General features: G+C 42.4%; 1 protein-coding gene across 3 annotated transcripts; it reads right to left on the bottom strand.

The window, feature by feature from the left end:
* Positions 1 to 12,314: 12,314 nt before the first annotated feature.
* Positions 12,315 to 186,266, bottom strand: LOC149313270 (solute carrier family 4 member 11-like). 3 transcript variants are annotated; one of them, XM_089526392.1, is made up of 20 exons: positions 186,232 to 186,266; positions 121,520 to 121,570; positions 101,887 to 102,039; positions 86,135 to 86,181; positions 82,358 to 82,589; positions 80,295 to 80,376; positions 56,548 to 56,671; positions 55,016 to 55,222; positions 50,651 to 50,735; positions 37,802 to 37,927; positions 37,521 to 37,634; positions 35,505 to 35,637; positions 33,482 to 33,555; positions 28,795 to 29,011; positions 27,458 to 27,564; positions 24,310 to 24,478; positions 20,477 to 20,650; positions 16,040 to 16,235; positions 13,362 to 13,531; positions 12,315 to 12,607 (listed from the first exon to the last, which is right to left on the bottom strand). In XM_089526392.1, exons 1-20 carry the CDS (start codon positions 186,248 to 186,250, stop codon positions 12,544 to 12,546), a joined length of 2,544 nt encoding a protein of 847 aa, XP_089382518.1. In that variant the 5' UTR covers positions 186,251 to 186,266; the 3' UTR covers positions 12,315 to 12,543. The 3 variants fall into 3 exon arrangements, with proteins under 3 accessions (XP_089382518.1, XP_089382517.1, XP_089382516.1); XM_089526391.1 differs by lacking the exon at positions 186,232 to 186,266 and adding an exon at positions 166,684 to 166,756 and having other exon boundaries at positions 86,135 to 86,178; XM_089526390.1 differs by lacking the exon at positions 186,232 to 186,266 and adding an exon at positions 166,684 to 166,756.
* Positions 186,267 to 210,441: the final 24,175 nt, after the last annotated feature.

Raw genomic sequence — 210,441 nt, forward strand, 5'->3', positions numbered from 1 at the left:
TATTATTACAACATTTTATTTATAAAGCGCTGTAAATTATTGTATATAAAGATATTTAGCCTTCTCTGTCAAAGAGCTCTGGTGCCACAACAAACTACAACCCCTAGGATTCCTTAGCACTGAGACAACACACTTAAAGCGGTCTCAAACTGGATTATTTCTGCGGTATGTTTTGTTCCTGCAATGAAAGTAAATTCAGGGCAAAGGGGAAAAGTAGAAGGAGGAAAGAGAAACTGAGACATTTTAATAGCAGGTGGGAAAGTGGGTTTGTAGAGGATTAATCGGGATTGTCCCTGCCACATTTAGTTACAGAGTATGGAACAGGGATTTGCTTTATGCTTCTGTTATTAATGTGCATCGAAGGGGGTTAAATAGAATTGAAAAAGAACCATATTAGGATTTGCAGACGAGGAGTTAGAAACCACAGCCCAGAGCCATAGCTTTGAAATGTTGCCTTTTCTGGCATATTTTGCTCCAGACATCACCGTTTACTAATCTGTAGTCTGAAAAGTCAGCTTGTCTACATTTTCTCAAGTACTCCTTTGGAAGCAATGCTAGAATAGCTGTGTTCCTTTCCACAAACTGTAGATGGCACTTTCTCTCAGCAAATCGGACCTTTTGAGCAGAAAAACAGAAGTTTATTATGCAGAAAATACATTAAGTCCCATGCAAAGAAAGCGCTCCTTATCCGATGAGTTAAGGACCAGAGGACTGTCAGAAAGTAGAACTGGTTGAAAAGTGGCATACAATTTTGTTTGTTAAGCTTGCAAATGCATTTTGGCTGCTGGAAACGTAACTAACACACTATATATAAAACTTTTGAATGTTTTCCAAAGCTCAAATAAATGGGAACAAGTAATATGTGGGGAGAAATGGCACTTGTAGGATTTGTGAACTGATTACGAGAGATCATTTTATAGATACAATGAACTTGAAATTATCCTTTTATTTAAGATAGAATCAGAAAATTCTTCGCATGTAGTAAAGGAACAGAAAAATAATAATTTAGTTAGGCACCAAGCACAGTTAGCAGTTGGAAGTCGGTCATGAAAGGTGTGAATGTAAATAATTAATGTATGACCTATGTCTGTTTTATATTTAATAAAAAATAAATAAAAAGGAGGTTTGCCAAAGCTATATTAACAGACTATTTATATACAAATGCGCATGCAAGAGGTCCCAAGCGAGCCTCATAGGAAAGAAGAGCGGACAAAAGAGTGGAATCCCTGTTGAATTAATAGAACTTGTTTGCAATTTGCAAGCGTTGAAAGAGCAAGTCGTCGGAAAGCAAGGCATTAAAAGGTGGGGGAAGCCTGTATGTTAAATCAGGATCGGGAAAAGTGAAGCTTCCAATGCCATTTCTGAGGTTCCTCTACAATTCCCAAAGGCCACCTCTCCCAAAATTTCAGGGGTCCAATTTTTGGCTTGTAAATATATATGAAAGCCCTCCCAAACCCATAGCACTTGCCTCCTCCCCACCAACTGCTATGCCAAACCCTTCTAGTTTGGCAGAGACCATCCCAGGTCAATCTTCTGATGTCTCACTTTCTCAGCTACTTTTAAAATCTCCCAGGTTTTCTACGTCTTCTTCCCACTTTCTCTTTTTCTTCAGCTTCCTTCAGTTGCTGCAAAGTGCGTTCAAAGTGCAAAAGTACTTTAACTCAGCCCCTAAATGCCAGGCTTTCTCTGCTCAAAATAGCAGCTGTGTGTGTTCTTCCTCATTATTTTATTTATTATTATTTATTTTGTTCATTTATATCCCACTTTTCTTCCAATAATGGGATTCAAGGTGGCAGTGGTGTGAACGCTGGACTACAATGCAGAGACCAGGGTTCGATTCCCTGTTTGGCCACAGAAACCCACTGGGTGACCCTGGGCAAGTTACACTCTCTCAGCCTCAGGGAAAGGGAATGACAAAACTCTTCTGGACAAATCTTGCCAAGAAAACCCCAGGATAGGTTCGCCTTAGGACTGTCATATTCAGTCTTTATTATGGGTACTCATCAGCCTAGAACTAGGGGTTCACTAATCCAACTGCTTTTCTGTTGGATTACTATAAACATTTATAGTAAAAACAGAGCAGTGCTATTTGTTTCCTATCTTTGCCAGTCATCTAATCCAGTGGTTTTCAAACTCTTGGACTTCAAACCTCAGCCAGCTTAGCCAGCCATCTGGAATGGTGGGAGGTTGAAGTCCAAAACAGCTGTACGGCCAAAGTTTGAGAACCACGGATTCTCATTTCTTTATTAGGTTGGTGTCGAGTACATGATTAAGTGTTGTAATGTTTCCCCTACCCTACTTATGTAGAGGTTTTAGAGGGTCAAGGCAAAGCTGAGTCGGGCGGAGGCGGACAGGAATATTTCCAGCACACTCCTATGGCTGTTTGAGTTTAGGGATAAATAAATACAGTCTGCCTTTGCCATACGCAGGGGATCTGTTCTGGACCCCCCGCGTAAGGCAAAAAACATGGGACCTCAAAGCCCAGTTGCATGAAAGGGGCACGCTCCTGTGCATCATGTAGTGTGGGAGCATGCCCCATTCATTCTATGGGGGCTTGCCATCTGCATGACCTTGTGTCCTTGTATGGCAAGCCCATGCACGGCGTGGGTGCTCTGTAAATAAGAATTGTTAGAGTATTTATACCCCACCATCTAAATAAGACATGGAGATGGCAGTGGGGGGCAGTATTAAGCCTAGTAGATGCTGGCTTCTCTCCTTCAGCAGCCAGAGAAATAGCAGTTGGAACATGGAGAGAGGACCATTCACCAGCTATGGTGACCAAGGTGTAACGAAGCTGCGTCTGGCTGTTCATCTCCTTCAGAGGCCACAGCAATGGCTTTCAGAACATAGAGGAAAGACCACTCACCAGCTACTAAGCCAAGGCATGATGCTGCTGTGCCAGGCTGCTCTTCTCTCCCTCAGAAACCAGAGCAATGGCACTTGGAACATGGACAGAGGGCCACCCACCAGCTATGGTAGCCAAGATGCAATAGAGCTATGTCTGGCTGCTCATCTCTCTTCCAGATGCCACAGCAATGGCTGTTAGAACACAGAGAAAGGGCCACTCACCAGCTACTAAGCCAAGGCATTATACTGTTGTGCCAGGCTGCTCTTCTCTTCCGCAGAGGCCACAGCAATGGAACATGGAGAGAGGACCACTCACCAGCTACTGTTGTCAAGGTCTGATGGATCCTTCAGGAATAACAATGGCAATTGGAAAGAAGGGTGGACCTCTTACCAACTGTTAAGCCAAGGCATGATGCTGCTCTCCTCTCCCTCAGAGGCCACAGCAGTGGCAGTTGGAACATGGAGAAAGGGTCATTCACCAGCTACTGTAGCCAAGGTGTGATGAAGCTGTTTTTGGCCACTCATCTTTCCTGCAGAGGCCACAGCAATGGCAGTTGCAATAGAGGGAGGGCCTGCCATCAGCCTCTGGCTCAAGGCATGAGGGTGCTGTGTCTGGGTGTTTATCTCTCCCCAAGAAGCCAAAGCATTAGCAGTAGGAATGGAGGAAGGTTCATCCAGCATCATCTGAGCAGCTGTTGTATGGACTGGCAAAACCACTGCATAAGAAACCTCCTTGTGGAAGGTCAGAAAAAAAACTGTTACACTAGCTTAACTGATGGTAACACTAATGTAAAGCCATAACAGGATTCCAATTATTGTGTGCACACCACAAATTGTTATTAATTTGTTTTGTGTACATCCCTAGCTTTTTGATTCAAACCACATTTGATACAAAGAGATTTAGGATGCAAAATCCAACAAGCTATGCTAAGGTGAGCAGATACATAACTAAAATACTAACCTTAAAGCTATGCATGGGAATCCTATGCAAACATAAGGTTGGATGAAGGAAAATGAACAGTTCAGTACTTCGACACTTGAGAATAATCTAGGCTTGGAGGAACATCCTACACTCATCCCTCCACATTCACTGAGGTTAGGGGCACAGGACCCCTGTGAATGTGGAAAAACTGCAAATAACAAAAACACTATGTTTTTACCTGAGAGAACACTTCTCTAGGAATCTCTAGGCCCTCCAGTGCAACTCTGTGGTCAACATCTGCCCAATAATTGCACTGGAGGAGCTACAAATGCCTAGTGGAGTGTTCTCTCTAGGAATCTCTAGGTCCTTCACTGCAACCTTTGGTCAAAGTTGACCGCAGAGTTGCGCTAGAGGACCTAGATACCTAGAGAGAACATATTAATAAAATCTGTGAATAATCAAATCTGCAAATATCAAAGACGCAAATATGGAGGAACAAGTGTATAAATCCAGGAAGGAGAATCTTTGGACAAAGAGTAGAAATTGAGAGGTCTGTTGATTTCATTTTCTTTATTAAAATACAACCAGGTTCCTTATACAAATAAAGGAATTTCTGTTGTTTTTTCAAAGAAGCAATTCTTTTATCAAAAGAAAATTATTCACTGAAAAAGAGAAAATAAACTATAAGTCATCAACACTAGCAAAGAGGCATGCATGTTCAAATCCCAACAGAGCCAGTGCAAAATAGGAGTTGAGCGGATCTCCCTCCTGGGACACAGATATTCAGAAACTCTGCCTGGTTTTGGCCACTTTGAAAATAAGCCCATTTGTAGCCTATTCTGGGGCCAGTTTCATCAGGAGCCATATTTCCTCTCTTGAAGTATGGCAGTAACGTGAACCAACTACATTCCAAGTCACAGATATAAACGAGAAAGTGCCAATAAAAAGAAAGGCCAAGGGGTAATTGACAGGGAATCCATCCCCGAACTTCCTACAAGCAATCCCTCCAATACATTTTAGATTGTCTACATAATTCCACTTTTGGCTGTCATTCTGTCTGATTTGGGCCCTTTTCTCTCTCTCCAGTGGTTGCAGAAAGCAAGCAGCTACACCTGCAGATATGTTTGCATGCCTATGGCTGGTTTTTGGGTGAAAAATCCCCCCAAACCAGTAAGACATTTCCAAATGGGGGGCATCTATGGGCTTTGAGGGGTTTCTGGAGGGCTTCAAGGACCACACGTTGCCAGTGGCTCAGACATTTCCTCCTCCTTATTTAGACACATCTTCTGGCTGGTATCATCACAGTACTTTTAAGGTTTCCAGGACAGAAACAGTCTGTCTCAGAAAGAGTGGAGAATGAAGGTAATGTCAACTATCCTCATCCTGGCTTCCATCTTGTTAGCCTGCATCTCTAATAAAGAGGAGAAGGTGATGGAAGATAAGATTCCTTTGATTCCAGTTGCATTTGGACACACAAGAGATGCTTCCAAAGAATTCACACAAGTAGTTTATGGGCAACAGAACAAACCACAAGTAGCCTTGGGAACTTGATGTTAGCAAAACAAGCTTCCCCATGTCTGCAAAACACACAGTATTTCTAGTGGGACCATGTGGTGCAAGTTTATGGTCAGAGCCTGGGAAAGCTACTTTTTTCACCCAACAATACCCAGGATAGCTCCAAATGGATTTTGGGAGTTATAGTCCAAAAAAAGTAACATTTCAGTCATCATGGTCACAAGGGCTGATAACAGGGATTACCACAAACATGATCAAACTACCTACATAGTTTGATACTACTTACAATCAAATGACTACTTAAGTTGCCAGAAAGGGAGAGAAAGAGTTTCCAAAGGCATATCTAAAGTGCTTGCCTTTAAGAGCCTTCTGCCACAAAAAGGACTGTGGTCTCTGATATAAATGTTAGTGCTACCGTTTAAATGTGTAATTCATTTGGAGACAGCTGAACTTCATTATCATTTTTAAAAATGAAAAAGTCCAATGCAAGTGGAACTTCTCAATAAGAAGTTTGAAAATGACCTTGATTTTCCAAAGTAACATTTAATCACAAGCATTGAAATTAGATCTTAACAAGGCTAACTTGGGTACCAAACGGTTAGATTTGTTCTCCCCCTCTAGTAATGTGAGTGTATATGTGCATATACACTAAATATTCCTTTAAATATTCATAAATCCAAAAACCATTTCACACTGAAAGTCTGGGGGTAAGAATTAATAATTCAAATGCACTTTAATGGCTCTACATTCGAAAATGTGCGCTTCAACTACACAGAACAGTTGTTAATGCAAATGCTGGAAACCAATTAGCTACAAACCTAGGACAGCTGCTTATAAGACCTCCTGCGCTAGCATCCAAAGGTATAAAAAGGGTAATAAAGGGAATCCCACAATAATTGCACACATTCAGTTAAATGGGTCTAAAATCTGGATTGGCTATATAGCAGCCTGCTTTATCACTAAAAATGATGACTGATTTGAGTAAGAATTCATTTCCGATTGAAATATAACTGGTATACGGCTTTGGGAAACCCAGATTCCTGATTAAAATAAACCAAATATCCTGATTGTTCTTCAACCCTTTTTATAGATTTCCCCTGGAAGTTACTCATGTTCACTCAAGACGTTCAAAACTCTGGCACTTCATTGTCAACCTGAGGATGTGGATTCTGCACCAAGGCTAAATTGATGCAAAAGCCATGTCCTGCAATGGTTCCCTCTAGGCAGGGAACTAAGGCAAGCTCACCTCTACCTCCATGCAAACTTTGGTGGGATCAAATGTGCCAACAATTGTTCACTTGGTTTCAAGAAAAGAAAAGAAAAAATCTGTGAGCTGATGTGCCAGCAAGTGAATTGCGATTAATCCCACAGTTTGGGTGTGGATAAGAGAGAGAGAAAGCCTCATAGATGAAAGGGGGAGAGGAAGGAAGGTAAACTAAAAGTAGGATAAGGAATGATTAGAGACTGAGAAGAGGGGGGCACAGGAAATTAATAGGGTTCTGCTCACGTCTTTCCAAACAGGGATAGGCAGGACTGGAACTAGAAGGGACTCGAACTCATAGCTAATCTATTTACAAGTATGACCAGCATGTGATCTTGTCAACCACAACAAGTTGGAGGAACTACTTATTATATAATGATACTTTCCTCCATTATAGGAAAATAATCTTCTGAGACAGACTTATGGAGATGAGATGATAAGTACTGTGTTGCACAGGGAAACACCACAGTCATACACATTTCACAGTCTGCACTGACTTTATCTTGTAGATCATTCAGCTTGTGGACAACTCTTAGTAAGGAATCTGGATCACTTCTGCCCAGCACCAGACCCAAGGGCCTCTGAAAATGGCTTACAGCTTCCTCACAGAATTTTTTCTGAACCATTAAGGTACGACATATGTGTAAGATGATGGAAGTAACCTGCCTTAAGGAAACGGAACAGACTTTGTGTCCCCAACCACTGAAGAGAGAAAAGGACAGTTCTCACAACAGTTTGATCTGTAATTACAAACTGGATAAGGATGCATGCGCAGTGTTATCTGGATGGATGGTAAACAGTTTGGATCAAGTATCACTACGATACTCACGATGCACAGGGGTGTACATTTTCTAACGTCTGCCCGGCAGTCACAGGATTTAGTTACATGATGACCAAGGATACTCAGCATGTTTGGATGGTTTAAGAATTCAGCATGATATAAGCCGGTGTCTTGTCAAAACAGGTATGAACAAATACAACCTCCCTCCCAAATTAATGTGCCTCATTGTTGCCCCTGATCAAAAGAGGTGAAGCGGGTTTTGGAAAGGACGTCAGATGTAGCAAAAACTGTTTATTAGAGTTAAAGAGGGATACAGGTACACACCCCAAGCAGTGATTCCTGAGTCACTTCCCATTCTCAGGGATGGGAAAAACTCCAAAATATTATTTGTCCCTAGACTTACATAAGTTTTAAAATCCTTTCCTAGGAAAAAGGAAAACTTAGATGGTGTTCAGAGGAAATCACTCAACAGCAAAAAACAACAACCACATGTGTGTAAGCATGCATGTGTGTTGTCTGAGAAGGATGGGGCTTGTAGTCCAATGCACCTGGAAAACACCAAGGTGGAGAAAGCTGGTTTATTGTATGAAAGCAAAAGAGGAAATTCTGACTCATCATGCTGGCATGATGTTCATATCAAGGGAGGTGAAAACATCCAACAGGCTGCAAAAAAGAGGCATTCTGCAACCTCTTCTGGCAAGGAAAACACAACAGAGACATCCTCCCATTTCTCACTTCCAGTATTCTGGCAAACATTCTCAGAATGATGGCGACAACAGCAGTAGTGACAACAACAAAGAAATCTGCTACCCACAGAGCTTGTAATAAAAGCATTTGGTATTTACATTCTAGCTGTCTTAACCTTCACAGTGGTATTAAAGTGCAGGATTTGTTCTCTTCATGATAGACGCACATCTTAGTAAGCTGAGGTCAACAGAATCGAGACGGCAGAAGAGGGGAGAAACCTGTTTGCTAAACCAGGGAAGAGAGAAAAGCAACTTTGGGAGAAGGAGGGCACCCTTGCCTTGCATTCTGATCCAAGACATGTTTTGAGAGAGCCTGCCTTCTAGCCTGCCACCTGTGTGCTTGCTGCAAGACTCAGCATCCAAACCAGTGGGAAAAATTGGAAGGCTACTAACCCCTTAAATTTATTTGCTTTTCAAGGTCTGATGTTTGGGGAGATGACCAACTACAGAAGTTGAGGCACATAAAGCAAATGTAAATCGTTCAAACAGGGTGGGCAATGCTGTCAGGGACCAATTCCCTCCCCAGACTCCATGAATCACGCATCTTCTGCAGCACCCAGAAATACCTTGCTTTTTCATCCGTATTCTAGCCAAAACGATGACACCACATTCACTTCTAGTCTTGTGCTAGTTACATATAGTACAATATTTGAAGGAAAATCACCCCCATGTTTAAAAAATAATAGTTGTGGGATCTCCCAAGTCTTGGGGAGAATGGCGTGGGGCTTCAGGGCCACAAAAGAGGGATCTGGGGGCCGTATCTGACCCATGGGCCACATCCCCCCCGCTCCTACATTAGAAGGATTGATGGGTGGTGGCAGGGGACAATGGGCAAAGAAAGCTTAAAAGCAGACCTGAAAAATGGGGGGACCTCCAAGTTCATGACTGCTGTAGCATTCAACTTGTGCCACATGTTTCCTGTTGTATGTCTTCTACACTACATCTAGGAACACAACCAGCAGCTTCTAGGGCCTGAAGCTAAACAGCACATGGGGTCTTCCCTAATGATTATGGACAGAAAGCACAAACAGGGCACTCCGAGCCCTTTCTAAATGCTATTTTTTTAAAGACTGAAATGAGAACATACGGGAGGCTTCTTTTAGTCATATGAGGTTCGTTTCTCCTCAAAGTTCTCAACATGTATCCACATTACTTGCTGCCCTGTCTGCATTCATCCTTGTGCATCAAACTGCTATAGCCCAATAGGCCACAATGGGGAATTTGAGGCCCTGTAGATATTGTAGGACTCAAGCTCCTTTCATCCTTAGCCTTGGCTATGCTGCTGGGGGCTGATAGGAGACGGAGTCTGACAACACCGGCAAAACCACAGGTCTCCCTACTATGAAATTGTAAGATTGTGTGGCTCCATTTGTAGAAGCTTCTATGATTTGCAGCAGTATGCAGGGATTCGGACTGTTGTAACTGCAGAAAAATCACAGAGCATTCATGTTATAAAGTACTGTTTGTTTGTTTTTAAAAAATAATTATCGGGAAGTTTTAAAGCTTTTCTTACACAATGAACATTTCCCTTCATTCATGAGTGATGCAGGTGTCCTTTCTAAAGTTAAGCGTCCATTCTAAACAAATAAGGCAATTCTCAGGCTCTCCTGAAATCATCATGAAGAGGGGTCCTCATATCTACTTTAAAGACTTCAATTTTAGGCGATAAGCTCTGTAAGGGGGGTTCATTTGGGGAGGGGAACCATATACTATGACAAAGAAGGGCTACCAATGAAAATGGCAGGCTTGCAGCAACACCTCCTATGCTGTAACATGCGGTAAATGTAGCCATCAACCCAATGTTCTCTTGTGTCCATCTCACTGGCCTTGGTCTGCAAACACAAGCTACTGCTGATAGAACAGAAAAACTCACAGCATTGATGTCAATATGTAGGGTAGGCTTTATAGCAAGCTATAGGGTGGGAGATCTTAATATCTGGCTGCCATTTAGCTGGCAGCCCCAAGTTTACATACAGTTCCACCCTTTGGTTTGTATGTTTGAAAACCCAACAAATCAACTGCTCCATAAACAGTTCCTGGTCTCTTATGGCACAGTTCCACAAAGCTTTGTCCCTGAATTTTTCTCAGAGCAGGAATGGGACAGTCACAAGTTACAACATCAGAAATGAGCCAGAAGACTCCATGGAGCACACCACAAATTGTATAACACAAGAACTGCTCACCTCGGCACAAGAATTCAAGGACTTCGGACTAGAGTCCAGCAGAGAGCCCTCAGTTAAAAACAAAATAGTACATGGTTTGTGAACTAGCTTTTTGAACTTCTTACGCAACTTTACTAATTAAAGAAACTTTACTAATTAAAAAAACCCAACAACCCCCAAACCCTAAAGATTTCCCTAATGTCTGAATAAGCTACATTCCAGAAGTCTTGTCTGCAAATAAAATATGTTCAGCCCAGCTTGTGAACTGCACCTTTGAGTCCAATAAATGGCTTACTCTTTCCAGACAAGGTGCTAGAGACTGCATTGAGGGGAAAATGGTAACACAGAGAAGAAACTGTTTTCTTTGGAACACTCCACAGGAAAAGCCTCCTCTGTAGAAGAACTGAGGACGACCCATGTCACTTCAGTTTCTCAGGTCACTTTACTGCGAACAAGATATTCTGGGACAGAAAACTCAACACATTACACAAAGGACTAACTAAAACAGAGGAAGAGGGTTAGAATCCTTTCCCTTGGCAACTAGTCTTCTACATGCAAGGAGCAATATGGGGGGTGGGTGGGTACAATGCTCTCATACGAAATGATATATTTGTACCTCTTCATCTGCTGTTTTCACAGATCGAGCACCAAGCATTCTTTGCTTCAAACAAACTACCAAGGGGCCTAGTTTCTGGTATAGTCTTTCTACCTTTCCGGCTGAGCGTTTTGCAAACTCCTCAGTGATCACTTTCTTGTACAAATTCTACAGCAAACAGAGTGCTAGGAGGAAGAAACAACAATGTCACCAATCTGAAATACAATAGGGAATGTTAAAGAAAAACAAAGAGAAAGAAAAGGAGGCAAAAGATGTCAGAACACATCACACAAACTATCATTAAGAGCCAAGATACATAAAACAGACACCAGTAGCATTAGAATTCTTCCAGAAATATAATGTAATGTTTTGTGGGGAGAAACAGGGAGGTCGGCTACAAAAAAAACCCTGAAACAGCAAAGAGAAAAGAGAAATACCACTTTGGCAACAGAATGGGTTGGGGGAAGAAAGAAAAAATTAAAGAAAAGAAAATAAGCTCAAACCCGCAATGTACTCTATGTACTCTACATTAAAATAAAATACTAGGAGGAATCCAAAGTGTCGGAGTCGAAGGGCTAGGGTGAAACGGAAGAAAGAGGGATGACAGTGGCAATAAGAAAAGGGGGAAAGCTGGATAGGAAAGAAGAGTGAATAAGCAGCATTGGGGAAAAAATACATGGGGAATAAACAGAGACAAAGTTGGGGTAAGATACAGTACAAGTTAACACTGATTGCACAAAATACCCTTTCAGTCTCTGGAAAGGACCGGCATCTCTACCCGGAACATTTATATGCAAAATATATACACAAATCTAGATCAGCTATGTATATATGTACACATAAGTAGTACTGTACACAGATACTGAGGAAGGGAAGAAGAACTCTGTCCAAAATTCAGTGCCTGGTTCAAAGTGTGACCACCGTGCAAATCTGCCGTTCCGAGTCCAGATGAGAGTCAGCAAAAACAGTTGCGGAAAAGCTGCTTTGGGCCAGTCCCAGCTGTCTCTGGTCCTAGTGGAAAAGGGATTTTCTCTCTGCCATCACCATGTGGATGAATCTAAGTCTGAACATTAGTGGATGCTCTGCAATGCAGAATGTACAGTTTTTGACAGCAAACTGTACCACAGCCCCTCCACCCAATCTTCTGGATGTTCGACATGATAGTTGGTTCTTTACTTCTCCTCCAAAGACTCTGTGACACCAGCTAGTCTACAGGGGGCTGTTCATTAATACAAGGTCAGCTTAAAGGTATTGAAAGCTGGGGAAACTGCAATAAAGCTCAAACATGGCACTGTCATTCTGTCACATAAAAAAGACCGATGACTCTTCCTCTGCAGAGCAGCACAGTTCTGGGGCGGTAGTGGTTTGAAACAGAATCAATAAGGTCTATAAAAAAGGAGGTCTTCCCCTAAAATAAAGGAGCATGTGGCAGTTCCGAACCTGCGTCTTTGGGATTTTCATAAAGCTCGCTTGCCTCTTAGTTTAGAGGACCAAACATTCTCATTCCCCATCCAACCCCCCACCCCTACCCCAAAAACCTGGGCACTTAGTTGGTCTCTGGCAACATGCCTTGGAGCAGTAGTGCAGAGGTATGAAAGTCACAGAAGTTCAACAACAAACCAACTCCCCATGAGTTACGTAGAGAAGCAACAGCTCCCTTTTAGGTCAAATAAAGCTGTCAACTGTCTCCAAGGCAGAGGTCTGGTCTCCTTCTCTAATGCTCAGCGTCCATCGCATCTAAGTATTTTGCTTCGATGATTCTGGGCAGCAAGTTATACCTGAGGAACAAGAGGGACACCGTTAGTTTCAGGTCTACATAAGCACTCTACTTCTTCCCCTTTTTTGAAGGTTGGACTAGGACTTCAGGAGATGAGGGTTTGAATCCCTGTTCAACAATGGAAACCTTACTGGGTGATCCTGGGCAAATGTGTCCAAGAAAACCTTGAGATACAGCAGCCATAAAATGGAGGTGAGTTGAAGGCACATACCAGTAGTGACTGGAAAGGAGGAAGACAATGATCATTGAACTCAATAATTCAGTTAGACTGAATTCAATACAGTTGCCCCTCCATATTTGCAGCTTTGACTTTTGTGGATTTCATTATTTGCAGATTTAATTGATATTTTCTCTCTAAGAAATCTCTGCTGGAAGTTGACCATGGAGTCACACTGGGCGACTTAGAGGTTCTTGGCAAAAGCACTTCTCTACGAATTTTTAGGTCCTCCAGCATGATTCTATGGACAAGTTCCAACTAATGTTGACCAAAGAGTTGCACTGGAAGATCAAGATTCCTAGGGAGGTATCTTCTCAGGTAAAAAATAAACAAACAAAAACAGTGGTTTTCCCACTTTCATGAGAGTCCTGTGACTCTAAACCCAATGAATGTGGAGGGACCACTGTAATTCATTTCAATCATTATTCCACTCTGATAATTATTCAACTTGTTCAAAAGGGGCCAGGTCCTACCCAGCACCATGGTTTTGCCACACTTCTGCAGGTCCAAAGCTGAGCATCTGTGAAGCAGGTCATACCTGATGGGGATCATTCCGATCATGATGAGGGGGAAAATCATCTTCATGTAGGGAAGGGGAGACATCCCAAAGCCACAAAGAATGAGGAGCTGGAGGACCTGCAGGCCTGTGAAGTAGTGGATCTTTCGCTGGGGCACCCGGCGGATGTAGTGGGTTGGAGGATACGCTGTCTGGAAAGGACAAACTTGTCAGCATCCAGTGTGTGACAGTAAATGGTAGCAGCTGAGGGCAGAGTTCCCACCCTCAGTGACTCTCTTGTGGCCATCAATTACTACATGCAGGGGAGTTATAACACAGAGCCACTCTGCAAAGTTGTCCTGATTTGATTGCATTTTAGCTTGGCTTTCTACAAAGAATTCTGTGAACTGCAATTTAGTGAGGATGCCACACCACCACCCCCATCCTAGGATTTTGCAGTAGTTGCAGCTGTAGAGAGTGGTCCTTATTTGGCACTTGTCAAGCCGCAAAGTTCTGATTGTGACTGATTATACAGAATATATTAAAAAGTTAATTAAAGACCGGATTCTATCAATGTTTGCTGGGAGCTACAGAACTTGAAAACAAAGCTCCTTTCAACTCAGACCAACATCTAAGGAGACTGAAATGTGTTTGTTGCCATCTCCTTCCTCCTACTTATTTATTTTCTGGCATAAGAAAGTCTTTTAATCAAGGCCACATGAGAGTTAAAGCTAAAGAGAATGAACGCCCCGCTGGGGATGACTGCCATGTAATTCACTTGGGGAGACAGAGTGGGAAGAGAGGTGGAAACCCCAAAAATAGATATAACGGCCTGCAGGGACATTGGGAAATGCAGACAAGAAGCCTGTTCCTGTGATTATCTCCTCTTGAGTTGGATGAAGAACCTTTTAGAAGAACAGGGAATGTGGGATGGGCAGCATGGCCAAAACAGTCTCCCCAAATGATAGCTAAGGTTACACCTTCTAGACTTGTCCAACAGCGCAGCAGAAACAACGCAGTTGTGTGGTATCTCAAAGACTAATGAGTTTTATTTGGCATAAACCTTCAGGGATTCCAGCTCATTTGAGCCTATGCCAGACCAGTCCACCTGGAAAAGCTCATGTCATCAAATACAGTTTGAGATCCCATAGTTCTGCAAGAGAAACTACACTTACATTTTTCTACAATACCCTCTGTAACACTCCCCACAGACAGCCATTCAGGGGCTCGTGGAGAGCAGGGGGAGTCAGAGTAGTCATAGAACCATAGAGTTGGAAGAGACCATTAGGGCCATCCAATCCAACCATATTTTGCCATGAGGGATACACAATCAAAGCATCCCCGGCAGATGGCCATCTAGCCACTGTTCAAAAACCTCCAAAGAGGTACGCTTCACCACATTCCAAGGCAGCGTGTGCCACTGTCAAGCAGCTCTTACCATCAGAAAGTTCTTCCTAATGTTTAGTTGGAACCTCTTTTCCTGTTCTGTGTTCTACTTTCTGGAGAAGCAGAAAACATGTTTGCTCCTTCCTTTACGGTCTATAATCATAAAGTCTATGACGCTATACCCAGATGCAGACTCATATCATCTGCTGGGAGGTGCGGGAGTTCTCCAGAGGTCTTGGCAGATGAAGTAATCATTCTGCACTTTGCTCTGTCTCCAAAGCCAGGTGCTTCTCTGATCCCTGCCCCTCTCCACCAGCTACTGAATAGCCCATGGGGGGAGTAGATATTGTAGCAAAATGGGGAGTCCTAGTTATGGGGGGAATGGAGCTTTGGCCACAGCAGAGGGAGGAAAAGAATACCAGCCCCCACAATGACCAAGACACACACAGACATATGCTGGAATTAGGCTTGCATATGTCACTAACAGGATGGCAGTTGTAATGTATCACAGGCCTCTGACTTTTCAGAATGAAGCAGCCATTTGAGGGCTTCTCCCTTGCTTGATCTTGTGAGCCACACCAATCTGAGAACTGACCAAAGGAGAGCTCATGGATCCATACCACACACACACACACACTTATTTATAGAGCGTTGTAACTTTTGCACAATACTTTACATAGTAAGGGTCAAATAAAATAAGAAAAAAAGAATATATAATGAAGTCTTCAAGACTGTATTTCATCTAAGCATTTGGTAAGGTGAAGTGGACTGAAATTCATCAAAGCTCACATTAAAGCAAATCAGTTAGTCTTAAAGGTTCTCCTAGATTCCTTCCCATTCTTCCTTTTATACTTCAACCAGCTAACATTGCTATCAATGTGAAATCTATTGAGAAAGGACTCAGTTCAAAATCTTCCAGAGCAAAGAGGGAGTGTATCATTTCACACAACAGTGGCAGCGGCTCCTTTCTTGGGCAGTTCAAGGGCGGCACCAAAGTCCCTTCGGATGCCAGGAGGTGAAAGTTGTTTTTCTTTTTCCTTTATAGTGGCTGGCTGGGATTTCTTTGCCAGAAACCTTTCAGTGGCACTTTGCCTGCCCTGTTTTGCTGTGGGAGTCCATTCAAGTTGAGGAAGAGGGCATGAGCGGATGGGGGGGGGGGGGGGTGATGGAGGGGGAAGTATCATAAAAAGCAACCAGAGACTATTTAACAGCTTTGTTTTCTTCAAACTGCGGTAATCAACTTATTATTATGAGTTTCCTCAGGAAACAGAGGCTGCAGAGCTGCTCAGTCCCTCGCGTCTCATCCTGGCTCTCCCTTCGGTGAGCGCACTTACCTGCTCTTTCAGCAGAAGGGCCACTCTTTCGAAAAGCTGGTTCCCATCGATGGAGGTCAAGGCGATGTACAGGAAGAGCCCATAGAGGACCGGCTTTGGGATCAGCTGCAGTGGGAAGGGCAGGAGCAGCAGCGAAAGGCCCACCAAGAAGTTGGCCACCAGAGTCGTCAGCCGGGTCTCCTTCACACTCACAATCCTGTGTAGGGGGGGAAATCACAGATAGCTGGCTGTTTTTTGCTCTCAGTGGTATGGGGAGTAAAGGCTTTTGCATCCACATACTCCATCCCCAGTCCTGTTTAATGATGATGATGATGATATTTATTTGGATTGAGACAGGGCACAACAACAAATCAACCATGAACAATATCAGTTAAAACACATTAATTAAAGCATGCAACAGTTCAAGTGGACAAATGAGACAAACACTTTTTAAAGCAATCCACATTTAGAATTCACCATCTTTAGGATAAAATCTTGCCCTTTCCAATAGGCTCAAGCAAAAGCCTGTGTTCTTCCTCCTTAATAACTTTTGCCATCTTGACCACATTGAGGTTGCTTGGCCACATGTGTTCCACTTTTCATCTGTGAAATGTTGAAGGGATATGCACCCATCATTTGATGGCCTAGGTGTCAAGAGAAGCCTTACATGGGCCATGCTCTGGATTGAGCAACACACATCACACAGAACTCCCTATTGCCTATCCAAGGCTCCGGGGCAATACTTTTTGGGGAAAGCCAGTTGACACATTCATGTCTTCAAGTGATGAGAAGTGACCTAAGTGTATATATAAAGTACGTCCTGTTCATGGTCATATGTTTGAACAGAGTTTAAAGACTACTGCAAGAGCAAAGGCCAGTATTTTCCCCAGGAGCCCACAAGCGGCTTAACCGTTGCCAAAAGTGAAAAATGAAAGGCAAAATAAACAAAACCAGAAGTGGCCAGGTTTATGCTTAAAACCTTAAAACAGTGCATGTTAAACCTTCTTAAAAGGTTAATTGGTGAAAATTCAGTTTTGGAGGGCAGCAAAAGGGTGACTTGTGGAGTCTGGGAGGAGGGCTGGATGTCACATGTTTTACGTCATGATTGTGCACTAATGAACTGGAATTCTGCACAAGTGAATGTGCAAACTAATGTGAAATCTATTATTACAATGTACTGTGCACATTGGCAGGTGCAATGCACAACAGTAACAAAAACACAAACCTTCATCTGAATATGGATGTTAGACCGTGGCCAAAAATATACAACCACAAATGTAAGGGAAAATACTTGTGCAAATGTCACTAACAGGATACCAGTCCATATTGAGCAACACAGTGGTCCAGGCATTCGATGAAACCTTATGCATAATGTTTAGCATCTTGAGAATATAAACTTTGTTTACTTGTTTAAAAAGTAACTTTCCAGCCCTTACAATGACAGCTGTCGACTTGAAAATATGCCCTGGAGAAATTCACAGTCTACATGGAGCTAAACCAGATTTACAGCATTCAGAAGGGAGTCTCTCATGTGTTGAACAGCTTATTGCTCCCTTGACTAGCAAGCAACGGAATTTGTTTAAATTGCATAATTTATACAGGTTACAGATCCTGCTTTTCTTGGTTCAAAATTAATGTGTTTCCTTGAGTAATGAGCACAACCAAGCTCTGAGCTCTGAGTCTCTTCCCTGCCTTCAGAGCTGGAAAACCAATTTAGTCTTTGCAGCCTGCTAAACAAAAGCTCTTCAAGCAGCCCAAATTCTCTTTTCCCCACCTTGTAATCCTTTCCCAGCAACGACAACAGGATTTCAGAGTGCAGTGATTTCTGTAGTATTTTATGCCTCCAAACAAAGAAGAAAAGAAACTGGGGAAGAGCTCAGCAGAATCGAAACCCACGACTATTCTTCTGAAATGTGGTTGCCCTACTTCTGGCATGTAGAAAGCTGCCTTCTACTCCATCAGACCATTGGTCTGTCTAACTCAGTGTTGTCACTTCTGAATAACAGCCACCGGTCTTTGTTTTATTTATATCCTAGCTTCCTTTCAAAGTGGATCACAACATGGGGCTCTATCACACGACACAATTTATAGGACTATGTTTGTTGTGGTTGTGTGCCTCCAAGTAGTTTCTGACATGCTGACCTACTATGATACCACTTTAACTTCCTTGGCTGAGTCCTATGGAATCCTGGGGTTCTCTTATTGTTGTTCTAGATCAATGGGATATAGTGGACCACTGTCCTGAACAAGAAGACTCCCTTTAGCCATTCTGACCAGTAGTCACTGGTCACTCTGTCCTTCATAAAGCTGGCCAATCTGGAGGAGAAAGCCCTTTAAAGTGCATCTAACATGGAAACAAAGCAGATCTAATTTAAAACTGTGCCCTCTGGTGCCCAAAGTATTTTTTAAAAGGAATCTGTTCACAACAGCAAGAGATCTTGAGATGCACTTCAATTCCTTCTCAGTTGTCTCTGTATGTGTGCCTTCAGGTCACTTGTTCACTTATGGTGACCCCATGAATTTCCTAGGGTTTTCTTAGGCAATTTTCAAGAAATCATCAGAGGTGGTTTTGCCAGTTCCTTCCTCTGAAATATACCTAAAGCACCTGATTTTCTTTGGCTGCCTCCCATCCCAATTACTAACCATGCATAACCATGCTTCGCTTCTAAGATAAGAGGCTATGAGGGCATTTATAAAGCTCAGGGGTTGTGTGGCTGAAAGAGATTAAAACGAAGGAGAGGCGTACACAAAGTGTACTTTCAACAGACAACTAGGGAGGGATTCATAACATCTCCTGCCCCTAGGGTTGCCAATTTAGGATCCTCCCTGACCCTGAAGTTTCCAGGGCAAATCCCTGAAAACTAGGGATGTCCTTTCCACCAATGTTTTCCTAGAATTTCTAATATTTGAGCTGATCTTAGGGTTAGGGAGAGGATGCAGATGGCAGAATTTAAGGTTTCTACGAACTGTCAAAAAGGTTACTTGCTGCAGAGGAGAAAAATCTGCGCAAATCCCTCCTCCTCTGCCTGCACAACATAACTGTCGTTGTGATTCTGATATTAAGGAGGCAACTGAGATACTTTTATAATGAGAAAACACAGAAGCTGCCAGCTCAAGTATGGCTCATAGCTCAGTGAGGCTTAGACAAACTTAGGGAAGGCACTCTTGGGAGGTGTAGCACTGGCAAGGGGATTTTCAAGGATGAAAACCAGGAGGATGCTTGTCACAGAAAAACAAAGTGAGGGGAAAAATTAAAGTTGAGAAGCTGGGATGGGGAAGCAGCAACAGTGTTATCATTACCTACAGTCTGGAAACTTTTGCTAACACGTGGCAATAACTTGCTTTTTGCCCTGGCTGCGTCTCATCTGGGCATCTTGTTTGGCAGCAGAGAAGTGAGTGCAAAAAATACAGTGAAGAAAGAAGTTAAGAAAGTTGTCTTCTTTCCACATAGAAAATGGGTCTTCTTCAATCTAGTTTGGTGGAGGCTGTTTGGCCACAGTGTGTAGGGTTGAGATAGTGACCCAACTTTCCCAGTTCCTTGAAGTTTTGAAAGCTTTCCACTGTCCGCTTAAAGCTCCAGCAAGAGTGCATCTACACTGCAGAAATAATGCAGTCTGACACTACTTTAATTGTCATGGCTTCATCCTACAGAATCCTGGGATTTGTAATTTTGTGAAGCACCAGCACTCTTCGGCAAGGAAAGCTAAAGCCCTTGTAAAACGATAAGTCCCAGGGCTCTGCAGGATGGAGCTACAGCACTTAAAGTGGGGTCACACTGCATTATTTCTATAGTGCAGATGCCCCCCAAGTCTATGGCCTACCATAGTACTGTAAACTGAATTGATTCCACCTGAACACCACTGTCTTTGGAAACAAGTCCAGGAAGCAAGTACAGCCAGTGTGGTGTTGACGGTTTGAGTACTGGACTGTGACTCTGGAGACCAAAGTTCGATTCCCTGCTCAGCCATGAAAACCACTGGGGGACCTTGGGCAAGTCACACTCTCTCAATCTCAAGGGGATCATAGAATCATAGAACCATACAGTTGGAAGAGACCACAAGGGTCATCCAGCCCAATTCCATTCTGCCATGCAGGAACTCACAATCAAAGCATCCCAGACAGATGGTCATCCAGCCTCTGCTTAAAGACCTCCAAAGGAGGAGACTCCACCAGACTCCAAGGGAGTGTGTTCCACTGTCGAACAGTTCTTACTGTCAGGAAGTTCTTCCTAATGTTGAGGTGGAATCTCTTTTCCTGTAGCTTGAGTCCTTTGCTACATGCCCTACTTCTATTGAGGCCATCTAGAATCACATTGACTTTTTTTAGTTGCTGCATCACATTGTTGACTAGCTTGAGGTCTGCTAGGACTCCTAGATCCCTTTCATATGTAGTCTTGTTAAGCCAGGTATCTTATTTTTTGAATGTTTCCAGTTCCTTCCACTTTTCCCAGTGACTTACGTCTCATAGATGTGCCCATTCTCGACCCTCTCTTCTACGTAGGCCAGAGCGCGGACATGCATTGGCGAATGAGGGAAGGCAGCGTGGATCCATGGCAGCCCAAATACCGACAGCCCTGTGTTGATCAGAGCGACGAGGAGGAGGTCCCAGTGATAAGCTGTGCCCTTCACTAACCTGAAATAAACTCTTGTTAGTAGGTTTTATTTAATATAAGCACATTAGCCAGGTCATAACAACAAGCAGCCAAAAAAACCATCCGAACAGCCTCTTGGCATGCAGCACATTATGTGCCAAGCATGGAGTGAGCCACAGAACATAAAAATGAGAAACTTTTAACATCTCCCTTGGGGAGACAAAGATGATCAATATAAAAGCTGGCTTTGAGAGCTTGGAAAAGTTACTGTTTTGGATAACAACTCTGGGGCTGCTGGGAAGAGTAAAAAGTAAACTTTGCAAGCTTTCTCTCTAAATCCTCTCTGTGTTGGAACCAAAATGATATTAGAGGTTGTTGAACAACTTTTTGGAATCATTGTCACCAATGGCCATGCTTGTTGGGAGATTCTGGGAACTGTAGCTCAAAATAGTAAGTTTTCCAAACTCTGATATTTTCTGTAATCAAAACTAAAGATCTCCTTGGCTGCTTGCATTCAATGACAAAATTATTTTCAGGATATGACTTTTCTAAAAGGTTGCTCCCACTTGCATTCAGGTGGAATTAAGGGAAAGGCTGGAGGAGATTTGAATCCCTGTAAAGCTTGAGAAGATTGATTTGCAGTCACAGAATTTAGCTCAAAGAAGCTCCAGCCCAAGTTCTCATCCTTAACCCACTGAGAGGGCAAAGGGAGCTCTGCACATGATCTTGTGTATCAGTGATCAGACATTAAAAATTATTTTTGGAAGGGTAAAAGAAACTTGAGAAACTATGTGCCAAGTGTGTCAAACTTTGGGGTGAATATGTGGAACAGCGTGGGAGTTTTTTTGGCTGGAAATCATTTCCTTTGTGGTCAGGCTGAGAACTTTTCAGCACCCCCTTGTAATGGCCGAGATCCTACAGTGGTGTAGTGTAAATCTTTGTATGGGAAGTTATGCATTAATAGGGCTATGCAACCTTTGTGCTGAATGTCAGTGCTGTACAACTGAATCAAGACATCAAAGGTGCAACTCAAGGCGCAGCCAGTGGCATGCCAAACACAACATTTGTGCCTGAGACCATGAGACAAAATGGGCAAAATATCCAAATTTACAAGTGTGTAAAATACTAAGAGGAGGTGTGTGGGTTTTCTTTTTCTTTTAGTATTTTATATTATTGGAATAATTATTAATGTTCTATTTTGTAACTGCAATAACATCAAAAATCCACCAAACAGTGATACGTATATTAGCCAACTAAATTGCAACTGTTCGTAAAGCAAAATAAAACTGTTTGTAAAATGCAACTGTCTGCTAACTGTTTGTAAAGTGCCATGTGCAGTTGACTCTCCATATCTGCCGCTTTGACCTTCATGGATTTGATTATTTGTGGGATTGATTGATATGTTCTCTCTTGGAATCTCTAGGTCCTCCAGAGAAATTCTGCTGGAGGTTGACCATAGAACTGTGCTGGAAGACCTAGAGATTCCTACAGAAAACACTTCTCTAGGCATTTATAAGTCCTCCAGCATGTTTCCTCTGGCAGATGTCGACCACAGAGTTGGACTGGAGGACCTAGATCTTCATAGAGAGGTATTTGCTCATGTAAAAAAGTGAGGTTTTTTTATTTGCAGTTTTTCTAGTTTCACAGGAGTCTTGTGCCCCTAACCCCAGTGAATATGGAGGGCCTCCTGAACATGGATGGTGCTATATAAATAAACAATAATAATGATAATGATGAGAAGGAGGAGGAGGAGGATTCCAGCCAATATTTTTCTCTTCCTAGATAGCAGGGGGAAAAGATTCTTATCACATCCTCTCCTCTTCCTTGCATGATGCCCTGATTGATTTTAGTCAGTACTGAAACATCAAAGGGAATATCTGAGTCCCTCCCGCTTCTCTCCTCTGTGACTGTGCATACATCAAGTCTGCAGCTACATAAAAGTGGTGCCATGTTCCAATCCTTGTCCTATTTGGAGCTCCGCCGCCCACGCGCCATCGTTGGCAATGCACAGAGGGAACTGCTGCTGAGATGAGGGCAAATGCCTCTCTGGTTTTCTTTCAAGGAAGACAAGCTAATGAGAAATGGAGCAGCCTGGCGGAGCAGCAAAAAAGCCAAAAGTCAAGCAGCCGATTCTGCCATGGGTTGAAGGGAGAGAGGATTGTCTTGAGCTGAACTAAGAAGCAGCCTTCCATTCCCGCACAAGGCAGCTCAATTTACTTTGGGCACTGTGTAAGGCAGGTCTTCCCAACCTGGCTCCCTTCTAGGTGTGTTGAGTTACAGATCTCATAGCTATAGATGGCTGGGAGTTACTGAAATTGTAGATCAAGACTTTGCTGTTGCGTGCCTTCAATTATGGTGACCCTATCACAGGGTTTTCTCAGCAAGGTCTGTTCAGAGTGGGTTTGCCTTTGCTTTCCTCCGAGGCTGAGAGAGTGTAACTTGCCTAAGGCCACCCAATGAGTTTCCACGGCCAAATGAGGATTTGAACGCTGCTCTCTACAGTGGTAATACAATACTCAAACTACTACACCACACTGCCTCTCAGTCCAAGACTATACTACTACTGTAGTACATGCTGGAGACCACTTTAAGTGCTGTAGCTACATCCTACAGAATCCTGGGCTTTGTAGTTTTCTGAGGAAACAGAAATGCTTTGACAGAGAAGGCTAAAGACCTTGTAAAACTAGAAAGCCCTAGATTCCATAGGATGGAGCTACAAAACTGAGAAGCAGTGTCAAACTGCATTATTTCTACAGTGTAGATGCACCCATGGTTTCCAGACCCTTTACCATCTTGGGCACCCTCTTCTGGACACAGTCCAGCTTTCTCTTTGTCTCTTGCACACACACACATATATCTATCTGATTGCTTTCCGCCATCTCTGCTGCTGGGGACAGAGGAGCATGAAGATGGAAACACAAACAGGAAGAGTAATAGGAAATGATGCCTCCTCTCATCTCATGGAGGGAATCTTCCAAACCATATCTTGCTCTTTACCTACTTTTTTAGGCTTCTCTTCTTCTGTCATATTAATTCACATCAACTACATTTCTGGTGGGGAGGGGGCAATACAGCAGAATAAACCCAACATAGGGCCCATACAGACAGGCCAAAATAAAGCTGTTTCGGATCACTTTGGAGGTATGCTGTTTAAATGAAACATGCGTCATAAGAGGCCGGAAACCACGCCAAAGACATGCTCCAGACTGCAGCATGTCTTTGGCTTGGCATCCAGCCTCTTAGAATGCATGCATCATTTAAACAGCATACCTCCAAAGTGACCCGAAGCAGCTTTATTTTGGCCTGTTTGCATGGGGCCATCATGTAATATTGTTGTTCAAGTCATTTCTGACTTATGATGATCCTAAGGCAAACTTATCATGGGATTTCTTTAGTAAGATTTGTCCAGTGGAGGTTTGCCATTGCCTTCCCCTGAGGCTGAGAGTGTGTGATATGCCCAGGGTCACCCAGTGGGTTTCCACAGCTGAGTGGGGTACTGAACCCTGGCCTCCAGAGTCTTAGTCCAACACTCCAACCATTACACTGCGCTGGTTCTCTAGCCCTCATAGAGCAGGAGTAAATATTCACGTAAGACATCACAGTATGGCATTCTTTCTCTGACTCTTCCCTCTAAGGTCTCTTGAAGCTTCAAGTGAACTATTTCACAAAAGCAATGAAACAGACAGGCAAAAATAATTACCTGTTCTCTGGGGCGTTTGTGAGAGATGCCACGATATTTTGCTCTATGAAAAAAAGCATGGAGAGGAGGAACCCAAGGCCCATGGCACTCACAACTGAGCCCATGGACAGATCCCGGAGGGGAGCCAACTCGAACAAGCTCTCTGACTGGTTGTAGTTAAATTTAGACACTGGAAAACAAAAGACATGAGGCAGGTTAGCACTGTAAAAGCTTGGTCAGCTAACACCCCTGCTAAAACCTGCTTCCAATTTGACAGGAATCTGAAATTGCTCACGCAATTCTGTTGGCTGGAAGGCATTTCTGATGGAGGCAGCAATGTGATCGTGGCAGTCATCGCTCACTCTCATGAAGATGAGGGACAGCTCAAATTCACTCTCAGGCAGCGTGCTAAAGAATGGTGTACCATCTTTGAGATTAACTCTGGGAAAGATGTTGTAGCATCAGCTTTCGTAGACTGGGTCTACTTCCTTAGATGCATGGACATAGACTAAGTCTACAAAAGTGTAGGCTACAACTTCTTTCACACAGTTAAGTCTCAAAGGTGCTACAAGATCTCTTTGCATACTTAACATGGCAATGTCTCCGAATTTACTCTCAGTCAGTTTCACTGCAATGAAAAGGAAGGAAAGCAACCCAAACCTTCTCTGATAGGCAGTGACTTGGCTTGCTTGCTTGTTGTTAGCCGCCTTCAAGTCGATCCTGACTCATGGTGACCCTGTGGATGAGACATCTCCAAGACTCCCTGCCCTCCATTGCTCTGCTTAGGTCCTACAAATTCAGGCCCATTGCCTCCCTGATTGAGTTTATCCATCTGGTGTTCAGTCTCCCTCTATTTCTACTGTCTTCTACCTTTGCTAGCATTATTGGCTTTTCCAATGAGATGCTGGCAACGTAGTTGTGCTGGGGGACTTAAAGATTCCCAGAGAGGTCTTCTCTCAGGTTTAAAACTTTTAAAAAACTTTCATGGGGGAGGTGTGCATTCCTAACTCCAGCAAATGTGGAAGTCCCATTGTACTTCTATTTCTATGTATGGGTTTGAAAGCTGGATAATAAAGGAAGGAGACAGGAAGAAAATCAATGCAATTGAAACATGGTGCTGGAGAGAAGTTCTACAGGTATCACAGCAGCTGAAAAGACAAATGAATAAGTCCTACAGCAAACCAGGCCCGCATTCTCACTAGTAGAGATGGTTATCACAGAATCGTAGAGTCGGAAGAGACCGCAAGGGCCATTCAGTCCAACCCCATTCAGCCATGGAGGAAATCTCAATCAAAGCATCCCTGACAGATGGCCATCCAGCCTCTGTTTAAAGACCTCCAAAGAAAGAGACTCCATCACACTCTGAGGAAGTGTGTGCCACTGTCGAACAGCCCTTACTATCAGGAAGTTCCTCCGAATGTTGAGGTGGAATCTCTTTTTGTCTTTTTCCATTGTTCCGGGTCCGGTTAAATTGAGGCTGCAACTGCACTGCAGAAATAATGCAGCTTGACACCGCTTTAACTGCCATGGCTCAATGCTATGGAATTCTGGGGTTTCCAGTTTTGCAAGATATTTAGCCTTCTCTGCCAGAGAGCTCTGGTGACACAACAAACCACAAATCCCAAGAATCCCCAGGATGGAGCCATGGAAGTTAAACAAGTGTCAAACTGCATCATTTCTGCAGTGCAGATGCAACCTGATGCTCTCCTACTTAAGGCATATCACAAGACAACTCTTTGGAAAAGATGGTAATGCTGGCTAAAGTGGAAGGCAGCAGGTAAAGAAGGAGACCACACTACTAGAGAATTGATTTGATCCAAGAAGCCATGGCCCTGAGTTTTCAAGACCCAAGTTGATGGTTGTGGCTCTTGGATATCTCTCGTTCACACGGATGCCATAAGTTATTTGTTATTCTCCTGTAGAATGTATGCCATTGGCAGGTTTCACTTTCATCGATTTTTTAATTGTACGTACAGCGCTGTGTAAATCTACAGCGCTATATAAATAAAAGTTTAATAATAATAATAAAATTAAAATGTACTTGATTGCAAACAGCAGCAACAACCCAGTCAAAGCAGTTTCCATCTTTACCCTGAACAAGAGGTTATCACCTACTCAACTTGCTGTTACAATCTATGTTCCCGACATTCTCTGTGGACCAAAAGGACCAGGTGTCAGGGTTGTTGTTTTGCTTCAAGTAGGGGGGAGGTTTCACCACTGGAAAACAACTCCGAGTAGCGTAACCTTCTGAAGGTGGCTGGTGGCTTCGGGACAAATACCAAAGTTAAATCTTTCATCCCTCCGACACACGGGCCAATTCCAGTCTTAGCAGCTGAGAGGCATTTCTGAATTTTTTCCTTTGAAAGCTGCGCAAAGGGTTTTTAGCACTCCATGCAGTTGCTCTCTGACAGGTGGCAAGGGAGCAATTGTCACGAAGGGAGTCAACCACACTCATGCACACAGATGGCAAAATCCGCCACTTTCCAGTTCTGAATGGACAGGATGATGACCATGGGGGTGGGGAGAGAAAGGCATTTTTCTTCATTCAATCCCATTCATTTCCCCATGTTTCCCATTCACGTCATCACTTGGCTGTGCAATTCCTGTCTCCTTTCTCCCTTCCTGATTTGGAAAAGGTGATCCATTTGGCCCAAGGGGACCTTTGCTAATTTTTTAGATTTCCTTGTGCATTTGATAATCTGACCAGATGTTCCTGACTCTGGGGACGTTTTAATTAGGGGACAAAATATATGGATGCAATTGCAGAAGGGAAAAAAGCACAGGTCAAACTCATCACCACTGCACCTGTCTGCTTGCCAACAGCTCTTCCTGCCTCTGTTTCATTATGCGGCCCTTTTGTTCCCTGCCACAATAATCAAAAAGATCAACTCCTTTTTTTAAAAAAGAGAGTGCCATTTTAATTACAGCGAAATTAAATTACAGTCAGGAATAACTCAGAGGGACAAAACAAACCCTGTTGATACCATCTCCTTTGATTAGCTCATTGCATGAATTAACACCGCTTGTGAAGTCAGTGCAATTAAACCGGCAGGGGTGAGACAAACAGGCAAATTATTTGGAATTGAATCCTGCACTTGCGTGCGAACTTGTCACCTGCCTGCCTGCCAGGGTTTCCCCTCCACCGAGCAGAGTGGCAATGCCCACTTACTTTTAATTTCTTTGAAGAAATAGGAGCCAACAACGGAGAAGGTTAGGACAGAAATGGGTAAGGCACAGTCGGATAGGATCTCACGGACTCTGGCATGCAAATAAGGGCTGCAATAACGATAGAAATATTGTTAGGGAAACACACACACGGCATGTACTGTATATGCTTATGTAGAAGTCTAGATAGCATTTACATTTCTATACCACTTCATAGTGAACTCAGCAGGTTTACAATCTGTAAGCCAATTGCTCCCAACAAGCTGGAGACTCAATTTACCAACCTACGAAAGGATGGAAAGCTGAGTCAACCTTGGATTGAACTCACAATGTTGCAGCTGCAGTACCAACATTTAACTCCTGTGCCACCAGGACTCTTTTTAGTCAAAAAATTAACCCCCCCAAAACTGGGTTAATAATGTAAGTACTGTACCTTAACTCTTACAAAAAAAGCCCCAAGGAAAAAAAAGAAACATCCCTTTCTCTGAGTAGAGTGGCAAAAGGCAACACTTTAGGTTCATCCCAGGAGACCCCAAGAGAAGCATCAACCCCCTTGATCCTCTCCACTGCAGTGCCACGTCTGGACTTTTCGGGATGTGAAAATAGCAGCATGCCTTGGAATCATTTCCTTTCCTTCATCTTTTACATTCTTTGTTACATGCCTCTACATTTTACCCTTGACTTATACATGAGTTATATAAAAATCCATAATTTTGGCCTCGAAACCTGCCCTCGACTTATACACAAGGTCAACTTACATTTGAATATATACGTTAATTCTTTACCCATTTTCCTCTCAAAGGAAGCAACCAGTAATTTTAGCAATTTTCTTAGCGCAGCAAGAAAGTCTTCAAAAACTGCCATTTTCAAGACTATATTTGCATTTTCGGTGCAAACAACTGAAAGCTGCTTTCCATACAAAGCTGCTTTACAGTGATTCAGGGACCTGGTACTCTGACAGGCAGCTGTGTTCTAAGGTCTCAGGGAGGTCTGATTTCCATCCTCTTTAACCCAAGATCTGGTGGCATGTGGGAGTGAACCTGGAAATGTCTGCATGCAAAGCAGGGGTTGTCCTATCAGGACCTGGAAAAGATCCTATTTTTAAATGACAACCTTAAGAATCGATTCGTATCAGCTTGGGTGGGGGTGGTTGGGAGTTATAGTCCAGAAAGGAACTTCGGCAGGTTCTGTTTAGTACTGAGCTACTTTCCTCCCTCTAATGCAATATTCAAAGCTTCGATATGTTTCTAGCAAATCACTTCTGATAACCTTTTCCACACTCTATTCTTCCAAATGGAAGGGCAGACCAGGACAAGGGGGAAATGCAACGCACCAACATACCTTTTCTTAAACTGATACAGTGTGTGGCCGAGCCAAAGGGTCCCCAACATCAGCATGAGGCTAAGAACAGCTGTCTCGCGCCCATATGGCATAGAGGCGGGAGGTCCATCCGTCTGGTTTCCCAACGACGAACGCTCCACTGACAGGTTCCAAACATGGGTGCCATTGTCAACGGGTGCGCTGTGAGGTCTTGGGACATGGTAGTAATGTGTAAAAACTAAAAACAGAGAATAAATAAAGATTGTGATTGTGATCAAATGTATGGCACACAAAGAGCAGAGTAGGGGACAGAAAAGAGATCTACTCTTCCATATCCAAGGATCATCTCGTTCTCAGTAGGAACCTACTCTTCCATTCCCACCAGTTAAGTCCAGTTGTGTCATCTTTGTTGGAATATAGGTAAAGATTGACTTCCTGCGTGATATATTTATACTGAAGTTAGCTACAGTTCCCTCTTTTGCACAACTATGAATGATTCAGGAGTCCTCTAGAGTTTTTAATCTGGCAACCCTACTATGAACTCTCCAGTTCCTCTAAATAACTCTGTAGTCCCTCTCAAAATGGTGACAAGGACTGCAGAAGAAAAGAGAGGTATTTGGGGCTTCCTGTGTGGTGACTGATTCCTATCTCCTACATTGCCCAGATTATAGGCTTTTTGCCTTATAGATTTTCTGCATTTGCCACCATGCACTCCATGGCCAGAATCCTATTGGCAGGATGACTGGATGTCCTCCTTTTCCAGGACGTTCTTACATTTCAACCTTCTGTCCAGGAGGGATTCCAAAATATCCTTCATTTTGAGCATGACTAAGAAGCATGCATTTATATTTATATGAACGTTTCCAGCTTTTATTTTGTAATGCCCTACATTCTTCTTGTATGTCCTACTACCTTGTCCTCCCTTTGAAATTATGGTATCTGGTCACTCTGCCTATTGGTAACATGTGTGCATGAAAACTAGGATTCTGCATGTCTAGTTCCTTTTAAACCAGTTATGCAGTTTTGTCCATCATTCTTGGAGCCAAACAGTGTTTCTTGTGAGATGAAGTATAGGACACACATTTGCAAAAACAATGGTAGAAGCTTATGTCATTTCCCTATTATCTGGATGAACTCCTCCAAATAAATGCTTATTGCCAATGCTTATTGAGAAGCAGCCAGGAGGGCCTCTGTCATATGTGTAAAAACTTCCATAAGAAGGGAAGTCTTTATATGCAACCAAAACAGTGGTGAGAATGTGGCTGTTGCTAGACTGCAATTCCCAGTGCTCCCAGTCAGCACAGAATGGTAGGGAATGTTGGGAGCTTCAGTTCAAAAACATTGTGAACTGCCAAATTTACATCATTGCTGTAAAGCGTGTGAAGTCTTTACCACATCTCTCTGTGCATAAAGACTTCCGTAAGAAGAGATGCCCAGTGCCTCCAAGTTAAATCACCTGAATGATTTATAGACCAAATACTACTTTTAGCAATAATTTCTTGAAAGCAATCCGAGCTGACCCTTAAAAATCAGGTATGCAATAGTATTACCTGCTTTAAGTATTACAAAAAGACTCAATTCCCCAAGGTTGGAAGGAACATAAAAGCTTCTTTTGCACTCTCTAAGCCCTCTTCCCTGTTTGGCAAAAGCTGGCGAATGTGCACCCAGAAAAAGCACAACTGCCCAACATTCCCCTGTTCCTATTTTTATCCCAAATCCTAATATTTTTTTAAAAGCACAGAAGTAATCTTTCAATTACTTTTTGTTTTGGTGGGGTGGACTTGTGTGCCCCACATTAAGTGCCTGAAAAGTGCCCCGAGTCCTCCGAAGTTGCCCACCCCAGCCCTACTACAATGTCTAAAGCTGACGCCCTAGATGAGAATCTCACACCAAAAGTATTTCTGACAGCCTGGAATAAGTCAGTTGCAAACATGGTTAATGCAACATGAAAAAGTGAGAAAGAATCAGGAATTTCACACAACTGAAGCCTGGATTTATTTTGGTTGAATCACTATTATCAATAATTCCAAAATCCAATTTTTTTTATGAGTGGCTGAGATAGCGACACCTTTGCTTTCTGATGATTTACTGTAGCATTTTGGGTAAGGAAGATTCAGCCTGTACTAGGACTCAACCTGTTAAAGGGTGGGGAGGGGGGGGGGAGAAAGACAGATTCCTGATACCATCCAGGGAGCTTCAGTGAGTAAAGTGTTAGTTATTAACCTTTAAAGCCCTACATGGTTTAGGTCCAGGTTACCTAGGGGTTCTCCTCCTCCCATATAATCTGCCCCGTACACTCAGGTCCAGTCAGCTAGGACTAGGTTGGCAACTGTCAGCCAGAGTGCTTTTCTTCAGCTGCCCCTAAACTGTGGAATGACCTGCCGGGAAAGATTCATCAGCTGACTACATTGCTCAACTTTAAAACAGTTGTAAAGACCAGTCTCTTCCAGCAGGCTATCCAGGTGATTTTTAAATTGTGACTTATAAGTGAAGAATTTTTTGAAATGTGGATTGTTTTAACATGCATATGTCCTATTTGCTCTTTTAAAAATTTTAACATCTAATTCTGAGAGCCTCTGTGGCTGAAGAGAGGGGTATAAATACTCTAAATAAATAAATAAATAAATAAATAAATAAAATTGATGTGTGTTTTTAACTGATATTGTGTATTTGTTAATCTGTTGTTCTCTGCTTTGACCCATCAGGAGAGGCGGGTAAGAAATAATGATGATGATGATGATGATGATGATGATGATGATGGTAATAATAATGGTGATAGAAGATTTGAGCCCACATATTCCCAGTCCCAATGCAAGCGTAAGACATTACTTGATGTCCAATGCCATGTACAGCAATACAAGTTTCTTTCCCACCCCTGGATTTTGTTTAGAAATGTTTGGCGTGCAGCTATCCTAACTTGCCATTTAACAAGGATTTCATAGTTAATATTCTGAGGCCAACTTTGATGGACGCAGCCCAGAACGGCAGCTGGATGAATCCCTTTTGCACAAACACTGATGACGAGGATGCCCTTCCAACAACACGAGGCAGCTGTGACATCCTAACAGAGGACCCTCCTAGTTGGGGAGTTATTTAAGGTCCCTCTGATCCCATTTTGCCTGCCTTGTTTTCTTCAGCTGCTGCCTGGCTGCTTCCTGCAAAGTGCAGAAGTCAAGATCAAACAGGAGTGCAGCTTAGGTGGCTGGATCACAGCTCTGAAAAACAAAGTGTCACCAGGCTGTTGAAAAAATAATGTTTCTCCACACAAACATACCCAGCGAGTCAAAAAGGCTTGCCGTGCAATCTCTCCTCTCCTCCCTCTTTCCTGCATAGCTGACAGAGCAACTAGGCTTTAGAAAATTCAGATAAATATACAACTAATCTCCCCTTTAGAGGAAAATGGGACATCTGCGAGGATGAGAAGGACACCCCCCCCCCCCAAGTTAACAGTTCCATGGAGAAAGAGCAGGAAGCCCTGAAGAGGATAGATCCTGACTGCAGAGACAAAGGGACTACTACTGAAGTCAACGCAACACAGAGATATGAAGAAAAGTTGTGAAATGTTTGTCCACTTTATTAACTGAAATCATTTTAAAAACCTGCCTCTCCCCTTAGTAAGTGCCCAAGGCAATTTATAATAAAACCATACACATATTTTTAAAGCCCTTAAAATAAACTTTTTATATACCAATTTTGTTTCCTCTCTCCAATTAAAGTTATTCTGGTTATTGTTGCTGTGTGCCTTCAAGTCTATTCCAATTTATGGCGACCCTAGGGTGAATCTATCACTGGATAGATTGGTAAGATTTGTTCAAAGGGTTTGGCTTTGCATTCCTCTGAGGCTGAGGGAGTGTATGACTTGCCTGAGGTCACCCAGTGGGTTTCCATAGACAAGCAGGGATTCGGACCCTGGCCTCCCGGAGTCATAGTCCAGTGCTCAAACCATTGCACCACACTGTATCTCTAATTCTGATTATAGCATTTAAGATTTTACCCTTTGATAACTGCGGACTTTCTGTAATGCTAGTTTTGGATGCTGCATTTGGAATAAAATAGCCGTGATGTTTTAGCTAACTCTGAAAGACTTAGTACTGTGCAGAAGAAGGCAATAGCAAACTACTCCTGAAGACTTCAACTTTGAAAACCCTGTGATGGGATCTTTTTTCCTGAAGGGCAGGCAGTAAATACTCTAAAAAGATTAAAGATAAATCAACTGATCCAAAGCGGCATGGGGCATATCTACCATTTAAACCAGTTTCTTGCATTACCCTGTTCCTACAAGGCAGGGCCAAAGGCCCAATTCGACTATGGACTGTCTGCATGTGAGAAGGGCAGTTCAGCAGTGAATCCAAGCCATTTCTTTCTCAATCTGGATTTTAAAAACTGACCATTTGCTCCAGATCTTCCAGGAAAATCCAGAGCACTCTGGAGCAATGCAGAGCAACTGTTTATACAGTGCTATGCTGTGGCACCTGATGGCAGCAGTGCAAGTTACTCCCTCTCAGATCACCCCCTCTGTGATTAATGCTGAACACCTTGTCTTTGACCTCTTTATTCTGGCCAGTGTAAACCCACCCATCGTCTCTCTGTCACTGGAGATACACAGCCAACCTGACTGAATGGAGCCATTGGGTCACATCCTCCATGAAACTATTGCCTGGGTTTCCAGAGTTCACTGTTAACATGAGGCATTCTCCACTGGACTTACCTTTGGTTATACCTTTAAGGGCATCGAGCACAAAGGTAATGGAGATAAAAAGTGCAATGATTTCTTCTGTTGATCTATGGAAACACAAAAAGGAGAGAGACCATCAACAACAAAGGAAAGTGCAAGAGGTGAAACCAAGGGGACATGCATCTTGACACACTGAGAAGTATCTCCTGCCGGGGAAATGATATGAAAGTGAATGGATAGTATTGGAACTCCTTCTAATACCTCATTTGTGAAGGGACAGAGCCTCTCCAAGAATATTCAAGCTCAACTTGCTTTTAGTACTTTGAAATCTTTTGGGAATCGTCTGTTAATGGTTGGTTATGCCTATTTGGTTCTGGAGTGTTGGAATTCTCACATAACTTTTCCTCACCACCCAGCTGTATGCAAACCTTATGTCCAGGCATCACATCACACTCCGCTTTGTGCTAAAGATAGTTTAGAGCCAAAACCATACAACAGGAAGCCATGATTTCTCTGCTGTCATTCTCCATCCTGTCCATTCTCAACTTAAGTTCAGCCTCACCTCCGTGGTGCAGCTCCCTCTTGAAAAACGAATGGTGGCGGCAATTAAGGTTAAGCCTTCAGAAATTATTCCAAACCATAGTTGGCAAAACTTGCAAGCACGCATTAACTATGATTTCTCGTTTTAGTTTGTTAACTCCGGCACAAACCATGGTTTATCAATCCAATTTCAGACAATGAACAAACCGCACTTAAACTTGGACAATCATTTTTTGTATGTAATAGCCAAGTAGAGCTCAAAAGGTGTTGTACTCATAGCCACTTACTATAGATGTGTCCCATGCTGAATGTCATTCAACACAAAAAAGTTTTGCTCACACAAATCAGGACAAAGCACAATCAGAAGACAGACCTGCAATATTTTCCAACAGAACCGTAATATGCCAGTGTGGAGATACAAACCCATATCACTAAATTAATAATTTTGAAATGTAAAAGACATTTCAAAGGTAAAAAGAGATAATGGGAACACTCCTTTCTGCTAAGATATGAACTCAAGGAAAATTAAGAAAATTTCTCTCTCTCTCTCTCTCTTTTAACTACAGGTTCACTATCCCAAATGCAACAACAACAAAATGGCTGTTCATAATGTATATCCTCATGTATAATTCTAGGAATTTTAGTCCATCCTGGGAAAACCTAAAAGAAGCACCAACTTCCTCTACTCTCTGTTGTGGCACCATTTCTGGCCCTTTTCAATGCTTGGGCAGGAAAATAGCAGCATTCTTTGGCATCATTTTCCTTTGCTTCATCCTGTATCAAAATCCATAATTTTGGCCCCAAAACCTGCTCCTGACGTATACATGAAGTTGAGTATATACACTATGTAGCCAGCATGGCAAAGTGGTTTGAGTGTTGGTCTAGACACTGGAGACTAGAGTTCAATTCCCGCTCGGCCATGAAACCTATTGGGTGACCTTGGTCAAGTCACATGCTCTCGTCCTCACGGGAAAGCAATGGCAAACCTCCTCTGAACAAATCTTGCCAAGAAAAGCTCACAATAAATTTTCCCTAGGGTTGCCATAAGTTGGAAACGACTTGAAGGCACACAGCAACTACAACAACATGGAAGTGTTACTATTATCAAATGATATCGGAAAGGATTGATCCTCTGCCACACCCAACTAAGATAGCCTTCCAACTTTTGGTTCATTCTCTGCCATAAGCACATCACATACAGCCCTTGCTGTCCCTCTTTCAGAACAAGTCACTGTTCTGAAAGAACTGACATATCAGTGTTACTATTTCAGGGCAAGCAGGTAGGAACAAGATGAAATAGGCTTTGAGTGATGGTGAAGGAAGGAAGCCATTGGCGAAACAAGACTGCCCGGAGCTAGTAGATTATTGCATGCCTTCCTTTGCCACTGCTGTGAGATCCTGGAATAAGTACAGCCACATTCATAATTCACCAGCAGGATTCTAGCTGCTGTGAGTGTCTGTCACCATTACATGATTTGCCACCTGCTGCGACAGCTGAGAAAATATGAAGTGTTACCTTTTAAAGAGCTTCATTACAAGACTGAAATTAAAGAGGGAGTAGAGTACGAGGAAGAAGCTGTTCCAGAGTCCAACCCAGGCGTAGAAAGCACTGAACTGCAAGCTGTAATCATCACAGATGCCCTTGATGACTGGAAACAAGAAAGCGTTGTGTATATATTACAGTAATAGTGACATCTCAGTTCCCGAATGGTGCTCTCAATACAGTTCAAAAGGCAGCATCCATCACTAAGGAGGAGTTTGAAAAATAAGGACTGTGTGGCCAAAGTCCAGGCTTTTGGGCATCCAGCAGAGACAAATGGATTTGTACAATTTAATCAATGAACATGATTCCCATCGCCGTGTGAATGCCTTTTGCAAACCAAGTATAAAAATAATCCCCAAATATATAGCTTTTGCAATCTCAGATCAGCTGTGCTTCTTAAATTAATTTTTCTAAGCTTTGGTAAGAGTTCCAAGGATTTTTTCTTTTTATAATTCAGGTATTTTTTTATGGTGGTGGGCAAGATAATAAAAATGGCTAGAATACTGATGTTTGTAAATGTACTTGCAGTTTCTTCCTTTTAAAATCACTTTTGACCCAATGTGAATGCCAGATTTCCATGTACTGAAAAAGCTTCCACTCACGGCAATATTTGTTCAGAGAGGGCTTGCCATACCTTTCTCTGAGGCTGAGAGAGTGTCTCCCAGACAGGCCAAATGGCCCCACTTCTCCCCAGCCTTGTGTTGTCCAGTTTAGATGACACAGGCCAAAACACCGGTGGCAGGATTGGGGTTGATTCTTCCTGTGCAGACATGGATCTGGAGGATCAGGTATGACCCCAGGGTAAAGAGCCTTTACCCTGAGATAAAACAGTTCTGGTTTTCCATGGCGTTTCTAAGAAATCCCATGCCACTGAAGCATCAGGAATAAACTGTTCTAGAAAATAGCCACTTAGCCCCAAAAAACCACTCTAGAATGTCTCATCCTTATGTGCTAATTTCCCATGTGCAGTCAGTGGGTCCCCTTATCCTTTTTATTTAAGCACGTTTTTATTTAAGCAGGCATTCAACACATCAGGGTGGCATTTATAGAGTATGAGTGTTTTAGTTAGGTTTTTAAACTTCTATATATTTTAATGTAATTTTATAATGTTTTAGATTATTTTAACTGTTTTAAATTTTATTGTACTTTTTAAAAAAAAAAATTAAATCCATGAGCCGCCTTGGGTTCCTTCTGGGAGAAAAGTGGCACACAAATCAAATGAAATGTAATGAATAAATACGTAATTCCAAGACATGTTACTCTCAGCTTACACTCGGAGAGGTGTGTGAACATCCGCCTGGCCCTGTGCCAACCCAGGGACTAACGCAGATGAGCACTGGGGGCAGGATAGCATGGAACCCAAATGAGAGCCAGCATGGTACAGTGGGGCTCTTGGTATCCACTGGGCTTTGGTTCCAGGAACCCCCGTAGATACCAAAATCTGTGCATGTTCAAGTCCCATTAAATACAACGGATAGTTAAATGGAGTTCCTTTTATAAAATGGAAAATCAAGGTTTGCTTTTTGGAATGTATATATATATTTTAATATTTTCAAGCTGTGGGTGCCTGAATCCATGAATAAAGAATCAGTGGCTATGGCAGGCCAACTGTATAGTGATTTTGAGGGTTGGACTAAGACCCTCAGAGACCAGGGTTCTAATCCAGGCTCAGCCACAGAAACCCACGAGTTACACACTCTCTGAGCATCCCTTCAGGGGAAGGCCATGACAAAGCTGCTCTAAGTAAATCTTCCCAAGAAAACCTTGACATAAGTCCCCTGAAAGATTGCCATAAGTCAGAAGTGTCTTGAAGGCACCCAGCACAACACAATACAACACAACAGAAACTCAAATATAAATTGGGTCAGTTGAGCGTGAGGCACAGGGCAAGATCTCCAAAGAGATTAGGCTTGGTGATGATGGATCTGAGCATGCATGTGTGGGTGTGCATGGGAGTTATATACAAGGATGTTTCTGGGACAAACTCACCATTGATGTAGAGTGCTAAAGGAGCTGTTGTTAATAGCACTACCAGTGGCTGGCCTGAGAATAGAGCATAAAGAAGCCCGCCAATGCACTGACCCACAATGGTTTTCTGCACATCTGGAAATAAAAGCGCAAAGAGAGAGAAGGTGTCTTAAAAATCAATTTTTATGTTGCTTGGTCACGCATGTCCCGTTTTTCATCTGTGAAATGTTGGATCATAGCACAATAGTAGTCAGCAAGCCTGTCAACTTTATGGGTGTGGAGGGGGAAAAGGAGAGACTCACCAATGACTCCTTCCGTGTTTTCATCATTTAGGGAGCCAAAAGCGATGGATGGCAGAAGGCAGGCGAAATACAGAAAGATCATGGTGGTGATGTACTTTCCTATGGCTTTGTTGTTTCCAATAATGCCTAAGAGAAAACCCCAAACAAATGTGAACAATATGAAAAAGCTGTAGGGATTAAAGCGTTGTCAACTCCATGATCTTAATAAAAAAGGACAGACCTGTCAAATATTAAAACGCCTTCAAAGAATTCCTTCCCCTAAGACCAAACTTTGCTGTTCCAGCACTTATGAGTCTGGAGCAAAACAGGGCCACTCAGAAAAGGCAGAGAGGGTTATACACAGGAGGCACCATTGGCGCAGGTGTCTAGAGACACCTTTGGCACACCAAACCCTATTTTGCCACCCTACAAGGTGCATGCAGAGCAGAACAGAAGGAGAGTCCTGACTCTACAGCGAAACCTCTACATTTGCTGGGGTTAGGGGCAAATAAAAAAAGAAAGAGCAAATTAAAAAACATATATACTATTTTTTAACCTGAGATGACACTTGTCTGGGAATCTCTAGGTTCTCCAGCACAATTCTATTGTCAACATCCACTAGAAGTTGACCATGGAATTGCACTGGAAGATCTACAAATGCCTACAGAAGTGTTCTCTCTAGGACCTTCCAGTGCACCTTCTCATGGATTCTGACCACTGAGTCATGCTGAACAACCTAGAGATCCTAGAGAGAATGTATTAATCAAATCCGTGAATAATCAAATCTGCAAAAGTCAAAGCCGCAAACATGGAGGGCCAACTGTACAGTTCTTTGCAGACTTGTAACAAGCTGTTGGTCTACCAGCTGAACTGGAGATTCATCCATAGCCCTTTCCTCTTGCCTGCATCTGAGACCATCAAAACTGGAGAAAATGTGCCCTTGTCTCCTGCCTGGAGATGACCCATAAGATGGCACCATGGGGATCAAAGTAGAATAATAGTCCTACAGTTCTATGAACAGGGCCCTTATATAAGTAAGCAGTCTTCTCCCTGCTGTGCAGACGGCAGGATAAGGGGAAGAGTGGTGGCAGGTAGGCTTGCCATATCCCGCCTGGGGGCGGGACTTTCCTGGCTTGGGGCGGGGCCACACAGTCCCGCCCCAGTTTGGCCCCTCCCCTGGGACCTCCCCCCCCCCAGCAAGGCCCTGGAGGCAGCTCCAGCCCTCCCTCCCCATGGCTGTGTGCCACCCTCCCCGCCTCCCTGCCTGGCTTAAGCCTAGAGAGCAGGTCTTCAAGACATCTGCCACTCAGAGCTATTGCCAGCCCACTTGGTATATATACCCTGCAAGAGGCATTACTTTCAGGTTACAGTGAGCAAAGAAAAAAAAGGCCATAAATGGTTCCTGTTTCCCTGGGAGTCTAAATGCCTCCTCATCTTTTAAATGTATACTGCGTCAGTATTCTTGTAATTCTTTATCACAGGATCGTTTTTGAGGCCCTAAACACCTTTACTTGTCATATGCAAATTTCTCCCGAAGCTGACCAATGGGAAAGAAGCAATCAGCCCCCCTCCCCTTGGGTTGGTTTTCAAGGGCTTGGAAGGAAGAGATTTTGCCTTGCTGGTAAATAGGAAGGGCTTTGGGGTAGCAAAAGGCTGCAGAAATAGTTTGACACCCCCCCCTTAAACATCCATGGCTCAGTGCTATGGGATTCTGGGAATTGTAGTTTCTTGTAGCACCAGAGCTCTTTTGACAAAAGGAGACTGAATGGAGGCGTTGCCTGGCTGGGGGCAGAGCCTCTTGCCAGCAGTGAGAAGGCTGCCATGATGAGGAAAAGCAGGGGCTCCTCTGGTGGTCCTGGCCACTTCCCTTGGCTCCCTCCCTCCTCCTCCTCCTCCTCCTCCTCCTCTCAGAGCTCATTCACACTCCCTGGCTTTTCTCTCCCCCCCCCTCTGCACTTTGAGACCCCTTTAACTGCCAAAGCTCAATGCTCTGGAATTCTGGGGTCTGTGAGGCATTTGGCCTTCTCTGTCAGAGAGCTCTGGTGCCACAATAAACTACAATTCCCAGGATTCCATAGCACTGAGCCCTGGCAGTCCAAGCAGTGTGTTTTGGACACAGAGATCCTCCAAATGAATCCAGTCCCTAGCTTTTATATCTCTCACACACACTGCAGGAATAATAATAACCCACTTTGAGACTGCTTTAACTCAGTGCTAGGGAATCCTGGGAATGCTAGTGTTTGGGAGACATTGAGACTTCTCTGTCAGTCATGGCTCTGAGGCCACACTAGACTACAATTCCCAGGATTCCCCAGCACTGAGCAGTCTCAAACTGGACCATTTCCTCAGTGTGGATGCACCTGGGGAGGCATTCTGGGCACTGCAGTTCAACTACGTTTGGAGGGTTATGGGACTCCCTGTCAGAGATAGCTCTGGGGCCACAGTGTACTACAATTCCCAGCATTCCCCAGCACTAACCCAGGACAGTTAAGTCACTCTCAAACTGGATTATTTCCTCAGTGTGGATGCAGCTTTGGTGAGGAACTCTGGGCATTTCAGTCCAGCATTGTTTTATTTCTGCAGTGTATTTTGGACCAGAGACAAGGTGACCAGGCATCCTCCTCCTTTTCCAGGACATGTCCTCTTCTGTCAAATTTCAAAAGGTCCTCCATTTGGATCATGGCTAAGAAGCATGGATTTATAATTACATGGGTGTTTTTAGCTTTTATTTTTGGCCATGTCCTACATTTTTTTGCTTGGGTGCCCTACATTTTGGGGTGAGGGCATTGGTCACCTTGGTCCAGGGGTTAACTGCCATTCTGCTGTGGTGCTGGAACAAACCACCATTCCCAGAATTCCATAGCATTGAGCCAAGACAGTTAAAGTGGTCTCAAACCAGATTATTTCTCCAGTGTAGATGCAGCCCAAGCCTTTTGCCTCTCTTATGCCTGAGATTTCAAAGCCCAGCCCTGGCACCACAACAAACTACAAATCCCAGGATTCCATAGGATGGAGTGATGAGAGTGAAAGCAGTGTGGCAGCAGCCTAAGTGTGCTTAATGCAGTTCTTAACATGGTGCACCTCTTGCCTACAGAGTCTCACAAGACTTTTTTGTTGAACAACTTGTACCCATTAACTCCATTTCATATCTCCTTTATTTAGTGGGGAGGAATACAGACAAAACAAGCCAAAATGAAGAAAAACCAAAGTCCCTTGACCAAAGGGTTTGGTTGTGGAATAAGCCTCTGAAATATGCAAGAGGCAATGTTAAAATAAAGCCATGTTCAATGCTCAAATGTGCTGTTTGGAATGGGGAGAGGGGGGTGGCCAGAAAGGGAAGTACATTTCCGTGATCTGTCTACGAATAATGTCAAAATGTCCTCCATTTTGATCATGCCTAAGAAACATGCATTTATATTAACATTTCTAAAAAAAGCCTCAATTTTTTGCGTGTCCTCCATTTTTAAAAAATGTGTCCTACATTTGAAAATGTTGTCCTGCATTTGTCCTACATTTGTCCCGGTTTGGAGGTCCTCACTTATGGCAACCCTAGTGGCAGGCCATGTTTGTTTCACACTTCTAATTCCACTGCTGGCTGCTTCCCAGTAAGTCCCAATAAATATTTCCTAAACTTTATGGGTGGAGAAATTCACCTCTTCAGAAGAAGAGACTTGCTGGAGCAGAACAAAAGGACTTCTTAGGTTGCATCTACACTGCACAGTTAATGCAGTTTGACACTGCTTTAACGGCCATAGCTCATTGCTATGGAATTCTAGAGTTTGTAGTTTTGTGAGCTATTTAGCCTTCCCTGTCAGAGAGCTCTGGTGCCACAACAAAGTACAAATTCCAGGATTCCACAGCATCGAACCGTGAAAATTAAAGCAGTGTCAAACTGCATTAATTCTGCAACGTGGAAGCAGCCCCAGTGCTAGGCCAAGAGAGCTGGCAACCCTAGGAGACTCCAAAGCAGAAGGCATAGTGGATCCCACAAAGGGGGAAAACTGAAAATACATTATATCAGAGAACACCACTTCAAGCTCTAGCTTTTGCTCCCCAGACAGTAAGACGTTTTTCAAAAATCCCACGTATGAAGAAATGGACAGCAATAATGGAGCTGTGTTCAAGCACGAAAAAGGTTGTTCCGGAAGACTGATCAGACACCTGTAAAAATGTAAGTCTTTTTTGCTTCTGTGCTCCCACATTATGTCAAGTTCTCCCAAGTCTGGCCTGAAGCTGGCAGGAGGCAGGAAGGAGAAATAATTCAGCCCAGCTCAACCAAAATCTGCCTGCGTTTCCTGAATATAAACAGAGGGCAGATGATCCGAATGAAGGATTTCCTCTTATTTGGCCAAAGACTGCCTGTGAAACAGCTGAGTAAGAAGACTTTGCAGCACCCTCCTTCGCTTCCCTGCCTTCCCAAAGATAACATTTTTTTCCTTAAGAAAATGCTCCCAGGCAAGGAAGTGAAATGTGAAAAAATAAACACTTGGGGATTCTACAGGCTTGATAGCTGATATTCCTTTCAGCTATTATATCTTTCAGAGAGAAGATAAATTCACTGTAGAGAAGGGAAACACGCATATCCCTACACACTCCCACACATGCAAAACATAGAATTAACCTAAGAAGAAACTACAGCATCCAATTTCCATCACAAGTTTTGCAACCTTTATTTGCACACAAGAGCCCTTTCAAACCACAGAATTATAGCACTACGATGATGCTTTGTGTAACGACAACAATACAGCGCTTGGACTGATCCATGTATAAGCCGGCCTGGGTTTTTGGTTTGTTTGTTTTGTCTAAAATTTCTAGACATATACATGAGTATATGCACAACTTCAAACTTGCAAAAGATAGAGCCACAGTGTAGTTCTCATGGGGCAGTTGTGTAGGGCAGGCAAATAGAAAAGAAATAAAGAGCATCTGGGCACATGCTGGTTTGCACATTTGTGGCACTTGCCATGCTGCAGAACTCTGCAAAAACATTAGCACTCACTGAATAACACAACAACACTGTGAAGAAAAGCAAAAGAAGGAAGAAGCAAATCCAAGGGGGCAGCCAGTAGAAAAGAAGGGGCAACAACAAACGTTACTCCAAAGACCTCGCAAACCATGCGGTCTCACAACTAAACAGCGCAAGTGTGAGAGCCTATGACAACTGCATTTGCTGGCTCTTCAGAAAACAATTCACTGATATAGAGTATGATCATAATTGGCCTCTGTTATCTGCTCAAGCTCCGGGGATGGATTTAAAATGTAGGCGAGTTGCAAGAGACTTAGAGCCCTGTCCTCATTTTACCTTGTTAATGGGGAAAGAAAAGAAGAATAAACAACCACTGAAGAACTGTTCACCTGTGGCAATTCAAGGCAGATGGAAGTGTCTAGAATAGCTTTCCAGGTGTGTTGGGGGGCTACCTGGGGGGCTGTGCGAGACACCCTTGTGAAGATAAATGTGTGTACATAAAGTCACCAACTCATGGTTTTATTTAAGAGAGTGTTTGTGAGCTTTCTACTGATCATGAAAATGAGCATAAAAACAAAAGCTAGAGAGGGAAGGAAGGAAGGAAGGAAGGAAGGAAGGAAGGAAGGAAGGAAGGAAGGAAGGCTTTGACTTTTGCGGAATTGATTATCCACAGATTTGATTAATATGCTCTCTCTAGGAACCTCTAGGTTCTCTAGCACAACCCTATGGTCAGCATCCACCAGAAGCCACACTGGACGACCTATAGGGAACACTCCCCTAGGCATTTGTAGGTCCTCTAGCCCAGTTCTATGGTCAATGTCCAGCAGATGTTGACCACAGACTTGCTCTGGAGGAACTTGAGACAATGTTGTTGTTGTTCTTTTAAATTTGCGTGTTTTCCACTTTCAGGGGGCCCTGTGCCCCTAACTCCAGCTAATGCAGAGGGCCTACTGTATTCACACTACTTTACTTATTTATTTAGAGTATTCATACCAGACATGCAAGGAAAAGGGAATGGCAGTGGGGGAGAGAATTAAATCCAGTAGATACTGCCAGTTCTTCTCTCCCTCTGCAGCCAAAGCAGTGGCAATTGGGGTAGAGGGAGGGCCTTTCATCTGCTTCCAAGCCTAGGCATGGTGCAACTGTGCCTGCCTCCTCTTCTCTCCCTTATATTTCTATAGTGCTATAGTTGCTGTTGTGTACCTTCAAGTTTCTTCTGACCTATGGAGACCCTAAGCAGAACCTATCATGGAGTTTTCTCGCAAGATCTGCACAGAGGTTTGCCATTTGCATTCCTCTGAGGCTGAGAGCATGTGACTTGTGCCAGGGCACCCAGTTATTCCACTTTAAATGCTATAGTAACATCCTATGGGATCTTGGGATCTCCAGTTTAGGAGGAGGCATTCAGGATTCTTAGCCATAGTTCTCTAATTAATCATCTAACTACCAGGACCAGATTCCACAGACTGGAAAAAAGGCAGTTAAAGTGGAACCATAGTGCAATAATTGTATACTGTGAATGGGGAAGGAAGGAAGGAAGGAAGGAAGGAAGGAAGGAAGGAAGGGGAAGTGTGGACAATGCTACTGTGCAATTTCCATGCAACTTAGAGGTTAATTTTAGGGTAAATGCTTCCTTCCACACAACCTACAAGAACTTAATTTAGACTGTGCAGTCTCTGAAAACTAGCATGTTTTTAAAAGGAGAGCTAACATTTTGCATGGCTGCGACTACACCCAAATGTTCAGTAGTGGCTTTCAGGATTCTCCAGTCTTAATCTAAATAATACACCATACATTTTAAATTCTTCTGGCTACATAGCAAAGATGACCAACAGGCAAGGCACTGTTGGTATTCTAGAGTTGTGCATATGTCTGGGGTATATCTCAATGTCTAACCTGGTTCCTTAAGATACAGAAATATTGAAAATCCTGTTTATAATCCTGAAGCAGAGCTTTCTCCCACTCTTGTTTAAAAAACCTTAACCAAGCGAACAATTATGCTGAAGAAGCCTTCTTACCTGAGTGGGTTTTAATGTTGAGATGTTAAACTTTATTAGAACATGTTTCTGGCTTGTATCTTCAGATAATACAGTTGACTTATTATTATTATTACACCTATATTTGTAATGTTTTGAATGACTGGTTGTAATTTTTAGGAACTTTTACAAGCTTAGTAAGCTGCCTACAACAGCCATTAGACAGGGCATGAAATCTATAATGGAACATATAAAAACCACTCAGGAGCTTGCAAAAACGACTCACTCGCCTGTTTTCGTTCTCCATAAATCATTTTCCAGGAATCCCACCTCCTTCCTAAAATTTTTGCAGTCTTTCTAAAAGTATGTTAAGCACATTTATGTCAGTTTGCAGACGTGCAAAATTATTTTAACAGTTAGAAATAGCCCTCAACTGCCACATGGGGCTGGGGAAGGCATCACAATGAGGAAAAAAGGCAAGCAAAAAGAATTACATCTGTGTCCTCAAAGGAGGATGAGGCCAGCACACAACTGTTTTGAAGTCTGTAATACTGAGCTTTATACAAGTTGTTGAGATGTCCAAGGTCCAAAATAGCTTAAAGTAATAAACTGAATGGGAAGCCAACATGGCATAGTGTCTTGAGTGCTGGACTGTGACTTTGGAGACCAGGGTTCAAATCCTAGAAACCCACTGGGTGACCATGGGCAAGTCACACGCTCTCAGCCTCAGAAGAAGACAATGGCAAACCTCCCTCTGATAGATTCACCTTAGGGTCAACGTAAGTCAAAAATGACCTGAAGGTACACAACAAGTAAGCTGAATATGGCCTAAATATTCTAAAGGCACCAGATCCCATTTGATCTCGTAGGCTAAGCAGGATCAGCCCTGGTAGTTCTTGGATGTGGGACCACCTGATATTATAGGCTATATTTCAGAGGAAGAAATTGGCAAAAGCCTCCTCTGAGGATTCCTTGCCTAAGAAAACTCTGTGAAATTCATGCTGTTGCCATAAAGTCAACAGGCAACTTGAAGGCACATGCAGTACTTCTTGTCTTACTCTCCCTAGTTTACCTTTCCCATGGCTCTTTTGTGGCGCCATCATGTTTGCTTACAAGCAGCAATGCTGTTCCCCCGACACTTTTAAATTTAACTCTGTGCAAGTGAAGGAAAACACTGTGGCCAAAGCAAAGAGCTGGAGCATTGTAGAGACAACTGTCCCGAAACCTTGGGCTCAGTGTTTGGGGACCCACTCAGCACCCTGTTTGAAATACACCTGGCACTGTTGCATCACTGATGTAGCATTGAAATGAACAAAACCTGAGCTTAGCACCAGTGCTGGGATCGGAGGCTGTCTGGAGCGCTACATAAGCTGCCCTGAGCCTCTCAGAGGAAGAGAGGAATGCAAGGGCCATAAATAAAGGAAAGCCCAGTGGAAGTATAGCAGATACTGTAGGTATGGCAGAACTGGCCCTAGACATTTATAAATCAGACTCTGTGCTGAGATTAAAAAAAAAGTCTTGTTTACATTAGAATTACTGACTTCAGCAGATGAACTTTTGCAATATATTCATTCTTCCAGAGTTGTTCCCAAGTCTAGAAAAGATTCATGTCTCTGCAATGCAAAAATGAGCAACAGCCTGCTATCAATCTGTCTCTGACTTGAGCAGACACCCTCTTTCCCTTCACTTGGTGTTTCTTTCAAAATCACAGCATCTGAGTCAGAGGAGAAACTGACACCTCTCCTCCTTCATCCCATGGTACATACTGCCCAAGGTCAACTAAGGACTTGATCACACCAACCTTCTGTCCCGCCACAATTGTGCTAGATTAAGAATGGGAGCATACTGATTTGGTATCATTTCTTATCACATTTCCCCCCACGAGAGCGCTTTGGCAATCCATGGATGCATGATCTGTTTTCCGCACTCCCAAATGCCGCCTTTTGGGAGGAAGGGGAGGATGAGTGATCGTGGCTGCCAACCACCTCCCAACCACACAGCAGCTGGCTTCAGGAAGCTGTTGGCAGCCACAATTACTGTAAAGAGAGAGAGGAGCAGAAATGTGACTGCCTGAGAAGCAGAACTAGAATGGAAAGGACCTATTGCATAAAGGCAGTAATGGAATAGCAGTGAGACTGAGAGCCCATTGATGGGTTTTGCCCATCAATTAAAAGGTGCACTATAGTAGTGAATGGAATGCAAGGCAGCAACAGGTTGAACATGATGTTTCCTTGCGCCCAGCATACAGTTTCCTGAAGTAGTTATCCAACTACTTCTGCAAGAAGGTCATGAAGGCAATAGCCACCTCCTGCTGTTAAAGAGCCCTAGCAGAGCTGCGATTGAACAGACCAAAGACCTGCCCATTCCAGCATTTGGTTCCCAAAGTGAATCACAGAGTTGGAAGTGGCCCCAAGGGCCATCCAGTTTAACCCCATTCTACCATGCAGGAAGACACCATTCAAGCACCCCCAGCATATGGCCATCCAATCTCTGTTTAAAAACCTCCAAAGAAACAGAACCCACCACTCTCTGAGGCAGCATGTTTCACTGTGGAACAGTTTTTACCATCAGGAAGTTTTTCCTAACGTTTAAATGGAATCTCTTTTCCTGCCGCTTGACTCCATTGCGCCATTTCCTAGTCTCTAGAACAGCAGAAAACAATATTGCTCCATTCTCATCATGACATCCCTTCCAATATTTAAACATGGCTATCATGTCACCTCTTAACCTTTTCTTCTCCAGGCTTAACATACCCAGTCCCTAAGGTGCTCCTCACAGGGTCAACCAACCACTTCTGGGAATACAGCACCCTCCTGGCCACATTCTCTAGCCATTGATACAGGGAAGCACAGTATATCTCCGCACGACACATAGCAATTGAGTGGCATTACTGTTCTCACTTGGATGTTCCATGTAGCTTCTGCAGCTAGCCAATGTTTACAATACCTTGCACAAAACTCATCTCTGATTGCAGAAGTGACAGCCAGAATGAATGCTCAGACAACCATGGTAAATATATTCCTTTATATCAACATATGCCCAGTGCCTGGGTACATTAAATTTTCCAGAAATAATGTTACAAATAGCTCAATGGCACTACCTTCCCTTCCCCTCCCACTGGGTCATTGTATGCACTGAGTCTTTTCTCATTGTCCAAAGATCCACAATGACTCAAAATATCACATTCTTCTTCATGCTTGGCTTCCAAGTTTTGGAAATTCAAAGCTCTCTCACATCTCCGCATCACTTTTGCTCCATGGATGGCAGCCTTCATTCAGACACAACTTATGAGGCACATTTTTAAGAGCAGGTCTCTGACAGTCTGGGAACAATAGAGTCTTTTCAATCTATCCCCCAACCAAAATACACTTTCCTCTTCAGACCAGTAATGTTAAACCAGCAGGAATTCATCCGCAATACTAGCTGGCACTCTGTCAGAAATTTTGGAAGGCACAAGTTCAACTTATGCCTGCGTCATTTACTTTTTTAGTTGCTGCAAAGGTTGGAATTCTCTACTAATGGCTCAATGGCCAAAATTCTCCCCCCAGCAAAACCTTGCCTTTTAAGCTGCTGAAGCAATCCTACCATGGCTATTAAATGGCTGGTGAGCAGCCAAGCAGCGTCCAGCTATCTTCTTATAGCTCAGAGGTGGGCAGATGAACCCCCTGTGAGCTAGCCCCTTGAGCAAGCCCACAGATCTCAATTTTCCTCTGCAGTCCTTCTCAAAATGGCGTCAGGAAGTAACATTGTGGCACTACTTGTCTCTATTTTGAGAGGGACTGCAGAACAAAACGAAGGTACTAGGGGGGTAGTACAGGGTTCTTATATGTTTGGGGGTGTGTGAGGTTTGTGTATTTTCATGCATTTGGGGGACTTTTTTATGTGGTTTGGGAACAAAAAATGCCCCCAAATCCACTGTGTGTGTGTGTGTGTGTAGGGTAGCGAAGTGGTCTTTGGGATTGATGAAGGGTTTCAGGGGTCACAGAAGTGGAGTTCAGGACCCACATATGGCCTACAGGCTGCAATATACCTATCACGCCAACACCAACAACAGCTTGAGAAGATGCAAGCCTGTGACTAACATCATCATTTCATTATTCTTTCTCCTTTGTATGACTCTTAATACCTTTGCCCAGGGGTAGGCAACCTTTTTGAGCCGGGGGCCAGGTTGCTGTCCCTCAGACAACTGGGGGGCCGAAACCAAAAAATAAATAATGAAACAATTTTTTAAAAATTTAAATAAATAAATAAACTGGGACAAATGTAGGACAACATTTTCAAATGGTGGACACTTTTTTAAAAAATGTGGAGGACACGCAAAAAAAAAATAATTGCTGATTTTTTTAAAAAATGTTAATATAAATGCATGTTTCTGAGGCATCTATAGACAATTGCCCCCTTTGCCCCTGCGCACGAGAGGCCAAAGGCCCCGGCGGCAATCGGTGGCAGGACCAGGCTGGGGCCGGTCCCAAGGCCTCGCCGGGCCGCATCCAGCCCGCGGGCCGCAGGTTGCCTATCCCTGCCTTTGCCTTATGAAGAAGCAATAGATTTTCAAAAAATTGCGTCATGTATTTCATGCATTTTGGTTGGTCGATTAAAGACATCACAGTTTCGTGGCTTTTGGATGTTATTACAGTCGGCCCTCTACATTTGCAGCTTTGACTTTTGCAGCTTTGATTATTCACAGATCTGATTAATATGTTCTCTCTAGGAATCTCTAGGTCTTCCAGCATGACTCTATGGTCAACATCCACCCAAAAGTCATGCTGACGGACCTAGAGATTCCTAGAGAGAACACTTGCCTAGGCATCTGTAGGTCCTCCAGTGCAATTTTATGGTCAAAGTCTAGCAGATGTCAACCACAGAGTTGCCCCGGAGGAACTAGAGATTCTGAGAAGAGTTCTCTCAGGTAAAAAGAAATGTGGTTTTTATTTGTGGTTTCCCACTCTGTAGCCCATCATTTCCAAGCCCTGCCCTATGCAGATGAAAGCTTTGTTGAGTTTGGTCTGAAAACACTTTACTATTGGGCTACAAAATGGACACCCACAACATACTTGCATCTGCAGTAGACATCAACTTTTCTAGTACAGCTGAAGTGAAAATCAGGTTAGGGAAGGCTGTTTTAACTACCACTATAGGGCATTTCTAAGATGGGCAGAAGGCATTTTGGATCTGAAGAAAAATGGCTGGCACATCACGGGAGTATCCTGACCATTTCCAATATGAAAAGGGACCTTGTAGCACCTTTGAGACTAAGGCTGCATCCACACCACAGAAATAATCCAGTTTGACACCACTTTAACTGCCATGGCTCAATGGTATGGAATTTTGTTAGACATTTAGCCTTCTCTGTCAGAGAGCTCTGGTGCCACAATACACTACAATTCCCAGAATTTCATAGCATCAAGCCTTGGCAGTTAAAGTGGCATCAAACTGGATTATTTCTGCTGTGTGGGTATGGCCTAACTGATTTTCCAGACTAACACGGCTATATCTTTGAATTCTGAACATTTCCAAAATATTATTCATCACTCCCCCAAAACACGTGGACAGTTTGGAGACCATGCCAGTTTGTCAAAGTGTGTAAATTCATCTCAGTGTCCCCCTGTTCCAAAAGCAGTGAAAATGCCATTGCTGCTGGGGTTTCTCATGCAAATCAGCCTGCGGTACGCCGCTTATGCATGACAATTGATTTCTCTGTGCATGGATTATCTTCCGCTGGATCAGAGAAAAATTACCAACAGCCAAAGCCTCGGTGGAGGACATTGTAAATCATATGTAAATCTAGCATTCTCATGCATCAAGGTTTGGTGCTTCATTTTAAAACGCCTACAGACGCCTGCTGCAAACGTCCCAGGAGAAAAGAGAGAAAGCTCTGTAAACAGGACATGGTACTACAAGAACTCCCATAAACAATGGCTTACCTACCATCAGTGAAGTCTAGAGCGTAGACTGGAAATCTTCGTGCAATGTCATCAAAAATTCCTTTGCCAACATTGAAGAACTCGTGGAGCTAAAGAAAGGACGGAAATGTTATTTCAGTTCAGAAAGGCCCATCTATTGTTGAAAGAAAGAGAGATCCCGGGGCAAGACAGGGCAGCCAGTGACTTTCTTTTTTAAAGGGGCCATTCACAGGAGTTGTTAAAAACCAGGCAGCCCATCCATGTATCCTCTCCAACAGGTTCTTTCTTTCTACAGCAGTTTTCTATACATAACTTTTCATTTTCTTTAATAAGATTTATAAAAAAAGGTCCAGAAAATAACATATATGTGTGTGTGTGTGTTTTCAAAATATATAAAACAAGATATATAAATATTAGACAAGCTAATAAAACGTTTGTATCATATTTCTTCAGTTCCTTTGTTGTGATCTTCTGCCAGTTATTAAATCACTTTTTGACTTCCTTCCACCTCGGTGTTGGTTATTTCTTTGTTTAAATTCCCCCTTCCTATTTTCTGTTCTTATCAGCTATATTACCATACACATTTATCATCACTTTTTCTATCTGTTAATCATTTGGTTCCTGAGTCTTATGATTTAAAGTTGACTTAAGGCAATGCACACATAAACATGCAGACATATTCATATACATCAGACTTATTGAATATTTATAGTTAACTATATACATGTATATGTATATATGTGTATATATATGATGCAACTAGTCCTTGAACCATAAAATAAAGGAATAACTGCTTTCTAATTCCACCCTCAGCCAATTAAATCCTTTTAAGTTCTCAAAACAAGCCAATAAACAACAGATGATGAATTGAAAGCTGTGAAATGTCAATTAATTCTAATCCTTTTGTTTCCCAAGAAACTTTCTGGGCTTACACAGTTATTCTATTACCAGATAGGGTCTTTGGTCCCTCTTGCTCAGTACTTGGACAGGCAGCATGCATGAGATTCAAATTGAGGAGTGAGCAAGCTTGTTTTCTGCTGCTCCAGAGAACAGGACCTGGAACAATGGATGCAAGCTGCAGGAAAAGAGATTCCACCTCAACATTAGAAGGAACTTCCTGACAGTAAGGGCTGTTCGACAGTGGAACAAACTCCCTCGGAGTGTGGTGGAGTCTCCTTCTTTGGAGGTCTTTGAACAGAGGCTGGATGGCCATCTATTAGGGATGCTTTGATTGAGAGTTCCTGCATGGCAGAATGGGGTTGGACTGGATGGCCCTTGCAGTCTCTTCTATGACTATACTGACACAACACGACAACGCCAGGGGCCTGTTCATACTACAGAACCATAGCACTATACTTCCACTTTAATTGCCATGGCTGCAGCCTATGGGAAACTGGTACAGTCGGCTCTCCTTATCCACACATTTTCTATCAATGGATTTAAGCATCCACGACTTGAATATATTCCAAAAAATGTATAAATTCCAAATTGCAAACCTTGATTTTCCATTTTATATAAGGGACACTATTTTGCTCTGCCATTATATTTAATGAGACCTGAGCATCCATGGATATGGTTATCTATGGGGGATCCTGGAACCAAACCCCAGCAGATAACAAGGTCCCAATGTATTTATAGTTTCAGTAAGGTACAGGAGTTCTCTGTTTGGGAATTGGAAATGACCCTCTTTAACTGCAATTTCTAGGATTTCACAGTGTTGCCATGGCAGTTCAAGTGGAAACATACCACTATCGTTCACGCAAAAGAGGCCTTGGGTTTTCAGCATGCCAAACATGAACTCCATCGCTGAGCTAAGGTCTCTCCCCCAAATTCTTTATTTTCACCATCCTGGGTTCTCAGATGAGGCTGAGGGTCAGAGGCCGGTGGGGTCACTACAAAGGTAGCATTGTATGCCTTCAGATCTATTTTAGGCATGGGCTTGACAAGTGTCATTTTTTGGATTACAATTCCAAGAAGCCTCCCACAAAGGTGGTACAAAAAGCTGATCTAGGGACGACAGGGTACACAAAGTGCATCTGTCGACAAAGTCAACCAATGGCTCTGGCCTGAGGGTCTCTCCTGCTCCGCCTGTCCTTTGCTATTTGCCCACCTCTCTCTTCCCTCTAAGCCTTTCAGGACCTCATCGCCATCATTTCTCTTGACTTGCAGAACAATTTCTAATCCCAAGATCTCTTTTTCCTCTCTGGGAATTATGGTTTTTGCTCCTCTGTCTCAAAAACAGGGCTTTGCAAGTGGTGGGGAGAAAGTGAGGTTGGATGTTAAGATCTTAACAGAAGAGATCTGAAGGATAATGTGAGCTTGGAAAGGATAAATGTACTTGTTGTAAAACAGATCCCTACAGAGGAAGTCAAAAGGAGAGCCCAAAAGCCTTTAACATGTGGTGTTCTCCCTCATCTAGCACCAAGGAGGAGTATTCCTTTTGGATCCTGCCACTGGGAGGGAGGAAGAGGAAAGAAATAAACATAGGAAACTTATGCCCAGTGAGAGCATTGGTTGAGCTAACCTAGGAGTAGGAAAGGGTGCCTCTATGGGATATGTGTGCGCGCAAAATGAAGGCATCCCCCAGCAAATAAGGATTTTGCTTCCCCAAATTAAATTCTCCTTCCATCCCTAAATTTCCAGCTTGGCAGTATTCCATACCTTATCTCAGTCATTAATCAGAATGGAGACTAAAGTCAAGAAGAAGACCAGGACTTGAAAGAGCAGCTATGAAGGAACTAGAAAAGATCTTAAAGGGCAAAGATATATTATTGAATCCTAAGGTTAGGTTTGTCCATGCCATCATACTTCTCATTTCTATGTATGGTTGTGAACACTGGACAGTGAAGAAAGAAGATGGGAAAAGAATGAACTCATTTAAGATGTGGTGCTGGAGAAGGCTCTACAGATAATGTGGGTGGCCAAAACCACAAATAAATGGCTCCTAGAACAGATCAAGCCTGAACTCTCCCTAGACGTCAGTATCTGCTGGGTATCTGCTGGGGGTTTGGTTCCAGGACCACTATGGATACCAAAATTTGCGGACGTTCAAGTCTCATTAAATACAATGGATAGTAAACCGCTACCCCTTATTTAAAGTGGCAAAATCAAGGTTTGCTTTTTGGACTTTTTAAAAAATATTTTCAAGCTGAATCCGTGGATGAAGAATCTGTAGATACAGAGGGACTGACTGTACCTGTTTTTTATAACACAAAGAGAGTGCATATGTAGTAGAAGCTAATCTAGATTAACATATTAGGAAGTATAGAAATAGTAGTTTACTTCCATCAGGGGTGGGACCAGTAATGTTTGTTTAGTAGCTCGGTTAGTTGTTTTTTTTTAAATTAAATTTTGTACTATTGTTGATGCTCATAGATAGATTGATAGATAAATATAATGTTTGTTTTACATTTATATAAAAATGTTTTGTTTGTGTCTATGTCTAATGAAAATGATTTTTTTAAAAAGTAGCCTGTACTCCTGATGATGATGCTCCTCTTTAAATCCTACTATTCTGAGAGCTAAAGAAAACACCCTTAAGCATACTCTGTCCCTGAAGTCTTGCCTGGGGTGGACAGATATAATTGGTTAGCAACCCTGAGGCAATGCACATATCGCACCGTCTGGATTTGCTTCCATGGGACCTTCTCGGATGAACATCCAGAAACCCTTCACTTTACTTCTCAAGACCTGTGTCTCAATTTCAGGGCTGGGCAACTATGTAGGGGCAAGGGCTAATTTTAAATGCTGTGACTTTAAGTATTGAAGGGGTGTCACATTGAGGATGGAGCAAGCCTGGTTTCTGCTGCTTCAGAGAATAGGACCCGGAACAATGGATGCAAGCTCCAGGAAAAAAAGATCCACCTCAACATTAGGAGAAACTTCCTGACCATAAGAGCTGTTCGACAGTGGAACACACTCCCTTGGAGTGAAGCAGAGTTTCTTCTTTGGCTGGATGGCCATCTGTCAGGGATGCTTTGATTGAGAGTTCCTGCATGGCAGGGAGTTGGACTGGATGGCCCTTATAGTTTCTTCCAACTCTACCATTGTTTTATTTCATGATTCTGTGACCCTGTCATGTCATTTCTGGCCATAATTTTGACATGATTTTTGGCCCCAAAAGTTTAATTTCACGATTCTGTGGGTTTAGTAAAGTAAAAGTTTGCAGGTGCTTTTCCACTTCTTTCTTTTTTCACCTCTTGATTGGTTTTGGGTGGGGAAAATATCACCGGAAAAACATCCAAGAGGTTTGTTTATTTTCAAAAAGGGGTTCAGGAGACTTTTGTGGATTGGAAGGCAGCTTGGGGACCACAACAGTGGTTTTGGGAGGCCACATTGCAGCCCATGGGCCACATTTTCACCACACCGCTTGGGTGCTCACCGTACATACCTTGAGAGGCTTGTGGCCATGTGTTTTGTGGCCATCTGTCACTGCCGAGGGCCTCTGGTTTACTACGGTCAGGAGATGACGCTGGTGGACCAAGGCTTCTTTGAACTCTTCTTCCGTTTTGGTTTCTAGAAGCTTCTGCCGGAAGGTGATATCCGAGAACATGGTGGCAAACGTCCGTCCCACTTCTGTGGCGGTTTTAGTACTTTTCTGAGAGAAACAAACCAAGTTGTTTATTGGAGATCTGTTGTATCTATACCATGGCCTGAATATTACACTATGTTTAAACTGACCTTTCCCATACCTGTCACTCTCCATTCTCCGGAATAGCTGTGGATGATGGACATTGCATCCAAAAAACTTGCAGGGTGCCAGGCTGGGGAAAGCCTATCCTTGCTAATTCTGAGGGAAGCACAGTTTGTAGCCTTACTGAAGTCCTCAGAAATATTATCTATCAAACACTGAGGTTTCTCAGCTCCCTTGAAATCAACAAGGAGTTCAATACTTTAGCAAGACAGGAGCCGTACCAACTGCAACTTCAGATCCATGGTCCTCACTCTGGGGACCTGTCTGTGGTTTTTGGGTGACAGTATGAAATAGAAGTGGCCAACTGCAGGGGGTCAAGGAGCCAAACTTCATCTCGTGAGAGTTACCAAGGGCACAAGGACCACCAAACATTTGCAAAACCAAAACAAAGGAAATTCTGAAAGCAGATCCCAAGTCCATTTTTTATTTGAAAAATGACTGTGTGCGTATTAGGTGTAAAGCAGTCAAGGGGGTCCATCAAAAAGGTACTCTTTCCAAATGTTGGGATTAGGCTTGATCATTACAGCCCTCCAAGTGAACCCTAATTTCAAATGTTTCTTTTGGTTTTATTGTTGCTTGGCACTATTATTGCTGTGTTTCGTGATGTTAAATATTGTTCTACGCTGTCTTCAAAGGGCTGACCATTAAAAACAGTTTCTTGTTTAAAAAAACAGTTTCGGGTGGAAGATATGGTATGTGGAAGATGGGATGTGAATGTAGATACAGTGGGCACTTCTTATCTGCTGGGGTTTGGTTCCAGGACCCCCCCACGGATAACAAAATCTGTGGATGCTTAAGTCCCATTAATGGAAAAGGAAAGTGGTGTCTCTTATATAAAATGGAAAATCAAGGTTTGCTCTTTGGAATTTATAGTTTTTAAAAATATTTTCAAGCTGTGGATGCTTGAATCTATGGATAAAAAATCCGTGGATAAGGAGGGCTGACTGTATTTATGTATGAGCCATTGTTGACTTGCGTACGTGTTTTTAATTTGTACTTAATTTTTTTATGTCTAATAAAATAAAAAAATACAGTATGTGCTAGGCAAAAAAATAGTTTCTAGATCTTTTGAACAAACAAACCATAAAACAACTGCGTATTCTAACCAAAAAGGAGGCATAGGTCTTTTCTTTTTGTTCTGGCTTTAAAAATATTAAAATCAGGGCCAGTCTTTTGCGTTTGTCCAAAGAAGAAGGGATCTATGTGAGCTAAGGAGGAGGAAAGCATACCATTTTTGGAGGCGCAAGGACCAAGATGACGAATCGCACTTCGCAGGAGTTCTCCCCCCAGTTCTGTGGCCTCTCCAGCCGGCTGATGCAAACATGACGGCGCTGGAGGGATTTTATAGTGCAACTGTCAAACAAAGAGAGAAATATTTCAGCAGAAGAAGAAACCCATGGGACTCTTGGGATGCATCCACACAGCAGAAATAAAGCAGCTTGACACCACTTTAACTGCCTTGGCTCAATGCTATGCAATTCTGGGAGCTGCATTTTTGTGGGATATTTAGCCTTTGTCATCAGAGAGGTCATCAAGTACATTTTTCTGGCTGAGTAGAGATTCGAACTCTGTTCTGTAGGAGTCCTAGTCTGTATCTACACTGTACAAATAATGTAATTTGACACCACAGCTCCAGCCTACAGAAACCTGGGACCTGTAGTTTTTGTGAGGCACCAGCACACTTTGGCAGAGAAGGCTAAAGAACCTGTAAAACTGCAAATCCCAGGATTCCATAGGATGGGGCTACAGCTCTTAAAAATGGTGTCAAACTGCATTAGCTTAACAGTGTAGATGCACCCTTATTCCAACATGCAAACCACTACAACACACTGTCTCCTACCAAGAATGTGTTATAAGTACATACTCCTTACAATTTCTTATAAATGGTGAAATATTTAACAGGAAAGGCATAATCCTATACAGATGAAGGTCAAATAGGTCTAAATCTCTATACTAAGAGAAGCCTGATAACAAGCAATGTAAACAAGCCAAACCTTTAAAAAGGCCAGACGTGTTTTGATATATTTCTTCCTCCTCAGTGATCAATACAAGGTTGTGCCTTTTCTTTTAAACATTTTTGCATTGACACAACGTGAAATATCAGTTGCAGAAAGAAAATGCAAACATTTGGGGTAAAGAATATAAAGAAGAGCTAAATTAAAGGGAATAGCTACTTGAAATAAAAAAGAGTGAGATACGCAACTGCAGGAAAAGCCAGAGCTTAGAAACGCTATTTTTTTGGATTACAACTTCCAGTATCCCCCAGCCAGAATGGTCCATTTATTTGTGGTCTAAGAAAGGAACTTTTCCAAGATCTAGGAAGGATGCACTACACTTTGTCCCGCGGCTCTCGCCTGTTTTCACAATCTCTAACATCTGAGCAACACGGCTTTTAGCAAGTTTTAATTATGGGGTTTCAGAGTTTGGCTGAAATAATGCCTGGTTAAGAAGGACAGATTAAATACAATGTGCCCAAGAGGACCTATCATTACAGAAAAATTATATGCAAAGCCTTTCCATTGCATTAATGATTTAACGGCTTAATGATGCAACTGAGAATCCACACTTTAAAAAGAATTTGGTGCAAAGCATGTGCCAATCAAACAACCACCAGCGATTGAAAGAGTCAGATAGAACTCCAGCATTTGGCTGCAAGAGTCATTCTGAAGAGCTTGGAAAAGTTACTTTTTAAAATGACAGTTCCCAGAATCAACCAACCAGGATTGCTGTGATGACTAGGAGGCTTTAGCTGTTGTGGCATAAAAACACAATCCACACCGACAGAATCAACTCTAGTGTTAGCTAAGATATGCCAACAAATATGGAAAAGAAAATAGTGGCCAACACACTGGAAGCGATCAATATACATTCCCATCCAGAGAAAAGGAGACACATAAGAGAAGTGGTATGATAGCCTTGTTTAAATATTTGAAGGGAGGTCATATTGAAGATGGATCAAGCTTGTTTTCTGCTGCTCCACAGATTGGGCCTCAAAACAATGGATGCAAGCCCCAGGAAAGGAGATTCCAACTCAACATTAGGAGGACCTTCCTAACAGTAAGGGCTGTTCGAAAGTGGAACACACTCCCTCAATGGAGAGTAGTGGAGTCTCCTTCTTTGAAGGTCTTTAAATGGAGGCTGGATGGTCATCTGTCGGGGATGCTTTGATTGTGATTTCCTGCATGGTAAGCAGGTGGACTAGATGGCCCTTGTGGTCTCTTCCATCTCTATGGCGGGTTATAGACCGCCGAAAAGCGGCGGTCTGGCTCCGCCTCCGCTTGCAGCATTCAGGAGCCGCAGCCTTTAAACTGTGCGGCTCCCGGATGCTGCAGAGAAGGAGCGTGGAAATCGCGCTCCTTCTCATGCCCCGGAAGAGACGCCGTGAGGCGCTAGTCGCGCGCTCGTGGCATCATTTCTGGGGCGCGACGTGCGGACGCAGTGTGTCCGCTACGTCAAGATGGCGGCGGCTGTGTGGAACGGCCACCGCCATTTTGTGCACGCAGAGCGCGTACTAGGGTTAGGGGGCTGCGGAAGCACCACCCCTTCCTAACCTTAGTACGCGCTCGTCACGTACTATGTGGCGGTTTGTAACCCGCCTATGATTCTATGAAAAGACCGCCACAACTCTAGGACCATAGCATTCATCTCCCATGCAAGCAAAATCATGTTCAAAATTTTGTAGCATAAGACTCCAATCAAACATGGAGAAATTCCAGAGGTACAAGCAGGATTCAGGCAAGGAAGAGGCACTAGGGACCACACTGCAAACATACGATGGATAATGGAGAGCACCCAGGAATTCCATAAGAAAATCAGCATGTGCTTTATAGACTACAGCAAATCCTTTCCCTGCATGGATCATGAAAGGCCATGGAATGCTCTTAAAGAAATGGGAGTGCCACTACATTTGATAGTCCTAAAGAGAAATCTATACTTAAGGCAATAAGTCTTTCTTCAGCCACCCCTAGATTTTGGAATGACCTGCTAAAAGGGGTTCCACAGCTGAATACGCTGCTTGAATTCAAAGCAGCATTGGAGACCAATCTCTTCCAGCAGGCTTAGCCAGATAATTTTTAAATTGCGCATTTTAAATGATGAACTTTAAATGTGGATTGTTTTAATTATCTTGTTATGTATGTCCTTTTAAACTGATGTGTGTTTTATCTTATGTGTTTTAACTGATGTAGTGTGTCTTATTGTTGTTGTTCCTCGCTTTGATCCATGGAGAAAGGCTGGTAAAAATAAATTACTATTATTACTATTATTATTATTACGGTCAAAACGGAATATGGAGAAACAGGGTCTTCTCTGAAGATACCAGACACAGATGCTGGAGAAACATCAGGCTTTCATCTGTGGCTGGCACCTTCAGAGAATGCTGGTGAAACATCAGGAATAAACTCTTCTAGAACATGGCCACATAGCCTGAAAAACCCACAAAAAAACTATGGATGTCAGCCATGAAAACCTTTGACTTCACATTAGAAACAGAATAATACTCAGTTGGCAAAGGGGTCAGGCAAAGCTGCATGCTATCATCCTGTTTGTTCAACTTGTATGCAAAATATATCACAAGAAGAGCAGGGTTAAACTCAGAAGAAGGAGAAGTGAAAATAGGAGGAAGGAACACAAACAATCAAAGGAGGAAACAGGGAGAAGGAGAACATTTTAATAGCAGTTGAGAAATTGTGATAGCAAAGGATTAACTTAGACTGTCACTATCAACTATCGGAGGGCATGCCAACTTCTGGATACACATTCCAAAGAGAGCTTCCCAGAGATCTGGGACAGAGATTGTTCCTACTGCAAAGCCAAATTCATCCCTTCCACATCCAGGTATCATCGTGTAAGCAAATCTTTATGGGATTTTTAAGCAGTGAATGAGCCTTTTTGATTGACACCCTGATAGTTTCATTACCTGACTAATGCAAAATAAAACCATCCCGGAAAACAAAACAAAGGTACTGTTAGGTGAGCTTATTTCCATTGTATTGCAAAGAACAGTGTGAGTTTGTACCTGGGCAAAGGATTTCATTTGCTCACATGATCTTTGTCCACCTTATAACTGACCCAGCTTTCTATGAGAAAGTCTAAGCCTACCCTACTCTGGGTATCAACTGGTCACAAGATAATAGAAAACAGATGCACCAGTACTTCCCAGTCCTACATGATTACTACCACCACCATGGCTTTGGCTAGCTTGCAACAAAGCACTCTTCTCTCAACTACAAACTTAAAGAGATTCTCCATCACTCCCATAATTAAGTCTTCATAAAACTAGAATTTATGGAACTATGAGTTTAGTTTATTAGCTTTAATGAAAGAATTGCTTCACTTTTTTTCTAGGGGGAAAGGTGTTTGCAAACTTGCGGTTGGCCCACAATACTGCCTCCAGTCCAGATACTCCAGTCTAGATACTCGAACACTTCAGCTTGTAGATTTTGATGCATCGATACAATTGGAGCACTCTGCTATGAAATTCCATCGATGAGCAAACAAACAGAAGTGGACTATACTTCCCTCCAGATGTTAAATCCAGTCCCCTGGCATCATCAGCGTGCTGAATGGTGACTGCACTTTTGCACTTTCCTATGCATATTCATGTTTATTGCAATGAAATGTACCAAATAAACAGACTGTTGAACATCTAGGTTTATTAGGGTCATCTGTCAACTTGTCCAGCTTTGCAGATCATTTTAATTCTCATGCATATTCATCACCAGACCTGGGTGAACTGAGAGGTGAGCAGCTAACGGCATATTTGCAATCTGGGATCTTGTACTGTGTGTGTTCAAGTTAGTCAGCCCTCCATTTTTAAACATTTAGGTTCAATGATTTAAAAAAAACTGGCAGCTCCCCCCCCCCCACCTCTGAGAATGGGGGAAAGAAATAGGAAAAATAATATAGGAAGGTAACATTTATACAGTCCCTGTCTGAGAATGCTAAATGTCCCTCCATAAACTGCAAGCCCATGGGATGATGGAACCACGGCAGTTAAACTGGAATAATAGAACCATAATTATATAATGTGAAATGGCCCCAGAAAACTGCCTTGTGTCACTTGGACATTTCTTGGCTATAAGACCAATTTAGAGGTCAAAGTTTTCTATGCAGCTGGGATTTAGGGGGAAAAATGAAAGAGATAGAAAAGGGTGTAGTGGTTCGAGTGCTGGACCAGAATTTCAGGAGACCAGGGCTCAAATTCCCACTCGGTCATGGAAATCCATTGGGTGACCTTAGGAAAGTCACACTCTCTCAGCCTCAGAGGAAGGCGATGGCAAATTCCCTCCGAACAAATCCTGCCAAGGAAACCCTGGGATAGATTTGCTTCAGGGTTCCCGTGAGTTAGAAGTGACTTGAAGGTATGAAACAACAATTGTGTTAGAGCATCTTTCACCAACCTGGTGCCCTCCAGATGTGTTGGACTACAACTCCCAGAATCCTTTTGCTTCCACAACTGAAGGGGAAACTCTTGGAGAACACTGGGTTTTAGCCTAACTGTAACAGTTCTCCACACACAGCACATATCTCAAAAGCACATTCCACACCGAGATAAGATTTCATCTCTAAGGAGAAATAAACACAACACTCCGATTATATTTTTAGCTCCATCCTGATTATAAAAGGGAAAAGGAAACCCCAGTTTTCGGAGCAGCATCATTAAAAGACAAAGCACAGCTAAGGAATTTCTCCATGCTTTAACTAGGGACAATAATTCTTTTTTTGCCATGGCAATAAATCCCAAATGCCACCGCATGCAACCTCTGATCTAACCCAAATGGTTAACAAACAAAGATCTGATTGCAAAATGTGGTATTGCCCGGAATGCATTAGCCTTAGTGTCCGGTTTTTATTATTTATCATTCAGAAGGCAGCTAGTACAATAAAAACACATCAGATGAAAGCACCATGGCATATATGTTAACACGCAAGGAGGTCAAAACCAGTTGGAAGCATCATTAAAACAGCAGAACAGTGAAAAGATAGTCGAGTTCAAAATGTATTAAAACCAAACACCACTCAGAGTGACCCATTCCCTGCAATTCATTTGCGTTGTAATGATGGAGTAGAGTTTTGCAGATACCATTGACTGCTAAAAAGATCAATAATTGGATCCTGGAGCAAATCACGCCCAATCTCTCCCAAGAAGTCAAGATGATGAAACCAAGGGCTCATTCCCACTTACAGTTAAACCAGTTTGGGATTCGCCTTTGCTCTGTGTTGGTAAATCAGATTTAATTTATTATCTGTACCTCCATGTGTACACCATCTGACTCTCTATGCGGAACTGGGATTGAATGCTCTTGAAACTGAAGCCTGGTTGAAGACTTATAGGTTTTGGTTTAAGATACATTTCAGGCCTAATAGATCCAATCTTTTATGGCTCCTACTATCTGACGTTGACTATGCCAGTTGGGCTAAATTTTATGAAAGTAAACTAATTTCTGTGGGTTTAAATTTTGATTCTCTCCTTTCAGTAACCGAAAAGGAGTGTCTTGAATCTGTTAGTGTCTGCCTTGCAAAGAGATAACATCAACTGACATAGCCAGCTTCTCCTAGAGATGCTCAGGATCTGCCCCTTGCAGGGTAGGATTCCAGACTATTTTCAAACCCTTTCACTGCTGGTGTTGAGGAAGGCCTTTTTGTTTGCAAAACTGAACATACACCCCTCAAATGTGACCAGGGGCAGATAATTGCAGACCCCATTTTTAAATCATGTATGTCACTGTGATCAAGCTCCAGATGTTCTCCATCATATTGTATTGCTTGGTCCATTGTATATAATTCCGAGGGGGAAATTGTTAAGAAGCTTATTGGAAATTAATATCTGTTTGGATAGGTTATCACTGGACTATTTATTGCAAGATCGGAACCCGCATATTACCAGGCTAACGGCCAATTTTCTGGTGGAGGCAACAAGATTATGGCTTAAATTTTAATAACGATCCTGAAGTTTTATTGTAAATGTATGTTGTTGTTGTATGCCTAATAAAGGTTGACTGACTGACTGACTGGTAAATCGATTCCAAAAGGTCTGTCGTTCCCACTATGTAGGCGGATCTTTTCATTATCCCCTTGTAATTGCTTCTTTTTTGCCATGATAGTCGTTCCCACTAGTTTGCACTGCTTCAAAATGTATGTCAATCAGTGATGTAAGTGGCAGCCCGGGCAGCCCGGCTTGGGAACTATATCAATATAATTGATAGAAGATTTGATTCATTGGTTTTGCAACTACGTACTTGTCTCACTGATTGCAAGTAGCTGCAAAATCGATGAAGCAGATATTTTATCAATTTTATTTGTTTTTTAAACATCATGCGCCCATAGGTAACACCACAAGCGCAAAGGCAGCGCTGAGAAAGGGGGGGATGGTGGATCTACCAAAAACTGAGGAGGGACAGTGAACACCCTTTTGCCATTAGTCTCTCGCCCCCAGAATGATGCGTTTCAGAACTGTCGTTCCCACTTGTTGAACATGCTTTGGAATCGATTATTTCAAAATACCCCCCCCACACACACACACACAAACACACACACAAAACCTGCTAGAAAACTAGTGTCTGAAAAACTGGTTTATTGCGACAGAAATCAATCAAAATATGATCAGAACCTTTTTCAAATGGGATCGACAGTCATATAAACTGATCAGCAATTCACTTTAAATCATAGTAGGTATGAGCCCCAAGGCTGTTTGGATATGTCATGTTATAAAGGGAAGTAATAGTACAACTCTCTTCTGCTTGGCTCAGGCCTCACCTGGAATACTGGACAGCACAATTCAAAAAGGATGTTGAGAAGCTGGAGCATGTCCAGAGAATGGCAACCAATGTGGTGCAGGGTCTGGAAACCATGCCCTAAGAGGAGAGACTCAGACTGTTGGGTATATTTAGCCTGGAGAAGAGAAGATTAAGAGTGGATGCAATAGCTATCTTTAAGTATGTGAAGGGATGTCAAACTGAGGATGGAAGCTTGTTTTCTGCTGCTCCAGAGAATAGGATCCGGAACCATGGAGTTAAACTACAGGAAAAGAAATTCCAGCTTAACATTAAGATCTTCCTGATGGTCAAAGCTGTTTGAGAGTGGAAGATTCTGCCTTGTAGTGTGGTGGAGTCTCCTTCCTTGGAGCTCTTTAAGGAGAGGCTGGATGGCCATCTGATGCTTTGATTGTGAGTTCCTGCATGGCAAGGGGTCTCTTGGGGTCTCTTCCAATTCTATGATTCTATGAGAAGACATGACTCACTAGAAGAGATAATAATGCTTGGTAAGGTAGAAAGCTATAGGAAAAGAGGAAGATCAAATTCCAGATGGATAGACTCAGTCAAGGAAGCCACATCTTTCTAGGAGGGTTAGGGGGCCAAATCTGTCTCCCCCCACAAATGTTTGAGGAGGTTGGATATACTTACTAGTTAAAATGGCCAGGAAGGGGCTAAAGACATGCCAAACTGCTGGGGGCACTATTAGAGCCCATGTGGCACAGTGGTTTGAGAGTTGAACTATGACTCTCAGTTTGATTCCCAGCTCGGCTATGAAATTCATTTGACCTCAGGCAAGTCACATACTCTCAGCCTCAGGGGAAGGCAATGGCAAACCACCTCTGAACAAACCTTGCCAAGAAAACCCTGTGAAAGGGTCACCTTAGGGCTGCTGTAAAGTGGGAATCAACTTGAAGGCACTTTCAACAACAACGACGACAGTGGAAAAAATAATTTTAAATGAATTTGGGGAGGGGGGGGTTGGTGGGAGGGGATACTTGGCAGAGACCCTGGGAACCTCAAAAACAACCTCAGGCTGCAGTTTGTCCATGCCTGCTGTTGACTAATGTTTTTTAGCCAAAGAACTGGTTTGCCTCATCCAGGATATCTCTATGAGGGCCAACTAGGAGGGATGCAGGTGCCTGAAGAAAGGAAGAAATAGCATAAGAACAGGAAAAACAACAGCTGAAGAGAAAATGTCTACACAGGTCCATGAGCCAAAAATGTTAATGGACAATCGGCCAGTGTGAAATTTTCCTGGTGGGATCATCACGATCAACCGGAGATAAACAACACGCAACAATGGGATACTGACGTAATTCAGTGTCCTGCCAAAACGTCTTCGGAAGACATATCAATACAAATGAAAGCAATGTATCTGAGCTGGTGTGTATGTGTGAAAACTTCCTCATGTGAAGGACAGAATAACAACCTGAGCTCCAGTTTGTGTTGTATTGTCTCATATCTCACCCAAATGAGGGAAGGTTTGGTCAGTTCTCCATTTCTTTTTTCCATCACTCACATGTGTAGGCAATGAGAAAACAACTTACATTCAGCCCTCCACATTTGTAGTTTTGACTTTTTGAGGACTTGACTGTTCGCGGGTTTGATTAATATGATATCTCTAGGAATTTATAGGTCCTCCAGTGTGGCTTTATGGTCAACATTCACCAGAGGTTACACTGAAGGACCTAGAGGTTCCTAGAAAGAACACTTCTCTAGACATCTGCAGGTCCTCCAGCACAGTCTATGGTAGCCACGGAGTTGTGTTGGACAGTGGTGTCACTAGAGGGTGCAGACCACACCAGGTGACACCCTACAGAGGTTGACACCACTGCTCCTCAAACACCTAACTTTGGGCAGGAATGGGCTGTGGCGTTCATCTGCATCCCTTTAAAATGCTTTAAAAGATGGTGGGAGTGTGGTGAAGCTCAGTGGGAGGAGAAAGGAGAGGCCCCGGAATTTTTTAATATTCAAAATTTTAATATATATATATATATATATATATATATAGAGAGAGAGAGAGAGAGAGAGAGAACAGAAAGGATTCCCCTCTTTGTGGAGCAGGGTTTGTATTTATGGAACATGGTGTTGTGGCTTGAGCCTTGGACTACAACTCTGGTCACTTCAATTCCCCGCTTGGCCATGGAAACCCACTGGGTGACTGTGGGCATGTCACAAACTCTCGGCCCAAAAAGCCCTGTGATACGTTCCCCTTAGGGTTGCGACAAGTCGGAAATGGCTTGAAGATACACAACAACAACAAACCACAGTATAAAGAACGTGCTGTGATAAAGAAGTTTTGAAGTATTTGGTTCCAAATATCTAATTGAAATTAATTTCTCTCCTCCAACAGCAAAGCTTAACTATCTCACATTATGACTGCAATGCAATGAGAACAGATTCCCTTCTTTGATGGTGCAACTCTAAGTTTTAGTTACTTTTATAATTACGGGGGGGATAGTCTTACTGAACAGTAAAGAAGGAATATCACATGGATCCAACGCTATCTCATGTTGCTGCCTTTTGTTCTGTTGAAGTGATAAGAAGGTGGACAAGAAGAAGAAATCACAACCTAAATCTTATTGTTAAGCCCTGGCTAGAGCGAAGCCTTTCAATCCATTGGATTTACCTATGTGTTGACTCATCACTCAATAGTTAATCCAATGGGCATATACTCATAGGGACAGATCAATAGGATTGTGGTCCATGTATTCAGTGTGAGCAGATGCCATAACTGCAAAGGAGGACATGGCACTGCAACATGTAGAATATTCAAGAAAAATGCAGGACATTACAAAATCAATAGGAAAAACACTAATATAAATTTGTGCTTCTTAGTCATGGCCAAAATGGATGGCATTTTGGAAATCCTCCCGGAGAGAAGGCTGAAATGTAGGGCACTGCCTGGAAAAGGAGGACATCCTGTATGTATTTCATTGCAAAACTGTGCCTTCAGATGTTGTTGTTTCCAAAGTAACTAAAGGGAAATTGTTTTAGTTATTTTTAAGAGCTGGGTAAGTAAAGCTTTATGTTTTTTAAAAATGTTACCTGTAACAGCACCTTGGAGTGAGTGGAACTCTAATTGTAACGAACTACTTTCTAAAAGTAAGATTCTAAGCATGGAAAGAATTCTGGATGGTGCACAAGAAATTTATGGAACTCACTGCCACAAAATATGGGCAAAGCTAATAACCCAAGATCCAATAAAAAAGGATCAGGTAAAACTGATCTTTATTAACCATGATAGGTGAATGGGTTCTGGAAGTAGTCCATCATCAAATACCAGATACTTGGGATGTTGCTACCTTCTTGTCCTGGGCTTGCTAATTTTCTAGAAGCATGTGTTTGGCCACTCATGGAACCCATGTGTCTTCTTCCACATATGTTGTCTAGGGGCTAAGATAGTTCCTAGGCACACCAAAGCTTGGAAAAAGACTTTTATGGATTGCAATATCCAGAATCCTCCAGCCATCACTGAGACGCCCTCATGTCTCATCACTTCCTGACACCATTTTGAGAGGAACTGCAGAGGAAAATCGAGATATTTGGATCTGGGAAGAATTGGGCCCTGGCCCATATGTAATTGGCCACTGCTGTCTAGGCTCCAGAATTAATGCAGTTCGAATCCGCTTTAACTGTCAGTGAGCTGCAAATCGGATCACATAGGATAGAGCCATGATAGTTAAAGTGGTGTCAAACAGCATTAATTCTACAATGTGGAAGCAGCCTTAGAGAATGAATAGAAAGGGTGTTTAAACTAAGGTGAATGTGGAGAGGAATCCCAACAGTAGACAGCAAAAGGAGAGGACAAGAGAAAAGGAAAAAGGGGAAAAATACAGAAAAACCGACTGCATTATTCCAGGCCAAAGCTTCTCCTCAATTATTACATCTTAAACCTCTTCAGATGTAAAAGCCATGACTTTTAAAAATATCCTCAGATAATGACCTGGATTATCCACAGCAATTCAGGCCTCAAGACACAGAAGAGGCTTCTAGTCCAGGCAGAAAATTGTGTTTAAATCACTTGCAGAAATAAATCAGCTGTCCTCAGCACATTTCCAGGCTAAAGCGGAGGTGGGAAAATGTGTCATATGAAGATGAATTGTCCATATAAAGCCAAAACAGAGTCGCCTGCCAATTTCGACTGTGGTCACTTTGCAAAGGGGCTTTGATCTCCGCGGCTGGGATTCTCTCTGGTTCCAAAACCTGTTGTCTCTGTGTTACAGGTCGCCCCGGTTTCCCACGAGAGACAACTTTATTGGCGGATTAGACTAAGAGGCATCTGTAAAGCATCCTTGCCCACATTTAGCTTGCTGACGGCTATATCTGTTTCTGCTTTGGTTGTATTAAATTAAATGGAAGATTTCCCATCTCCCAATAAATGAGACAGAAAGAAGAGAGGCAGCAGCTCTTTTCAGTCTAAGTGTTTGACTTTCTGGCAAAGGAAGGAGGAGGCAGGCGATTCTGAAAATTAAAAGCAAACAAGTGCGTTCTGGATTGCTGCCTTTTTGCCTGTTTGTAAGGTGTCCATGTTACAAGCCACATTCGCACAAACAGAAAAGGTTGCCATTGGTCTGCAATGCAAAGCAACTACACCTGCGAGCATGTGTTGTTTGCTTCGTGGCTTGCCATTTCTAGGATGTCTCCATACTTAGAATCACAGAAACCTAGGAGTTTATCACAAGAGGCCATATGTACCTCCATCCCGAGAATGATTCAAGCATCCGCATCCCGCAAAAGCATGCAAATGATTTTCACACGCGGAACCCAATACTGCATTAGAGGCTCATTAGTTAAGCGAGAAAGAAGATAGAAGGTGCATTTGGTTTTCACACCGATGCGTGCAAATCCCATTAATGCCCCAGAGTGACCAGAGAGACTTCCTTTTCCCCAGACATGTCCTACATCAATTCAGCCAAAGCCACAAATGTGGAGGGCTAACTGTATTGTTTGCTGACACAGAACCCGGGAACTCCAAAATAACATCGCAATCTGGGATCAACAAGCAAATGTGTGCCACCTCTGAAAGGAAGTGGACAGAGCTTGGAAACATTCCCAGAATCTATCTGACAAGGTGGGCATGTACTCTAGGGAATGGAGGAGATTGCAGATCAATAAAAGGAACTTTTCCAGGCTAACTAGGCTGTGCCACATGGTTGTTCACACCAGGCTACTGTCATCAGGTCAACAAAAATGACACACATCTGACTCATTTCGACTCAGCCTCAAAGCAACGTCTCGGCATCTGGTTCTGTTCAGAAACTCTCACAATCCCAATTAAATGCACAGTCAAGATCCGATCTGCTCTTCTTTCAACACTCACAGACTCTGCGGCACTCTCTCCCTATGGAACCTGGAGGGGATTTTTCAAAGATGATCCCATGAGTTGCTGAGAATTGCAGACTTTTACAAAAGGGGAAAAAAGAACCGCCACTCTCTAGACTAGATCAATAAATCATTAAGTACCAAGACAGAAATTCCCCCAAATACAAAATATCATATCCGTCAGGATGTCACACTTGGGGACAATGTTTTGCAGGCTGTAGGGAAAACGCCTCTCTTCAAGCATTAAAAGTTAGGCGCCAGCTTTTCTTCTATTAAATAGTTCTTAGTTTTTCAAATAATTTCAAAATATTTCTCTGCGTGGAAACAGGCAAAATAGGGGCAGGGATTTGGGGGGTCTGTTCAGTGGGGGATCCCATGTCAATGGGGAGATGACTTGGCTCTGGGTTTTGCTCAAAATTTTAAAAGAACTGCCCAAAGTTATGAACCTGATCTCCAAAAACTGGTTCAGCACTTTGGATAGTTCAATTCAAGTTTAAATCCAGAGGAGATTCGCTGCCCCATTGACACCAGAGCTATCTGCCTCCAATGGCTGGCTCGGGGTTGCATCTGCACTGCAGAATTAATGCAGTTTGATGTCGCTTTAACTGCCATGGCTCCATGTTATGGAATTCTGGGATTGGTAGACTTGGGAGATATTTAACCTTCTCTCTCAGAGAGCTCTGGTGCCACCACAAATTACAAATCCCAAGATTCTATAGCATGGAGCCATGGTCATTAAAGCGGTATAAAACTGCATGATTTCTGCAGTGCAGATGCAGCCCAGGTGAAGAATCTTGGAGCAGATCAACCACCCCAATTGTATAGGACCTGCCTGCCAACAGTGGGCTTGAAGTCTTCAAAGTAGAGGAAGGGTTTGGGGTAGGAAGATGGAGGAAGGTCCTCTTGATACCATCCAGCATGTTGGACTGGGTTCCCAGGGACCACCTGAACGCAGGACTAATCCAAATCCCCACCCCAGCCATGAGGACATAGCAAAGATATTGCCAGTTCCCTCCTCTGAACTACAGCCTACAGCACCTGGTATTCACTGGCGGTCTCCCATCCAAGTACTCGCTAGGGCGACTCTGCTTAGCTCCTAAGATCAGAAGGAATCTGGTACAGTAGGAGTTTGGTTGCAGGACCCCCGGTGAATACCAAAATCCATGGCTGCGCATGTCCCATTATATACAATGGACACTAAAAAGGCATCCCTTACATAAAATGTCAAAATCAAGGTTTGCTTTTTGGAATTTATATATTTTTTGAATATTTTAAAGATGTAGACGTTTGAATCTGTGGATAAAGAATCTGTGGATACAGAGGGACAACTGTATGTGTATGTGTGTGCGTACACATACATATAGTGGACCCACCACATTCGCTGGGGGTAGGGGAGCAGGACCCCTGTGAAAGTGGGACAACCACAAATAAAGAACCACAATCTATTTTACTTGAGAGAACAACTCCCTAGGAATCTCTAGATCCTCCAGCACCACTCTATGGTTAAAACTGTGAATAATCAAAGCTGCAACAGTCAAAGCCGCAATTGTGGAGGACCAACTGTGTGTGTGTGTGTGTGTGTGTGTACACACATAAGAGGGAGAGAGAGTTTTTAACTGCCTTCAAGTCAGCTTCAACTTACGGCAGTTCTATGAATAAGAGACCTCCCAGACTTCATCAGCAACCCATTCAGGTCTTGCAAACGGAGTGATGTGACTTTCTTGTCTGAGTCAATTTCCCTGTCATGCACTCCTCCTATTTTCCTACTGCCTTCTGACATGTTTCTCTACTAACATGTCAAGGAGAGCTGACAGCTAAGCTGAAGCCATCGATATGGGAAAGTCGAATTCTGAAGATACCATCAAGACTGTGTTTTAAAGAAATCTATGTCATTCCACAAACAGACTTAGGAAGAAAATAAAGCTATGGAGAGAAAGCTGAGGAGAGGAGAGAGAAAATTTAAACTAGTGGTGTAATTCTATATTAATCGCCTTCTCAAAGCAAGCAACAAATAGATTTTTTTGCGCCTTGTGAGAAAAAACACGCAAATTTTGAATATAATTTGCAAGTTAGGACTTATTCTGTGCAAAAATCGCATGTGGTATTTTTGTGCAGAAAACAACATTTTCTGCACGGAAAATATTCCCTTTCTGTGCAAAAAATTATTTGCCATCAAGAAAAATCTGTATCCTGCAAAGAAATAAAAAGCTGTTTTCTACACAAATCAACCACGACAAGACTGCAATAACAGCATTTTTTTGTGCAGGAAACTACTTTTTCTGTCCATAAGAGAATATTTCAGTGCAGAAATATTCTTTGCTGAACATGAAACAGCTTTATGGGCAGAAAACATTCGCTTCTGAGCAAAACAACCAGATATGAATTTTGTGCAGAACAAATCCTGAACCGTGAAGAGTCTTCTCAAGCCAGGATTTTTCTCATCAGAGTTTCTTAAGACTTGTGTGTGTGTGTTGTACATACACAAACATACCTAGAGCCAGTGTGATCAGGGTTCAAGCCTGAGTGTAGGGAATTGTCTTATTAAAAATAATAATAATTTTAAGCCACTTTGAGAGCCTTTAGGGCTGAAGGGCAGGGTATAAATACTATAAATAAATAAAATCAAATAAATCCCAGCTTGCCTATGCAAACCACTGGGTGACCTTGGGCAAGTCACACACTCTCAGCCTCAAGGGAAGGCAATGGCAAACCTCCTTTGGACAAATCTGGCTAAGAAAACCCCATGATAGGTTCACCTTAGGGTCATCATATGTTGGAAATGGCTTGAAGGCACACAATACATTTGTGAGTGTGTGTATGTCTTCTGACTTCTTTGGATATTTCCACATATTTTTCCTATCTTAAGGGAAAAGGGCAAAGAGACTGAGATTAATGCCAGGGTTGGACAATCTGTAGAGGTGTTTGGTGACAGATAGCTATGGTTTTCATGTCATGAGAGAAATGTCTATCTCTCACTTGTTTTCTAAGTGATTTGTGCAACCTTCCAGCAATGCAGAGTTCTAACCTCATTTAGTCTCCAGATCCCACGTTGTCCGAGATGATGAACAAAACGCATTTTTAAATGAAGCCGATCAGAGCTCAGCTCAGAAGTGCTGCGCCAAGCAAAGCTCAAGGAGTGATGGACTGTGCAATAGCAAGGGCTGGGAAAGTGCTCTGGGGGCCTCCTCCATGCCCAAGTTCTCCCATGCCTTTAGAGGTTTTATTTTCCCGATAAGATGCAAGCATCTGAACAAACCCCCACCGGCCCACCTGTTTGTCTTTTTTTTAAAAACGAAATCTAGAAATCCAGGCCAGAACATAAACAAGTGCCATGGACGGGCTCTGTATTTGTAGGTTTAATTTTGTAAGACAAAATTACACACTGTCTAAAAATGTTGTCACGCTATTAAACAGCTTTTTCTAAATTCAAGGATAAAACACAAAACAAAAACAAGTCTGTAATGCTCATCACTGCAATTAACACATCCACTGCTGTCCAACAAAGCAACTTCCGCACACATGTTATCCACCCACGCAATTAATGCAGGCACAACAAAGGATGGGGAGGAGAAGCGTGGAAGGAAACCATCCATAGCAAAGGTTCTATTATTATTATTATTATTATTATTATTATTATTATTATTATTTCAGTCGCCCTCCTTTTTCGTGGGGGATCTATTCCAGAACCCCCTGCGAAAACGAAAAATAGCCGATATTCAAGCCCTATTGACTTGAATGGTGGCGTGCGCCCTGTTTTGTCCCCCTCCATTTGCCGCCTGCAAACGGGCAGATTCCAAGTCCATGCAAATGGAGAGGTGACTGTATTATTAGTTGAATACAGGCCTGAGAGCCAGTGTGGCACAACAGTCTGAGTGTTGTACTATGACTCTGGAGACCAAGGTTCAATTCCCAGCTCATCCATGAAAACCACTGGGTGATCTGGGGCAAGTCACACACTCTCAGCCTCAGGGGAAGACAATGACACACCTCCTTGGAACAAATCTTGCTAAGAAACCCCAATGGTAGGTTCGCCTTAAGGTCATCATAAGTTGGAAATGATTTGAAGTAACACAGCAACAACATGAATACCTCAGTATGCCTGTAGTGATGAACCAGCTTCCTATCTGTGGCATTGGACTAGGACTATGGAAGACCAGGCTTCGAATCGCTGCTTGGATGTGGGAAGCCACTGGGTAACTTTGTGCATGCCATGCACAGTCTGCCTCACACCAGTGAAAAACCTGCTCTGAACAAATCTGTCCAAGAAAACTGCCTGAAGACTGCCATAAACCTGAAATGACTTGAAGACACACAATGACAACAATAAGAGACTATACTTATCCCTGGATTCAACCATCCACTGTTTGAATGTATATACATTTGAAAAAGCAAACCTTGATTTTGCCATTTCATACAAGGGACACCATTTTACTGCACTGTTGTGTTTAATAGGACTTGAGCATCCACAGATTTGGGTATCAATGGGTAGCCCTGGAACCAAACCCCAGCGGATACCAAGGGCCCAATGTATTTATTGAATGTTAATATATTGGGTCATTCAAAAAGAATGGTGCAATAGGAAAGCTGTTCTTATTTGGTTTTACACCATTCTTTTTGAATCACCCTGTATAAATGTATTTTTGTTGTTAACTATCCTTGAGTCAATCTCAACCCATGGCGACCCATGGATGAGACATCTCTTGAATTTAATCAATCTACTATTGACTATGAAACTTATTACTAATATTGAACTAAAAGGAACCACAATTCCAAAATCTAAAATATGCCAAAAACCAAAACTTTTTTCATGGGTGGATTAGATAGTGTCACCTTTGCGTTCTGATGGTTCAGCATACACAAATTTTGTTTCATTCACAAAATCATTAACAATATTATATAAAGTTACCTTTAGACTATATGTATAAGGTGTAGATGAAACTGGTTTTGTGTATAGACTTGGATCCCATCTCCAAGATATCTCAATATGTATGCACAGTGGACCCTTGGTATCTGCTGGGGTTTTGTTCCAGGACTCCCTATAAATACCAAAATGCATGGATGCTCAAGTCCCATTAAACACTGTGGCATAATAAAATGGTGTCCCTTATATAAAATCACAGAATCAAAGTTTGCTTTATGCAATTTATATTTTTGGGAATATTTGCAAGCCGTGAATGCTTGAATCCATGGATAAAAAAAATCTGTAGATATGGGGAGCTGACTGTGTGCTTAGTATGAAACATTCTTGTGATTTTAGTGTAAACATTTTGATGGATATGTTATAGAGCCAACGGCGACGGTAAAAGTTCTAAACGGTTTTAATCGTTTTTGTACAATGGTAATTTGATGGCTATGACCTGTATATGATTGCCATGAATAAACTGTACTGTATTATAAAATAAAAATCCCCAAATCCCAAACACTTCTGGTTCCAGGCATTTCAGATAAGGGTGACTCAGCCTGTTTACTACAATGCTGGTTATCTCACTGTTTGCATTTAGGAGTTGCTGCTCAATTCAGCAGCAAACTCTAACGTAATTTTTAAAATCAAAGTAAATTAAAATTCTGGGTTGGAGTGGAGAGCATTAAAATGGGCAGAGGGGCCACGCATGGCCATGGGGTCCCCTCAGTCCACCACTTTTATAGAGGAAAGCATAACTCGGGGACTTTGAATGACTCAGTCTGCAGGGCTGTTTTCTGTGGCAGAGAACATATGACTTGCTGGCAGCTGGGTGCACACCATGCATGTAATTCATCAGAACATTTGCTCTGTTACGAAAAAAATATCCTACAGCAAAGGGTAGGAAGGGAAGGAGGGATAAAAAACCTTGACAGGTACGTTACAAACCTCTCTAATGGAGGCTTCCCGGGAGAGAGGTTCATATGAGGACAGATGCCATTTCTTTCTAGCGGCACAGGGAGGATTTGCTGAAAAATTCTCCTGTGAGGGCGGAAAGCTCTTCACTTCTAAAGTCTATCCCTAGCACAGAAGCCTTATTTCTACCCAACGCTCTTGAGCAAAATTATCATTAAGGCGTCTGAGATTTATGGTGATGCATCACCACGGCATTTCCTACCCTCAGAAATAATTCAGGAAAAGTGGGTTTTGTGTGTGAGTAGATTTCCTTTTTATTTTTATTCATGCCTTTGAAGCCTCATGATCTGTTCATGTAGATGGCTTTAAACTGTTTTAAGATTTTAAACTGTTCAATACACTACTAGCATACTTCAATTATTTTACTGCTTTACATTTTAAATGGCTTCAGCTGACTGATGTTACAACACACGGCGGAATACAAATATTTTAATAAATAAGCCGGATGCATGTTAGGCAGAAGTGACTTCTAATCTGTAGTGGCTTTCAGGGTCTGTAGAAGATAACCTCAGCAGGTTTATGGCACACAGATACCTACAAAAGATGGAGACTTCTATGGCCAGTTCCAGGAGATCTTCCTAAGCAAATATATAACTAATTGTTCCTTTGAACAATTCTGACAATAGTGACTGCTAAGTGACAATAGTGCCCTAGCAGCTGTCTCCTTCATTGTCATTGTGTGCCTCACAGTGACCCTGAGGCAAAGCTATTATGACACAATGACCATTGTCGTTGTGTGCCTTACAGTGACCCTAAGGCAAAGCTATTATGGGGTTTCTGGGTCTGAAAGTATGTGACTCACCCAGAGTCACCCAGTGTGTTTTCATTTGAGCAGAGAATGAAAACCCAATCTCCTGAGTCCAAGTCCTACTCTCAAACCACTACACCACACTGGCTCCTCCAACCATCCTAATCCCCAAATTGTTAATCAATCAATCAATCAATCCAACTTTAATTACAGTTAATAAACCATAAGGCAAAACAACAGCAACATGGCAACAACAAAACCAACCAAAACACCCCAACACTTATATCCATCTTATACACCCATACGCAAAAGTGTGAGCACTCCATATGGGAAAGTAAGAGCAAACCAAATTGTTAATCTGTTTGGCTAGAAAGCCACTCTGAGAGCATTTCTGAAGAGCGGGCTATAAATATAATAAACAAACAAATAAACTAGGCCATGGATCTTGAGGGGGGGGGGAAACTTATAGAAGAATAAGATGAAGCAGATTGCTGAAGGTGGTCAGGATGGAAAATTTAGGGCTTGTCTAAATTCCCCCGAATTCCTACTGGCTCACCATGTCATGGTTATATGGCAAAGGGCCAAAACCCTGGATCAGTGTGGACTGTCTTCATGATGCCTGCACCCAATTCAGGGCTTTCTCTCCTTAACCTTCATTTAAATAATTCACTTTCTACTGTGGGTTTTTGGCTCTCTTGGCCATGACGATGGCAGATGCAGCAACAATGGCCCTGCAAGCCATTCTGAGGCCAGAAAGAGGCATTTGGCATTGATAGTGTGGCTGGGTTCCTTGTTTTGACCTCAGCAGTGGTTCCAGGTGACAAGTGGGCACCATATGGGAGGGCAGCTGCCTGCCATTTACTGCAAGAACCGGAAACCTGCAGCAAAACAGAGTAGGTAGGGTGCAAATTCAATGGGAATTTGGGGCCAGAATAGTCTGGGGGCAGCCCAGAGTATTCTGGCCAGTGTAGACCTACCCTAAATGATCCAAGAGCAGAAGTGCTAAATTGACAGCCTGTTTGCACAGAAGAAATATTTGCTACAGGTTAAGTCTGGAATATACTAAGGCAAAGTTGTGAAGAATCGTAAGCTACGAGGGCAATTGCGCTGAATTATCATGGCTGTGGCTGGCATTTCTAGAACAAAGAGAAACAAGCTGGATAGATGGCTGCCTTTTTACCATCTCCTGCATCATTTACCACCAATAAAGCTTGCATTATAGCAGTAGTGTGTATCAGTGTCCAGCACCACAAGAACCCTGAGAGAGGCCTGGAAGTACACCCAGTTCCAGAACAAGACAATGGACCTTGCTGCCCCATCCCGTTCTATGATTCGAAACTGGACCACAAAGAGATAAGGAACTGCTAGCAGCCAAACATACAAGTATAAAAGATTCTGGACAATTCCTGGCACGTTGAAGACCATTCCATTTACCTGGATGCCCAACAGTTGTGTGTTCTGCCACCCTATATCTATGGCTATACCTGGCCAGTCATTTGATGGGCTGGTGTGTATGTGTGTGAGTAGGAGAGTGCATATGGAACTATCTGCTAGGTGATTTTTAGTAAAGTTTTAAAACTGATATCCCATGTTCCAGAGTCCTACTTCCAATGTCAAAATGTCTCATATGGCATGAAATTCTATGGTGGGGGGAACATGCCTTGTAAAACATTTTTTTGGGGGAGAGAAATCCCCCTTTCAGAGGACCTTGCAAAACAAGGATGGGCAAAAATGATTGTTACCCAAATGCTAAAAATGCTGCTACTGCTCTGCGCATGATGCACATGAGACTGATAAATCACTTTTGGTGTGAATTCAGCCTACTATTGACTTTCTCTATAGCTGAGATGAGTCAACTGTGGCTCTTGGACTATACTTAAAAGCCCTCTGAATATTTCAAAATTCCTATCTCCCCCCCCCCCCCCCACCCTTAAAGCCTTCACAAAGTGATGGGGTTCAGACCTCTGGTGAAGGGAGCATGTGAGAAAGGAAGAGGAAGAGAGAACAAAGAGAGTGCAGAAAGAAAGGGGGAGTGAGAAAGAGAGAGAGAGAAAAGAGTAAGGAGTTTATCAAATGGGAGGAATTTCTCTTAAATTCGAATGAAAAGAAAGTGGACCACTTACAGCCACTAGTTTCACGCAATTACGTGAATACGTATTACATTTGAACTGGCTCCCCATTGCCTGAAAATAGCATGCCATTGCCCGAATTTGCGTGTGGCAGTCTATCATGCAATAACTTGAAATCCCATGATTGCGCTCGGACTGACTTCCCATTGCCTGAATTTGTGTGTAGTGGGTTATCACGCAATAATGTTAAACCCCATGATTGCGTTCAGATTGCCATTGGATTATACTTCAAATTTCCCTTGTCTGATAAACTCCTAAGAGGAGAGAGAAAAGAAAAGGTCATGAAGAGAGAAAGGGAGGCAGCAGGAAGAGAAATGAGAGGTGCTACAAGAGAGAGAGAAAGGGGGCACAGAAAGAAAGGGAGAAGGGGGAGAGATAGAGAAATGAGAAAAGGGGATGCAGGGAGAAAGAATGAGAAGAAAAGAAAAGAAAGATGCATAGAGAAAGGGAGACAGGGGGAAAGAGAAAAGTGGATGCAGAGAGAGAAGAGGAAAGAGTGTGCAGAAAGAAAGGGGAAGAGAGAATGGAGAGAAAAAAGGGGTGCAAGGAGAAAGGCAAAGAGAGAAGAGAAAGGGAGATGGAGGAAGAGAAATGGTGGATGCAGAGACAGAGGGGGGAGAGAGGGAGAAAGAGAAAGATGAGAAAAGGGGAAAAGGTGATGGAGAGAGAAAAGGAGAGAGGAGAGGGATGATGCAGAGACAGACTGTGTACATAAGAGGCAAGGTGAGGATAATGGGACTGGCACAGAAAGAGAGAGAACAAGAAAAGGGTGATGCACAGAGAGAGGGGGCAGAGAAAGAGCAAGACTGGGATGCTGGCTCCTGGCACGCTTTCAGCTGTGACTCCATGCACCCTCTTGGCTTTACCCCTGCCCCATATGGGTCCCTAACAAATTCCGTGTGGGCATGAGGAGCCCTTGAGAAAGGAAGACAAAGTTCCCCACTCCTGCTCTATAGCTTTGCTAAAGCCACAACACAACGGAAATCTACATTTGGTTCAGACACTGGGATACAGTTTGTCCTGAGGTATGTGCCTTTATGCAAGAGAATCTTTCCTTGTTCTTGCTTAATCTAGAAATCATCCTTGCCAGTTGTCTCCATCTCCTTTCTAGGAGTTAATGCTGCCTTAAAAATCCTAGTCCTGCTGCTGCTTTTCTTGCTGTTTCTGGGATGAAAAAAAATCATGCCATTTCAGTCCATTCCCTCTCTCCTGGCATACACATGTCAGCTGTGATTCACTTCCATTTCTGATTTGCCCTGGCACATGCTTTGTCCTCAGAGCAGACCATCCAGAAGGCAAACACAACACCAACAACATAGATTTGTGATAAAATAAAGGGGACTTTCTTGGAAAGAAACCTATCCAAACCAGCACTTCAGAAGGTTCGAATTCCTGAGCACCATAAGAAATATTTATTGAAAAGGATTATGAACAGCGTCTGCATCATTTTCGTGGCAGGGAAGAAATTCATAAAGCAAATAATTTATTTCCCAAGTATAGTTTTTGCCAACAAAGGCAAACACTATATGCACAAAATGTCATAAGATGCGACTGGGACCTGCAAAGAGAATGCAATGGTGGCAGCAGGAATAAGGTGCACAGAGCCATCCGGTCTGCCAGCTGTCATAGCAGAATTTCCAAGAAACTCAGCTACAAAAAACTAGTTTTAATATAAGAACCAGAACAATGGCCCTTTGGTCCAGAACCACTGGATTGGCATCCAGACTGGCTGACCCCAGACAGGGGCGAATGGCTTGCATTGTCTGTCCAGGACGATACCAGTTATGGGGAACATGGGTCTTTTGGTCTGTGCATTCAGCTCTAGGACTCGAGAAACCAGAGTTCAAGTCCCCGCTTAGCATGGAAACTCAGTGTGTGTCCTAGAACTGGCAAAAAAGGGCAGGATATAAATACAGTAACGACAACAACAACAACAACAACATGATAGCTGTAAGTCGGAGTTGACTGAAAGCCCCCAACAAAAACATAGTCCTTTTAGATAGATAAAAGATTTGTTCACTTTTCCTATTGCACACAATGAGAAAAGAATGGGGTGAGGGAACACAGAAACATAAGAAGTCTTAACATAGAATGAAAAAAGAATTTGTACTGAGATGCGGAGACTAAATTATACAGTACTTACATGATACAAAGCCAGGACTGCTGATATTGTACTCCAGTGACTGTTGCTGTGACACCCTGAATTGTATCTGACAAGAGGTGAACTGTTGAAAAAGAAAGAGAGAAAGAAAGAAACTCCCAATTGCATTCAAGAACCATCACAAATAGACCTTCATCTCTATTGTCTGTCTACAGGTTCACTCAAATACTATTATCTAAGCTTTTTTAAAAAGAGCACTGGTTGCTCTTGCATTATTTCACCTGTTGTGTAACTTAGCACAGAAGATGAAATTATTTTTAAAGCATTACTATCAATGATATGCTATCATTGAAAGAACCATTGCAGTCCCACCCACCCACCCCCCTTACTTTACAAATAATCAGAAAAATTCGAGAAAAAAGAAGGAGGAAATGTTCAATGCGGTAAAGATGGTTAGGCAAGTTTCCCTGGAAGGTGAGATCCGAGACTCTTTCACATGGCAGAGTTTTAGTGCTACCTATTCTTTCAGGTTAAAAAATAGTGCATTTGTTGTTTGTGGTTTTTCCAATTTCACAGTGGTTCTGTGCTCCAACCCCAGTGAATGTGGAGAGCACACTGTATTTAGAAATTCCAGTCCAAGTGTTCTAATGCCTCATCAAACTACAAACCCCAGGACTCCACAAGATGCAGCCACAGCAGTTAAAGCAAAATCATAGCGCTGTAATTGTGTAGTGTGAACGGGGGCTTTGTTCTCATTGCCAGCTCCATACAAGGTTCTGCAAGTTCTTGTTGAACAGCAATGTGAAAAGTCATGAAGAGCCACTTGGACCAAATCCAAAAGTATGCACAAGAGACTGTGATAGGCTGAAGAATTCAGAGAGAAAATGATATACTGGGGATTCACAGAGCTATTTTGAAAAAGAAGCTGCCTGTGCTGAAATACATCAATTAGGCTGCTGCTCACACTGCAGAATTAATGCAGTTCAATACTGTTTTATATGCCATTACTCTTTGCTTTGGAATCCTGGGATTTATAGTTTGTTGTGGCACCTGATAGAGAAATCACAAATCCCAAAATTCCATAGCAATGAGCCATGGCAGCTAAAGCAGTGTCAAACTGAATTAATTCTACAGTGCAGATTAGTTCTTAGTTGCACATTTGTAACTCGGGTGTTCTCTAGGAAACGGGCTGAGAAACACTGGGCTGGTGAAGTTTATAAAGACTATAAATGCAAAAATGCTGAGATGCAGAATGACGTATGAATATTTTAAATTTTGGTTCTAGAAGAAATAACACCCACCTTGGCTACACATGACTCAGACATGGATGATGACATAAAGACTTTGCATAACTTGGGAAAGGACTTTATCACAACACTACCATTCTTGCCACGATCATTTAAACTTAGGAAAGGGTGTCTCTGTGTGTGTGTTTTTAATGCAATCCCAGAGTTATGCTAACTCTGTAGTTTTAAACTCCATGGTTTTAAAAAAAATAAAAGAAAGCAAAAGAATAAAAATCTGGGGTATTCTGGAATACCAAAAGGGAAAAGGAGGAGACACTAAAGCTATATAACCACACTATTCCGGAACTGCAACAGGATAAGTTACCACACTTGACAACTAATGCAATTGAGAGCTTATTGACAGGGATTCCCTATCAATGGCAAGGTGCAGGCTAACAATAATTGAAAGATAAGGCAGTGATGGGAGGGAGATGGCATTGTGTGATAGAATCATAGAATCACAGAGTTGAAAGAGACCCCAAAGGTCACCCAGTCCAACCCGCTGCCATGCAGGAATACACAAACAAAGCACTCACAACCGATGGCCATTCAGTCAGTTAAAAATCTCCAAAGAAGGAGACTCCATCACTCTCCAAGGCAGAATATTCACTACAGGCGCTTTTACTGAATTTTTATGGCAGTTTAAAAAACCATATGTGATAAAAGTTCTTGGACTACAACTGCCAGAATCCTTCAGATAGCAGCTGTAATCTTTGTGGAATTAATACCAAAGAGATGGCAACGTTATCAGAAAGCCACCTTGCACAAGCTTCATAGGGTTCAGCTTAGACAGATAGAGAGACTGAGCCTTGATCTTACCGTTCCCTTCTCTGGGGGTTCCTGAATCGGTGAATAAAGTGCTCATGATTTTGTCAAAGTTGCAGCTTGGCTCTGCGTTGTCAGAGTCTTCGGCAAAGTGTTTCAACATCTCCCGCAAGACATCGTCCAGAGAGGTTGCCGTCTCATCTAGGATGATACTGGCTCTGGCCAGGAATCCATCGAGGTCCCGGTGGGCTCGGACTTCCTCCTCAAAATTCTTTAATTTTAGGTACTGCGTGAAAAGCAACAGCAACACAGAAATTGCTCAGGCTACTTAGACTGACTAAACATAAAATGATTTATTTGATTAACGTTTCTGAATCAGAAAATTTCCCCAAATTCCTAGGAAAGTAAACATAGGTTGAGTCTCTCTAGTATCCAGTATCCAGGTCGCGCATATCCAAGCTTCATAGGTTTGAATGGGGTGTGTCTTCATGCACGTGGCCCAGGTGCGCGCACCACTGGAAATAGCGGAGGTCGCCCCTCCACAGATATTCAAGGGCACGGATCTCAGATCCGCGAGTTAGGAGGGGCAACTGTACAGGTATTCCAAAATAAAATAAAAAATATCTGAAATCCAAAACACTTTTCGTCCCAAGAATTTCAGACAAGGGAGATTCAACCTGCATGCAACAAGCTAGGCATTTAAGTATATTTTTTCAAGGGAGCCAGCATGATTTGAGTGTTAGACTACGACTTTGGAGATCAGGGTTCAAGTCCCTGTTCAGTCATGAAGCCCACTGGAAGACCTTGAGAAAGTCACATGCTCTCAGCCTCAGGGGAAGGCAATGGCAAACCTCCTCTGAATAAATGCCAAGAAAACCCCATGATAGGCCTTAGGATCACCATAAGTTGGAAATGACTTGAAGGCATACAACAACAAAAAATGCATAAAATAATATTTATAATACAGTACTCCCTTCTGTTACACGGGGATCCGTTCCAGACACACACACCCCACGTAAAAGAAATAATGCGTATGCTCGATCCCCATTACAAGTAATGGGGATCGTGTTCGCGGAGGTGTGGGGCAGCGGCGACGTGCGCGCACCATGGGTGCACCATGGGCGCACACGCCAATGTTTCTTCCAACGCATACCGCCACTCCTTCTGCCACTGCTTTCAGCGTATGCTGAAAGCAGTGTATAATGCGCCCGCGTATGATGCAGGCGCACTGTATATTTTATTATCCACCAGGGGCCCTGGTGGCGCAGTGGTTAAATGGCTGTATTGCCGCCACTCACTCACAAACCGCAAGGTTGCAAGTTCAATACCAGCCAAGTGCTCAAGCTCAGCTTAGGCTTGCATCCTTTCGAAGTCACTAAAATGAGTACCCAGCTTGTTGGGTCCAATTAGCTCACACATTGTAAACCGCTTAGGGAATGCTTAAGTGGACTCATAAAAGGTATAGAAATGTACTTGCTATTACTATATAAGGGAAATACATTATTGTAATATTGTAAGTTTTTATTTTGGAGCTAGAATCAGAACTGGCCCATTTCTACCCGTTTCTGACTGCACCCAAAATTGTTTCCAATGCCAACTTGAACTCAGTTTCTACAGCTCTGGTGGCCTCTTTGTTGTTGTTAACTGCCCTTGAGTCAACCTCAACTCATGGTGACCCTGTGGATGAGACATCTCCAAGACCCTCATCTCTCACTGCTTTGCTTAAGTCTTGCAGATTCATACCCATGACCTCCCTGATTGAGTCGATCCATCTGGTGTGCAGTCTTCTTCTCTTCCTGCTACCTTCTATCTTTCCTAGCATGATTATCTTTCCAAAGAGTCATGCTTTCTCAATCTGCGTGACAACCTCAATTTGACCATCTTGGCTTCTATGGGTATTTCAGACTCTAGGATCTATTTATTTGTCTTTTTGGCTGTCCACGGTATCCACAGCACTCTTCTCCAGCACTACATCTCAAATGAATTGAATTTTTTTTCTATCAGCTTTCTTCATTGTCCAGTTCTCACATTCCTACATAGTGAAGGGGAACACCATGGCTTGGATGATCCTAACTTTAGTGCTCAGTTGGCTGTCTTTGCTCTTTAGGATCTTTTCTAGCTCACTCATGGCTGCCCTTCCCATTCCTAGTTTTCTTCTTATCTCTTGACTGCAGTCCCCATTCTGATCAATGCTTGATCCAAGTTAGCAAGGATGAAAAAGCCCAGGCATGAGTTCATTGACTTTTTTTAGGATGTTCTGCTTTTCCCTTACATCACAAGGCTTGAATGAGAATTCTCATGGGCTTTGTCAACCAAGTTGTTTGGCCAGCTCCACCCTGGAAGGTAATGAGCAAGTCCTGAATACCAGCTAGGATCAAGGCACACTTCCTCTCCACCCAAATGATGGAGCTACTCAGGTATGGGTATTACAGGATTTTTTGCACATTCCTTGCGCATAGTTGACTTGACTGATTGGGAAAGGAAGGGCCTGGGATACGCGAAGAGGTGACAATATACATCAAAGGTTATCACCCCCTTCCAGAGGCTACGTGGCAGCCATTGGATCAGGATGAGATTAAAGCTTTAGAAAGCTTGGTTTTTAATCTGTCAGACTGGAAAGCTGGCACCAGCCTTTGTGAAACAGGAAATTTAACTTTCCTTTACAATCATCATACGGTAATTGCCACCCAAGTCATGACAGGCGCAGAGGGCAAAATGCGGGTATAGTTAGAGTATAGAAATCAGTAAATAAATTATCTGCTCGCCCAGCCTAAGCCCTGCCAGGATCTGGCTTCAAGGGTCTGATGAAATGAGAATTATCTATTAAGAAACTCAGTTATTTGGAGCTATGAAATGCAAGGCAGACAGTGGCAGCTGATGTCTCCCATGTAATGGACCAGTAAACTTGCTCTGGGGTTTAGTCTACATTTTACTGGAGCTATCTAAAATTCTGAACCTAGAAATGTAACCTAATTAAGAAATCTTTCCTATACATTGCACCTGGAAATTCTGCAGGGGTTTAACACTACTTTATCTGTCACGGCTTCATCCTTGTTTTGGAGAGATGGTACCGTTTCCAAGGCTTCATCTGCACTGCAGAAATAATACACTAAGTACTATTAGTTCTCACTCTTGGCCTAAGCAGTTGTCAACTGTACCTGAATTTTAAGCTAAAAATAAAATGTGTTTATATCTCCATGGCCTCAGCTGCACCACAGAAATAATGCAGTTTGACACCACTTTAACTACCATGGTTCAATGCTATGGAATTCTAGGATTTGTAGTTTGCTGTGGCACCAGAGCTCTCTGACAGTGAAGGCTACAAATCTCACAAATGTACAAATCCTAGAATTCCATAGCACTGCGCTGTGACAGTTAAAATGGTGTTAAACTGCATTATTTTTGAAGTGTGGATTCATTTTTATTCTCAGGTTAATTGCACTGAATTGGAGAATTAGCAAGCCATCTTCCATGCTTTGCAGATTATTCGCTTCAGGTGCAAGAGGAGAGTGCCTTGCCTTTTTGTAAGGGATTTCATTGTAGGCGAAAATGATCCAGAAAGTTAAGATCAGCAATTTCCGTGACAATACAGTAAAGCCAAGAGCAAAGAACTTCAGACACTTAAGTTTGGAAAAATAAATATATCCAGAGACAGGTAGATATGCCTAACCTAGTTTGAGTGAAAGGCAAGCTTTCTGCAACTTGGTGCTCTTTGGATGGAGCCACTAGGTGAGGAAACTTTGGTCCATGCAAATGTCTGCAAAATATATATGCTGCAAGGCTACTAAAGGGAAGTTCATTAAAAACAAAACAAAACACCATTACACTTACTTTTCTCGATGTGTGTAATAAAACGCAGCCAGTGCTTTCGCTTTCTGCTGGAAAAAGAAGACAGAAGTTACAATTGTAGGTACGCAGTAAGCAATGGCCAGGGAAACAAGCTTTGTGACTATTTTCAAGTTTGACGGTATTTCAAATTCTGGCTGTCGCATCTGAAATGTGATATTGGTCCCAACCAGATTTAGAAAGCAACTACTGTATTTAAAAACACAGTCGGGCTTCCATATCCATGGATTCTGCATACACTTCCTCTATGGGAAATCAAATCTTGGTCTCGAAGAGTCCTAAGCTCCATCTACACTACTCAATTAATGCAGTTTCACACTGGTTTAACTGCCATGGCTCAATCCTATGGAATTCTGGGACTTGTAGACAAGGGATACTCAACCTGTATCACTATTGGTAACATTCTTCACAAGAGTGACATTTTAACATGCAATGGTACTTGTATGGCATCACTTGTAATATGTTACTTCCAAGCACTGAACCTAATTCTAGGACCTACTGGAAGTGCAGGTACTCTTTGCTTATGATAAATGGAAGCTAAATACATTTAACAAAGTTATTTCTTTATGTGTTTAGCACCATCAATGTACAAGATGTTTTACAAGTAAAACAACAAACAACACTGAGCCTTATACTAAATATATACTAAAGACACACATACTGGAGTAATGCAAATGTAAAACTCTGCAATACAACTGTACAACAAATTAGCCAGATAGAAATACAAAACATCAATGCAAACTGACAAATACATATAATCCAAATAGGTACATGTGTGTATGTATGTGTCTTTAAGTTGACTGTCAATTTATGGTGGGCCTTATGAATTTCATAAGGCTTTCTTAGACAAGGAGGCAAGGAATGCTCAGAGGTAGTTTTCCCCAAGGCATGTGTACATCCAGGGAAACAAAATGATCAAATCTAAACTGCTCCTTTCTTACTCCGGGTAATCTGCATTTCCTCTCAAAACTTAAGACAAGAGATCTCTTCGCACCCAAAAGCACTAAGCCAAGCTATCTCTGCCTATCCCCTGCTATGTTCCCAGCCCAAATTCTCCATCCTGAGCTTTGTATGCTGAGTCTGCCTGAATTGCTATCTTGCATATATGTGATTGCACCTTGCATTTTTCTAAATAAAATTTTCTCAATTCACTCAAAACCTGGAGTCCTCCCAGTTAGTACTGCTATATATTGTTGCATACGGTCCAAAGGTTACCCAGGCTTCTTGCAAAGTTCATTTTCTCAACATTTGAAGTATCGCTGATACTGGTGGGGACCGCCCCCCAGTCCCCGCACCTGTTGTTTGGGTAATACAAAGCACAGGCCAGAATACTTTGGGAGTAGCCCAGAATATCCTAGCCCCAAACTGCCCCAACACCACCACCCCATTACCTGGGGCCCTCCATTCCAACACTGGGCGGCTATTCATACACATGTCCTACACCACCCACAACAGTGCATTGCTTGCTCTGGCTGGGTGCCTCTTTTTGACCTCAGAATGAGTGTATTGCTGCTATGGCTCCAGACACCACAGAGGGATGCAAATGCAAACAGCTGTAACAGAGGGCTCTGGATCTTCTGAGAAAATCCAGAGCAAAAGGCAAATTTTTAAAATACATTATAATGGGTGTATACTCAGTTCTGGTGTAGAACAGGCCAGATGTTGTCTGGTATGTTTGCACCAGAACTGGCGTCTGAGCTGTGCATCTTCTGGACTCTCCGTTGAGAAGATGGGTAGAAGATATTTTCTTTAGTTTGTGCAAACAAGGCCCTGGTGTAGTAGTTGAGTATTGCACTGGGAGTTTGGGAGACTTGGGTTCAAATCCCCACTCAGCCATGGAAACCCACTGTTTCTTATTTAACAAAGTTCTTGTGCCAGAGATGAGGAGGAAGGCTGCTTCCATGCAATTTCCTAAAGCACTGACTAAGTAACTGCAGAGGTTGTTACCAGCTGGCTAACTATTGTGTTCCGGACAGTAAATCACTTTGCATGGCACACTGGAGCAAGACAAACCTACTTTCAGAGTCTCCTTGTAGCACTACATTATGCCCAATTTCAAGATTCATAGCATGCTGGTAATTCCACAAAAACAAACATGATTCTGACTTCACCTACTGCATTTATTCATTTATTTTTAAACTTCTGGGACTGTGTATAAATTCCCATGGGTTCCTGGCAGATATTCATCAAGCTTACAGTCAAAATGTCCTCACCCTGGGCTAACCATTACGGAATAAAATATGCTTAGGACTGCAGCGTTGCTAACCCCCTTCTTTTCTTCTTGCCCATCACTGGACACATCCTTCATTCTCTTTGCTACCATGAAACAAATTCAGTACAAATATGCAAACAATTAGTTGCAACATACAAGAAATGGAGAGGGACTTGGCCAATAAATCAAAAGCTTCCTTGTAACCAGAATGGCAAAATGCCCATCCTGTGAGTATAATTATGCGCTGGCTTAGGCATGAGATTTATTGGAAAACTTGGACAAGATGACCTTTGGGGTGTAAAGATCAAACATTAAGGAGGCCAACCTGTTTCAGGCTAATTTTGATTCATGGCTGGATCAAAACAGTTTGATTAGTGCTACAAAGGTTTAATCCAAAGATTAATCAAGGGCAGAAGCTTCGTTCAATTAAGTCAATGGGGGCAGTTTTGAACATTCAAGATTCAGCAACACAAGCGCATAAGAAGCTGGTCTTATATTGAGGTCAAACTACTGGACAATGTGGCTCAGTACTGTCAACACTGACTACTACCATCTCTCCAGAATTTCAGACTACACATTTTACCAGCTCTTACTGCAATTTCCAGGAATGGGACTTCCGTTCATTTGCATGGAAAATAGATGCATAGTCACTGCCCTGTAAAGTTTATTCCGTGGGTCCACCAATGCCCACCATCAACCTAGAATCCTACCATATTCTGTTCTCATACTAGTCAATTTCCTCCCTTAACTTAAAAAGAAACCCTAAATGCATTGAATGCCCAAATTGTTAACTAGGGAAGCACACAACTCCTTTCTTGCAACAGCTCCATTGACTGCTGGTCCATTATTTTTCTGGCACAATTAGAAATGTTGGTGATAAAGCGCTATATCATTTGGGTCCAGGCTATTTGAAGGACAATGCTAGGCTGCATCAATAGAAGTATAGTGTCTAGATCAAGGGATGTAATAGTGCAACTCTATTCTGTTTTGGTCAGGCCCCACCTGGAATACCGTGTTCAGTTCTGAGCACCACAATTCAAAAAGGACATTGAGAAACTGGAGCGTGTCCAAAGGAGAGCGACTAAAAGGGTGAAGGGTCTGGAAACTATGAAGCCCTATGAGGAGAAACTTAGGGAGCTGGGGATGTTTCGCCTGGAGAAGAGAAGGTTAAGAGGTGATACGATAGCCCTGTTTAAATACTTGAAGGGATGTCACATTGAGGAGGGAGCTAGCTTGTTTTCTGCTGCTCCAGAGACTAGGACCCGGAGCAATGGATGCAAGCTACAGCAAAAAAGATTCCATCTCAACATTAGGAGGAACTTCCTGAAAGTAAGGGCCATTCAACAGTGGAAGACACTTCTCCCTCGGAGTGTAGTGGAGTCTCCCTCCTTGGAGGTCTTTAAACAGAAGCTGGATGGCCATCTGTCGGGGATGCTTTGACTGTGATTTCCTGCATGGCAGAATGGGGTTGGACTGGATGGCTCTTGGGGTCTCTTCTAACTCTATGATTCTGTGATTCTAATGTCTCCCTTTATGGGCAGCCAGTGTAGAGTAGTGGTTTAATGTTGGACTCTGGAGACCAGAGTTCAAGTCCCTACTTGACCATGGAAACTCACTGGGTGACGTGGCCATGTTCCAGCAGAGTTTATTCCTGACATTTCACCAGCATCTGTGGCTGGCATCTTCGGAGAACTATGGATGCCGGCCATGAAAGCCTTCGACTTCTCACTGGGTGACTTTGGGAAGGTAAGGGCAAGCGCCCCCTGAAAAAATCTTGCCAAGAAAATCCAATGATAGGTTTGCCTTGGGGCAGCCATAAGTCAGAAATGACTTGAAGGCGCACAACAACAAACAACAATCTTCCTTTATGAGTCCATCAGGAAGCTAAGAGCCTCTGGAGAGGTCCTTCTCACTGTTCCACCATCTTCTCAGCATCATTTGGTGGGAATCAGGGAGAGGGCCTTCTCATTGTCTCCTACATACAAATGAGCCAGCTCTTCCTAGCTGCGAAAGTAAAATACAAATGGGCAATTTGCTTAAAATATGAAAATAACTTCCACCTGAATCTAATTGCACTGAAATGTGCATGGCTTTTCCTTTGCCTCCTTTGTGCTCTAGATTACCTCACTGGGAATCCGTTAAGATTTTTGCTTAGTGTGCTGTTGATTGCTGGAATTATTTCATTTCAGGTAAAGAGCGTGAGGCAGTGAGAAAACAGGTCTGAAATCTACATGGAGAGAATATGCAATTTCAAGCAATGGGAAGAGAGTGTGTGTGTGTGAGAGAGAGAGAGAGAGAGCTTTTGGGGGTGTCTGGAAAACTATGTTCTGTCCTTTGTTTAAGGAGGTGTGGAAATTTAATAACATTCTTGTTACCCTTCCGAATCCCTTGCTGTGCTCTTCTGCACTCTGTTCCGACTGCATCCGTTGAAATGCCAGGCTTATTCCTGTTACCAATTCTCTAAAGCAATGAACCCTTTCTGCTTTCTCATCAACACAACCAGCTTGTGATTACTTCGCCTGGACCACAGCTGTCTAACCTGCCCCTGAGCAGAACAACAGAAAGACTCAATTTTCTAAACCATGGAAGGCTTCTTTTTATCATCACTACATCCCAGCACCACCGCTCCATCCCAAAGGACCTGCTTCCTCCTCCATTCAATCTGGGGGGGAAGTCCCAAATTTCTATGCATCCCCCCAAATGCATGGCTGTCCTTAGGGTTCCCAGATTAAACACTCAAAATTCTACACTTTCATGGTGAAGGCAACTTCAGCAGAATTCCCACTTCTGTATTTGAGTGTATGTGCTTCTCAATTTATGGCAAGCCCATGAATTTCATAGGGTTTTCTTACACAAAGAATACTCAAAGGAGGCCCAAGAGCTGTCTTGTCACTCTGGCAACCCTAACCTTGTTGTTGTGTGCCTCCCAAGTTGCTTCTGACTTATGGAGACAAGATTTATTTCAGGAAGGGGAGAGGGTTTACCATGGCCAACTGTATTTAACAACATGCTGGTCCAACTGTCCAGCAATCTGGTACTGAAGCAAATACGCATCTGATCATTGCAGTCACCTCTTCACATCTTTATCCACAGATTCTACTCTCCATAGCTTGAAAATATTCCAAATATATATATAAATTCCGACAAAGCAAACCTTGATTTTGGCATTTTATATAAGGGACATTATTTCACTATGCCACTGTATTTAATGGGATTTGAATATCCACAGGACCATGGGGGGGTCCTGGAACCAAACCCCAGCAGATGCCAAGGGCCCACTGTACAGTACTTACAGTTTTGGAAGATCTAACCAGAAACAGCTTACAACATGTAACAATCCACAGAAATATATGGGATATATTTTAACCAAACAATAAACAACAGCCAGTAAGCCGTAATGGAAAATTACCAAGCAAGCACCAAATCCTAATTATTCATGTTGAACCTTTCCCTTACATTTCCAATTGTGATTGTTATTAGTTGACAGCACCAGTTTAGTCGATGGTAAGGTCAAAATGTTCTGGAAATGCTTAATCTGTGTTTCCTTGAGATTCCTAGGATCTTAATAATTTCGCAGCTTGCACATTTTTCTGTGCACAAAGATACTTTTGCTCAACAGAAGAGTTCTACCTTATTTTATCCTTTCTGACCTTTCCTTCTCAACAACTCCCCAAAACAGCAAAGTGCATCTTGACTTCTTCAACTCATGGTGAGATTCAGTAATGAAAAATTGTATACACAACCATGTGTACATGAGAAAAAAAGCTGCCTTGGATCCCATTTGGGGAGAAAGGCAAGAGTTCACTGCAGAGTATTAATTTTGGGAGGCAATGGTCCTCCATCCTAGAAATGTGTCCTGCCCAGCGCAGCTGCGTTCTCAATAGCATGGCCTCAATGCTGGTGATCCATAGATAAATAAGGTATATTAGAAAAATGTGCAAGACCAAAAATGGGCATGTTTCAAAAATCCAAACAAAAAAATTGATTTTCATCAAAAGGGGGGATGTATGTATTGTGCACACATTAGGATACACATGTACAAAAAAATCCATACTTTGTGTGTGATAAAATGCACATCGGTTAGTCTTTTGCAGCAGAAAAAGAAAAGCAGGAAGGGTTTGAAATCCATGAGAGCACATCCTCAAACACATCAATTAATCTTAAAAGTGTTCCCAGATACGCTTGGGAGGCGATGTCGAAATACTTTAAATACATAAAGAAACAAGCAAACCCCTTTTCCTTGTTCATTCACAGTCCTCTTGGCACACAAATCCTGGAATGAATCCTATTTCCTCCTATCTAAACACACATCAATTGTGCACCAATATTCTGAAGGTGGGGCAAAAATGAAGTTTCTAAACACCATTTCTTTTCTTAAAAAATGGGGAACTCAGAAAATCCAGGAAGCTCACGCAGAGGCCAAGCCTATCAGGAACACAATTGGTGCATCTATTTTCCGCTCTTAGCTGTATGGAGGTCTAAGTGGCCCACCTCCCACCCTTGACATCAGGTTTCTAAAATAGGTTTTATCAGATGAAGATCATGGGGTCGGCATTGTGCCTGGCGACATAAAAAGGACTTCGGCATTAATGTGAGGAAATGCAGCCATTGTGTGTGGAATGATACCCATTCAACCCCAGACCGCTTGTCTCTGGATGGGAGTTCTCCGTGGAATTCCTTGGCGCCACCAAAGTGGACTTTCTCTTGAGCTTTTCCTTGCACCCCCTTTAAACAAACGGTCTTCACAGGGGCTCAAAAGCATCCTTCGGGAAGCTCTTGTTTTGCTAGACAAGCCGCCAGGCAGGTTGCATATGTGTGCATGTGTATGTTCAGGCGTTCGTCTGGAGCGCCTTTCAGGAAACTGTTGATTTGGTATCTAGGAATGAGCTATTGTTGTCCAGGGTGGAACAATCCCCATAAACCGGCATGTAGAAGTGTTAAAAGTGTAAATTTCGGCCCCATTATTGTCGTGAACAAAGCCACATCCTGCTTTCCGACTGGCTTTGCACTAAATCACGAGTCAGTAAAAAAAGAAAAAGAAAAAATGTTATAGACTTGTTGCGTGGTTGTTTCTGACTTCAAGCACAGATGTTCAGCATCTTTCAAGAGACATACTGAGAAACAGCTCCTATCAGGAAATATACAGTTAGCAGGTACATGAAAGCATATGGAGAAGCCAAAATATATGTACTAGCATATAATTAGCAAGTATATTAGCTAGTATATTAGCATATTATGTTAGCATTTTAGCATTTTATACTGTTGTGTTTTATCGTCCGTTTTTGATTATATACGTTTGATGTTCCGCGCTTTGGTGGAAAGATATTTTGAAACAGATTCGGTTTTCTTTTTAATAACAACAACAGCAACGTTGCTTTACATATTATAGACATTGTTGTTGTTGCTGCTGCTGCTGTTAAAAAAGAAATCTGAAAAAAATCCAAAACACTTCTGGTTCCAAGCTTTTCAGATGAGGGATATTCAAGCTATTTGCTGTTATTGTGTGCCTTCAAGTCATTTCCAACTTAGGGTGACTCTAAGGCCATGGGATTTTCTGAGACTGACAAAGTATGACTTGCCCAAGGTCACACAGTGGATTTCCTTGGTCAAGTGGGGAATCGATTCCTGGTATCCAGAGTCATTTTCCAACGCTCAAACCACTACACCACGCTGGTTCTTGTGCTCAATCTGTACTTCCTATGCTATGATATATGATATGATGCACCCCTCTGTCATTAGCACATTCCAAATTCTTGTCCCCAATTCATCATTTTTGCCTCTCAGAAATTATGCAAGAGCATCTTTTCCAACAAGTGGATTTACGCCAGAGCCTAGCAAGCTGACAGTTTTAAAACAGCAAGCATGTGAGATTTATTGCGCTTGCAGTCTGTATATGCATTCAAATACCTTGAGGCACTGGGCACGCTTTCTAGACCTCATTATTAATAAGAGAACAGCATTTTTATTTCATTTTATAGTACCCACTTGATGAGCCTGTTATATTTAAGTGTTCCCAGAGACGTCAGCCAACAAGCCGCCATTGTCTTAAAGGGGAGAAAGCTTACATCCTGCATAGCAGGGATAGGCAAGCTGTGGCCCCAGGACCCCATATGGCCCCAAGGATGCTTTTGTAGCCCTTTACACACTAAGAAAGGTGATTCAGCAATATACAACAAAATCCAAAATCCACAAAAGAGTGTCTTTTTGAAAATTGGCCAACCAAAATGCACATAATACACATAACCCTCCGTATCCACAGATTTTTTTTATCTACACATTTAAGCATCCACAGCTTGAAAACATTTTAAATATTTAAATATTATAAATTCCAAAAGCTTGATTTTGTCACTTTATCTAAGGGACACAATTTTACTTTGCCACTGTACATAATGGGATTTGAGCATCAACGGATTTTGGTATCCGGTGTGTGTGTGTGTGTGTGTGTGTGTGTGTGTCTAGGAACGAAACCCCAACGGACATCAAGGGACCACTGTATATCATGTGGGCTTTCAAAGCTCCACTGACTTCTTCATTAGGCAAAATACAGTTTTAAAAAATCACACCGGACAATAAAGGTGATGATAGTAGAGTCACAGACCAATCTTTTGCATCCAATGTTGTGACTGTTGTAGTTCTGTTATTCGGGGTGAATGTCTCTCCTAGAAACCTCTAAGGAGTTTATCACACAGGGGGAAAACTGGGACTTTATATAGTGATTAACCTGAGAAAATTGTGCAAAAACGCAATTACAATGAGATTACCACAAGAGTCATTATCCTGTGAATAACCATTTTACTATGCCACAGTATTTAATGGGACTTGAGCAGCCACAGATTGTGGTACCCATGGGGGATTCTGGAACTAAACCCCAGAGGATACAAGAGGTTCACAGTATTTGTAAATGGCCTCATGTGTAGACAAAATTGAATTGAATAGTGCTGTGTGTCCTTATTTATCTAGTGGCAGCACAGGTGTCTGTTGTGCAATGGCAGCCAATGGAGTGATTTATGTGGCATAAACTGATACTCAATGGGCATTTATGATCCTGGTTAGGAAGTGCTGGCGCATTTTTCCTTGATGTGCATCTTTGCAATTCACTAACAGGGCTTTGTTGCAAAGCAAGGTAGCAATGGATTCGTAAAGTTAGGAAATGTAGATGGCAGTGTAGAATCTTAGCCATCGTCCGTGAAGGGACTACATGGAGCTTTCCAGTTTAGCAACTTAGTTCTGATCAGAGCCTGGAAAAAATACCTTTTTACTACAACTTCAAAAACCACCCAGTCAACAAGGCCAATGAACATGGTGACTATGGGATTCTGGGAACTGCAGTCCAAAAAGTAACTTTTCCAAGCTTTGTCTTGAATTATTATGATACATTGATGAGCAGTTAGAGAAAGTGGATAGTTGAGGTATCTGGGATTGACTGGTTAGGAAAATCATTCCGGACAAGTTATGTTTTTGGCCCACTTCAACATGGCTGCTCTGACGTTCTTGCTTGGGAATAACTTTAAAAGTTCAAATAAAAGAAACTTTGACTTTGAAAGCTGATCACTTCAATGTCTTGAGAGCTTCAGGAAAGCATCTTGTCTGGATTATGAAGTGTGGGCGATCCAGAAGGGATAAAACAAGCTGCCAAATTGGATGACACTGAGATTGCTGTCAGAGAATGGAATATGTTTTCATTAATGCTCTAATGATCCATTTATCACTAATTTCAGTAATTTGCAACAGCAGTCTAATGGGCATTTTCATAAGTGGCAGCAGCACTGTTTGAACAGTGTGTCTGCATAAATTAATCCCAAACATGCTGCATTTTCCAATCACCCTGCTGTTTTTTGCAGTGCATATGGAGGCGATACACTGGAAATTAAAATGTATGGAGTTATTACAAGGAACCACTAACAACCACATAAATTCATATCCAAGCAGAGTTCAGATGGCTGGTATATGAGTCATTGAGGGTAAGAAGCATTTAAGCTTTATTTTTCCCCTGCTGCAAATTAACATTTTGTTATCAAAACTGCATCCTAAAGATCGGCATGCCTTCATCAGACCCAGGCGGGGGAAGGAAATCATTATTGGTGTGCAGATTAGAGATGGAAATCTTTACTTATTTCATCCCTGCATGTAAAAAAATAACTATTTTCCCAAGATCGCCAGAGTTTTTGTGTCTTTCTGATTATTTTTCATAGTTTAAGACTGGTTTGGGCAGAAAACAGGGCATTTTGTGCAAAATGTTTTCTGCATTAAAATTTTATTTTTAAAAGGGGGGGGGGTCCCCACACACAAATGAATTTTTCATTAAAAAGTCCTGAAATGACAAAAATGTTAAGGGGACCAAACATTTATCTCCACAACAAAGTGTCTCAGTGTGAGAAGAGATGCTTTGTTGTCAAAGACAAGAAAAGTAGTGAATATTCTTTACGTGCCATTGCCTTTCCCATTTTTACGTATAGTAGTGAAAGCTGGACAGTGAGGAAAGTGGATAGGAAGAGAATCAACTCATTTGAGATGTGGGGCTGGAAATGTGTCCTGTGGATGGATGCCATGGCCTGCTGCAAAGACAAATAAGTGGGTCCCAGAGCAAATCAAGGCTGAACTCTTCCTAGAAACCACCTAGAAGCCAAATTAACTCAACTGAGACTGTTGTAGTTTGGACACATCATGAGAAAACATGACTCACTAGAAAAGATGATAATGCTTGGTAAAGTGGAGAGTAATAGGAAAAGAGGAAGACCACATTCCAGATGGATGGACTCATCTGAAGAAGACACAGCAATGAGTCTGTAAGACCTGAACAGGGGGGTTGAAGATAGGGCAACTTGGAGGTCTCTCTTTTATAGAGCTGTCATAAGTCAAGGTCAGCTTGACAGCAGATAACAACAAATACTTTACATTCATCGTGTGGATAAATGTGAAAAATACGAACAATGCACCACAAGTGAACCTTTGACCCAGTTGAAAGAACTGGACCTGCCACTTCACAGCTCTCTAGATTTCTTCACAGGTGTGTCCCATAATGCATAATGCATCTCAGCATCGTTCTAGGCCAGAGGTTCCCAAACTTTGGTCTCTGGGTGTTTTGGACTTCAGCTCCCAGAAGCCCCAGCCAGCTTGGTCAAGAATCAGGAATGTTAGGAGCTGAAATCCAAAATATCTGGAGCATCAAAGTTTGGGAACCACTGTTCTAAGCCAGACATATGCATCTTGAACTGAATCAGAAGTTCCTACCTCTGCACCAAATAAACCAAATAACCAAATAAAAAATAGCTATCTCACTGCTCATTTATACTGACACTCGAAAACAACCTTAAACATATCTAGAATCAGAGCATGGAAACGTTCCAACTTTCTTTAGACTACAAGTCCTAGGATCCTCCAGCAAGAACTGGCAACTTTCCCAAGCTGGTTCTAGGGAATCCTTGTTCGAAACAGCTTCATCAGCTACTGGTCTGTCTCTGGGCAGAACTGAAAGTGCTGGTTATGAGCTACAGTCCCCAATACAAATTTAGTTTAGACTATTTGAAAAAGAGTGTTTTGTCCTATAAAAGAATGTCTGAGTCTTAAGATCTTTGGAGCAGGGCTTTCTCTCCGTATCACCATCTTCATGGATGCAGTTGGTGAGGACATGGGAGAGAGCCTTCTCAGGGGCTGCTCCCATGCATTCCTCTCTTGGGAAGCTAGATTGGCACCTCTTTGATTTCGTTTTGAAGTGATAGAAAAACGTTTGCATGAAGTGAGTTGTACTTGTATGTTTTAATGTATTTTAAGCTGTTCCAAATGTACAGCCAGTCCTCTATATCTGCATCCACGGATTCAACCATCCATGGCTTGAAAATGTTTTGTTTTTAAATCCATAAAGCAAACCTCGATTTTGTCATTTTATGTAAGGGACACCACTGCATATAATGGGACTTGAGCATTCACAGATTTTGGTATCCGTGTGTGTGTGTGTGTGTGTGTGTGTGTGTCCTGGAGCCAGATCCCAGCAGATAAAGGGCCCACTGTATTAAGGGACTGTTCAATTAAAACAAAAATTTTACTGACTACTGTTTTAAGCAATATTGGGATTAAGTCGGGATAGAAATTAATTAAACAACATAACTAAGCACAATTCAGAATGCGGCTGATGTTGACAAGATGGCAGATATAGACAAGGTGGTCTCAGTAGCCCACCATGCTGAGGGTGTCCTTCCACCCTCCTCAGAAATATAGGAATGGTAATACAATCGCCTTTCCATTTCTATGGATTCTGCATCCATGGATTCAACCATTCACAGATTGAAAATATTTCTGTCCCCCACAAAAAAAAATCTAGAAAGCAAACCTTCATTTTGCCATTTTATATAAGGAGTGACATTTTACTTTGCCATTGTGTTTAATGGGACTTGAGCATCCATGGATTTTGGTATCCACAGGAGATCCTGGAAGCAAACCCCAGAGGAAAACAAGGGACCACCGTACCAGGAGCATTCATCTGTTTCCAGAAAAAAGATTCTCCGTGTCTGGATCCATTTCCAGATGTGCTACCTTCTTCAAAATGAGCCATCATCTTCCATACAATTTTCTTTCTTTGCTACATTTTTTACAGACATTGAAGATGGGAGCTCTGTGTTTTGAGCATCTAAAAGCAGCAAGGGAAATGGCCCTAGACTGCTAGAGAAAGCACCTACCAAGATACACACACAGCTTCTATTCATTCCAAAGGGGTGTTTTCCCTAGAGCTGAACAATGGTATTTGCAAGAATTTTTCAAATAGCCAAGCGGTGAATAATAGCACAATCGATTGCACAAAGAGAAGGGGAAAAAACAAGACATAGGCCACAGCAGCAGCATGATAAGGAGCTGGCATTCTGCAATTCTTCCGCCCAACCCGATCCCCAAATTGTAATGTGCTAAGTTTAGCCTCTGTATATCTTGCCTGGAATTGGCCCTTACATCCCACACCCATCCTACTTTTCCCCAGCATACCCCTTATTTCATTGTCAACAATGATGTCCCTCAAGGGGCGGCATGAAATTTTGCATTCAGAGAGAAAATACTGGTGGAGGGGAGATATCCTGTTGGGTTTCATACAAGGTGCAACCAGGCAGTTAGAGCAGTGGAAATACTCCAAATGATGTTGGATTGTAACTGCCAGCATTCCTCACCATTAGTTATGCTGGCTAGAACCACTAGGACATGCAGTCTGACAATATCTGGAGTGGATTCTCATCTCAGAGGTAGTGGTTGCACATTTCACGGTCATCCTTATGCAGATATACCCCAGATAATGTGACAGTCCCTGGTGCCCCCAAAATGAAGTAGGGGTACACCTCTGCCCTTGACCAGCATGGTCTGATGTTCTATTCTTTGTATAAATGCAATTGTGTTTATATATGAATTAAGGTAAATGTATTGAGTAGTGGTGTTGATATAAATGTTAGTATATTTAAAAACAAGCCAACAGCAGTTCTGACAGGTTTGTTCTGGATCCCATGTGCCAGTGATCAATCTGGCTGCCATGTTTTTGAACTAACTGCAGTTTCCAAACTTGGTACGAGTGTAGCCCAATGTACAGCGCATTGCAAAAGTCCAACTTTGAGGTTACCAGTGCATGTCCAGCCCTCTTTGGTCTTCTAATTCTAGGAAGGAGGGCAGCTAGCACATCAGCCAAAGCTGATAAGTGCGCCTGACTTTTGCATCTATCCAACATTTGGAAAGATGAATCCAGGACCTGTGACACGTTCTTTCAAGAGGAGCGTAATATTTTGTGCCACATGAAACATGGCAGGAAATACTGGGTGCAGGCAGCAGTGGATAAACCTGTAGGAAAGTACTAGGTTTCTCAGCAGACTGGTCAAGGCCGTTTGGGCTGCCCAAGAAATTGCGATATTGAGTGCATCTACACTGTAGAGGTAATGCAGTTTGATACCACTTTAAGTGCTATAGTTCCATCCTATGGAATCCTGGGATGCATAGTTTAACAAGGTCTGTAGCCTGCTCTGTCAAAGAGAGCTGGTGCCTCATCCAAATCCCAATCCTAGCATTCTGTTGGATGGAGCCATGGCAGTTAAAATGGTGCCAAACTGCATTATTTCTCTCTGAACTGGGTTATTTTTTTGAAGTGTGACTCCAAGATTTCCCTATCAACATGGTGGCTGGAGTATTCTCATACCAGCCGTACAAAAAAGTAACTTCCTCAGTCTCTGATTCTTCCTGGCTCAGTGTATCTCTTCTATGCGTGCTCAGTCCTTGCCAATAATCCCCAAATCTGCAACCACTTCAATTCATTTCCTGTTCAGCTCAAAGGGGGTTCTTGTAGATCAAGTCCTCCATGGCTAAGACACCTGCTGTTATGCTAACATGGCCGGCACAGACACAGATGCAAGTCAACACAAGTGGAATGTTAGGCGGAAATTGCGTTCCATAAACATTGTGCTGACCACTGTTTGTGCCTTTGCTAAGCCCGGCTTTTGCTCTTCTGTCTATGAAATCAATTACATACACATTACAAATCTTATCAATACACGTGTATATATCCAAATCTTGAACCTTCCAATACCGTTGCAATGCAACAACAATTATTGTTATCATTGTTATTTCTTACCCACCTCTCACCAAGGCTTGTGGGGTACGACACAGATTGAAATACAATATATAACTTAATGTTAAAAGTTGTTTTGTTTCTTGTTGTTATTTCCTGTAACTTACAATTTAAAATAACTACACCATTAAAAACATACAAAAAGTTGAGCATCAAGGCAGAATTAAACTATTACAGTATTAAAATACATCACTCATTAAAAGAATAAAGTGCCATTTAAAAAGATAAAAGTGCTTTTAAAAAGTACAATTAAAACACAGGAATAAAATGACCATTGCACATTAAAATGACTCAGATTAAAATATACCAATTTAAATTTCATAGTTTAAAATCAACTGGGTAAGCTGCTTGAAGAGAGAGGTCTTTAATACCATTTTAAATTCTGCCAGCTTATTTAGCTGGCAGGTCATTCCATAGACTAGGGGCAGCCAATGAAAAAGTCCTCTGGCCAGTTGAAGCAAATGTCCCCCAGAGTTGCTGAGTGTATGGAATGGATTGTACCTAAGAAGGCGGGCATCCTGCGGGTAACCTGGACCCAAACTATGTAGGGCTTTAAAGGTAATAGCCAAAGTACTTTGTACCTTGCCTGGAAACTACTTGGCAGCCCATGGAGTGATTTTAAGATTGGTGTGGTGTGCTCACTCCTACATGTACAGTATCCATAATCAATCTAGCTGCCATATGGTGAACCAGCTGGAGTCTCTGGACTTGCTACAAAGGTAGCCCAATGTAGAGCACATTGCAAAAGTCCAGCCTTGAGGTTACCAGTGCATGCACTACCATCTCTAGGGTTTCCAATTCTAAGTATCGACTTGCGTTTTCAAAACTGGCCTCAGTGGAGCCATGTCTTCTGATGACTGAGATCTTCAACAAACCAAACCCGTAAAGGTTGCAGGGTCAAGACAAGAGAAAGGCACAAGCTTGGCCTTGTATCCTTACCTGTAACATTCTGTGGTACGTCCAAGTTGACATTCACAAAGAACCTGATGCTGTCCCCAGAGACGATGGAGGAATTGACGGTGTCAAAGAGCTCTTCTCCTCCTACCTCTTCTTTGTTCTCGCAGCCATCGTCTGTATCGCATTTAAGGTAACCTGCAAAAAGAGAGGCTGTTTTACTGTCATGCACCATGACACATTTCGAGAAGTGAAAGGAAGGTCTTTTCAAGCCTGTTTTCAAAAGGAAGGAACAAAATGGCGGCTCTGTTCTCTGTGGGCCACCTCTCTCCGTGAGACGGCTTTCCAGCGTTTTCTCTGAGCAGGTCGAAGGAGTGTCTGACTTAGGATGAAAAGAAAAACTCTGGGGAAGTACGGGAGAGAGTATTTAAGCTTTAAAGAGCCTGTTCTGGACCATTCATGTCAATCTCCTTTTCACAAGATATGAAGACCAAAGAAACTGAACTGCTGTGTTTTAAGTCACATCAAAACTCAGCTTGTACTGTATCTCCACAAAGCCAACATGTCTAGAAAGTTTAGGATGGAAAGAAAAATGAGCTTCACATCGTACTTAAGGACTCCAATTTCAGATTCTAAGAAATGCCCAAGAGGGAGATGCAACAAAATGTATACTATAAAAAGCAGCTGTCTTCTACATTAGGTCCAATGTGGCATCCTCCAAGAGTCCTGGACTGCAACTCCCATAAACGGCTAGCTGTGATGGGAAATATAATCCAGAAAATCTGGGAAGGCAATTGGGAAAATTTGCAATAGACCAACGAGTCCAGGACTGTCACAAGACATTGCCTTCTCAGACAATCTGTACACTTGGGGCCCTTTCACACTATACAATTATAGCACTACGGTTCCACTTTAACTGTCATGGTGTCATCCTATGGAATCCAAGGGTTTGTAGTTTGCTCAGGCACACTAGAGTTCTCTGGATGAGAATTCTAAATACTTCAACCTAAACTGCAAACCCCAGGTTCCCATAGGATGTTGCCAGTGGAATTAAAGTGGAATCATAGTGCTATCACCGTGTAATGCAGAAGGGCCTCCGATCTAGTACTGTCAATACTACTCTGAGCAAAACCATGTTCTCCAAGGTTCTTAGACAGGGGACTTCCACATCAGACACTATCTGATCCTTTAGGCTGAAATAAACTTGGGGTTTTCTGCATGCCAAGAGTGGGGTTCCACAACACTTGAAGAGTGTCTTTTGTAGCACAGTAGTGTAGCTCATGGGCCTAACCACCAGGAATCTACTCACTGTTTGGATGAAAACCCTCATTTTGTCCCCTGTGCTTCCATTTCCAATACTAACCAGCCTTAAAATTCTAAGGGAAAATACATATCTCAGGAGTTTCTTAGAGGTACTATAGAAGGGTATCACCCTGAACCCACCAAGTTGCATCCAATTTTGAATGCTACAGCAAAGTAGGTCTCCATTAGTACTTACACAGGAGACCACCAAACGGAAATACTAGGGATCTTCAGCCATGCCTAGGAAAGAATCCTGCTCAAAAGTGTGGAGAACAATGGCTACTTGTCAAAAGGGTCACATTTTGTTAGATGGACCAACAGACTGACTCAGTATAAGGCAGCTTTCTATGTTTTTATGTTTTAGGGCTCCCAGGCGTCCCATTTTATGCAGGATGTCTTATATTTTATTTATTTATTTCAAAGATTTATATCCCACCTTTCTCCCACAATGGGACCCCCATATTAGGGCCATGTGGGACAAGACCAAAGCTCTGCTTCATTAAGAGGAGATTGGCCATTACTCATTCTTACCAACAACAACCCCAAACCCTATTTTAGACCTTGAAAATTATAGGCAACCTATCCTTATTGTTACTCAAAATGATTCATTGGGGAAAGGAGGAGTAACGTTCAATTAAATTACTGAAACCACTTGATGACTAGCATTGATATGTAAAAGACCAAAAGGTGGAACACACACAGACACACGCATGCATGCACACACACAATTGACCGGCAGTAAACATCTTATTCCACACATCAGTTTCAAAAATGATGACACAACAGGCCAGCCACAGAAAATTAATGGTACTTTACGCAGCACGGATGTGAAGGGAGAGCTTGATGAAAGAAGACAAATGTCATTCTCTCATCCGCTGGGGAAGCAACACTGTACATCCAAATCCCTGTCGCTCAACTTAAAAATCAAGTTGTTCACTTAAACCACGCTGACTCTTCCTTCAAATGGAGCATGAGCAAATGCAAGTTCTGTTTGAGTGCCTTCTCTGAACTGCATTCTTTTGTCAAAACCAACTCGAGAGTATTTTCAAAGACTGGCAAAGATGAAAGCAAACTAGTGCTTCACATTTCCACAAATATTCCACCAAGACAGTCCTGTTTCTCCATTTACAGAATGTCTCTGTGTAAACACTCATGTGCTAGTGATGAGAACTCAAGGTTACTTATTTCCCCCCAATAATGAGCAGATCCACTACCAGTGCTGTCACTGGGGTTGGCATCACCCAGTGGGGAAACTTATGGTGTCACCCCCCTTCCATTGACCTTCTCCTCTCATACCACTCCATAAAGAATCCTTAGGAATAGATTTTTGTGGGCTTTTCGGACTAAGTAGCCATGTTCTAGAAGAGTTATTCCTGACATTTAAAACGTTCCTAAGGATTGTGAAGTCGAAGGCTTTCATCTGTGGCTGGCACCTTCAGAGAATGCTGGCGAAACGTCAGGAATAAACTTTTCTAGAACATGGCCACATAGCCTGAAAAACCCACAAAAATCTATGGATGCTGGCCGTGAAACCCTTCGACTTCACAATCCTTAGGAATGTTTTTTGTACTAATGTCAGTCATAAATCCTAATTCCCATATATTACTGACTGTAATGGTTATATTTGTTACATAAACAGCTAGCAAAATTAAAACTATACCTTCAACTCACAACATAATACACACAGCCTAAATGCACCTATACATACATGGTTTCATGTAGTTGAAGTGAAAATTTGATAAAAGGTGGTGCTTTTAAAGGAAATTTTAAAAGAATTATTTGGCTATCTCACAGACTGTATCTATCTGAGACTGTCACACCTTGGCCCCATCACTGGAAGGCATGAGTAACTAGAAAAGACAATAATGCTAGGAAAGGTAGAAGGCAACAGAAAGAGAGGAAGACCGTATGTCAGATGGGTGGAATCAATCAAAGAAGTCAAGGGCCTGGATTTGCAAGAACTAAATAGAGTAGTGGCAGTCAGAGGGTATTGGAGAACTCTCATCCAAAGGGTCACCATGAGACGAGGCCGACTCAAGTTACCAACAACAACAATATCAAGTGGCAAAATTAAGGTTTGCTTTTTGGAATCTCCTTCCCTTCCCACCCACCCCTCTCAATCTCAATGGAATATTTCCAAGCCATGAATGGTTGAATCCACGGATCCAGAATCCGTGGACACAGAGGGACAACTGTACTGTGACCTTACATTTTGTATGTATTTTTAAAAAATGTTAAACTATGTCAATATGGCGGTCTATCTGATGTTTTTTTGTACTGCATATTATTGTAATTGCACTTTCCTTTGATCTTTTACAGTAAGCTGTTCTGAGCCCCATTTTGGGAGAGATGGCCAATATAAATAAAATAAAATAAGGTCGTGAGTTCCTCCCATTCAGCACCACTGCCAATAGGTAAGCTAAGAAAAGGATAGCCTGATATCCCTGGGCAAAGGTTCCTTTGTTGATGGACCCTAGGAATGAGGGACTTCCAAGAGATCCCATTATTAAAAGCCCTTCTCATGTCTTGCAAACTCAGGGCTATGGCCTCATTCACTGAGCCAAGGGTTCCTACCTGTGGCAAGAGTAAATACACCAAGATGCCATTTTCAGGAGCATCCCTGGGCTATGTTGTACCATTTTTGGCCAAGGTGATTGAGAGGGCAGTTGCTTCTCAACTCCAGGCAGTCTTGGATGAAACCGATTATCTTGACTCATTTCAAACTGGCTTCAGAGTGGGTTACGGAGTTGAGACTGCCATGGTCGCCTTAGTCAATGATCTCCGTCTGGCCACTGACAGAGGAGATACTACTCTGCTGGTCCTCTTGGACATCTCAGCGGCCTTCAATACCATCGACCATGGTATCCTTCTGGAACGCCTGGGAGAATTAGGTATCGGGGGCACTGCGCTCCAGTGGTTCCGATCCTATCTCTCGGGTAGGTTCCAGATGGTGAGGCTGGGGGACAGTTGCTCTCGTAAAAGAGAGCTTACATCAGGCGTCCCTCAGGGCGCCATTCTGTCCCCCATGCTGTTTAATATTTACATGAAGCCGCTGGGAGAGATCATCCGGAGTCATGGAGCAGTTTGCTTTTAATAGATTGTGATGTTTTTAACAGTTTTTTATCCGATGCTTTTACTGTCGTTTGAATTTAATTCTATTTTAATATGTATTTTATGATGTAGACTCTTTTTACTGTTTTTACTGTTTGATTAATGACATGTACACCACTTTGATCGTTGGAAAAGCGGTTTATAAATAAACATTTATTATATTATATTTATTATGTTTATGCCACAGTTCTGGGCTGATTTGCTGTTTATTAGGAATGAAGATTCCAATTCTATTCTCGTTCTGGCTTGCCTATTCGGCTATTACCAATCTGAGCTATTTTCAGATGAGGAGGAAAGATGGAAGATGGTTTTCTGAGACAAGGATATTCCCAGGAGAAACCTCCAGTAGAATTACAACTCAGATTTTTCTTTTCCAAGATGGTGGTTAATTCTCTGCACTTCTGGCCAAATGTTGCCTTGATCAATCGCATTGCTTGGGGCAAGGTTTCATTTAAGTAACTCCCTCTCAAATTATTTCATGCAATAATGAGTTCATGGAATTCATTACTACAAAAGGTGTTAATAATCGCCTTCGGCTGATAAGGCTTTAAAAGGTTTTTTTGGGGGGACTGGATTAATCTATGGAAGATGGCATCTCCTGGTCTCTTACTAGTTTCCCAGGACAGCTAAACACAACTTCACAGCTTGGGAAAGTTGCTTTTTGGGCTACAACTACTGTACTATAATGGACCATCCCTGTCAGTCTTGGCCAGTGGTGAGGGAATAGGGAATTTTTAGTCCAGTGATGCCCAAACTCTGGCCTTCCAGGTGTTTGGACTTCATCTCCCAGAATCCATTGGTCAAGATGAGGCATCTGGGAGCTGAAGTCCAAAATACCTGGAGGACCAGAGTTTGGGGATCATGGTGCTTAGCCTAAAACATCTGGATAACATCTCATGACCTGCCCCGCCTCCAGATGCAGATGTTTGCTACCACTACTTGATCTCCATTTATGCATCATTGGGGCATTTGGTTGGTCTTTGGGTCTGATGAAGTCTAGGTAAGTTAGAATTCAACAGATATAGCCAACTTAGTCTGTAGAATCAGTCTGTGGAGAGATCTTGTAGGACCTTTGATACTAACTGAAAGAAAGAAACTGGCAGCATGAGCTTTCATAGACTTCAGTCTACTTTCTCAGATGCATTTAGGTAAGGTATTCTAAGATGGATTGGGAATCATGCCATTCAGATCTTGTTGAACAAGTCCCAGCTGTCCTAGCCAGCATAGTCAATGGTGAGGAATGCTGAGAATGTTAGTCCAACAATATCTAGTGCTACCTGATCGTCACAACTGTGCTCAGAGAAGCCCAACGGTTTGATCACCACAACTATCATTCAGTGTAACCTATATTCCTCCCAAGTCGCCTGTCAAATGTTAATAACTCTAAGGATTTCATAGGGTTTTCTTAGGCAAGGTCTCTGGAAGAACTAGAGATTCCTAGAGAGAACGTATTAATCAAAACCTCAAATAATCAAATCCACAAAAGTCAAAGCCATAAATGTGGAGGGCCAACTGTATTATTATTATTATTATTATTATTATTATTATTCACACAAAAATGAATATCTTCATGCCATGTCTTATATCTTCCTATTTAAAAAGACAAAAAGGTGGACGCTCCTAGATTGTGGAATGAATGGAGATAAGTCATTCATTTCTTCCAATTTGTGCACTTAATAACAATTTTTGCCTGGGTTGTTCCCAAGTAGAATAAACCTATTCAACCGATTGTTGAATGGGGCGTGAACAGAGAGATAAATCTAATACATACAATGGGTCCACTCTATACAGGAACAAAGATTGAGGCACAAATCTGTTAGCAGTTGTTCTCATGGGTGAAATATTATTTAACAAACAGGTGTGACCTCATGCACTGACCCAAACTATGATTTCTATTTACTCATTCCATCTTTATTGAATATGAGACACTCATGTAGAGTGGACTAAGGCCTCCATGGTTTGTTGCTATGGAATTCTGGGATCTGTAGTTTTGTGAGCCTTCTCTATCAGAAAATTCTGGTGCCACAGCAAACTACAAATTCCACAAGTCTATAGCATGGAGCCATGGAAGTTAATGCAGTGTCAGACTGCATTTTTTCTGCAGCACAGATGAGACCATGGAAAGATAAACTCATTTTATTTTTAGGTTAAAATTCAGGCACAGCTGACAGCTGTTTAGACCAAGAATGAGAAGCAATTGTTGTTGTTGTTGTTGTTGTGTGCCTTCAAGTCATTCTCCAACTACTGAACATTTGGGGACTGAAGGAAAATGTCACTGGTTGTTGTGTGCCTTCGAGTCGTTTCTGACTTATGGAGACCCTAAGGTGAAACTATCATGGGTTTTTCTTGGCAGGTTTCTTCAGAGTTTGCTATTGCCCTCCTTTGAGGCTGAGAGAATGTGACTTGCCCAAGGTTACCCAGTGGGTTTCATGGCTGAGTGATGATTTGAACCCTGGTCTCCAGTTCATTTTCGTGGGCAAGCTGGGATCAAGTATTGGAACTAACAGTACCACTTTAAATGACTTTGGTTAAAGCACGCCTTGCCTATTCTGTCCAATTTTGGGCACCACAGTTCAAGGACATTGATGGGTTTGCAAATGTCCAGAAGAGGACAACCAAGATGGGAAAGGCCTGGAAACTCGATGAAAGCTCTGCAAAAAATGGTTGAGGGAACTAGGTATGGTTAGAGTGTCAAAGAAAAGATTGAGAGGTGCTCTGATGACCCTCTTCAGATATCTTAAGGCCTGTTATGTCCAAGATGGGACAAACTTTTCTGATGCTCCAGAGGAACCAATGGATTCAATTGACAAGAAAGAAGAATCTCAGCAAACTTTTGGAGGAACTTTGTGGTAGTGAGAGCTATTTGACAGTACAAGAGATGTTTGGTTGATGGCCACAAGACGTTTGGTTGATGGCCACCTATCAGGAATGCTTTTGCTACAGATCCCTCCATTTGGGCGACAATGGATTAGATGACCCTTAGGGTCCCTTCCAGCTCTGTGATTCCAAGACTGGCCTACTATTGGCAAGAGAAAGAGGAAAGGCCCTGCTTATAAAAACATTTGAGTAGGATTTTACACTTCCCCTACACACTAACTACACAGAATCCTTCTCAACCTGCAAAACTGTTGACACTGGGCAAACGTTCCTACTTTTTTTCTAGCATCGTCTTCAAGTGACCTCAGCATTCATTTGGCTCTTTGCCGCCTATTTCTATTAGATCTTGCCATCAACCAGATTATGTTGGCTTTCCCTCCCGTCCAACTACGGTTCTGCAATTACAAAAGGCATCCCTAAAAACACAATGGCCACTGGCCAAAAGCTCTGAATGACATTTCCTACCCTGTTTGCAAGAATCTACACGACGACGCGGCGGGAAGGAGAAGAATGCATTGAATTCTTTTGGAACTTGGGATAAAAGAGCGGCATTGCTTTGTTTTCCATCCAACAAAGTGACTCTGAAATAGGTCTATGATTTATTTTACTTTTTTGGAAGAGGAGCATGTTTAACCTTTCTTATGCCAGATGCATTTATCCTACACACCGTACAATCATTATCAACCTGAAAAGGCTCCATACCTATATCTTCCCAATAAGCACCAGTCCACTAGCAGGGGCATAACTATAGGGGGATGCAAAAATGAGGGCACCACGCCAGCGTAGTGGTTTGAGCGTTGGACTACGGCTCTGGACACCAGGGTTCGAATCCCTTGTATCTAAATTCTGTTCTTGTCCCTTCTCTGAGAGTCCCGTAATTCTCTAGTGGTTTCTTCCAGGGATCAAATTTTTTAAAAATTGTTCCAAGATGCCCCAAAATGGTAAATGAGGGGCATTTCCAACATGCTTGGAGCCCCCATTTTGCCTTAAAACTCTCTGAAATACCCTCCTGGAGGATGATTCCTAAGCTCCCAGATGTTTTGGATTCCTGACCTTCCAGATGTTTTGGACTTCCCGGAATCCCAGACCACTGGTTGAGATTTCTGGCAGTTAAAATCCAAAACACTTTGAGGTCCAAGGTTTGGGAATCACTGCTCTGCATGTTGTGTGCCTTCAAGTCATTTCTGACTTATGGAGATTCTAAGGAGAACCTATCATGGGGTTTTCCAGCAAGATTTGTTCAGAGGAGGTTTGCCATTACCTTCCACTGAGGCTGAGAGAGTGTGACTTGCCAGAGGTCACCCAGTGGGTTTCATGGCTGAGCTGGACATCGAACCCTGGTCTCCAGGGTTGCACAGTCCTTCACTGAAACCACTACGCCACAGCCCAAAAATGTCCCCATGTCGGGTGTTCAGGAGCATTTGGGATCAAAAATGATATTTTTGCAGCAGCAGCAGCAGCATCAGGTAGAAGGCGCAGGCCACCAAGGTCTCCCAGAGATCTAATGTGGCACCCTTCTGTTCCACAGTTGCCCATCCCTGGCTTAGAATTATAGAGGAAAAAGGGAATATATTCTATATGAATTTTTTAAACTGTGAGAGATAGAAAAATGGAGTAAGAGCATATGGCAGCTTGTGTCTTTCTTGAATGTCACCACTCACCGAACAAACTGCACATGCCATTAATATTTACGCCAGTTATTTTTAACATGCTGCCTATTATCCTCAAGCATTCCAAGAAAATTAACCCTGATAAAAACAACCTCTCTGTGCCAAAGGAAAGTTCAGCACAGTGGCGCCTAGAAGACTCAGGGCTTGGTGAAGTTACTTTTGGGGACTATAATTCCCACAGCTAACATGGCCAAAGGCTCGGGGTTCTGAGGGTGATAATCTGAAGGAGAAAACATTTCCCAGCTATGGAAAGAACAGCTGGTCAATTGATTCAGAAGAGTGATAACCTTTTTTTCCTCATTATTTTTAAAAAGCATGCACACACTTACTTGAATATTGAAAGTACGGGAAAAGGAAAAGCCCAGGCTATGTTTGTTGATGTTGTTGTTGCGTGCCTTCAATCCATTTCTGACTTATGGTGAACCCTATCACAGGCTTTCCTTGGCAAGGTTTGTTCAGAGGTTTGTCTTTGCCTTCCCCTTGGGCTCAGAGAGTGTGACTTGCTCAAGTGGGTTTCCATGGCCCAGTGATGATTCGAACGCTGGTCTCCAGAGTCCTAGGCCAATGCTCAAACCACTACAACATGCTGGCTTTCAGGCACTGGCCATTCAGAGGTATAATGTTCCTGAACATCCATGCATCCATCCCTTTATTTACACCTTGCAGGTGCAGATAGCCCAAGTGTGTGAATCACAGAGACCACGAAGAAGGACACTTGCAATACCACCCTGGGTCTCATTTGGCTTTTTAATTTCCCAGTTCAATTTGATGTTCTTCTGAAACATTGTTCTACAACTCCAGCAGCGAGGATACAGTGTAGATCCTTCTTAATTATACCAAATCCTGGACATGCCATTTTAAGAAAGGTCAGGCTCATTTGTAGTTCAGCTCCACAAGGGAATTGCCACCTAATCCCTACACAGTAACCAGAATTTAGACATACTGCTAGGGGCATCTCTGGTCTCAGCACCACAAAAAACACACATCTGCACCAGTTCATACCCAAAGTCCTTTTTCATACACCATGTTGCTATTAAGATGCATATCATGGACATATGATAATTCGCATATGAACATGCACTTATTTTCAAACACACACACTTTATCAATTTGATAACATGGAATTGCTTACAAAATACAATGACGTAGCCAACTTACAACCACAAAATACGAAACGCAGATACAGATCCCAACTATGTACAATGTATTTTAACAAAATTCATCAAACATTGATGAATTTGAATTGGGAAGGGACACAAGAGCAATCCAGTCCAACTCTTGCCATGCAAGAATACACAGTTGCAACACTCCTGAAAGATGCCCTTCCCATCTTCTATTTATAAACCTCTAAAGAAGACCCAAGAAAACCCCATGAAAGAAAACCCATGATAAAGGGTTGGAAGTTGGAAACCTGGCCAAATCCTTTTCTGGATGTGTTCAAGAGGCCAAACCTTCTGGGGATGCTCTACCCACATTTGAGAAGTTGGTCGGAGTTGATGGCGCATGAGACTCTTTTCAACTCTGTGATTCTATGAAATACTACTCTATAGATCTGGCTTATCAATAGGAACACCAGAATATCATGTTCTCTCCAGCCACTGTGCTATAGATTTCTATTTTGAGACATTGTACAAACAGCACTGAAGCACTATATGTTCGAGGCTTTCCACAGCTGACTGCCCAACACTAGTATCAGCATTCCTCCAAAGGAATCCTTCTCCACATCTACCTAAAGTCACCGCAATGGGGAAAGTATTGATCCCTGCCAAAGCCAATTTACTCTCCTGCACTTTGGATAAATAATCTTGGTCATATATGATGGAAGAGCACTCTTAATGTTCAGCCAAGGGTAAATGGAGGGTGTTCTTTGTATATTAATTTCACTCAACAATTTGCAGAAGTCTAAATCCATGATGTGTTGTTTTGCAAGCTCAATGGCTTTCTTTTCACCTTGCAGCAATAAAAATTCAGGTGAAAATCCAATTTTGGGTTATTACGTTAGGGACCATGGATGACAAAAAACCCAAACAAATGGGCCCTAGAACAGATCAAGCTTGATCTCTCCCTGGTGTCCAAGATGACCAAACTGAAGCTGTCATACCTTGGCCATTTTATGAGAAGGCATGATTTGCTAGAAAATACAACAATGCTAGGAAAGGTGGAGGGCAGTGGCGAGAAGGCACATACCACGTGGATTTGGCCCATCCACTAGAATGACTGACATCAATGCAAGTCACAATGTGATCATCACTGAAAACCAGACAAATGTAAACATTAAGCATGCAAGAGCATCCGCAAATGAAGTTTGCACAGGAGCAGCTCTCAAGCATGAAAATTTCAAAAGTACAAGGAAATACAGAACAGCATGAAGGCAAGGTTGCTATGGCTGCAACCTAGCATTGAGAGCATGTAGCCCTCCGGGTGTGGTTGTATTACAGTTCCCATCATCCTGCACTACTCACCAGTGCAGATCCTTAAGCACTGGTGTTATATGGCTGGCTCTGGACGTGCCCGCACTCTCAGGACATCTGGGCAGCAGCTATTGAGGGTCCCAGGGGCTAGGCTAGCCTCCACATCTAGGAGAGCCTTTACCATCTCGGCCCCGACCCTCTGGAATTCGCTGTCCAATGAGCTCCGCTCGGCCACCTCCCTGGCCCAGTTTAAAAAGGGGCTAAAAACCTTTCTGTTTAGGTCTGCATTCCCTGATATTTGCCCCAATTAGTTCTTCCCCGCCCCAAGCCAACAGTGGCAAGTTGGTTTTGATTGTTTTGATGTTGATGTATTTTAACCTTAACTGTATGTATATGTATATTGAGGACTGTTTTGTAATGTTTTATGATGTTGTACACCGCCCTGATTGCACAGAAGGGCGGTATAGAAATAAAATGTTTATTATTTATTTATTTATTTATTTATTTAACATTTGGAAAGCTGCAAGTTTTGCAATGCCTATGCCATTATGGTATAGTGGTTTGAGTGTTGAACTAGGAGTGTGGAGACCAGGGTTCAATTCCCAGCTCAGCCACGAAACCCACTGAGTGACCTTGGGCAAGTCACACGCTCTCAGCCTCAGGGGAAGGCAATGGCAAACCTTCCCTGAACAAACCTTGCTAAGAAAACCCCAGGATAGGGTCACAGGATCATCGTAAATCAGGAACGACTTGAAGGTGTACAACGAGAATTACGCAAAGCCACCTGATGTGTCACTGGGACTCCTTCTGATGCGCTTAGGATTCTGCAATAAATTCACTTGGAAAGAAACACACACATCATGAAGAGATGCAATCTAGCCCCACAAATGGGATAGTTTGTTCCATATTTGAACTCTGAATTCCATTTAAACCAGCATCATAGCGGATAAAGGGAGGGAAGACAAAAGATGAAGTGACTAAAGCAGCCTTTCTCAACCTGAAGATGACGATTACTATTCATATTATCAATAATAATAATAATAATAAATTTTCCTAATATTCCTATTATTCATCCTAATATTTCCTCTTTCACAAAACCCTAATAATCCTGGGAATCCTGCTTGAGAAACCTTGGTGCAAAGGCTTAAAATGTAAAGGCTTAAAGAAACAAGATGGATGATAGAAAAGACTACAATGTACAGTGTATAGGGGCCCCAGTTATGCCTGCAAGAAAACATAAGATTGCTTTGGTTTGTTTATATTGGGAGTGGGATGGTGGGAAGGGGAGAAAAAAGATAAAGCAATGTTGATTCTGGAAATACTTCATCTCAGGAAATACTTGCCAATTTGGTATGATTTGTAAATCTCTCTCACACACATACAAACATACACAACAGCTGAGAGACAAATTTAGACAAGGGAGCAGAGAGGGGAGATATGCATAATGGGCAAAGGGATATTGAAACCTCACATATAACTCCATATAAATGCAAGAATGGCGCTGTTTTCTTTGTGTGTGTCTTTTTTTAAGAAACAGCACAGAGCAGTTGCTCTGAAACAAATCTCTAAAAATCCATGCAATTAAAGTTTGCACGCTTCTTCACGCGATGTGACGCACAAGCGGTTGCTTTTGGAGATAACAAACGCAGCATTTCAGCCTGGTTTTGCCCAGTCCCAAATAAACATGAGACATTCGGGATGCTGTGGTTGGGGATAAGAGGGTCTTTGGGGTACATCTGCACTGGAGAAATAATGCACTTTGACACCACTTTAACTGCCAAGGCTCCATCCTACAGAATCCTGGCACTTTTAGTTTCATGAGGCACCGGCACTCTGTGGCAATGAAGGCTACAGACCTTGCAAAACTAGAAATCTCAGGATTCCAAAGGATGGAGCTACAGTACTTAAAGTGATGTCGAACTGCATTATTCCTACAGTGTAGATGCATCCTTGATTGCTCTCACCCAGAGATGCATCCAGGAACCAGACAATGTGATACTGGGGTTTTTCTTCTTCCAAGGACCTTCCACTGGCCACATGGACTACTGAAAGCAAAAACAACAACAATACCTGGAGATAGAAGGAAAGCCACTGGTTTTGGAAAACTTTCTTTCTTATACTGTTAAACAGCCCCTGGGAATTGTTTCAAAGCTGAATGGTCACTTCTGATGCTTCCAGCAGAGGTAATTTTATTTTTTTATTGGGGGGGGGGGGGAACAATCCAGGGGTTCAGGACAGGTCAAGATACAGAAAAACATCCTTTCATGATTGCCATGTGCCGAAACAGCTGCATTTTTCCTACTCTTGGAATATACTCTAGTATCATCTTACCATCATCCTGCCCTTTTCCCACTCCAAAAAGAAGAAAAGTTAAAGTAACTGAACTACGGTATCAATAAATCTGAAACTAGTTAAAAGCACCACCAATAGTTTCCTGGCACCTTAGGGATCTGGGTATGTTTACATATTATAACACATATTATAATGCTGGTTAATAACTCAACCTTACACTCTTAGGCTGCATCCGCACTGCAGAAATAATTCAGGTTGGCACCACTTTAACTGCCATGGTTCAATGCTACAGGATTCCAGGAACTTTTAGTAGTTTGTTGTGGCACCAGAGCACTCTTTGACAGAGAAGGGCGAATATCTCACAAAACTACCAATCCCAAAATTCCATAGCATTGAACCATGGCAATGAAAGTAGTGTCAAGCTGATTTATTTCTGCAATGAGGAATCAGATGCAGCCACAGCCAGTTTCTCACATCTCCTTTCTGTGTCCCAGCCTGCCCACAGCACATGCAAAAACTCCCTCCACCCTTCATATGGTCACCCACCTCCCTGGACTTAGGCAACATCTTTCCTCCTGCCTTTATCCTTCAGCTCAAACAAAACATGTCACCACATCACTGTACCAATTTTTTTTTTGCATTTCCATGGCTATTCATACCATCTTGGTTAAGGTCCTTCCTGGGCATCAGTTCACTCCATGCATCTGAGGAAGGAGACCAAGTATATAAAAGCTTATGTTGCAACTTCCTTTTGCAAAGTTAGTCTCAAAGGTGCTACAAGAACCCTTTGCGGACTGATATTCCAGACTAACATGGCCATGTCTCTGAATAAACCATACCATCCATTATGAAAGGTCTTCCCTGCCCCCCCCCCCCAAGCAACCAGCATCAAGGTCCCACTAAAACAAAAAGGTCTTCTCATGCCGATGAAAGGACAATAGGGAGGGTGCCAGTCTAACGTGTCTAGGAAGAGAGTCCCACCAGAGCCTGGGAGCAGCCACCAAGAAGGCCCTCTCCTACCAGTTCTATCCCACCAGATCTCTTGGGTGAGTACAGAGATGCTGCCCTACCAGAAGTTCTCAAGGCACTGGCATCTTGAACTTTATGAGGAATGGTTGAATGCTCTGGGCATGTTCAGCCTGGTGAAGAGAAGATGGAGGAGGGGTGACATGATTGCCCTCTTTGAATATCTAAAAGGCTGTCACAGAGGATGTTATCACACGGGAGGCTTACTGTGAGTAAACTGCCATGAAATTATCAGAAATCGTGAAATAAGCACGATCAAGGTTCACACACCCCCGCGCTTCTCCCGTCAGTAAATCATCATGGAGGTATTAGGGTTTGCTTCTCCCATGAGAATAACGGGATGTTCTGTTATTGCCAAATTCTGACTATTTCATGGCAATTTACTCATGGTAAGCCTCCCGTGTGATAAAGGCCAGAGAGGAGAGGCCAGGCTTGGTCTCTGCTGCCCCAAAAGGCAGGACCAGGTCTACAGGTTTTAAGCTACAGGAGGGTAGATGTCAACTGAACATTAGAAGGAACTTCTTGATGGGTAGAGGGTTTAGACAACAGAAGGGTGGTGGAATGAAGCTGGAGAGCTATCTGCTGGGAATGCAATCCAGCTTCAGGCGGTCTTGGATGAAACGGATTATCTGGACCCATTTCAAACTGGCTTTCGGGCGGGTTATGGGGTTGAGACGGCCATGGTCGCCTTGGTCGATGATCTCCGTCTGGGCATCGACAGGGGAAGCGTGTCCCTGTTGGTGCTCTTGGACATCTCAGCGGCTTTCGATACCATAGACCATGGTATCCTTCTGGGACGCCTGGCAGAGGTGGGAATCGGGGGCACTGCGCTCCAGTGGTTCCGGTCCTACCTCTCCGGGAGATCCCAGATGGTGCAGCTGGGAGACGTGTTCTCCGACGAGAGGGCCCTTAAAACTGGGGTCCCTCAAGGAGCCATTCTGTCTCCCATGCTATTTAACATTTACATGAAACCGCTGGGAGAGGTCATCCGGAGACATGGGGCGCGGGGTTATCAGTACGCTGATGACACCCAAATAATCTTCTCTATGTCTCCGACTGATGCAGTGACTGAGGATGGCGTCTCTCCTCTCGTGGCCTGTCTGGAGTCAGTAATGGGCTGGATGAGGGAAAACCGACTCAAGCTGAATCCAGAGAAAACGGAGGTACTCGTGATAGGTTCCCCTGGCCCAGGAATGGCGGTGGTTCCACCTGTCCTGAACGGGGTCACGCTCCCTGTGAAGGACTCCGTGCGCAGTCTGGGGGTGCTTCTTGACTCGTCCCTTCGCCTGACTGCTCAGGTGAATGCGACGGTCAAGAGCACCTGTCATCAGCTTCGGCTTATTCGCCAGCTGCGCCCATTCCTGGCCCAGAGGGACCTTGAAACTGTGGTACAAGCCCTGGTAACCTTGAGACTGGATTTCTGCAATGTACTCTACATGGGGCAACCCTTATACCAAACCCGGAAGCTTCAAATGGTGCAGAACATGGCAGCCAGGCTGGTCACTGGTACGTCCAGGGCCAGCCATATAACACCGGTATTAAAAGATCTCCATTGGCTGCCCATTCGCTTCCGGGCGCAATATAAGGTGTTGGTGATGACCTATAAAGCCCTAAATGGCCTGGGCCCAGGATACCTGAAGGACCGCCTCTCCCCATACATTCCGCCCCGCACCCTCAGAACATCTGGGCAGCAATTACTTAGGGTTCCCGGGGCGAGGTTTGTCTCCACTACCAGGAGGACATTTTCCATCGTCGCCCCGGCCCTATGGAACACGCTGCCCATAGAGCTCCGCTCAGCTACCTCCCTGGCCCAATTCAGACGGGACTTGAAGACCTACCTGTTTGGGATAGCATTCCCTGAATAAGGTCCCATAGGCCCCCCCCCGCCGCACTGGCAACGGGATTGGCTAACCTGGGGCCTTTTGTTTTTATGTTTTATGTAACTCTTGTATGATTTTAATGTTTATTGCTTATTGTATTTTAATTGCTGTAAACCGCCCTGATCTGATGGAAGGGCGGTATATAAATAAAAATTTTATTATTTATTATTATTAGATTTCCTGCACTGAACTAGGGAGTTGGACATGGCCTGTGGGGACCTTTCCAATTTCACGAGTCTCTCTATTGGCCTTTCATCTGTCGTGGTCAGAAAATTATTATTATTTGCAATGGTCTCACACGCTGAGCAAGAAAATAATAAACCTCACTGCTTGTATCTAGACAGCCAGGGTGGTGTAGTGGTTTCAGACTCCACCACACTCCAAGGCATCGCCTTCCACTGCCAAACAGCTTTTACAGTCAGGAAGTTCTTTCTAAAGTTTAAGTGGAATCTCTTTCCCTCTAGCTTGCATCCATTGCTCTGTGTCTTATTCTCTCGAGCAGCAGAAAACAAGCTTGCTCCATCCTTAACATGACATCCCTTTAAATACTGAAAAAGGGGTCAAGCAAAAAAACACCAAACAGTGAAGCCTTTATTGGCCAACCAAAATGCACAATATACTTGTTGCAAGCTTATTGTGCATTTTGGCTGGGTAATAAAGATATCACTGTGAAGTCGAAGGCTTTCATGCCTGGCATCCATAGTTTTTTGTGTATCACTGTTTAGTGGGTTTTTGTCTGAATTTTTACTAAATGGCCAACACAGCTACTACCCCTGCATGAAAAAGGGCTATCATATCACCTCTTAACCTTCTGTTCTCTAAGCTAAACCTACCCAGCTCCATAAGCAGCCCTTCTTAGGGCATAGTTTCCGCACCTTTTACCATTTTGATCACCTTCTTCTGGACACATTCCAACTTTGTCAATATCCTTCTTGAATTGTGGTGCCCAGAACTGGACACACTGAAAGACTGTACACCGTTATTTGCTTCTTCCTTCCTGATTCACACTTTCTTTCTTTCTTTCTTTCTTTCTTTCTTTCTTTTTCTTATAAGGAAATAGATGGAAAGAACAGTGGAATAATACAGGAGGATTGCAAATGGAAGTTATAGTCATAGGCTTCCCCTGTAAAATTCCATAACTGAAAGCAATACAACTGCACAAAAAGTCTTCTCGAGAAGCACCACATGGCCTGAAGTCAGGGATGTTGCAATGGGGATAAGTGCCTGCAGACCAAATAAGAATTCTGACACCTCAATGTAATTTTCCTTCAGTCCTCAAATTTCTAGCATCGCAAGGAGTGTGACAGTGAAAACTGTTCACGTTTAGTAACTCTTGTACAGTCAGCTCTCCATAGCCATGGATTTTTTTATCCACAGATTCAAGCATCCACGGCTTGAAAATCTTTTTAAAATATGTAACTTCCAAAAAGCAAACCTTGATTTTGCCATTTTATACAGTATAAGGGACATCCTTTTAATATGCCATTATATTCAATGGGACTTGAACATCCATGGTTTTTGGTATCCACGCGGGGCCCTGGAACCAAATCCCAGTGGATACCAAGGGCCCACTGTATTTGCTAAATGTGCTTGCATTCTCTCCATAAGTTTACCTCCCCTTTGTTTTGGATGCCTAAATTGTATCTCTCCAGGAATGCAGTGCCTATATCAAGGGAAGCAATAATACCACTCTATTTCGCTTTGGTCAGATCTCACCTGGAATACTGTGTTCTGGGCAACACAATTTCTGGGCACCACAATTCAAGAAGGATGTTGAGAAGCTGCAGCGTGTCCAGAGGAGGGCCATCAAAATGGTGAAAGGTCTGGAAACTGTCAAGTCCTAAGAGGAACATCTTAGGGAGTTGGCTATGTTTAGCCTAGAGAAAAGAAGGCTAAGCAGGGCTATGAAAACCATGTCTGAATATTTGAAGAGATGTCCTACTGAGGATAGACCAAGCTTGTTTTCTACTTCTCCAGAGACCCAGACATAGGGCAATGGATTCAAACTATAGGAAAAGAGATTCCAGCTCAACATGAGGAAGAACTTCCTGATGGTAAGAGATGCTCAACGTTGGAAGATGATATTTCAGAGAGTCTCCTTTGGAGGTTTTTAAGCAGAGGCTGGATGGCTATCTAGCGGGGAAACTTTGATGTATATCCCTTCATAGCAGAATTGAATTGAATGGGATGGCCCTTGGGGTCTCTTCCAAGCCTACAACTCAATGATTCATGCTCAACTAAAATTTTAAGTTAATAAAATACTAGAAATCTGAGAACTGAAGGATAATTAAAAGGGAGGGTAGGAGTGAAAACGCCCCGATTTTGGCCCTTGTAGAGAGGCAGCATGGCTTAGTGGTTTGGGTGTTGGACTACAACTCTGGACACCAGTGTTCTATTCCCAGCTGAACCACTGGGTGGCCTTGGGCATGTCACACACTCTCAGCCTCAGGGAACGGCAATGACAAACCTCCTCTGAACCAATCCTGCCAAGAAAACCCCATGATAGGCCACAAAACATCAGAAACGACTTGAAGGTACACAACACACACAAACACAAACACAGCTACAGCTCTGCCTGGAGTAAGACCAAAGCTTCGAAAAGGTCATTTGTTTAAACTAGAACTGTTTGAATGCTCCAGCCAGTGGCTATGCCAACGGGAAGATTTGGAGAGCTGCAGTCCAAAAATGAGGAAGAGGATTTAACAATTAAAAAAATACATTTTTGGAGCCAGCAAAACAAATGTGCTCTCAAAATCAACAGCCTGCCATGCAAGAGGTGTGTGTGTGTGTGTTTAGCAAATACACAGACAGACAACACAACAAGGAAGGATATCCCAGGACCATTTTGAAAGCATTTACACAATTTGCACACAATTTGGGGCCAGAGGAGAGACCTTGGAGGACCTCCCAGAAATCACCTGGTGACCTGAGCTTCCCCAAAATGACTTTAAATGCAGCCAAGACAACAACTGTTCACTTCTGCAAACGTCAGGGAAATCCCCAGGCCTGCGGCCACTTCCCTGTTGCACATTTGTTGGTGCTCTGCTATGTACATAAGGATCGGTACTAAGAAACCAGACCTACTGTTAGTAAATGGGATGCTACTTGCCTGTTTCTTCAAAGAAGTACCCATTCCTGGACATTGCTGCTGGTGGGCTTTCTAAAAAGGAAAAAGGAAAAAAAGAGAAACATAAGTAAGATGGTAGTAAAACAGGTCAGAGAAAGTAGACTGGAGTCTATGAAAGCTCATGCTGCCAATTTCTTTCATTCAGTTGCTACAAGATCTTTCTACGTACTATTCTACAGACAAACACAGCTATCTCTTTGAATTCCAGATCAGAGACTGTATGTTGTAGTGGTCTGAGTGCTGGATCAGGACTCTGTGAGACCTGGGTCTGAATCCCTGAGTGACTCTGTCTCAGCCTCAGAGGAAGGCAAAAGCAACAACCCCCCTCTGAACAAATCTTGCCAAAAACATCCCGCGATACGTTTGCCTTTGGGTTGCCATAAGTCTGAAACAACTTGAAGGCACGCAAGAGCAACAAAGCAGGGTGATTTTGGGAAAAGGGAGAAATAAATGTACTCCTCAAAAGTTATAATTTCTCCATATGTTTCAAACGGAGAGTCATATGTCAACAGTTGAGCATATTTCCAAATAGCTATCATCACCATCGTCATCATGAAATTCTGTATTTATTTATACAGTGGGCCCTTGATATCTGTGGGATACGGTTCCTGGACCCTCTATGGATACCAAAATCCATGGATGCTGAAGTCCCATTAAATACAATGGCACAATAAAATGGTATCCTTTACAAAATGGCCAAATCAAAGTTTGCTTTCTGGAATTTATACAAATTTTTAAATATTTTCAAACCAGGGATAAGGAATCCGTGGATTTGAAGGACTCACTGTACCCAACATTTTTTTCCCAGTAACTGGAACTCACAGGACTTACTTAAGTTAAAAAAGATACAATTAAAAAAATTACATCATACATCATTGCATCATGGAGATTATTATTATATCTAATAACAGCTTCCAGACTAACAATTGCCAAAAAATGGAAGATAAGGAATTCCTTTGCCGTGAAGAATGGCTACCAAACAATAAAGAAAAATCATGAGATGAGGGAAATGGACAGACTGACAAACTTATTAAAGGATAAACCAATACAAAAAGTCAAAGAAGAACGGCAACCAATTGTGAAATATTGGACAGATATGTGAGGAGTGAACAAAAACTTGGGGTGGAAATAAACATTTAGTAAAAGTTACATTTAAAAATCAAGACACACGAAACTATAAGAGGAAAAGCAAAAACAAAAGAGATGAGAAGATAGTTGGGTGAAAAGTTGATAATAACAAGGGAATTCACAAAATGACTGTTTTGCATATAGGTTATTTAAATTGTAATAATATTATAGGATGACAAACTGAGGGATATGGGATTCGAATGTAAAAACAAACACTGTTATGTTATTTGTGTTATATAAAAGGATTAAGATCAGGAAGTTACATAGGGAAGAAATTTGTTTGAATATAAGGGGAAAGAAAAACATATATATTTGCTTTGGGTAATATACATAAATATTTTAAAAAGTATTAAATATATAATAAAACTATACATAAAATTAAAAGCAGCTAAAAATGTAACCATTAAAAAGACTAAGTACAAACAGCACAGTACATGAAAAGACCTTTTCGCCTGAGCAGCCACCTCTGAAACAATAAGCTTTGCATCTGGCTATGAATGGAGAAGCAAGGAGGATGCCAGTCTAACATCTCTAGAAAAGGAGTTCCAAAGTCTGGGAGCAGCCACCAAGAAGACCCTCTCCCCTGTTTTCATTTGATGTACTGGTGAGGTTGGTGGGACTCCCCGGAAAATTCACAACACAAACAGGCTTATATGGAAAAATACGGTCCTTCAGACAACCTGGATTTCAGCCATATCCAAGGGATCCATATCCACGGATTCAACCAACCGTGGATTCAAACTACGCAATCCAATATGGTACACAATATGCAACACAAGTAGCACATGAACAAGACGCAAGACTGGAAAGTGGTACAAGTCACTCGAGAGACTGAGGATCTGTGAAACAGTGGGAATCCAATAGTTGTGCTTGGCACAAATCCATACTTCCTACCATTTCACAGATCTTCAGCCTGTCTCCAGCCTTGCGTCTCTCTCTTGCCTTAATATTAGATATCAAAAGGCTATCTTGTAAAGGAATTTAAAGTATACGGGGGGATGCATTCCTACATGGCAGGGGTTGGATTTGGTGGCCCTTGAGGTCTCTTCCAGCTCTATCAATCTATGTGTGCATATTTTTAAATATACTTTTTGCAAATACAATATTGTACTATACCATTGGTTTCAGTGTTCAACAACGACTCTGGAGATCAGGGTTAAATTCCCCTTTTGGCTGTGGAAACCCACTGGGAGACCTTGGGCGAGTCACACCCTCTCAGCCCCAGAAAACCCCATGGTACGCCCACCTTAGGATCATCATAAGTCAGAAATGACTAGAAGGCACACAACCACCACCAACAATTATTTTTTTTAAGCTAGTGGTTGTAATATCTGAACTTCATTTTGCTTCTTAATTTTCTGAGTTAGACCTATTTTGGTGTAGTCCTACATATTAATGGGAGAGGGACCCATCAAAACACCTCAACCCACCAACGTTTTGATTTTGTTTTGTTTTTAACTTGCCCCCCCCCCCCAGCCTTGGTGGTGGTGAATTGGTTCCAGGTTTTTAGCCCAAATTTTCAAGGCATCATCATATAACCTGCTGGATTTATTTGGGGAAATGGAATCGGCACCTTGGACAGTTCCTTTGAAGTTTAGAGTGAAATCCACTGAAACAGAATCCATCAGCAGCTAGAGATGATGCCACGACAGTTAACTAAGGCTGCATCCACACTGCAGAAATAATCCAGGTTGACACCACTTTAGCTGCCATGGCTCAATGCTATACCATTGGTTTGCAGTTCTGTGAGACATTTAGCCTTCCCTGTCAAAGAGCTCTGGTGCTGCAACAAACCAATTTCCAGAATTGCATAGTACATAATCTGCCATGACAACTTTAAGTATCAACCTGGATTATTTCTGCAGTGCAGATGCAGCCTAAAATTGAGGATTTCAGATCACTTTCACTATTTTAAAATCAACTGCCTGATCTTCAAAACCCTCTGCAGGAGTACATCCACCATACAGTTGAGATAACCAAATCCTTTATAGAAAAGGTCTTCCTAATACAGTATTAACATGGAATCTCTTTTCCTGTAATTTGAATCCATCGGCTCAGCCTTGTGTGCCACTGAAGAATTTTGGCCCATGTTTTTAAGATCAGAATATTAAGGGACTAGGTCCCCAAGACTCATGGCTATAATTTCTTTTAAAAAACAAAGAAAGAAGAAGACTGTTAATAGCTGTTTGTAAATGTCCTCAGATTATCTGCAGCTTCGGGAACAGCTAACAAAAGCAGATGCAAACCACTTATCATTTCTTGCACGCCTTCTTCTAAATGCCAACTTTGCACCATGTCACAACGGTTTCTCTCAACATGCCCCATGACCAGGAGAGTGCTATGGTCATCATTCCCCATCCTCTTGTTCTGCAAAGCCTCAAAAACCCTTCAGTTGGGAAGCCACCTGGCTTAAGAGGTAGGTTTTGGGGGACAACTTATGGTCACACGGTGCAAAGTTGGCATTTAAAAGGATGCTTGCAAGCCCAAGCCAATGGATTTTTGGCCAATCCTATCCAATCTCTATTATGCCATCATAGAGGATTAAAACACAAGATATCCTCCATACAAAGCTCAATACAAGACGCACAAAAACAGGCAGGGGTAATATCAATTCAGCCATTATTTTTGTAAAACATTACAACCTAATAGACTCAGTATAATTAAAAAAGGGAGACCAAACCCCAAATATTACATATGTATCTGAGGCTGCATCTGCACTGCAGAAATGATGCACTTTGATACTGCTTTAACTGTCATGGCTCAATGCTACAGAATTCTAGGATTTGTCGTTTTGTGAGATATTTAGCCTTTCCTGACAAAGAGCTTTGGTGCCACAACAAACTACAAACACCAGGATTCCATAGCACTGAGCCATGGCAGTTAAAGCGGTGTCAAACTGGATTATTTCTGCAGTGTGGATGTAGCCCTAGCAACAGAGAAAAGTTTATTGGATTTTTTCTTTTTATGGAAGTCCTGAAACAGAGGGGGAAATCCTCATTATAATTTTTAAAGCATTTTCTTGATGTGTCAAGACACTCTTTCCTACTGAAAGTGAGAAAATATAGGAGCATTCTTTAAGTCCCTATTCACAACCTATCCTTTTTGTCATTTCTTTCACTCTTGTAGGCTTTGAGCTTGATGGGTACTCAAGATATACATAGAGAGAGACCAGCGAAACAGATCCATATAACAAGGTTCATTGCATAGATGGTCCTTGTCTTTCCGCATCACCAGTGAAGCAAAACTCTCAGACAATCCCTTTGAGATAAGAGTATACTCAGAGATCCCAGTGCATTGATTGTATGTTATAAAAGAAATGAGAAGCCCTGGTAACGGAAGACTCTCACACTCTCTAGATTTTAAAAAAAGAAAGCTTGGCAATGAACCCTGACACTTCTCTGTACTGCAAATTGTATTCCCGACTGTCAAAGCCAGCTGCACCTGGTCTTCTCAGTTTTACTGGAGGATTCGCCATTCTCCAAATTGGAAGAGACTGCCTCGGTGGGTGGTGGATTCTCCTTCTTTGGAGATCTTTAAGAAGAGGTTTGCTTTCACTCAACCTCTATGTAGAACATACCATAAGAAAAGCAGGCTTGGACCCAGAAGAAGGAGAAGTGAAGATGGGAAGAAGGAGTATCAACAACCCAAAATATGCAGATGACACCATACTACTAGCAGAAAACATGACAGATTTAGAGCAACTACTAAGGAAGATCAAGGAAGAAAGTGCAAAGGCAGGCTTACTATTGAACATAAAGATATAGCCGTGTTAGTCTGTAGAATCAGTACGTGGAGAGATCCCATGGCATTTTTGTTAGTCTCAGAGGTGCTACAAGATCTCTGTGTATTGAACATAAAGAAAGCAAAAATAATGAGCGTGGACAATTTACATGAACTCAACCTAGACAATGAGGAAATAGAAATAGTAAAAGAATTCTCGTACCTTGGATCAAACACTGATCAGAGCAAAGACTGGAGTCAAGAAATCATAAGAAGACTAAGAATGGGTAGGGCAGCTATGAAAGAAAAGACCCTAAAATGTAAAGATAAATAACTGAGCACCAAAGTTAGAGTCATACAAGCCTATTCCCTATTACAATGTATGGATGTGAGAGCTGGAGAATTAAGAAAGAAGCTAGGAAGAAAATCAATTCAGTTGAGATGATGTGATGCTAGAGAAGAGTGCTGAGGATCCCATGGAAGCCAAGAAGACAAACCAATGGGTCCGTGATCAGATCAAGCCACAGATGTCCCTGGAAGCCAAGATGACCAAACTGAGGCTGTTGTACTTTGGACACCTCATGAGAAGGCACTACTCATTGGATAAAACAATAATGCTGGGAAAGGTAGAAGGAAGTAGAAAGAGAGGAAAACCTCATGCCAGATGGATGGATTCTATTAAGGAGGTTACAGGTATGAATTTGCAGGACCTGAGCAGAGCAGTGGAGAACAGGGAATTTTGGAGATGTCTCATCCATAGGGTCACCATGGGGCAAAATCGACTTGAGGACAGTTAACAACAACAAAGAAGGAAAAAGAAGGTGGTAGGACCCAGAAATGTTTCCTCCAGCACCAGATTTTACAGCAAAACCTCTGCAGTGCAGCTGGACTTGAACTGGCTGAACCAGAGTCTCAAACACACAGCCTTCCCAGAGAACAGGTGTAAAACCTTTTCTCCAGATCCACACCGCAATTAAAATATTCTTGGACTGCTCTGAGCCCTGGGGATACAGCAGCAGCAAAACAGAATAAATCAATACATTTTGCTGAAACAATAACTTTAAACATTCATTTGCAACCTGTGCGACAGGATTTGTACTCGTTTTGAACCTTGCTCTCAAGTTCAGGCTTGTCGTCCGCCAAGGCTCTCACAGGAGTAAGATTCGGAAAGCGCAGACACGGAGAAGGAGGAGGAAGTTATTTAAGGCAATACATTAAGTGTCAGGGTGAATCACACAGAAATTTAAACACTGAGTCTCCCTTATCTGAAATGCTTAGGACAAAATGTGTTTTGGATTTGGGATTTCTTTCCAGATTTTGGAATACAGTATTTGCATATACATAAGGAGCTATTTTGGAGATGGGACCCATTATATCATTATACACCGTGTTGTTGCTGTGTACCTTCAAATCATTTCTGACTTATGGCGGCCCTAAAGTAAACCTATCATGAGGTTTTCTTGGCAAGATTTCTTCAGAGGAGGCTTGTCATTGCCTTCCTCTGAGGCTGAGAGCTTGTGACTTGCCCAAGGTCACCCAGTGGATTTTATGGCCAAACAGGGAACTGAACCCTGGTCTCCAAAGTCCTAGTCCAACACTCAAACCACTATGTCATGCTGACTCCAACTATGATATACCTTCTAAATCCATTATATACCTTATAAACATAGCCTGAAAATAATTTTACACATAATATTTTTAATAATTTTGTGCATGGAACAAAGTTTCCCTGAAACCTTTAATAAAAAGTCATAATTTGGCTTGGTGCTATTATTTGACTTGGTGCTATTAAGAAACCAAAGCTGGCTCCAGCTGGATCTGCAAGGAGAAGACCTTCTACATTCTGGGTGCCACAACCGAGAAGACCTTCTTCTATGTCCTGCTATGTCATACTGGACACAGAGAAGGACACCTGCTGAAGATCTCATTTTTCAAAAGGTAGGTATAAGAATTTCCCATTTTAACTACTCCCAGGTACAGCTAGCATGATTTCGAGTTGTAAGTAATCATAGATTGGGGCCTTGAATATTTCTAGCCCTGAAACATTTTGAAAAAGAAAGATGATAGCGCAAAACCTAATTCTGCATGATCTATGGTGCTATGATGCAGAACCTAAGATATTCCTTAATAGAGAGCCAGTGTGGCTTACTGGTTTAAGTGCTGGATTGCGACTCTGGAGACCAGGGTTCAGTTCCCAGCTCATCCATGAAACCCACTGGGTGACCTTGGGCAAGTCACACGCTCTCAGCCTCAGGGGAAGGCAATGGCAAACCTCCTCTGATTAAAATCTTGCCAAGAAAACCGCATGACAGGTTCGCCTTAGAGTCGCCGTAAGTCGGGAGCAACTTGAAGGCACACAGTAACAAGAAAGGCACATCTTGTAACTCTGTTCCCATCAAGACGAAGGGATCAAATGCATCCAAAAGACCAGAAAAATACCACCACGCTCTACCTTCATTTCTTAGATTGTTAGCATTTTCACATTTGCATCCCGCATTGTTCCATTATTAAATTCCTCAGACGATATACCTCAAAGCAGCCAATTACAAATTTCATGATATGAGGGTTGTAGGGAGAAATATAATAAAGTCTCTTGAGCTTTGCAGTATCTGCGAGTTAAAAAGACATACCAGCGTTCCCCGAATGCTTGATGAAAGAATTTCATTTCAGGGGCATGCTTTCAGGCAATGCCCTTTTCTTTCCACACTAACATTTCCACATACCTTGGGTATGGTAAAATGCAGAATACATTTTAACCATCCCCAAATGCTTCACTACCCCAGAAAATTGGTCACCATTAATCCTTTCCAACAGCGGCAGGTCAGGGAGAGGAATGACCCAACAACAAAGCAATTTCTCTCGTTGCAAGCTGTCAGACTGTAACATTTAATGATGCTCCTGAAAGTTAATATACAGGAACATCTGCTTGGCACTAAGATGGACCTCTGCTCCAACTAAAGCTATATTAACTTAAAGGACAGGTAGCAGGCCTTTTGGGCTGCCTTGGAAATGCTAGGAATTAATCCTGGAAATGCTCAAAGTGTGTGTTTTTCAGGTTGAAGCCTTTCCAAAACAAAATCTTGCTTTCTCTAGCAGAATAGTCTAAATTCCTATTTTTAGCATCCACACAAAATCCTGAAGCTTGCTAGACTGACTCGATTCCTGTTCCCCAAAGAGTCTCGCCATGCTTTCCCCTGGGAGCAAGCATCTCATAATTCTCAAATGCATCAACTCTGCACCACTAAACTATGATCATCATGTGGAGAAATACAGGTTGAGTATCCCATAACAAAAATGCTTGGGATCAGAACTATTTTGGATTTTGGAATATCTGTATTTGCATATACGTACATAATGAGATATCTTGGTGATGGGACCCAAATCTAAACACAAAATTCATTTACGTTTCATACACACCTTACACACATAGCCTGAAGGTAATTTCCTACACAAACATTTTAAATAATTTTGTGCAGGAAAGGAAGTTTGTGTACATTGAACCATCAGAAAGCAAAGGGATCACTATCTCAGCCACACATGAAAAATAAAGTACTGGTTTTGGAAGTATTTTAGATTTCGGAATTCTGGATAAGGGAGACTCAACCTGTATGTTGACCATGCAAAGGCATCTTCGTCTCAACGATGCTACAAGACCCCTTTGCATATTGATATTCCAGGCTATCACGGCCATGTCTCTGTATATTGAAAATTCACATGGGCATTTTCTGAATCATTCCACCACAAACTAGTATATCTGAAAGACCTCCTGCCCCAAATGTGAGATTCTCAGAAGATGTCTGTCCCACTGCCTTATGAGGCCAGCATGGTGAGTGCATGTAACAAGTGTCTTGCCTGTGGAACTCCCTTCTAAGGAATATCAAGCTCAATCGGGGGATTATGGGCAAGGGCTTGCAGGATCTGGGCAAGGCAGTGGAGGAGAGGGATTGTTGGAGATGTTTCATCCACAGGGTTGCCATGAGTCAGAGTTGACTCAAGGGCAGCTAACAACAACTATCCTGGTTTCCTGTGAACCATTAAATCAGAAAGCCTTCCTCAGCACTAACTATGTTTGCATTATCAATACACCTTGGCCACAAAACTTCAAATCCTAACCCACTTTTCCTTCCATTTGGATTGACAGGGCTAGGGAGAGAAAAGGCACCGTAATGAGGGATAAGCAACGCTTGTGCAAACTCCCAAAGTAGGTCAGCACTTCTTATGTTTTGTGCAGCGACACACTGGAAGAGCAAAGAGGGGGAAAACCCGCAAAAGCTGAGAAGTGGCAGAGCAAGGCAGCCGGGAAAACCCGACACCTCCTTCTCGCCCATCTTTTCCGATAGCAATCTGGGGCAAGGCGATCAGTTTGCGCTCAGTCTGTGAGAAACTGGTTCATCTGTGAGAACTTGGGTCAAATTGGAGCCTTTGGCATGGCTTGGTCCCAGGAAGGGCAAGGGATTTTGTTACCTGTGTGCTTGTGAACTCCATTTCACCTTGTTGCTGTTGGGTGCCTTCAAGTTCTTTCCGATTTATGGGGAACCCATCGCAGGGTATTCTTGGCAATACTGACTCAGAGGAGAGATACTATTGCTTTCCTCTGAGGCTGAGAGAATGTGACTTGCCCAAGGTTGGCTTTCCATAGCTGATTCGTGATTTGAATCCTCTTCTCCCATAGTCCCAGTTCAACACTCAGCCCCAACACCACACTGGCGCCTACAAAACCATTTCATTTCTTTTCCTGGAAATTGTAGCCCCCCAAAATAACCTTCCCATGCTCTGCACTTTAGGGACACACAAGCGCATACACAATCACATAGACATTGGCAAGTCAAAGGGTGCTACGATCCAGAATCCACAACCCAGAACAAAGACACACTGCCTCTTTGGGACCTAGAACGAACCTTCAAGAAATAAACAACAACAGAGTAATTAAAATTGGCATTATCTAGGCAGATCCCTTTAAAAGATTTTCTGCCAGGCTTATTCAGATGGTTTTTAAATTCTGATTTTTTAAATGATGAATTTTAAATGTAGATTTTTTCATTTGTTTACATCTTGTTTGTCCTTTTAACTTGATGTGTGTTTTAACTAATGTCTTTTTAACTGATATTTGTCTGTTAATTGTTGTTGTTCCCTGCCTCGATCCGTGGGGAGAGGCAGGTAAGAAATAATAATAATAGCTACTATTATTATTACCGATCTGAAGTATTTTTATCATTTTAAAATTATCACTACTGTTATTTATTTACTGTCTTAAATTTTTTGTTGTTGTATGTATATTCAGGGACAAGAGTTCCGGGAACAAGATTCCTCAATCTAACATCCCACTTAAAGTGTTGAACTACAAGTCCCATCATCACACAACTATGGGAGTTGCAGTCTGACTGTTGGGGAGTGCACCGGGTTAGGAAAAAGTGCACTGACAGTACTGGGTTGAAGGAGGTCGACAGGAGACAACTCAAACACACAACAACCGCCTAATCATACTTGCAAAAGCAAGGGATAGGATTCCTATTTCAATTCCACCAGAGTCACTACAGCTTGATTTATGAAGAAATTCCTTTTTCATTGTTCTTATTCATCATATTTATAGGCTATTCTTCATCCGAGGGACTTAAAGGCAGCACACAATACCACACCTGCCGGCTCTTAATATTCCAGTGGTATATGTTGGCATTATAAGAATATGCCAATCACCTCCGGTGCTGTTCATTTTGCATTTATTCCAATCTCATTTTTCATTACTCCCTTCCTCCTCCAACTCCTCTATTTGCAATACCTCCATCTTCACATCCATCTGTTTGAGATCCATGGCTCCTTTCTCTTATCACACCATGATGTATACCACGAACAAACTGTGCCAGTTCCATTATTGCTCTGTTTCTACCGCACAACGGCGTGTTTCTCTCGTGGGCATACCACTGGACTCGCATTGTCGAAATGGCATGAATTGCAGTGATGCCGCTTCCCATCAACTATTTTTCAAGCGTGCAATAATTCGATCTGCCACAATAGCAATATTGCAATCATTGCACGATGCCAGTGGTGCATTTTTCCATTCTATCCCTCACAAAACCAGAAAGCCGTTTAACGTGTGAGCTCTCCAAGTTTTCATAAAATGTCCTGATAATTGTATGTTGTACACTAATATTTTTTTAAAACATCCTCAAAACACTGCATAGTTGATACTTTGCTGTCAGCTGTAGAGTTTCTTCCAAACATATCACCATTTTGACGTAACTCTTGCTCATACCTGTGTCCTTGGGGTCTTGCGCTGCTTTAAAGTGCATGGGTTTCTAGTGCTTTGATCGTTTTTAGTTGTATTCTATTTTTAAACAAAGGACCTGTTTTGCTTTTGTAATTGTTTAATTCTATTTCAATTGTGACTTTTGTTGTGTTTTTAATTGTACTGTGCTTTTAAACTACAAGCCGCTTTGTGTCCCAGTTTTGTGGGGAAAAGCAGGACACAAATAAATATAACAGCAGCAACAACAACAACAGCAACAACAACAGGTTGAAAAAGAAATTTAGAAATCTGCCATCCATGCTACAAAGGTAAGGGACCAAAAAGGAACAAGTGGAAAAGTGGTGTGCAATTCAGAGGTTGTTGTTGTTATACAGTAGCCACTCCGTTTTCTCAGGGGATTCGTTTCGGACCCCTCCACCGCGAAAACGAAAAATCGCTAGTATTCAAGCCCCGTTGTTTTGAATGGCAGCATGCACTTGTGAGCCCCATTTTACCTCCTTCAGTTTGCCGCCCGCAGACAGGCGAGGGACGCGGATTCGAAGTCCAGGAAAATGGAGGAGCGACTGTATTTATTATATTTATTTGTACCCCGTCTTTTCCTCTAAAGCAGGACTCAAAGCGGCTTACAGTCTGAAAACACAGTACCATTAAAAGCTTACAAAAGTGACCGTTAAAATGGAATTAAACTATTACAATATTAAATCAGATCATTTGTTTAAAAATAGAATACAATTAAAAAACATTTTAAAAGGTTCCTTGCTCAGCCGTGCAAATCTGCTGGATGACCAACACTCTCTCAGCCTCAGAGGAAGGCAGGTTAACCGCTCTCCCAACAAATCTTAAAGTCAGTATGATCCACTGGCTTGAGTCCTGGAAGAGCTGAGAAATAGATTATCTGTCCCTTGCAACCAAATCCCATCTGGAACTTGGAAGCTAAGTAGGGTCACAGCACTGGTTAGTGCTTGGATGGGAGACCGACAAAGAACACCAGATAAAGTGGACCCTTGTTTGGCTCCAGGAAACCCCCCCTCCCGCCATGGATACTAAGATCCTTGGATCCTGAAGTCCCATTATAATGTAGTAAAAGGGTAAAAGCCAACATGGTGCAGTGTTTTGAATGTTGGACTAGGACTCTGGAGCCCAGGGTTTGAATTCCTCCTTGGCCATGAAACCCACTGGGTCACTTGACCAACTAACATACTCTCAGCCTCAGAGGATGGCAACAGCAAACTGCCTCTGAAAAAAGCATGCCAAGAAAACCCTACAATAGGTTCGCCTTAGAGTCGCCGTAAGTAAAAAATGACTTGGAGGCACACAACAGTAGCTTTCAATTGTATTAATAGTTTAATTCTATTTTAAACGTTTGTACGGTGGGAATTTTTGAATGGTGGGTGAGCTGGGAATCGAACCCTGGTCTCCAGAGATTCAGTCCATCACTCAAATCACTATTTCACAGTAGTTCTCTAACAAACTCCTAAATAATTTGAGGGTCAAAAGCAAAGGTGATCACAGCAAAGACTCATCCCTAACTCCAGATCATGTAGGGACAGGTTGGAAGGAACAGGTTGCAATAGAGATTTCTTGTGAGAGCCCACTGTTTGCATCCCGCCAGGTGTGCCATTGCCCTGCAGGTCTTGAGAAAGGCCAAAGAAAGGAGAAAGGAGAATCTGAGGAAGAGAGAATGCTGCAAGAGAAGAAAACAATGCAATTATTTGGAGAGGAAGCAGACGCAAGCTGAAACCCTTGAGACATAAAAGGAAATGAAGGGGATTTGGAAGAATTGCTTCCAAAATCCCAGTCCAGCAGTCACAGAACGCAAGCATCACTCAGAGCGACCAGATGTCGCCAACACAAAGGACAGTCCGAGGCAAAATGTAGGACACACAAGAAAAATGTATGCCATGACCAAATCAAAGCTTTAAAAAACACATTCATATAAATCACACACTTGGAGAGGGGAAAAATAAACCCCAGGAGCAGGAGGCTAGTTGAAATTGCACTGTGGTCTCCAGGAGAAAAATGTCTTCACTGTTGCGACATTAAGAGCAAATACCTGCTGCGCAAGTAATGTCTAGGTTTGGAAGATAAGCCACTGCATGGCGACAAACAAAAATGATTTCCCACCACGTCTTGGGACAGCTCCCAGTAGGAGTAACAGAGAAGAAGCGTTAGAGCATCATAACCAAATTTGGAATAGTCCAGTAAAAAGAAGCCAAAGCTGAGTAACGGGAAGCCCAGTCATAAATTGAAACCTGCCCTTAAGAACTACTGAAACCTGATTTATTCTACATCCAAGGCAACAAAGTGATTATCACTGATGTAGTGCTTCAATATGAATGCAAACTGGCACCTAAAGCCAATTGCTAGTCTTTCTATAGGTCAGTCAACGGCATTTACCTAAAAACCAGCTTACCAGTCAATGGGTCTATTCTACTCAACTTGGGAGTAGCAACTGAATGCAGGTTTAGCATAACCCTTTTTTGGAGGGATCACAACTCCTATCATTTCTTACCGTTGACTATGCTGGCCAAGACTGCTAGTACTTGCAGTCCAACAACATCTGGAAGGGTGCATGATGCCCATCTTCTCCTATAGGATGCGACAAAGCTTAATACGGTCTAGTGGTTTGAATGTTGGACTATAGTTCTGGGGGACCAGGGTTCGAATCATCACTCAGCCACAAAAACCACTGGGTGACCTTGGGCAAGTCGCACACTCTCAGCCTCAGAGGGTGGCAATGGCAAACCCCCTCTGAAGAAACGTGCAAAGAAAACCACATGATAGGGTCGCCATAAGTCAGAAATGACTTGAATGCACACAACAACAACAACAACAACAACAACAACAACAGCAACAATGCCCTACTGGCACCAGATCCCATCTGATCTTGGAAGCTCAGCAGAGTCAGCCCTGGTTAGTACCTGAATGGGAGACCACCAAAGAATAACAGGTACTGTAGGCTATATTTCAGAGGAAGGAACTGGCAAAACCACCTCTGAGTATTCCTTGCCTAAGAAAACCCTACAAAAATTCAAGGCATCACCATAAGTCAACAGGTGTCTTGGATGCACAAATTACAATTAAACAACCAACAACAGCAACAACTGCAAAACATTAAATTCCATGTTTTCTTGTCAGATCCAAAAGCAAGCCAGGACGCCAATAGCATCACGCCAAAGTCCAAACAGGCAGCAGGGGATGGCAAGATTTCTCTGCAAAGGATCCTATTGTTTTCAACAAATACACACACACACACACACACACACACACACACACACACACACACAGAGCAGTGGTTTGAGCATTCAACTCTGGAGATCAGGGTTCGATTCCCGCTCGGCCATGAAACCCACTGAGTGATCCTGGGCAAGTCACACACTCTCTGCCTTGGGAGAAGGCAATGGCAAACCTCCTCTGAACAAATCGTGCCAAGAGAACCCTGTGATAGGGTCACCATAAGTCGGAAAGGACTTGAAGGCACACAACAACAACACACCTATGCCACAAAAACCAAGAGCAGGTTGATATATTTCAGCTGTCTTTTTGTCTAAAACTAACAACATGCAAAACTCAAAGACATAGCTGTGTCAGTCTGTAAAATCAGTACATGAAGAGATCTTGAAGCACCTTTGAGACTAAATGAAGAAAAGAAGTTGGCAGCATGAGCTTTCATAGACTTCAGTCTAATTCCTCAGATGCGTTTGCAAAATTGAAACGAAACAACCTGGCCGGATAAGCCTTACATGTAAAAACATTTTGAAAGTGGTAGAGACCACTTGAGAGCTGCTTCCAAAATGCATCCAGGGATGAGGTTTTTCTTTCGTCAGCCCGCTTCCACCTGCCTGATGATTTCCGTTCTGGTGATTTTAACATAGAGATCTATACTTTTTGTAACGGTTTGGTAGTGATGCAGGTTTATCTGCTTTCCCCTTTTCTTGTTTTCTCCACCTGTTCAGAAAGGGATTCTGGAGGCAGCTGCTGTTTATTTGTAGGATTGGTGAAAGAAGAGTCCCATTTTATCCCAGTTCAAGCTTTGTTTATTGCACAGTTTTATCAGAAATACTGCTGCAATGCAACACGCAAAGTTCTCCATCTCTCCTTCATCCTCCTTTCAATGATAATACTGCTAAAAATACTTCCCATCAGACAGAGGACGAGAAGGCATAAAGAAGACTTTGCAGAAAGGATCTCCGCCATCAGAGGCTTTGTTAACTCAAGTATATCTGTATTCCTCTTCCTTCATCAATCTTCTGCCTTTCTTTGGACTTAATCCATATCTATACATTTAATCCAAGAGACTCACTTATCACAGCAACACATTCTGATCCATTCGTTCAACCTTTATTTAATTTTTTTATTTACTAAAATATTTGTATCCTGTCCTATATCCAAAGATCTGGGCAGTACACACACACACACACACACACACAAAAGCGGCAGAAAATCAACACCAATAGTTTTAAAAACAAAAATTATATTAAATAATTTATCATTTAAAGCCTTGTTGCTGCTGCTGTTGTTATTTCTTACCTGATCCTTCCTACAGATCGTGACAGGGAACAACAACAAATACATAACACCAGCTAAAACACCATATAAAATCAATATATATTAATACAAACAATGCATGTGCATGTGCCTTCAAGTCACTTATGGCGACCCTATGAATTTCATAGGGTTTTCTTAGGCATTTGCTTTTGTGGTGCACCTTCAAGTCATTCCCATCTTGTGGTGACCCTAAGGAGAACCTGTCCTACGGTTTTCTTGGCACGTTTCTGCCATTGCCATCCTGAGGCAGATTTCCCAAGGTTTCCATGGCTGAGCAGGACACAACAAACTAAAAATCCCTGGATGCTAAATGATGGAGCATTAATTCTGCAGTATGACGGAGCATTCATTCTGCAGTGTGGCAGCAACCAAAGTAAATATGAAGTCTCTTCAAGGTGCAGCAATAAATCAATTAAGTCTTGCAATCTTGTAGCAAGCTTCTGCTTTCATAGATTAGCTGGGGATTTGTACACAGTCCCTTCTTCTTCTTCCTTGAAGATGAGTCCAGAAAATGTGCACTTTTGTTTGCCATGTGGAGATGAGACATAAAACCTAGAGACTCAGGGCCAGGCACATAGACCTGGGAAGCCTTTCTTGGAGGCCGGTCGATTAGGGAAGGCTATGCACAGATAATGAAAAGTTATGGGTGGCTCATAAAGCAATGGGAGTACCATTACATTTGATTGTCTTGATATGTAATCTGTAAACAGGGCAAGAGGATACTGTTAGAACAAGATATGGACAAACAGCTGGCAAAGGGGGTCAGACAAGGTTGCATCTTATCAGCCTATTTGTTCAATTTATCTGCAGAAAATATCATACGCAGGAGAGGCTAAGACTCAGAAGAAGGACGAGTGGCGATCAAAGAAACATCAACAATCTATAAGATATGCAGATGACACCAAAATACTTTGCGGAAAACAACAAAGATTCGGAACAATTGCTAAAGAAAGTCAAAGAAGAAAGTGCAAAGGCAGGCTTAATGCTGAACGTCAAAAATAATGACGATGGAGGACTTACGTAAATTCAATCTTGAAGAGGATGACATTGAAATACTCAGATTTCCCAGACCTTGGATCAACCATCATGCAGAACGGAGATTGCAATCAAGAGATAAGAAGGACTGGGAAGGGCAGCTATAAAAGAACTAGTTGTTGTTGTGCACCTTCAAGTTGTTTCCAACTTATGGCAACCCTAAGACAGGCTTATCATAGAGTTTTCTTGGCAAGATTTGTTCAGAGAAGGTTTGCCATTGCCTTCCCCCCTGAAACAAAGAGTGTATGACTCCTTTCCCAAGGTCACCCAATGGGTTTCATGGTTAAGTTGGGAATTGAATCCTGGTCTTCAGAGTCGCAGTCCAACATTCAAACCCCTAAGCTACACACTGGCTAAGTGTGAACTAGAAAAGATAATTATAAGCACAGATATAATACTGGACATTAAAGCAAGTATCTTCCAAACCATCGTATTTCCCGTCACCATGTACGGACGCAAGAGTTGGACAGAAAAGAAAGCTGATAGAAAGAAAATCAATTTATTTGAGATATAGTGCTGCAGAAGAGTGCTGAAGATAACATGGATGGCCAAAAAGTCGAACAAATGGATACTGGAACTGATCATGCCTGAGCTATCCCTGGAAGCTAAGATGACGAAACGGAGGCTGTTGTACTTTGACACAATAATGTTTGGAAAGGCTGCAGGTAAGAGAAAAAGAGGCAGATCACATGCCAGATGGATGGACTCAAGGAGGCCATGGCTAGGAGCCAGAAGCAACTGTGAAGAGCAACCGAGGACAGGGATTTTTGAAGGTTTCTCATGACTTGAAGTTGACTCAAAGGTGATTACAGTGGGACCTTGTTATCCTTTGGAGTTTGGTTCCTGGATGCTCCATGGATAAGAAAATCTGTGGATGCTCAAGTCCCATTAAATATAATGGCAGAGCAAAATGGTGTCCCTTATATAAAATGGGAAATCAAGGTTTGTTATTTGGAATTTATACTTTTTTTGAATATTTTCAAGCCATGGATACTTGAATCCGTGGATAAAAAAAATCCGTGGATAAGGAGGGGTAACTGTAAAAACAACAGCATCTGTAAACCTGGTTGGCCTCCTAACATCAAGTGTAGGTTGCTATTAACTCAGACTGAGACATCTACCCAAAACAGCTAGTTGAATGCTTTCATGTCACGCAGAAAACTACTTGAAGTACTTACCGGGCTTTTCGAGGCAATTGCTTCTTACTAAGGGAACAGAGAAATGACCACTTGTTCTATTTTGAGAATCTCCAGTGATGGGGAACAGGTAGTAGAAAGTACAGGATGGACCAAACCATGCCAATAATAAAAACAGACCATTCTAATGCTGCTTTATTTCAGGGTGGTTGCAAGGTTCATATTCAGCAAGTAACCATTTACATGAATCCATCCTAAATGACAAGGGAATTGAAATAGTCAAAAATTTCCCATACCTAGGATCAAACATGGATCAAAAAAGGTGTGTAACTATCACCAGGTTGCATCTGTCCTGCGGAAATAAAGCAGCTTGAGAAATAATTCCCAATGTTTTCCTATAGGCAAGTGTTCTCCAATATTTCCCTATGGGCAAGTATTCCCCTATGTATCTCTAGTATTCTCCAAGGATCCTCTGTGGGCGAGTATGGGCTCCCTATGGGCAAGTACTGTCATTTGTTCTAGTAAGTCCCCACAGGTACAAAGTACATGAGCCACAGACAACATGACGGAGAAATAACTTCTGTGACTAAGAAAACCATGCAAACATACAGCAGGAGGGGGAATTATACTACCCTCCTATGGCTTGCAACTGAGTCAAACAACTAAAGAGTTGGAAGAGACCTCAAAGGTCATCTGATGTGGTTGGGACTGTAATGGAGCTTCAGTCCAATACCACCTGGAAGGCAACACGATAGTTGTTGTCATGTGCCTTCATGTCGACTCTGATTTATGGTGACCCTATCATCCAGTTTTCCTGGCCAGATTTATTCAGAGGCTTGCCGTGGCCTTTGTCTGAGGCTGAGAGTGTGTGACTTGCCTAAGGTCACCCAATGGGTTCACCATGGTTTGGTAGAGGACACAAACCCTAGCCTCTTGGGGTCCAAAACTCAAAACTACTACACCACGCTGGCTTCTAAGGTTTCCTTGGCAATATTTCTTCAGAGAGAGTTTGCCACTGCCTTCCACTGAGGCTGAGAGAGTGTAACCTGCCCAAGGTGACCCAAGGGATTCGAACCCTGGTCTTTGGAGTCTTTGACCAAAACTCAGCCCACAATACCATGGAGAAGGACACACAATTCTTCCAAACACCATCAAACCCAAATCTGAGGACCACACCAACTTGGTTTCAAGGCCAAGAGGTCTGGGGCCCAAAAGACCTTAATCTGGCCTTGCAAGAAACTAAACATCTCCTGCTTTAAAGAGCAACTGATTTGGGTATCTTTAACATAACACAATTAGGGCACATCTTCTTGGCCTCAGTTTCCCCATCAGCAAACCCAGCGCATTAAGGACACCCCATGCTGAATGCAAGAGGGATTGTGGAATGAACTGAAAAGCCCTGGAAATGATGCACGCTGCAAAATTAATGTCATCCTCCTTGGCACAGCTAGGAAAGGAGGAAGAGGAGGCGGAAGACCCAGCAGGTTGAGCCTTTGCCGGCAAACAGCCGCCCACACGCCGCAGGAGAGATCAGTTGTCGCCTCTGGAGTCAGAGCTGCTGTCATTGCATCTTTGCTGCTCTGCACTCCCTTGGAAGCGTACCAACATTTTCAGCCATCAAAAGCCCCTAATAAGAGCTGCTCTGTGCCAGGGATGCCAAGGATGACCACCACCATAACAAGCAAAACAGCACAAGCCCTTTGCACAGTTATGGAGGTTTGGGGATCAGGGTCAGACTTTGGGGACTAGTGCCTCTGGTTGAAAACCACCCAAAATACATTCACAAACAGTTGTTGTTGCACTTTTTGTGGGTTTTTCAGGCTATGTGGCCATATTCTAGAAGAGTTTATTCCTGACATTTCACCTGCATCTGTGGCTGGCATCTCCTAAAGGAAGGAAAAATCTGGCCGGGCTCCAAGGCTGTCAACCCTGGTCAGGATGCAATTTTCCTTTGCATCATATATATATGTATATACACACACATACACAGTATACACACAAACACCACCATCACCACCACCATCAAGCCTTTATTACGATTAACTGTAAGGCAAAACAATGGCCACACAACAACTACAACAACAACCCAAACACCCCGAACGTTATACACATCTTAGGTCCAAAACACACTGCAGAAATAATCCAGTCTTAGACCACTTTAACTGCTCTGACTCAGTGCTAGGGAATCCTGGGAACTGTATTATATTATGGCACCAGAGCTCTCTGACAGAGAAAGCTAAATGTCTCACAAAAATACAGTACTCCCTAGTTATTGAGCCAGGGCAGTTAAAGCGGTCTCAAACCGGATCATTTCGGTAGTGTGGATGCAGCTCAATATGGAAAAATGTGAGTGCTCCATTTTGGAAAGCAAGAGCAAACCATATTGAAATGAAACAGGGGGGTAGTATAACTAAGTGCAAATAAATACCTTTTGAAAACAGCTTAGTGAAATGTGTTTGAGGTTCATAACAAAACAGAAATGATTACAACAAATAAAATATTTGACATATATATGTGTGTGTGTGTGTTATAAAATATAAAAGATATATACTGCTATATACCGTATACTGTATATATAAACACACACACACTCTTACTTTCTTTCTTCTCCTGTAATTCCTTTCTCTTGGCTAGCATCCCAGGACAGGTGTTGCTGAGAAATGAAAGACCCCGACGCCAGAGACACAAATTACGGACATCTCTGCACGCTTCCTGTACTTTTTTCTGTTGCGGACAGTTGTGAGTTTTTTGTGCATGGCGGCTGGATGGTTATTAAGCTGATCAGGAAAGGGAAAAGGGGTCAGGGAACAATGGCACTGCAGGGTTTTCTTGGCATGTGTCAAGAGGATGGGAAAGCAGCGGTCATCTTCGATAGAAAAGGTTAACGGAAAACATAGGTATTAGCCATGAGAAACCAGGATCGTCAGTAGCACATCTGTGGCCGGAGAGGTAAACAAGAAGGCAAAAACATCAAGGTAAGCTGGATTAGTGCTATCTAATGTGTTGCTGTTGTTGTGTGCTTTCAAGTCATTTCCAACATCTTGTTGCACGCCTTGAAGTCGTTTCTGACTTATGGAGGCCCTACGGTGACCCTATAACAGGGGTTTCGTGGCATGATTTTCTTGGAGGGGATTTGGCATTGCCTTCACCTGAGGCTGAGAGAGTGTGACTTGACCAAAGTCAGCCAGAGAGTTTCATGGCCAAGTGGGAAATCAGACCCTGGTCTCCAGAGGAGTAGTCCAATGCTCAAACCACTACGTTTCCAACTTATGGTGAACCCTATCAGAATGTTTTCTCAGCAAGTTTCTTCATGGAGGGTTTACCATAGCCATTCTCAGAGGCTGAGAGAGTGTGACTGCCCAAAGTCATCCAGCTGAAAGCCTTCGACTTTTCATCCAGCTGGATTCGAACCCTGCTTTCTAGTCCAACAATCAAACCACTTCATCAGATGGGCTCAGTAGAGAAACTGGCAATTATTTTGTCTCATTGTGCCAGGATTTGGTACCGTATTTTTGAAATGATTGTTTCATTCTTTACTGGAAACTCATCAGGGACCAGTAGCCTAGTTTGCAGCAACGGAGGAGGTAAGCCAAGGAAAAAGGTGGGAAGCGGGAGGAAGAAAGAGAAGCTGGGACATTTTTAAAAGCAGCTGGGAAAGCGGGACAGCAGAGGATTAATCGGGATGTTCCCCACCAAATAGGGACATTTGGAGAGTATGGAGTGGCATGCGGCTAGATGAATCCTTGGTATGATATTCAAATATTTAGTACAATTGTCTGCCTAAAAGCTCAAAACATAGCTGTTGTGCTGCTAGATCTGGTGGGCTGTTAGTGCTGGCTTTTAAACAGGATTGCCATTGAATTCCAGATAGCTTTTGGGAGCAGGCATGCTTTAAAAAGCATGCTTCTAGCCCTAAATATTCTGAATAATTTAAAAATTATTTGGTTCTCCAAATCACAAAAGTTTCTCTCTATGATATATCCACACTGTAATGCTAGGAAATCACCAAAGACTGGGTGTCATTGCTGTTACTGTGTGCTTTCCAGTCATTTCCAACTTATGGCAGCCCTACAGCTGCTCCCCAACTTTGGGAATTCCCTTGTTAGGAGATCCACCTTTCTCCTTACTGCTTTTTCATCAGCGGGTCAAGATTTTTAAGTTCCATAAAATGTATGTTCCAGGCATTTGCAGATGGACTGTTTTCCAAGTAAAGAACTTTCTGCAACCTTCGGAACCACTTTGATTCTTTTAATCTTTTAAATTTTAATTCTACAGACAGTTTAATACAATCGGCCCTCTGTATCCATAGATTCTTTATCCACGGATTCCCACATCTGTGTCTCGAAAATATGCCAAAAAAGGTATAAATTCCAAATAGCAAACCTTGAGGGACAGCATTTTACTGCGCCATTGTATTTAATGGGACGTGAGGATTGACAGATTTTGGTATCCAAAATGAGTCCGGGAATCACACCAAGGGCCCACTGTACTATTTTAAGTGTGGGTTTTTTAAAACTATGTTTTACCTACACATTTTTATTTCTTTTTCATAGTGAGACACTTAAGTCACGGGGTGTGTTTATGCTGTAGAAAAATAATGCATCTTGGCACCACTTTTAAGTGCTATAACTCAATCCTATGAAATCCTGGGCTCTGTAGTTTTACAAGGTTTCAAGACTTTTCTGCCAAAGAGTGCTGGTGCCTCACCAAACTGCAACGCCCAGCATTCTGTAGGATGGAGCCATGGAAGGGAAAGTGGTGTCGAACTGCATTATTTCTACAATGTAGCTGTTTCCCCAGTCTTGGATAAAAGGTGGGATTAATTAAGCAGATTGATTGATTAACTGATTGATGAGAAATGTCAATAACAATATTATCTAAACCACTAAGAAGCATCCAGATGTGCAATGGTGATGTGCCAGAGGTAGAAGATCCTATTCTCCAGATATTGGTGGACCTCCAACAACAGCCCCAAGAACATCTGGAGGGCCATGGGTCCCACACCCTTGTGACTGTTGCTGTTGTTGTTGTGTGCCTTCAAGTCATTTATGATTTAGGGTGATGCTAAGGTGAATTATAACGGGGTCTTCTGGGGTTGACAGAGTGTGACTCAGTGGGTTTCCATGGCCAAGCAGGCACTCAAACCCCAAGCGCCAAAGTAGTAATCCAACACGCAAACCATTGCACCATGCAACAAAAATACAGCTGTAATGCCATTGCACAATTCCTCTTGGTGCAGAGTAGTAAAAATACTATTATTCCTCTGCACTGCTATAGATTACAAACTTCACACTGATTCTAAGTCTCGTTTGTACTACACAAGTGTACCATTTTCACATCAGTGTACTACAGACATGGCTACATCTGATAAAATCCTATGATCTGTAGTTTAGTGAGGTACTAGAGATCCATGGTGGAAAACTGCAAATCGTTCACAAAACTGCACATCTCACTTAATACACTTAAAGTGCTATCCAACTGCTATAATGACGTAGTGTGGAAGAGACCTAAGAGTCTGATTTATCACAGTACTTTCACGCCATAAGAGATCATCTCAGGCATTTAAGGATCAGTATTTAAACAACCAAACAAGTGTTAAATGACAGCCGTCACTTTTCATTTTAATCATTTAAAATCTGCCATGTAAAATTGTGAACACTCCCCAAAATTGAACATATGAGATAAAGAAATTTATAATCTCTGGAATATTTAATGGGAGGAGAATATAAGACCACAGAAGAGAAGGAAAAAAGCAAGACACTTTAGTCCAAACTTGATGTCATTTTAACTTGGGCTGAATGAGAAGAACACCAAAGTGCAAAGGCTAGGAAGAGCAACTTATATAAATGGGAATTTGGGAAGGTTCAGTGCTCAGCAATGTTGCTGCCACTGAGTTAAATCAATAGAGCCCATTGGGTTTAACTGTCTTTGCATTATTTTCTTGGTGTTTCACACCTGGAGGAGGAATAGATGGCACCCTCCAAGTCTTGACAAGCTGTGCTTGGCATCCTTCTCTGCCCCTGGAAATTTGGCACCATCTAAGAAATTGGGAGTCCATCAGTCCTGATGGAAATCCATTAATCCATCAAGTGGAATCAATGTGACCACATATGTAAACACTTTGAACAAACACAGAGCTACACACCCCTTCATGACACGGACCTCAAGGAAGGAGAGGAGTTGTGCTGGAAAGACAGGCAAGCCTGCCGATGCAAAAGCGTCAGAAAACAGTAAGACACTTAATGCAATTTATTCCATCTCACACATTCTCTCAGCAATCCGATCGGGCAACTTACACAACTGCAAAGCCACAGGGGCAAGCAGTATTGGGGGTGCCAATACATCGCCAAAAAAACTGATACGCTTATAGGAAATGATCAATTATTTCATCCTGGAACAGAGGGTGTGTATTTTATGTGCTAATGGTCAAGTGGCTTCAATGTATTTGCATTTTTTTTAAAAAGGATCCACAATACACACACTCTGGAGTCCCTGGCCCCTTTTCCTTCCAAAGTGAAACACACACACAAACACACAGAGAGCAGCGAGTTCAGAATTGTTGAATGACCCAAATAAAATTATCTGTAAAATCCTATCTTTCCATCCCCAGATATGAGACATAAATGCACACGCCCATCTTGCAGCAATTTAATAACAACACTCAGCTATTAAAACAGAAGCCAATAGGGAAATGCAATAATAATAATCACCACCTTTCTTTTCTAAAGCAAATATTCCGAAAGCTGCTAGATGACAAGTTCTGGACATCCTCCTGTTGAAAGCCATCACTCAGCAACAACCTTGCCCAAATTCAAGACTGGATTTGAACACATATATATAAGTTAATGCATACATATAGCTGTGCATATAAAACGATGTGTATTTTATATACACGCAAAGAGATGTGCATATATAACTTACCTAGGCTGCAACTTTGCAAGGAGATGCAATGAAAGCAAAGCCCCGGTGCCTCTCCTCTTTGCTTCCCGGAGCTGTCACAGGGAGCAAGCCTTCTCCCTCGGGTGCCAGCCTGCGCTCAGGTGGCCACCAGTGGCAGGAGCTCGTGGTCGAGGCAATGGCTTCAATCTTAATATCAATCAAGCCAGGGCATCTCTCTCCCCTCCCTCACTTCCAATTGGCGAGGAGCAAAGGGGTGGGAAGAGAGCATGACCCATCAGACTGCAGCAAGGCAGCCCTTCCTACCCAGTGCCAGAGAGAGACAGCCATGCATGCCCAGAGTCCATCCAAAAACCTTGGAAGCAAAAAAGGTGCCCAGGATTTGCAGAGCAATTCCACATTCCAAAGCAGGGGTGATGCTCCCTCAACCCAAACACCTGGGATTTCTTTTTCTCTCTTCCTTTCCTCCCTTTTGATACTGCCTCTGAGCTTCACTGTGTTTTCCACATCTATTTTCCCCCTCTGCTGGTCTATAGGAAGGGGAGGAAGATAATGGAACAATTAAAGTGGATTTCCCCCCCTCCTCTTGCCGGATACCTTTAATGGAGAAAGCCTTGTGGAAGAAAACTGCATCCAACAGGAGGAATCACACCTATCTAAGGCAAAGCAATTAATTTCATTTATTTTTAAGAGGATGGAAAGAAAAAACACGGAAGCAGAAGCTTTCTATCCCTTGATGCTTTAGTGTTTTTCATGGAAAATGCTCTATGCATCAGTTTCTTAAAATCTGTGGCCTGATTCTCACTGTCTTTTAAACCGAATCGCAAATTGGCTTGAACCAGTTCAAATGATCCTGGTTCCCACTTGAATCGATTCGCTGAAGTGATTCAGAGAGGCGGGCACACGCTAGACCCATTTAACCCGTGCCTTTTTGATGCCAATGTTTTCCACATCTTTTGGGAAGCAGATGCGGATCAGAATCGATTTAAATTTGCCCTTCGACCGGCTGGAGTGGGTCCATTTTGAACCAATTCATTCGTGAATGTGAACCACAAGTGAGTTATTTTATAGGGAAAAAATGTGATCTGGGCAAATGTAATGGTAACCATGCTCCGCTGTTGAATCGATTCGATTCGGATCGCAAACTGCTTTTTTTGTAGGTGGGAATGAGACCTGCATCTCAATCAACAAGCAGCCTGGCACAGCAGGGAAGAACATGGAACGCTAAGGCATCCTATAGCTATAGCTGTAGTTTGCTGTTGTTGTGTGCCTTCAAGTTATTTCCAATGTATGGCAACCCTACGGTGAACCTACTGTGGGGTATTCTTGGCAAGTGTCTTCACAGAAGGTTTGTCCCCTGAAAGAGTATAATTTGTCCAACATCATCCAGTGGGTTTCTTGGCTAAGCTGGGACTCGAACCCTGGTCTCCAGAGTTATTCTTCTCGCATTACAAACTGAATTTCTTTATCTCATGTGGTGAGTCCAGACGGCTGGGCATCGCCCTTTAGTTTTGGGGAGGATTCAAAATATTATGTGATAGGTTTCAAATATTAAAATGAAACCCGACAGCTGTCATTTAACCCCTCTTTGGTTGTCTAAATACTAATCCTGAGATGGTGTGTTATGGTGTTTGGGGAAGTACAGTGGCAGATCAAGCTTTGAGGTCAGCAGTTCCCAAACCTTGGTCATCCAGATGTTTTTGACTTGGTTATCCAGTTGGCCTACCTTGACTGGGGCGTTTGGAAGTTGAAGTCCAAAAACATCTGGAGGACCCAAGCTTGGGAACCACTGTTTTTGGTATTGTCCACATTACATAATTATAGCAGTTGGATAGTAGAGAGTGCATACGTGGAAGCACCCCTCAAAAAGCAGTGGAAAGCTCTTGAGGTCCAAAAGCAACGTGAGAAACTGACCAGGCGAAGACAAGGTGGCTAAGCTAAGAGTGCTCACCTCTGCTTCAATTTATAAAGAGAAAAGTGTTGGGGTTTTGGAGCCTGAAGTTACACAAATCCACAAACAGAGAGAACGACCTGCAGGTTCTTTCTGTGGAAAGGCACTTTACACAGGCTCAAGGGACTTTCTATCGGAGAACCAAACTCCAGGGATTAGCAAATGGTTTCCCAAGAGCAGGAGGAGGAGTTGAAGATGATATTTATTTCTCAGTCATCTCTCCCTACGGATCAAGGCAAGTACTACCCAGTCAGGCTGCATCTGCACTGCAGAAATAATCCAGGTTGACACCACTTTAACTGTCATGGCTCAATGCTATGGAGTTCTGGGAACAGTAGCTTTGAGAGATATTTCACCTTTGCTCTCAGAGAGCTCTGTCGCCACAACAAACTACAGATCCTAGGATTCCACAGCACTGAGCCATGGCAGCTAAAGTGGTGTCAACCTGGATTATTTCTACAGTGCAGATACAGCCCTGGAAAATGACAATTAAAGGAGCACACAGAACAAAAACACAAGGCACACACAGACTGAAAAGTCCCAGATTTTATTCCTGCTTTTTCTGAATTTACATTTGCATGTGTGTGCCTTCTGGTTGCCTGTCGATTTACACCAACCCTATGCATTTCATAGCGTTTTCTTAGCCAAGGAATACTCAGATGTGGGTCTGCCAGTTCCTTCCTCCAAAACATAGCTTACAGCATATGATAGTCATTGGCAGTCTCCCATCCAAGTACTAATCAGGGCTGACCCAGCTTAGCTCCCAAGATCAGACGGAATCTGGTGCCTTCAGCATATTTTGGCCCTCTTCCAGTACTATAGCGGGTTAAAATAAACCAACCTGGGGAACTGGTCTAAAAATTCTCCAACCATACCAGGAGCTGACAGAAAATATTCTGAGATAAGGAAAATGTGTATGGATTTTCAAAATAAAAGTGGAAGGGTCGGGAGCAAAATCTGGGGCCTTTTGGTCTTTTTAATCAGTCTGGATAGGCCCACATTTAAAAATAAAATAAATATGTACTTTAAAATATATGGCATCTGAGACAGTATTCCAAAAGAATCAGCTTTCATTTAACTATTATTCTTTTTTAAATAAAGCAAAAGGCATTTAAAAGAGGCAGTAATGCTCTGAAACCCCAAATACCAGCCGAAGTAGGTCATGCATCTGCATATGTAACTTGCATAGCTGTATTAGAAATGCTAACCAGAGAGGAATTCGACTTCTCTGCCCGAAAGATCATTCCTCCCCAAACTATCGGAGGATTTTCTGTTTACTTAAACTGCATGCTCATTTTAGATGCCAGCTATTTAATATCTTGTCGCTGTGAATAATAAAACGGTAGTATTTTAATATCTATGAAGTTCCAAATGTTTTTCCTTGTATGCGCTTGTATGTTTTCTAAGGTATCCTCTAAAGAGGAGATAGATTCATATATCATGTTTAATCCCATCTGTCTGATTGGTTCTCCTTTGCTTTTTCCATTGAAATTCTTTTACTGGGTGTTGAAACTGAATGTATATAAGGTATTTATAAGAGTTTATTTGTTGCATGTTTCTTTGTTGAATGTTTGCATGTTTGATTCTAACCAATGTGATATGTTCCTCTATTTGGAATAAAACCTTTATGAAAAGAAAGAAATTATCATCCTTTTTTCCAAACAAGACGGATAACCTCGCAAGTACACATACACAAACACACACGCGTACTTCTAAAACTGAAGCGACAGGTTCAAAAGTTCTGTTACCGCAATCTGTTCCGTCATCCCCGGTAAAACTGCAAATTTTGGAAAAGAAAAACAAATCTGAGGATTAAGGGCTTCATTCTCCCTCCGCCTCCAGCAAAAACAGCAAGGCCTCTCCAACGCTCGGTTCAACGGTGCAAGCTGAGTCTCCCTTATCCAAAAATGCTGAGGATCCAAAATACCTTGGATTTTATTTTATTAATATGAATTTAATTGATAAAATTTTAATTTAATTTAATTTAATTTAATTTAATTTAATATTAACCTGTATTTGCATGTCCAGAGCATGTCCAGAAGAGGGCAACCAAAATGGTAGAAACCAAGCCTTTTGAGGAATGTCTTAGGACTTTCACATGGGAAAAAATCAGGGCTGTAAATAGTAATTTTCCCAGGAAAGTCGCACAATTGCGGTGAAGATTTTCACACGACGTTGCAATTAAAGAGAACTTATCCGGGGAATAACCAGCAACAAATCATTCATAGGGAAATCCCATGAATGATTGGTTGCTGGTCATTCCCTGATTAATTCCTGGGATCAGTCCTCTCTAATTGTGATGTATGTGAAAATCTTCATCGCGATCAGGTGACTTTCCCGGGAAAATGACTGTTTAAACCCTTGATTTTCCCCACGTGGGATAAACTCCTTATGGAGCTGGGTAAGTTTGGCCTGGAGAAGAGAAGGTTAAGAGAGGGGACATGATAGCCCTGGTTCAGTATTTGCAGGCATGTCATGTTGAGGATGGAGAAAGCTTATTTTCTGCTGTTCCAGAGAGTAGGACATGAACCAATGGATGCAAACTACAGGAAAAGAGATTCCACCTCAACATTAGGAAGAATTTCTTGATGGTGTGTATTCCTACATGGCAGAATGGTGCTGGACTGGGTGGCCCTTGGGGTCTCCTCCAGCTTTAGGATTCTAAGGTATCAGTATGCAAAGGAGCACCTTTGAAAGAAATTCTGCCTCCAGCTCCAGCAAAAACAGTGGCATGAGCTTTCATAGACTCAAGTCTACTTCCTCAAATACATCTATGCACACTGAACCATTCATAGAATCATAGAGTTGGAAGAGACTGCAAGGGCCATCCAGTCCAAACCCATTCTGCCATACAGAAACTCAAAATCAAAGCATCCCTGACAGATGGCCATCCAGCCTCTGTTTTAAAACCTCCAAAGAAGGAGACTCCACTGCCTTCAAAGGCAGCATCTTCCACCATCAAACAGCTCTGATTATCAGGAAGTTCTTCCTAATGTTTAGGTGGGATCTCTTTTCCTGCATTTTGCATCCATTGTTCCAGGTCCTATTCTCTGCAGTAGCAGAAAACAAGCTTGCTCCATCTTCAATGTGATATCCCTTCAAATACTTAAACTGGGCTATCATATTACCTCTTAACCGTCCCTTCTCCAGATTAAATATACCTAGCTCCCTAAATCTCTCATTATTGGGCATAGTTTCCAGACCTTTCACCATTTTGGTGGCCGTCCTTTGGACACGCTCCAGCTTGCCAACATCCTTTTTAAATTATGGTGCCCAGAACTGGACACAGTATTATTCCAAGTGAGGCCTGATCAAAGCAGAACAGAGTGGTACTATTACTTCCCATGTAGACATTATGCATCTATTGATGCAACTTAGAACCACATTGGCCTTTTTAGCTGTCGCATCACACTGTTGACTCATGTTCAACTTGTGTTCTACTTGGACTCCTAGATCCTTTTCACATGTTGTCTCCTTAAGCCAGGTGTCCCCCATCCTTTATCTATGCATTTCATTTTCTTCTGCCTAAGTGCAGTACCTTACGTTTCTCCATGTTCATATTATTTTGTTAGCTTTGGCCCAGCTTTCTAATCTATTAAGGTCACCTGCCTTCAGGGGGTATTAGCTACTCCTCCCAATTTGGTGTCATCTGCAAATCTGATAAGCATGCCCTCTATTCTTTCTTCCAAGTCACTGATAAAGATGTTGAATAGCACTGGGCCCAGAACCTGGTAAATTGTGTATCTCTATATGGGTCTCTTCAAGTTTTAGGATCCTCAGGGGAATTAATTATTATTAATTGTATCAGTATTAACAGCTGCCCAATGATGTGGAAGAGTTAACTTGCATAAGTGACCTTCTTGGGTACTTTTTGCATTTGCTTTGCAGTTTGAAGCTGGGGAAAGAGATGAAGGCTGAGGACCAACTAGGGCCGGCAAAGCAAATCCATTCCAGGTTTTGCATTAAAGGAGCTGTCCAAGGTATTAAACTCATTTTGGAGATCTAGTTCAGCACCAGGGATAGCTCCAACTTGGGATGGATTCATCCCTTCACTCACATGGAAGCCATAAGCCACCACTGGTGTCAGGAGTTGCATATGCTTTTCTACTGCCATGGTATCTGGGCTCTGTAGTGATGGGAGATATAGTTGCAATAGTGTGATTTAGAAGTATGAACTCAGACATGGAAATTATCCAGGAAGGGAGGCAAGCTTGTTCAACATCTGTTGAAGGTCTAATAACAAAGAGAAAGGGGTGGTATGGGAAAGGAAAGAGAAATGTGTTTATTCATTTTAACAAATAAGAATGAAGCCTGCCCAAAGTTTGAATTTGTGTATAGTTACATTACGCCATTGTAACATTTGTTGGTCAGTTCTGGCAATGAATCACCAGACTGGACCTACTGTTTTCTTAATAAAGGTTTCTGACTTTTTACTACTGAGTCTGAGCTTTTGAACTTTGCTACCCTACAGGGTATGACAATAATAATAATAATCCGATAACATCCAAACATTGATACTTTTATTGGGACAACCAAAATGGACAATTACATGTTGCAAGGTTTCGAAGTCACACTGGCTTTTTCACCAGGCAAACAGGAGAAAGAAATTGAAGATGTTAGTCATAGGCCTGCATGACTCAAGGTATCATTGTATGGATATTATTGGATTTGCAATATGGCCAACATGGCTACCCCTAGAAATTATTATTATTATTTTATCTTCTTATATCCCGCCTTTCCCCCTCAACTATACAACCTCCTTTATCCTTTTGTCTCTACCATTTTGTTACTGGTTTATTCCAGACATTAAAAGCTGTACTGAGAGCAAGTAAGGTGGGATATACCTTTTTAAAAGATATAAACTGGAAAGATGATCAAAGCCTGCAACCCAGCATGGTGCCAACAGGCCTGTGAAAAAATGCCAAAGGACAAACAATTTCACATTCCTGTCCTAAAAACTGTCCATAAGGGGAAAGAGCATAAAAGCAACCTATTGTAACCGATGGCTCAAGAAGAAGGATCTTTCTAATAAAACTGCCTGTTAAGACTCCCTCCCAGATGTTCTTCTAAAGGAGAATTCAGCCAAATTGCCTGGCATCATTACCTCTTGCTGCAAACTTGGAATGCAATGTATGCCACTGCCTGGCACCATGAATAACATAAGGCTGGGTGCCCTGCTGGGATTTCTCGTCTGGAAAGCACAAAACAACCAGGAGCAGTCATTTCGTGTTGCCGTTGTGTGCCTTCCAGTCGTTTCTAACTTTTGGCGACTCTTAAGGCGAACATACCATGGGGACTTCCTGGCAAGTTTCTTCAGAGGGGGTTTGCCATTGCCATCTCCTGAGGCTGAGAGAGTGTGACTTGCCAAGGTCACCCAGTGGGTTTACATGGAGGAGGTGAGATTCCAACCCTGGTCTACAGAGCCATAGTCCAACACTCAAACCACATCACACTGGTTGTCTAACAGCTATTTATCCAGGTGCAAATATTCACACTTCAGAAGAACACCACAGCCTTCGTTTTGCAAGCTCAGTGATGACCAGTAGAATAACAACAACAACACAGATCCTGCCTTGTTCCCAGTTCAAGACTCAAAGCAGTTCACAACAGTTAAAATGAGTATACAGTGGACCCTTAGTATCCCCTGGGGTTTGGTTCCAGGATACCGCATGAGTACCAAAATCTGTGGATGCTCAAGTCCCATTAAATACAATGGCATAGTAAAATGGTGTCCCTTTTTGGAATTCACTTTAGTCCAACTTAAAAATCCATCTCGCACAAAAGTTTTAAACGTAATTAAATTATTACCATTAAAGGAAAACAACAAACAGTCAATATAGCACATTATACAACATCCATTCCCTTCAATACATGGCCACAGCTGCCTGTGTTCTTTTTGCCAAAAGGTGCAAAGGCAAAGAAGCACCAACAACAGAGGAATGGCTGATAAAACCCATCATGATGTTAGAGCTTGATAAACTTACTTGTTTGTTAAATAACAAATCTCTTAAAACAGGTGCCAAAGACTGGCTTCCTATGGTAAAATACCGGAAGGAAAAATGAAACGGTCGTATTTTATAGTCATTTATCAATACAAAATGTGGAATTACAAATTAGTTGCAGTAAGGTTACATAATGTGTTTGTGATACGGGGACTTCTCAACCTATTATTATTCCTTATATTACCCATTACCTCTTCTTATTACAGGGTGCTCAACCCAAAACAAGTCCAATACCTTGGACAGCTCCTTTTATAAACTGGAATAAAGCCCAGGATAGATTCACCGTACCTTTGACACTGAAAGCAACTGATGAATTGGCCATTGAGATCTACATCTTTTGTTACTTTGTGCAGGGAAACTAAGGAAGATGTCACTGAGCTGTGAAGGCTGCAGTGTGAGAATACAAGAAAGAATGAGGCTTGGCTTATCGAGAAACAGAGCTGCAAATTTGGTCGATCTGTAATGAGAACACTTTTGTGTTGCATCCAAAGAAAAGACAGCTATTCAAAAGCTTACGGACCTTGTATGGTGAAGGATGTTTCTCAAATGATGAGCTGGAAGATGCTCACTCAGTTTAACAACTAGGGGCTACAAGCTGCAGAACACACTCTGGCCATGGCCAAAGTCTCAAGCTGCAAAAATAGCCAAGTGAAAAGGCTTATTGTTTTTGCACAGAGATATGAAATTTCATGTAAAAGCCAAGGGCAAAAATGGAAAAACTCAGAAAAATTTGGGTGTTTCCCCATTATTTTTCTCCAAATCCTATATTTCTGGGGGGGGGGGGGGGGAGATAGATTATGGAATATTTGCTTTCAAGTGATGAGTAAAATGTTCAAGACAAGGTGTTCACATATTTACAGCCAGATGGTTGGACTCAACCTAGAAAATCATAGGCCTAAATCTCCAAGACCTACGCAGAGCAGCTTCACACTGAAACATTTTTCAAACTGCAATAGTTGTAATGCTACCATTATATCATCTATATAAAAATTAAAAAATAAAACCAACATCCCCTGTCTTAATTTGACCAATTTGATGTTCGATTTGGTGTTGCGTCCCTTCAAATCGGTTCCCACTTACGGCAACCCTAAGGCACATTATCACAAAGTGTTCTTGGCCAGATTTGTTCAGAGGCCATTTGCCATTGTCTCCTCCTGAGACTGAGAGAGTGCAACTTGCCCAAGGGCATCTACTGGGTTTGCATGGCCATGCGGGGATTCGAACCCTGGTCTTTGGAGTCATAGTCCAATGCGCAAACTATTACAGTACGCTGGGCCTCGCTGTTGAACTGCAGCTGCATTATTAAAATATTCATGTATCTGCAGATTTTCATAGACTGACCGGCAAAGACTAATTTAGGTTGGACTTTGGCCAGCAGTAGTTTAGCTGGATTTCTAAATGAAGGGCAGGGGATGGGAGTAACACTTTTGTTATTAATTAGGATGTGTTTATATGCTACAAAGTACTCTTAAGCCTCCAAGAGCATAGATGATGTTAGATATATTTTGAGGCGCCCAGCAAAGAAGGCATCTGTGATTTTTCCAGCCTCTTCCATGGTTTAAATAATTTATGATACAAGGGAAGTCAAGATGATAAGTAGCATCCCTTCTCCTTGCCCTGTGAGTATTTTCTGGATGATCCACACCAACATGGCAAAGGACTGTATAGAAGCTCTCATAAATAAATATATTTTGGAAACTTATTGAGGATACAGGCAAATGTTGACTCATTTTTGGTTCCATAAACAAGCTGTCTTTCAAGCCTCCAGGTTCCAAGAGGAACAGATGCCAAACCAATGCTCAACTGGGCATTACTCTTGCAATTTGGCAATGCCACTGCTCTAGCCCATATTTGAATGCTAGGAAAATATGCAGCCAAGTAAAAGGCACAGATGCCAGGAATTGATCAGACAGGTTTCAGTATTCAAGAAGCACCAGTAGCAGCATCATGCCACTCTCTTCCAGGCAAATCCAGATGTTGTTTTATTGTGGATGCTTGCATATGAGATTTCCAGAATACATGGACGCAAATCTGCTTTTTTGTCAACCATGGAGGGTGGGATTTCAGACTATCAAGGCACTCTCTGCAAATGACCTAAACTGCAGTCAAGGGAGCCAGTCTTAAACAATGAAAGGCCAATGAAAGACTGCAATGTGAAAGTGCTGAACTGCAACACACCCACCCTACATACACCTCTAACTCAAGTGAGCCCCATCCTGTCCAACCTGAGAAGCTAAGCAGGACCAAGGCTGGGTCAGTACCTGGTTGGGAGACAACTCAGAAAACCTAAGTGCTACAAATATGATTTTTTTTTAAGTTCAGTGTCAAAAAGTACAATATCAACTACAATTCCCAAATTTTTCCAGGTTCCTCTTTCTACTACAGCACTAAACCAAGTTAATCCTTGAACCCGGAGCTAGAGAAGAACTGCTGGACCTGATCCCCTTCCCCACCACCTCTCCCTTCTTCTTTTGTGTTGTGTCTTTTTAGATTGTAAGCCTGCGGGCAGGGAACCGTCTAACTAGAAGTTTCTATGTACAGTGCTGTGTAAATTGACAGCGCTTTATAAATTAAGGTTAATAATAATAATAACCCTGTTTTCCCAGAGTAGTTCAAAGGAATGGCCTAGAATGCTCTGGCAGAGAATTCCCAAACTTTATTAAAGTACAAATCTCAGGAGTCCACAAGATGAAACCATGCCAAGTAAAATAGGACAGTTGGTTACCCCATATCCATGGATTCTGCATCCACAGATTCAGTCATCCACAGCTTGAAATATATTCCAAAAATATGTAAATTTCAAATCGCAAGCCTTGATTTTGCCATTTTATTACACCACTGTATTTAATGGGACCTGAGCATTCACGGATTTTGGTATCCGCGGGAGATCCTGGAACCAAACCCCAGCAGGTACCAAGGGCTCATTGCAGTTCTTTATGGAAGCAGAAAATGCATGGTAGATCTACGACGTCAGAACATCCTGCAGCTGTCCCAAACTGACAGGGAGACTAATCCTCTGTCCTCCCACTTTTCAACTGACTTTAAAATGTCCTAGTTTCTTTCTTCTCCCACTTTACTCCTTTGTCCTGAGTTTACATCAGTTGCTGCAAACTGGGTTCAAAGCAACAAGGAGTTGGTACTCAATTAACTCAGGGGGTGCAGAGAGGAAAGGAGTAGGCAGCATCTTGCTCTTCCCAGTAGACTCAGGGAAAAGCACACTGCTGCAGCTTTTCCCAGCTTGTGCATCCTTCTGAACACCTTTTGCCTTCTTCACCACGCTCTGACGTTGCTTGGCCATGTGTTTTCACCTGTGAAATGTTGGAGGCACTATGCATCCATATAAGTTTGATACACCGGGCCTTTGGTTGAATTTGTGGATGGCTGAATCTGTGGATAAAGGATATGTGGATACGGAGGGCCCACTGCAGTTTCATTTCTAGAGTCAAAAATGGGCATAGTTTTTTTTTCTTTTAATGAAATAACTTCCTTCATTTTGAGAGAGCCAATATGTTGTAGTGCTTTGAGTGCTGGACTAGGACTCTGGAGAATTCAAATCCTAGCTTGGCCTTGTAAACCCACCTTGGAAGCATGTCACACACTCTCAGCCTCAGAGGAAGGCAAAGGCAAACCCAACTGAACAAATCTTGACAAGAAACCCCTATGATAGGCTTGCCTGAGGATCGCCCTAAGTTGGAAAACGACTGAAAGGCACGCAACAACAACAAAACAACAACCTCCTTATATTACAGGATTGCATCCATCACTCAAGGCATGAAGCAAAAAACCTCCTGGCTCACCCCCAAATGACTCCTATTTTCTTGCAACAGGTGAGGACCAAACAGGTTATTCCCATTTCACAGACTGAGCAAAGTGGAAATTCTCAAAGTGGTTGCATGAGTTAAGGTATGACTGTACTCACAACTGTACAAGCTATGTGTAAGTTACACCTTCCTGATGCATCTAATTAGAGGGTGGAGGTGTTCATTTGGAAGGATGACGTTATATAAGACAACAGCAAAAGAACAAGGCTGTTGTTCTTTCCTCTTCTGCACCTGAATCTTCTGCAAGGAAATAACCCTTCTAACAGGGGTCCCTTGCATCAAAATGCAGAACATTGCAAAATACTGTAGCTGTCCGCTCAGCTTGCTCAAACTTATTAGGTTGACTTCATTACCCAAAGATGTCAAATATCTCTAGACTTTTGTTTTGCAATTCTGGGGAGGGGGAAGGAGAAAAGAAGGGTAAAAAAGCAACTGAGGAAGCATAGATCTGGGTAGAACATTTCAGGTGGTATGTTGCAAATCCTCCGCCATCCTTGCCCCAGGCATATGCAGCTAAAGAACAGCCTCACACCTCGCTTTGGCAAGCGACAAAACAAGACATCTTGCTATATGCAAAAACAATAGCAAAAAATGCAAGGATTTTGAATTGCAAATGCTTTTGAAAAATCGCATCCATGTGGGAGAACATTTTTACTGGCGTACGATGGAGAGCTCCCATATTGTTCACCCGTTAATTAGGCAACATATGTATCTTTCATCCCCTTCAATTGAACACTTTACAAAGATCAAAGGTTGACCATGTTACTTAGACTGGGACACAGTTTATTTTTGTTCGCATCTTAATTGAGCAGCTTTTGTCCCCGTAAGAACTCCTTGAAAACAACCAACACACATGGCTTTGGGATTATTATTATTATTAGAGGTTATTTATATAGTGCTGTATTTAATTTACAATTAAATAAGTTTTGCTCTATTTTCTGTTTGATCTGCCTCCCCTAGAAAGCAAAGGTCTTTTTATTTCTTAAGGATGAAGCTCTACCAATTCATACATAAAACTGCAAGAACAAAAAATTGCAAGATTCAAGCATCCAGAGTTTGAAAACATTTCAAAAATGCACATTAGGACAGATTTCTCCAAATGCATTCCCATATTGGCTCAGTCACCAATAGTTAAGAAATTAGAAGACAACTAAGACTGCTTCTACATTGTAAAATTCATGCAGTTTCACATGATTTTAAGTGCCATGGCTCCATCCTAAAGAACCCTGGGATTTATAATTTTGTGAGGCAACAGCTCTCTTCGGCAGAGAAGGCCAAAGACTCTGCAAAACTACAAATCTCATCCTGAAGTCTTCCAAGAAGCCAAGGTGACTGAACTGATGTACTTTGGCCACATCATGGGACAAAGTGACTCACTGGGAAAGACAGTAATGCTTGGTAAAGTGGAAGGCAGAAGGAAAAGAAGACGACTGCATGACAGGTGGAGAGATTCCATCAAGGAAGCAACAGCCCTGAGTTTGCAAGACCTGAGTAGGGCAGGTGATGAAAGTTTTAGTATTTTTAACTGTTTTAATCTGTACTGGTTTTAAGCACTGTTATTTCAAATTGCATTTTATATTTTTAATGAGTAATGTACTTTTCTGTACACATGCATTGTGTGCCTTCAAGTCGTTTCCAACTTATGGCGACCCTACCATGGCATTTTCTTGGCAGATATGTCCAGAAGAGGTTTGCCATTGCCTTCCTCTGAGGTCACCCATTGGGTTTCATGGCTGAGCTGGGACTCGAACCCTGGACTCCAGAGTCGTAGTCCAACACCCAAACAACTATGCCACTTACAGTTGGCCTTTCCTATCTACAGATCCACAGCTTGAAAATATTCAAAGAAGTATAAATTCCAACTAGCAAGCCTTGATTTTGACATTTGATAGACACCATTTTGTTCTGCCATTCTATTTAATAGGACATGCGCATCCATGGATTTAGTTATCCACGGGGGATCTTGGAACCAAACCCCAGCAGATAACAAGGACCCACTGTATTAGTATAATTCTGTTTTAATGCCCACTCTTCTGTTTTTATTGTATTGGTTTCTTTTAAATTTGTAAGCTGCTTTGTGTCTCAATTGTGGGAGGAAAGCGAGATATAAATAAACATAATTCAGTGGGTTATTTCCAGGATCAGTCGGTGGATACCAAAGTCCATGGATGCTCAAGTCCCATTAAATACAATAGCGTAGTAAAAGGGTGCCTTATACATATGCCTTATATAAAATGGCAAAATCAAGGTTTGCTTTCTGGGATTTATTTTTTAAAACATTTTCAAGCCATGGATAGTTGAATCTGCAGATAAGGAATCCACGGATACAGAAGGCTGATTTTAACAATGAACCATAGGGCTGGGTTGCTAAACTCTTAAAAGATTCGTGGCCCAGGCCCAAGGGATACAAATCCGCATAACATTTTAAAAGGCTAAATTATTATTATTTAAAAGACTAAATTATTAGAGTAGATATCTTGCCATTTGCCTAGACCTCGGAGTCGAGGCAGCTTTACAAAAATCAAAATTGGATGCAGTTAAAAAGCTCCCATCACTACAAACGTACAAAATTATAATTAAAACGTCTACAGAATCAAAAGCAGTTTAAAAACATGTCCATTTTTTTAAAGGAACAAAATGGAATAAGATAGCACACTGAAAGCTCTATATGCAAATTGAGAAATAATTACTCATATTTACTGAAATGTCACAGAAATCCCAGCTAATTTCCCTGCCAAAGCAAACCAAATAAAATACATTCTTCGCGTAATCCGCACACAGTCCAAAATCATCCCAAAGCGGAGCTGTTTTCAAAGTGAAAAAACATTTCCTTCCTTTTTCTTTTTTATCCCAAAGCAGAGCTGGTTCCTCTTTTACAAGGCAATTTGCAAAGCCCTGTAAACAGGTGTGGAAAATGCAAATAAAACCTCACGTAGCAATTCAGACCAGGGGTGTATTCACACTGCAAATCTGAAGCAGTCTGACACCACTTTAACTGCCATGGCTCTATCCTACAGGATCCTGGCATTTGTAGTTTGGTGAGCTATTCAGCCGGGTCGATCGGAGAGTTCTGGTGCTTCACCAAACTACTAATCCCAGGAATTTGTAGGATAGAGTCATAGTCATTAAAGTGACGTCAAACTGCTTTAATTCTGCAATGTGGCTTACATTCCACTTTGTCTCCTAAAAATTTGCACCAACAGGAAGATTCAAAAATCTGGCACAGGAAAGATCTGAAAACAAACCAAGGCTAAACAGAATTCCTACTTACTGCCAACTAGTTTCCCAACTCCAATCCCAATCTTGTCCTGAAATTTAACCAACGCACCTTGAAATCAATGCCCCATATTCATTGATTGTCATTACCTCCACAAATTAAACTGCCAATACAAGAGAGATGTGCAAATATGCAGAGAAAGAGATTCTTAGGGCATCTTCCAGGCTTTCTGTCCACAGTTTTGCTCTGTCCCTATCCTACTACAGTGTGCATATATACTCCAAGCTCTGCTCTTGCACTCCATACATCTGAGGATGCAACCTGTAGTAGCCACAAAAGCTCAAACAAGGCTTCAAGGTGCCACAAGGAGCTGTACTGTTTTGCTGGAACCGCAACTCAGCTTTGCCATTGTTGTTATGTGTCTTCAAACCTTGCCTTCTGACCTATGGCAACTCTATAATAGGAATTTCTTGCTTTATTTAGATGTATTCAGAGGTTTTTCATTCCGTTCATCTGAATGCAGCCATGGAGTCTCCCTTATCCAAAACGCTTGGGACCACAGAAGTCTTTTGGATTTTGGACTTTTTGCATTTCGGAATACCTGGATTTTGCAAACACATACACAGTGAGTCGTCTTGGAGATGGGACCCTAAACACAAAATTCATTTATGCTTCACATACACCTTATATACATAGCCTGAAGATAACTGTATAGAATATTTTTAATAATATCTGCACGAAACAAAGTTTGTGCATGTTGAACCATCCGAAGGCAAAGGTGTCACTATCTCAGCCAAGACAGGAGTTGTTTTTTCCCTTCGGAACTCCAGGTAAGAGAGACTCAAACTATACAGTTGGTCCTCTGTATCCAAGGATTCTTTATCCAAGGATTCAACCATCCAAGGTTTGAAAATATTATATATACATATATATAATGTACTAAAAAGCAAGCCTTGATTTTGCCAAGGGACACTATTTTGACACTACTATGCCACTGTATTTCATAAGACTTGAGCATCCACTGATTTTGGTATCCACAGGGGATCCTGGAACCAAACCCAAGCAGATACCATGGGCCAACTGTATTATTATAGCCTAAGGGCACCATATCCCATTTCATCTTGGAAGCTGAGCAAGGTCAGCCCTTGTTAGCACTTGGATGGGAGACCACCAATGAAGACCAGATGCTGTAGACTATATTTCAGAGGAAGGAACTGGCAAAACCACCTCTTGACTATTCCTTGCCAAAGAAAACCCTATGAAATTCATGGGGTTGCCGTAAGTTCACTGGAAGCCACTGAAATCCACAAGCACCTGCACAACTTGAACAGGAAAGAAGAAACCCAGAACGTTAGCAAGGTTTGGCTACCAGTACTGAAAAACACTAAAATCAAGACCCAGCAACGGCATGGCCACATAGCCCAAAAAACCCACATAAAATTACAGTCGAGAAAACTAATAGGAAGAAAATCAATTTATTTGAGATGTGGTGCTGGAGAAGAGTTCCTGAGATACTACAGACTGCTCAAAGAGACAATGAAAGGGTCTTAGGAAATCAAGCCTGGACTCTGGACATCTCTGGAGAGGACTTGAATTTCTGGAAAGGGCAATCCTACTCAGCAAAAGTGGAAAGCCGGAAGATTGCATTAAATGTGGAACAATTCAATCAAGGAAGCTACAGCTTCCTCCAAGTTTGCAAGACCTGAGTTACATAGTTCAGGACCCGGGATCTTGGAGGACTCTTATTCATAGGGTTGACTTGACTGCAAACAACGACAACAAATCTAGACGTACACAAACAAGATCTGGGCCATTTTTACCCTCTCCCCCATTATTAGCATTAGTATTAGTATTCAGAGCACTTGGGAGCCCATTAGTATTAGTCTCAAAGGTGCTACAAGATCTCTCTACGCACTGATTCTACAGACTAACACGGCTATATCTTTGAATTCTAGCATTAGTATTATTTAGCCAAGAGCCAGTGTGACATAATACTTTTGAGTGCTGGACAATGACTCTGGAGACCAGGGTTCGATTCCCTGCTGTTAAAAGTGGTGTCAAACTGGATTATTTGCGCAGTGTGAATATTTCTGCAGCGCAGGCTTAAAGGCACACTTGTGTGTGTTGTGTGTCTTCAAGTTGTTACCAAATTATGGCGATCTTAAGTGAACCTTTCATAAGGTTTTCTTGGCAAGATTTGTTCAGAGGAGGTTTGCCATTGCTTTCCTTTGAGGCCGAGAGAGTGTGACTTGCACAGGGTCACCCAATGAGTTTCATGGCTGAGCAAGATTCAAACCCTGCTCTCCAGAGTCACAGTCCAACACTCTCAAACCACTGCACCACAAACATACCAACAACAAATTAGGTAGCCATAGGGTCTATTTGCATCAGTTATTCATGCAGCTGGCAATGCAAATCTTTTAGGAAAACTCAGGAAAATAAAAACCTGAGATGAATTATCCTATAAGTGGGTTCTTTGGCACACGCAGCCCCAAATTTAGTGTAGTGCATTCGAAACACGTGTGAACAAGAAAGGCTCAACCTGTATTCTATGGGGTTATTTTCACCATCTGAATAGAGTCAGAAGGGGAAGAATCCTTGGGGGAAATGAATGGAGTTTGCAAAATGGGCAAAAGCACCAATGGGCAAAAGCCCTTCTCGGTCTCAGTGTCCAAATGCACTGGAGAAGTTCCTCTTCTGGATCATGCCTGTTGTCGTCTGTTTTCTAAGGAAACTGAAGTAAGAGAAAAGGAGCAAAGGGGTTGAACCCGGCAGTTCAGAAACAAAACAAGCCCAAGAGAGCAAGAGACACCATGCAAACCGCTGCCGGAAGTGCTGATAACCGCTTTAAGAACTAAAAACAAACTGAGAATTGCACAAGGCTTCTCCCCTTCGCTTGCAAACAGCTCCAAAGAAAAGGCAGCCACTTTCTTGCAAAAGGCACATTTGGAGCACATTGTTTATTTGAAGAGTGAAGTGGAGAAAACATAGCCATCGGGTGTTGTTATTATTTGTTATTATTATTTACTTGTAGATGTACAGGTTCAAAAATACACTCCAATATTCGACTCTGAGGATCCCTCCTTTCTTTAAAACCATGCACAGCATCTGCACTGCAGAAATAATCCGGTTTGACACCGCTTTAAAAAAAGCCACAGTTCCATGCTATGGAATTCTGGGAACCAGAGTGGAGCTACAAAACTATAGATCCCAGAAGTTCATAGCATGGAGCCGTGGCTGTTAAAAGCGGTGTCAATCCGGATTATTTCTGCAGTGCAGATACAGCCAAAGACAGCAAAAGGAAAGGCTCGCATCTCCTTGCAGTCTTTTCCTCCAGAGATCTGCAGACAAAAAACAAGGCAGGATGGCCCCACTTTAATGGATTTGTTTCTCTGCACACACAAACATACAAACACATGCACAACGCACACTCCCGGCAAATGCTCTGAAATGTGTTCCCGCTTTCGGTTTGTTTACATGACAGCCTGATCTTGCACACAGCAGGCAAGTTTTGTTTAAATTCCTCCAGCACCATCTTGTCAGGCTAGATTTGGCATCTTTAAACAACAACCACCAACACAACAACAACACAATTCTTTGCTCTTTTTTGTTCTTCTACAAGAAGAAATGTTTTGCGGTCTTTTCTTTTGCAAATCGCCTTCTAAGAAAAACAGAAATTAAAAGAGTGCAGAAGTAAGACCTGTTATAAAACGTATCTAAAGTAGTTGTGTTGGCCATAAAACAAAGTACAATAACATCCAAAATCCACGCAACAGGATATGTTGGCCATTGAGTTGTATTTCTTCGTTTGCAAATGTGTTTGGATTAGCGAGGTTAAAATAGATTCCAGGTGTCCACATTGCAGAATTAACATAGTTTGACATTGTTTGAATTGCCATCGCTCCATGCTATAGGATCCTGGGATTTGTAGTTTGGTGAGCTATTTGTTGTTGTTGTTTGCCTTCAAGTTGTTTCTGACTTATGGCAACTCTAAAGCAAACCTATCCTGGAGTTTTCTTGGCAAGATTTGTTCAGAGGGGGTCTGCCATTGCCTTCCCTTGTGGCTGAGAGAGTGTGACTTTGCCCAGAGTTTCCCAATGGTTGAGTTTATATGGTTGAGCTGGGATTCGAACCCTGGTCTCCAGAGTCGTAGTCCAACGCTCAAACCACTATGCCAGGATGGGTCTCAACAAACTACAAATCCCAGGATTCCATAGGATGCAGCCATGGCAACTACAGTAGTGTTGAACTGCATTTAACAACAGCTCCCTGGTAGAGAATGTGGAATCTCTAAGAAAACTACGAATCCCAGGATTCCATAGGATGCAGCCATGGCACTAAAAGTGGTATCAAACCGCATTAATTCTGCAGTGTGGAACTACTAGCAAATAATGCCCAGGTTCCTATGAGCACAGTCCTTCCAAACAGGTGAAATAGTAATGGAAACTGTTGAAAGACTAAATCAACACAAGAGTAAACACCATTAACCCAATGGGTCTACTCTAGTTGGGGCAAACCTTGGGGTTCTTCAGACCACTTTTGGTCTGCTGCAAAGTTTTTCCAGAGTCTGAAGGACTGCAAGGAATAAATAATAATAACAACAACAATAATCCCAAGCATCTCCAAAAAATGAGCAAAGAAGGAAAGGGAGAAGCAAACACCTTCATCTTGGAGGAGAGTTTGGGGGGGTTCAGAAAGGAAGGAAGGAAAGAAGAAAGGAAGGAAAAGGAAAGCAAAGGAGAAAGGATCAGGTGCGCTCCAGACCAGGCTTGAAAAGTCTCCGAGAAGATGGAGGAAGAGGAGGAGCAGAAAGAGCTGGCCTGGGTCCCTCTCTCCTTTCTTTTCCTTTCCCTTCCTTCCCTCTTTCTTATCTTCCTTCCTCCCTTTCCTTCTTTTTTCTTCCTTTTTTTTCTTTCCTGCCTTCTCTCTTCCTTTCCTTCTCTCCCTTCTTCCTTCCTCTTGCCTCCCTCCCTCCCTCCTTTCTTTCCTTCTATCTTTTTATTTCCTTTCCTTCTTTCTTTCCTTACATCATTCTTTCTACCCCCTTCCCCCCTTTCTTCCCTCTCTTCCTTCCCTTCTTTCCACCCTTTCATTCTATCCTCCTTTCCTTCCTTCCCTCTTTCTCTATCTTTCTATCCTCCTTTCCTTCCTTCCCTCTTTCTCTATCTTTCTATTCTCCTTTCCTTCCTACCTTCCCTGTCTTCCTTCCTTTCAATTCTCCTTTCCTTCCTTTCTGTCCTCCGTTCCTTCCTATCTTCCTTCCCTTCTTCCTTCCTTTCTATCTTCCCTTCCTTCTATCCTTCCTTTCCTCTCTTCCTTATCTTTCTTTCCTCCCTCTCTCCATCTCCTCCTTCCCTTCTTCCTATCCTCCTCCCCTTCCTTCCCCTTTCTTTCTTCCCTTCTCTCCTCCTCCTCCTCCTCTTAAGCCGACGCCGCTTGAGGCTCACCGCATGGCTGGAGGTGGAAGACGCGCCTCCCTCCGCTGCCGCCAGCCATGGCCTCCTTCCTCCGCGCAGCATCTCCTGCCTGCAGCCCAAGAGAAGAAGGAGCACCAGCCAAAGGCAAGGCAAAGGCAAGGCAAAGCCAGCAGCCAGGGAGACTCCCAAAGGCCGCCCGCCCTGGGTCCTAGCGCCCGCCCTTCCCCTCCTGCAAAAGGAGGAGGAAGAGCCTCCCGCACCAGGAGCACTTCTTCTTCATGGACCCAGTTGAGCTCTTGCCTTATTGCAAGGTCCTCCATATTTTCTGGCATGCCCTACAATATTTTGGGGTGGCATGTCCTACATTTCCGCCTCATGTCCAGAAAAAGCATGGATTTATATTTTGAGAAGTGTTTTTCTCTTTTCTTTTCTCTGGCAAGGTCCTCAATTTTTTCTGCCATGTCCTACATTTTTTTGCTGGCACCGTGTCCTACATTTCCACCTTCTGGGCAAAATGAAGTATGGATTTCCATTTCTAAAAGTGTTTTTCATTTTTGTTTTTCATTTATTTATTTATTTATTTATTGTTTTTGGAAGGCCCTCCATTTGTTTTTTGTGATGTCCTACATTTTTTCTGGTGCCGTGTCCTACATTCCCACCTTCTGGCCAAGAGGAAGCAATGGTTTCTTTTCTTTTTCTTCCTTTTTCCTTTTCTTTATTGACATTAAAATCACCAAAACATGAACAACACAATAAAAAACTCTTCCAGAACATGGACACATTGCCCAACAAACCCACAAAAAACTATGGATGCCGGCCATGAAAACCCTCGACTTCACAACACAATAAAATTTAGACAAAAGTGGACACAAACAAACAAACAAACAAACAGAAACAACAATTATTTCCATTTTCATTTGACCAAACCACCCTTTGCCTGAACATAAAACCTTCCCGTTCTCTTCATTTCTTCTATATCTCTCTGCAAACCTGTAACAAAAGTTTGTCGTGTGCCTTCAAGCCGTTTCCGACTTACGGCGACCATAAGGCTAACCTATCACAGGGCTTTTTATTATTGTTGTTGTTGTTGTTGTTGTTGTTATGCTTTATTTATATAGCGCTGTAGATTTATGCAGACTCTTGACAAGATTTGCTCAGAGGAGGTTTGCCGTTGCCTTGCCCTGAGGCTGAGAGAGTGCGACTTGGCCAAGGTCACCCAATGGCTTTCATGGCTGAGTGAGGATTCGAACCTTGGTCTCCAGAGTCATGGTCCAGCATTCAACACTGGCAGATGTTGACCATAGAGTTGCACTGGAGGACCCAGATATTCCTAGAGAGGACATATTAATCAAATCTGTGGATAATCAAAGCCGAAAATATGAAAGGACGAGTGTACTGTTGTTGTTTTCACTTGCAGCTTTTCCACATCCGCGGGGGTCCTTCACCCCTAACCCCAGCAAATAAGGAGGGACCACTGTATTCAAACAAACAAACAAGTGAGTTTGTCCCGGAAGGAGTTTGTCCAGGCCTTCCTCTAAGGCTGAGATTTGCCAGGTATCAACATGTGGGTTTCCATGTTTGAGCCGGGATTTGAACCCAAGGGCGCGCTCCCACTAGGATTTAAAGCAAATCACTGATCAGGGTATATGACCGTCGTTCCCATTTGAAACCGGTTCCGTTCATACTTTGATCAATTTCTGTCACAATAAAGTAAGGCTCAAACCACTACATAGGAAGACTAAGAATGAGGAGGGCAGCTATGAGAGAACTAGAGAATATCCTAAAATGTAAAGACATACAATTGAGCATGAAAGTTAGAATCATGCAAGCCATTGTATTCTCTATTGCCATGGATGGATGTGAGAGCTGGACAGTTAAGAAACAAGATAGGAAGAAAATCAATTCATTTGGGATGTGATGCTGGAGAAGAGAGGATGCCACAGATGGCCAAAAGGACAAACAAATGGGTCCTAGAGCAGATCAAGCCAGCAATCTCCCTGGAAGCCAAGATGACTAAACCGAGACTGTCGTACTTTGGCCCCGTCATGAAAAGGACTCATTGGAAAAGACAATAATGCTGGGAAAGGTGGAAGGAAGGAGGAAGAGAAAAAGACCACATGGTACATGGATGGACTCTATTAAGGAGGTTATGAATTTGCAGGACCTGAGCAGGGCAGCGGAGCATAGGGAGTCTTGGAGATGTCTCATCTACAGGGTCAACATCAACTCAAGAGTGGATAACAACAACAACAAATGTCTTGCAACCGAGTCAAAGAATTATAGAGTGGGAAGAGACCCCAAGGGTCATGCAGTCCAACCCCCTGCCATGTAGGAAGACACAATCTGAACACTGTCGGTGACGGATGGCCATCCAGACTCTCTTTAAAAACCTCCAAGGAGGAGATATCACCACCCTCCAAGGCATTCTCTTCCAGTGTTGAAGAGCTCTTACTATTAGGTGGTTCCTCCTAATGCTGAGGTGGAATCTCTTTCCTTGTAACTTGCATCCATTGTTCCATGTCCTTGGATTTTATCACAGCGAAAAATCGCACAATCGCGAATAACAATTTCACAGACATCACCATGAAAGAGCTATTATCCTGGGAAGAAACAGGTAACACACAGGCAATGAACAGCAACACATCATTCACAGAATTTCCCTGTGAATTATTTGTTGCTGTTTATTGCCTGCTTATTCCTGGGGTAATGGCACTTTAATTGCAACGTTGTGTGAAAATGTTGATCCCGATTGCGTGATTTTCACACAATTTTCTCAGTTTATACCCCTGATTTTCCCCGTGTGACAAAGTCCTTAGTCTCTGGAGCAGCAGAAAACAAGCTTGCTGCATCCTCAATATGCCATCGCTTCTAATATTTGAACATGGCTATCATGCCGCCAACAGCCTAGAGGTTTGAGCATTGGACTATGACTCTACAGACCAGGGTTCGAAACTCACTGGGTGACCATGTGCAAGACACACACTCTCAGCCTTAAAGGATGGCAATGGCAAACTTGCTCTGAAGAAACTTTCCAAGAAAACCTCATGATAGTTTCAACTTGTGGGTGCCATATGTCAGAAATGACTAGAAGACACACAACAGCAACCGTCTCACCTCTTCTCCAGGCTAAACAGACCTAGCATCCTAAGATGCTCCTCATAGGGCTTGGTAGTCTCCAGACCTTCCACCATGTTGGCCGCCCTCCTTAACATGCATCCTCAAAAGTAGGTCATGCCAACTCCCGTCCTTGCAACTATGATTTGCCATCACATTTGGGCACCTCGAATATTTCTTCCTGCAGTGACGCATCAAAGCAGCTTCAAGAACCAAACACTTTCAAAGCCAACCAGCCACGTCAGATGCCCAGATTAAAGAGACAGGTTGACATTGGCTTTGTTTGAGCACTGACAGATTCAGTTGCTTTGCCTTCCTACCACTAGAAGAAAGCGACGACGTGAGAACAGCTGAGTAGGTACAAGCTGGGAGTGACAGGACGAAACTCCACATCTTGAAAGCACTGTTTTCAAACAATGTGGATTAAGGGGAAGGGAAGGGAGTTGTCGCGGATTATGCAGGGTACCCTCCAGGCTCAGTCCCGCCTATTAATGTAGACCAAGATTTATCTGCAATTAAGATGCAGCAACTCTTCAATTATTAGTTAATTAAAGCTTTCAGCCTGAGTCTACCTCTCAAACCATTTGAAGAGAAAATAATATACCTGCTGGATTGGAAGCCAACATTTGGTTTAATTCTAACATTTGGTTTAATTATGGTTGGCTCTCCGTATCCATGGATCTTTTATTCAAAGATTCAAGCATCAATATGCACACCTTGATTTTACCATTTTCTATAGGGGACACCAATTTATTATCAATCCTATTTAGTGAGATTTAAACATCCATGGATTTTGGGGCCCTGGAACCAAATCCCAGTGGAAACCAAAGGCCCACTTGTATCTCTTTCTTTTGTCTTTTCTCTTTTAACTTTTCTCTTTGATTGTCACTAGTTTGATTTGGAGCAGGTACATAATTGTCACCTCTTTGAAGGTTTCCATACTATACATTTTATAGGAGTTCGGTACCACTCCAGCTGTTGACCCTAAGTTATAGAATCCTAAAATTTGTAATTTGATGAAGTACTTACAATTTTGTAATATGCTTCCCAGACAGACAGCATTGCACAGTGGTTTAAGTGTTGGGACTATGACTCTGGAGACCAGGGTTCGATTCCTGCTTGGCCATGAAACCCACTGCTTGGCCTTGGGCAAATCTCAACCTCAGGGGATGGCAACGGCAAATCTCCTCCAAACAAATCTTGCCAAGAAAACCTCATGATAGGGTTGCCATAAGTCAGAAATTACTTGAAGACAGACAAGACACACATATAGTCTGCTTCTCCGAAGTACAAAATTAGAGCATTTTAGCAAATAAGCCCAATTCCCATCTGTCCACAAACTATACATCCCAGGATTCTGCAGGATGGAGCCATCACAGTTACCATGGTATCATACTGCTATAACGTTAGAGTGCAGACGCACAGCTTCTGAATACAAATTGTTGAACTGATTGATTAATGGGGATACGATGCTGGTGTTACTGGATGTTCAGGACTTACTCCAAGGATGGAGACCTCCAGGCACTATCCTTACCATTGATTTTGATGATTTACAAAAGAAGCTCCTGACTTTCTGGCATGCTTTATCTTCACTTGGAACCACTTTCAGTGAAGGGTTAATTGCTGAATTGTGCCATGTTATAGTACAGTGGTTTTATATGTTTGCCACCCTGTCTTTTACATGTAGAGAAGAAAGGGTAAGGCAAGAGGAGGGCAAGAAACGACATCTGCAGAATTCTTAAGCTAACTTTTGTTCTTGTCCTCAATAAATAAACAACCCACAACCTTACTGAGTTGCAATGGGAGGACCGAACACATTGTTGGTTGGCTTCCCAAGTGATAATGTTTCATTAACAAATAAAATAAAATACAGGTTAAATAAAATAGCTGCAAGAAAGGAATACGGCTATCCATGACAGCCTCCCTCAAAACTAGAAGATAAACAAGTAGATGGAAACCCAACACTGTTCCCATGGGATCAATTCAACTGGATGGGGACATAAAGGCTAAAGTGGGCAACTGTTTGGCACGCAATGTAGCACATAAACCAAGCAGGGCACGTCAAGGCTGCCAGGTTGATTTTGTCTGGTCTATTCTGTCTGCAGCGAGATAGGCAGGAAGGTAGGTAAGGAGGCAGACAGACAGATAATAGATGGATAGGGTAGACAGACAGATATGTGCTTGACAGATAGAAAGATAGGATGGATAGACAGATGGACGGACGATAGATTGATGGACAGACAGAGACAGAGATACACAGACTGACAGACAGGCAGATAGAGACAGAGATAGACAGACAGATGGATGGAGACAAACACATAAACAGACAGACAAATAGATGGACAAATAGAGTGAGGCAGATAGATAGACAAATACTGTAGATGGACAGATAGAGAGAGAGAGACGGACAGACAGAGACACAGACAGACAAATGGATGGATGGATGCAGACATAGACACAAAGAGACAATCAGACAGATAGATGGACAAATAAAGAGAGAGACAGAAAGACAGACGGATGGATGGATGGATGGATAGAGAGAGAGAGGCACACACACACACACACATCTAGATGGACAAATGGAGAGACAGAGGGACAGACAGACAGTCAGCTGAGACCAGCTGAGTTGGGGGGGGGGGACACTGCCCATCCCACTTTGTACACAATCCCTCCCCACTCCTCCCTGGAATCAGTCCATTTCTCTCTGTCAGGCAGAGGAGACAATTGCATAAAAATCAATCCCAAAGCCTACAGTCAGCAACTATGCCAAAGCCTATTCCGACAGACACTTCTTCCAATTAATTAACATTATGATTAGGTTATACTGGCAGCTTGTCTTTCCTCCAGCATCAGGGGGGATACACAACTCTCCTCTCCTGTACTTGATCAGAGAATCATAGGAGTTTATCACATGGGGGACAATTGGAAGTATAAAAGGTGATTAATCCATGATTATCCCACAATTGCACTAATGGTTTTCACACAACATTGTGTTCAAAGTGATATTATCCCGTGAATAACCCATTATTATTGTGCAATTGCACTAATGGCTTTCACACAACACTGAGGTGAAATGTGGTTAAAGTGCCATTAACCTGTGAATAACCATACAAGAAAAAGCAGAAAATCATTCACGGGATCAAGGCTTCAGCTCCATTCTATCATGTAGGAAGACACAATCAAAGCACTTGCCATCCAGCCTCTGTTTAAAAGTTCCACTGTCAAACAACTCTTACGGTCAGGAAATTCTTCCTAATGTTTAGGTAGAACCTTTTTTCCTGTTGCTTGATTCCATTGCTCCGTGTCCTACTCTCCGGAGCATCAGAAAACAAGCTTGCTCTGTCCTCATCCCTTCAGATAGAAGGAAGCATGTTGAGGAGGGCAACCAAAATGGTGAAAGGTCTGGAAACTATCAAGCCCTATGAGGAACAACTTAGGGAGATGGATATGTTTAGCCTGGGGAAGAGGAGGCTAAGGGGGTGACATGATAGCCATGTTTCAATATTTGAACGGATGTCATATTGAGGATGGACCAAGCTTGTTTTCTGCTGCTCCAGAAAATAGGATACAGAGCAATGGATGCAAGCTACAGGAAAAAAGATTCTACCTAATATTAGGAAGAACGTTCTGATGGTAAGAGCTGTTGGAAAATGAAATATGCTGCCTCGGGGTATAGTGGAGTATCCTTCTTTAGGGGTTTTTAAACAGAGGCTGGATAGCCATCTGTTGGGATGCTTTGACTGTGATTTCCTGCATGGCAGGGGGTTGGACTGGATGGCCCTTGGGGTCTCTTCCAGCTCTGTGATTCTGTGGCTATGATACTGTACTTGTTCTCATGTGCAAGCTTGCCTTAGCTGTGTATTCCCACATGCCAGAGGATTGGAGTAGATGGCCTGTGGTGCCTTCCAACTCTAAGCGTCTATGATTCACAGACTGAAATAAGCAAAGATTGAGGTCCCCAGTGAATCCATATCTTGAGATTGTGACCGGCCGCCTTGGAAAAAATACTGTTCTTCTATATGATTGCAGGCAATTCTGCCTGGTCCAATGTTCCAATCAGTGTTCCTATTAGCAATGTGGCATCCTGCGCAGCTGGCGCAGCAGTGCGTCCCCATAAGCAGGGATTTCCTCAGTGTACTCTTGGCAGAATCTGCTAGGAAATCAAGCTGTTTACAGCTAATTCTGGCTGGGATCGGTACCTCCTAAAAGGCAGCGGGCTTTGAAAATTTTGGAAGCAACAAGCTCGACACTGCTGCCAAACAAACGTCTTTAATGGGAGTTTTGTGCCAAAAGGTTTGGGAGATTGGCTGCCTTGTTATTACTATCGCTGTAAGTAACTGCTGGCTGCCCTCTCCTTCCTAAGAGAGAGCCTGTGTGGGCAGCAGGCAGCAAGCTGGCAGGCCTGGGTTCCAATATGAGTGGAGATGCCTGCATGCCTTCTAACATTTCACAGAACAAAGCCAGACCACGCATGGCCAAGCAACATCAGCGATGGCAAAGATCATTAATGACGAACAACACGCAAGCAAGGAGAGGCTGCAGCAGTTTGCTTTTTGAATGCTAGAATCACAGGAGTTTATCACACAGGCTTTTTCCTGTTCAGAAACAGGATTTTAAAAGGGGAAATTTTCACACAACGTTGGGCACTAACGTGCACAGAAAGTAGAGAAATCCCGCAAATCCGGGATTGTTTCACACAACATCAAGGGTATTGAGCATTAATCCGAAAATAACCCACACAGAAAGTGGACAGAAACGGCCACTTATTACTTTCGGGATTCTCCAGAAACTAAAAAGTGGCCAATTGTGTCCATTTTCTGTGTGGGTTATTTTTCACATTATTGCTAAAAGTCCCTGATGTGTCTGAAAACAATCCCACTTCTGTGGGATTTTCCCAGGATTTAAATCCTGTTTCTGCACAGGATTTAGCCACTTAGCCTCCTGTGTGATAAACTCTTTAGAGCTGGAAGAGACCACAAAAAGGTATCCAGTCCAATTCCATTCTGCCATATAGGAATACACAGTCAAAGCACCCCTGACAGACGGTCATCTAGCCTCTGTTTCAAAACCTCCAGAGAAGGAGACTCCACCAGTGTCTTCCACTATCAAACAGCCCTTACTGTCAGGAAGTTCTTCCTAATGTTGAGGTGGAATTTCTTTTCCTTGAAGCTTGCATCCATTGTTCCATAGAATCATAGAGTTGGAAGAGACTGCAAGGGCCATCCAGTCCAACTCCCTGCCATGCAGGAACTCTCTATCAAAGCACCCCAACAAATGGTCATCCAGCCTCTGCTTAAAGACCTCTAAGGAGGGAGACTCCACTACACTCCAAGGAAGGAGTGTGTTCCACTGTCAAACAGCCCTTACTGTCAGGAAGTTCTTCCTAATGTTGAGGTGGAATCTCTTTTCCTGTTGCTTGCATCCATTGTTCCACGATCTAATCTCTGGAGCAGCAGAAAACAAGCTTGCTCCCTCCTCAATATGACATCCCTTCCAATATATAAACAGGGCTATCATATCACCTCTTAACCTTCTCTTCTCCAGGCTAAACATCCCCAGCTCCCTAAGTCGTTCCTCATAGGACATGGTTTCCAGACCTTTCACCATTTTAGTCACCCTCCTTTGGACATACATCCTTTTTGAATTGTGGTGCCCAGAACTGGACACAATATTCCAGGTGGGGCCTAACCAAAGCAGAATAGAGTGGCACAATTACTTCCCTTGAACTAGACACTATACTTCTATTGATGCAGCCTAAAATTGCATTGGCCTTGTTAGCTGCCGCATCACACTGTTGACTCATGTTCAACTTGTGGTCTACTTGGACTCCTAGATCCCTTTCACACGTAGTTTCATTCAGCCAGGTGTCCCCCATCCTATATTTGTGCATTTTATTTTTCTGCCCTAAGTGCAATACAGTGGAGCCTCGGGTTACGAAAGTAATCCGTTCCGCGGCCGCTTTCGTAACCCGAACGGCTTTCGCAAGCCGAATCCCCATAGCCGCTAATGGGGAAAAGCCGCGATTTGGTGTAAAATCGCGGCAAAAAGCACCAAAAGTTTTTTCGGGACCCGAAAAAACTTTCGTAACCCGGATCAATAATTTCCTATGGGTTTTTTTCGGGTCCCGAAAAATTCGTAACCCGGGTATTTCGTATCCCGAGGTTCCACTGTACCTTACATTTCTCCGTGTTGAATTTCATTTTGTTAGCTGTGGCCCAGCTTTCTAGTCTATTCAGGTCATTTTGAATCTTGGTCCTGTCCTCTGGGGTATTAGCTATTCCTCCTAATTTGGTGTCATCTGCAAATTTGATAAGTATGCTCCCAATTCTGTCATCCAGGTCATTGATAAAGATGTTGAATAGCACTGGGCCCAGGACAGAGCCCTGTGGGACCCCACTGGTCACTTCCCTCCAGGATGAAAAGGAACCATTGTTGAGCACCCTTTGGGTTCGGTCAGTCAACCAGTTACAAATCCATGTAACAGTTGCCTTGTCTAGCCCACATTTTACAAGCTTGTTTGCAGGAATGTTCTAGCCTCTGCAGCAGCAGGAAACAAGCTTGCTCCATCCCCAGCATGACATCTCTTCAAATATTTAAAGAGGGCTATCATGCCACTTAGACAATGAGGAAGTTCAATCTCGACAATGAGGAAACAGAAATAGTAGAAGAATTCTCATAACTGGGATCAAGCATTGATAGAAACAGGGACTGCAGCCAGGAAATCGGAAGGTTAAGAATGAGGAGGGTGGCTATGAAAGAGCTAAAAAAGATCCCAAAGTGCAAAGATGTACAAGTCAGCAAGAAAGTTAGAATCATACAATCCACTGTGTTTCCTATTACCATGAATGGATGTAAGAGCTGGACAATTAAGAAAGAAGATAGGAAGAAAATCAATTCATTTGAGAAGTGGTGCTGGAGAAGAGTGCTGAGGATCCCATGGACAGACAGCCAAAAGGACAAACAAATGAAGCAGGTCAAGCCAGAAATCTCCACGGAAGCCAAGATGACAAAACTGAGGCTGTCGTACTCAGAACTGGGTGCAGTATTCCAGGTGAGGTCTGACCAAAGCAGAGTAGAACAATATTATTTCTTCCCTTGATCTAGACACTATACCCTTATTGATGCAGCCTAGAACTGTATTGGCTTGTTTAGCTGCTTCACGTTCAGCTTGTGGTCCTAGATCCCGCCCAGATGCGCTTCTGTCAAGCCAGGCATCAGCCTTCCTATTGATCTTACTAGGAAGAGCAAGATTCTGCCCTTCCTCTTCCCCCATCCCACCATTCAATTAATTCAGTGAACTCATTTTGCAGCAGTGGGAGTAAGCTGAGGAGAAAGAAATTTGGACATTTCAAGAGCAGCTGAAAAAGTGGGACAACAAAGGATTAATGATGGTTGTTTCTGCCAAACTGAGATAATTAGAAGGTAGGTCCCTGTCTAAAAAATCAGCCTCCTTCTGTCTCGATCTCCAAGATCCACTTCAAACACATTTCAATTTTCCACTCTGCATGCAGGTCATAGCCAAAATCCCAATCAGTTGTTGCACAGGAATTATGTACACCTGCATAGCTATAGCATCACCTGCACATGACTTAAAAGTGGATTATGAAGACTTTGGAATTGGTGATATTCTATACTTTGGCTCAGTCATTAAATGAAAGTACAGTCACAAAATTAGAAGACGACAGACTTGGAAGGACCGCTATAAAGCAATTAGACAAGACCCTAATGTGCAAAGATGGGCGATTACTGTCAAAATTATGCAGGTCATACCAAATTAAATAGCAAAGTCAAAATCATGCAGGTATTTCTAAATTCTGTGTATGGATGTGAAAGTTGGATAGTGAAGAAAGCTGAAAATCAACTACTGGAGAAAAGTGGGTTTAATGAATGGATCTTACAGCAAATCAATCTTGAACTCTTACTAGAAGCTGCAATGACTAAACTGTGGCTCTTGCTTCTCGGGAGCATGCAGTCAAATCACCAAAGAAAGATAATGCCACGCTGGGCCATATGTACCAAAGCTAGAATTGTCTACTCTATGCCATTGTATTTCCTGTTTCTACACATGACTGTGAAAGCTGAATAGTGAAGAATACTGGCAGGAGGGGAATCAGCTCACTTGAAATATGTTGCTTTGGTCTACATACTGAAGCCTTTTGCTCCCTTCTTCAAGATGTTTCATACAATGGCAGGGGATTGGACTGGATGGCCCTTGTGGTCTCTTCCAACTCTATTATTCTATGATTCTATGAATCATATACTCTTCCAGCTGGAAGAGATGCCAAGGGTCATCCAATCCAACCCCATTTTGCACTGCAGGAAGAAACAACCAAAGCACTCCTGACAGATGGCCATCCAGCCTCAGTTTAAAAACCTCTAAAGAAGAAGACACTAGCACCCTCCAAAGCAGCATCTTCCAATGTCAAACAGCCCTTCCTGTCAAGGAGTTCTTCCTAATGTTTGGGTGGAATCTCTTTTCCTGTAGCTTGAGCCCATTGCTCCAGGTCCCAGTCTCTGGAGCAGCAGAAAACAAGCTTGCTCCATTCTCAGCATGACATCACTTCAAATATTTAAACATGGCTATCATGTCCCCAGTTCCCAAAGCCGTTCCTCATAGGGCTTCATGGTTTCCGCCAGACCTTTACCATTTTCAGTCACCCTCCTCTGAACATACTCCAGCTTTTTAGTTTCCTTGTCCACCTTGTATGGAAAGGGATCACACCTGGAGACCCAACCCTAATAAGGGCTGCTGCCTTATACCCACAAATGAGAGCCAGCTCTTGTAACCAACTATATGTCAAATCTTTTACCTGTCACTTTTTCTACCAGATGATGGATTTTAGGAGACAATAAACAGAAGCTTTATGCACATAGACACACATTTCAAGAGAATCCAGAGTAATTACTCCTGTTTCTACCATAAGTTGAAATTGCACTAGCTCTGCTACACTCTGCTTGATATGGTGTTTGCCTTCAAGTTGTTTGCAATTCATGGCAACCCTGTCACAGGATTTTCTTGGCATGTTTCTTCAGATGGGGCTTACCATTGCCACCCTGTGAGGCTGAGAGAGTGTGACTTGTCCAGAGTTACCCAGTGGGTTTCATGGGTGAGTGGGAATGCAAACCCTGCTCTCCAGACTCATAGTCCAATGCTGAAACCTCGACACCACACTGGCTCTCATAAATATTCCTACACTTATGTTCCTAAAGTAACTGAGACAGCGACTCAGGCCTTGATGTAAACACTCACAATGCAAAACCTGTTAGTCTGGAGCAATAATACAACATACACATATGCACCACTCCTCAAACAAGGCATTCCAGCCTGCTTCAATCCCTTCCCTTTGCTAACTGTCTCTTGGACAACTGGCAACACAACTTCCACAAGGCACTGCCTATGGCAATGTGCTCATGTTTACAAAGATCATTTCTCCCAAACTGAAAGAAGTGACTTGAGAGCCCACATGTTTTTTGGCATCCGCTGCCTCTGACTCAACTCTGGGAGATGTAAACAAACCAGAGGTTGGAGCAAGTTTAGGAGATGCCATTCCTGAGTAACTGGGCGTCCAAACAGGAAAAGGAATCCCTGCATGCTAGGGAAACACTGGTAGCTATTGTTCTATAGCGACCAGAGGGCATATATTACAAAAGTAAATATTCTTCCATTTTTGCAGCCCTACCCAGCTGGCATGGACTGGTATCCCCATCATTCCCACCCAAACCTGGCTGATGACTGCGATTTATGGGAAATGCAGTCTAATTTATCTCGGCAGGCCAAGCTTTGTATTCTAAAGACTTTATCACACTGGGCTGCTAAGATGCCACATTCACATTAGTGTTGGCAATGCAAACATTTCAGTTTGGGGATGGTCATTTTCACAGAGTTCTTTAAAAGTGCCATGCTGCTGCTATAGTCGTGGGTTCTGTCTTCTGCCTGCCAGTCTTCACAATCCCAGCTTCCTACGCTACATCCTTCCTAACATGTCAATAGGGGCGTATTTTTTAATTGTTAATTTTTTATTTTCAGTTGCGCAATCACAACAATTATTTGACTTTGCAGTCAAGAAATAAGAAGACTAGGAATGGGAAGGGCAGCGATGAAAGAACTAGACAAGAGCCTAAAGGGTAAAGATATACAACTGAGCACTAAAGTTGGAATCATCCAAGCCATGGTATTCCCCATCACCATGTTGAGATGCGACAGCTGGACAGTAAAGAAAATGGATAGGAAAAGAAAGCAACTCATTTGAGACGTAGTGATGGAGCAGAGTGCGGAAGATACCATGGATGGCCAGGAAGAGAAACAAATGGGTCCTTGAACAGATCAAGCCCAAATTCTCCCTAAAAGCCATGATGATCAAATGGAGGTTGTCATGAGAAAGGCATGGATCATTGGAAAAGATAATCATGCTAGGAAAGACAGAAGAAGACTGCACACCAGATCCATGGACTTAATCAGGAAGGTCACAGGCCTAAATCTACAAGACCTAAGCAGAGAAGTGGAGGACAGAAGGTCTTGGAGATGTCTCATCCACAGGATCACCATAAGTCAAAGTTGACTTGAGGGAAGCTAACAAAAACAGCAAAAGAAAGAAAGAAAATAGGAAGAAAGAAAAACACACAGCTTGAGAATAGCAAGGGGAACGGGGGAGAGGAGCACAATCACATCCACTCACACTATGTGAATGTCTGCATATCAAAACTGCAGGGTGAGGAACTTATCACATATGAATCAATAGTGGAAAAGTAACATAATCAGTAGGCATTGATGTGGCTTACCTGCCAATGAACAGGAGCACTCCAGGAATAGATGGCAGGCGAAGCAGTTACTGGACAGAGATGGTGTTGTGTGATAAGATACAACCACAAATGCTACTATCCTGCTGCAATTCTGCTTTAGCAGCCTCATTTTATAATGTTCCAAGATGCAAAGATGGTCTCTTTCAGTCCCTACTAAAGGATGTCAAAGGTAGACCTAGAAAGAACTAGCCCCATACAACTATTCTTACATGTACACTCAATTAAAGAACTAGACAAGATCTTAAAGTGCAAAGATATGAAGCTCAGTCTTTAAGATCTTGTCTAGTTAAGATTGTCCAAATCACTGTATTTCCCATCACAATGTATGGATGTGAAAGCTGGAAGGTGAAGAAAGTGGATAAGAAGAACATCAAATCACTGGATCAAACACTGATCAAAATGACGTCAGTCAAGAAGTCAGAACAAGATTAGAAATGGGAAAGGCAGCCACAAAAGAACTAGACAAGTTCCTAAAGTGTAAAGATATGCAATTGACCGCTAAAGTTAGAGTCGTCCAAGCCATGGTATTCCCCATCACTATGTATGAATGTGAGAGCTGGACAGTAAAGAAAGCCGATAGAAAGAAAATCATTGGAGATGTGGTGCTGGAGAAGAGTTCTGCAGATATCACTGACTGCTAAAAAAGACAAATCAGATCTGAACTCTCCCTAAAGGCCAAGATGATTAAATTGTGGCTGTCGTACTTTGGGCCACATCATGAGAAGACATGATGCCCTAGAAAAGACTAGGGACAGTGGAGGGCAGTAGAAAGAGAAGACCAGTTGGACAGACTCCATCAAGAAGACCACACAGCCATAAATTTGCAGAACCTGAGCAGAACTGTTGAGGTTAGTTGGTCTTGGAGGTATCTCATTCACAGGGTTGCAATGAGCCAAGGCCAACTGGAGGGCAGTCAACAACAACATCCAATGCTACTCTATATTCCCAGCCATGGGGACATTATGGAGCTGCCCCTCAAACAAAACATATCTGGGAGCCTTTTCTCAGCCTCACAATTCATCTTCAGGGCTGAAGATAAGTCCTGCATAATGTAGTCCCAGGAGACACATCCCATCCAAATGGGAACAGAATGCTGTAAAACAAGATCTGCCGAGACAGATGAAATGAGACCCGGTTGGCTTTTGTATCAATGCTATTATATTTTGTTTTATTTTTGCAGCACTTCAGCATCTCTGAAGCCCTTCGACGCTCGTCTATACTTTCATGGGTCATTAGCCCAGTAGAACATCCTTTTTCCAGTTGAACTATTATGCTACATGGACCATTGGCAGATACTTGTCCATAAGAGGGACAAGTATTTGACAAAATACTTACTGGCACAACAGGCCACCAGAGATCTTCTGGGCCTGTCCCGCAAATCATTACCTGTGTTTATTCAAGAGCTTAAAACTGTACTACTCTGCCCACTCGTCTGGAAATAAATCCTACTGAAGCCAACAGGGATGACTTCTGAAAGTAGAAATTTATAAGACATATATACCTATGTGTATTTGTGTGTGTGTTTGGCCACCATGGAAATCGTAAGAAAAGCAGGGACTTGTGAAAGAAAGAGAAGAAACAGCCCTGGATGCTCCAAATCAAAGTAATTTTGCCTAATTAAGGTTTCAGTTATAAACATGCCCGAAATAGTCCCAAACATTTAGCACTATCTCTTTTATTCATCTGTTCCATTTCTTCCCCACCCGTGGCACGCACGCTTCTCCACTTCCCCATTTTGGCTTTACAACAACCTTGCATAGCAGGTCAAGTCTGGGTGAATGTCACGGACCACTGAGTGAATTGCGTGGCTTAATGGGGACTTGAATCCAGACGACCAAAATCCCAACAGAACAATGTAACCACTATCACACAAGGAAGTGGCACTGCAAAAGTGATTCTCTCCAAAGGGTAGCAATAATGCAGCTTGACACCGCTCTAACTGCCATGGCTCCATCCTACAGCATCCTGGAATTTGTCCTTTGGAGAGGCACCAGCACTCTTTGGCAGAGAAGGCTAAAGACCTTGCAAAACTACAGATCCCATGATTTCACAGGATGAAGCTACAGTGGCAGCAAACTGCATTATTCCTATAGTGCAGATAAAAGCAGTGCTGCGGTTCATTTTAACTGGGATTACTCAGGATTTTGCCGCCTTGGAATACTCCAAGTCAAATGACAGCAGGAACGGCCAAGTTGCAAGCCATGGGCCACCTTCCATCCCTTAATTCTGAGTTTGTGGCCCCTAGATTTCTTTTTAAAAAGTGAAATTTGGGGTCATACTGATAATCTATTGTTTACCTCAACAAGGTTCGCTGCAAGAAATATTTTGACTAGTATCTATTTAAACAGGAAATCTTTAAGGGCAAGCCACTTCCTCAGCATTTCTCTTCCTGAAAGGAAGACACGGTCTTCTCCTTCCTAGTACTAACCCACCAGAAATGGAGGAGAGGAAAGCAAGCTGTTCTTATACTTGAAAATGCCTTATTCAGTTTCAAAACTCACCGACATCAACATTAAGCCCCCCCTTGCAAAAACAAAAAGCTTGCAACGAACAAAGCAAAACAAAACGAGCTGTTCTTGAATTTGGAAAGCAGAAATCAATTCAAAATTCAGATCTACGAGGTGGAAATTTTGATTCTGTTTGGGTTGGATTTATTTATTTTTTCATTTTGTTTCAGAATCATTTTCATTTGGAGGTTTGATTTTCTGTTTCTCTTCTGAATGGTCCCTTCTGAAACCAAGCAATAAATTTTGTTTGGATCATCTCTTCTTAATTGCCAAAGTTCTCACAAAATGCACACTGGTAATAATCTAGGGCAGTTGAGGAAGGATTCTGTTTGTGTTTCTTTTTTGGTATACTAGTATATTATTTTAGTATTTTATAGAATGGTGTTTTATCATTTGCTTTTTATTGTATATGCTCTGATGTATCACGCTTTGCTGGAATGGGCATTATAAATAAGCATGATGATGATGATGATGATGATGATGATGATGAGACATGGTTACCCCAGAGAGTAGGACCTGAACCACTGAATTTGAATAGTAAGAAAGAAATTCCTATTAAGATTTGGAAACAATCACCTGAAGGTTCAAACTGTTGGACAACGGGACGCATCATGTCACAAAGTGGCATACTTCACCTGAGATCTCTAAGCAGAGACTGGATAGGCACCTTTCAGGGTACTTTACCTGTGGATCGGCAAGGGGTCAGTATTATCAACCTACTTGTCCAACTTGTATGCAAAAAATATCATATAAAGAGCATGTTTAGACTTAGAAAAAGGAGGAGTAAAGATATGAGGAAGGAACGTCAACCATCTAAGATATGCAGATGACACCATAGTTCTAGCAGAAAACGTCACGAACTAGGAACAATTACCAAAGAAGGTCAAGGAAGAAAGTGCAAAGGCAAGCTTTATTCTGAAAATAAAGAAAACAAAAATGAAGACCACTGAGGATTTGCATGGAATTCAACCTAGATAACAAGGAAATCGAAACATTTAAAGAGTTCCTGTCCCTTGGATCAAAGATTGGTCAGCATGGAGCCCGCAATCAAGAAATCAAAAGACGACTAGGAATGGGAAGGGCAGCCATAAAAGAACTAGACAAGATCCTAAAGAGTAAAGATATCTAACTGAGCTCTAAAGTTGGAACGTCCAAGCCGTGGTATTTTCAATCACTATGTACAGATGTGAGAGCTGGACAGTGAAGAAAGCAGATCAAAAGAAAATCAACCCATTTGAGATGTGGGGCTAGAGAAGAGTGCTGAGGATATTGTGGATGGCCAAGAGGACAGCAAATAGGACCTAAAACAGATCAAGCCTGAAATCTCCCCGGAAGCCAAGATGACCACATGGATGCTGTCCTACTTTGGCCACATCATGAGAAGGCATGAATCGTTGGAAAAGACAACAATGTTAGGAAAGGTACAGGGAAATAGAAAGAGAGGAAGACCACATGCCAGATGTTTGGACTCAATCTGGGAGGCCTGAGTCTACAAAACGTAAGCAGAGCAATGGAGGACAGAGGGTCTTGGAGCTGTCTCATGCACCATGAGTTGAGGTCAACACAAGGGTAGCTAAGAACAACTACCATCTGTGGATTCCTAAACCAGCTGGAGGAATAACTAGATGATTGTTCCAACTAGAATCAGGCAGGTGTGTGCGCCTTTTGGGTAGTGGTTTGAGTGTTGGACTAAGACGCAGGAGACCAGGGTTCAAATCTATTCATGCATGGAAACCTTGGGCAAGTCGCACTCTATCAGCCTCAGATGAAAGCAATTGCAAGCCAGCTCTGAAGAACCATTGCTAGGAAAACCCCAGGATAGCATTGTCATATCAGAGACAGCATGGTGCAATGGTTAGACTAGGATTGTGGGAGGCCAGAGTTCAAATCCCTGGTAAGCCGTGGACATGTGCTAGGTGACCACGGCCAAGTCACACACTCATGGTCTAAGAGAGAGCAATGGAAAAAACCTTTGCATAGCAGCAGAAATGCCTGCACCTATCTATGAAACATCACAAACATCCTTCTCCACCTTGCCACCTTCCAGATGGGTTGGACCCCAACTCCCATCATCCTCATTCAGCTTGGGGATTTTAAAGCCCATACCAGGAGAGAGGTGGGCTATGACTGTTGCTGCTGCTGTGTGCTTTCAAGTTGTTTCCATCTTATGGTGACTCCCAAAGCAAAGTTTTCTTGGCAAGTTTCTTCAGAGCAGGTTTGCCACTACCATCCTTTGAGGCTAAGAGAGTGTGACTTGCACAAGGCCAACCAGTAGGTTTCCATGGTTGAGCTGGAATTCGAACCCTGGTCTCCAGAGTTCTAGTCCGATGTTCAAACCATATTCTTCTTCTTTTTGTTGTTGTTGTTATAGTTATTTGTATCCTGCTTTTTTCCAAAAACGGTGACTCAAAGAAGCTTAGAGTTTAAAAGCACAGTGCAATTAAAAACTTACAAAAGTGACAACCAAAATAGAACATGACCATTAAAAGAGAATAATCAAATTTGAATTATAAATATAAATTTATTATTTATATACTAAAATAATTAAATAAATAAGCATGAGCAGAGCAGAACCCACGGGGGCTTGGAAAGCCAGAAGGAAAGAGAAAATAAATCTTTCTCCGAAACCAAATTGTCAGCTTCTCACGCAAGAGCTAGATGTAAGACTTCAGCATCCCCAATTCCCCTTGTCAGTCGCAGTCCATTTTTCTCCGACTTTTGCCGTGACTCAAACTAAGGGAACTGTGGTATTTTTTTGCTATTGCCAGAGGCATCCTTCTCTAGATAAGGAGGGTAGTTATTTTTAAAAACGCTGAAATGTGCTTGGAGGGAAGAATAAAAAAAGGCCAATTCTGATGCTCCAGCTCTGAGACTTCCTGTTATTAAACACAAAATGCAAACCCACTTTAACAAGCGCATACAACAACACGGTTGTTTGGAGCAAAAAGGACATTTGGAAACAGCATACAACCCTTATACACATGCAACCAATTTTTACAAAATACTCCTTGGAAATGGAAGAAAATATAGAATGGAGTCCAAGTGCATTCACTGAGGTTGGAGTGCATTGCACATAGATGCTGAGACGGTTCTTATGTTTTCAACGCCACACACACACATGAAAAATGCACACAACTAAAAAGGAATTTAATTTCACCTGAGACTTTCACGAACATCGTTTCCGGCAATCCCAAAAGCCACAGCGCATTGCAATTTCATCCGTCCAGAAGAGGATGTGCCAAAAATGGCACAAGACGCAACCTAAGTCGGAAAGTCATCTTCCGTGTCAAAGAGATGGATGGACCGAAAACCCCAAAATTTCCAATCCTGCTATCAACAGAAGCATAGAGGAACTCAAAAGCCAAACGGCACTCTGAACCCCTTTTATGGGTCCGTGCAGAATTCAGTGCTAAAACAAACACGGCAGCATAAACCGGTGAGCGTGGTTTTATGAAATCTTCATACTTCGGGATGCTGCCTTTTATCTCATGATCGCAGCCTTAACAGCTGCTGACAGGTCTGAAATAGCGGGCAGCACATCTAATACGTGTCAAACACACCACCCTACCAAGAAGGGGCTGGAATGACTATATGTGTGTGTGCGTGTGTGTGTGTGTGAACCATTATGAGCATCATAGACAATCTCTTGGCTTGTCACACTTTGCATTGCCACAGTTTAAGAGGCGGCATCAGCGCTGCGCACAAAATAGCTTGGGTTCAGAGACGAAAAATAGCTGTATAGTTACACAACCCATTAAGATCGTGCTTTTGCTGTTCCACACCAATGATTATTCTTCATTTTTATTTTTCAGGCAGTCAAAAAGATATAATATTACAGTGGCAGGGAGCGGCAGCTGTGTAAAGTTGCTGTGTGCCATCAAGTCATTTCCAAAACCTATGGCAACCCCAAGGCAAATCTATATTGGGGTTTTCCAGGCAAGTTTCATCAGAGGAGCTTTGATATTGCCATCCAGAGGCTGAGAGAGTGTGACTCGTCCAAGGTCACATAGCGGGTTACCATGACCAAGCAGGGATTTGAAATCCTAAAGAGGCTATTCCAAGACCAAGGTGAAATGAGGGGATTACTCCTTTTCATCTACTTAGAGAGATGGTAACAAATTTTAAAATTAATTTAATTTTTTTTAAATGATGAATTCTAAATGTGGATCATTTTAATATGTGTATATTGTATGCATCCATGTCCTTTTAAATTGATAGGCATGTTAACTGATGTGGTGTATCTGTTAATTGTTGTTCCCTGACTCTCCCCATGGATCGAGGCACGTAAGAAATAATAATAATAATAATAATAATAATAATAATAATAATAAACATTTAATCTAGCCTGCTTGCTTCAGACCAAAGATGGATGCAGAGCAGAGCAGAGCAGAGGGTGAGTCCTGGCTCCACAACAGCTAGGAGGAAAGGAGGGACCTAACTAAGTACATGCAAATATGCACACGCTCAAAAAGTTTTTGCAAGTAGCACCAATTAAGAGTAATTGTAGCAAGCTCAGAGGCAGTGTGGTGTAGTGGTTGGACCATGACTCTGGAGACCAGGTTTCGAATCCCCGCTCACCCATGGAACGTCACTGGGTGACCTTGGGCTAGTCACATTCTCTCAGCCTCAGAAGATGGCAATGGCAACACAGACATCCCCAAGAAATTTGCTAAGAAAACCCCATGGTCTTAGGATCACCCTAAGTCAGAAATGGCTTGAAGGCACACAACAACCGCAACAAGCTGCTCTACTGGGTAAGAAGATTTGCATCTTGTCCTTTCCTCTTGCCTGGAGTTAAACCCGCCAAAACTGGAGAGTTTGCACCCTCGTGGTGTAGTGGTTTGAGTGGTGCACTACGACTTTAGAGATCAGGGTTTGATTCCCCGCTTGAGCATAAAAACCCACTGGGTGACCTTGGGCAAGTCACACTCTCTCAGCCTCAGAGAATGGCAATGGCAACACACACATGAAGAAAGCCCTGTGATAGGTTTGCCTTAGGGTCACCATAAGTTGGAAATGATTTGAAGGTGCACAACAACAACAACAACAACAAACCGGTCTATTAGATAAGGTGGAGATTTGCACCCAGCACTTTTCTCTTGCCCGGAGCAGAGCCCACCAAAGCTGGAGAGTTTGCACCTTTGCAGTGTTGTGTATTGCACTACAACTTTGGAGATCAGGGTTCAGTTCCCCACTTGAACATAAAAACCCACTGGGTGACCTTGGGCAAATCACACTCTCTCAGCCTCGGAGGATGGCAATGGCAAACCCTCTCTGAAGAAACTTGCCAAGAGTATCCTATAGCCTTTGGGTTGCCATAAGTCAAAAATTACTTGGAGGCACACAACAATTCTCATCTGGAGGTGACCCACAAAACTGGTGACTCAGGCTTTGAGATCTGGTCATCCTACTTAAAATGCTTGGTTTTGTGCAAAGGAACATTCTGGTTTGATGATGCATCACTTAGTTCATATCTTGCTACTTTTGGGGGCTGTTATTTAATTATGCTTTTGAGATTACCTGAAGAAATAGGTAAATTTCAAGAGTCAGAACAGACAATTCATCTCTGAGATGTGTCAAAGAGAACAAAGAATCTGGATGAATACGGCCCTGAAGCTTATCGTTCCAAAACATCAAGATCTTCTCTTGCCCTTATATAGGTCAGTTTCATAATAGCAAAAAATCCCGAATCTTAGAAAACAAAACAGAGCAAATCTAATTTAAATTTAATAGCCTTTGCCTAGTACAAAGCAATGGAAATGTCTTGTCGTCATCAAGTGGCTAGCAAGCAGGAGGAGATTAGCAATTTTAATAGCATCTTTTAATGAATCAAAAAAACACCCTAATAGTTGACCGGTGAGCTGTATCAGCTCAATGTAAGTTAAAATACAATTCCAATAAAGTTGAAATTGCACACATCATTAAAAAAAATGTCTGTATAGTGGGCCCTTGGTATCCATTGAGGTTTGGTACCCAGACCCCCGTGGATACCAAAATCCGTGGATGCTCAAATCCTGTTATATATAGTGGCACAGTAAAATGGTGTCCCTTATATAAAATAGCAAAACCAAGGTTTGCTTTTTTGGAATTTTTTCTTTTGAGAATGTTTTCAAGCCGTGGATGGTTGAATCCATGGATAAAGATACGGAGGGACAACTATATTCGGCACCCTGTCTATTAATATCCAACCTCTATTATATTCGATGATTAAGAATGTCTTAATCTTATTTGGTGTGAAGCATCACTCATGCACAGTTTTGTTCTATTTCTTTCAAATTAGCGTGCCTTCTGTGCTGCTCTCCTTGTCAACAACCCACAAATATCTCTTGGGAAATATGCCTTTAGAGCTAAGGATGTTGTCTTTTCATAGCAATTAGCTATTAATAGTGGCATACTGGGTTTGAGCATTGGACTACAACTCTGGAGATCAGGGTTCGATTCTTCGCTCAGCCATGGAAACCCACTGGGTCACCTTGGGTGAATCACATACTCTCAGCCCCAGAAAACCCCATGGTATATTCACCTTACGGTCGCCATAAGTCAGAAACAATTCCCAACAAGAACGTTTTTACCATTACAAAACCCCAATCTTAGCACCTTGTTGTATGACTTGACTTTTCAAGGGGCAAAAAAAGAGAAAGAAATCCAAGAAAATAAGGAAATGGCCTAATTTCTGTTAAGAAGCATTCAGTGCCTGCAAAATTAACGGGGGGGAAAGGAAAATATTATTCATTATATTGATAATATCCAGTCCTTACGTCTACCATATGAAGAGCAGGTCTGGACACAGAAGACGGAGGAGTGAAGATAGGAGGAAGGAACATCGACAATCTAAGATATGCCACTGACACCATACTACTAGCGGAAAACACCACAGACCTAGAGCAACTCAAGGAAGGAAATGCAAAGGCAGGCTTACTGCGGAACATAAAGAAAACAAAAATAATGACCATGGAGGAATTACACAGATCCAACCTAGACAATGAAGAACTCAAAACAGTAAAGAAGTTCCCATACCTTGGATCAAACGAGAAATTCTGTGAATGATTTGTTGCTGCAGCATTCCTGGTTATTCCCGGGATAAGTCCTCTCTAATATGTGTGTGTGTGTGAAAATCTTAGCCGCGATCGCGCAACGGTCACTGTAAAATCATTAAACCCCAAATTTCCCCCATGTGATAAAAGTCCATAGATTAGAACTGAGACTGCAGTCAGGAAATCTGAAGAAGACTAAGATGGAATGGGAAGGGCAGCTATGAAGGAATTAGAGAAGATCCTAAAGAGTAAAGATGCACAACTGAGCATGAAAGTCAGAAATGTACAAGCCACTGTGTTCCCCATCACCATGTACGGATGTGAGAGCTGGACAATTAAGAAAGTGGATAAAAAGAAAATCAATTCCTCCACGATATGGTGCTGGGAAAGAAAGTGATGAGCAACCCAAAAGACAAACAAATGGGTCCTTGAACAGATCAAGCCTAAAATCTCCCTGGAAGCCAAGATGTTCAAATGGAGGCTGCTGTACTCTGGCCACACCATGAGAAGGCACAACTCATTGGAAAAGACAATACTGCTAGGAAAGGTAGGGGAGGAGGAGTGGAAAGAGAGAAAGACTGCATGCAAGATGGCTGGACTCTGTTAAGGCCATCATGAGTATGACTCTGCAAGAACTTAGAAGAATAGTGGAGGATAAGGAGTCTTGAAGATATCTCATCCACAGGGTTGCCATGAGATGGGATCAAGTCAAAGGTGGTGAACAACAGAAACATTGACATGTCTTGATTTAGATATATACATTTACCCTTGTTAAACCATTTAATAAAATGTAATACATCAGTCATTAAGTTTTCAAAAATTTTGAGGGGGGAAATAGTTACGCCCTTATTAACATGCAAAGTAATGCCATGCCTTGTAATGCATTCATTCCAAGCTCTGGATTTTCCTCACCTTACCTCAAGGCATGGGCAAATCTGGTGTTACCACAATTGCCCAGGGTCCATTTTGGCCTTCCAATATCGCCACCTCCAGACCCAGAGATCACCTAATCATACCACATCATTTAATGCAGAAAGTGTTGACCCAGTCGTTCTTTCAAGAGCTTCATGTACGTTTCCATCAACAGCTCAGCTTCTCCAATTATGGCACTCCTCTCTGTCAAAGGCAAAGATGAAAACGTCTTTTGTGTCTAGGCATCATATGACTCCAACCCTTGCTTGACTATCCACAAGTTTGAGGAGGGGGAATTATTTTGGTACCCTCTGAAAAATCTAGCCCATCAAAGTTACCATCCTTGCAAAACAATCTCACTTCTGTGCAAAATAAACTGAAAGTCATAAACTTCAAGAACGCACGGTTCCATGTAAAGTCCCTCTACGACAAATTGGTTTACATGGCATTTTATGCATCAAAGCTATGATGGGCCAGTATGGTTCCTACAGCCCAAAGCACTTTTCGTGTATACAAGCCATCTGCGTTGACAAGAACAAAGGAAAGAGGAGGCCCTATATTGGCTTAAGTGTGCATTTCTCCTATAAATGAAGAATGCAGCTATTGAAGGGTTGAGGCTGAACAGCCCCCTCCTGGTTTGCAAATAGGTCTTTCATTACGGGAAATAGCTATGGGGGGAGTCTCTCATCTGCAGACAGAAATTGAAAGAGTAGCACCCCCATAGATAAAGCAAAATATAATTAACTGGCAAGTCTCTGTTACCTACAATGTTGGAAAATGTTCTATGGACCGACAAGTGTTACCCAAAATGGCAGGGTGCCAGAAGAGTACCCACAATTATATTCATTGGGGGATTTAATTTAGTTCAATAGGAAGCAGCGAAAGGGCTCAAGTAATTCTTAAAAGTCGGGATGTTAGCCTATGTATAACGCTTCCAAATCCAAGAAGTCCAGAGGCAGGTTCCAAATTAGTTCAGTTTATTTATACCAGCCGGGGGGAAATCAACTTGGACACAAGACATGCATTCATAAATGCTGTGAAAGCTCTTTGAGAGGTCGATATGAGCCTAGTTGGAACATGCTCCAATACATTCTTCCCTGTTATTCTAAGAGTGCGGGGCAGATTGTGTAGGGAGAGGCGTTCCCGCAAGTAACCCGGGCCCAAGCCATGTAGGGCTTTAAAGGTGATGACCAACACCTTGTATTGTGCCCGGAAGCTGACTGGGAGCCAGTGAAGAGATTTTAAAATAGGTGTTATATGGTCAAACCTAGATGAACCGGTGACCAACCTGGCAGCCACATTTTGAACCAATTGAAACTTCCGAACTTGATACAAGGGTAGCCCCATGTAGAGCGCATTACAGAAATCAAGGCGAGAGATTACCAGTGCAAGTACCACTGCTTCCAGGTCCTTTTTGTCCGGGTAAGGATGCAGTTGGCGTATCAACCGAAGTTGAATGGTACATTGAAATCACTCCTTTCATTTGTCCATTGTGCTGAAATTAAGGAGGGGAACCCTTTCGGCATTTGCACTGTGCTTCTTAGGCATGCTCAGAATGGAGGACATTTTGGAATTTCTCCTGGACAGAAGGTTCAAATATAGGGCATACCCTGGAAAAGAAGGACGTCTGGTCACCCTGCACCATACGGACCCTGGCAGCTCCCAGTGCCTATTACCTCCCCTTTTGATATCTGTTCAGTGCTCAGCTCCATGCAGACAAACATCCCTTTCACACAGCAACATTAAAGGCATGACGTAACCCATCATCCAGTAACAGAATGCAAAGCAGGTGACCAGCAAGCATGGCAGGAGTTTTGAAGGACTCTGGTTCTGCGTTTCCTCCAGTTCATAGTTATGCACACTTAAGTCTCAATACCTTCACCATTAAAGCAAATAGGTCATTACACAAACCACCCAGTATTTACAGATGTAAACCCACTACTCTTTTTAGCATTCTTTTAAGGTGAGAAGAGTCATATCAAAAGCAGAAAACTGGGTTTTCTACAAAACTCAGGGCTTGTCTACAGAATTTAAATACCCCTCGTTCTATCTGAATAGACTGCAATCCAGCCGCACACAATTCATAGGAATTTGGGCTTTTTGGCAGAGGGACTCCATAAACTATTCTGAAAAAGGATTTCCAATTTTTACCAGAGAATTTAAAACAGAATAGGGCGAGTATAGGGGCCAGTATGGCCTAGTGGTTTGAGCGTTGGACTACAACTCTAGAGACCAGGGTTCAAGCCCCGCTCTGCCATGAATCTGACTCGGTGACTGTGGGCAAGTCACAGTCTCTTAGCCTCAAGGGAAGGCAATGGCAAACCTCCTCTGAACAAATCTGATGAAGAAAGCCCCATGACAGGTTCACCATAGGGTCTCTATAAGTCAGAAACGACTTAAAAGTACACAACACACACGCCAAACATCCACAATATGTGCATTATTGAATGGTGACCATCTGTCTGCTTTGCATGGATTTGTATGGCCGTGCATTTTTGGCAGAGGGAGGCAAATAGATGTGAATTTTTGCAGTAAAGTGAAGACAATTAAGCACCAATGCAAATACACTGTTCGCTCCACATTTGCTGTGGACCCCCGTGAATGTGGCAAAACCTCAAATAAAAACTTTATTCTAGTTACCTGAAAGACACTTCTCTAAGAGTTTTCAGAGAGCCGAATGCAACTCTGTGGTCCACATCTGCCAGAAGCTGATCCTAGACTCTTGCTGGAGGACCTAGAGAAGTGTTTTCCCTAAGAAATTCTAGTTTCTCCAGCACAACTCAATAGTCAACCCCCAGCAGAACTGCGCCAGAGGACTTAGAGATTCCTAGAGAGAACATGTTAATCAAAACTACAAATAATCAAAGCTGCAAAAGTCAAAGCTGCAAATATAGAGGCCCAAATATAAGCAAAATTCACACAATGCCTACAAGAAAACATAGCATAACAAAGATCTCCAGGCACCGCAACTCACTATTCTTTGGGAAGCTTTTGACAATCAGCTCCACCTCCTTCTGTAAATATTAAAAAGAAAAGGGACTTGCAATTAAACCCTTACTGGAAATTGGCAGCAGCCGTCACAGTAGAAATACAGTACAGCTAGTGAACAACATGCCTGGAAAACAACTGGTGCGCAGTCTCATCCTCCAAGCGACTGAGCCTATAACCACCATCAACCCTCCAGAGACCATCTCCACTGCTAAGTGCAATGCATAGAGATTTCAACTAGAAAGTATGATCTCTTTGTGCCCAACCTCAAGTCTAGCACTTGTCAAGCGCTGTTGCCCCGGTGTCTAGTGGCAAATTGTGAAATGCAAGACAATTATCATGACAGCCCACATATATCACATCCTCAAGGAGATTGCAAAAATGAAGGCAGCGGCATTGATCCCTAACAACAAACCTGTTCTAGCAGTTTTCATCTCACTAGCAGGTCTTTTGTAAAGCTAAGGGGTTTTAATTGCTTGTCAAAGACCGAAGTCAACCTCTACTGCTAGTGTGCACTGTGTGCCTTCAAATAGTTTCCAACTTATGGCAACCGTAAGGCAAACCTATCACAGGGTTTTCTTAGCAAGTTTCTTCAGAGGGCTGTTTTCCATTGCCATCCTCTGAGTCTGAGAGCGTGCAACTTGCTTGAATCCATGGATAAAACCATACCAGGTGGGTATGGGGGGCTGATTGTATGAGCATGAATGTTTTAAAGAAATGTGCATACAGTAACAATAGCTCTAGAAAACATTACGCCACTGTTCAAAATCAATCCAATAATCCTCCAGCTCTTGTCTCATTTCTCTTTACTTTATGACACCACTGTCACTTATTTTTCAGAATTACCAAACAGCCGCAGACTGAGCCTACAAGACATATATTTTCCAAAAAACCCGAGGTGTACCAATTATCAAGACACCTTCAGCTCCCATTAAAGATGAGTTCTCCGGCTGCCCTTAAAGGATGACTTCTTCCTACCTAAGCCTGACGTTTTTCATTGGAAACAAGAAAGGGCACCAACTTTGTGGTGCTCATTTCCCTTCCGCTGTCAGAAATTATTTTCTCTTCTGCGAGAACAATGAAACCAAAAGAGCCAGCCAAGTCCAAGGTACAGCATGTCCTTCCTTGCAATCAACATGATCAAACCCGCTTTGAGAAGGTTTATGCTCTGTACCTCTTGGATTGCTGCAATTATTAAGCAAAAAAAGCAATATAAGAGGGGACTTTTCTATTAAAAAAGGATATAATGAGCCCTTTCTTTGCTTTAATGTATTTTGAAGGCTTTAGAAATAACAGAGCGCGAAAGATCAAGGGCTCTGATGGGAAAACTTGTATACCAACAGTGGGCAACTCCAAAGGCCATGCCACCCATGCCAACTTTTTTATTATTATTATTATTATTATTATTATTATTATTATTATTATTATTAAATTATAATCTGCCTTTCTCCCATTAGAGGTACTCAAGGAGGCTGAAACCTGGCCATTTCTTTAAGATGACGGGAGGCAAGGGGACCCAAAGTGTCATATTTTGACCAGGGGTTTCTTAGCAAGATTTATTCCAAGCAGGTTTGCACTAAGCATTCTCTTAAGCTGAGAAGGTGTGACTTGCCCAAGGACACCCAATGGATTTCCATGGGCAAGCAGGGATTCAAACCCTGGTCTTCCAGACTCCTAATCCATACTGAAACCAGCATATCATACTTGCAGCTACCTTCAACTCCATTTTATGGTCAACCTATCCTAGGGTTTTCTTGGCATGTTTATCCTACAGGATGTTTTCTCTTGCCCTCCTCTGAGGCTGAGAGAGTGTGATCTGCACAAGGCTATTCACTGGGCTTCTATGACCGAATGGGGTTTCGAACCCTAGTCTCCTATTTTAAGCTGACCATATTTCCATGAGACAAAAACAGGGCATTGGGATTGCAGAAACAGGACGGATTTACATAATATTCCATATTCATGAAAAAGTAAGACAATAAAGTTTTATTGCATGAACACACTGAGCTAACAATTATTCTTCAGGGACAGAACTCATACCAAAATTTAGGTAGACATAGAGGGGACTGTATTTCACTATGATCATCCCATGAATATTTCTCCAATGAAGTAATTTTACGCAGCCAGTTTCGGTCTTTCAACACCTTATCATAAAACTTCTCACACTCCCTAATGCAGTTTTGTTTTAGCACTTACAAACACTTCACTTTTTCTGGACTCTAAAGTCTTTTACAAGATTTTCAATGTTGACGGCTACTTCAGTAGCTGGAATATTATGTTTTCCAACAAAACTAATGCATGCTTGGAACACAGACACTTGATCTCTTGCAAATGACCACAACAATTTCAAAGAGGGATCTTCAAGCCATTTTTGCAATATAACGGGGCATATTTCTTGAAAATGGAGCAAAATTGACATTAATATTAAACCAGACAAGACTGTCTGGAAATATGGAGAGAAAAAGGGAATGTCTCATTTAAAATGGTACATGTGGTCAGTCTAGTTCTAGTCCAATGCTTAAATCATGCTGGCCTCTCAAAATCAAATACAGAGCCAAATAATAAACTCCCTGGCAGCAGATCTCTACAGATTTATATAGATGTTTTGCTCCAGAATAAAAAAAAATCAGGTAGATAAGATCCAGAATGCCTTATCGACTGGCCATGTTGTCAATAGGATACTTGGAGTTGGAGTCCAAAAAAGTAACTTTCTCAACCTGTCATGCCTAGACATAGATGGCTATGCCAAGAATCAAACTGAGGAAACTTTCCATTTGCAAAATATTTGCAGCACCAAAAGAGTTGTGGCCCTTTCTGGTTTAATTCTTTTGTTATTAGATTTGCTTTCTTGGTTACAGGAACTGTTCCTGGTATCAGGAAAGCAAACCATAGTCCTATTGACATTGCCAAAAAAAGTGCCTTCTAATAGACAACCCAATTTTTTCTGCTCCATCCACAATTCAGCTCAGAGCTGCTTTTTTTCCTGCTGTAAGTGGTTCTGCCCATCCAGCTGGATGCTGTCCATAAACATCCATTAATCGTACCCAAGCAAGAAAGCCAGCATTGAATAGAGTCATTGTTCAGTCATTTCACAATATAAACTATTATTTAAGTGCTCGACATACAAATGCTGTTTGGTGAAAAAACAAACATTTCAGTAGCAGCTAATAAGTACTCTGCGGTCTGATCTGCACTGCAGAAGTAATGCAGTTTGACGCCTCTTTAACTGCCATGGCTCCATCTTACAGAAGCCTGGGATCTGTAGTTCTCTGAGATACAGTGGATCCTTGATATCTGCTGGGGCTTGGTCCCAGGATCCCTCTAGCGATGCCCTTGATGATCGCCATGAGATCCTTCTGCCCTCTTGCGTTTTCCTGCAAGGGCCAAAACTCTCAAGTCCTAGATCGCTGGCCAGCTGCCGACTTTCCATCTGATTTAACAATCTGGCTTTTGTCTTTGATAGTTTCCCCTGTTGCTTTGATTTCACTTTGATTTCCTCCTTCCAAATATTGAAACCATTGGATTCACCCAAAGGCTTTGGGCTGACTGCCAAGGAGACAATCTGCACAGTATTGACTATCATTCCCACTTCGCATTACGGCTTAAGAGTCTTTCATTCACAGCAAATATTACAGCTCAACAATCGTTCATTCATTTCCATTTTTAGAATCTCACTGGTCTTACCATAACTAACCCACAACAGTGTTTCCAGTTTACTGAAAATGAATGGTTTTGCTGTTGTTTTTAATTAATACTTTAAGATATCATCAACAACTGCTGAACGGTTTTGAGTTGGCCAGATGGCTTTTAATCACAATCCCCAAACCTACCATGAAATGACCCAAGGAACATAATTTCAGAAGCTGGTGAGCAATTTATCTCAGGCGGTGGTTCAAGTCTTCTTCTGATTCATTGGCTGCAGGCTCCTCTCTGATTGATGACTAAGTCCAAGTAACAAAAATCTTGAACTATTTCAATGTTTCCATCATCTACTTTAAAATTACATTGATCATCTGTGGACATTATTTTTTCTTTCTTAATGTCAATGCCCTATATAAACTTTAAAAATGGCTTAAACCCAAGTCCGACAAGTGTAGAACCATTAAATCAACTGGATTTTCCTTTGTGTTGACTCAATGGTCAACAGTTTGATTTTAATTGGGATGCCAGGCAATAAGAGAGCTATCCAAGGTGCTGAATCTATTTGGGAGACAAGAGACCACTTCCTTGCATAGTTCTGTTCAAGTTTGGATCAAAATCCATAGTTGATTCATCACCTGACCACCATGAATGTCCAAAGCTGCAACTATGTGCAAGCCTGTAGTTCCCACCTTCCAAAAAAAAAACCCCCTAAACATCAAATTCTACTAACCTAGTAAAATATTGCTTTCTATTATAGTGGTCCCTTGGTCCCGAAACTTCAAATCCAAGAATTCCATAGCATTCAGCCGTGGCAGGTAAAGCAGTGTCAAACCGCATTAGTTCTGCAGTGTAGATGCACCCTGGCTGGCAAAGCACAGGTCTCACACCTCCACATGGCTATCCCTGCGTGGAGAACAAGCATTGGTGACTGTGACTATATCTCCACCTAGAGATTTAATTGACGGCTTCCATTAAGTCAACGAGGTGGTAATTGGCTGTATTAATCATTCCGGTCTACTTCCAGCGTCACACTTAAAAATAATAATAGCAGAAGAGGCCTGGCTCACGTCTCTCCTGCTCAGCAGAGGTCAGTGGGCTGATGCTCTGCTGAATGCTTCAGTGCCAGCAAAAGGAGACGTCTCTCGTGAAACGGTGATTAATAGCCTGGCTCCTGGCTGTTGCACCTGGCTCCTGTTTCACCAATTAGCCAGCTCTGAATTTTAAAACATAGCTTAAATGTCAACCCGGAAGAGTCACAGAAGGGTTAGTTTCTGTACTTGGTTCGTAGCTTAGTACGGCAAGACCTTCTCTTTTCACTATACACACTGGCTCTTGGAAATATTAGTAAGCGTGGACCCTACTGACAACAGCCAACATCCTTACTGACAAATCAGACCAACATTGGAGCATGAACTGGGCCTTTCGCAAAGCTTGGAGAAGTTCCTTTTTTGCAATACAACTCCCAAAACCGCCTAGCAAGTACAGCCAACATCCAGGGTCTATTTGCCTGGCGTTCCCCAGGATGAGGAGTGGTCAGCTTCTTATCAACATCAATAGTGTAATGGTTTGAATGTTGGACTATGACTCTGGAGACCAGAGTTCGAATCCCCACTATAAAAACCACCTGGGTGACCTTGGGACAGTCACACTTTCTCGGCTTGAGAGGAAGGCAATGGCAAATCCCCTTGAACAAGAAAAACCCATGATGAGTTCAGTTTTTTGTGGCTGTGTGTCTTCAAGTCATTGCTGATTTATGGCAACCCTAAGGTGGACTTATCATGGGGTTTTCTTAGCAAGATTTGTTCAGAGGAGGTTGCCAATGCCTTCTCCTGAGGCTCAGAGTATATGACTTGCTCAATGGGTTTCATGGCCGAGCTGGGAATCAAATCTTGGTCTCCAGAGTCATAGTCCAATGCTCAAACCACTATGCCATGCTGGCTCTTAGGTTCACCTTAAGAGTCACCAAAAGTAGGAAATGACTAGGAAACACACAACAACAACTTCCTTAATGTTCACCTCTGCTCAAGGTGCAAGCAAGACTTGCAAATATTAGCACAGACAGTAATGTGTCATAGTGAAATTATTTCCAAAAAAATCTCCACCTTGATGTCATTGATGTTTAATGATTAAAATAACAATTAAATTCATTGGCAAAACTCTTTAACAAATTAGGGACAGAAAGGTAATTTTGAATATATTATTCTGAAGCTCTGAATATAAGCCTATGCCAAGTTAAGCAGAGCATCAAGATGTTAGTAAGTTGTGAGTATCATGCAGAAGGTCTGCGACTTTCTTCAGTTAGAAAATTTTTGAGATCAGAAATATTAATCAAAAATAAACCTGACCTGATCAATAGTCAATATATCTGCTTGAACCAAAGGTCACTGCAAGCAAGTACGATAATAATGGGAACTTTGGCTTCTTAGGCTGTGAAGACATCAGATAGAGGAAACATACCTATTCAATGGTCTCTTTTCATCTGAAATGTTTATCAGTTGGTTATTGTATTTGACAAAAAGCCATTACAATTTTTTTAAATCCCAGAAAAATCCAGTAAAAGAATGCATCTGTGTAAATCATCATAGTGAATCCCCTAAAGAAAACTACAGCAATATCTTTCAGATAACCAGCACCAATTCCTTTAGCAGCTTTAGCAAATAAGGCTATTTTGTCTAATATATGGATCACAGTCTGAAAGTAACCAGCATATTTTCACATAAGAGCTCTGTTTAACAAACAGTATAGCTGCTTAAACCAAAGGTCACTGCAAGTTTCAGCAAATACGCTATTGTATAGCAATAATGGAAACTTGGGGCTCTTAAGCCGCGAAGACATCATACATAGAGAGAAAACATACCTATTCAGTGGTCTCTTTTGACAATAATACCACGTTCAAAGTCCAGCACTCATCAGGAAGTACTAAGCCTATAGAAACACCATGATCAAATAGACAGACTGGAGATTTGGTACAAGATTAGAAAAGGATCCTTGAAACAAGATTCTGAGTTGACACATGAACGCCTACCGAACTTGACACCCAGAATACCAAGACAGAGCTGTGCTTCAGAAGCGGCAGCTTTAAGTGCAGAGATTCAGAACCAAGGCAACATTTAAGTTTATCACACAAAGGAGATCGAGAATTTATCCTGTGAATATCCTGGAAAAATCGCGTAATTACGCAAAACAATTTCACATGACGTCGCACAAAACCCGCAATTAAAGTGGTCACAAAAAAGCATTAATGTGCATATTTTTACTTCCGGAATATCACTTTATTTGTGCAACTGCGTGTGATAATCATTTGCGCAACTACTCGTCATTTTCGCTTTATTTACGGGATGCTTTAAATGCACTTTACTCTCTCTTTAGGCAGGTCTTCAGCTCGGGATGTATGATGTTCTTATCCTTTTTATTCTGTTTTAAATGCACAGGTTGCATCTCCTTTATCCAAAACACTTGGGACCAGAAGTGGTATGGATTTTTCCAGATTTTGCAATCCACATTCTCCGGGGTTAGGGGCACAGGAACCCCATGAAAAGTGGGAAAACTGCAAATAAAAAAAACACAGTTTTTTAATATGAAGTCGAAGGCTTTCACGGATGGCATCCATAATTTTCTGTGGCTTTTTCGGGCTGTGTGGCCACATTCTGAAAGAATTTATTCCTGATGTTTTGTCTGCAACTGCGGCTGGCATCAGATGCCAGCCACAGTTGCAGGTAAATGTCAGGAAACATCAGGAATAAATTCTTCTAGGACACAGCCACTCGGCCCCCCCAAAAACCTACAGAAAACTATTTTTTAAGCTGAAAAGAACACATCTCTAGGTCCTCCAATGAGCTCTGTGGCCAATATCCATCAGAGGCTGACTACAGAATCACGCTGGAGGACCTACAAATGCCTAGACAAGTGTTTTCTCTAAGGATTTCTAGGTCCTCCATCACAACTCTATGCTCAACTTTGCACTGGAGGACCTAGATATTCCTAGAGAGAACATATTACTCAAATCCTAGGACAAGAAAGAGAAGGAAACACAGCTCTACTATATGTAGACTCAGAAGCAGATGAAAGGGGCTCCCATTTTTACTGCTACTGCCTTGGTCTCAGCAAGAGAGAAGTGGCAGTAGTTTGGCGAGCCTGTTAGAGTGCTCCGGCACCTCACCAAACTACAAATCCCAGGATTTTGTAGGATAGAGTCATGGCAGTTAAAGTGGTGCTTTAATTATACAAGTCTGGATACACCTAGAAACAGCTTTCATTGCATTGGTCATGACAATGTTACACCTATTCCAGCTGAGCTGTAGCACCCAAGAAAATCCCAGCCTCTATCAGACCATGAATGCATACATATCCTTTAACCGTTCCAGTTTGTCGGGGATGGTCCTGCTTAATCTTCTGTTATGCAGCTTTTTTGGCTATTTTTGAAATGGTCCAGAAATGCCCAAGAACACAGTACTTTGCATTTGTTCATCCTTCACCCAAGAGGGTGCCTGTATCTCCTTGGCACTTTCTACAAGTCACATCATCCTGATCCACTGTCGCCTGGGGATAATGGGAGGTGTGATCCCAACACATGTAGCAGGACATGTGAATTTCTCTCGTAACAAAGAGAAAAACAGCCATGAAATGGAGATCACCGACTGACCCAAGAGCTGCTCTCAATTTACACAGCAATTACTCTGACAGTATTCATTTCAGCTAAGAGCAACAAGGTAGTAATGACCGACTGCAGGCGAGACACAAGATACAGGAGACATCTTCCCTTTAAAGTTTAAACAGTCTCCCTGTTGCCAGCGTATGCAGATGGCACAAGGTCTCAAATCGCTTATTTTCCTGTCATTTCAGAGCATTGTATAGGAGCAGGCATCGTGTTTTTTATGCAACGTATCCGTTGCATAAAATTCAGATCTCACCAAGGTCGCCACTTGTGCCGAAGTGTCTTCCATTAAGCCAGAAAAGCACACATTAAAACAGAAGTGTTTACAGAGTAATATTCACTTCATAACATTTCTGCAAGATCAGAAGTGATTTAAAAAACAACAACAACACTTGGGGAGGATATTAATTTAAAACAGAATTATTTGTGGCACCCAATCATTCCAGGCAGCTCTTTCTAGAGCCAGCTTTAGAGATGGGCAACTGTAGAGAGAGGTCAATTTTTATGCGCACAAACCTCCCATGGCTCACATCAGTGTGTTGGGGGTGCAACAGAATTGGCATTACTCTTCCCTGGCCAGCTGTGGGGTTGCAAAAAAATAAACAAAACCCTTTAAGACATCTATTTTTGTTGTTAACTGCCCTCGAGTTGCTCTCTACTCATGCTGACCCTCTGGATGAGTCGCCTCCAAGAGACCCTGCCCTCCACTGCTCTGCTTAGGTTTTGTAAATGCGTATCGATGACATCCTTAATAGAGTTAATCCATCTAGCATGTGGCCTTCCTCTCTTTCTGCTTCCCTCCACCTTTCCTAACATTATTGTTTGTCCCAAAACGTCATGCCTTCTTATGATGTGTCCAAAGCACGACAGCCTCAGTTTGGTCATCTTGGCTTCCAGGGAGATTTCTGGCTTGATCTGCTCTAGAACCCAGTTATTTGTCTCGCCCACGGCATCCTCAGCACTCTTCTCCAGCACCACATCTCAAATGAGTTTAGTCACCCCTCTGTTTTCATGGGATCTGATATTGGAGTCCCTATTGACTCCAATGGCGGTGTGCTCCTGCTTATGCCGCTGCGCACGCACCTCCACACAAAAGCAGAATTTACAAACACACATAGGAGTTTATCACAAGGAGGAGATTGGGAGTTTATCCGGTGAATATCCCCCCAAAATCGAGTAATTACACAAAACGATTTCACACGACGTTGCACAAAACCCGCCATCAAAGTGATCACAAAGAAGCATTAACCCACATCTTTTTACTTTCGGGATTTTGGCAACAATGCATTTCTGATATCACTTTATTTGCACAATTGTGCTTGATAATCATTCATGCAATTACTCGCCATTTTCGCCTTTATTTGCCGGAGGCTTTAAATGCGGTTTAATCTCTCTTTGATGCTGAAATAAGCCCCAGTGTGATAAACTCCATAGACAGGTTTTTATAGACACATGTAGTCCCTCAACCACTAGTAAAGCATCCTGAGATAGCTGCCCCACAAAAAACCCCTAATTTTATTTTTTTAAATGCAAATCTAAAGCCTTAATCATGTTAGGATGGCGATGTGTGGTGTGCGCTGGTTGTGACTTTTAGCTTTTGTATATTTTAAGTGGTTTTATACGGTTTTTAATTGATTTTAAATGTTTTATGTTTTTATTGTAATGTTTTTTGATATGCTTTTTACCTGTGAACTGCCTTGAATCCCTTCTGGGAGTAAGGCAGCATACAAATAAAATAAATAAACAAACAAATATAATAAATAAACATATCCAAAATGTCCCTATCAAAAAATAAAATAAAAAATGGGGCATGCAAGAACTAAGAAGACGCTGACATGGTTGCAATACATAGATATAAAAGGCTAAAAAGCCCTTAGCTTTTTAATGTTGTATTTTAATGTTGTTTTATTATTGTTAGCCACTTCAATCTGCTTGGAGAGGTGGGACATTATTATTATTATTATTATTATTATTATTATTATTATTATTATATGGCGTAGTGGCTTGAGCGTTGGACTAGGGCTCCAGAGACCAAGGTTCGAATCCCTGCTCGACTCTGGAAACCCACTGGGTGACCTTAGGCAAGCCATACTCTCTCAGCTTCAGAAGGATGCAAAGTCAATCCCCCTCTGAGCAACTCTTGCCAAGAAAACCCTGTGATAGGTTTGCCTTAGGGTCGCCATAAGTTGGAAAGGACTTGAAGGAACACAATAACAACACAAATGGCTAAAAAGCCCCTTAGTTTTACTCAAGAGCAATATGACCCACTCTATTAAGGCATCTTATTTTTGCAATACTGCATTGAGTTTATTAGGGTCTCACTTTCGCTATGACACTCCAACCTGGCTGCCATCTTCAGGGTGAGCATCTCTATTAAGGGACTTTATTTTTGCAGTAATGCAATGACTTTATTAGGGTCTCGCTTTCGCTAGCGCAAAATGTAGGACTTTCAAGAAAAATATAGGCCACGACCAAACAAAAGCTAAAAAACACTCATATAAATACACATTCATGCTTCTTGGTCATGCTCAAAAGGAAGGACATTCTGGAATTCCTCCTGGACTGCAATGTAGGACATGTCCTAGGAAAGGAAGACATCTAGTCACCCTGGCCATTTTGTTAACACAAAGATGCAACAACCATAGTAACTGTCCTCTCAGGTCAATCCAGCAAGCCATTCTTTGCTTTGCATTTGAATCACTCACTCCTTTTTTTTCCAATCCATGCAGGTGGTTGCTTTTGCAAAAAATAAATAATATGCACAGGTTTTTGGGGGCTAGTGGGTTTGCAAAACTCAGTCCTACCGTCTTCGGACAGGAGGGTATCCTCACTCTCTGTCTTCTCTGGATTAGGCTTCATTTTATCCCCAGTTTGCAACGCAGCCCAGGAGAGCATGTGGAAGTCACCAAGCACATGGCCCTTTCCCTCCATGCTTCAATGCAAGGAGCAGGAAATGAGGTGCTAAAGAGACGCATACCATTACAAGGCAGCATCTGTTCCACGTGTGCCGTGTGCACCTTCAAGTCATTTCTGACTTATGGTAACTCTAAAGGCAAACCTATTGTGAGGTTTCCTTGGCAAGATTTGTTCAGAAAATGTTGCAATTCCTTCCACTGAGGCTGAGAGAGTGCAACTTGCCCAACGTCTCCCAGTAGGCTTCATGACCGACCCAGGAATCGAAGCCTGGTCTCTAGAGCCATATTGCAGCGCTCAAACCACAGCGCCACACTGGCTGTCTCTGGGTGCATCTACATTTAGAAATAATGCAGTTTCACACCACTTTAACTGCCGTGGCTCCATACTACAGAATCCTGGGGTTTGTAATTTGGTGGGGCACCAGCACCCTTTTGCAGAGGCTAAAGACCTTGCAAAAACTGCAAATCCCAAGATTCCATATTAGACCCACAGCATTTAATGTGGCATCAAACTGCATTATTTCTACAGTGTAGATGCACCCTAGGAGAAGTTGCAGAAGTTTAATTCTACTGGGAATGGCATTATTCTGCTCCCCTCTTGTCCCATAATCTGCAATTTTACCAATTAGTCAGGACAGCCCTGATTAATTCTGTGTCATTTCACATTTTCAGCCACTTTTGAAAGGTCCCAATTTCTCTTTCCTTCTTTTCCCTTGGTACTCAGCTTACTTCAATTGCTGCAAACTGAATGAAAAGTGCAGTAGTTTGCACTAAGTTTACCATCCTTGTTGTTTTTCCACCAGAAGGCTAAACCCCTTTTATTTAGACAGGCTTTTAAAGCAGAAGGCTTTAAAAGAATATCGTGGGGCTGTTGTACTGTTTTATAGTGTATGGTTTTAATTGCATTTTATTTATTTAATTGATCAGTTTTAATATTGTAACAGTTGAATTCTATTTCAATGGTCCCTTTTGTAGGTTTTTAAATTGTTCTGTGCTTTTAAACTATGAGCCACTTTGAGTCCCAATTTTGGGGTGGAAAGGGATATAAATGCATATAACAACAAAGAGCTGCAGGATTAGATAACGTATCAATGTATGCAAACCGAAAGACAATCCAACAATGTGAAGAAAAATGGAAAGAAATGTCAAGACTATGGGAAAATAAGATAAGAATGTAAAATGTGATAAGATCGGCATATAAATTTGATATTAATTAATAATTTAGATAGAGAAAGAAAACTTAAAAATGTAAGATTGCAAGAAACTTATTTATTGTAACCTAATCGAACAGGTAACAGAAGAGATAATGCAGAATGTACAATGAAAGAATGTTTATTGTTTATTTATTTTATGTTAAATTAAAATTCAATTAAAAAAGATGCAAGAGAGGATGCAATCTTGCTCTTCCCAGGAGGTCAGGCAAAAGCAAACTGCTGCAGCCTCTTATAACTTGTCTGTTTTTTCTCATTGATAATTTTTGTCGTCTTTCTCACACTGATGTTGTTTAGTCACATGTGTTTTCATCTGTGAAATGTTGGAGGATATGGTACCCTTTCTTCTGCTGAGTCAATTCAGTGCAAACTACTTTTGCGCTTTGAACTCAGTTTGCAGCAATTCAAGTAAGCTGAGGCCAAAGGCAAGGCTGGAGAAGAGAGAAACTGGGACATTTTAAAAGCAATTCTAAAAATGGATTAACCAGGATTGTCTGGACCAAATCACAACAGTTGAAAGGTATCCTCAGAGCCAGCGTTATAATGTGTGAAGTAGTTGTGCATGCAGTTTTACTATGCACTTTAATTACAGTGAATTGTGATTGCTAATAGCTTTGAGCAGTAAATATACTTGAACTCAAACTATGCACCAGAGCATTTTGGAAAGGGTTTGCACATAAGGGTGAGGAACCTGTGGCCTTTTAGATGTTGGATGGGCACAGGGTGACCAACCATACCAACTGCAAAGCACCACAACATGTAAGGCATTCAAGAAAAATGTAGGACATTGCGAAATAAACAGGAAAAGCATTCATATAAATTCATGCTTCTTAGTCATGCTCAGAATGGAGGGCGTTTTGAAATTCCTCCTGGACATAAGATTGAAATGTAGGACTTGTCATGCAAAAGGAGGACATTGGGTCACCCTGGATGGACATCTTTCAGGAATGTTTTAGCTGTGGATTCCTGCACAGCGGAGGATTGGAATAGGTGGTCTCTGGAGTCCTTTCCAACTCTATAGAGTTTATCTCATGAATAACTCAGAAAAATCGCATAATTACATGAAAGGATTTCACACGACATCACACAAAACCCACAATTAAAGTAGTCACAAAGAAGCATTGACGCACATCTTATTCTTTCAGGATTTTAGCAAAAATACATTTCCAATATCGCTTTATTTGCACAATTGCATGTGATAATAATTTACGCAATTACTTGCCATTTTTGCTTTATTGGTGGGATGCTTTAAATGTGATTTAATCTCTTTTTATTGCCAAAATTAGCCTCAGTGTGATAAACTAGTACGACTGCATAATATTGCATTGCTGCTTCCAATAGGCCTAGCCAGCATAGCCATTGGTGAAGAGTGCTGGGAGTTACAGTCCAGCAATCTTTGAAATCCTAGAATTGGAAGAGACCAGTTGGAAGAGATCCCAAGGATCTCAGTTCTCCATCCAGTCTAGCTCCATTCTGTAATGCAGGAATACACAATCCAAGCACTCCTGAAAGATGGTCATCTAGCCTCTTGTTTCAAAACATCCAAAGGAGACACCATTGGTCTCCAAGGCAGGATCTGTTCTTACAGATCAGGAGGTTCTTCCTAAAATTTAAGTGGAATATCTGTTCCTGTTGTTTGCATCCATTGTTCCGGGTCCTATTCTCTGGAGGAGCAGAAAAGAAGCTTGCTCCCTCCTCAGTGTGACATCCCTTCAAATGTTCCACATGGCTGTCGTGTCGTATCACCTCTTAACCTTCTCTTCTCCAGGCTAAACATCCCCAGCTGCCTAAGTCTCTCCTCATAGGGCTTCGTGGTTTCCAGAGCCTTTACCATTTTAGTCGTCCTCCTTTGGACACCCTCCAGCTTCTCAACATCCTTCTTGAACTGTGGAGCCAGAACCGAGCACAATATTCCAGGTGAGTGCCACAGTATTCCTGTCTCTGCTACATCTACATGTTGGCACATGCAAGTCATAACCATAAAATATACACTTCCAGAAACACCTGAGCTGAGAACAGAAACATCTTCAAAATGTAGACGGACAATCATCATCATATTTTCCCCATTTTTTCTCCTGTATGATTTTAAACAGTTTTAAACCCATTGCTCTGTGTCCTGTTCTCTGGAGCAGCAGAAGACAAGCTTGCTCCCTCCTCAATATGACATCCCTTCAAATATTTGAACAGGGCTATCATATCACCTCTTAACCTTCTCTTCTCCAGGCTAAACATCCCTAGCTCCCTAAGGCATTCCTATCCTCATACAGCTTTGAAAGCTTGAATCATGTATTTTGTGCATTTTGGCTGGCTGATTAAAGGTACCACAGTTTGTGGATTTGGGATGTTATTGTACTTTGATGGCCTACACAGCTAGCCCTGGATATGTTTTCATGAAATATACAGTCGGCCCTCCATATCCACGAATTCTGCATCCTTGGATTCCACCATCCACATCTGGAAAATACTATACACACACACACACAAATCCAAAAAGTGATCGTAATTTTGCAGTTTTATATAAGGACCACCATTTTACTATGCCATTGTATTTAATGGGACTTGAGTGAATTTTGGTACTCCTGGAAGCAAAGCCCAGCGGATACTAAGGGCACACTGTTTTTCCAATACAAGCAACATAACAAGTGGCTAATACTAAACCAGAAGACAAAAATTGCATAGAATCAATCAATAATAAATCAATTTTAAAACGTATGCATAAAAAGACAAATAACCAGCATAGCAGAAGAAGCCATCTTTGGGAGGATTGTGTATTTCTCCTAAAACAGCCCTCCTTGCTTCCCAAAACTTCTTTCTAAAGCTGCTCATAAAGAGATTTATACTCACAGGCTGGACAACAAGAAATGTCCTTGCAACAGTCACAAGAAATGCAAAGGCAAGGAAAGTGTAAGAAAGTTTCTCCAAGCCCCAATGATTCTGTATAAAGACACAGGTGATTGTGTTAGCAGGGCTAGACTTGCATCAGGCCCAGCTCACCTGAGAGATTAACTGAGCCTTCTGGATTTAAAGGGCTATATGTACCCAGTTGCTTCTAGGAATTGTTGTGAATGAATGTTGCAGACTCAGAATTACAACTGGATGCTTTGCAAGAAGAAATGGAAACCCAGCTGCTGACTTAAGGATGGAGATGTCCGAGCCACAGCTTGGAGAAACCAATTTAAAAGTCTAGACGCAAGCAGACAGACCAATACTGTTCCCATAAAGGGTCCAAAATGCTGTTTGACACCACTTTAAGTGCTGTGGAATTGTGGGATTTGTAGTTTTACCAGGTCTCTAGGTTTGGCTACCAAAGAGTACCGGTGCCAAACTCCAAATCCCAGGATCCTATAGGATGGAGCTGTGGCAGTTAAAGCGGTGACAAACTGTGTCATTTCTACAGTATCTGTCGTTGCATGACTTCAAGTCATTTTCAACTTATGGCGGCCATGGGGTTCTCTTGGCATGATTTGTTCAGAGGAGGTTTGCTATTGCCTTCCCCTGAGGCCGAGAGTGTGTGACCTGCCCAAGGTCACCCAGTGGATTTCATGACCAAGTAGGGAATCAAACCATCCAGAGCCATAGTGCAACAGTCAGATCACTAGGCCATGCTGGGTCTAGATGCACCCATAGATATATTGAGGAGGGAGCAAGCTTGCTTTCTGCTGCTCCAGAGAACAGGACCCAGAACAATGGATGCAAGCTCCAGGAAAAGAGATTCCACCTCAACATTAGAAGGATTTTCCTGACAGTAAGGGCCGTTCGACAGTGGAACACACTCCTTCCTCAGAGTGTAGTGGAGTCTCCTTCCTCGGAGGTCTTTAAGCAGAGGCTGGAGTGGATGGCCATGTGCCAGGGATGCTTTGATTGAGAGTTCCTGCATGGCAGAATGGGGTTGCACTGGGTGGCCCTTGTGGTATCTTCCAACTCTGAGCAGCATCTTAGGCTGAATTCACACCTGCAAAATAATTTGTTCTTATCTCAGTCGTGGTCCTTTTTGAATACACAACATTCCTC

Source organism: Sceloporus occidentalis, unplaced genomic scaffold (genome assembly GCF_023333645.1).
Source record: "Sceloporus occidentalis isolate IW3139 unplaced genomic scaffold, rSceOcc1.0.p SCAF_5, whole genome shotgun sequence".
NCBI lineage: Eukaryota > Metazoa > Chordata > Lepidosauria > Squamata > Phrynosomatidae > Sceloporus > Sceloporus occidentalis.

Excerpts from the sequence above, each read along its gene's own strand:
- LOC149313270 (XM_089526390.1), bottom strand. The coding sequence starts at position 166,732 with ATGGCTGGCGGCAGCGGAGGGAGGCGCGTCTTCCACCTCCAGCCATGC. Across the intron at positions 102,040-121,519 it reads GTACTTCTTTGAAGAAACAG|GTTACCTTAAATGCGATACA; the intron begins GCAAGTAGCATC and ends CTCTTTTTGCAG. Across the intron at positions 27,565-28,794 it reads CTGTATCAGTTTAAGAAAAG|CCCTTATTTGCATGCCAGAG; the intron begins GTATGTTGGTGC and ends TCGTTATTGCAG.